Here is a 288,358-nt window from a genome sequence, read left to right as displayed (position 1 = left end):
ATCCCTGTAAGTGAGTATTTCTCCTTTGTCAGGATAATCCATCCTCTTAACATATGTGCCATATCAAGAAGTTGATTAAACAGCATAATCATTAAACAGGTGCACCTTGTGCTGGGGACAATAAAAGGCCACTCTAAAATGTACAGTTTTGTCACACAACACAATGCCTCAGATGTATCAAGTTTTTAGGGAGCGCGCAATTGGTATGCTGACTGCAGGAATGTCCACCAGAGCTATTGCCAGAGAATTTAATGTTAATTTCTCTACCATAAGCCTCCTCGAACGTCATTTTAGAGAATTTGGTAGTACGTCCAACCGGCCTCACAACCGCAGACTACGTGTAACCACGCCAGCCCAGGACCTCCACAACCGGCTTCTTCACCTGCAGGATCGTTTGAGACAAGCCACCTGGACAGCTGATGAAAGTGTGGGTTTGTACAAGCAAATAATTTCTGCACAAACTGTCCGGAACTGTCTCAGGGTAGCTCATCTGCGTGCTCGTCGTCATCACCAGGGTCTTGACCTGACTGCAGTTTGGCATTGTAACCGACTTCAGTGGGCAAATGCTCAACTTCGATGGCCACTGGCACGCTGGAGTAGTGTGCTCTTTACGGATGAATCCCGGTTTCAACTGTACCAGACAGATGGCAGACAGCGTGTATGGCATAGTGTGGTTTGCTGATGTCAACATTGTGAACAGAGTGCCCCATGGTGGCAGTGTGGTTATGGTATGGGCAGACATAAGCTACGGACAACGAACACAATTGCATTTTATCGATAGCAATTTGAATGCACAGAGATACCGTGACGAGATTCTGTGGCCCATTGTTGTGCCATTCATCTGCCGCCATTACCTCATGTTTCAGCATGATAATGCACGGCCCCATGTCTCAAGGATCTGTACACAGTTCTTGGAAGCTGAAAATGTCTCAGTTCTTCCTTGGCCTGCGTACTCACCAGATATGTCACCGCTTGAGCATGTTTGGGATGCTCTGGATCGACGTGTATGACAGCGTGTTCCAATTCACGCCAATATCTAACAACTTCGCAAAGCCATTGAAGAGGAGTGGGACAACATTCCACAGGCCAATCAACAGCCTGATCAACTTTATGGAAGTCTCGGGGTATTGCTGCCCTCAGGTAGAAAACCTCATGATAAGGTGTAGACCACATTATCTACCAAGAGAGTTCATATCTATATTATTCGTAGCTATCTATTTACCACCACAAACTGATGCTGGCACAAAGACCGTATTCAAGAAAATGCTCATCCAGAAGCACTGAGGACTTTAATGCTGGCTAACTTAAATACGTTTTACCTCAATTCTACCAGCATGTCACATGTGCAAAAAAAAATACTTTAGATCACCTTTACTCCACACACAGAGACACATACCTAGCTCTCCCTCGCACTCCATTTGGCAAATCTGACCACCCTACTGATTCCATCCTACTGATTCCTGCTTCCAAGCAAAAACTAAAGCAGGAAGTACCAGTGATTACCGCCCCCTAGCACTCACGTCGGTAGCCATGAAGTGCTTTGAAAGGCTGGTCATGGCTCACATCAACAACATCATGCCAGAAATCCTAGACCCACTCCAATTCGCATACCGCCCCAACAGAGCCACAGATGACACAATCTCAATCTCACTCCACACTGCCCTGTCCCACCTGGACAAAAGGAACACCTATGTGAGAATGCTGTTGATTGACTACAGCTCAGCGTTCAACCCTATAGTGCCCACAAAGCTCATCACTAAGCTAAGGACCTTGGGACTAAACACGTCCCTCTGCACCTGGATCCTGGACTTCCTGACGAGCCGCCCCCAGGTGGTAAGGGTAGGCAACAACAAATCTGCCACGCTTATCCTCAACACTGGGGCCCCTCAGGGGTGAGTGCTTAGTCTCCTCCTGTGCTCCCTGTTCACCCACGACTGCGTGGCCGAGCATGACTCCAACACCATCATTAAGTTTGCTGACGACACAACAGTGGTGGGCTTGATCACCGACAACAATGAGACAGCCTATAGGGAGGAGGTCAGAGGCCTGGCAGTGTGGCCGGAAGACGCTACAGCGGGTAATGCGTATGGCCCAGTACATCACTGGGGCAAAGCTTCCTGACATCCAGGACCTATATACTAGGCGGTGTCAGAGGAAGTCCCTAAAAATTGTCAAAGACTCAAGTCACCCAAGTCATGGACTGTTCTCTCTGCTACCGCATGGCAAGCGGTACCGAAACACCAAGGCTAGGACCAAAAGGCTCCTTAACAGCTTCTACCCCCAAGCCATAAGACTCAATTAATCAAATGGCCATCTGGACTATTTACATTGAACCCCCCCTCATTTTGTTTTTACCCTGCTGCTACTTGCTGTTTATTATCTATGCATACTGTAATGACTCTCCTGTGAGATCCAAAGGATCAGGTTACAGTGGGTCAGCTCTACAGCGCCCTCTGCCTAAGGCAGAGGGGGAGAGGGATGAATTTGGCCTTGTTTTATGACTTAACAACCGGATCGTAAATACCTTGCAGAAACTCTGCCTTTGGGCTTTGCAGTATTGAAAATGGAATGTCTGAGTGTTACAAAACAACAGAGAGACACTTGGCCAAAACTGTAACATCAAAAGGTTGGACATTGAAAAGGTTGGACATTTCTAACTTAAATAATGTGGGAAACGGTTGGTGGGGCTCTAAACAATAATCATGTCAAATAAGTTGTTGTTTTGTGATATCATTAAGGACAGTATAACCAAATAACGGTAACTCTACAAATGTATACATACGAGTTATCAGATTTACATCTAAATGTTGTGGAACGTATGTGACTAAATATGAAACTATTTTTGAGAAGATGAAATGTGATTTTAGCCTTATAAATGAGAATTGTCTTTCAGATCAAGTTTTACCCAGTCAGTAACCATGCCCACGTGAACACAGACATTATGACAAAAGGAAGGAATGCCCTTTTTCCCCAAGTTTTTATAGAAGGACTCCTAACGAAAACCATTTAGACCAGAGAATGTAAAGATCATCCACACGTTGAAATGGTTGGAATCTCTACAGACCATAACATGCCGGGTTGCTGCCGGTGTGGACAGTGATCTTAGCTGTACCCTGAATAATCAACCATTTAGACCAGACAGTGTGGTGGAGCGGTGGATACATGGCTGAGAAAAGGTTTAAAACTAAAGACCAGTATACGTGCAGAGCGAGCTGAATACATTACAAAATCGTTTAACGACTGCAATACCAGAAAATGGTAAGACCCTCTGAAACTCTCTCTCTCTCAAAGAAGAAGAAGAAGAAGACTACACAGGAACATTCAGTTATGCAGTGTTAGCCTAGGAAACTCGACCGAAGATGAGAGAGAAAGACCAATTTCCTCTCACCACTATAGGTATTTCGAGGGTATCTATTCTAAACCAACAGAGTGAAGGACAAGGCCCGCTGAACACCGCGTGGTACACCTCTGGAGATCCGTTCTAACAGACACTCCGAGACCAAGAAACTATGACTACAAAGGACATGGTGACCTCTGGTGGACAAGCAGAGACTTACACAACCAGAGACGTTCTGATGAATTACTCTCCACAGACTGATCGAGTGATTTCAACAGAGCAAGACAACAAAGACATACAAGCGTAAATATGTACATTGCATTTCTAAATCCAAATGAACGGTTGTTAGGGTGCTACATATCCATATTTATGATGAACGTATTATTCAACTGTATGTACAATAGTTGAAGTCCTTTCTCTCTCCCATCATATCGGGTTAGTCCACTAGGGACTTTTCATTGCGTTATGTACTAATAAATGTATAATCTATCTTTGTGTTTGTTTATGTAATTCTTTGTGATTATTTAGTTAGTTAGTAAATAAATAAATACTTAAGTCAATTTGTGTATCGCTGATTCATCATGGAGACTAGGTTTTGTGCAGATTTATAGGATATTACGACGTACAGAATGAGACTGAAACAGGAACAAATGATTGATGGATGACGGATAGTATATCGAGATTTTATTTTTTATTTTTTTTATTCGGAAAACGGTAGCTCATTAAATAAACTTTTCCCGTGGTGCCCCAGATTACTACTTAATTAATTGTTATATGATTAATTCAATCGTGTAATAATTGAACGTGGTATGTAATTATTCGATGAATAGCCGTCATCGCATTAATGGTAGCAACGTCACGACAATAGTCACTTTACAAATTACCTCGAATACCTGTTGTATTCGGCGCATGTGACAAATAAAATTTGATTTGATGTTGTGTTTATATTTTTGTTCAGTGTATGTATATATGAGAGACAGAGAGACAGAGAGAGAGACAGAGAGAGAGAGAGAGAGAGAGAGTGTGTGTGTGTGTCACATTTTGCCTTAAAACCTCTACAGAGTACCTAACCCGGATCCGGGAGCACCCCCCACACCCCCCACACTGATTAGCATCGCTAGCATAGCGTCACAATTAAATAGTAGCATCTAAATATCATTAAATCACAAGTCCAAGACACCCAATGAAAGACACAGATCTTGTGAATAAAACCACCATTTCAGATTTTTTAAATGTTTTACAGGGAAGACACAATATGTAAATCTATTAGCTAAACACGTTAGCAAAATGACACCATTTTCTTACTCCAACAGTTTCTTACTCCATCAGGTGCTATCACCAATTCGGCTAAACTAAGATATTGATAGCCACTAACCAACAAAAAAATTCTTAAGATGACAGTCTGATAACATATTTATGGTATAGCATAGTTTTTTTTTTTAAATGTGCATTTTTCAGGTATAAATCACAGTTCTACATTGCAGCTGCAATCTGATATAGTGCTGATGCAGCTAGAACAATTACAGAGACCAACGTTATATAACTAATTACTTGTCTTAAAACATTTCAGAAAAAATACACAGCGTACAGACATTGAAAGCCCAACATCTGGTGAATCCAAACAATATTTCAGATTTTTTAAATGTTTTATAGCGAAAACAAAATGTATCGCTAATTAGCATAACCAGGCCAGCCAGAACCGGCTGGACGCGCGCGACCAGTTCACATGCACGACAGATATATGAAATAACATCGTAAATTGGGTCTTACTATTGCTGATCTTTCATCAGAATGTTGATCAAGGTGTCCTTAGTCCTGATGAGTCGTTCAATCCATTCACAATGGCAACTTTCCCTCTTCATTTAGCCTGGGTATTGGTCGACTAGCACGGCTCTGTCCAAAGTTAAAAAACTCACAGAACGGAACACGGCAAAACTCCCGAAAAAATTCTAATAATCTGATTAAACTATATTGAAAAAACATACATTACGGTGATATGGTCACATGTATGAAACAAACTTCGACACGGAGATAGTTTTCATCCGTAACGTCAGCATAACAAAAGACAATGCCACCTCTGAAAACGCGCATCTCAGAAACCGGAAGTTGTCGGTCACGCTAAAGAAATAAGTCTTATTTCACGTCAGTACAAGATAAACAAAAAATTTCTCCTCTGACGTCTTCCAGACACCCAGAGGAAGAACAAGGAAGTGTCATTCGGGTCATAGGTGGCGTGACCATATATAGGCAGAGCTTTGAAGCGAGCATACACATCTTGCAATCTTTTTCAGGCTCAGGGAAAGTGCTGTGAAATGACCTGTGTTTGACTCAGAGACTCAATTGGAACGGTTTTAGAAACCATAGCTTGTTTTCTATCCAATGCTATATGGTTATATGCATATAGTAACAGCAATAATTGAATAAGAGGCAGTTTAGTCTGTAGAGGCAATTATGCTAATGCGAAATAGCACCCCCTGTATTCTCAAGAAGTTTTAATAAGGCTGAGAGAGAGTTTAGCCGTTTTAAAGCAAATTTCCTGCAATTCTACACATTTTGCTACCATATGCTTTCGAGGGGGCCTGTCATGCCAAATAGTGTCCCCCTACTAAAATGTGTCACAATGTGTCACAATAGGATTTCGATGAGTTCTAGCTTCTGTTGCTAGGGATGTTGCTAGAACTTGAACAATTCTGATCGGATTACGTAATGAACCAAAGCGTCTGTTGCTATGCTGGTTGCTTGGCTCTATTTGACCTCGTAGCGGTCGTGAAGGAAGGAGGACGCAGGCGGTTCTAGTTCTATTTCACCTCGTAAACGCTCGCTCAGTCCACGCAAAATGATTACATCAGAATTGCTCTTCAAGGACAATGTTTTTGACAGTGACAACCTGCCCGACACAACCTGCTACTTCAGAGGACCGAAAAGACTGGAAAGAGAACAGTATTTCTTTACCCTATATTTGTCTTTGTATAAGAAAATATTGTTAAATAGGAAGAAATCGTTTAAGCTGTTTTTAGGTTGATGTTGTTAGCTACTGTACTTATTTACCTCCGCCTGCCTAGTCAGCTAGCCAGCTACAGTAGCTTAGCCAGACAGTTTTATTTAGCTAATGTTGGCTAGCTAGCTACTGTAACTGTTATTGTAGCTTTCTGTTTCTATGAAGCTTGCACTTCAATGGCATCCCTCAAGGATATTTTATTTTATCCTTCCAACCAGGCAAAGTACTATGAAGGAACCACTGATCTCGACAAGAGGCACACCTGGTCCCCATTTCCTTGATTAGTAATTGTATAAGTGTGCCCTTGGTTCACCATTGTCTTGTCGATTATTGTTACAATATCCATTGGTCGTGTGGCTTTTGTGCCACGTGTATTGTGCAGATGATTACGTGTCCTCGTCCCATGTGATAATCATTGTGCGATTGTTTATTAATTCGAGGTACTCCTCGCTCTTTTGTTTGGGTCTCAACCCTCTGTTTTGTAACGTGTTTGTTTGGTCTTCGTCCCCGTGCCTGTGCACGGCACGTTGTAATTTGGGTAAAGAATTTTTTTAACTATTACGCATTCCTATGCCTGTCTCCCGACCATTTATGCCAGCGTGACAGGATGGCTCATAATAATGTCTGGAATGGATTAAATAGAATGGTATCAAACATGTGGTTTCCATGTGGTTGATACCATTCCATTGACTCCATTCCAGCAGGTTGTTATGAGCCATTCTCCCCGCAGCAGTCTCCACTGGTACCTCAACATGACAGACATATAACTGTATCTACGCTTCTTCTGACCGGGAATTGTCAAGGAGGTGGACAGCTGGGTAAGTGAAATAACCTTTTGTTTATCAATCACATTCTATTATATCGGGAATTATTATGATTTCAATGAATGTCATATTAGAGAGCACACAATGTTCAATTTGTCACTTTTCGCTTAAAGGTCAGTACCCTGTCTAGCCTGCCAGAAGTTTAAGAGGACGAAGACTATGGTGCTGGAGTAGTAGCCCATCAAAGTGGTTTCACCATCAAATCCCACCCCCCAAAAATTGGTCACATATTTGTGTATAGCCGATGTTATTGCGGTGTAGCGAAATGCTTGTGTTTCTAGCTCCGACAGTGCAGTAATATCTAACAACTAATATCTAACAATTTCACAACATATATCCAATAAACACAAATCTAAGTAAAATAATGTAATTAAGAATATATAAATATATGGACGAGCAATGTCAGAGCGGCATATACTAAGATACAGTAGAATAGTATAGAATACAGTATATACATATGAGATGAGTAATGCATAATATGTAAACATTATTAAAGTGACTAGTGTTCCATTTATTAAAGTGGCCAATGATTTCAAGTCTATGTATATAGACAGTAGCCTCTATGTGCTAGTGATGGCTGTTTAACAGTCTGATGGCCTTGAGATAGGAGCTGTTTTTCAGTCTCTCAGTCCCAGCTTTGATGCACCTGTACTGACCTCGCCTTCTGGATGATAACAGGGTGAACAGGCAGTGGCTTGGGTGGTTGTTGTCCTTGATTATCTTTTTGGCCTTCTTGTGCTTCCGGTGCTCTAGGTGTCCTGGAGGGCAGGTAGTTTGCCCCCGGTGATGCGTTGGGCAGACCACACCACCCTCTGGAGAGCCCTGCGGTTGTGGGTGGTGCAGTTGCTGTACCAAGCGGTGATACAGCCCGATAAGATTGCTCTCAATTGTGCATCTGTAAAAGTTTGTGAGGGTTTTAGGTGCCAAGACAAATTTCTTCAGACTCCTGAGGTTGAAGAGGCGCTATTGCGCCTTCTTCGCCACACTGTCTGTGTGGGTGGACCATTTCAGTTTGTCAGTGATGTGTACGTTGAGGAAGCTTTTCACCTTCTCCACTGCGGTACTGTCGATGTGGATGGGGGGTGCTCCCTATTCTGTTTCCTGAAGTCCAAGATCGTCTCCTTTGTTTTGTTGACGTTGAGTGAGAGGTTATTTTCCTGGCACCACACTCCCAGAGCCCTCACCTCCTCCTTGTAGGCTGTCTCGTCATTGTTGGTAATCAAGCCTACTACTGTTGTGTCATCTGCAAACTTGATGATTGAGTTGGAGGCGTGCTTGGCCATGCAGTCATGGGTGAACAGGGAGTACAGGAGGGGGCTGAGCACACACCCTTGTGGGGACCCAGTGGTGGAGGTGTTGTTTCCTACCTTCACCACATGGGGGGCGGCCCGTCAGGAAGTCCAGGACCCCATTGCACAAGGCGGGGTTCAGACCCAAGGCCTTGAGCTTAATGATGAGCTTGGAGAGTACTATGGTGTTGAATGCTGAGCTGTAGTCAATGAACAGCATTCTTACATAGGTTAACCTCTTGTCCAGATGAGATAGGGCAGTGTGCAGTGTGATGGCGATTGCATCGTCTGTGGATCTATTGGGGTGGTAAGCAAATTGAAGTGGATCTAGGGTGGCAGGTAAGGTAGAGGTGATATGGTCCTTGACTATTCTCTCAAAGCACTTAATGATGACAGAAGTGAGTGCTACGGGGTGATAGTCATTTAGTTCAGTTACCTTAGCTTTCTTGGGTACAGGAACAATGGTGGCCAACTTGATGCATGTGGGGACAACAGTCTGGGATAGGGAGAGATTGAATAAGTCCGTAAACACACCAGCTAGCTGGTCTGCACATGCTCTGAGGACACGACTAGGGATGCCGTCTGGGCCAGTAGCCTTGCGAGGAATAACATGCTTAAATGTCTAACTCACGTCAGCAACGGAGAAGGAGAGCCACCGTTCTTGGTAGCTGGGAAGCAAGATGTCAGTGTCCACTACGTGGCTGGTTTTCCTTTTGTAGTCTGTGTCTGTGGAACCTGCCACATACGTATAGTGTCTGAGCCGTTGAATTGCGACTCCACTTTGTCTCTATGCTGACATATTCCCAGTCACCTTGCCATGGTTAAATGCTGTGGTTCGCGCTTTCAGTTTTGCGCGAATGCTGCCATCTATCCACGGTTTCTGGTTATGGTAGGTTTTATGGTCACAGTGTAGTACAACATCTCCTGTACACTTCCTGATAAAGTCAGTCACCGAGTCAGTATATACACTACCGTTCAAAAGTTTGGGATCACTTAGAAATGTCCTTGTTTTTGAAAGAAAAGCACATTTTTAGTCCATTAAAATAACATCAAATTGATCAGAAATACAGTGTAGACATTGTTAATGTTGTAAATGACTATTGTAGCTAGAAACTGATGATTTTTAATGCACGGTAGTGCACTTTTGAATGGTAGTGTATCTCCCATTTATAACACTACACTAATCCATCACATTTTCTCCCAGTAAAGTGTAACCTGTGTGTTTGCTTGTTTACGTCTCTGCCTCCTACCCTGTTCCCTTATAACTCCTGCTCCTGTTCTCCTGGACCTAGTGGCTCTGCCCAATACCCAGACGTGGATCCACCTGTTGTCCTCCATTAACAACCATCTTTTCCTTACATCATCTACAGCTACTGTTGTTGTCATGTTGTCATTATCTGCTAAGAAAGTTTTCTTGCTCTATCATACTGGGCACGTAATATGTGAGATACACAGATGAACTAAAAACACTTGCACCGCAAACACTCAGAACAAAGAGAGCAGCAGTGCCTGGACTTTGCAGTCTCCTTCAAGTCCCCCTTCCCGAGACTGGCTGCCTGTTGAACAAATGACAGGTAGAATCTCTCATCCACACAGCAACCACCTCCACAATATTCCACACACCAGAATTCAGTATTTTAGTCTACGATTGGCATGTGAGTGTACCAAAAAAATCTGAAAATATAGGAATGACAAAACTGTACCAAAAAGATCAAAGTTTATGTGTTAAAATCTTAAATATTGCCAGGTTGGTTTTCACATCTGTTTCACAAGGTGTTCATTATTGTAAGTTGTAAGGTATCCTTTGATTGTATTTATTTGTTCCACATGATTCATTGTTGTATCCTAGGACTTACAAAAGATACACATATATTCCACCGCAAGGGCGTACTAATGAATCATAATAGAGGACAAGGGAAGGTCAGGTTAAAATATAAACATGACAGCCAGACGAGCCAGTGTATGAATCCAACGGATTTGCATATGAATGGAGTGGAAATTAGCTGACTTCGTGATCTGTAAGGTAAATCACTTTAATGAGTCAAGCAGATGACACGTTTTCTTTGCCATTTCTGAAACATAGCAACGTTTAAGACATGGATTTAATGTTGTAATGTTAACAAGGTACCCAAAAGTAGTTTGAAGTAATATCTTTTATTTTATTAGCTAAACAAAAATGGTCATGGAAATCAGCCTTGTTTGCATAGCAATGATGAAAATAACGTAATTTAGGCTGTAATTTGAATCATTAGGTCATCACACTGTTGATATAGCAACGGATGCTAATAGTTTATCAAAACCCATTGTGACACAGAGGGGGAAACTTTTTGGCTGGGGGACATCATTTGGCATGACAGGCCCCCGACCTCCAATAAATTGGTTGGGGGCCACCTGAAGGGGGCAGGTGCCCTGCATGCCTGTTCGGTAATCCGGCCCTGAGTACAAAACATTGCATGTCCGGTCCCATACCAACACACCAACACCCTCAGTAGGTACCAGAACTATACTCAACTAAATCACCTATTGGGAATTGAATTATCATGACTAAACTTTAAAAACAATATTGTTTTATCCCCAAAACCATCAAATCAAACCAAACAAGAAGCTCCAGTCCAGTTAAACTATGCAGATTGACACACACAACTACACCCCATGGCATTTCCACTACACTCATTGGGCCAGGGTGCGTGATGTGCTGGTTGTGTCCCGGCCCTCTAATGGCTGAGGCTGGTTGGCTGCTGTTGTCTCCTCCAGCTCATGAAGAGTAACACAAACCGACAGGCCTGTCTCCACTGTCCGCTGTGGTTAACACACACACACACACACTCCACTGTGCATCGGGCTTGTGTGTGTGATGTATAGTGGAGCAGTGAGTGAGTGTAGAACAAGCAGTGTGGTGGCAGGGTTATACTGAGATACTAGGAGCACAACTGTGAGATGTTAACCCCCCTGGAAGATTTAAATGTGATCATTATATTGTTAGCGCGGTCTTCTCAATATAGGATGCCATCTACCCTCTAAAACAGGTGGGCAACTTTGATGGGGGTGGGGGCCACAAAAAATCTGAACTCATCATGAGGGGACACAGTGGCTCACCGGTCTGCTTACCCACATCCATACCTACACATACAGTCAGAGCTGGTCCTAGCCTTTTGGGGGCCCTTGCCCCCCCCCACATTTAAGTTTTAGAGTTAATTTCCTGCAATTCAACACATTTTGCCATGGGGTATAAAGAAAATGTATAAGCTTTAAAGCAAGGTTTTCGCAATTCTGCTCATTTTGCCTTGGGACGGAGAGAAAAATGAGCCGTTTTACAGTTAATTTCCTGCAATTCTACACGTTGCCAAAGGGTGCAGAGAAATGTTTGCCGTTTTAAATATGATATTGGAGTGAGAGTGTCACGGCCGTCTGAAGAAGAAGGTGACCAAAGCGCAGCGTGGTAAGTGTTCATTATTTATTACTCAAAACTGAACACTGAAATACAAAAAAACAACAAAGAGAACGACCGAAACAGTTCTGTCTGGTGCAGACACAAAAACAGGAAACAACTACCCACGAAACACAGGTGGGAAAAGGCTACCTAAGTATGGTTCTCAATCAGAGACAACGATAGACAGCCGCCTCTGATTGAGAACCACACCCGGCCAAACACACAGAAATAGAAACATAGAACACAAAAACATAGAATGCCCACCCCAACTCACGCCCTGACCAAACCAAAATAGAGACAAAAAAGGATCTCTAAGGTCAGGGCGTGACAGTACCCCCCCCCCCCCCCCCCCCCGCAAAGGTTCGGACTCCGGCCGCAAAAACTAAACCTATAAGGGAGGGTCTGGGTGGGCCTCTATCCACGATGGCGGCTCTGGTACGGGACATGGACCCTGCTCCACCTTAAGCTTGGCCCACTTAGGTGGCACCTCTGGAGCGGCGACCCTCGCCGCCGACACCGGACTGGGAACCCTCGCAGCGGGCCCCGGACAGGAGGGCGACTCTGACAGCCCCGGACAGGAGGGCGACTCTGGCAGCCCCGGACAGGAGGGCGACTCTGGCAGCCCCGGACAGGAGGGCGACTCTGGCAGCCCCGGACAGGAGGGCGACTCTGGCAGCCCCGGACAGGAGGGCGACTCTGGCAGCCCCGGACAGGAGGGCGACTCTGGCAGCCCCGGACAGGAGGGCGACTCTGGCAGCCTCGGACAAGAGGGAGACTCTGGCAGCCTCGGACAAGAGGGAGACTCTGGCAGCCCCGGACAGGAGGGAGACTCTGGCAGCCCCGGACAGGAGGGAGACTCTGGCAGCCCCGGACAGGAGGGAGACTCTGGCAGCCCCGGACAGGAGGGAGACTCTGGCAGCCCCGGACAGGAGGGAGACTCTGGCAGCTCCGGACAGGAGGGAGACTCTGGCAGCTCCGGACAGGAGGGAGACTCTGGAGGCTCCGGGCTGGAGGCAGACTCTGGAGGCTCCGGGCTGGAGCCGTCTCTGGAGGCTTCGTGCCATGTCTCACCCCTGGAGGCTTCTTGTCATGGATCATCACTGGAGGCTTCTTGCCATGGATCATCACTGGAGGCTTCGTGCCATGGATCATCACTGGAGGCTTCGTGCCATGGATCACCACTGGAGGCTGCATGCCCTAGATCACCACTGGAGGCTTCTTGCCATGGATCATCACTGGAGGCTTCGTGCCATGGATAATCACTGGAGGCTTCGTGCCATGGATCATCACTGGAGGCTTCGTGCCATGGATCATCACTGGAGGCTTCTTACCATGGATCATCACTGGAGGCTTCGTGCCATGGATCACCACTGGAGGCTTCCTGACATGGATCATTACTGGAGTGGAAAGACACACAGGAGGCCTGGCTCTGGGAGAAGGCACAGGACTCACCAGGCTGGGGAGACATGCAGGAGGGTTAGGGCTGAGCACAGGCACAGGACTCACCAGGCTGGGGAGACATGCAGGAGGCCTCTTCCTTGGCCGAGGCACCGGATACACTGGGCCGTGGAGGCGCACTGGTGGTCTCGAGCGCAGAGCTAGCACAACTCGTCCTGGCTGGATATCCCCTGTAGCCCGGCAAGTGCGGAGAGCTGGAACAGGCCGCACTGGGCTGTGCTGACGAACCGGGGACACCGTGCGTAAGGCTGGCGCAGGATAACCCGGGCCGAGGAGACGCACTAGAGGCCAGATGTGCTGAGCCGGCACCATCCCTCCTGGCTTGATGCCCACTCTAGCCCGGCCGATGCGAGGAGCTGCGATGTAGCGCAACGGGCTATGAGTGCGCACTGGGGACACCTTGCACGTCACCGCATAACACAGTGCCTGCCCGGTCACTCTCTCCCCACAGCAAACACAAGGAGTTGGCTCAGGTCTATGACCTGACTCCGCCAATCTCCCCGTGTGACCCCCCACAAAAAAATGATTGGGCTGCCTCTCGTGTACGCCTCCTCGAGCCAACTCCTCGTAGCGTTGCCACTCCACCTTAGCTGCCTCCAGCTCCTCTTTGGAACGGCGATACTCTCCCATCTGTGCCCAGGGTCCCTTGCCGTCTAGGATTTCCTCCCATGTCCAACTCTCCAACAAATGCTGCTCCCTCCTACAACGCTGCTTGGTCCTTTGGTGGTGGGTAGTTCTGTCACGGCCGTCTGAAGAAGAAGGTGGCCAAAGCGCAGCGTGGTAAGTGTTCATGATTTATTAATCAAAACTGAACACTGAAATACAAAAAAACAACAAAGAGAACGACCGAAACAGTTCTGTCTGGTGCAGACACAAAAACAGGAAACAACTACCCACGAAACACAGGTGGGAAAATACTACCTAAGTATGGTTCTCAATCAGAGACAACGATAGACAGCTGCCTCTGATTGAGAACCACACCCAGCCAAACACACAGAAATAGAAACATAGAACACAAAAACATAGAATGCCCACCCCAACTCACGCCCTGACCAAACCAAAATAGAGACAAAAAAGGATCTCTAAGGTCAGGGCGTGACAGAGAGTGACTAACAAAAACCCTGGTCGGTAATTTGACCATGATTACTACAGCTTTAGACAGCTGGCTAGACTTACTTACCAATCTAAAAAATCTTAGCTGACTTGGGCTAATTGAGGACTGTCAGTGGCTGACATAACAAGAGAAAAACTGCTGATGCACAACCACATGTCTAAATTGCACCTTGTGTAGTCTACTATTCTAACTCTCAACAGTAAGTTGAGATCCCAACTGAGCCCTTTTTTGTTGTTAAAGAAATTGATCCGCTGGCCCAACCCTGCTCTGAAACATAAAAAACATCTATCGGCATCTTATTGAGAGAGAAAAAAATGATTACATTTTAGAGAGGTCTACCCCCTATGAAACATTATAAAAGTGTTAGCCATCCTATCATTGTCAATGCATTTCTTAGCAAGGCAAGCAGTGCTTTTGCTAGCCACACATGTTGCGCTCACTGTTCAGCTCATTCACTGTTAGTTTTATGTAAGCAATGTTCCGTGTTGTCAGCTTCATGGCTTCACAAGCGTTGAATGACCCCTTGGATGGGAGCTCCATCACAACAACATGGGTACACACACACACACACACACACACACACACACACACACACACACACACACACACACACACACACACACACACACACACACACACACACACACACACACACACCAGGGGGAAATTGTCTGAAGTGATTTGGCACTGAACTGAACAGCCCGGAGACGGGAGAGGAGAAGCTCTCTGTAGTAAGATGGATGTTTGCTTTTGGGGAACCTTACAGGAGACTGGTGCTGTGACTTACAGGTCATTTCCTGCTTGTCAGGGAAAACAAGATGTAAAGCATTGCTTTTCTGTTGTCCTTGCCTCCCCGTCTGTGTCTGGCTGGCACGGGCCAAATTGAAAAGAACCTGTGGACTGTAATGAAAAAGGAGAGCATCTCTTGCTGTAACCGTTTATGCGGGGGACATATATTGCCTACACACACAGGCACTGGCAGGCATACATACACACGTGCACAAACACACATCAAATGGATGCAAGTACACACCGACGCACGTACGCACCAACACACCTACCCACGCATGCATGCACACTTAAACTAATGAGCTAAAAGTGCACTTTAGAAAAGTTGAATAATGGTATGTGCACATACGGGGTATAAATGAAATCATAACCATTACAACCAACACATACTAATCAAGATGACATATGAACACATTTACCCTAACCTTGAGATGAGTACGATACATACTTCTACACTGACATGCACTTAGACAGGTATTTTGAGAGAGAGAGAGAGAGAGAGAGAGAGAGAGAGAGAGAGAGAGAGAGCGCAATATGGTTGAAACGGAGGGAGGGAGAGAGTAGGCCTATCTCACAGATGAGGGAGGACGGAAAGCCATAAGGCTTGCTTTTATTGAAACAGTAATTAAAAAGTCTTAATTACAAACATTGTATTAACATTCCGTACACTTGCTTCTCTGTCACCCACGGACTTGATAATACGGCTATATGCGGCTGACTGGGTTTGTTGGAGTTCTCCGTTGTGTGCTGTGACCCTCCCTGACATCAAATTGCTAATTGGCATTAATGTAAGCTTTCTGGGCACATCTACACAAAGTGGTAGAGACAGTAAAATAGCACCCCCAGCTGGTCAACACATTATAGAATTGGTCCACTTTTCAATGAGGAAGGATGACATATATCGCATTATGAAGAAAAGCAAACATTCTATTTTCAACATTTCCTGTTGACAAGTGAAAATAGGCTATGGTTAAAAAAAATATTGTAACCCAGGAAGGAAACTCAATGCTTGTGAAACAGAAGCGTTTTGAATTGTAATTACATGATCCATGAAGTGAACGCTAATGCACACTCTCTTCATTATGGGTTATGTTTTAGTATATAGTCTGTAGACAATAATGGAGGGTGAGACACACTAAGCCTCCCCTAAAGCCGTGGAACTTATTAGAGTGAAAAGGAAAATGGGAGAGTAGGGCTATAAATAATTGATGTGAATCACATTGCTATAAATCAAGCAGTCTATTGAATTATGTATTTCAAATGTAGGTCTTAAACAGTCAAAGTAAAAAGCTTGTTTCATTTTTTTCCAGCTGTGAATTTGAGGTCAGGGGGTCATGGACAAGAGTGTAAGAGCTTTTAAAAGAAGGTGGCCACTCTCTGCCTGGTAAAGTTATCATTCTAATTCATCCACATGCACAACTCTGATTTGCACTGATAAGCCTAACAGTACTTTTCTGTAATCTTCAGTATTATAAAGTTATGCTATTTGTGATGCACACTGGAGAGTTCATGACATTACACTAGACCTACATTGCATTTCCTCTTTTGGCTACAATTGCAAAATATAATGTTTGCTAATATTGATTTACGTGGCTAGTAATTCCTACAAAATGTCCCATATTATTATAAAAGATCACACGCCAGAAGAAATTGTAACATTGTTTTTAAGAGTTTAAAGTTACATTGTATCGCCAACGTGTAGGCGTGTTCACCACCGCTGACTTTTAGCGAACTGATGGCGATAACGCAGTTCGCAAAAGATTCGTTCTTTTTGAACAACTCTTTTTACTGACTCGAGAGTCATGATTCGTTTTTCTGAGTGACTCGTTCATAATAGTTCATTTGACCTGCTGGCCGCAATGAGTCCTACAGCACGATTGATACACGCTTCTCCGGCTCAGCGACGTAGAGTTTGGACACACCTACTCTTTTCAACGGTTTTTCTTTATTTGTACTATTTTTACTATTTTCTATGAAATAACACATATGGAATCAAAAAAGTGTTAAACAAATCAAAATATATTTTATATTTGAGATTCTTCAAAGTAGCCTTGATGATAGCTTTGCACACTCTTGGCATTCTCTCAACCAGCTTCATGAGGTAGTCACCTGGAATGCATTTCAATTAACAGGTGTGCCTCGTTAAACGTTAATTTGTGGAACTGAGCCAATCAGTTGTGTTGTGACAAGGTACAGTAGGTGTGGTATACAGAATATAGCCCTATTTGGTAAAATAACAAGTCCATATTATGTCAAGAACAGCTCAAATAAGCAAAGAGAAACAACAGTCCAGCATTACTTGAAGACATTAATGTCAAGAACTTTGAAAGTTTCTTCAAGTGCAGTCACAAAAACCATCAAGCGCTATGATGAAACTGGCTTTCATGAGGACCAACACAGAAAAGGAAGACCCAGAGTTACTTCTACTGCAGAGGATAAGTTCATTAGAATTAATAGCCTCAGATATTGCAACCCAAATAAATGCTTCACAGAGTTCAAGTAACAGACAAATCTCAACATCAACTGTTTAGAGTAGACTGCGTGAATCAGGCCTTCATCGTCGAATTGCTGCGAAGAAAGCACAAATAAACGACACCAATAATAATAAGAGACTTGCTTGGGCCAAGGAATACAAGCAATGGACATTAGACAGGTGAAAATCTGTCCTTTGGTCTGATGAGTCTTTGTGCGACGCAGAGTAGCTGAACTGATGATCTCCACATGTGTAGGTCCCACCATGACGCATGGAGGAGGTGTGATGTGTGGGGGTGCTTTGCTGGTGACACTGTCTGTGATTGATTAAGAATTCAAGGCACACTTAACCAGCAACGCTCCCGCAGCATTCTGCAGCGATATGCCATCCCATCTTTTTTGCGCTTAGTGGGACTATCATTTGTTTTTCAACAGGACAATGACCCAACACACCTCCAGGCTGTGTAGGGGCTATTTGACCTAGAAGGAGAGTGATGGAGTCCTGCATCTGATGGCCTTGCCTCCACAATCACCTGACCTCAACCCAATTGAGATGGGATATGTTGGAACTCAGTGCTCAGCATATGTGGGAACTCCTTCAAGACTGTTGGAAAAGCATTCCAGGTGAAGCTGGTTGAGAGAATGCCAAGAGTATGCAATGCTGTCATCAAGGCAAGGGTGGCTACTTTGAAGAATCTCAAGTATAAAATATATTTTGATTTCATAACACTTTTTTTGTTATTACATGATTCCATATGTGTCCATATAGTGTTTATGTCTTCACTATTATTCTACAATGTAGAAAATAGTAAAGAATAAAGAAAAACCCTTGAATAAGTAGGTGTGTCAACTTTTGACTGGTACTGTATATTCGCGCAGGAAAAACGATTATGGTGCAGGCAGCATAGAGAAGGAAAATACATGTTCAGAACTGATAATCGATCGCATGCTGCAATAATTAATTAAATTAATAGATTATTGAATGTTATGATGGACACAGCTTTATAGAACCAAAACATACACAGTCTCTTCTCAACAAACTCGAACTCTAGAACCAATCATTTTGGGGGGCTGCCGTTCGCAAACGATATTGTGCTGATCAACCACATGGCAGTCCAGCAATGCATTCCACCATGAGCCGTTCACAATCTAGTCCCGTTGCGGCCATCACTTGACCTTGTTTAAATATATCAAGAAATAATCTTATGTGTATTCCTAGCAATCAACGAAATACATTGTCTAAAGCACACATTTTACAAGTCTCGGTCCAAATCTCCAATAAGCCTCTTATGGTGAACGAAAGGGCTTAAAGAAACACGACTCTTTGTAGTTTTCAGTTCGCCGGTAGGGGGTCCTGCGTGCTCTGGGCATTACTGACTCAAATGAACGAAATGACTCGAAGGATTCGTTCTTTTGACTGAACAAGTTGAAAAGATCAGAGTCAGTAACTTCATATCAGTGTACAAATCAGTAATTTGAAATGATTTATACTTTACTTTAACTTTTGATACTAATGTATTTTAAAAAAAATTAAAAAACATTTTACTCACATAGTATTTCACCGGCTGATTTGTCTATTTAAGCAATAAGGCCCGAGGGGTGTGGTATATGGCCTATATAACACAAACCCTCGATGTGCCTTATTGCTATTAAAAACTGTTTACCAACGGAATTAGAGCAGTACAAATAAGTGTTTTGTCATACCAGTGGAATACGGTCTGAAAAACCGGCGGTCAGCCAATCAGCATTCAGGGCTCAAACCACCCAGTTTATGATAAGGTATATTTACTTTTACTCAAGTATGGGTACTTTTTCCACCACTGAAACCAAGTGTTACAATTTTAGAAATGTAATTTCTTCTCGCGTGCGACCTTTTATATAATAATGTGGGACATGTTGAGCAGTATGAATGCGCATGAAATCAGCAGAAAAAAAAATATCAACATTGGCAAACATTTGCAATCGATGTTTGGCACCAAATCAAGAAACGCAATGGGTGAGTTCGTTTTGCATGACCCAGTTTTGCATGACCCGGGATTTTGCACATTTTAGACCATTCCATTGGTCCTTAAGTGCATTTCCACCCACCCAGGCCATGCAAAAGGAACTCGCTCATTATGTCCGAAAAGTTTAGCACTTTTTACTGACTCTGATCTTTTCGACTCGTTCAGTCAAAATAACGAATCTTTCGACTAATTTCATTCATTTTAGTTGGTAATGCCCAGAGCATACAACACCCAATACCAGCGAACGATTAACTGAAAACTCAAGAGTAATTTTTCTACAAGCCTCTCATTCAAATGATCTCGTTCACCATAGGGCATTTATTGGAGCTGTCATTTCCGACGAAGACTTTTAGTGTGCTTTAAACAATGTAGCATAGATTTGTTTATTGCTAGGCATACAAATAAGATTATTTATTGATAATCTACATTTAGCGATGAAAGTAGATTGTTTTACCGCTACTAGACACCCAAACTCGCTCACACTTAATTTGTAAAAAAAAAAAAAAATGATAGCCTAGGCATAATCCAAGAAATACATAGGCTTTATTCATTTCAAATATGATATCTGTGGCCCTAGTAGCCTAGTTCGAGTAAAGATTTGTCATATCACTTTTAACGTACAATACATTTGAACATAGGCGGCGTGTGGGTTTCACGTTTGGGATATAATCTACGTGATTTTCACCGTAAAAATACACCTTTATAATAAAGCATTCCATGCATCCTTTGCAGATTTATGTCAAATAACCTACTATTCCTAATGTGATTATTAAATTAGATAGTCATAATTTTGCCTGATAATATAAGTAAATCACTGCTCAATGCAGCACGTAGTGGTGTAGAGTAGGCCTAGGCTATAGGCGATATCAAATACATTTCATCTCCTGCTGGCCTTTTATAAACACTTTTCATGCAATTCTACTACGCATTATATGACTGGAAAAGTTTTTTCTGCGATTGTATTTTTAAATATTGCGAATTGCCTGGCTGGGTCTCTGCTTTTCACTGACAGTCACAACTCAACAATCTTCCATTTGGTGTTTGCCTTGCTCGCTACCCCTTCCGACTAAAGTCTATGTTATTTAAACAATCCACAGCTTTTTTTAGTTTTTAAGAAGCTAATGATCCTGTGGCCAAATCACGCTTTCTAGTGTAGTATTTTGAATGGTTTTATTTATGTATGTATAGGCAGGAGTAAACTATTTTAATTTTGGCAATTTAATTATATTTACACATTAGGGAGCTTCGCTTCTCCTAGCCTCATGGGCACGCTGCCTATGCAGTTTAACGTGGTGTAAACACAACCAGTTATGATGATGTTTTCATCTGATTGTCAAACAATTACTTTAAAAAGGCCACCCGCCCACGGTTCCGGCACTCACCAAAAACACATGTTGGGTTATATGTTTTGATTTTTAATACATTGTAAGGCTGCATGATAAGACTAAAGATGATGAGACTCGAATGATTTGAAAAAAGTCGCTTGAAAAGCATGAGCTCTGCTTTTGTTTTTGCGCAGGCTCTACACACTCCAATAGTCTCTCATTCACAATTTGACAAGCACTTGATAATGCCTCGAATTTCCCGCGGCCTCCCGTTTGTGGCCGTAATGCACCCTAAAAAAAAACATGCCTTTTGAGGCCCGGAGTGCTGCGTTGTGCCCTTCTCCCTGATAGGCTGCGCAATCCGAGGCGTCTCCCACTCGCTCTGCTCTCTGTCACGTGATCCGGTCTTTCTCACAGGCCACAAGTTAAGACAGCCACATCGAGGATGCAACTGCACGTGCCTTATCCATTTCCGAGGTGCATATTACTTTTTGTCAGCTAACAAGATGAGTAGCTCTAACGAACAGCAAAGAACTAGCCTATGTCAATCTACTATCCCCAATAGTACAAAAGTTGACCTATTAGGTTCTGTGCGAAAAATAAATATTCCAAAGTCTAGGACAGTTGTTGGATGCAATAGATCTCAAATTAACACAACCACTAGCATCAAAACAACTTTTTTTTATGCAATGTGGCTGACACAACAGATCAGAACATTTAGCTTAAAATGTTGATAAACTATTCGGCTATTTCTTCACATAAGTGCAGCAATGCGCACACGGTAATAGGCTATAAACCCGAATGTTCCATTAACGAAAACACAATTATCAAAAGTGACTGCAAATGCATTATGCATGTAATGCTTTTATTATAAAGGTGCATTTCTATGGGGAAAATGATCTTCCCCAAACTTGAAACTCACTCACTTCTTACATATGCCAGTTAGGCTCTACACCCCTTCTAATGGATTAATGTGCTTCATTTTAAGAAGTTATTTGGCCACTTTAATTTTGATACAAACCTTATCAAAACATAAAACCTTATCAAAACATATAGGCCTATGGGCTAGGCTACATGAGGTGTGCAACTATGATTTGAACAAGTCGCAAAGAAAAAACATTATTTCTTAAGCTGGGCATCATTCACAAATGATAATATATAATTCACAAGTGATAGGCTAATATTGTCACCCATCAGACTATTCTTGATTTAATCTTGTCTTTACATATACTACATTTGTTTTGATTCATGCACCTGTATCGAAACACTCTGTTTCCTCGCAATTGTTGTTGCTCAACATGAGCTCGTGGGCTCTCATGAAGTGTTCGATTAGATTTTCGAACCCATTTGCATTGATGTCAGAGTGATTAGAGGGACAGTAGAGTGCTGAGTACCAGGCAGTTAGCAAGTTTGGTAGGCTAATAATGACCAGCAGCAGCATCAGAGCTTGGAGAAGCCTAATTACCTGACTAAAAGGTCATGTGGAATTTGACTGCCTTCACGACCCCCGTGACCGCTGGTGTGGCGATAACACGGTCACAGCAACAGCCCTAGTGAGGACTCCTAATTTCTTCCCGAGACCAGTGGAGTAAAAAAGGAATAATTATCAGCTTCCATTCAGTCAGTGCATGAAACCGATTTGCCAGGCAAATATATACACTCCTTTCTTGAAACATGAATATCTTAACAGACTTATCTATTATAGACATGTTTGCACAGTGGCAAAGCCCCACCTGTTTTGAGCCCCACCTGTTTAGCTAAAAAATAAATATATATATGTATATTTTGGCATTAATATATGTCACATATCAGTTTGCAAACAATGTAAACAAAAAAAAAATTGTTAATAAAGCCACACACAAACAGTCTCTTTTTTGCTTTCTTGAGTAAGGCAATTACAAAATGCAGGTGTTTCAGCCTAGCTCAGTGCTTTTTGTGGTGGTGGGGCAGCCAGTGGAAAATACAGAATGTAGGGCTTGCTAATGTTCTCTAGTCGCGCCGTGATTGGCTCAGTGTTCTGTCACTCACGGGGACACTACGTCACCGATAAATCGACAGGGAGAGCTCAAAAATTCAAGCCCCTTGGGTGCTGACATAGAGTTACATTAGAAGTGCCCATCCAAGAAGGCTCAAGGTCATTGGCCACAGATAAAATGACATTAAATCACTTTATATCTACTGTAGCTTTGATTGGACTGATCATGTCACCATAATACTTTCACAATCTTAGCTAGCATGCTAGCAGTCATCATCATGAATCACGTCGATAATCTACTGGCAAAAGCATTTCAATCCTTGTCATAAGAAGAAAAATTATGATGAAATTATGGATAAAACATATTGTTGTTCATCGGACATAAACATTACACAACAAGTTGGAAATTGCAAATTCAACAATGACTGGTTTGGAAGGAAGCAATGGCTAACTGCAAGCTTTGCAAAGCAATCACTATTCAGTGGAGTGGGTGTGTGGTCCAAGTCTGGGTTTAAGGGTCTTAATATATTTTTTTTACATTTAAATGTAACCTTTAATTAACTAGGCAAGTCAGTTAAGAACCAATTCATATTTACAATGACGGCCTACACCAGCCAAACCCGGATGACGCTGGGCCAATTGTGCGCCGCCCTATGGGACTCCCAAACATGGCGGTTGTGATACAGCCTGGATTCGAACCATGGTGTCTGTGGTGACACCGCTAGCACTGAGATTCAGTGCCTTAGACCGCTGTCAATCCAGCATGACTTCTGCCGCATTCAAAACAACTGGAAACTGTCGCTGTACATTTGCCTCTTGTCCGCTTGTCGTCCCCTTATGCCATAGTTTGTACATCTCAATTGTTAGTAGAAACCGCATTTTTTTACGGAGGTCAGCCATACCAGCTATGTTTTTTTCAAAAGGCAGTAAATGATGCTGAATGAACTGTTTCGCTGCCAGACAAGGCTCCGCTGATAGCCAGGTGGAGCAGTGGTAAGGATTCACTCCATGGTGCTGAAAAGAAGGCTTTACTGTTATGTAGGCCCTAACAGTTTGTGGGCACCATTTGTCACCATTACAGTGCAATTCATGAATTGTGTTGTGTTGTGTAGTGGCTTTGTTGCCATGCATCTAACATTTTTGGGAGGGGGGGGGGGGTTTGTCCCACCAACATTTACATGCTAAAATTGCCACTGATCCCTACTGATGCGTATCAAAGTAGTGTAGTGGAGGTATACGACTTATCAATTATGTAGTACAATAGAGAAATCCTGCACAAAGTAGCCTACACAATCCCAAAGCAGTAGGCTGTCATTGTAAATAAGGATTTGTTCTTAACCGACTTGCTTAGTTAAATAAAGGTTCAATTAAAAAATTTAAAAAATCTGCGAGCAGCAAGAGTGTGTAGCTCTCAACCAATATGGCATGGAGCAGCTAGGGCAGGAAAGACGTTTCAATTTATGATATCTACCAGGAAATGCTAACTAAGGCAACAATGGGTATTCAAACCAGGTATTGACAAAGTTTAGTCTAAAGTGTTGGTTAGTAGGCTAGTAGAGACAGGCCCACCGACTGTGAAGCCTGGCCCTGACGTTCCACCCAATCAGATTGAAAAAAAGTTGTGATTTTGAGAGTAAAAATCTTAAAAATCTATAGGAAAAATCATAAAAAAACATAGGAAAACATGAGATTTTTTACATGACTATTACTTCCCATTGCAAAAAACATTTCATGTTTAGCACACAAAGTAACCTAAAGTTTAAAGTGGAACTTACAGCGTTTTAACTACTTTACAGATATGAAACAAACAGACAATCATCATATCAGTCAGAAATATCAAATTCCATATTTATGCTACAAAACCTACTTTATATAAAAAAGTATAGGTTCTATTTGACTCAACGTTCAATCAGTGGAAAAAGTACTCAATTTTCATACTTGAGTAAACGTAATGATGCCTTAATAGAAAATGACTCACGTAAAAGTGAAAGTCACCCAGTAACATACTACTTGATTAAAAGTCTAAAAGTTTTTGGTATTAAATATACTTAAGTATCAAAGTAAATGGAATTGCTAAAATATACTTAGGTATTAAAAGTAAAAGTATAAATCATTTCAAATTCCTTATATTAGGCAAACCAGACAGCACAATTTATTTTATTTTATTATTATGGATGGATAGCAAGGAGCACACTCCAACACTCAGACATAATTTACAAACAAAGCATTTGTGTTTAGTCCGTCAGATCAGAGGCAGTAGGGATGATCAGTAATGTTCTCTTGATAAGTGGACCATTTTCCTGTCAAAATTGAACAATTACTTTTGGGTGTCAGTCAATATGTATGGAGTAAAAAGTTAATTATTTTCTTTAGGAATGTAGTGAAGTAAAAGTAAAAGTTGGCAAAAATATAAATAGTAAAATAAAGTACAGATACCCCAAAAAACTACTTAAGTAGTACTTTAAAGTATTTTTACTGAAGGGCTTTCCATGACATATACAAAGGCATGTTGGCAGAATGAATATAATAGAATTAACCAATACATTTCCTGATAGTACAAAAAACATTGCGATCAGGTTGTAAATCACAGCTGGCCTGGTACATTGTTTGCTGCCTCCATTCGGGATGCACTGTTTCAGTTTCATTGACTCAATATTCTGGACAAAAACGGACTAATGTAACTAAGGCTGGGAATGTCAATACAATCAAACTAGCAAGGGCAATGATCACAAGTCAGTCATAACGTGGCTAATAGGCTAGCATATGTATGTATATGTAGCAAGCTAAAAACACAGAGCCTAACGTTAGCTAGATAGCTAGCTAGCTGCTAGGAGGATGTCATGTCATGCCATTGGAGGAGTAGGTGAGTGACTGACTTTTTCCCCTCATATCGTTTTTCAGTGGCTATACACAGCAAGATATGCAGGTGTCATTTGGTTAGCTGGCTAGAACTTGAACAACTTTTCAAGTCAGCGTATCTCTTGCGTTTGAAAATTCAGAACAACTGATGAATTTATGAACGTGCAACACCCTTTAAATATGACCGGTGTCAGTAAAAGTAGACAAAAAAAAAAGTAATGGTTAGTCAAGAATGCTCTAGTTAACATGTAAATAGCCTAACCAGCTCTGCTACGGCGAGCAAAATGGTCAGAGTGAGGTTTTCTCTTATTTGTGTCTGGAAATAGCCAGCTTGCAAGCTAGTCAACTTTGGTCAGTTAGCTTGGGTGCTTGGTTGGGACAAGCATGCATTGGCAGGCAAGCTGCAGAAGGGCGAGGAGGCTACAATTCCTAATCTCTCCCCTTAGATTTTTTTGGTGACATAGTGTCCCCACAAGTGAGCCAATCACGGCGCAACTACAGAGATCATTAGCAAGCTCTATGCTACTCATTTTCCTCTGGCTGCTCCACCACCACAGAAAGCACTGAGTTAGGCTGAAAAACCTGCATTTTGGAACTGCCTTACTCATGAAAGCAAAAAATACAACTTTATTAACTCAATGATATTATTTTTTACATTGTTTGCAAACTGAAATGTATTAATGCACTTTCACTTTCACTTTGCACTTTCTTCCACTGCAAACCAACCATTCCAGTGTTTTTTACTTGCTATATTGTATTTACTTCGCCACCATGGCCTTTTTTTATATTTTTATTTATATATATATTTTGTTTGCCTTCACCTCCCTTATCTCACCTCACTTGCTCACATTGTATATATACTTATTTTTCACTGTATTATTGACTGTATGATTGTTTTACTCCATGTGTAACTATGTGTTGTTGTATGTGTCGAACTGCTTTGCTTTATCTTGGCCAGGTCGCAATTGTAAATGAGAACGTGTTCTCAATTTGACTACCTGGTTAAATAAAGGTGAAATAAAAAATAAAAATGCCAAAATAACATTCAAAACAGCCAACAAAAACATGGTGGGGATCAAAATGCCCTGAATGACGGGTTGCCACTGCACTATACAGATGAAAGGGAAAACCTTTAACATTTGGTTCCACTTCAGAGTTATGAAATCTATACCAGACACTGAAACTGTAACACAGCGGGCGCCATTTTGGCTCAGGAAACAACTCTGCAGGAGGATGTGCTCTCACAAACGAGTCCCTACCGCACGCAGTTTCCTTCATCTTTCACCGTCATTTGTCAGCTTGTGATACACAGCAATGGCCACGTCTTTGGTTGTGCAGAGGTTAGCAGGAGTGTCGGGGGCACTCGCTGTCGCAGCGGGGGCATACGGAGCGCATGGTAAGAATCCACATTTTATCATTGTGCGCTGCATGACAAACAGATTGCATGATTGTGTTGTTAACGTTAAAAGCAGTCTGCTGTTTTGTAAACGCTGCAGGATAGGCTATCGCTGCTTCATGTCACTCATTTGGCCATGGGGATGGGATAGTCCAGTCCAGTCCAGACAGCATGGTGTAGAAATGCATAATAACAATGTATCTGTGCTTTCCGGCTGTAGTTTACTACTGTAAATGAAACCTAGCCTAATAAAAAATCCGCGCTGAAGGATATATATGCTGTAGGCTAAACACTTTATGATCAAGTGACACACACACAGGATACAATACACTGTATTTTATGTGGCCCTACCCTTACTGTTCAGCTGCCATGACCCTTTACAATATCTCCTATTTGTTTTATTCAGGTTTCAAAAACAAAGATCCAGAAGATTACTCGAGAGTGGTAAGTGTTATTGTTTTCATATGGTATGACTAGAGTATTGGCCCAAAGTTGGAGAATGGGCTGGGATTTAATTTGTTAATAGGTGCATTATTTATATTATAAATTGCGACCACTACCAATATACTAATACACTGTTTTGATACCATTTAATTAACATATGGGAAGGTTATACCACCTCCTTCCTCCTTGTCAACTTCAAAATAAAATAACATTTTATTAGTCACATGTGCCGCATATAACAGGTGAAATGCTTACTTACGAGCCCCTAACCAACAATGCAGTTAAAAAAATATGAATAAGAAATAAAGAGTAACAAGTAATTAAAGAGCAGCAGTAAAATAACAATAGCGAGACTATATACAGGGGGGAACCGGTACAGAGTCAATGTGCGGGGGCACCGGTTAGTCGAGGTAATTGAGGTAATGTAACGACTGTCTTCGGGTGAAAGAGAGGAGTACTAAGATGCAGCGTGAATATCATCCATATTTAATGGGAAATACTTAAGCACCGAACAAAACAACAAACCGACAAAAAGGAACGAAGACGATACAGTCCCGTAACTTGAACACTAAACACTGGTACACTGGTACACTGGAACAGGAACAATCACCCACAAACAAACAGTGAAAACAGGCTACCTTAATATGGTTCCCAATCAGAGACAATGACAAACACCTGCCTCTGATTGAGAACCATATTAGGCCAAACAACAAACCCAACATAGAAACACAAAACATAGAATGCCCACCCAGCTCACATCCTGACTAACTAAACAAAGACTAAACAAAGGAAATAAGGTCAGGAACGTGACACTATGTTGTTATCTTAGCTATCTCTTTATGTAGTGTTGTGGTGTCTCTCTGGTCGTGATGTGTGTTTTGCCCTATATTTTTATTTCATTTTTTACTTTAATCCCAGCCCCCTGTCCCCGCAGGAGGCCTTTTGGTAGGCTGTCATTGTAAGTAAGAATTTGTTCTTAACTGACTTGCCTAGTTAAACTATCCTCCCCAGCTTTATGAGACGGCCAACAAGTACCACTTCTACCACAGCATAGCTCTGCTGGGTGCCTCTCGCTGTAGGAAACCTGCTGTGGTATGTACTGTATGCTACCCTCCCATCATTATAATAATATAATTCAATAGAACACTATATTTTTGTAATAGAAAACACCTCTCTATGGTTTATTCTAATCCTCCGTCTGCATGTATTCTCTGTTTTGTTTTGTATTTGCGATTTGTGGACCAAGGACATGTCTTTTCAGATACTGTATGACACATTTTGAATGCTGTTTGTGCCAAAAACTGTACATATGGGTCTTGATAATAAGCAGAGAAGCACACACTCACTTTCCCTGTCTTCTCTCTGCAGGCCGGCACCCTCCTGGTATTGGGCACAGGGGCGTTCTGTGGGTCCTTGTACCACCAGGCCCTGACGGAGGACCCTGTGCTGAGGAAACTGGCTCCTTATGGGGGCATGTTCCTGATCGCTGGCTGGCTGGCTATAGCTATCTGAACTGACCTTTAACCTATTGCTCTTGAACCTTTGACCCCTACTGGTGCAGGATGACCTTGGTATGGGATACAAACTGACTGTTAAGTTCAGAGGCCAGAGAAGTGGAAATGTCATGATAGGTGGATGGAGGGAAGGGGCGTTGGTAAAATGTCACTTATCTAAACCCTCCTCTTTTTCTGTGGGTGTTAAGGGAAGATAAGGTTGTGAGGGAACAGTTTTTATTCTTCCGTCATCACAGGCTGCGACGTACCCTGTGACATAAATTTGTGTGTTTGTGTGTTTGAGTTTGAATCGATCCAAAATACGAATGTATATTTATTCTTTATCACAAATAAACACGTTGAAAAGAGTTGATGACCACCTTTTCATCCCTCCCTTCTGAAGCTTTCTGAAACCTCTCTCCGTTTCAACCATATTGCGCTCTCCCTCTCTCTCTCTCTCTCTCTCTGATTAATTAATTAATGCTTTATTGGCATGAGTGGGGGGTTGCCACTGTTACCAAAACAATGTATATGAAGTATTACATAAATTAAGATGTTTGAGCAACAATAATAATATATATTAACAAAAACAATTAATTGAAATCTAACAAGGGCTCATGTGTTTGACATTTGCAGGAGCTATTTTCTCTCTTATAGTATTACAGGCTAGGACATAATCTTCAGCAAGATCTACGTTCTCTACATTTTCTCCTAACAAAATGCAGATTTTCTTCTCAACAGGCAGTTCAAAAATGATTTCTTGAAATATCAGGAGTTAAATACCTTTTGAGACATTTTGGGCAGTGGGGTAGGAAATGCTGCTCATTCTCTAGTTCACCGGACCCACAGTGCTTACATAGTCTTGGTCTGTAGTCACTGAGTCTGTACGTTGTTAATGTCTTCCTTTGTTTGATTTCTTTGATTTTGACAAGGTGTGGTGCTACTTTGTTATGTCTATTTATCATTTGGTAACATTGAAGTTACCAAATTGCAGTCCTCTCTTCTGGGGGACCTGAGTTCCTATCGCGTTGGGCCTAGTATCAAGGTGTGTGGCAATAATAAACGATGTGGTCTGTAAGCAGCCAGCATGTGATAAATATGCACATTCACCATGTCACGTGCAGGACAGAAGAACGTATCAAAGAGAAAGGGAATGTACACAACTCTGGTATGCTCCCATGGTGATTTAATCAGACTCACAATGAACCCAACGTTTCGATCTGAGTTTGATCTTCATCAGGTCATACATACTCCACTGTGAAACATACATATGTAACGGATGTGAAATGGCTAGCTAGTTAGCGGGTGCGCGCTAGTAGCATTTCAATCAGTTACGTCACTTGCTCTGAGACATTAAGTAGGGTTGCCCCTTGCCCTGCAAGGGCCGCGGCCTTTGTGGAGCGATGGGTAACGACGCTTCGTGGGCGACCGTTGTTGATGTGTGCAGAGGGTCCCTGGTTGGCACCCGTGTCGGGGCGAGGGGAAGACGTAAAGTTATACTGTTACATTGATGCTGTTGACCCGGATCACTGGTTGCTGCGGAAAAGGAGGAGGTTGAAAGGGGGGTGAGTGTAACGGATGTGAAATGGCTAGCTAGTTAGCGGGTGCGCGCTAGTAGCATTTCAATCAGTTACGTCACTTGCTCTGCAAGGGCCGCGGCTTTTGTGGAGTGATGGGTAACGCTGCTTCGTGGGTGTCAGTTGTTGATGTGTGCAGAGGGTCCCTGGTTCGCGCCCGTGTCGGGGTGAGGGGACGCCGTAAAGTTATACTGTTACACATACTTAAGTAGCCTCTAGAGGCATATACATCTGGTCAGTTGAATACATACAGTACATTCGGGAAAGTATTCAGACCCCTTTACTTTTCCCACATTTTGTTACGCTATATTCTAAAATTGATTAAATTGCTCAATCTACACAAAATACGCCATGATGACAGAGCAAAAACAGGTTTTTAGAATTTTTTGCAAATGTATAAAATAAAAAAAACTGAAATCACATTTTAATTAAGTAATACATTTTTGTTCAATGAAGTAAGTCAGTGCTAGTAGGGGGAGGGGGGAGTTGAGCGAGTGTTTGTTTTTTGGGGGTGGGGGGAGAAGGGGGTGCTTTGGGATTATTTAAAATACTCTTTGAAGAGGTAGGGTTTCAGGTGTTTTTGGAAGATGGGCAGGTACTCTGCTGTCCTAGCTTCAGGGGGAATCTGGTTCCACCATTAGGGTGCCAGGATAGAGAGGAGCTTTGACTGGGCTGAGCGGGAGCTGCCCTCCCGTAGGTGTCAGAGGGCCAATAGACCAGAGGTGGCAGAACAAAGTACTTGTGTTGGGGTGTTGGGTTTGAGCATAGCCTGAAGGTAGGGAAGGACAGTTCCTCTTGCTGCTCTGTAGGCAAGTACCATGGTCTTGTAGTGAATGCGATCTTCGACTGGAATCCAGTGGAGTGTGCGGAGGAGCCGGGTGACATGGGAGAACTTGGGGAGGTTGAACACCAGGCGTGCTGCATTCTGGATAAGTTGCAGGGGTTTGATGGAAAAGCGGGGTGCCCAGCCAACAGCGAGTTGTCCAGACGGGAGATGAGAAGTGCCTGGATTAGGAACTGTGCTGCTTCCTGTGTGAGGTAGGGTCACACTCAAAAGATGTAGAGCATCAACCTGCAGGAGCAAGTCACTGCTTTGATGTTTGCAGAGAATGACAGGGTGTTGTCCAAGGTCACGACAAGGTTCCCACTTTGGGAAGGGGCCACCATGGAGTTGTCAACCGTGATGGCGATGTCTTGGAGCGGGCAGGCCTACCCCGGAAGAAAGAGCAGCTCCGTTTTGTCGAGGTTGACCTTGAGGTGGGACGACATCTAAGCTGAGATGTCTGCCAGGCACGCAGAGAATTCAGTTCATTGTTCGCTGTTAGGGGGTCCTGCGTGCCCTGGGCATTACAGAATCAAATCTAGAATCAAATCTGAATCAAACTAGTCTAAATATTTGTTCATTTTACTGAACGAGTTGAAAAGATCAGTCAGTAAAAAAAGCAGAACTGCCCATCACTAATATAAAATTCCCAGAACCGGGTAGTCAGAACACATGCCCATTGATTTTGGTATAATGTTTGAGCAGAGGATCACAGAACTAGCCATGGCAAAATGCATAAAATTGCAGTAACTTTGCTTTAAAACTGCAAAAATTGTCTTTCAGCTCAATGAAAGAATTTGTAGAATTGCAGAAAATGTGCTTTACAACAGCAACATTTTCTTTACACTGCCAAGATGCCTTTAGCTACCTTCTAGCTAGCTAATAGATTATGTTAGAGTTTACACTTCCTCTTCCAATGAAGTAAGGGGAGGTCAAAACAATGTCTACCAAATCTATTCATTTTAAAATGTTGATTACCTCATTCTTCTTGCCATTATCATTCACCTGATAAGACAAGACATGACTTAGATGTTTTGCTAATATATGGTCGCCGGCTTGCCTGGACAGGGGTCCCTGGGCAATAAAGGTTTGAAAACCCCTGACCCAGAGCTCAAGCTCTCACAGCATCTCCAACGGTCGAGCCTCCTAGCGGGAGGAGAGGAAAAGGTCTGTGCTATCATTGGATCCTTCGGACATCCCTACCCCATTGAAGTTGAAATGTAAAATGGTTAAGGGCTAGGAACTTCCCAAGGATCCCAGATAGCACTGACGACAGAAAAGGCAGAGGTCTTATGCCAGTTGAATCCAGAAGCAAATCCAACACGTCCTAACGGTGGTCGGGGATGCAACAATGTAACTAAATTAGTCTGTGCAAGAATGAGCTAAAAGTAACCTGGGGGTTACATACACTTCCCACAAAATAGACTTGGTGTTCCGACAAGTCCAAACATCTTTGACCTCAAAAGCATGCATTACATTAATACATACACAGCATCGTCAATGTGTCATAGCTTGATTTTACATCATAAAAGTACATACAAGTCTTTCTCTCCTCTCTCTCTTGCTCTCTCTCGCTTTAGCTGGGGCTATGTTCGTTCCAACCAACAAAGGATTCGGGAAAATATTCAGACCCCTTCCCTTTTTCAACATTTTGTTACGTTACAGCCTTATTCTAAAATGGACTAAATAAAATCATCAATCTACACACAATACCCCATAATGACAAAGTGAAAACAGGTTTTTAGAAAATTTTGCAGAATTATTAAAAATAAAAAACAGAAATTCCTTATTTACATAAGCATTCAGACCCTTTGCTGTGAGACCCGAAATTGAGCACAGGTGCATCCTGTTTCCATTGATCATCCTTGAGATGGATGTACAACTTGATTGGAGTCCACCTGGGTTAAATTCAATTGATTGAACATGATTTGGAAAGGCTCACAACTGTCTATATAAGGTCCCGCAGTTGACAGTGCGTGTCAGAGCAAAAAACAAGCCATGAGGACGAAGGAATTGTCCATAGAGCTCCAAGTCAGGATTGTGTCGAGGCACAGATCTGGGGAAGGGAGTCAAAACATTTTCTGCAGCATTGAAGGTCCCCAAGAACACAGTGGCCAGACGGAAGCCACTCCTCAGTAAAAGGCACATAACAGCCGCTTAGAGTTTGCCAAAAGGTACCTAAAGGACTCTCAGACCATGAGAAACAAGATTATTTGGTGTGATGAAACCAAGATTGAACTCTTTGGCCTGAATGCCAAGCATCCTTACGGTGAATTATGGTGGTGGCAGCATCCTGCTGTGGGGATGTTTTTCAGCGGCAGAGACTAGCCAGGATTGAGGGAAAGATTAAAGGAGCAAAGCATAGAGAGATTCTTGATGAAAACCTGCTCCAGAGTGCTCAGGACCTCAGACTGGGGTGAAGGTTCACCTTCCAACAGGACAACAACCCTAAGCACACAGCCAAGACAACACAGGAGGGGCTTTGAGACAAGTCTCTGAATGTCCATGAATGGCCCAGTCAGAGCCCGATCAAACATCTCTGGAGAGACCTGAAAATAGCTGTGCAGCGACGCTCCCCATCCAACCTGACAGAGCTTGAGAGGATCTGCAGAGAAGAATGGAAGAAACTCCCCAAATACAGCTGTGCCAACCTTGTAGCGTCATACCCAAGAAGACTTAAGGCTGTAATCGCTGACAAAGATGATTCAACAAAGTTCTGAGTAAAGGGTCTGAATACTTATGTAAACGTGATATTAAAATTTGCCCAAAAAATCTCAACTTGTTTTTGCTTTGTCAGTATGGGGTATTTTGTGTAGATTGAGGAGTAAAAAATACAATTGAATCAATCTTAGAATAAGGATGTAACGTAACAAAATGTGGAAAAATTCAAGAGGTCTGAATATTTTTTCCAAATGCACTCTATATGTATTCAAATTGAAAGTGCTAATGCCTTCTGGTGTCCTGACTGTAGGCTAGGCTTTGTGTGTGTTTGTGTGTCTAGGCCGTCTGCGCAGGGACTTTTGAAATTGCTTACAATCTCCAAGTCAATTTGCAGGGGCGGCTCGAGCCTGTAAGCCAGCCGACTGACTCTGGCTGCATTGAAATCAGCAGAAATCTTATTGACTAAAGCATGTCCCAATTAACTCTGATCACAACTCATAAAACGCTCATTAGAAGGCCTATTACTGGGCAATGGGCAAGTCGGGGTCAGGCTATCAGACTGTGATTTGTAATCTCTGGAATGGAAACTTGGCGGCTACATGAGTTGCTGAATTTGGGCTCCTGAGACTATATAAGGAGAGGAGTTTTTTTTATTTTTTATTTTACCGTTATTTTACCAGGTAAGTTGACTGAGAACACGTTCTCATTTGCAGCAACGACCTGGGGAATAGTTACAGGGGAGAGGAGGGGGATGAATGAGCCAATTGCCAAGTGAGGAAATATACGTGGTGTTTTGGTGTGGGAGACAGGCTTGAGGCACATAAAAGCACCGTCCTGTTGCAAATTGAAGTGACATTGAAGTGAAATATGCTGACAGAAGAGAGAAATCTGCAGATTCATGATCTATTCAGTTGTTAGACACCCCACCCAACAGTGCTGGGACTCCCCTGCCTGACACACACACACAACCACACACGCTGGGACTCTCCTCCCAGACAGTCAGTCATTAGTGAAAGCAGAGCAGCATCCCCTCGTTTAGAATCCATAGACCTGATCACAACATTCTGCTCCACCAGGCTGTATTAAAAGTATCTCTCTCTCTCTGACTGTCCCTCTCTTTCTCTCTCAGGGGCTATTCTTCACTCTTGTTCTCTCATCTCTTTCTCTATCCCCCATCTTTGTTTTTGCAGGCCAAAAGAATAAATGGATAATGATGATCCAATCCACTATGTGAGCATACAACCCCTCAGCATTGAGGTTGTCTGCCATTCTTTCTGTGTGTCCTTGCTTCGGGTTGTATTATCCTAAGTTGTGTGAGTCCCAGGCGCAGACTGTAAAACAGGTTATCTCAAGAGAGTTTCGCCTCACAAGTCTCTACATCTCTTATTTTGTCATACTGTGTTTGTTTTTTTTACTGTAGAAATTGCTTTCCTTCCTCCTCTCTCACATCACCAGACTGGGTGGTTAGATAATTACCGCAGTACGAGGCTGTGTCCCAAATTGCACCATATTCCTTACATAGTGCACTACTTTCCACCAGGACCCAAATGGCTCTGGTCAAAAGTAGTGCACTATTTAGGGAATAGAGTGCCATTTGGGATGGAAGCCAAGCTTGTTTTGGGAGCGCTCTGCAGCCAATTGATTTCTTGGTTGTGGTCAGGATGAGCGTGAAGCTTGGCTGGTGAAAGACAATCCCTCACACAAATACAGTCTGTCTGGATTCTGGATGGTGGTAGGACTGGGAGGAGAGAGGACTAGCTGACTGACTGGGTGGGAGGATGTGCTTCTCACAATATTTTCCTCGGAATAAAAGCATGAAATAAATCTCCACGCCTATGAAACCTGACATGATTACCCAAAGCCTCTCTGTCTCTCTCTCCGTCTCTCTCTAATACATTGAACACACACTCACACACTAGCTCGCTCTCTTAAACTATTGAGAGAGCACAGTAGCAACAAATCCTCTCTCTGAAGCATCAATCAGCAGACCAGTAGCCCACACGTTGAAGCGGAATTAAATGTAATGTATTTTCAGAGCTCTCACACCGCCTGCTCCCTCCTAACATTCGACCCTTATATGATGGTCAGCACTATCACACTTCAGGTAGATCATCCTTCCGTCACTTCAATGGGCAGTGAGCCTCCGCTGTTAACACAGTGCACCAATGTTGTCCAGAGCCCTATGGTAATTCACTTTATAGGTAATAGCATGCCATTTGGGACGCAGCTTACTGCCCTTCCTCTATTTCCCTCCGTTTCACTGCAAATGGGGCTTTGATTCCATACAGAGAAGGCACGATGCATGCATTAGTAAGGCCAAGGTAAGGATATGAAAATTCATATGAAGAGTTACCCAGCAACCACCCACTAATTGCTACCTCTGAGGGAATCATTGAGGTTGGAGAGTAATGTTGACAAAAAAATAGGCCACATTTACACAGAAATGTGTCATAAATAAACTGTGCTTTAATACCTATACGTGGTGTCTTCTTGCTCTTCTCTCTCTCTTTCTCTCTGTCTCTGTATCTCTCGATCCTTCTCTCTCTGTCTTTCTCTCTCTCTGTATCTCTCTACCTCCTTCCACCACTTATCTCACTTTGTCTTTGATAAATTTGCTGATGGATAGAAGAATTGAAGAAGTGGTTCAACAGATTCCAACTCCTGGCTGGCTCTCTGTACTAGGTCCTCTCTCTCGGGTCTCCCTATCATTACCTCCACTAGGCCAATTATTTGCACTGTCAGCCCATCTCTGATATGGCTTCAAAGGGGGAGGTATTTCAAGGTGACACCAGTGAAGAGGGGCTGATATGGGGGGGGGGGGGTGCTGGCAATGTTTTGAAGATCTTTTGATCACTTCGCGAATCGCTCCCCTCCTGAAGAAAAGGGGCAAGGGAGGAAAGGATAGAGGTGTCAGAGGCAGAGCAGCTCGTTCTGCAGTGGAGCCTGTGTTGTCACTTTGTCTACTAAAAGCAGAGGGCTGGCTCAGGCTCCATCTCGCCCCCTTGTTCTGCAGAGGAGTTTAGAGGATGCAAGCAAAAGCTTCATAATCATGATTGACACAATGTTCTGTTGGGAAAAAATAATTAAATTGTAGGCTAATAGTAGGCCTAATTCAGGGATGGACAACTGTCAACTTCCTTTTGAAGGACCTAGGATCGGGGTCTCAACTTACTGTTGAGAGTTAGAATAGTGGAATACATGAGGTGCAATTTAGACATTTGGTTGTGCATCAGCAGTTTTTCTCTTGTTATGTCAGTCACTGATAGTCAATCAATTAGGCTATGTCAGCTAAAAACTTTTAGACTGCTAAATTCGTTTAGTGGTCAGCTATCTAAGTTTGTTATCATGGTCAAATTACTGTCCGGGGGGCCCGCATTGATTTTGTTAGTCAGTTTCACTCAGTTATCATATTAAACACTGAAAACATTTCTCTCCACCCTATGGCAAAATGTGTAAAATTGCAGTAAATTAGCTATTTAACAGCTCATTTTCCTCTCCGTGCCATAGATTTTTTTTAAAGAATGCCCTGAAATGTGTTCTAAAATTGCTAAATCTTCTCTCCACCCCATGGCAATATGTGTAGAATCGCAGCAAACTTGCTTTAAAACTGCAACATTTTCTCTACAGCCCATGGCAAAATGTGTAGAATTGCAGGAAATTAACTCTAAAACGTTGTTTATTGAATCTTTATTTTGACAGGGAAGTCATACTGAGACTAGGGTATCTTTTACAGATAAGCCCTGCATAAATACACCAAACACACACAATATACAACAATACAAAACATATGAAGAAAAACAGACACGTTTATCATCATGGAGGTCTCCGATCATTACTCTGAACTAACCAAGGGGGACCAGAACATCTAAGTCCAGAGAGCTCTGTAGGTTGTTCCTCATAAAAGGCACAAAAAAAGAATAGTTTGGTCATTTGTAAATCTAAATTGAATTAATGATGATAGATACATAGGACGTTTCTGCATGAGTGCTTTGTAGAGTTATATACAAAGAGGCCCAACCCACTTTTATATTATTGATACCATTCTTGATACCATTTGAAAGGAAACAGTTTGAAGTTTGTGTAAATGTGAAATAAATGTAGAAGAATATGACACATTACATCTGGTAAAAGATAATACAAAGAAAAAAACATGCGTTTTCCTTTTTTTAAATATATATTTTTCATCATCTTTGAAATGCAAGAGAAAGGCCATTATATCGCGTAGGAGTCTAAGTGCAATTTAGATTTTGGCCACTAGATGGCAGCAGTGTATGTGCAAAGTTTTAGACTGATCCAATGAACCATTGCATTACTGTTCAAAATGTTGTCTCAAGTCTGCCCAAATGTCCCGACTTGGTCAATTTATATATTTTCAATTACATAACCATAGAGAACATAAAAAAATGATATGGTAATAAAAAGTGTAAGTTTACACTCCCAGGAATGTCATAAAAGACAGAAAAGACACTAACCTTCACACATCTAGATGGGGGGCAAACACAGCAGGGGTTCAAACTGTAGAACCCAGTTCCTACATTGAATATAAAATTGATTTTATCAAACAAAATTGTGCTCAATTTTATCTCTGGGACCCTCAGGAAGACAAATCAGAGCAAGATTCCTGAATGTAAGTACATTATTTACCTTCAGAGGTGAATGTATCAAACCAGTTGCCGTGATAAAAGTTTTTGAGAAGTGGTCTGAGAAGTGGTCTGTGGTCACCACATGCACATTTGTGGCCTGCTGGAGGTCATTTTGCAGGGCTCTGGCAGTGCTCCTCCTTGCACAAAGGCGGAGGTAGCGGTCCTGCTGCTGGGTTGTTGCCCTCCTACGGCCTCCTCCACGTCTCCTGATGTACTGGCCTGTCTCCTGGTAGCGCCTCCATGCTCTGGACACTACACTGACAGACACAGCAAACCTTCTTGCCACAGCTCGCATTGATGTGCCATCCTGGATGAGCTGCACTACCTGAGCCACTTGTGTGGGTTGTAGACTCCGTCTCATGCTACCACTAGAATGAAAGCACCGCCAGCATTCAAAAGTGACCAAAACATCAGCTAGGAAGCATAGGAACTGAGAAGTGGTCTGTGGTCACCACCTGCAGAACCACTCCTTTATTGGGGGTGTCTTGCTAATTGCCTATAATTTCCACCTTTTGTCTATTCAATTTGCACAACAGCATGTGAAATGTATTGTCAATCAGTGTTGCTTCCTAAGTGGACAGTTTGATTTCACAGAAGTGTGATTGACTTGGAGTTACATTGTGTTGTTTAAGTGTTCCCTTTATTTTTTTGAGCAGTGTATATTACAGCATTACCAAAGTTATTTATATAGATTGTAACCTTGTGGCACCCCTTTTTGTACCTCAAGGAACTCAGATTTGACCTCATCTACCTCGATGGCCTGAATTCTGTCATTGAGATAATAATGAAACCATCGACAAGCATCAGTACCGAACCTTATTGACAACAGCATATTCAACTGAATGACATGGTTCTACAGTATCAAAAGCTTTTGACAAGTCTACAAACATGGCAGCACAATTCTTTCTATCATCTAACAAGCTGTAGTGGTGCTATGTTTAGGGATGAATCAATCCGGACTGATTAACATTAAGAATACCATTTACAGATACTAAATAAGATAGCTGTTTCTTGACCAATGACCAATGATTTTCGCAAGATAAGGAAGCCTCGAAATGGGTCAATAATTATCAAGATCTCTATACTATCCCCACCCATGTGGAGTGGTGGCACAAAAGCTGCTTTCTACACTTCTGTAATATTTCCTGATACTAAAGTTAAATAAAAAAAGTGTGTTACTGAGCCAGTAATGATGGGGGGGGGGGGGGGGGGGGGGGCTGCATACTTAAGCAAATACGGGTCCAAATTGTCAGCGCCTCATGACTTCTTGGTGTCGATAAGGCAGCAAGAACTTCAGTTTCTATGAGCTGCCGAAAAGAAAAACCCTGACTACTTAAAAAATGTCTTTCCGCATTGCTCGCAATGTGTGTGGGACTTGAATGAGGATATGAAGACCCGCGAGCAGCTGCGGACCCTCATGATGAGTTCCAATTTTTTGTGGCCCTCACCCCCATCAAAGCTGCCCATCCCTGGCCTAACTGCTGTGACCGATTAGATTAGATTTAAAAATCATAGCAACCTATCCAATCTCTGACCAGGGCTGGGCCCCACTGTCCTTATCTCAACTGATGTACTTACAGTAGGCTACAGTGGGTCACAAATTTAATCATGGAGTACAAATCTGCTTTGTAGTTTTTAGGAGAGCTATATTACCGGTACATACACTACTAATCCCAAGATCCTCAGTGGAGGGCGTGATTTCCGAGGTCTGTGTTGCTAGGGAAGGTGGTGCTGGGGACCTGTTGGAAATGACGGGAGAAGAAATCAGATTTCAATATCAAGACCGAAACAGTACGCCTGGAATATAGCAAAGAAACTTCACCAGATCTGCGTGTTAAGGGTGTGTGCTAGTTCAAATGTATATTCATGCATTCAAACAATGCATCGTTCCGGTGTGTGAAAGAATCGCTGTCCAGCTTGTTAGCTAACTCAGTTGTGTTGGTCCACTTATACCCACCTGTCCGGCTAGTAAGCACGCCAGCTAGCTAACTAACTAACTAGTTAGTTCATCGAAAATCGATTCTAGTGTCTTCTCCAAATAATCAGAGCTAGTTAGCAAGTCTAAATTGTTATGGATATAGCTATGGCTGCTTGTTCTGTTGTAGCAAGCAAATGTGCTAACATTTGGCTAACTGGCTAGACTCAAATTAGCCAGCTAACGTTAATTAGCATGCTAGATAGCTAGCTAATTGATCTAGTTTTGAGGACAGCACCCATGCTGTCACTGACTAAGTAGCTTGCGTTTCCAAAACACCAGGTGGCTTTCAGATTAATGTGAACTTTGATATTCATTTGAGTATATCTGTGTCTGCCTTTACTGTAGATTAACAATTCAAAACATTAACAGGGCTACCTGGGGGATATGCTATTAAATGCGTGTGATTTATAATCCTACAGATCCCTGGTATCACGCCCTATTTGATAGTCAATTCATAGTCCGTGCTAGGACAGAGTACAATAACAAAGTTTACATTTCACTTTGATTGACAATAACACACAAGGTATGCAAACTAGTATGCAATGAGTCTTCTCCCCTTTATAAAAATGATTGACAAGACCTGTATACCCAACCATAGGGTGTGAATAACCATGGAGACCTTGATAAGTGCGGTGGCCCCTCGGTCCCCAGCCCCGGTGAAGAAAGCCTCGGAGGTGGATTTCAGGTCGGGGGTCATACTGGAGCAGCTGTCATCTCAGGTGTCTGAGCTAGTCACCCTGGAGCAGGGGGACTTCGGGGACCAACTGGCCCTGGAGGTCCACACGGCCAAAGACTTTATCTTCAACATGCTGGGTAAAGCTCATAGTAATAGAGAATGTGTTGTGACACACTGAGGTTAACATTCTGAAATCATTAGATGGTAAAATATGTATGGTATACATTTATTTTATATATTGTGTGTTTGGTGAACACTTGTAAGTTATGTGATTGTAGTGTGTAGCAGTGGAGGCTTCTGAGGGGAGGAAGTCTCATAATAATGGCCGGAATGGTATCAAACGCATGATGTTTGATTCCAGCCATTACACTCCATTTCAGCCATTATTATTAACTGTCCTCCCCTCAGCAGCCTCCATTGGTGTATAGCCTATTCATGAGAAGGACAGATAGAAGAAAGGTGTTGGCTGTGTTTGTGTGGTGTGTCATACTCCTGATATACAGTACTTTTCAGCCAGGTGAAGTGAGGTTGTTTGTCCAATAGGTGGCACTCTTCCCTCTGCTCTGCCACTGCCCGCCCCTAAGCTCTCTCCTTTTCTCTCCTCTCTCCCTGCCTGTCCCAGTGCAACTGGAACCAAGCCTCTTTGGCCTGTATCCCTCCCTGCATGTCCCTCACTTTTCTCTTTCTTTCCTTCTTCTCGCTCTCTCGTGGGCTGTTTGTGGCTCATGTGCAGCTTGAGAGGGAAACACAATGCAAACAGTCTAACTGGCTATAAGTCCACTCTCCCCGTCCATCTCTAAATCCACTCTCCCCGTCCATCTCTAAATCCACTCTCCCTGTTCATCCCCATGTAACAATAGCTGTGAATAGGAGCCACTATTGGCATGGGTGTATTGTTTGCCCAAAAATATCATAGCTGACAGCCAACCCTCCTCCTGTATCTCTCTGTATCTTCTGCTAATCAAGTCAGATATTGGATAAGCTGTATCTCTCTGCTTCTCCTACTTTGGTTCTGTGCTTGCTAGTCTAGCATCCTCTTTTCTCCTCTTGCTCTCTTTCTCTCGCTCTTTCTGTCTCTCTCTCTTTGTCTCTTGCTCTCTTTCTCAATCTCTTTCTTGGTCTCCCCCCCCCCCCCCCCCCCCCCCCCCCGCTCACAAACACTTAACCCTCTACCCCCAATTTAGTGACTCTCACTGTGTACCCAACTCTTTTCATACCACATTCTTTCTTAACTCGTGTGTCCTCACACCACCACGTTTTTGCTTCGTTTCCTGGCTTCTTTTTCTTCTTCTCCCACTCGCTGTCTCCATTGACAGTCAGACTGACAGCTAAAAGCTTCTCTTAAACACGTCGCAGTGGGGGGTTTTCCTACAGTCTAGCTCCCTGTATAGCAGCCAAAGGATAGGATCTATTTCTCCCATCACCCCACCCCCCCTCTCTCTTTTGCGCTCTCTTTCTCTCCCTCTATCTGCTGTTTCATTTCCAACTCTGCTGGAGAACAGAGATAATGTGAGTGTAGGTTGTATGATTGTGTTAATGTACTGTGTTCATTAGCTACGGTAGTAGCACTGCCACTTTAATTTTTTTAAGGACCTTGAAGAGGATGGAGCCTAGGCAGTGGAAAGGGAATATCTGCCCAGCTACTAGGAATGTTAAAATGGGCCCTTTTATATGGAACACTTGGAGTGTGTGTGTGTCTATGCATCTGTGTGTCTGTGCATCTCTGTGTGTATATAAGTGTTTTCACGATACCAGAATTTTGACTTCGATACCAGGTTTAGGATACCGAAGCAATACTCAATACCGTAACGATACCGTGACAAAAACGGTGAACAATGTTGATGACTGGTAGAACAGAATATCTTCGATTCTATATGACATTTCTTCCCAAAATAAAACACCATGTTAAATAACAGAAGAATTACCTCCAATTTCCCTTATTCAAAACCATATGTTTTAAAAAGTAATTTGATACATATCAGGGTTGATTTGCTCATCTATGGCCATAATATTGGGTCAAATGACATTAATTAGACCTGCAATTAATGTTTCATTACAGATAAATAATTGCATGTATTAAATGAATAGTTTAGTTCCAAAACAACATAAAAAAAACACTGACGCTCATTTCTGAAACTTTTACGTTGCAATAGTCTAGACGCCATAGAAATACAATTGAATTTACACAGCATACTACGAGTCCCAGGGTGCAATGCTCCGCCCAGGGCTGCTGGCTGGCTAGTGGCTACTGCTAGTAATCCTAGTAGTCCAAATATATTGCTGTCAAGTTATGAGTGCATTTCACATTGCACAAAGGTAATCACATTATAATGCCCAAATGAATGTCATGCTGAATATATTTCCATGTCATTGTCACTCAAAAATAATTCAAATTTAGTAGAATAACAATAAAGTTGCAATGCAAATGTCGTATAAAATAGTTTGCTTTATTTAGTTTCACTTGGAACTGAACCTTCCATTGCACTGCTTTGTGTCATGTTTTGCTTAATTGTTTCAGTGGGCTGGCCCTCATCTGCTCTGTAATCAACGTATTCCCATAGTTTGCTTCTGCAGCCAGTTTTGTCAACAAGCTGCAGGCAAGGAGGTACGATGTTTTGGTTTCAAGAAGCCACGCTGTCGATATTTTCTCTCAAAAGTGTTTTGCGCCGTGTCAGCTGCATGGGGCATCCTGGCTAGCTACTGCCCCCTTGAAGATGCAGACAACTTACTAGGCAGATCCATATATGAGGTGAGACACATTTGACAGAAGTACCGAAAGTTAGAAAAATTCTAGTACTGAACCGTTTTTCATGTTCTAGTATTGAAAAAAAATACAGCGTTTCTGAAATACTGTGCAACACTGTGAAATACTGTGTGTGTCTGTGCATATAATGTGTTTGACATCCTTTCCAGTTGGGTCTTTTTATAAAGGTTTCTCTAGCCTAGTTTAAGCAGCAGGTGGCTCCCCACTGGCCATTAAGAGCTGACAGAGATGGAGAGGGAGACGAGAGAGATTGCACCACACAGGGAAGCAGCTGCACAGATCCAAGGAAGGAAGAAACACTTTATTTACCCAGTAGCTCCTTAGTTAACTGTTTTAGGCTAGCCTATAGCATGCCTTTGGAGAAAGAAAATGCCTCCAGTAGTCCCACAGGACTATATGGGTTGGTGGGAATGCAGAAATGTAGAATAATGACTAACAAACAGTGCATTCGGAATATATTCTGACCTCTGCCCTTTTTCCACATTTTGTTACGTTACAGCCTTATTCTAAAATAGATTATGTATTTTGTGTACACAATACCCCATAATGACAAAGCGATAACAGGTTTCTGTATTTTTTTGCAAATGTATATATATCTTTTTTTTTTTTTTACATACGCCATTTACATAAGTATTCAGACCCTTTGCAATGAGACTCGAAATTGAGCTCAGGTTCATCCTGTTTCCATTGATCATCCTTGAGATGGTTCTACAATTCAATTGATTGGACATGATTAGGAAAGGCACACACCTGTCTATATAAGGTCCCACAGTTGACAGTGCATGTCAGAACAAAAACCAAGCCATGAGTTTGAAGGAATTGTCCGTAGAGCTCCGAGACAGGAATGTGTCAAGGCACAGATCTGGGGAAGGGTACCAAAACAATTCTGCAGCATTGAAGGTCCCCAAGAACACAGTGGCCTCCATCATTCTTAAATGGAAGAAGTTTGGAACCACCAAGACTCTTCCTAGAGCTGGCCGCCTGGCCAAACTGAGCAATTGGGGGAGAAGGGCCTTGGTCAGAGAGGTGACCAAGAACCCGATGGTCACTCTGACAGAGCTCTAGAAGGACAACCATCTCTGCAGCACTCCACCAATCAGGCCTTTATGGTATAGTGGACAGACGGACGCCACTCAGTAAAAAGCCTATGACAGCCTGCTTGGAGTTTGTTAAAAGGCACCTAAAGACTCTCAGACCATGAGAAACAAGATTCTCTGGTCTGATGAAACCAAGATTGAACTCTTTGGCCTGAATGCCAAGTGTCACATCTGGAGGAAACCTGGCACCATCCCTAAGGTGAAGCATGGTGGTGGCAGCATCATGCTGTGGGGATGTTTTTCAGCGGCAGGGACTGGGAGGCTAGTCGGGATCAAGGGAAAGATGAACGGAGCAAAGTACAGAGAGATCTTTGGAAAGACCTGAAAATAGCTGTGCAGCGACGCTCCCCATCCAACCTGACAGAGCTTAAGAGGATCTGCAGAGAAGAATGGGAGAAGCTCCCCAAATACAGGTGTGCCAAGCTTGTAGCATCATACCCAAGAGGACTTGAGGCTGTAATCGCTGCCAAAGGTGCTTCAACAAAGTTCCGAGTGAAAGGTCTGAGTACTTATGTTAATGTGATATTTTAGTTTATTTTTGGTACATTTGCAAAAATCGAAACCTGTTTTTGCTTTGTCATTATGGGGTATTGTGTGTAGATTGATGACGGGGGGGAAAACGATTTCATCCATTTTAGAATAAGGCTGTAAGGAAGTGGAAAGAGTCAAGTGGTCTGAATACTTTCCGAATGCACTGCAACAAGTGATTGTTCTTATTTACAGTAAGAAGAGAGATATCTTCTTGTAAGGTTGTAGGTTCAAGTCTGTCAGATAAAATGCTACAAGTCTTTGCTGAACCAGTAAACTACTTGTGCTTTCTGCTCTGGATACGCTGTGAGTAATCCTCCATGTTTCGTTTTTCACTTCCCTTCAAAGACAGAAAAAATGACTCAGAAGAATAACACCCACTCCTATCAAACTAAAAACAGAATTCTGTTATCGCCATGGGTTCTCTCCCCATCTTCAGCCTCCACTTCTTAGGCTGGTTTTTACAAACCCGCCCTTTTTCATGTGCCTTTGAACACCAGACAACTGGTGACCCCTTTCCCCACAGATCTCATTAAAAAAGTATTTGCTTTATACCGCTTTATAGTCGTTTTAATTCAAACACAAAGAAGGCTAGAGAGGAGCGAGGGGAGAAAAAAGGGGGAGCTCCATTTCAGATTCGGCCGACTCACCGAGGCGCAATAACAAAGAATGAGGCACAAGTCAGGCAGTGTCTCGAACACGTCCAGGCGTGCGAAGTCAGGAGGTTGCCTAGAGTTGAGAGACGTAAAGACAAAGAAAACAACCCAAACAAACTGTTGTTTTGTCTCTTCCCGCCGTGCTTGTTTATTGTTGTCTGAGTGTCGGCTTGCCCCGCCAACAGTGGGATCACCCCCTGTATGCAACAACCAATCAGAGAAAAGTGTATTCGGAAGGGGACTCTTCTGGACAGATGGGCCCACATGTTGGGGTTCCGTAGGTGGGAAAATATCTCTGTGGAAACCTTCACCGACACTGTCCTATAGGATCAAAATCCTTCTACTTACTCGCCAATTATCTTATTCAAAAGTGACAGATATGGAAAACATTTTTGTTTTCAAGGTCATCGCCTATTTTAAGGACCTATTGAATACTATTTTGTATTTTCTGTACCTCACTTAGCCTTCGCTAAGATCAAGCTAGATTAATTAAAAGTCTATGTGTGTGTATTTTGGAAGTGATGTCAGCGCGACTGAATCTGAATGTAAATTGACCGTTGTTTGATTGTGTGGCTGGGCTGTAGCAGCTAAGTTGTTCCGCCTGTGTTCAGGTAATGATCGGTTGTGCAATGGTTGTTGACTGCTTTCAACTCTCCCATAGGATTTGTGTCCTCAGTGTGTCACACACACACTTTTTGACTAATGCCGCCTACGGTCCACTTTAGCTCTCTGGCAGCAGCTTCCTCTCTCTCTCTCTCTCTTCCTCTCTTTCTCATATATACAGTGTACAAAACATTAGGAACACCTGCTCTTTCCATGACAGACTGACCAGGTGAATCCAGGTGAAAGCTATGATTGTGTATGTGTGCCATTCAGAGGGTGAATGGGCAAGACAAAGATTTTAAGTGTCTTTTGAACAGGGTATGTTAGTAGGTGCCAGGCGCACCGGTTTGAGTGTGTCAAGAACTACAACGCTTGTGCGTTTTTCACGCTCAACTGTTTCCTATGTGTATCAAGAACGGTCCACCACCCAAAGGACATCCAGCCAACGACAGGCCAGTAGTCGAAAATGGTTAATTGATTAAAGAGGACAAAGGAGGCTAACACAAATTGTACATAGCAACAGATGGGCTATAGTTCGTCAACTGACAGTCCAGTACGAAAGGTTGCTGGATCGAATCCCCGAGCTGACATGGTCAAAATCGGTCGTTCTGCCCCTGAGCAAGGCAGTTAATCCGCTGTTCCCCGGGCCCCGATGATGTCGGTTAAGGCTGCTTAGGTCAGTCAATCCGGAAAATTTCAAGAACTATGAAAGTTTCTTCAAGTGCAGTCGCAAAAACCATCAAGCGCTATGATGAAACTGGCTCTCGTGAGGACCGCCATAGGAAAGGAAGACCCAGAGTTACCTCTCCTGCAGAAGATACGTTTGAGTTACCAGCCTCAGAAATCGGCAATTAACTGCACCTCAGATTGCAGCCCAAATAAATGCTTCACAGAGTTCAAGTAACAGACACATCTCAACATCAACTGTTCAGAGGAGGTCAAATTGCTGCAAAGAAACCACTACTAAAGGATACCAACAATAAGAAGAGGCTTGCTTGGGCCAAGAAACACGAGCAATGAACATTAGACCGGTGGAAATTTGTGCTTTGCTCTGATGAGTCCAAATGTGAGATTTTTGGTTCCAACCCGCCGTGTCTTTGTGAAACGCAGAGTAGGTGAACTGATGATCTCTGTACGTGTGGTTCCCACCGTGAAGCATGGAGGAGGTGGTGTGGGGGTGCTTTCCTGGTGACACTGTCTGTGATTTATATAGAAATCAAGGCACACTTAACCAGCATGACTACCACAGCATTCTGCAGCGATACGCCATTCCATCTGGTTTGCACTTAGTCCCACTATCATTTGTTCTTCAACCGGACAATGACCCAACACACCTCCAGGCTCCTAGGGCTATTTGACCAAAAAGGAGAGTGATGGAGTGAGGTGGTTTGGGATGATTTTGACTGCAGAGTGAAGGAAAAGCAGCCAACAAGTGCTCAGCATATGTCGGAACTCCCTCAGGACTGTTGGAAAAGCATTCCAGGTGAAGCTGGTTGAGAGAATGCCAAAAGTGTGCAAAGCTGTCATCAAGGCAAAGGGTGGCTACTTTGAAAAATCTAAAATATATGTTGATTCGTTTTTTTTTTGGTAACTACATGATTCCATATGTGTTATTTCATAGTTTGACTTCACTATTATTCTACAATGTAGAACAGAGTGAAAATAAAGAAAACCGTTGAATGAGTAGGTGTGTCAACTTTTGACCGGTACTGTGTATATATACACATACTGATTGTATAAAACATTATAAACAACTTCCTATATTTTTTTTATAGTAGTCTCCTCCGACATTTCGATAACACACACCAAGTCTCACGGCGACAAACAGCTCTGCGTGTGTTTGCTGTGCCCCCAGAGTCTGTACGCTCCCCCCCTAGTGTAGGAGGGGATGGTTTCTTAACAGGCAGCAGGAACATTACAACTCATTAACTACAGACTGATAATTAACCAGGCGAGTGCTGTTGTATGAACTACTGCAGACAAGAGATCTCTCCCCCCCCCCCATTTACTGAATCACTTTTAATGTACAGTACATAAAAAGCTATTTGACATTTACTTCATGTGAAAACCCAAACGGATGTATCATAGTCATAACACAATGTGGTTTTAGTTTCTTTAGCGTACATTGATCCCCGAACACAGTCCATCGCTCCATTAAACTCTGTACTACAGCATTTGAACACAAACACATTTTAATGTTTCAATCACCTTCGTTTTGCGGCCTGGTGTTCGATAGATAGCCCCTGACCCTCTTCAGCTTCAAAGGAAGGTTTCTCGCTTCGACACCCAATTGGATTAGATGGGAACAAAGTCTCCCTCTGTTTAATTTTAAGAATGAGCGAGGCCTATTTTAAGATCTGGAAATGAAAGCTAGGCTAATCTCCGGGCTTGATGTGAACGCATAAACACGGTCGGGGGGGGGGGGGGGACACTGACTCTTTTGTGTGTGTTAATCCGTCTCTCTTGAGTCTCAGAGTACATTTCTCTGTATTTTAAAAGGAGCAAGGGCTCGTTTTAGAGGCTAATCGTTTACGTTTTAAAAGACTCGGGGTTTGAAGCCGAGCGAGAGTGCTCAATGGCAATTGAATGAACGGTCTCCGTTGGAAGTATCTGTGTTACGATTTGTTGGATGGTCTGGCCCTACGTCTTTGTTATAGAGAAGGCCTCCTTTCTGACATCCCAACCTTTCCCATTGTGAGTCGACGTGTTTACACAGCTACTCTTACCCTTTCTCTCTCTTACGCTTTATCCCTTCTCTCCTCATCTTTTCACTTTTTTTTGGCGCCTGTATTTACATTTTAGTCATTTTATCCAGAGCGACTTAGTGTTAGTGCGCTTCATCTTAATATAGCTAGGTTGGACAACCATATCACAGGCACAGAAAGGGGGGGAAATAAATCATTATTATTTTTTATTTTTTATCTCTTTGTGTAGTACTGGCACCCACACCACGAGCATTCCTCTCTTTCGTTTGTGTGTGTGTGTGTCACGGTTCCCAGAGTGGCTCTATGGAAATGAGATCTGCTATGCTTGACCTCCCAGAGACCTGCTGGTGGATGCATAACACTGTGGCTGTTTTGAATGGGAAATTGAGGAATTAATTATAGTACTCAAACACAGCGAGTTAAGTCCTGGTTTCAAAATGTTCAAGTCCATGCACTTTAGTTTTTCTCAGCCCAGCTTCAAGGCTTTATTGGAGCCTCACCTAAGCTGAGCTGGTGTCCACGACCTTTGTGTCTAGACTTTGCGTCTAGTCACGACCTGGTGTGGGTTTTGTCCCCCCCCCCCCCCCCCCCGCTCTCTCCCACATTCCACCGTGCGCTCTCTCTCTCGTTCCTCTGCATGCTATAGTATTTTCTTCTGCTTCCCATTTGACCCAATTGATCAACTCTAGAGATAGACCCGAAACAAATCAGAGGAAGTTTCTGCTTGCTGTTTCTGCCCTTTGTCTGTCTGTCTGTCTGGAAGATGTTTTCTCTCTCTCAGCTCTTCTCGGCTTCTCTCAATGTTTGGGAAGAACTGACAGATTTTGATTTCTATATCTGATTATTTCTCTGCTTTCCTTTACTCTCAGTATAACACACAATGTGATAGACACTGTCTTTGAAACGCTCTCTCTCTCACACACACACACACACACATCGACACAGGGCCTGTAATTGGATGAGAGAAATCGCGTTAGGAGCTTTAGGCTCCAGGCTGCAGTCTCAGTGTCTGCAGTTGGCAGTCGCACCACCCTCAACCCCCCCCCCCCCCCCCCCCCCCACCACAGCCTTCATATCGACCTCAGAGCCTCCCTGAAGGGATGGGTATATGGGTGTACTTCAGGTCAAAGTTGACAGCCTGGAAGGCATCACTGGGTCTGGTATCATGTGTTGAGTGTGACCTTTTAAGCCTGTCCGGCTCTAATCTTGCTTGACTGGAACACCATAGTTGAGAACACAATAAAGGGATTTGATTGGGCTCAGTATTTTTCATAAACTCTTTGGCAAAGAGGAGAGTTTTGGTTTGGGCTGGGTGGGGAAATTGTTTGCCAGAAGCTAGATTGATAGGATGTTATATACTAATCGAAAGCTGTTAGTTTAGACTTTTCTTTATTTTTTTCTCTCACACACTCTCACAATCTCTTTTCTTTCCTCTCCCTCTCTTTCTCATTCCCTCTCAATCTATCCCTTCCTCCTCTCTCACTCTCTCCCTCCGTTTCCCCTCTGTCTGAGTTATTGCAGTTTGCCCAGTCATTTTGGCTGTATTCAGTAAAGACTCCCCCTAGGAGGATAAAGTCAGGGTTGGTTGAGGACGACCAGCTAGCGTGGAGAATAACATAAAACCATGCGCTGCGCTCGCTGAGGGAGCTGTGTAGACCTCATCTATTTTTATGTCAATATCGCCACTGCTGTATTTCATGAATGTATGCTTTGCCTTCAGAAGAAACAGAACGGCTCAAGTATTGTATTTGTTTTTAATGTGATATTACACTCATCCTCTGTGTGTGTGTGTGTGTGTGTGTTCTTCCTCTAGGTTTAGTACAGAAGGTGGACCAGCGTCTCCCGGTGGCCAATGAGTACCTGCTCCTGTCTGGGGGGGCCAGGGAGGGGGTTCTGGACCTCAACCCAGAGGAGCTGGGGGACTACGCCAAGGGGGCCGACTTCGACCTGGACTTCACCCTCCTGGTGCCCGCGCTCAAGCTCCACGACCGCAACCAGGTTGGTGCAGTAGGGACTGGGGACGTGAGACGTATTACTTCAATGTGTCTACGTTATTGATGAGAAGTTGTGATGTGTCTTATGGGATGTTTTTACTGTATACTTTCTGGTATGGTGTTTTGATGCCAAACAAATCACTAGTATTGCCTCAGGAAAACAAGTGTAGCTTAATAGAGCGTCATCCCATGTCAACCAGCCCGTCACCCTAGACATGCGGCAGTCGGCCCCCTGCCACTCCTGGCTGTCCCTGCGTCTGTGCGACCCCAACACTCTGGCCAGGTGGAGCATCTGCTGCCAGGAGGAGAACGGATTACCCCCCGATGATGAGGAGGAGGATGAAGAGGAAAGGGGAATGGGTCACCAAGTCTCTGGTGCTGTTCCCCCCTCCCTCCATGTAATGCATTTTCTAACTTCTCTTGTTATTATTATTCTTTTTATTGCTTTTAGTTTTATGAAAGTTAATAAAAATGTGTATTGCTTTTAGCTCAGTCTTTTATTGTGTTTTACTGTAAAGTGTGTGGAAATTATTTTAAAGGGATAGTTCAGTTATTGGCAGGGAAGGGGTTTTATGTACTTCCTTGGAGTCAGATGAACTTGTGGATACCATTTGTATGTCTCTGCGTCCAGTACGAGGTAGTTCTGCGAGCCAATGCTAACTATCTTAGCGCAAAGATTGGAAGTCTTTGCACTAAACTAATGCCAAAATTACCCTTTTAATTGCACTTGAACTAAAGTTGGGTCATGATTTGATTCCAGTCCCCCCACCAGTCTCTGGATGGGTGCTACTTCTCTCCCGCGCTGGTGGCTGACTGGTTCTGGGGGGTGGTTTGCGAGGCGGTGGACGAGCTGAGACGTTCACCACAGAGAGGCATCCCCATCCCGGAGAGGCTGGAGCGCAACGGACCCCTGACCACCCTCATTCTTCAGGTAGGGATGAGTTAGTGTACGTCCCAAATGTCACTCTATATAGTGCTAATAGTAGTGTCTATATAGGGAATGGGAGGCCATAGTTGGCGTCTGTATCAATTCCAGAATCCGATTAATTGGCACTAGCAGCCATCTCAACTAGTCGATTCTGGAAAAACTTGTGTTGAACAAATGTATTTACTTAGTCTTTGTTTAACCGGATAAGTAATTCAGAACATCTCTTTTTAAATAATTGTGTTTCACAATAACTCGTTCCTACCTCCAGGCGGGGTCCAGTCGAGTGCTCTATGACCTCCTGCCTGTGGTGTCCTTCCGGGGCTGGCCCGCCGTGGCCCAGAGCTGGCTGACGGCCAACCACTTCTGGGACGGGAAGATCACGGAGGAGGAGGCCATCTCTGGGTTCTACCTGCTGCCCTGCCCGGCCCCGCTGGGGGGGAGGCCCGACCGGGAGTGGAGGCTGGCCTTCTCACGCAGCGAGGTGGGTAGTTGGTTAAGTTAGCTCTTCTTTTTGAGTAATTGGCGAGTTCAATAGATTGGGCCTCCTTCCTTACTTGGCCATAAAGGTTAGCTAGCTAGACGTTTTCAATTGCGACTCAGGGATATGACATTGTCACAAGCAGCAGGATGAACCGGAGATGAGCGTTAAAGCAAGACGATGCACTCACACAGAGTATATGGCCATGTGCACGGGTACACTTCATGCTGCGGGACCAAAACAGCAGAGAAGGTTAGCCTTCTACTTCATACTCTTAGTTGTTTCGGAAGTCTGCCCGATACTGCTTGGCAATTCCGAGGTAACAAAATGACAGTTTGCTGTTTGTGCTGTCATTCTGTTACCAAACTTTACATCTGCACTGTTTTTCAAGTAAATGTTTTTTGTCAAAATGTTCAGTGGAAATTGAAAAGTTGTCCTTGTGCATAGAGTTGTATGGTTTGACTTTGCAATCATTCGTTTTTGTTTGACGTGCATGCATTTTAAAGTCTCAGCATCATTCTTTTACTGTGCAATTGCCCTGCTATTTATTTTGTGCATTACCAATTCTACCTTGTAAATGTTAGCTGAAGCCAAAGCGCATTACATGATCAAAAGTATGTGGACACCTGGCTGTCAAACATCTCATTCCAAAATCATGGGTATTAATATGGAGTTGGATCCCTCTTTTTGGCTATAACAGCCTCCACTCTGCTGGGAAGGCTTTCCACTAGATGTTGGAACATTTCTGCAGGGACTTTCTTCCATTCAGACACAAGCATTAGTGAGGTCGGGTCTGGCTCGCAGTCGGCGTTCCAATTCATCCTCAAAGGTGTTCGATGGGGTTGAGGTCAGGGCTCTGTGCAGGCCAGTCAAGTTCTTTCACACCGACAAACCATTTCTGTATGGACCTCGCTTTGTGCATGGGGGCATTGTCAAGCTGAAACACGAAAGGGCCTTCCCCAAACTGTAGCACAGAATCGTCTAGAATGTCATATGCTGTAGCGTTAAGGTTTCCCTTCACTGGAACTAAGGGTCCCGAACCATGAAAAACAGCGCCAGACCATTATTCCTCCTCCACTAAACTTTACAGTTGGCACATTGCATTCGGGCAGGTAGCGTTCTCCTGGCATCTGCCAAACCCAGATGGTGAAGCGTGATTCATCACTCCAGAGAACGCGTTTCCACTGCTCCAGAGTCCAATGGCGGGTGGCTTTACACCACTCCAGCCGACTCTTGACATTTCGCATGATCTTATGCTTGTGGGCGGCTGCTCGGCCATGGAAACCTATTTCATGACGCTCTCGACGAACAGTTCTTTTGCTGAACGTTGCTTCCAGAGGGATTTTGGAACTCGGTAGTGAGTGTTGCAACCGAGGACAGGCATTTTTATTTTATTTTACGCGCTTCACACACTGTCCTGTTCTGTGAGCTTGTGTGGCCTACCACTTTGCAGTTTAGCCGTTGTTGCTCTTAGATGTTTCCACTTCACAATAATAGCACTTACAGTTGACCGGGGCAGCTCTATCAGGGCAGAAATTTGACAAACTGACTTGTTGAAAAGGTGTTATCCTACGACGCTGCCATGTTGAAAGTCACTGAGCTCTTCAGTATGGGCATGTTTGTCTATGGAGATTGCATGGCTGTCTGTTCGATATTATACACCTGTCAGCAACGGGTTGGACTGAAATAACTGAATCCATTAATTTGAAGGGGTGTCCACATACTTTTGTGTATATATAGTGGAAGTACAAGTTCAACTTTAAATATGTACAGGTTGAACTTTGAATATGAAAGTAGAAAGGTTCCCGAACTGTCTTCTAAATACAGTTGAAAATGAATCAACTGTAACATTTAACTTCAGTATAACATCCATCAGGACTGTCTCTGGTGCTGGTGTTTTGCTAGTGACATCCAATTTCCGCTTGTTGGTTTAATAAAGTTTATTTTAATTCAATTCAATCTGAACCACTGGCTGCCATATCATTGTCTGTCTCCAGGTTCAGCTGAAGAAGTGCATCCCGTTCCCCATGGCCCAGGCCTTCCAGGCAGCCAAGGCTGTCCTCTCCCGCCTCCTGGCTCGTCCCCGCACTGGCCTCAGCCCCTACCACCTCCGCACCCTCCTCTTCTGGGCCTGTGACCGCCTGCCCCCCTCCTACCTGTCTTCGCCTGACTCTGACAATCCCGCCCGTCTCCTCCTGGGCCTCCTGGATGACCTGGCCCACTGCATCTTGGGTAAGAACTGTCCCAACTACTTCCTGCCCCAGTGCAACATGCTGGAGCACCTGTCGGACAGCCAAGCCCTGCTGGTGGCCCGGAAGCTGGCTCACGTCCGCTCAGACCCCACCGAGCACCTCCGGGCGGCCCTGGACCAGGCACAGCAGGCAGGCCAGCTCAAGAGGAAGGCGGCGGGCGCCACCAACGGGCATGGCGGGTCACCTGGCCACAGGTATCCGGCCAGCGGCATCATCTCACCCTCGGACGACAAGCTGGCGGCCAGGCTGCAGCAGCTGGTGACAGAAAACCCAGGGAAGTCGATTTCTGTGTTTCTCAACCCTGATGATGTCACTAGGCCACACTTCCGCATCGATGACAAATTCTACTGACCCGAGGGCCTAGTGTAGTGTTGTGGTAGCCACACACACACTCTCACACACAAGTAAAATAGCGGGCCAAAAGTTTACGAGTCAACCAGGATGGCTCGAGGCGCGAAACACTGCCGGTCGCTGCTCCCTATACTGCCCCCTCTTGGCGGATAATGATAACGGCGCTAACTAATGAGCGTTAACGACTCTGCTGTAACTATAAGACACTGTACCAAAAAATCCATACTGCACGCTCCCAAGAAGATGCTAGCCCTAGAGAAACCAACACACTTTTATCGATTTAGAGACCCCGTGACAGAAAAAGGCTTGTTAAGTTGTTACCACGGAGACCACTGCTCTTTATCAAGCTTGCCCTAATGAGATGTTTTTTTTTAGCTGGTGCTACAAAGAAAAGAAAGAATCGCTTTAGAACAAAGAAAGAAGCTGCTGCTTACAAAGGGTACGCCGTTTCATTCTCTTAAGGGTTTGTGCTCGTCTCGTCTCTGCACACCGCTGAGAATACTGTATTCCCCCTTTTTCTGCCCAATCAAAGTGGGTGATAGCTGAATAAGAAATGGAGTATCAAGGTACTATGATGTAACTGAATGTAATTTGGTGTGGGGAAATGTCTTTGAACAGAGTGTTTTCTTTCTTCCCTCTTTCTATGTTTCTTTTTATCCCTCGTTCTCTCGACCCTCTGCCCCACTCTCTTTATCTCGCTCGTTCGCTATCTCTCAGGTATTTTGAATGTTTGTTTTCTATGTGACTCCAGACTCCCTCTGGTAGGGTTATGGTCCCCCATATCTATCTGAATGGTATAACCCAGGGCGGTCCTTCCATTTCAACTCTCACTATGTGGCGGAAGGCACCAAAGAGCCACACTGGAGGGGTGTTTCGAGGAGCCTTTCGGCGAAGCAATGTACCACCCCATAAGAAAGGTATCTGTATTCACTGACCCAGAGTCAGTCCGTACTGTTAACGCTCATATTCCCCACCTTAACAATCCTGACCAACATGCAGATCAGAGATCACCTTATCAATTTGCCTTTTATCCCCTGAAAGCTTGAAGAGGTTTCATCAAATAAGGGTCATATCATAGGGGCTATCAACTTAATTCAGTTCCTTTTTTATTTCAGTCCCTTTTGAAAGCCTCTGAAAGTATCTTGACGGTGAGATGTGGTCATTTAAACGTTGTATGATATCGACCGACTACCTATAAGGAGACCGGTTGGGGAGGAGAGGTGTGAGGCAGGGTTAGCTGCTAACACGGTTGGCACACTGCTTGATTGTATTCTAATCTCTACGTTACGACATTAAAGCATTACAGTACAGCCATGGCATGGCTAGCTACATCATGTAATCCCCCTGAGGCTTGTGTAAGGGCTATTTGCTTTGTTCTACTTTTTTCTTCTTCCGTCTAGTGTGTGCGTGTGCGTGTGTGTTAAGATGGGGAGGTTAAGGTTTTTGTTTGAAACCCCCCAAAAAAGGCTTTTGTATTGTGTTCTCATATGTTTAATTGTGAGAGACTTGACTGTTTTTTGTGATGGTCCCTCCTGCTTAGTAGGCCTGTTTTAATAAGGTGTGTGTGTGTGTGTGTGTGTGTGTGTGTGTGTGTGTGTGTGTGTGTGTGATTATTGGACGACTGATCCAGGTCTTTGAATGTGCTGATGTAATGAGGGGGAGAGATCCAGAGAGATGGAACGGGAACAAACACGCAAATGTGCAAGCTACCCATCTACCCTCATCTCTTTCTGTGTGTGGGGGTCTTGGGGGCCCCATCTCGTCCACCCAGATGTGTGCTGTTAGCAGGGGGATGGATGGGGAGACAGGTCATCCGCTGGCCCTTTGTAGAGATGAGCCCTAAAGGAAGGGGCCCCTGGGAACTGGGACAGCTGCTTGTCTCTCTCTCTCTCTCTCTTCATCCCCCTCTCCGCTCTCCGTACAGCTCCCATCTCTCTATATAATGTATATGTTTCTCTCTCGCTCCTGCTGGTTGAACAGCATTAATGTATTATCACGGTGAACATAAATGTTCATTCACACCATACACTCAGAACACTAGAGGTCAAAGACAACTGTTATTTAGGATTCTTTAGAATTCTATGTTCTCTAGAACGTGATAGAATCACCGTACTACTGTATTGGCACTACTTGTATACATTGGTGTTGCTATTTGAACAGCTTCAGTTAGTGGAGCGATTTAGGAACTACTAGTGAATTGTGTTGTCACTTCTGTTCTGTATAGCCTTGGTACAGGTGAGTGTGAATATGGATACCGTGGCAAACCAAAGCATGTAGTGATGGTTACTATACAGGAGAATGTAGACCCAGACGATAGTTAAGTGTGGGTATGTAAACGTCCAAGTATCAGATGTGTGTGTGTGTGTGGTCCTAGCACTTTCAATGTGGGTGTCTTCGACACACCACAGCCCGGTGTTGTAAGAATGTTTGTGAACGCTGCGAGAAAATGTATCAACGTTGTCAGGACGTTTTTGAGGCGTCCTTTAGAGATTTTTCTCCTTCCTGAATGCTCCCCTGCGTTTTAAAACACACCACAGTCCAACGTTGTGGTAAAGTTGTTTGAGCGTGGGAAAGTTGTTTGACAGTTCCTCTAAAGATTTAAATCCAGCGCTGTTTGAAGTTTGAAATATGCACTGTCAAGAGTATCTCTCACGATATACCTTAATCTGCCTAGTTCGTGGGCATAGAAAGTAGTATGAAGCTTGAATCAATATTTAGCCTCTATCTGTGAAAAATGTAAACACACTTAGATTCTGGTGCAGAATATCAATATATAAAGTTAATGGCAGCAGTTTTATTCAATTCTGTACCCAATCTCACTTGGACTGTCTGCTGCAGATTGAGCTGTTGTGCCATTTCTATCTACAGGGATGATCATGTTAATTGTGAAGCTTAAAAGTCTATGTAGCAATCAATTAGTTCTGCCCAGGGTTTCTATATCTATAGAATACGAAATGTGTGTTCGATGATATGACACGATCAAACATTCAGACAGCCTTCTCCCATTGCTTCCCTGTTTGAAATCTGATCTCATGTAAACGTCGGCGGCAATGTGAGGTCACTGTACTGCTAAAACTACCGAACGTTATATTATTTGGTGCTTAAACTACTGATAATTGTTTTTGATTGACAACTAACAATGATTTGTAACACATGTTTCTGCTGCAATCACTCAAACAATCAATTCAAATATAGTTCATCAAAGATATCCCGACCTAATTACCGTATACAAGTGCTGCAGTTTCGTCAACGACCACCCCATATCTGGAAATATTTGCAGTTTTCAAACTTCCTCTTCCTCCATAAAGTGCAAATTGAAGTAGATTTTCTCTTATCATGTGACTGTTATGCGGTGTTGTTTTATTTGGGATGTTTTGAATGATGATCTTGAATGGTACTGCCGTAGCATGAAATAAATCTGGACATCTCAACTCTAACATTTTTGACTGTATAACTTCTTTGTGGAATAACGTTAGTCTGGTCCCAGATCTAGTTGTGCTGTAAAGCCAACTCCGAAGGTGAGTCATGGGTAACTACCTCAACATGGCTGCCGGGACAAGGGTGTGTCAACGTAGACAGGCTTATCAACACAAGTGGCTGTATGGAAAGCGAACTGGGCAGATTTGTCGCCGCTCAAGTCTGTTTTGCATGGCTGCATCTCTGAGCATTTAGCTAACCCTTTTCCTAACCGTAACCTCATTCTTCTAACCTGCTACGTTAATTATCCTAACCTTCTACTTTAATTATCCACGTTAATTATCCTAACCTGTTACGTTAATTATCCTAACCTGCTACTTTAATTATCCTAACCTGCTACTTTAATTATCCACGTTAATTATCCTAACCTGCTACTTTAATTATCCTAACCTGCTACTTTAATTATCCACGTTAATAATCCTAACCTGCTACTTTAATTATCCTAACCTGCTACTTTAATTACCCTAACCTGCTACTTTAATTACCCTAACTTGCTACTTTAATTACCCTAACCTCCTACTTTAATTACCCTAACCTGCTACTTTAATTATCCTAACCTTCTACTTTAATTATCCTAACCTGCTACTTTAATTATCCTAACCTGCTACGTAAACAAAGCATCAGTAATACCACACAGGAACTGACCAATGAAAATCTGTTAAACAGAAAACACAACTCAATCAAAACCATCCAACAAATCAAACAGCGCTGATGTTACTTACACCCATCGCTGATGATCCACCCACTTATTTCGCCACGTCCACTTTCAGACACATTTCGCGTCTGCAGTTACCTGTACTTGCTTAAGGTTGGCATGAACAGATCTGGGACCAGGCTATAAGGACGTTAACAAGGTCTGTTGGCACAGTTGGTTCAAGCAACATCAGGGTTTGTTGTTTTGATCCCTACATGGGCTACATATCGTTGGTGTGCTGGGGAAATACATCTGGCATCAATTGAAAGTACTCACCCCCCTCCATTTTGAGTGTTTTATGACTAGGAGTACTGTAAGTCATTCAAAACGCCTTGTGAATTTCCAGCTGCGGATCTGAAGATAAATTAAAGTCAACATATTTGTGAACCATGTTTTTTCCCCAGGACTCAACAATTTGCTGTATAATAATGCGTTAATTTGAAGTAACTTTGGATAAAATAATTTGCCCCATTTATCATATTAGGACACTATGTAAAAATCCTATCAGCTTGGAATCAAGTTTCCTTCCTTTCTGTCTGGGTAGCAATACAGTGCAGTTCCAACAGAGGGTGCTCGAAGACAGCACTTCTGCCTAAATATAGCACCATGTACTGTCTCTCCAGCTCTGCTCCTCTCAGATAGTCACACTGGGATAAGAACATCAGGAGAGGTTCCAGAGGAGGAAAAAATGGCATGTGTCTGTGGCCCCTGTACACACTCGCAAACCCACACTAATCTGTACAATTTGCCCTGGTCAAAAATGACTCAAGCATACACTCGCAGAGTTGCTTATACACACTGACACACACACACACATACACACACCCTGACTACCACAGTAGCAATCTGCTGGTCTATTAAGAAGATTACAAGGACAGGGTCTTTCAGGATTGTGTGACTGGCCTGGCACAGCATTGACCTCACTACCAGTTATATCACCCTAGATCAGCCCTCCAGGCCTGGCTGTTGCCAGATTGGCTGATCCATGGCTGGGGATGAGACAGCAGGGGTGTTCCTGCGTCACTGAAGCACAGAGGAGATGAAGGAAGGATGGAGAGGATGCAGGCAATCCTAGATCCCTTATGTGTGGTAGGGGTAGGGGGAGAGAGAGTGCTCTTTTCCGTTCTCCCTCTCATCTGTCAGTGTGCTGGGCTGCTGCTGTATAAGACACACTAGTGACTGAACGCTCAGGATATTCTCTCCAGTCTGGGTATAATTACCTATACATTATCCTCATTACAACACAGCTACCAGTATATGTGCAGAGACTGCACTGCAGGGGTTCCCAAACTTTTTTGGCCTGTGACCAATTTTGATTTCAAAACTTTTCCTAGCCCCCCCCCCCCCCCCCCCACCATGTTAAAAGAAAAGAAAAAAAGTGATGAAATCAGCGGCCAATGTTTTGAGTTGCACCCCCTTTTGCTCTCAACACCAATGCTTCCCACAGTTGTGTCAAGTTGGCTGGATGTCCTTTGGGTGGTGGACCATTCTTGATACACACGGGAAACTTTTGAGTGTGGAAAAACCCAGCAGCGTTGCATTTCTTGACACAAATCCGGCGCGCCTGGCACCTACTACCATACCCCGTTCAAAGGCACTTCACATCTTCCTTTTTGCCCATTTACCCTCTGAATGGCACACACACACAATCCATGTCTGTTGTCTCAAGGCTTAAAAATCCTTCTTTAACCTGTCTCCTCCCCTTCATCTACACTGATTAATGTTGACATCAATAAGGATCATAGTGTTCACCCGGATTCACCTGGTCAGTCTGTCACGGAAAAAGCACGTGTTCCTATTTTGTACACTCAGTGTACGTGTTCCTGAGAGTATTATCCTTCAGTGATGGGGTCATAATATTTTGTAGTTTAAATCATTCCTAAGAAGGAGTCACATTTGTAGGAAGAAAACTGAAACCACTCTATTTACTACAACCGCATCTAGAGGTTACTGACGTAACCCCGGTACTATGAACCAAGCGCGATTTACAGTATCTCTCGCGACCCCATTTTCAGACCCCTAGTTTGGGAAACGCTGCTGTAATGTGTTTTAACTTGTATCTGTTATATAATTTGATGTAGACTTATATTTTGAGTTGTTTGGTTAATGTGCACAAACTTGCTGTATCTATTTGCATGTTTGTCCTTGAATGGTGTCACCAGTCTAGTCTCCCCTGTCCTGTGTACAGGTAAAGTGGGCCATTGTAAGCTCACGGTTAGGATGCTAGTGAATGAGGCCAGGTGGGAACCCTATCTAACTTCAGACAGACATGTAAAGTAGACTTGGGCTGTAGGACACTATATCACTCAATAAACATTGGTCACAGTCCTAGTGTGAGATGTAACAGTCTCTAGAGGTCAAACCGGATCTGATGGTAAATGGTCTCGAGGTCAAACAGGAACTGATGGTAAATGGTCTCGAGGTCAAACCGGAACTGATGGTAAATGCTCTCGAGGTCAAACATGATCTGATGTTAAATGTTCTCGAGGTCAAACCGGATCTGATGCTAAATGGTCTCGAGGTCAAACCGGATGGTAAATGCTTTCGAGGTCAAACATGATCTGATGTTAAATGCTCTCGAGGTCAAACCGGTTCTGATGCTAAATGGTCTCTGTTCTGCCTAGTGAGAATGTGAAGCTCACCATTACTGTTTCAAACATATACACTATAGGGAATGAACACAGGCCTACTGTACAACACTACCTAAAGCCAGGAGAGAGGATATGGAATGAACACAGGCATAGATATCCCTAATCAGTCTTGATGTAGACTACTACCACCCACTGTTTGTGTGTACTGCACTTTAGTAGCTCTTATTTAGGAAGGAACAATTTTAAAGAAACAAATTCACTTCAGAATATTTGAAGGCATGACCATATTCCTGCTCGACTCTCCGATTCCCTTACTAAAGTCTGTAATTACTGGGAGATTTAATTCATACGGGGCGAGGAGAGCAGGGATGGAGAGATGGAATCTTTGATCTGCCACTGTATTCAGAGATGCTGTAACAGAAAGGGAGGAAGAGAGAGAAAGAAGAGAAGTTGTTTGTGATCAAACGGGCTTCTACTTACTACTGCATTATCAATCTCTCTGTATCTCTCTCTCTCTGTGGAAACCGGAGGGAGAAGGCAGAAGACAACTTCTCGACCTGCGTCAGCACGCCCGCCCCCCTCCAGAGAAAAACACAATTTAGGGATAATTCATCACTGAGGAACGGAGTAATGAGGGAAAGGGATGTTCATTGGTTAGGGAAGTGGACAGAGAAATTGCTTGCAGGTGGTTCCAATGTCAGGTGGGACAGTGCAACAGTGGCTGAGATACTCTATACTGAGCAGCAGCATAGTCAACATTTAAATGTCAAGCCATATAATAAGGTAGAGGTGATACTTAATAGTGAAAGAAGCTGTGAAAAAGCCATACCAAACAGTGGAAAAGGTGCTGGTGTCAAGCAGGCACAGAGTCGTATTCATTAGACACCAAACAGAAGAAAACAGACAAACAGGGAGGGGCTTCCTGAAACAGTCCACGAAGAAATGTTGGTTTTCACTTCCTGTTGCAAAACGTTTTGCTACGATGTGCACTAAGGAATAGGACCCCGAGGTCACCTCCAGTATTATGAGGTTAGACCAGAGGAAACCGTGGGAGGGAATAAATAAGTTTGGGAAGACACCGAAGCCTAGCCTGGTGCCAGATCTGTTTGTGCTGTATTTCCAACTCCTTCCCAGTCGTTGCCATGGCAAGACAGCCCAAACAGATCTGGGACCAGGCTAACCCAGCTCTGATGTGAGGTGTGCCTATGGAATGTCGCAGTAGTAGCAGCAATCTGCTCTCTCGCCCCAGAAACTCTTAATACATAGGATCCTATAATGGAGATTAATGTATACTGGCAAAGGAACAGGTTCTCACTGAACGATGGAGGGAGGGAGAGAGAAAGGAGGGAGGGAGAGCAAGCGAAAAGGAGGGAGGGGGTTATTTGAAGGAGAAAGGGGGACAAGGAGAAGCATTGATAAAATTAGGGAAAGGAGATGGGGAAATGGAGTGTTCACCCTCAGGTGAAGAAACAGATGTAAATAAACAACAATAACAACAATAAATAAAAACAGAGCGATTATGGAACTGCTGGTGTCCTTGTACGACTCCAGAACTACCCTGCAGTACTGAGTGGTGACAATCTCAACACACACAAAATACACACCACCAGTAATACATTTAATTCAATCAAATTGACTTAAAAACACAAAATGAAACAATCAGTTGTGCTTTTAAATGAGAAGTATGAAAAATGAAGATGAGTAATGAAATAAACCGATTTTCGATTTTCGCCTATAATGACATACCCAAATCTAACTGCCTGTAGCTCAGGCCCTGAAGCAAGGATATGCATATTCTTGGTACCATTTGAAAGGAAACACTTTGAAGTTTATGTAAATGTGAATGGAATGTAGTAGAATATAACACAATAGATCTGGTAAAAGATGATAATACAAAGTTTTTGTTTTGTTTTTTTGTATCATCTTTGAAATGCAATTGAAAGGCCCTTAAAGTATTATTCCAGCCTAGGTGCAATTTAGATTTTGCCCACTACATGGCATCCGTGTATGTCCAGAGTTTCACACTGATCCAATAAACCATTTAATTTCTGTTCAAAATTTTGTATCAAGACTGCCCAAATGTGCCTAATTTGTTAATTAATAACTTTTCATGTTCAAAATTGTGTACTCTCCTCAAACAATAGCATGCTATTATTTCACTGTAATAGCTACTGTAAATGGGACAGTGCAGTTAGATTAACAAGAATTTAAGTTTTCTGCCAATATCAGATATGTCTATGTCCTGGGAAATGTTCTTGTTACTTACAACCTCATGCAAATCGCATTAGCCTACGTTAGCTCAACTGACCCACGGAAGGGCCTTTTTTGCATGTTATTTTGGCATTAATACGTGTCACATATCAGTTTGCAAACAATGTAAAAATATATATATTGAGTTAAAAAAGCTGCATACAAACATGGTCTCTTTTTTTGTTTTCTTGAGTAAGGCAGCTCCAAAATGCAGGTGTTTCAGCCTAGCTCAGTGCTTTTTGTTGTGGTGGGGCAAGCCAGCAGAAAATACGGAGCGTTGCGCCGTGATTGGCTCAGTGTTCTGTCACTCATGGGGACACTACGTCACAGCCAAGTGTAAGGGTAGAGCTTGAAAATTCTAGCCCCTTGGGTGCTGCCATAGTTACATTAGAAGTGCCCATCCAAGAAGGCGCAAGGTCATTGGACACATATAAAATGACGTCAAATCACGTTATATGTACAGTAGCTTTAATTGGACTGATCATGTCAACATCATTTCAAAATCTTAGCTAGCAGTCATCATCATGAATCAAGTCGACAATCTACTGGCAAATCCATTTTAATCCTTGTTATATGAAGAGAAATTATAGATAAAATGTATCGGTGTTCATTGGACATAAACATTACACTACAAGTTGGAAATCGCACATTCAACAATGAGTGGTTTGGAAGGAATCGGCGACAGTGGCTAACTGCAAGCATTGCAAAGAAATCACTAGCCTGCTATTCATTGGAGTGTCTGTGTGGTCCCAAATCTAGGATTAAGGAGCTCTTTTTCAAGTTTAAAAGGATAAACATTCAACATTGACCATGCTGTCAATGAAGCATGATTTGTGCAGTGCTCAAAAGAACTGTTAACTCTGAACTACAAAAACTTGACTTCAGTGAGTTCAAGACAACTGGGAAGTCGGGAATAAACAAGCTCCGACTGGGAAAATAAGTTTTGAACGATCATCCAACTCGGAATTGTAAATCCAGACTCTTTCTAGAGCTACGACCTGAAGATCATTGATGTCATCATGATCCGACCTTGTTTTTTCCGTGTTCCCAGTTGTCTTGAAAGCACCATAAATCCAGAGAATGCCAGACTTTGATGACAAAATTTGCCTACGAAGGACCGCCACACAACCTTCCTTTTCAAGTGAGCACAGCACAACAAGGTAAGTCCAAAAATGTATTGTATGTTGCTGCATGATGTAATATGCCAGGGAGATATGTATACTATAGCTAAGAAAGTAATACTAAGTGTATGCTTTGCTGTAAGACGTTAGTAGCCGTTGTGCATCACCCTAATAATTTGGTCTATTTACCCCTCTTAATTTTGCCTACTGTTCTGACTTGGTGGTGCACATGTAGCCTATAAACTGTTTTAAAGAAATGTAATCATTGAATACTGTAAGAGCTTTTATTGTCTGCTTATATGCCCCCTGTATTTATCCTATGGTTCGGACTTGGTGTACAGGGAGAACACTAAGAATAGCCCATGTTCTGAATTCTGTCTCTGTACATTTTCAAAAGTGCTAAACAAATAGTTATATTGACTACGTCTGTCCTAGCTCGCTCATTAATGTCTTTATCGAAATTACTGATTACCTCTTATCCGCTTGTCGTCCCCTTATGCCATAGTTTGTACATCTCAATTGTCATTAGAAACCATCTCACCTGTTGAGGATGGGGGCGCTGTTGAGACTATTTATGCTAATTGGGTAATTTTTGAAACGGCTTCCCACAAAATCCTTGATCGTACAATATGCATATTATTATTATTATTGGATAGAAAACAGTCTATAGTTTCTATAGGAGTTGAAATTTTGTCTCTAAGTGGAACAGAGCCCATTCTACAGCAATTTCCCTGACATGGAGTCAGATTTCAGAAATGTTGGCCACTGTTCTGAAGTCAGTTAAAAGGGCACTGTTATTGCTATGACTATACGGACACTTCTTACGTCTTCCCCTGGATGCCTTTACGTGATGACGATTCCAATGGGGTCGATTGCGCGTTCACAGGCACTACAAATGAAAAAACCCTGTAGCTAGCAAGTCTTTTCTTGGTGCGTAACGCGCGTGGAAGACACCGACCCGCTCCTGTTCCAAGCGTTAGTTTAGCCTGTTATATTTCTCCGGTCATCTTTTCACTCGTTATAGGAGTTAAAAACATCATAAGGTAGTTAATTTAAAGCGTTTTATAGCAATTTATATCCGTTTAGTGCGATTTTGGGACATTTATTTTTGAAACGATGTGAATAGCTGGGCACGCTTTTCAGTTCATCCCGAACGCAGTTGGCATTTCCACATGGCAAGAGGACAGCTTTCCACCAAAAGACGATTACTCCCAAGAAAGGATCCTTTGCCCAAGATACTGATGGAAGAACAGCTCATAGTAGGACATTTTTATTATGATAAATCGTGTTTCTGTCGAAACATTTTAGTGGCTTAGGACGCCATGTTTTTTGACGTAGCTTCGCTTGGCGCAAACTGTATTGAAAAGTAAGGATAAATTAAAAAATGTAATAACGCAATTGTATTAAGAATTAAATTGTCTATCAATCCCTGTCCACCCTATATTTTTAAGTCACGTTTATGAGTATTTATGTATAAGAGTAGATCACTGTCTAAGTGGAGCAAGGACATTTTCTGACCAGCTGAGCTACATTTCACATTGTCTAACCATGATTTTGGTGGCTAAATATAAACGTTTTCGATCAAACTCTATATGGATTGTGTAATATGATGTTACAGGAGTGTCATCTGAAGAATTCTGAGAAGGTTAGTGAAAAAATTAATATATTTTTGGCGATGTTGACGTTATCGCTCACTTTGGCTAGAATCAATGCTGGGCTGCTATGTGCTATGTGCTACGCTAATATAACGATTTATTGTGTTTTCGCTGTAAGACACTTAGAAAATCTGAAATATTGTCTGTATTCACAGGATCTGTGTCTTTCGATTCGTGTATGCTGTGTATTTTTACGAAATGTTTGATGATTAGTAAGTAGGTAAACACGTTGCTCTAAGTAGTTTTTCTATTCCATTTGTGACGGTGGGTGCAATTGTAACCTATGCCATCTACCTGAAATATGCACTTTTTTCTAACAAAACCTATCCCATACCATAAATATGTTATCAGACTGTCATCTGATGAGTTTTTTTGTTGGTTAGGGGCTATAAATATCTTAGTTTAGCCGAATTGGTGATGGCTACTGGTGTTGGTGGACAAATAAAAGATGGTGGATTATGCTAATGTGTTTTTAGGTAATAGATGTACATCTTTACATATTGTGTCTTCCCTGTAAAACATTTTAAAAATCGGACATGTTGACTGGATTCACAAGATCTGTGTCTTTCATTAGCTGTATTGGACTTTAATGTGTGAAAGTTAAATATTTAAAAAAAAATTTTTTTTTGAATTTCGCGGCACTGGTTTTTCAGTGGGGGGGGGGGGGGGGGGGTGTGCCGCTAGCGGCACGCTGATCCTAGACAGGTTTAAGCAAGTCAGCCATATCAGCTATGTTTTTTTAAAGGCAGTAAATGAGCCTGAATGAACTATTTTGCTGCCAGACAAGGCTCTGCTGATAGCCAGGTGTAGCAGTGGTAAGTTGTTGGGACAGCTTTATGTAGTGTTTGTAGTGTTTGTAGTGTTTGTCACCATTATAATGCAATTAATTTAGTGTTGTGTAGTGTTGCCCCACCAAGACTTAAATGCTAAAATCACCACTGCTGGCGCTAAGGGGAGGGGTGGCAATATTTGAGGTGTCCTTAAAAAAGTCACAATTTCATGCAGCGCTAATGGGAAGTTTTAAGACTCACAAAAAGCAGGTCTTAAAGGTAACAGTTGATGATAATGGCATGATTTTGACAGCGGAAGCCAAGCCCAGCCCAGCCATGACGCACAGTGCCAATGGAAGGAGAGATGTGCCTTTTGTGCCGGTGAATCTCGTATTTAGAAACATTAAAAAAAACATTTATTTCCCCTCTATTTCGTTTAATTTGATTTTAAAAAACAAGAAATTATGAAAATAATGTCTTGAGACATTGGCCTTTATTTTCAGCTGGCGCTAAGTGGGTGCAAGTGTCAAACACACGTTAGTTTGCAATTTCATCATGTAAAAACACACGTACAGGCATTTTCCAGCCTTCCCCTTAATCAACGCTGGTTTAGCAGCGTTGCATAGGTGCATCTTTTTATCCTGGCCATTAGCCCAAAGTAGCTTATAAATTAAGGGTTTTTAAAGGGTCTACTGATCATTTTATTACGTTTTTTGCCCTCCTGCTTTGAAAAAATTCACAATTGACATACCTGCATTTCGCTTATGCAAGTATATCCATCCCCAGGGAAGGGGAAGGAGAGCGGTGGAGGGAAAGAGAGGGAAATAGAGAGAGCAAGGAGGAAGGGGGTTGGATTTGGAGGGGAAATGGGGACAAGGATGAAGGATGGATAGATTAGGGAAAGGAGATAGAGAAATTAAAGGAACGTTGACCCTAAGGTGAAGAAACACAGACGTAAATAAACAATGACAGCTGGTGTCCCCATATGACTCAAGCCCTACCCTGCAGCACTGAATGATGCCAATCAACACACACACCACCAGTAATACATTTAAGTCAATCAAATTGAAATGAAAAATACACAATGAAACAATCAGTTGTGTTTTAAATGATAAATGAAAACTAGTCTTTCTTGTTCACAGCCATTGTGTAGGTAGGTTTGAATCCTTTTCAGACAGGAAAATGACCTTTTTGCTGATATACTTGTAACAGGGATGGTGAGCGTCAGTTTCAGGAGCGTGCATACCTCGGGTAAGTTGGTGGGCAGGTCATTTTTCACGAGTGATTGCAGCAGCTCACCTGGTGGTTTGTGGAAGGAGGCATCAGCATAGATTAGATGCAGCTCCTTTTTCAACCTCTGGTTGTCAAAGAAAGGGCACTTCTGGAACAGCTGTGTGAGTACTCTCAGGAAACCCCTCTGCCTTAGAGTAATCAGGAAATGACCCAGGATCAAGTACAAGGAAGAAGTCGAGGCTCTTCATGTCAGAAAACCTCTGGGTCATGTGTAGGTTAGTTCCATTGAGAAGTTCGAAGTGCAGTCATCGGTATCTGTCCAGGGAGCTTGGGTCATTGTCAGAGTTGTCCCAGTGGTTTTATTTGTATTTATTTATTATTTTACCAGGTAAGTTGACTGAGAACACGTTCTCATTTACAGCAACGACCTGGGGAATAGTTACAGGGGGGAGGAGGGGGATGAATGAGCCAATTGTAACCTGGGGATTATTAGGTGACCGTGATGGTTTGAGGGCCAGATTGGGAATTTAGCCAGGACACCGGGGTTAACACCCCTACTCTTACGACAAGTGCCATGGGATCTTTAATGACCTCAGAGAGTCAGGACACCCGTTTATCGTCCCATCCGGAAGACGGCACCCTACACAGGGCAGTGTCCCCAATCACTGCCCTGGGGTATTGGGATATTTTTTAGACCAGAGGAAAGAGTGCCTCCTACTGGCCCCCCAACACCACTTAACTTGACTCCCTGCTCATTTTGATGCAAGCCACGACAGCATCTTTTGCGTCTTTCATCTTCCATTCCAACCATCTGGACAGTGTTGTCATATATCCCTTGAAACTTTGCATCACTTCTGATGGCTTTCAATGTATTCAGTGTATTTTCAACCCGTACACAAGAATGTCTTACGTCAAGATATTTGCTTTGCAGGCCCTGAAACAGTTAGTTCTGTGAGCAAAAATGGTCTTGAAAACACTAAGTAAAAAAATTAACATGAACTCCTTCAGTTTCTGTTTCAGAGCACTGCTCTGGGCAATTTAATCTTTATCTCAGCCGAGCTATAAAAAAAAAACTAACAGGAATCTCTTCCACATAACACCCTTATCTTTGACATAGCGTGCTCTGATTGTCAACTGACATTTGCAGGATATGTCTGTGGTGTCATCCATCTGGACTGCTATGAAAGGTGCTGAACTGATCTAACTATAAATTTCACTTTGTAACACGTCTGCAATGCTCTGAATGATGTTATTCTGTATGGTGTTTGATATACCTGTAAATACAGTGCTTGTCGCAAGGTGTTCAGCCATGGCAGTACCGAACTCTGCAAATGCATTGACAAGTTCCACAGAATGACCTTTAAATCTTGTTGATGACTCGTCACGCCTACTGAAGGCTTGCTCCTGCTCTCCCAGGTACATTACTGCGATGACCAGTTGCTTCAGAATGTCTCTGTTTTTATTCACCTGTTCGTTGTGCCTCTGGACACTGCGGCCTGGTTGAGAGCCTCGTTCATCCGGACTCGACCAAAGAGCTTTACTTTCAGGCTCGCCACAATGTGTTTTTGAGATTTTCCATGTCGGTCAAGTGACCTGTCCAGGTTTGTAAGATCAGAAAGACGAATGGTGGTCCAAGGGTTATTGAGCAAACATGTGCTTTTGTCAAATAGAGGGGATGTCCGGCAAAACAGCTTCTTTAGCCTAGCACACCCAGCTAGCCAGTCGGACCGATTGTAATTCTCAGTGCTGAAAGATCAGGTCCCACCCTGTGCTCTTCTCCCCTGCACATGCACAATATCCAATTTTGGGGTCTGTCTCCCATTTGTCACGAACCGGCTCAAAGCCCGTAACAAAAGGGAGACACGTGGAGATAAGAAGTAACAAAATATATATTTATTAAATAAAGAAACTATGTATAATATACAATGGTGTGTGTAATCAGTAATCAGTAGTGTAAATGAATGTTTTGCATGGATGAATGTGATAATGCAAGGTGTTGATAAATGCTAAAACAAACAACCAAAAAGCACAACCAAACGCAACAAAATCTATCCAAGTGTCTGTATGGAGAGAGTCTCCTTGATGAATGGGGAAGTGGTGATTTTATCCTGGGAGAGTGGGCCCAGGTGTTCCCCATGTAGCTGACGACCCTCCCAACTCCACCCACCGGCATCCTAATAGGGAAACAAGAGCAAGGAGAGAGAGAAAACGGTAGACAGAATGGGAGGGTCGTCACATTCCCCCCCATAAAACCGGGGACCAACAAGGACCCCGGAACAACATACCGCCCTCTGCGTCCCAAACTGACACAGCACTTGCGTCCCAAATTTATGAGGGGTACGTGTTCCCTCTTCCAAATTTGCCCCAGCCAATCTCCTCTCCAGACCTCAGCAACCTTTGTGCACGGGAAGCAACCTTTAAGAGGAAAGAAGGCTCCCCAGACCTCAGCAACCTTAATACATAGGAAGCAACATTTAAGAGAAAAGAAGACACCCCAGACCTCAGCAACATTAGTGCATAGGAAGCAACTTTTAAGAGGAAAGAAGGCTCCCCAGACCAGGACGGAATAGACAGGAAAGACAGAACCTGACCATACAAACATTCAGGAAGAGGGCGCACGAGACCACATCAGCTACAACCTCCAACGAAAAGAACAAAGTCCTTAATTTTTTTTAAACTCCCAAACGATTCATAGCCACTTCCCAACGTAACAGACTACTCATTTCACTCTACCTTTTTTTTTTTTTTTTGTACGAGGCCAAGGACCCACACAGTCAATGATCGAATACTCAAAAGGTTGGCTGAGTACAGGAGTAGGAAACCGTGGTACCGTCTTAATAGCTTGATTAGGTTTACCAGTTAATTGACAGGTGTGACAAGTTTTGATGAAATCAGAGACATCCCTCTTTAATCTAGGCCAAAAGAAATGTCGTAATATGCGATGGTATGTTTTCCTCACACCCATATGTCCAGCAACACCATTGTGAGAAGTTGTCAAAACCAACTCACGAAGCTTTACTGGTACCACAACCTGACTAATCGCCTCCCCCAGAAAACGACTACCATGAGACACCCACTTTCTCATCAGGACATCCTCTTTGAGAAAATAGCAATGGGTGACATCTCCCAACTGTTCCACAGGCACAATTTGGTCACGCAACTCTTCCAATGTGGGGTCAGTCCGCTGCGCACTGACTAGATCTGAGTGGGTAACAGACAACGGAATAACAGGGAAAGCCGTGGCATACTTCTTTGTGGTATTCTCATCAGTCGGCACAGTGACCAGTTCGCCACGACTCATAGAACTCATCACTGCACACGCACGGAACATCCCTGGGGAGCTCTGTACACTCTCATCTGGAATCTCAACAACTGACGGCTTTATGGGAACAACTCGAGATGGAAACACGACAGGCCATACACGATCACCAGCCAAGTTATTCCCAAGAACAACGTCAACACCCTCAATAGGCAACGAAGGACGCACCCCCACAACAACCTCACCTTTTACCAGCCCACAATCCAACATCATTTTATGTAATGGAACTGAAAGAGTGTTCAAACCTATCCCCCTAATTAGAACACTCTTCCCCGAATCAGTCTCAGCTGAAAAGGGTAACACAGACTCCAACACAAACGATTCGGAGGCACCTGTGTCTCTCAAGATCTTCACTGGCACCAATTCCTTACTCCCTAATATAGACACAAAACCTTCCGTAATGAAAGGTAAATAGCCTGAGTGAATATGGACTTTCACCTGCCCCTGAGACCATGTGTCATGAGTGAACTGATGTGAAACAGGCGCAGCTAACGCCGTAGGCTTAGATTTAACGTAATCACGCGTACTGAATTTGTCCTTTTCCCTGAGAACCGGACATTCGTTTTTCCAATGACCTGAATCATGACAGTAATGACACTCTTGCCCAAAGTCAGCTCTTCCACGGGATTCAGGCTCAACCCTAGTTGAATTGAACTCTGCCCGTGAACCAAAGTATCTCGGTGAGCGAAGCCCAAATCTATCCGAACGCCCCCACTCATTCCGAATACGGGGCTCTGCAAAGACTCTTTTGTGAGTTAACATATACTCATCCGCCAAAACCGCTGCTTCAACGACATTCTTTACTTTTCGTTCGTTAATATACGTGGCAATACGATCAGGGATTGTGTCCTTAAATTGCTCTAACATAATCAGATCACACAGCCCTTGGAAAGTCACAACTGCAGAGGCAGAACACCAGCGATTAAACTGTACAGATAATTGTCGCGCAAACTCCACATGAGTCTGTTGATCATCCCTTTTTAAAGTTCTAAATCGTTGGCGGTAAGCCTCAGGGACCAATTCATAAATCTGCAACACAGCCATTTTAACCTTATCATAACAGGTACTGTCGTGTACACTAAGAGCTGAATATGCTTCCTGCGCTTTACCAGTCAGCACACACTGCAACATTAAGGTGCGGTCAGAATCAGGCCAACTCCTAGCGTCAGCAACACGCTCAAACAACAAAAAGAATGTCTCAGGGTCCTTTTCATTAAACTGAGGCAATAACCGTAAGTTCCCAACAATATCAAATATGTCCGGGGCACGACCAAAAGAGGAACGACCCCTAGGTAAATCTGGATCACCTTCCCAGAACAAACTCTCCCCTGAGATCTTTCCTTCCCTAACCAACTCTATCCGTTCTTGTTGCAACTTGATTTTAGCATACTCCATATCTTGTTTAAATGCTAATTCCTTTTCATACTTTACACGATCATACTCTAGCTTCTCACGATCATGCTGCATATCTAATTCTTTTTCATACTTTACACGATCATGCTCTAGCTTCTCACGATCATGCTCCATATCTAATTCCTTTTCATACTTTACACGATCATGCTCTAGCTTCTCACGATCATGCTGCAGCTGTAACAGAAGCAGTTCTTTCTGCTGTTCAAAAAGAAGACTACTAGGCCTAACCGATGGAATGGCCATTGCAACGTTACGGGGAGATGACCCCTCAGCAGAGACTGGCCCAGTGATAACTTCAAGAATACCACTCTCCATCAGATTGGCCTTCAATATCAACCTAATAGAATTCTTTAGACGTTTATCACTAATTTCAACCTTGTAGTGTTCAGCGATTTTCAACAGCTGTTCTTTAGTACCTAATTCTAACAATTCCTCTGATGGAAAGCGAATGAACTCATCTACATAAGACGCCATAGTCAAAAAAAATATTATCACTCTTCCCCTCTGCTGAGCACACCAGACCACAACCAGAGAAATGACAATCACCCTGAGCACCACAGAAGAGAGATGAGATACGGAGCTTCCCCAAACCTACAATAACTCAACCCTAGTCTTCGTGCGGATTTGCGGTGGGTATTTACGCACTGTAGCCCGCTGGCAAGGTAATAAACCCCCCAGCACGCTGGCAGATTCCACCAAGCCACGGATGTGCCCCCGAGACAACTGCTCAGTCCACAGACACCACACAAAAATAACAAACATTAACCATGCCCAACATATTCCAAAAATGAAACACGTCACTAAGCCTATCAGGGGTAAAAGGCTATAGCTCCGGGTAGTAAATTCCACTACCCTACCAAATCTCCCACTGAGGTACACAGCCGATTACTCACCTCCTCAGACCGATGTCCCAACAGAAAGTAGAACAAGAGTTTCCAGGCTGGGCAGGGCCTGGAAACTAACCATTATACTCTCTCTCCAACGCAGCACACAAACCAAACAACAAAGGCAACCAATACTAGGCCTATCAAACTCAGACCAAATATGTAAACCAAACACGTACCTCCACGATCTCCCAAACCAGTACGTTCAATTATCCCGGATGAGCCCCCACTTGTCACGAACCGGCTCAAAGCCCGTAACAAAAGGGAGACACGTGGAGATAAGAAGTAACAAAATATATATTTATTAAATAAAGAAACTATGTATAATATACAATGGTGTGTGTAATCAGTAATCAGTAGTGTAAATGAATGTTTTGCATGGATGAATGTGATAATGCAAGGTGTTGATAAATGCTAAAACAAACAACCAAAAAGCACAACCAAACGCAACAAAATCTATCCAAGTGTCTGTATGGAGAGAGTCTCCTTGATGAATGGGGGAAGTGGTGATTTTATCCTGGGAGAGTGGGCCCAGGTGTTCCCCATGTAGCTGACGACCCTCCCAACTCCACCCACCGGCATCCTAATAGGGAAACAAGAGCAAGGAGAGAGAGAAAACGGTAGACAGAATGGGAGGGTCGTCACACATTGTCCTTGATTTTTAGCTGCTGCTCAAATGACAATTTTACAAAATCGTTTTGAACTAGAAACTCTAGATCCCCATCTCCATCCATAGCTAGCTACTTCAGGACACAGACCAGAAGATAACAGTGACGTTTTGCTTTGGTGTGATTTGATTGGACTGAAGCCGAATCCAAACTGGCCTCCCTTGACATTTTTTTACTTTTGAATCAAGACCATTCAGAGTTGAGCTCGCTCATCTCAGCTCAACGCTGATTGGCTATTTTTTTATTTTTTTTTATCAAGGGAAGCAAAACGTTAGCTGGCTTCCCTTGCTATTAAATTCAATGCTATGGGCGGCAACATGTTATACTCTTTTTGACCAGACAGCATCCGATACATGGGTTATACATAGGCTACTGAGAGAGAGGGGCGCTGTGTCCCTGGCTCTGATGATTTCTCCATTGAGATATAGATTCAGCCTGGTCACTTGCAAACTTAATAAAAATTTAAAAACACAGATATGAAAAATAAAGTGTATATATTTATTTTTTTATTTCACCTTTATTTAACCAGGTAGGCTAGTTGAGAACAAGTTCTCATTTACAACTGGGACCTGGCCAAGATAAAGCAAAGCAGTGCGACACAAACAACAACACAGAGTTACACATGGAATAAACAAGCGTACAGTGTGCAAATGGTGGAGGAGGTAAGGCAATAAATAGGCCATAGTACAGGTCATTTCAATTTAGCAAATTAACATGGGAGTGATAGATGTGCAGATGATGATGTGCAAGTAGAAATACTGGTGTGCAAAAGAGCAGAAAAGTAAATAAAAACAATATGGGGATGAGGTAGGTAGATTGGATGGGCTATTTACAGATGGGCTATGTACAGCTGCAGCGATCGGTTAGCTGCTCAGATAGCTGATGCTTAAAGTTAGTGAGGGAATATAATTTTTCAGCTTCAGCGATTTTTGCAATTCATTCAGGTCATTGGCAGCAGAGAACTGGAAGGAACGGTGGCCAAAGGAGGTATTGGCTTTGGGGATGACCAGTGAGCTATACCTGCTGGAGCGCGTGCTACGGGTGGGTGATGTTATCATGACCAGTGAGCTGAGATAAGGCAGAGCTTAACCTAGCAAAGACTTATACATTTTCTGGAGCCAGTGGGTCTGGCAACGAATATGTAGTGAGTGCCAGCCGATTAGAGTATACAGGTCACATTGGTGGGTGGTATATGGGGCTTTGGTGACAAAACGGATGGCACTGTGATAGACTGCATCCAATTTATTGAGTAGAGTGTTGGAGGCTATTTTGTAAATTACATCGCCAAAGTCTAGGATCGGTAGGATAGTCAGTTTTACAAGGGTATGTTTGGCAGCATGAGTGAAGGAGCCTTTGTTGCCGAAATCGGAAGCCGATTTCTAGATTTAATTTTGGATTGGAGATGTTTAATGTGGGTCTGGAAGGAGAGTTTACAGTCTAGCCAGACACCTAGGTATTTGCAGTTGTCCACATATTCTAAGTCAGAACCGTCCAGAGTAGTGATGCTAGTCGGGCAGGCGGGTGCGGGCAGCGAACGGTTGAAAAGCATGCATTTAGTTTTACTAGCGTTTAAGAGCAGTTGGAGGCCACGGAAGGAGTGTTCTGTGGCATTGAAGCTCGTTTGGGGCTTTGTTAAAACTTCTTGTGGGCAGGGGCCAGCATTTTCACTTTCGGAAAAATAGCATGCAAAAATTCAACTGCCTGCTACTCATCCCCAGAATATAAGATCATATATAAAATCATATCTGTGAGAATAACATAACCTATATAGCAGGCAAAACCCTGAGGACAAACCATTCAGAATTTGTATTTTTTTGATGTCACTGTCTTTTCAATGAGATCTTTTAGAGACACCAGATTTCTAATTGACTTGCTTGCAGTTCCTACCGCTTCCACTGGATGTCACCAGTCCTTGGAAATTGGTTGAGGTTATTCCTTTGTGTACTGAAGAAGTAGGGCTATCGTAAATGAGGGTCACATGAAGTACATTTTTTGAGAGAGCCACGTTACGAAAAAAGTTGCGTCAGTTTGTTTTCTTTTGTATTGGACACAGATCATCCCGTCTTCAAATTGATCGATTATTAACATTTAAAAATAACTAACGTTGTATTACAAAATTAGTTTGAAATGTTTTGGTAAAGTTTACATGTAACTTTTGATATATTTTGTAGAGAAGTGGCGATAGTTGGAAACTGTGTTTTTCTGGATGAAACGGTGCAAATAAATTGACATTTTGGATATATATCGACGGAATTAATCAAACCAAAGGACCATTTGTGATGTTTATGGGACATATTGGAGTGCCAACAAAAGAATTTCGTCAAAGGTAAGGCATGATTTATATTTTATTTCTGCGTTTTGTGTCGTGCTTGCAGTGTTGAAATATGCTACTCTGTTTGTTTACTGTTGTGCTGTCATCAGATAATGTTGGCTGGATTCACAACGAGTGTAGCTTTAATTTGGTATCTTACATGTGTGATTTAATGAAAGTTTGATTTTTGTATCATGTTATTTGAATATGGCGCGCTGTATTTTCCCTGGCTATTGGCCAGTGGGACGTTTGAGGGTGTACATGTTTACGGATTTTGGGTTATACCTGGTGGGTTCCTTGATAATTTGTGTGAGATTGAGGGCATCTACCTTAGATTCTAGGACTGCCTGGGGTGTTAAGCATATCCCAGTTTAGGTCACCTAACAGAATGAACTCTGAGGATAGATGAGGGGCAATCAATTCACATATGGTGTCCAAGGCACAGCAGGGAGGTGAGGGGGGTCTATAACAGGCGGCAACTTAATTCTGGAGAGATTCATTTTTAAAAGAAGTCTTTTAAAAATGTATTTTGAAGACCTGGAAAGTATGACAGAACTTTGCAAGCTATCTCTGCAGTAGATTGCAACCCCTCCCCCTTTGGCAGTTCTATCTTGATGGAAAATGTTGTAGTTGGGGATGGAAATCTCAGAATTTTTGGTGGCCTTCCTAAGCCACAATTCAGACACTGCAAGGACATCAGGGTTGGCGGAGTGTGCTAAAGCAGTGAGTAAAGCAAACTTAGGGAGGAGGCTTCTGATTTTAACATGCAAGAAACCAAGGCTTTTTCGGTTATAGAAGTCAACAAACGAGAGTGCCTGGGGACACGCAGGGCCTGGGTTAACCTCCACATCACTCGAGGAACAGAGGAGGAGTAGGATGAGGGTACAGCTAAAGGCTATCAAAACTGGTTGTCTAGTGCGTTGGGGACAGAGAATAAAAGGAGCAGATTCCTGGGCATGGTAGAATAGATTCATGGCATAATGTACAGACAGGGGTATGGTGGGGTGCAGGTACAGTGGAGGTAATCCAAGGCATTTTGTAACGATAAGAGAGGTTGCATCTCTGGACGTACTAGTTATGCTGGGTGAGGTCACACTGCAGATAGCCCGGTTAGCCAATGTGTGGGAGCACTGGTTGGTCGACCCAATTGAGGTAGTATGTACATAAATGTATAGTTAACGTGACTATGCATATATGATAAACAGAGAGTAGCAGCAGCGTAAAAAGAGGGGTTGGGGGGGGCACACAATGCAAATAGTCCGGGTAGCCATTTGATTACCTGTTCAGGAGTCTTATGCTTGGGGGTAAAAACTGTTGAGAAGCCTTTTTGTCCTAGATTTGGCACTCCTGTACCGCTTGCCATGCAGTAGTAGAGAGAACAGTCTATGACTGGGGACTGTGGCCGTGGCTGGGGTCTTTGACAATTTTTAGGGCCTTCCTCTGACACCGCCTGGTGTAGAGGTCCTGGATGGCAGGCAGCTTAGTGATGTACTGGGCTGTACACACTACCCACTGTAGTGCCTTGGGGTCAGAGGTAGAGCAGTTGCCATACCAGGCAGGGATGCAACCAGTCAGGATGCTCTCGATGGTGCAGCTGTAGAACCTTTTGAGGATCTCAGGACCCATGCCAAATCTTTTTCGTTTTCTGAGGGGGAATAGGCTTTGTTGTGTCCTCTTCATGACTGTCTTGGTGTGTTTGGACCATTCTAGTTTGTTGTTGATGTGGACACCAAGAAACGTGAAGCTCTCAACCTGCTCCACTACAGCCTCGTCGATGAGAATGGGGGTGTGCTCGGTCCTTCTTTTCCTGTAGTCCACAATCATATCCTTAGTCTTGGTTACGTTGAGGGATAGGTTGTTATTCTGGCACCACATGCCGAGGTCTCTGACCTCCTCCCTATAGGCTGTCTCGTTGTTTTCGGTGATCAGGCCTACCACTGTTTTGTTGTCTGCAAACTTGAGGAAGGGTATCAAAATATTTCTGCAGCATTGAAGGTCCCCAAGAACACAGTGGCTTCCATCATTCTTAAATGGAATAAGTTTGGAATCACCAAGACTCTTCCTAGAGCTGGCCGCCTGGCCAAACTGAGCAATCCGGGGAGAAAGGCCTTGGTCAGGGAGGTGATGAAAAACCCGATGGTCACACTGACAAAGCTCCAGAGTTCCTCTGTGGAGATGGGAGAACCTTCCAGAATGACAACCATCTGCGGCCTATATGGTAGAGTGGCTAGATGGAAGCCACTCCTCAGTAAAATGCACATGACAGCCCACTTGTAGTTTGCCAAAACTCTCAGACCATGAGAAACAAGATTATCTGGTCTGATGAAACCCAGATTGAACTCTTTGGCCTGAATGCCAAGCGTCACGTCTGAAAGAAACCTGGCACCATCCCTACGGTGAAGCATGGTGGTGGCAGCATCATGTTGTGGGGATGTTTTTCAGCGGCAGGGGCTGGGAGACTAGTCAGAATCGAGGGAGAGATGAACGGAGCAAAGTACAGAGAGATCCTTGATGAAAACCTGCTCCAGAGCGCCCAGGCCCTCAGACTGGGTCGAAAGTTCACCTTCCAACAGGACAACAACCGTAAGCACACAGGGAAGACCACGCAGGAGTGGCTTCGGGACAAATCTCTGAATGTCCTTGATTGGCCCAGCCAGAGCGCGGACTTGAACCCGATCGAACATCTCTGGAGAGACCTGAAAATAGCTGTGCAGCAATGCTCCCCATCCAACCTGACAGAACTTAAGAGGATCTACAGAGAAGAATCACCCCGATCTAGGATCTACAGAGAAGAATCACGTCACCCCGCTCCTCCGCTCTCTCCACTGGCTTCCAGTTGAAGCTCGCATCCGCTACAAGACCATGGTGCTTGCCTACGGAGCTGTGAGGGGAACGGCACCTCCGTACCTTCAGGCTCTGATCAGGCCCTACACCCAAACAAGGGCACTGCGTTCATCCACCTCTGGCCTGCTCGCCTCCCTACCTCTGAGGAAGTACAGTTCCTGCTCAGCCCAGTCAAAACTGTTCGCTGCTCTGGCACCCCAATGGTGGAACAAACTCCCTCACGACGCCAGGTCAGCGGAGTCAATCACCACCTTCCGGAGACACCTGAAACCCCACCTCTTTAAGGAATACCTAGGATAGGATAAAGTAATCCTTCTAACCCCCCCCCCCCCTTAAAAGAGTTAGATGCACTATTGTAAAGTGGTTGTTCCACTGGATATCATAAGGTGAATGCACCAATTTGTAAGTCGCTCTGGATAAGAGCGTCTGCTAAATGACTTAAATGTAAATGTAAATGTAAGAATGGGAGAAACTCCCCAAATACAGGTGTGCAAAGCTTGTAGCATCACACCCAAGAAGACTCGAGGCTGTAATCGCTGCCAAAAGTGCTTCAACAAAGCACTGAGTAAAGGGTCTGAATACTGAATATTACATTTTTTGGGGGGGAAAACAATTGCAACATTTTCAATATGGGATATTGTGTGTAGATTGATGAGGGAAAAAAATACTTAATCCATTTTAGAATAAGGCTGTAACGTAACAAAAATGTTGAATACCGAATACTTTCCGAATGTACTGTATGTACTTGAGCTTGCCTGCTTAATTGACCAATAGAACAGTCCCAAAATGGCAAACCCCATCCATCTTGCAATTCAGGCAGGCTAGAGCTTAAGCTATTTGAAATATTTCAATTCGTATTTGAACCCAGGTCTGGCAGGAATACACATCAATACAGTATGACTGTGCCATCTATGGGGAAATAAAATGCCGTATAATTTATGGGTTATTGTTACGCCTCAGATATTAGCCTCTTAGAGGGCAGTGATTACCCTACGACCTGTTATTGATCCCTCTGTTATGGTGTTTATTTACCAGTTATTACCATGGCCATTACAGCAGATGCTCACATCGATTCTACTGTTCGAGGAGCAGCAATTCTATAAGAGGGGACCCAATTGGCTTTGAACTTGAACTCTCCACACACATACATACATGCAGATACACATAGGAAAAAATGTATGCTGAACAGATTTTCCACCCCTCATCTTTTTATCTCTCTCTCTCTCTCTCTCTCTCTCTCTCTCTCTCTCTCTCTCTCTCTCTCTCTCTCTCTCTCTCTACTCCATCTCTCTCTCTCTCTCTTTCTACTCCATCTCTCTCTCTACTCAATCTCTCTCTCTCTCTCTCTCTTTCCCCCCTCCCCCTCTTCATCCCTCTCTTCCTCTTGATGAGTAGGTCCAGTCTGGGTAACGCTGAATAATTCGGAAGCAGACCGGTATTTATTATAGCACTTAGTTTAATAGGATCAGCTTTATAAAGGGAGTGAAGACTGTGTGCGTGTGTGTGCGTGCGTGCGTGTTTTTGCGTGTGGAGCTTCGGTCGCCAGACGGCCACAGTTGGGAGATGATGGGATATCACTTATCCCCACCTCCATCCCTCCTCCCATCCCTCGTTCACCCACCAAAAGCACTCTCCCAGTCTACTAGAATAATTGATTCTAAGAATGCCAACTCATTGAAAGCAATACAAATGCAAACCACGACCTGCCCACGTAAGCACACACACACGTGCGCACAAATGCATGGACACATACACACGCAGGAACATAGCGCTTACGCACCACACTGCTGAGGGAAATTAAAATGAGGTGCGTGTCGATGGAAAATGGAATTCCTAATGGGACGCCCAATCCGCCTGTACAGTTTGTGTGCGTGCCACCACCACAGACTATGTATTGACATTGAGGGACAGAGGGAGGGCGAGGGGGAGGGAGGGGGTGGCAGTATTGGCTCCTGTACTGATGAGGCTAAAATGACAGAAACATAATTTTACTAGCCACTCCTCCAACCCTCCCCACTCTCACACCTCCAATCCACAGACCCTCCCACACCCCTTCTCCGACTGATTAGTCCCTGTTCTGGGCCTCAGCTACCTGCCCTCATAAATCACAATGTAGGAACATTTATTCTGCTTGTCTGACTATTGTTTGCTTCTTTTTTTTCTTTCATTTTCCACCAAGATATCTGAACACTGGAGAGGAGAGATTTCCACTGGCCCCACATTCTACTGGGAGGGTGGTAAAACCGTGAGTAATGTACAGGGAATAAATGCAGGCATTAACACGCACCCATACACACACACATACACGCAAAAAAACACACACACGTCCCCTCGACTCACACGACACACACCTCCACAACTATAATCTATTATCCTGGGTGTTTTTCGACCCATAACAATAAGCGACTGAAAAGCTCATGTAAAGAAATCTTGGGGAAAAAGTGTAATCCAATTGTGCACACCTGTTTTGCTTCTGGGATTGCAGCAAAGGTAGAACAGTCCCGAGATAAATAAAAGTGGGAGACAGTGGATTGGAGCGGAGGAGAGGAACGGGACATTTAGAGGCCATGTGGGACATGTGCGGGACATGTGGGCACACTATGTTTCTGATATTGCTGTTGTGTCAAGGAACTGGTGTGGATATACTAGTACAACAGCAACCCAGAAATAGGTGTGTTTGTGTGTGTTGTTCGTCATGCCTCTTGCATGTGTTTGCCGGGAAGAGAAAAACAAGCTTATCGTGGGAATACATTCAATAAATACAGAGATAAGACTGGACATGCAAGGACTCAAGGGTGGCTTAAGTGCAGAATAATGTTCTCACAAGGGTTCTGTATGTTCGGAGTACACACACACACGCACAGAAGTACGCGTGCGTACTCCAAACACATAGAATCCTTGTGAGAACATGGTTCTGCACTTAAGCCACCCTTGAGTCCTTGCGCGCGCATACACACACACACACACACACACACACACACACACACACACACACACACGTTAGTATGAACTCTCCACAGGAGTATAACCCTGCACCACACTAACACAGTCAAACACACACATACCCGTGACCAGGAACCATGCATATTGTTCACATACCGCAAGGAATCATATTCATGGCTACATGCTGTGTAGGTGAAAGTGTCTGACACCAGATGTACATCCGTATGTCCGTCTCTATTGGAGAAGGAGATGTGTGGCTCAGAGCACCACGGATAGATGGAGGGATGGCTAGCGAGGGCTGGAGTGAAGACTGGAGAAGGACACAGGGAGGGAGAGAGGGAGGGAGGGAGGGAGAGAGAGAGAGAGAGAGTTGTGCCGCCGGGCAGAGCCCCTGGCTAGTGTGTCTTGGGAGGGATGGAGCGAGGGAGGGATGGCAGAATGGAGGGAGGGGTGCCGGCTGGTGTTTCTTGTCTTTCACACGGTAGGATGAGTCATCTCAACCCTCTCTCTCTCCCTGTGTCCTTCTCCAGTCTTCACTCCAGCCCTCGCTATCCATCCCTCCGTCTATCCGTGGTGCTCTGTTCCACACATCTCCTCCTCCAATAGAGACTGATGAACACTGACATGCAGTGTGGATGTACTGACACAACGAGGTGGAGACACCTGCAGGAAGGGGGGGGGGGGCAGGGAGAATCAAGAGGTAGAATGAAAGAAAGTAGGCCTATTCCACTGTACTGTAACAGACTATAGCTCTCAAACATAATACGAGGTCACCTATTACAACACAGACTGTGTTACAGAGACATGCTGTAATGTGGGCATGTATTTGTGTGACTGAGTGAGAGAGAGAACACATGACAAAGTCTATGAAACCAGTCCTGTATTACAGCATGTCTCTGCTGTAATGGTAGACCTCTGTTATGTCTCCTCCATCCTTCCATCTCTATACTCCATGTGACAGTGGAGGCGTAGCTGGAAGACTGTCCGAGCCAGCAGGGGGGCAGGAGGTGAATGGTGCCTGTCACTCTCCATTCCCTCAGACATACATCTCCCCCTCTCTCCCCTGTCCCCCCTCCGCGCACACACACACACACACACACACACACACACACACACACACACACACACACACACACACACACACACACACACACACACACACACACACACACACACACACACACACACACACACACACACACACACACACACACACACACACACACACACACACACACACACACACAGAGTCCTCAGATACACTGTTCCACTATACCCCCGGGAGCTGGCCTTTTGCTTTCAGATCACAGGCTGATGGGGACTACTGTAGCGTATTGAGAAGCTAGTCATTAAATATGACTTGATACACTAGTGCACTCGTTTCACTATATTGCTGTAGATCCAGCTACTGTAAATGAGAATGTGTTGTCAGTCAACTTACCTGGTAAAATAATCAAGGTTAAAAGAATAAGGGTAGGAGGGAATCACTCATGTTCAGACAGTTTGAATAGGGACAGATTGTTTGGCACAAATCTCCTATAGTCTGGCCAAATAAAAGGTAAAATCTCCTATAGTCTGGCCAAATAAAAGGTCAAATCTCCTATAGACTGGCCAAATAAAAGGTCAAATCTCCAATAACCTCCATTCACTAGAGCGTTGGAGTTCCATGTGCGAAGACGGGATTTGGCCTTGGTGTGTAACACACTTGTATGACAGAGGTCAATTAACTAGTCAATCAGTCCATCAATTTATCCCAAAGTCATTTGTCACAGTCTATAGTCCTTCAGCACCTGTGTCACAAGGGACTTCTGCATAAAACACATTTTGTGAAAAAGCAACAGCATTATTATTGATTAGTGACACAAATTGTTATAGGGTAAATCCATATGAGTTCAATCACTTTTTGACAGCATCCGTTTTTATTGAAACAACACTTTCCATGCATGTTTGCCCATGGAAGAAGTGGTCAGAAAGTGACTTTTTTGGACCTGAAGGCCAAAACATTCCAGAGATAAAAGTGCTCAAAGTTGACCAATTTTGCATACCCCACCATACAATGAGACATCCGTATCTTCATCACTGGTGAAGATTAACGGTTTAGTTTGATATGATTTAAAAGCTTACAAACAGGGCTGTTAAACTATGTCATAATTTCTTGAACAAAACAAAAACTCCAATTTTTTCATATTTCCATATGTTAGACCCAACTTTACACCATCTGAGGTTTTTGTGTTGTGACCGCCATCAGTTGAGACGCAACATTCCCTGGAATACAGGGTGGGTATCATTTCAATCATAGAAATATAATTCATAGATTGGACCTATCCCTTCAGACCACTGTAATTTGGCTGATACACCATTGAAATGTAAATTGAATTGAAATATCAATTTATAATTACTACCACAAAGATGGCCGCTGGTCCACCCACCGTCTTAAATGGTCATGTCCATTCTATTATCTATATTTCTATGATTTCAATAGGTTTCCTATGGAGGATTAACAGTATAATTTAAAACCACCGTCAGGTGTTCGTTGTGAAGAGGTGAGAACGGAGTCAGGCGCAGGACACAGAACTGAGTAAAATAACGAACTTTACTCTGGAAAAATAATCAGGAAAAATAAATCCACGCAGGGATCACAAATCCTAATACGAACAACGACTAACACAAACCAAAAACAATCACGCACAAAACATAATGGGAACCAGAGGGTTAAATAGGGAAATATTAATAACTTAATGGGAACCAGGTGTGTACACTCGAGACATAACAAATGGAAAACAGAAACATGGATCGGTGGAAGCTAGAAAGCCGGTGACGACGAGCGCCCAACGCCGCCCGAACAAGGAGAGGCACCAAACTTCGGCGGAAGTCGTGACAACTACAGATGTTCCCATTCAAGTCAACATTCTCTGATCTGTAGACCTCCAACCATCTTTATGGTACCATTTGAAAGTCGAAATTTCTATTTTATTTCCATAGTACATTTATCAGCCAAAAGATGACACCCACCCTGCATTCAAGAGCATGATGTGTCTCAACCTATGGCAGGCACAAGACAAAAACCTCATATACAAAATAGTGTCTAACCTGCAACTGTGAAAAAAATCGGAGTGTTTTCTGACAATTGACTTTAGAGCTAAAAAATGACTTAATTTGTATGAAAACAGTTTGACAACCCTGTTTGTACTAAGTTTAAAGATGACATACATCTCAACAGTTTATATTTTACAGTGGTGAAGACATGGATGCCTCGGGGTATGGTGGGGTATGCAAAATGGGTCAACGTTTAAACTCTTGAATGTTTTGGCATTCAGTTCCCAAAGATATCTGAGCACTTCTACAATGGGCAGATATATATGGACGGTTTCCTTCAAATCAAAAAGGTGTCTGTAAAAAGTTATTGAATTCAAATGGATTTAGCCTATAGCCGAACATCAATAACAGCATCTGTTCAGAGAGACAAAGATGAAAGATGAAACAGTGGAACAGAACGGGGACAAGTGTGTACTCTAGTATTGAGTAGCTTTGGTGTAATGACAACTGTTGTAGTAGTTTGGCCCCCTAGGGGCCAATGCATTATGTGACCCCTGGTCTCTCTAATCACTGTTGGCCTGGTAATCTAATCTTGGTGAATCATCCACGCCAACCCTCAGGAATTGGCACCACTATGCTACTCCTAGTGGCTCTGTAGCTGATTGTGGGCGGTGTTCTGTGTCCACACGCAAATACACAGACATAATTGAGTCATTTATCAGTTTGTTTTTTCTGTTCAGATCCTCAGGTGGGCTGGTAGTACTGATGGAGATTTAGGAGCTCTGTGTGTGTGTGCGTGTGTGTGTGTGTGTGCGTGTGTGTGTGTGTGTGTGTGTGTGTGTGTGTGTGTGTGTGTGTGACCTGCTCACTGGTGTAATGGATGCTCACACTGCGGTGGCAGATGTCACACTCACAACTTATGAAGTTATCTTCTATCATACAGCCAGGGTGACCTTGGGGACGGCTGTCGGATGTGTGGGTATATACGTATGTGTATGTGTGTCTGTGTGTTGACGGGTATTGGAAGCGTTATTTATGTGTATGTGTCCATCATAGAGCCACACACTCAAGGGAAGTGTCAGGACTAGATTAGTATGATTGGGTAAGAATTACATCACAGAGAGAAGGGGGGTTTTGGTAATCTGGAGATCTAACTCATGAGTACTCTTCACAAGAGAAAGAGGGGGGACTCCATGGATGAGTGTGTGTGTGTATTTGAAAGTGCGTGTGCATACATATGTGTTAATTGTACTTTTAGCCCTTATTCTCCGTAATTTTGTGACATACAATTGCTAGTTACAGTCTTGTCACATCGCTGCAACTCCCCGATGGACTCGGGGGAGGCAAAAGTCGAGAGTCATGCATCCTCCGAAACACGACCCTGCCAAGCCGCACTGCTTCTTGACACACTGCTCGCTTAACCTGGAAGCCAGCCGCACCAATGTGTTGGAGGAAACACTATCCAGCTGGTGACCGAAGTCAGCTTGCAGGCGCCTGGCCCACCCCAAGGAGTCACTAGAGCGTGATGGGACAACGAAATCCCGGCCAGTCAAACCCTCCCCTAACCTGGACGATGCTGGGCCCGTGTGAACATACTTTTTCTTGCCACTGTATGTGAACCCTTTGGAAATACCTGGATTTCTGCATAAATTGGTCATAAAATTTGATCTGATCTTCATCTAGAGCACAACAATAGACAAACACAGTCTGCTTAAACTAATAACACACAAACAATTATACGTTTTCATGTCTTTATTGAACACACCGTGTAAACATTCACAGTGCAGGGTGGGAAAAGAATGTGAACCCTTGGATTTAATAACTGGTTGACCCTCCTTTGGCAGCAATAACCTCAATCAAACGTTTTCTGTAGTTGCTGATCAGACCTGCACACCGGTCAGGAGGAATTTTGGACCAGTCCTCTTTACAAAACTGTTTCAGTTCAGCAATATTCTTGTGATGTCTGGTGTGATCTGCTCTCTTGAGGTCATGCCACAGCATCTCAATCGAGGTCAGGTTGAGGTCAGGACTCTGACTGAGCCACTCCAGAAGGCGTATTTTCTTCTGTTGAAGCCCTTCTGTTGTTGATTTACTTCTGTGTTTTGGGTAGTTGTCCTGTTGCATCACCCAACTTATCTTGAACTTCAATTAGCGGACAGATAGCCTAACATAAAATTGGGAATTCATTTTTTCGTTGATGATAGCAAGTTGTCCAGGCCCTGAGGCAGCAAAGCAGCCCCAAACCATGATGCTCCATCCACCATACTTTACAGTTGGGATGAGGTTTTGATGTTGGTGCGCTGTGCATTTGTTCTCCACACATAATGTTGTGTGTTCCTTCCAAACAACACAACTTTAGTTTCATCTGTCCACAGAATATTTTGCCAGTAGCGCTGTGGAACATCCGGGTGCACTTTTGCAAACTTCAGACGTGCAGCAATGTTTTTTTTCTCGTCAAGAGATGTTAGCATGTTCCAGAGATTTCTGTAAGTCTTTAGCTGCCACTCTAGGATTCTTCTTAACCTCATTGAGCATTCTCCGTTGTGCTCTTGCAGGCATCTTTGCAGGACAGCTACTCCTAGGGAGATTAGCAACAGTGCTGAAATTTCTCCATTTATAGACAATTTGTCTTACCGTGGACTGATGAACATCAAGGCTTTTAGAGATACTTTTGTAACCCTTTCCAGCTTTATGCAAGTCAACAATTCTTAATCTTAGGTCTTCTGAGATCTCTTTTGTTTGAGGCATGGTTCACATCAGGGAATGCTTCTTGTGAATAGCAAACTCAAATTTTGTGAGTTTTTTATAGGGCAGGGCAGCTCTAACTAACATCGTGTCTCATTGATTGGATTCCAGGTTAGCTGACTCCTGACTCCAAATAGCTTTTGGAGAAGTCATTAGTCTAGGGGTTCACATACTTTTTACAACCTACACTGTGAATGTTTAAATTATGTATTCAATATAGACAAGAAAAATACAACAAATTGTGTGTTATTAGTTTAAGGACACTATGTTTGGCTATTGTTTTGATTTAGATGAAGATCAGATCAAATTTGATGACCAATTTATGCAGAAATCCAGGTCATTCCAAAGAGTTCACATACTTTGTCTGTCTGAGATATGGCTTTTTCTTTGCAACTCTGCCTAGAAGGCCAGCATCCTGAAGTCGCCTCTTCACTGTTGACGTTGAGACTGGGTACTATTTAATGAAGCTGCCAAAGTGCAGTGTGATCATTTGGTATCCAGAGACTGATGTTCTCCATCTTTCAAAGACGTTCTCTTTTTTTACCCAAAAGGGGAAAAAGAGGTGATGATTCAGTTTAGGAATGTTTATTACGCAACAATCGCTGGGGAATTGTAGTCTAGCAAGAGCCATCGTGGAGATGAGGAAAACATGATCTAAGCGATTTTTCAGGGTTAGTGCTTTCTCCCTCTCTCTCTCTCTCTCTCTCTCTCTACAAACACACACATCCCCTAATGACCAGATGCTGTTAATTTCACGTCTGTTGACTTATTTACATTCCTGCAATCATGGGAATATATGAATATTTATAAAGCTGGTCTATCACTGAAGTGTGTGTGTGTGTGTGTGTGTGTGTGTGTGTGTGTGTGTGTGTGTGTGTGTGTGTGTGTGTGTGTGTGTGTGTGTGTGTGTGTGTGTGTGTGTGTGTGTGGGAGATCCAGGAGCTAGTTGAAAGGTGAGAACAACAGTGTTTTCTCAGTCGGGTTTCCTCTCCTTCCACAGCCCCTCTGAAGACATCTAGTATGGTGAAACACTAGCAAAAGTCCAATTAACATTTAATCTCGGCTAAAGCTCAAGACACTCAAGTTGTATCTCTGCCTTCTCTTTCTTACTCTAATATCTCTGTTATAAACTGATAGATATTGCTGCTTCTATCTGAATTGTTCTCTGTTCATAACAAGAGGAGACATATTCTCAGCATCTAAGAGTTGCTCAGTATTGTGTGATGGCGTTACGTGATGCGTCATCCATCAATGCCAGCTCAGTCACCTTTCATTTGGATCAGAAGGACTTTCACAGGTAGGGGAAGTTAAAGGAGAAAGGACTTGTGTCTTACTGCTTTTCCAGTCCGTCCACTGATAATCAGTAATATGACTAGAGAAGTTAAAAGGTTGACCTTCTTCTGAGGTGACATAGACCCTATTTTGGCCCGTCTGTAATTACACTAGTCTTTTTTTGGATGCAAGGGCCCAAAGGGGAAGTGTGTGTATGCCTTTTTAGGAGAGTGTGTACAGTTAGGAGTGTGTCAGGTCAATGACTTCACCAATCCTGGGGAGAGGGACAGAGTTCTGGTGGTACCAATGAGAGGTAACGGCCACATGGAAAACACCTCGCAAGGTCCTCTTTCTCTCTCTCTCTCGCTCTCCTCTCGACAGGACCACACGATCTATTCCCACCAGGTGAAAGAGCACACACACACACAGGCACACACAAACAGGAGCAATGGTGATGACAACCCAGAGCTGAATGATTTAAGACTTGGGCCAGACTCTCCTCTCTATCTGTTCTCTAAAAAGCCCATGCCTGCCCCGTTTAACCATGCCTGACTCCAGAGGACACACACACGCAGACACACACACACACACACACACACACACACACACACACACACACACACACACACACACACACACACACACACACACACACACACACACACACACACACCCCCGTTCAACACATCCGTCGCCGTTACGACAGCGTTAATGTGACAGCGTTCAGTTAGTGTTGACTAAGAACCTCCCGTGACCCTCTCGCTAATCATCCATATTTAACAGCCTGCTGGATTGACAAGGTCAGATTCATCCGCCATCTTAATCCCTTTATTCACTCCCTTGTTCCCTGCTCTTTTTTCATTTCATGCCTTTCATTTATTTACTTCCTCATTCCCCTCTCTTCTTTCACACCGAGAGCCATTCTTTTGGCAAGGGACTCTTCTGGGACAATGACTCTGTTGTGTCATCATGGGAACACTTCACCAATCACGTGTTAGTTATGAAGCTAATTAACCAATCAGCTGTCTGTCATCCGTGTGCTTTCCGTAGAAGTAGAAGCTAAGAGAAAAAAAGAGACAAGGAAGGAGAGGAGAAACGGAGGAAGAAAGGTTTCACATCAGGAGATGTCATAATTGACAGGAAAGAAAGAAGGGCAGTAGATAATTGGCTAGAGGAATGCACCAATGATTTGTAATGATGTATTTCTAAGCAGCTTTGGTGAAGTGGCTCCTCATGTTCAGGTAGTGTGGGGGTCAGTGGATGCAGGGAAAGCCTGAGGCGAGGAAAGAAGAAGAGGGAAAATGAAACGGAAGAAAAGGAAGGGTAAATTAAATAGGCGATGGGCATGGGAGACTGGGAGAGAAAGAGCCTCTTCTCTCTCCTCTCCTCCCTCAGGATTGACACCATCCATCCATTTCTTACTGATGCCTCTACTAGAGAGAACCCCCAAAGCATCAAAGCTTTCCCTCCAGCTACCTCTATTTCTCCCTCTTTCCTCCCTCTCTCCTTCTCTCTATTTTCCCCTCTGGATCGAGCCTCCAACTCTCTCTATTTCTCCCTCTCTCCTTCTCTCTATTTTCCAATCTGGATCGAGCCTCCAACTCTCTCTATTTCTCCTCCCTCCCTCTCCCGCTCTCTTTTTCCCACGTCTGGATCATACAGGGCTAATCACAATCTGTTTCAGTGTGATATCACAACGGCTCTATTGTCAGTGTAATTCCATCCAGTCTATTGGGCAGCCGATCACAGTGCAGTCCCAGCCCGTGCCAACCCAACACATACACACACACAAAGATTTGAGCACAACCCAGTGCCGCTGCAGCCCCGATGCCACCTAATTGCTTTAGGATGACCCCATCCATCCACCCACAGCTCTGTCCAGTACCCATACACCCTCAATCTCTTCTATTATTTCATGCTTTTTAGATTTCTTGTAAGTGCTGGTTAAATGTCAACTCAGTCAAACTACTGTATCGTTAGTTAATCACCATGAAGGGACAACAAAGCATTTGTTCTTGGTCTTTACGCCTCTTCAAAGATGAGTATTCTTTGAAGAACAATTATGACTATGTCTATATAACCTTTACACCAGGGTTTCCCAACTGGCGGCCCACGTGTGATTTTATTTGGCCCCCCAAGTTTTCTGAGCAAAAACAATTATATTTGCATATATTTTTTTTAAAGTGTTGGACAGAAAATACGGTAAAAACTCCAGCAAATCAGCTCCGAGTGATTTTTGTTTGGAAAGTATTCCCACGCATAATAGGGAGGTATAGTTGAATTCGGGAATAGATTAGATAGATTTAAACTCAGTTTTTCACAATTCGTGACTTTTAATCCTCGTGAAAATTCCCTGTTTTAGGTCAGTTTCCACTTTATTTTAAGAATGTGAAATGTCAGAATAATAGTAGAGAAAATGATTTATTTCAGCTTCTATTTCTTACATCATGTTCCCAGTGGGTCAGAAGTTTACATATACTCAATTAGTATTTGGTAGCATTGCCTTCAAATTGTTTAACTTGGGTGAAATGTTTCAGGGAGTCTTCCACAAGCTTCCCACAATAAGTTGGGTGAATTTTGGCCCATTCCTAAAGACAGAGCTGGTGTAACTGAGTCAGGTTTGTAGGCTTGCTTGCTCGCACACGCTTTTTCAGTTCTGCACACAAATGTTCTATAGAATTGATGTCAGGGCTTTGTGATGGCCACTCCAATACCTTGACTTTGTTGTCCTTAAGCTATTTTGCCACAACTTTGGAAGTATGCTTGGGGTCATTGTCCATTTGGAAGACCCATTTGCGATCAAGCTTTAACTTCCTGACTGATGTCTTGAGATGTTGCTTCAATATATCCACATAATTGTCATCCCTCATGACGCCATCTATTTTGTCAAGTGCACCAGTCCCTCCTGCAGCAAAGCACCCCCACAACATGATGCTGCCACCCCCATGCTTCACGGTTGGGATGGTAATCTTCGGCTTGCAAGCCTTTTCCTCCAAACATAACAATGGTTATTATGGCCAAACAGTTATATTTTTCTATATCATACCAGAGGACATTTCTCTAAAAATAACTATCTTTGTGCCCATGTTTATTTTTTTAAATTTTATTTCACCTTTATTTAACCAGGTAGGCTAGTTGAGAACAAGTTCTCATTTGCAACTGCGACCTGGCCAAGATAAAGCATAGCAGTGTGAACAGAGAACAACACAGAGTTACACATGGAGTAAACAATAAACAAGTCAATAACATGGTAGAAAAAAAAGAGAATCTATATACAATGTGTGCAAAAGGCATGAGGTAGGCAATAAATCGAATAATTACAATTTAGCAGATTAACACTGGAGTGATAAATCATCACATTATCATGTGCAAGAAGAGATACTGGTGTGCAAAAGAGCAGAAAAGTAAATAAATAAAAGCAGTATGGGGGGTGAGGTAGGTAAATTGGGTGGGTAGTTTACAGATGGACTATGTACAGCTGCAGCGATCGGTTAGCTGCTCGGATAGCAGATTTTTGAAGTTGTTGAGGGAGATAAAAGTCTCCAACTTCAGAGATTTTTGCAATTCGTTGCAGTTGCAAACCGTAGTCTGGATTTTTTATGGCAGTTTTGATGTAGGGGCATCTTCCTTGCTGAGCGGCTTTTCAGGTTATGTCGATATAGGACTCGTTTTACTGTGGATATAGATACTTTTGTACCTGTTTCCTCCAGCATCTTCACAAGGTCCTTTGCTGTTGTTCTCGGATTGATTTGCACTTTTCGCACCATAGTACGTTCATCTCTAGGAGACAGAACGCGTCTCCTTCTTGAGCGATATGACGGCTGCGTGGTCCCATGGTGTTTATACTTGTGTACTATTGTTTGTACAGATGAACGTGGTACCTTCAGGCATTTGGAAATTGCTCCCAAGGATGAACCAGACGTGTGGATGTCTACAATTTTTTTTCTGAAGTCTTGGCTGATTTCTTTTGATTTTCCCATGATGTTTAGCAAAGAGGCACTGAGTTTGAAGGTAGGCCTTGAAGTACATCCACAGGCACACCTCCAATTGAGTCAAATGATGCCAATTAGCCTATCAGAAGCTTTTAAAGCCATGACATTTTCCAAGCTGTTTAAAGGCACAGTCAACTTAGTGTATGTAAACTTCTGACCCACTGGAATTGTGATACAGTGAATTATAAGTGAAATAATCTGTCTGTAAACAATTGTTGGAAGAATTACTTGTGTCATGCACAAAGTAGATGTCCTATCCGACTTGCCAAAACTATAGTTTGTTAACAAGAAATGTGTGGAGTGGTTGAAAAACGAGTTTTAATGACTATGTAAACTTCCGACTTCACCTGCATATGTGTCCGTATACAAATGTAAGCAAGGTTTGAAATGATCATGTATTAGTCAATTTGCAGTCTACAAATGATTTGTAATTATGTTCCGGCCCCCTGACCATCCGCTCAAGAAAAAAAATGGTCCCACGGCTGCATCTAGTTATTTCCCCTGTTTTACTCTTTTACCTGAGAGTGTACCTGCAACACCACAATCTGAGTACTCGATCAGTGACCTAACTCACCCTTTGCCTGCAGTTTGCCTGCATGTAATTTAAAAATCAGTGTTTAATATCTATCCCAAGCTGTCTGCATGATTATACAAACATTCCTACTGTGATATCATCTGTGTACTTAGCATCACCCATTTAATCCTCCCAAAAAAGCCCTGTCGCACTAAACCCCATAGACATGTCATAATACCTTTACATAACGCCTGTTCAGAATGCTTTAATTAAAAATAAAGAAATAAAGCTCATTTCAAAAATGCTTTCCTACTTAGCAGATCAGCACTCGCATCGGCGGCTTTAAGAAAAAAAAAAATGACAAGATAGCACGGGATGACAGGCTTAGAAAGAGAGGGAGGGCGAGAGAGCGAGAGAGGAGAAGGGGGAGGAGAGGAGAGAGAAAGACAGAGAGATAAAGAGGAGAGGGAGTCTACACTATTCATAATGCTTTATCTCAGGGTAGTCGCGTTTCCTGTCACTCTAGCAGCAGAAGACAGACACTCCCATCCAAACTTCATCAAACTATACCTCCCATCTAACCACTCTGATGGAGAAACAACTCACAAACCAACACGCCAAACAAAGCGGTACATACACTCTTGAGAACTTTACGCCACGCACACACACACACACACACACAAACACACACACACACACACACACACACACACACACACACACACACACACACACACACACACACACACACACACACACACACACACACACACACTGATAGTTCCTCTGAGATGAGAGTGTGTGTGTGTTATGTTACTGAGAGTGGAAAGAGGAAATTAAAAGACAATGCCACAGTTTGTACTGCATCTCTCTCTCTCTTGTTTCTCTCTCTTTGTTTCTCTATTTCTCTCTCTCTCCTCCTCTCTCATTGTTTCTCTTTCTCTCCTTCTCTCCCTCTCTGACTCTCTCTGGCTCTCTCTCTGGCTCTCTCTCTAGCTCTTTAAGTATTTAAAGCTACCAGCCGGGCTTTTTCTCTCTACTGCCCTCAGTCTGTTTTGAGTGGGGCTAAGGCTGTCCCTTGTCGACCTGTCCGCTTCCTCGCTTCCTCTCACTTTCTCTCCTCTCATCAGCACATTTATAATTTCTACTTCATATTCACATTTAATTGTCTCCTTTCCGCTCTCTTGTTCTTTTTCTCTCTTCTCTTCGTCGACTTGTCATTTTAACCCTGTCAGCGATTGGGGCAGAGATGTAGCGGAGTCAGGCGCAGGACACAGGTTTGAGCAAAACAACAGAGTTTACTCACAAAAAGAGGCAAGCAATATTCCAATAAGGAAAATACATACAAAATAACACCTACACGAACCACTAAGACACCAACAATCACTGACAGAACAGAAAGGTATGCCAGAGGGTTAAATAAGGAACATGATATGGGAATTGAAACCAGGTGTGTGTAATACAGACAAAACAAAACGAAAATGAAACATGGATCGGTGGTGACTAGAAAGCCGGTGACGTCGACCGCCAAACACCACCCGAACAAGGAGAGGGGCAGACTTCGGCGGAAGTCGTGACAAACCCGCTCTTCCTTTCCTCTCCTCTCCTTTCCATTAGTTTCCTCTCCTCTCCCCCCCTCTCCTCTCCATTGCCTGCCTCCCATAGACACACAAAGAAAGGGCTGCTCCATGACCCGTGCATTGTTTCAGTGTTGCAAGAGAACCTCTCTTACACAAGTACTGTTCGCTAGTTATCTGAAGAGAGAAGAGAAGTGGAGATGGGTTACAGGGAGGCTAGGCTGCCTATTGTCTTTGGTTGGCTTGGCTGGCTGGCATTTGGAGAATTCTTGTAATGCATCACTAAATCCCAACAGCACTCAAGCCCTTCATGTCTGTACTGGGAACTTGTGGGAAGGGACGTAGTGGCAATGATATTTCTATCCATCAGCTCTGGTTGTTGACTGGTTTGTTTGACAGATTACATTATGTTCTATACATTGGCATTACATTTTCAATACATTGGCATTACATTTTCAATACATTGGCATTACATTTTCAGTACATTGGCATTACATTTTCAATACATTGGCATTACATTTTCAATACATTGGCATTACATTTTCAATACATTGGCATTACATTTTCAATACATTGGCAAAAATGTCTAAAACATGTTCTCACTTTTTCTTAATGGGGTATTGTGTGTAGATGGGTGAGAAAAATACTGTTTAATCCATTTCGAATTCAGGCTGTAATACAACAAAATGTGGAAAAAAGTCAAGAGGGTATGGAACCATGGCAGACAGAAACGTGCTACACACTTACTCACTTCTTTCCCTGTGTGACTTTGAGGCGGATACATTTGCCAGGTATCTTTGTCAGAGAGTAGTGCAGTGGACTTCAATTACCGCCATTAGCTTAGTGGGCTTTCTTTCTTCAGCGGATGGTCAGGGTGCCGGAACATAAATACAAATCATTTGTAGACTGCAAATTGACTGCAAGAAGCCCAAAAAAATATAATATTTGACCATAACATAATTATTTGAAACCTTGGTTAAATTTGTATATGATCACATACACAGTATCTCTCTATTATGCGTGGGAATGCTATTATGTGTGGGAATGCTATTATGCGTGGGAATGCTATTATGCGTGGGAATGCTATTATGTGAGGGAATACTAGTATGCGTGGGAATGCTATTATGCGTGGGAATGCTATTATGCGTGGGGATGCTATTATGCGTGGGAATGCTATTATGCGTGGGAATGCTATTATGCGTGGGAATGCTATTATGCGTGGGAATGCTATTATGCGAGGGAATACTATTATGCCTCGGAATACTATTATGCTTGGGAATACTATTATGCTTGGGAATGCTATTATGTGAGGGAATACTGTTATGCGTGGGAATACTTTGGAACAAGCCGCCAGATGGGGAACCCTGTTATAAGATGTGTCTGTATAGAGTAAGTTATAACGTGTGTGTGTTTCATCAGTATCTCGGTTGGCAGGATATGAGGTAACTGCAGGCTGATGGCCAAATGCATCACAGTCTAACAAAAGACGTTAGCAACCCTCGTCTCAGAGCAGGAACTCTGTCACCTGAGGTTTATGCGTCTGTGTCTGTGGAGAGAGTAGAGTTTATTAAACGTTCCCTGTAGGACGCGTTTCAATATCAATCCTTGTTTTGGGGGGTTATTCATCTCAGAGCGACACCAGGCTAACAACCACTGACTGACACAGGCACTCGTGGATTATTGCATGGCTTGGACGTTGGCGAAAGGTTGTAATTTACCCAGGCCTTATCGACGGGTGTATCTGTGGATTTATAGGAGTAGGATCCTTTCAATTGTAGCCTTCATGGTATCGCACAGCACGCACACAAACACCATAAGCCTGTATTGCTATCACATCTCTGCATTTGTGTTTTTATAGCCCCGTGGTTGTGTACATTTGAGTTTTATTGGGTATATTCATCTGTGACTCCCATGTCTCGGCACAGTGTTGCAGACCACACAAAATGAAAACAAGCAGCCTCCACGCAGTTTAGTGTATATATATATATATATATAAACACTGCTCAAAAAAATAAAGGGAACACTAAAATAACACATCCTAGATCTGAATGAATGAAATATTCTTATTAAATACTTTTTTCTTTACATAGTTGAATGTGCTGACAACAAAATCATACAAAAATTATCAATGGAAATAAAATTTATCAACCCATGGAGGTCTGGATTTGGAGTCACACTCAAAATGAAAGTGGAGAACCACACTACAGGCTGATCCAACTGTCACGATCGTCAATAGGAGAGAGAGATGACCAAGGTGCAGCGTGTGAGAAATACATCTCCCTTTTAATATAGATGAAGACGTAACACGAAAAGAAACACTCTTACAAAAACTAACAAAACAAAACAAACGACCGTGAAGCTATGAACGTAGTGCACACACAGGCTACAAACGTATAACATAGACAATTACCCACAACAAACTAAAGCCTATGGCTACCTTAAATATGGCTCCCAATCAGAGACAACAGAAACCAGCTGTCTCTAATTGGGAACCCATTCAGGCAACCATAGACTTTCCTAGACAACTAAACACAACATAGACACAGCTAGACACATTCACTCAACACAAACCCATACACTACATCCAACACCCCCTTTACCATATAACCACCCAAAACCGACAAAACACAAACATTCCCCATGTCACACCCTGACCTAACTAAAATAATAAAGAAAACAAAGAATACTAAGGCCAGGGCGTGACATAACCCCCCCCCCTTAAGGTGCGAACTCCGGGCGCACCAGCACACAGTCTAGGGGAGGGTCTGGGTGGGCTTCCTTCCACGGTGGCGGCTCCGGCACTGGTCGTGGTCCCCACCCCACCACAGTCACTAACCGCCTCCGTAGCTTCCTCCAAATGGCCACCCTCCACATTAACCCCACTGGATTAAGGGGCAGCTCCGGACTAAGGGGCAGCTCCGGACTAAGGGGCAGCTCCGGACTAAGGGGCAGCTCCGGACTAAGGGGCAGCTCCGGACTAAGGGGCAGCACCAGGATAAGGGGCAGCACCAGGATAAGGGAGAGCACCAGGATAAGGGGCAGCACCAGGATAACGGGCAGCTCCGGACTGAGGGACGGCAGCTCCGGACTGAGGGACGGCAGCTCCGGACTGAGGGACGGCAGCTCCGGACTGAGGGACGGCAGCTCCGGACTGAGGGACGGCAGCTCCGGACTGAGGGACGGCAGCTCCGGACTGAGGGACGGCAGCTCCGGACTGAGGGACGGCAGCTCCGGACTGAGGGACGGCAGCTCCGGACTGAGGGACGGCAGCTCCGGACTGAGGGACGGCAGCTCCGGACTGAGGGACGGCAGCTCCGGACTGAGGGACGGCAGCTCCGGACTGAGGGACGGCCCATGGCTGGCTGACGGATCTGGCTGCTCATGGCTGGCTGACGGATCTGGCTGCTCATGGCTGGCTGACGGATCTGGCTGCTCATGGCTGGCTGACGGATCTGGCTGCTCATGGCTGGCTGACGGATCTGGCTGCTCATGGCTGGCTGACGGATCTGGCTGCTCATGTCTGGTTGGCGGCTCTGGCAGATCCTGTCTGGTTGGCGGCTCTGGCAGATCCTGTCTGACGAATGGCTCTAGCGGCTCCTGACTGACGAACGGCTCTGACGGCTCGGGACAGACGGGCGGCTCTAATGGCTCGGGGCAGACGGATGGCTCAGATGGCGCTGGGTAGACGGATGGCTCAGATGGCGCTTGGCAGACGGGCAGTTCAGGCATCGCTGTGCAGACGGCAGACTCTGGCCGGCTGAGGCGCACTGTAGGCCTGGTGCGTGGTGCCGGAACTGGTGGTACCGGGCTGGGGACACACATCTCAGGGCTAGTGCGTGGAGGAGGCACTGGTGGTACTGGGTTGGGGCGGGGAGGTGGCGCCGGAAATACCGGACCGTGCAGGCGTACTGGCTCCCTTGAGCACTGAGCCTGCCCAACCTTACCTGGTTGTATGCTCCTTGTCGCCCGACCAGTGCGGGGAGGTGGAATAACCCGCACCGGGCTATGTAGGCGAACCGGGGACACCATGCGTAAGGATGGTGCCATGTAAGCCGGCCCGAGGAGACGCACTGGTGACCAGATGCGTTGGGCCGGCTTCATGACATCCGGCTCAACGCTCAATCTAGCCCGGCCGATACGTGGAGCTGGAATGTACCTAACCGGGCTATGCATGCGTACAGGAGACACCATGCGCTCTACTGCGTAACACGGTGTCTGCCCGTACTCTCGCTCTCCACGGTAAGTACAGGGAGTAGGCGCAGGTCTCCTACCTGACTTCGCCACACTCCCTTTAAGGCCCCCCCCAAGAAATTTTTGGGTTGTACTCACGGGCTTCCAGCCTTGCTTCCGTGATGCCTCCTCATATCGCCTCCTCTCGGCTTTAGCTGCCTCCAGCTCTTCACGAGGGAGGCGATATTCTCCCGGTTGTGCCCAAGGCCCCTTACCATCCAGTATTTCCTCCCATGTCCATGAATCCTGTGAAGGTGGATCCTGTGACCGCTTTACACGCCGCTTGGTCGTAGATTGGTGGGTAATTCTGTCACGATCGTCAATAGGAGAGAGAGATGACCAAGGCGCAGCGTGTGAGAAATACATCTTCCTTTTAATATAGATGAAGACGTAACACGAAAAGAAACACTCTTACAAAAACTAACAAAACAAAACAAACGACCGTGAAGCTATGAACGTAGTGCACACACAGGCTACAAACGTATAACATAGACAATTACCCACAACAAACTAAAGCCTATGGCTACCTTAAATATGGCTCCCAATCAGAGACAACAGAAACCAGCTGTCTCTAATTGGGAACCCATTCAGGCAACCATAGACTTTCCTAGACAACTAAACACAACATAGACACAGCTAGACACATTCACTCAACACAAACCCATACACTACACCCAACACCCCCTTTACCATATAACCACCCAAAACCGACAAAACACAAACATTCCCCATGTCACACCCTGACCTAACTAAAATAATAAAGAAAACAAAGAATACTAAGGCCAGGGCGTGACACCAACTTTGATGTAATGTCCTTAAAACAAGTCAAAATGAGGCTCAGTAGTGTGTGTGGCCTCCACGTGCCTGTATGACCTCCCTACAACGCCTGGGCATGCTCCTGATGAGGTGGCGGATGGTCTCCTGAGGGATCTCCTCCCAGACCTGAACTAAAGCATCCGCCAACTCCTGGACAGTCTGTGGTGCAACGTGGCGTTGGTGGATGGAGCGAGACATGATGTCCCAGATGTGCTCAATTGGATTCAGGTCTGGGGAACGGGCGGGCCAGTCCATAGCATCAATGCCTTCCTCTTGCAGGAACTGCTGACACACTCCAGCCACATGAGGTCTAGCATTGTCTTGCATTAGGAGGAACCCAGGGCCAACCGCACCAGCATATGGTCTCACAAGGGGTCTGAGGATCTCATCTCGGTACCTAGTGGCAGTCAGGCTTCCTCTAGTTAGCACATGGAGGGCTGTGCGGCCCCCCAAAGAAATGCCACCCCACTCCATGACTGACCCACCATCAAACCGGTCATGCTGGAGGATGTTGCAGGCAGTAGAACGTTCTCCACGGCGTCTCTAGACTCTGTCACGTCTGTCACGTGCTCAGTGTGAACCTGCTTTCATCTGTGAAGAGCACAGGGCGCCAGTGGCGAATTTGCCAATCTTGGTGTTCTCTGGCAAATGCCAAACGTCCTGCACGGTGTTGGGCTGTAAGCACAACCCCCACCTGTGGACGTCGGGCCTTCATACCACCCTCATGGAGTCTGTTTCTGACTGTTTGAGCAGACACATGCACATTTGTGGCCTGCTGGAGATCATTTTGCAGGGCTCTGGCAGTGCTCCTCCTTGCACAAAGGCAGGAGGTAGCGGTCCTGCTGCTGGGTTGTTGCCCTCCTACGGCCTCCTCCACGTCTCCTGATGTACTGGCCTGTCTCCTGGTAGTGCCTCCATGCTCTGGACACTACGCTGACAGACACAGCAAACCTTCTTGCCACAGCTCGCATTGATGTGCCATCCTGGATTAGCTGCACCACCTGAGCCACTTGTGTGGGTTGTAGACTCCGTCTCATGCTACCACTAGAGTGAAAGCACCGCCAGCATTCAAAAGTGACCAAAACATCAGCCAGGAAGCATAGGAACTGAGAAGTGGTCTGTGGTCACCACCTGCAGAACCACTCCTTTTTTGGGGGTGTCTTGCTAATTGCCTATAATTTCCACCTGTTGTCTATTGCATTTGCACAACAGCATGTGAAATTTATTGTCAATCAGTGTTGCTTCCTAAGTGGACAGTTTGATTTCACAGAAGTGTGATTGACTTGGAGTTACATTGTGTTGTTTAAGTGTTCCCTTTATTTTTTTGAGCAGTGTATATATTTATATAAGGGACTATGCATACTACGCATGTGTGCCAGTGTGTTTAGGTGATAAACTAAAGCTGGCTATTATTATTCTATCTGTATACGAATGTGTCTGTGTTTCTCTATATGCATGGTTGCGTCTCAAATGGCACCCCATTCCCTGCATAGTGCACTAGTTTTTGATTGGCCCTGGTCAAAAGTACTGCACTATTGTCACGTTCCTGACCTTATTTCCTTTGTTCAGTCTTGTTTAGTTGGTCAGGACGTGAGCATTCTATGTTATGTGTTTCTATGTTTGGTTTAGGGTTGTCAACTAGCCTGATATGGTTCTCAATCAGGGGCAGGTGTTTTACGTTTCCTCTGATTGGGAACCATATTTAGGTAGGCTGTTCTCACTGTTTGTTTGTGGGTGATTGTTCCTGTTCATTGCGTTCTTCGTTGTCTGTATGTTCACATGTTCAGGTCTGTAGCGTCGTTAGTTTCATTTTCTGTTTATTGTTTTGTTCGTGTTAAGTGTTTCCAATAAAAATGGAAACGTACCACGCTGCAATTTGGTCCTCCTCTCTTCCACCTAACGACGAGCGTTACAACTATATAGGGAATATGGTGCCGTGTTACCACAGTTTATGTTGGCGTGGTCGGCACTGTTTCCTAAGGATTACAGAGGAAGCTGGCATTATGCAGGCTATTTGCAAACTTTCATCTCCACTCTCTCTCTCTCTTCCTTTCCTTTCCCCTCTAGTCATTCTCTGTGATCCCTCCTCCCTTTCCCGTTTCCCTCCCTCTACACCCCTCTGTCCATCTACATTTGAAAGTTGTGGAGCTAGCCTTCGGCCTCTGTTTTGGCCTCGGTGTTTCTCTCTCGCACACACACAGCGCTGAGAGGAGGCGATGCACTCGTTCCTTCAGATCTGTGAAGATTACGGGCTCTATTCAAAATTCAGCTGCTTTACAGCGCAATTGACATTTAAAGGCAATGTTCCACTTTAGCGGGAACCACATTCACGGTAAACGCAGCATATGTCGGCTCAATGGGAAACTACCTTTACATTTCTATTGCGCAATCTGTAACAGTACAGCTTTACAGATTGAATAGAGCCCTTAGTGCTATGCTAATCTCTAACAGCCCCCCCTCCAATGGAAGGCTCGGAGATGAACTGTTCATGTCAAACATCAAAACGAGTCCACTGCTCTGCTCCCTCCTTTCACAGCACAAGTAAGGGACTAGATGAACCCATTTGCCTCAAGTGTTAATGAACCATACACAGTTACATGTAACTAATCAAAGGATGTTTCTGTGTGAGAGAAGATGATTTTTTTATGGGGAGAGTGTGTGTAAATGTGTGTAGAGCACTTTGTGTGTTTGCGGCGATGATGAACATCAGGGTGTGTTTCTCCACTGTGTGTCTAAATGGGATTTCCTCTGGAGAGATCTCTGGGGTCTCAGACTACTAATCTCTCACACGGACACTGCGTCTGGACTCCAAATCCCACAATCCCATCTGCTTGACCCCCCCCCCCCCCCCCCCCCTAGCCTACAGCGGTGTGATAGGAGAGAGTCTGATGAGATGTGATATTCAGGGACTAAAGAGAGTGTTTTAGTGCTAATCTGTGTGCGCATATTAAACATGTGTTTGGGATTTTCTACTTGACAGATTAAAAGAGGAAGTGGACTTCATAAACGGAGCCAGGGACAGCAGCACGACGATGTTACATCATCTGACCATGGTTGGGACGTTATCTCTCTATCCCAATGAACAACTGAGAACACAGTGTTCCAACTCTAGTACTACATGTGGTTGATGATTGAGGACTGGACTGACAGTGACATGTTTTCAGTCGAGATGTAATAACTAGAGACTTCCTGAATGCCTTAGTGTGACTTGATAGAATGATGGAGGGATGGAAGGATGAGGGATTGAGGGATGGAAATATGGAATTACGGTGTTCCTATTAGGTCAGCCAAAAATAACAACCAAGCCACACCATCCCTCTATCCCTCCATCCTTACATAATGATGTGGAGGATTAGAGAGAGAAAATGAGACCAGTCACCTCTGTTGTGTCAGAGGGAGGGGGGGAGTGAGAGAGGGAAAGGGGGATACCTAGTCATTTGTACAACTGAATGCATTCAACTGAAATGTGTCTCCCACATTTAACTCAACCCCTCTCCCATCCACGTCTTCGGCGCCCGGGTAACAGTTGGTTAAGAGCCTTGCTCAGGGGCAGAACGACAGATTTTTACCTTGTCAGCTCGGGGATTCGATCCAGCAACCTTTCGGTTACTAGCCCAACACTCTAACCACTAGAGAGGGGAGGGAAGAGATGGAGGAGAGGTAGAATGTAGGAACAGAGGGGAGAGAAGTGTGACATGATAAATTTGGGCACCATCCATGCATAAATCATCAGATACATTTTTAAGAGTTTTGGAAATTTACATGTACTTCGTTTTTTACCTGCATTATTAAGTACCCATTTCAGTTCAACAAAAGGCTTCTACCAATCAATAAAGGCAGATTGTAGCTCTGAAAGAGCCTTGTCAACAGAAGAGGCAACGGAATACACAACAGTATCATCTACACACAAGTGGAGTTTACAATTACTTACAGACAAACCAATATTGTTTATATAGATAGTAAAAAGTACAAGGCCCAAGATCGACCCTTGTGGGACACCTTTAGTAGTATTAAGGAACCCAGACTTAACACCATCAGAAGATACACATTGTGTCCTGTCTGTCAGATAATTTTCAAACCAATTGCATGCCGCCTGATCCAGGCCAAGTTCAGATAACCTATGAATGAATAATGAGTGGTCAACATTATCGAAAGGTCAATGAAAAGGGCAGCACAATGCTGCCTTCTGTCCATACAGTTTACTATATCATTTATAACCATTGAAGCAGCAGAAATATGCTATGATTTGGCCTGCAACCCGATTGATAAGCACTTAGAATACATCTGGTTGATTAAAGACTCTAAGATTTTCACGAGGAAAAACAGTTCAGAGATCAGGCGATTAATTATTCATGTCAGTGGGGTCACCTCATTTGTGGAGAAGGAGCACATGGACAGCCATCCAAACCCTAGGGTTAGCAACTGAGAGAGTAACAAATGTGTCAATGATTCCACAATCATAGGAGCAGAAATCTGCACCAAGAAAGGATCAAGAAAATCAGCCCAGTGGATTTTTTAAACATCAATCTTACGCAAGGTGTCTAGCACATCACAAGTAGAAAGTTGTTGAAATGAAAACAAAGATTCACTAGAAGTTGATGGATCTTCCATCATGTCAATTAGAGGCTGGGAGAGGGAAAAGCAGTCGACTGACCAGGGTCAATTAAACCACCATTTATTTTAAATAAAAAGCCTGCAGGTATAAAATGCTGACTAAAAGCGTAATTTATCTCATTTTTTCTCTGTAATGATGCTAGAGTCTGACATCTTGCTTAGGCAAGGAAAGAGATTCATTATCACACTTCAGTGCATTAACTGTTTCCCAAAATGTTGACGGATCATCAGCAAAGTCTCCTCATAATGAGATCTGAAATTTCTATAGAGAATTAAGGATTTGTCATATTTTTTACTCGAAGGTGTTTAAAGGGGGCAAGTTTGTCTGCAAGAGAGATACAAATAGATGACAAATGTTCTACAGCCAATTCATGGGCAGGTATACAGCTGATAACGGAAAGCTCAGTAATAAAAAATGAAGAATCCCAGGAGAAAAGTAAAAAGATAATTACATTAACATAACATAACATAGTTAAATGAGGATCAGTATTTTTCTGTTTGGTATCTCTAATACATGCAATATGACAGTGATCGCTGAGATAGTTTGCCAAGATACCACTAGACAAATACTTGTGGGGGCTATTAGTCAGAATTAAATCAATCAGTGAGGAGTTAGCAAGGTTTTCCACATTGAGCTGTATCAGGACTCAAGGTAAGACCCAGGTGCAGACACGTCAATTTGACAATGGTTTAATATTCCAACAGGGGCAGGCAATAGACAGGTCAAGACAGGCAGGGGTCAACAATCCAGAGATGGGGCCAAGGTACAGGTTGGCAGCCAGGCTCAGGGTCAGGCAGAGTGGTCAGGCAGGCAAGGGTCAAAACCAGGAGGGCGAGAAACGCGAGACTGGGAAAAGCAGGCGTTGAGAACAAACACGCAGTTTGACCTGACAAACAAGACGAACTAGCAACGGACAAACAGAGAACACGGGTATAAATACACAGAGGATAATGGGGAAGATGGGTGACACCTGGAGCGGGGTGGAGACAATCATAAGGACAGGTGAAACAGATCAGGGTGTGACAAGCTGTGTGAGCTTTGAAATCAGTTGAGGCAGGGGTATCTCAATCTACACTGAAGAAAAATATAAACAACACGTTAAGTGTTAGTCCCATGTTTCATGACCTGAAATATAAGATCCCAGAAATGTTCCATGCGCACACAAATCTTACTTCTCTCCAATTTTGTGCATACATTTATTTTCATCCCTGTTAGTGAGCATTTCTCCTTTGACAAGATAATCCATCCGCCTACGCAGGTGCATCTAGTGCTGGGGACAATAAAAGACCACTCTAAATGGTGCAGTTTTGTCACACAACACAATGGCACAAATGTCTCAAGTTTTGAGGGAACGTGCAAATAGCATGCTGACTGCAGGAATGTCCACCAGTGCTGTTGCCAGTAAATTGAATGTTAATTTCTCCAACGTCGTTTTAAAGAATTTGGCAGTACGTCCAACCGGCCTCACAACAGCAGACCACGTGTAACCACGCCAGCCCAGGACTTTCACATCCGGCTTCTTCACCTGCGAGATCGTTTGAGACCAGCCACCCGGACAGCTGATGAAACCGAGGAGTATTTCTATCTGTAATAAAGCCCCTTTGTGGTGAAAAACTCATTCTGATTGGCTGGGCCTGGCTCCCCAGTTGGTGGGCATGGATCCCAAGTGGCTGGATCTATGCCCTCCCAGGCACACCCACGGCTGCGCCCCTGCCCAGTCGTGAAATCCATAGATTTAGAAATCACATACATTTCACATACAGCGCATTCGGAAAGTATTGAGACCTCTTGGCTTTTTCCACATTTTGTTACGTTACAGCCTTATTCTAAAATGGATTCCCTCTAGCAGTGTGGGGGCTGTGCTTTGGCAAAGTGGGTGGGGTTATATCCTGCCTAGTTGGCCCTGTCCAGGGGTATCGTCGGACGGGGCCACAGTGTCTCCCGACCCCTCCTGTCTCAGCCTCCAGTAATTATGCTGCAATAGTTTGTGTCGTGGGGCTAGGGTTAGTTTGTTATCTGAAGTATTTCTACTGTCTTATCAGGTGTCCTGTGTGAATTTAAGTATGCTCCCTCTCTTTATCTTTCTCTCTCTTCTCTGAGGACTTGAGCCCTAGGAACATGCCTCAGGACTATCTGACCTGATGACTCCTTGCTGTTACCAGTCCACCTGGTCGTGCTGCTGCTCCATTTCAACTGTTCTGCCTGCGGCTATGGAACCCTGATCTGGTCACCGGACGTGCTACCTTGTCCCGGACCTGCTGTTTTCGACTCTCTCTCTCTACCGCACCTGCTGTCTGTAACTCTGAGTGATTGGCTATGAAAAGCCAACTGACATTTACTCCTGAGGTGCTGACCTGTTGCGCCCTCTACAACTACTGTGATTATTATTATTTGACCCTGCTGGTCATCTATGAACGTTTGAACATCTTGGCCATGTACTGTTATAATCTCCACCCGGCACAGCCAGAAAGAGACTGGTCTCCCCTCAGAACCTGGTTCCTCTCTAGGTTTCTTCCTAGGTTCCTGCCTTTCAGGGAGTTTTCCAAGCTACTATGCCTCTACATCTGCATTGCTTGCTGTTTGGTGATTTAGGCTGGGTTTCTGCATAGCACTTTGTGACTGAGTTTCTCCCATTCTTCTCTGCAGATCCTCTTTATCTCTGTCAGGTTGGATGGGGAGTGTTGCTGCACATCTATTTGCAGGTCTCTCAAGAGATTTTCATTCAGGTCCAAGTCCGGGCTCTGGCTGGGCCACTCAAGGACATTCAGAGACTTGTCCCGAAGCCACTCCTGCGGTCTCTTGGCTGTGTGCTTAGGGTCGTTGTCCTGTTGGAAGGTGATCCTTTGACCCAGACTGAGGTCCTGAGCATTTGCTCAGTTCATCTTTCCCTAAAGCCTGACTATTCTCCCAGTCCCTGCCGTTGAAAAACATCCCCTCAACATGATGCTGCCACCACCATGCTTCACCATAGTGATGTGGCAGGTTTCCTCCAGACGTGACGCTTGGCTTTCAGGCCAAAGAGTACAATCTTGTTTCATCAGACCAGATAATCTTGTTTCTCATGGTGTGAGAGTCCTTCAGGTGCCTTTTGGCAAACTCCAAGTGGGCTGTCATGTGCCTTTTACTGAGGAGTGGCTTCTGTCTGGCCACTCTACCATAAAGGCCTGATTGGTGGAGTGTTGCAGAGATAGTTGTCCTTCTGGATGATTCTCCCATCTCCACAGAGGAACTCTGGAGCTCTGTCAGAGTGACCATCGGTTTCTTGGTCACCTCCATGATCAAGACCCTTCTCCCCCGATTGCTTAGTTTGGCCGGGCAGCCAGCTCTAGGAAGAGACTTGGTGGTTCCAAACGTTTTCCTTTTAAGAATGATGGAGGCCACTGTGTTTTTGGGGACCTTCAATGCTGAAGAAATGTTTTGGTAACCTGCCCCAGATCTGTCCCTTGACACAATGCTGTCACGGAGCTCTCGGTCTCGGAGCTCAACGGACAATTCCTTCGACCTCCTGGCTTGGTTTTTGCTTTGACATACGGACAAGTGTGTGCCTTTCCAAATCATGTCAAATCAATAAAATTTACCACAGGTGAATCAAGTTGTAGAAACATCTTAAGGATGATCAATGGAAACAGGATGTACCTGAGCTCAATTTCGAGTGTCATAGCAAAGGGTCTGTATACTTATGTAAATAAGGTATTTCTGTTTTCGGAGGGCAGAAATCATTAAATATTAAAGCATTAGACCTCTCACTAAAGGTATCAGTCATACAACAGTTATACTTAAATCCAAACCAGTTCTCTAGCAAATTAGTAAGAATGTCTCACCCCATGTTCAAGAATGGCCTTTATCCCTTTATTCAGATTACAACCTCACTTTCAGTTACTTGAAAATTAAATAATCTCCAAAATATCGTTATTTTTAAAACAAGCCATGGGTTGGTTGTAATTTCAGTTTAATCCACAAAAGACAGAACAAATAATACAACAAATAGTGGTTAAACTCAAATATATGAATTTGATAACAAAAACCATTTTCAATCAAATAAAATAAAAAGGTATAATCTTTGTAAATTATACCATAAATAGAACTGGTGGAGGTATGTCACACATGCAGCTAACAAAAATAGATGAAAATGTCTGCTCTACTCAAAATTACAAACAACTCATTGCAACATTACCGCAAAAATGGAAGAGGCAAGTGGAAGGGAAGGGGGGAAAAGTAAGGAACATGTCTGTAGGCCCTGCATTAAAGAGCAAAATAAATAAAACAGTATATCCGTTTCATTTAAGGACCAAAAAACTGATAGCTGTGCCATATAGATTTCAAAATAGTTGGGAAGAGATTTCCGATGTACCGATTCCATGGCACATGGTTTATGAACTGATACGCAAAACAATGCTGGATTCAAAACTTCAAATTTTTCGATTTAAATTATTAAACAAAATTCTTGCAACCAATAGAATGTTATATATTTATATATATATAAATACAGTTGAAGTCGGAAGTTTACATACACTTAGGTTGGAGTCATTAAAACTCGTTTTTCAACCACTCCACACATTTCTTGTCAACAAACTATAGTTTTGGCAAGTCGGTTAGGATATCTACTTTGTGCATGACACAAGTAATTTTTCCAACAATTGTTTACAGACAGATTATTTCACTTATAATTCACTGTGTCACAATTCCAGTGGGTCAGAACTTCCGACTTCAACTGTAACTATTTGCTTAGCACTTTTGAAATGTACAGCGACAGATTTCAGATCATGGGCCATTCTTACAGTGTTCTCCCTGTACACCAAGTACGAACCGTAGGATAAATAAAGGGTAAGCAGACAATGAAAGCTTTTACAAAATTTGATGATTACATTTCTCTAGAACAGGTTATAGGCTACTTTGCACCACCAAGTCAGAACAGTAGGTGAAATTAAGAGGGCTAAATCGACCAAATTATCCGGGTGAGCCACATGGGCTACTAACATCTTACTAATCAAATCAAATCAAATACCATTTTATCGGTCACATACACGTTTAGCAGATGTTATTGCGAGTGAGCCACCTGTCCTGAATGACGGGTTGCCGCTGAATTTATGTATTGTTAGTAAAACGTTTACTGTTGACAGGAGAACAAGAGGAGACAATAGGACGAGGTGGATAATTTTATAATAAGGCCGTTTAATCACATGTAAAGATATCTTAGTAAAATCTTGCAGCAAGGCTCTTTCTGTCTGACTCCTAGTGAATCGTCCGGGAAAGAGGCCAGTTTCCAGAATTGTACAGTACTATATAGACAACAAGCAAAGTAGGTAGATCTGCGAGTCCGGCCTTCCGATTGGTCGATCTGGGTCTTGGGTAGTCCTGATCAGGCCTGGTGTCCACGTTCCATTGGTTCCTGAGAGTTCTTTGTCCTGAGGTCCAACCATGGGTTGGGTGTGTCTGTGTGATTGTCATGGGGGAGGGGAATTGTGGGTGCCGTGTATATGTCCAATGTGTCCAGCATATGTCCAAGAGAAAGAGGGGGTGTGTATGTTGTGTCAACTTATAGGTAATGTTGAGAAGTTGTTAAAACAAGTTACCAATATCTAATACAATTTCTTACAAATCCCCCTCTTCACGTCTCACAAGAGACGTGACATAAAAGTATATAAAAAGACAAAACTAAAGGATAAAATTTGTCAGAAGACAAATTTTTAATTCCCTCTCTTCACGTCTCACAAGAGACGTGACATAAAAGTATCTTAGTCCTCAAATATATAGACAGGTCCAGCTTCCCCATCCTCAAGCAATGGGAACATTTGGGCCCTTTCCTGATTAGGGTCTATGGCGGCAGTTATAACACGGCTAGCAAGCGTGCGCGCACATGGAATGCAACAGCATCCACAAAGTACAAGAATGGCCGCAAAAACAGAAATTGATACTAGGATGGAGGAAACCAGCGTCTTATATTTACCAAAAGCATCCATCCATGAGTCCCACATAGTAGTGTCCACTCCAGAATGCTGTTTCATCTTACCATTAAGGGTACGAAGTCCCTCCAATGCTACAGTTAGACTCCCATCCGTAGCTGTGTTATTGGGAATGAAAGTACAACACTGTTCACCAAACATTGCACAGACCCCCCCGCGTTCTGCCAATAACATATCAACCGCGATTCTATTTTGAAATGCCATCAGGGACGTAGCTGCCAATTGTCCATGTACCGCCTCGAAGCCTTGTTGAGTCCAATTGCCCAGTTTCTGGACATTAAAATGAATGTAGTTAATTCTGTCCACATTTTTATTAACTGTACACCACCAACAAAATGATGATTCAAAACCTGCGGCCACTTGGTCAACCAGTTTATACTTATCTGGTACCCCCCTGGGGACACCAATTGCATCAATGTAAGTTGGGTCCTAAATGAGCAAGGACCAAAAAGGAGACCACTCCAATAACTACCCCTGGAGTGGCCAACCACACATTAGTAAACCAAAAAACGAGAATATGTTAAACCCTCAGGTCCATCCCTCTATGCAACCTGTACCAGGTGGGCTCGTCGCCACCCGGGAACTTCAAACCTTCACAACAGGGAGGACAAACATCACTTTTTATTCATTCAACATCAACTACAGCAAACCAAGGGTCCTCCTCTGTCAGCCCACTCTCCTGCGGAAGCTCGTTTTCGTATCAGCCTCTCCAACTGGAGCATCAAGCAACGGCATCATACTAGAGGCCCCTTACACATCTGTAACAAACTTCTTCAAATAAGGTATGATACAGGCAACACAGAAATGAAAAACAACAACTAGTGTCAGAAATCCAGTAATCATCATTGCAGTGTACTTACCAAAACAACCACCCAGCCAGGGGAACAGTCCACTCTCCTCCACACCTGCAAGACCCTTCATCTCCACTGATAACCTTGCCAACCCACTCAGAGCTTTTGAAATGCTCCCATCCGGACTAGTATTGTTAGGAACAAACGTGCAACACTGTTCTACAATCTTTTTACATACACCTCCCTGGTTGGCCAGACTTATGTCCAGTGTTAGTCTATTGTGTCTACTGGTTTGTGAGGCAGCATCCAATTGTTCAGCCATCCCTGTAAGTCCTGTGTGGGTGTGTTTATAATTGATCCAGACCTTTTGTTTTAACATCAACAATAGCTGGGCCAATGATGGGCATCAGATGCCACAGGCCATCATTCCTGGTTAATGTCTGGAATTCGTGGGGGACCCCTATTGGGACCCCCAACAGGTTGGTGTGCATGTTATCTGTACCCTCGGACCAAGGAGCGTCACGTTTCTGCCGTCTCCTGGGTTGGTCCCAAGCCTCTGTGTCCTGTGTAGCTCCCAGAAGTTGATTAGCTATAATAATAGGCAACGGTGGTATCAGACTGGCCAAAACACATGAGCAACGACAATTTCCTTTCAAAAATGGGGTCAACCGCCTGGCAGGTCCACACATCCACCATACATCAGCAACACCTCTAGTTCCTAGTGGTATTAGTGATGCAGGTAGTAGCAGGGAGCCTTTCATAGTCTATACCGCTACCTGTGCCAGGGATACAGCTGTTATATCCCCCATATGCCTTAACTCCCCACGGTACCTTCTGGGGAGGGACCACTGGGAACACAAAACTCAGAGTTTTACACAGGGTTGAATTTGGCTCGAACTTTTCCAATATGCACATCCAACCTTCCCCATTACTTAGGACAAATGGGTGAGCAGCCAGAATAGGTCTGGCATGTCCACATACGACACAGTCCTTTCTATTAAGTGTTTTGTAGGTCAACCACATATTCTCCCTTTCCTCATAACCAGTTTCAGTCCCCAAATGTTCACTATCTGAGATGTCTTTTATATTTATTATCTGTACCAGATTGGAGAGCTTAGGTGATGGCGTGGGACTTGGTCTTGAAGTGGTGGAGGAGGCCGGCTGAACCCTGGTCCGTTGGAACTGGTGGTGGTTCTGGCAGCACTGCGATGGTATCATCCCCATCGTATCCTGATCAGACAGCTCAGGACTACAAGCAGTCCTGTAAAACCCCACCCTCTCCCAGAGAACACATCATCAGCCAGAGATCAAGCAACACTTTCACTTCTATGAACGAACACAGTGAGGAAAGGTCGGGGGCAGGGAATTCTTCATTAAGGAGTTGATCCCCGAGCTCTATTTAGCAACGGTTCTTCTCCTTAACTCTGTGATCATTCGGCAGTGTCAGTGTGTCTCACCCTCCAAGTGCGATATGCCCCCAGGTCGAGTGATTCACCTTCTCCCTTAATTCACCTGCAATGTATAAACTCTTGGACATACAGGTTTGGTTAGCAAACAGTTCCTCATTTGTTCTTTCTGATTATATATTTAACTTCTATGCCTAATTTTTTAGCTATAAATGTTTAATTTTAAATAAGTTTATTATCCAATAGGCCCCATCCTTTCCTAGTCCACAATGTACCCTCCTTCGTTTGATACCTGGCTCTGGCCAGGTATCAACCTTACCTACTCTCAATAATAACTTAGTACATCATATTCTAGGAACGTCCCTTTTATTCCCCGCATATCCAATTCTTCCTTTGGCGTACATTCATATCTATTCTTTTCTAATTCTCTGTCAAGTGACTTATCTACTTTGAAATGTATCTGTGCTGCTTATATATGTTAACCCCTTTCTCTCCTATCTTATTTCACAGCCTACCTTGCTCATTTCCTGGTCCACCCTCCCCACTCTGCTCTCAAACCTTCAAGGTCTCAACAGTGCGGGGTAGACCCATCTGTCTGCCTTTTTCTATGTGTTCCTTTACAATATTAACTAAGTGTCTCACTGTTTTGACTTTATCTGCATGGATTTAAAAATAACAACAGGTCTTATAGTGTCAATCTTTAAAGTCCTAACATAACCTTAATTAACCTATCTCTATCTTCTAATGGCCAATACAAATGCTTACCTTATGGTCAAGAGTTATAAACTCTATTATAATCAATTTACCTCAAAACTAGTATCCCAAATGACACAATCTCATTATTCTCACTACATTTCCCCGCGAGTGATCAAGTCGCCGGAAAATGCAATGGAAACAGAAAACAGGTCAAAATGTTACACCTACATTCGTGTTCCATATCTAGACATACCAAAAGAACCCTTTATCTTCTCAAAGTCCCTTGCCTAAATAAAACTCAGAAAGTAAAACTCCTATTCCCATATGAGTGTATTCTTTTAAGATATCTTATCTCTGGGTACACGGAAACCCTTAACCTTAATGTTTACTCCAAAAAACAAAATTATGTCACCAGCATTCAACCAGGCCCCCCCGTCGGCTGGGAGACCATTGGGTGCTGCAATACTGCCATCTTCTGTCCATTCTCTGCACAGCTCTCCACCCACTCTTATTCAACCTTCTCAATTTGAGCAATGTTAGTTCCTTATTTTAACTATTGTTTTCCAAATTTTTTTTTATTTTTAATTTTTTCAGTTTTTTAAAAATCTATTATTATCTAGTTAGACTAGAGTGTCCGTGACATACATCCATGGGGATCCGGTTATAGTTATTCTATTAACCATGTGAAAGTGCCCAGGGACACCCCAAATATCAGTAGGAATATCACAAATAAGGGGCCAGATATCCCTAGCCTTGCCCAGGGAGGGAGAAATATCCCTCTAACTGGGCGAGGTTCCTTTATCAGGGGAGGCGGAGTTTGATTCCGCATCACCTGAGTCAGAAATGTCTTCATTTGGAATCGAATTTAAGCTGTTTAAATCAGCTCTGACTTCTGTCAGTGTTCTAGAAGGGATTGGGGCTGGAGTGCAATGTGTGAGGTGGTGCCAAGGTGCGCCTGATTTACCTTTGACCTGGACTGAGTGTGAAGTAACCTCCCTCACTTCGTACTGTCCAGTCCACCTGGGTTCTAGCCACTTTCTCTTGTGGACATTAACCCCACCCAGTCACCAATTTTTACCTTCCGTGTGCCAGATCTCCCTTCTGCTTCCCCGTTGGACCTTATGAATCTGTGTGGAGAGAGCTGCAGAAAGTTCCGTCAATTATCAAACATTACAATTTGTTGTACATCAAGGGCGGGCATATGACCTCCCTTCCTTGGTGGACCAAGCATGACTCCTCCAGCCATTGTCTCCTGAGGAGAGAGATGGGTGCCTGCACCTGGAGAGGCTCTCATGGCCAGCAACGCCAGGGGCAGGACTTCAACCCAAATCAACTTCAAACCTGCACATACATTTGATTGGCGCGTTCCACGAGACTTATGAGATTGTGGCCTGTACACTAACCCCATCATTAAACAACAATCAGTTGACATTTACACATCCGACCCTATTGGTACATGGAGCGTTTGTCATTAAACAATACACATGAGTTCGGTTTGCAGCCACTTAATGACCTATTTTGCATCCTCCCCTGCTGTTGGCATTGCCTCAACCCATTTAGAGAACCTGTTTACCCTAACTAACAGGTACCTTTTTCCATTTGTCACATTGTCTTGCCCCATATCTGTGTAATCTATGTTGATGTCCTGAAAACAAGCATTTGGGACTGGGTATGAACCCATGGGCGTTTGATATGGTTTCTTTGGATTGTGTCTACCACAAATGCTACACTCGTCACAAAACAAATCTGTCATGTCTTTCATGTGGGGGTGCCACCAGATGTGGGACACCTTCTGTAAAGTCTTTAGTTTGCCTTCGTGTGTGGGCCCATGAGCTTCTCGTATTAGTTCTGGACATAGGTTTGCTGGGGCCTCTAGTCTGCCATCATGGCATCTCCACAGTTCATCAGGTCCCTTGGTGGCCTCTTTCTGTCCCCATACTGAGTATTCACAGGGTCCTGCTGTGAACTGGAGTTCTTTTATGTGTTGCTTTGTGAGCTCAGTCCGAGCTGGTTGGGTCCGTAGTACCATTCGTCTCGGGGTGTATCCACCAGCTTTCTTGGCTGCTTTATCAGCTGCATCATTTCCCTTGCTGACTCTGTTTTTCAGTTGTTGATGTCCTTTACACTTCATGATGGCCACCTTCTTAGGTAGTGAGACCGATTTAATCAGTTTTTCCATCTGTGTCTTGTGTTTGATTGGAAGGTTTCCTGTGGTGATGACGTTGCGTCTCAGCCATTGTGATCCATTCGTATGGACTGCTCCATGAGCATAAGCTGAGTCGGTGTAGTTGTTCACAGTCTTTCCTTCAGCTCTTTCCAGAGCTTGTGTCAACCCTATGATTTCAGCTAGCTGGGCTGATGCAGGTTGTGTGATGATGGCAGATTCCAAAGTCACATGTGATCTATCCGGGAGCTGCTGCACCACTGTGTATGCTGCTATGTTCCCTTCTTCTCCTCTATAGCGGCATCCATCTGTGTATAACCATAGGTCCTTAGATATGCTGCAACCCCATGTGGGTGTGGATTTCCAATGGATGGCACATTATCATGTGGGCTGTTTTTCCAATAGCTTTTGCCACTGCAGCCACATACCTGGAGCATGTGGTTTGTCCTTCTTCAATGTGGCCCAGTTTGGAGGAGTGATACCTCAACACTCTACTCTCCCCCTCTAGGTTCTGGAAAAGGATGGATGATGTAAATCCTTCCTTTTCAGAAACATCCAGATGGAACTTGTTTTTTTTTTAGTCAGGTGCTGTTAAGGCTACTGCCACTTAGAGATCTGTTTTCAAGAGTGCAAAAGCCTTTGATGCTTCAGTAGTCCAGGTCAATGATGAGTGTAGGTTAGTGGTGAGCAGCTTCAGGGCCATGGAGCATATTCGTCAGACATGCCCTGAAAAGGGGGAGGTGATTGCTGATTCGGGTCTGGATTGGGGTGATTGTATGCGGGTTGAAGGGCCGCACGTGGTTGATACATCATTGGCCTGACTCCCCCTTGGTCTAGGGGCGTATCCTCGTCCCCTTTTGGCCAGAAACTGGCTTTGGGCCGGGGTTATTGGGTGCGGACACTGTCGCACCATATGCCCAGCTTGTTTACAATTATGACAGCTTCCATAAGATCCAGAGTACCTCTGGGGCTGTCCCCATGTGGGTGAATAGTTTGATTGTGGTAGTGGGTAGTAGGGTTGTAGTGGTGGTTCCGACGAAGGGTATGGCTGAAACAGGTAGGCATACGGCAGTTGGAATGGCTGCTCCTGGGGTGGGTGTATAGGTGGTCCCTGCTGGGTGAAGATGGGTAGTTGTTGTTGCTGTATCATTCGGGAAACAGTTTTTTCAATGATTTGTGAGATTTCTTGTTGGTCTTCAGCCACCATCCGTTTCTTGGGTTTCTCTTCTTTCTGGGCCTCTTTCAATTGTAGTTTCAAAAGTTGTACCTGTAGGGACTGGATTTGTGTTTCAGCCCCTCCCTTATCCTTATTGTATTGGGTAATGTGGTGATGCACATGGGAGTTGAACTGAGCCTGGGGAATTGCCATTAACCCCACAGTGCCCCTGAGATGGGTTGGGGCCGATGGGGCTGCTGTGGTGGTAGGTGGGGCGTCATTATTGTTGGGCCTGCCCTCTTTGGTGTCAGTTGGTGCTCCAGTGACCACTCCCATCGTATCAGGTTTCCGGTAAGGGAGAGCTTTCCTAATTTCCTCAATTGCCCATAAACCTATTCTCATCTCAGCCTGTGCCTTTTCCCTTTGCTTTGTCCCTTCTTTCTTAAATAAGTGACTCTTATTCTTATCAACTTCACATTCTATCCCTTGCTTCACTGCTTCCTCCAATTCTTTCTCCATAATGAGGAGTTGCCCTTTTGATGGGGCGACTCCACTAAGGAAACCTGTTTGAGTCCATCTCAGCCTCACTTCCTCCCAAATCTTTTTAACGGGTTTGTAGTGTAATTTCCCGCCTGCTCTGTCTTTCATTCTCTGATCTAAATATTCGTTGAATTTGTGTTTGGGGACGATAGTCGTGGTCATTTTGTCGTTAAGCTATGTCTGGGTCTATTATTATCTTTCTATACTTTAGCCCGTCACTGATCGAAACCAGCGATGTATTTTTCTTCCCCTAACCTCCCCCAGTCTCGTGTCCGACTCGCGTGGACAAAGGATTTTATTGCCGTGTATTCGATGAATTATTTTCGTTTTCCAACAATATTTCAGCTATATCTCTTTGAAACAATATACGAATATATTCACGCGCTCCTGTTATATTTGGAATGACAGTTTTAGGTACTTATAATAAAAATATTATTGCTTTTCGCTAATTTAATTAATTAAATACTTTGGCAAAATATTTCAGAAGTTTCCTTTGGGGACAATATACTAGTAATTCAGGCGCTCCTGATATAATTGGAATGGCAATTATATGATATATAATTCGAAAGATATTATTTCTATTAACTTTTCCGATTTAATTTGAACTTTTTCCGATTAATTAAATACTTTGCCAAAACATTTCAGAAATTTCCTTTGGGGACAATATACTAGTAATTCACGCGCTTTTATAATAATTTTCAAATTGATTCTCACCCTTAGGGATTTATCAACAGCAGGAGAGGGAAAAATCCGGTCAACTCATCAGCAGAAAATAGTTGCTTCACAGCAATATATACACATCGACACGGCGGTCACTTTAGCACAGCCTCAACTAGCATATGGCTAGTTAGTAGCAATTGGTCTCGTGGAACGTTCAATCCCCCACATTGCGACAACACAACTTACACACACAATTACAACACAACTTACACATGCAATATCACATTAGATTTCTCACGTAACACCTAGCTAAGTATAGCTACTGCACGGCTATTTGAATTCACATTAGATTTCTCACGTAACACCTAGCTAAGTATAGCTACTGCACGACTATTTGAAAACGTATTATATTAATTATGGATTCTTCACGGTACCCCTATCTGATCGACTGTCAAATATGGCCCGACTGTGTGAATCGTTATATATTTTTATTTTTATTTTTTATGGGTCTTCACGGTAACACCTAGCTGATTTGCCAAATCCAACTACTGCCCGGCTATATGGATCCCATCTTTTAATTGTGGATACTTCACGGTAACCCCTATCTGATCGACTGTCAAATATGGCCCGACTATGTGAATCGTTATAAAGCTTATCCTTCACTGTACACCTACTCGATCAGCATACCGCGTAGTGCCAGACTATGTGAATAAGTCTTTGACCTATTAATACTTAGATATCTGTACACAATGCCTTAAATTCTAAACAATTCCACATAAATTTAGCAACAATTCACACTCACCACAGTACTCCTGATCATTGAATTTAGATATTGGCTATAATACAATATACAGATTTTGGTTAAACGGGCATCTGCTCACCTCTTTAGTTTCGAGCTCTCTGATCAGTTTCCTGTGTGGGTTGAATCGCGATTCTCCCTCAAAGGTCACCTCTCCTCTGGAATCTTTCTCCCTCTCGTCTCCTGTCCGATGAATTTTCTATTGGGCCGAATACAAATATGTTTTAACCATCCTCTGCTACCAAGTTTGTTAGTAAAACGTTTACTGTTGACAGGAGAACAAGAGGAGACAATAGGACGAGGTGGATAAATTTATAATAAGGCCGTTTAATCACATGTAAAGATATCTTAGTAAAATCTTGCAGCAAGGCTCTTTCTGTCTGACTCCTAGTGAATCGTCCGGGAAAGAGGCCAGTTTCCAGAATTGTACAGTACTATATAGACAACAAGCAAAGTAGGTAGATCTGCGAGTCCGGCCTTCCGATTGGTCAATCTGGGTCTTGGGTAGTCCTGATCAGGCCTGGTGTCCACGTTCCATTGGTTCCTGAGAGTTCTTTGTCCTGAGGTCCAACCATGGGTTGGGTGTGTCTGTGTGATTGTCATGGGGGAGGGGAATTGTGGGTGCCGTGTATATGTCCAATGTGTCCAGCATATGTCCAAGAGAAAGAGGGGGTGTGTATGTTGTGTCAACTTATAGGTAATGTTGAGAAGTTGTTAAAACAAGTTACCAATATCTAATACAATTTCTTACAGTATGTATATTTATATATGTGTGTATGTATGTATGTACAGTGTGTGTGTGTGTGTGTGTGTGTGTGTGTGTGTGTGCGTGTGTGTGTGTGTGTATATATATATTTACAAAATATATGGGGGATTGGAAATGATGCAGACAAGTGTGTGCCTTTCCAAATCATGTCCATTCAATTGATTTTACCACAGATGGACTCCAATCAAGTTGTAGAAACATCTCAAGGATGATCAATGGAAACACCTGAGCTCAATTTTGAGTAAATAAGGTATTTCAGTTTTTTATTTTTAATAAATTGCAAACACTTCTCAACCTGTTTTCGCTTTGTCATTATGGGGAATGGGAGATTCGATATCGGCCGATAGTTTTTTCGATTTTCTGGGTCAAGGTTTGGCTTTTTCAAGAGGCTTTATTACTGCCACTTTTAGTGAGTTTGGTACACATCCGGTGGCATAATAAATAACATTAATAGACAGGTACAGAATTATATCAATTTAAAATAAGAATACACTTTCATAATCATAATAACGGCTACACTGCAGTCATCCATTTTGTTTTAGGTGCTTACTGTTACAAATGCACGTCCTGATCCTAATCTCTCAGAACCAGTTGTTCGGTGAAAAACTTTGGAGCCGCCATGTCCTTGGTTCTCCCGTTTGACGTCAATACTATTCATAATAATAATGTGATTCATAGAGGTTGCTGAACGCAAGTGCAATGAAAACGAACGGAAATGGAAATGCAACAATTCCTCCAGCTAAGGCTTCAACCACAGTCTTCACTCTAGCACCTGTGCCATTCAGCTCATAAATGAGCTACAGATGGAGTTTCCTCCCTGCTAAGGCTTCAATTTAAACCTTAAATTGAAACTTCCCATTTGGGCTAACAGTAACAGAGCTAACACTGGATTGTGGGGGTTTGCAGTTGATAAAAAGAAAATTCAAATGTTGGATATCCCCACTCTAGCTGGATTCCAATAGGAATTGCACATCCCTTGCAAGCCAGCATAATGCGACTTGCAGGCCTGAGTTTCAGGCCACTACGTTAGGGTAAAACTAGGCCTTAAAAAATAAGGTCTTATGAAATATATATTGTTTTTTCTTAAATAATAACATTTTAATGATAATATATTTGCTTAGGATCTCACTTGGTGAAAGCCACATGACTGAAAATGAGTCCAACAACCATGTCACTAAAAAATACAGTCATGGGTAGTAACTCTCTACGATTCACTCGAAAAGGCAAGGCACACTGGGAAATATGCAAATAGAGCTTTACACTGAGCAAAGTGTTAATTTAAAACTGAAAAGTATGGACCCATATAGACACTGGAGAGGAGAGGAGATCATCTGATGTGTGATCTCTGGTCAGAGCTAACAGGTTGTGTCACGCTCAGGGATTTGACAGCAATGAAACCGACACACACCAAAACTGATGGACTCTAACTCCTTATATTCTCATCTCTCCCTCCTCTTTTTCTCTCTCCCTTCTTCTCTCGTTATGTCTACCTCTCTCTTCCACGTCTCTCTCTCTCTCTCTCCCTCTCTCACAAACACTTTTTCTCCTTTGTAGTGTTATCTTTCCTTGGCCTCCCTCCCTCCTCTTCTCTCTTCCTCCTGGCACTCTGTAGCAGGTCTTGGCTTGTTTGGACTGAGTGATGTCTTCATCACCAATCTCCTGTGTCTGTGGCTCTTCCCAGTTTTAAGTGTCTACCTCCCCTCAATGTGGAGCTGTGAGAAACGGTGTCCTTCGGATCCGCTGGAGTTCTGTGGTGTGAGGAGAGCTAAGCTAACTCCAGAGCCAAAAGGAGAGAGAAAGGGATAATATGAGAGTAGGAGGGAGAGAGAGGGAGAATAAGAGGGTGGGAGAGAGAGAATAAGAGGATAGGAGAGAGAGAGAGAGAGAGAGAGGTGCAGTAGGGATGTGCAGAGAACTGGAATACGTGTGTGTGCATGAGCATGTGTGTGTAAGTTCCCAGGAGAGGGAGAATCTTACAAAAGAGAGAAAACCCAGCAGGTGAGAATCCAATCCAGGGCTTATATCCATATAATATAAGCACTGTTCAACTGCTATTACTATACTGAAGAAAAAGATTAACTGCAACAAGCAACAATTTTGAAGATTTTACTGAGTTACAGTTTATAGAAGCCAATCAGTCAATTTAAATTAATTCATTAGACCCTAATCTATGGATTTCACATGACTGGGCAGGGGTACAGCCATGTGTGTAGACCAACCCACTTGGCAGCCAGGCATACCCACCTAGAAGTATGTGGACACCTGCTCGTCGAACATCTAATTCCAAAATGATGGGCATTAATATGGAGTTGGTCCCCCCTTTGCTGCTATAACAGCCTCCACTCGTCTCTTGAAGGCTTTCCACTCAGTTGGAACATTGCTGCGGGGAGCATCAGTGAGGTCGGGCACTGATGTTGGGCGATTAGGCCTGGCTCGCAGTCGGCGTTCCAATTCATCCCAAAGGTGTTTGATGGGGTTGAGGTCAGGGCTCTGTGCAGGCCAGTCAAGTTCTTACACACCGATCTCGTCAAACCATTACTGTATGGACCTCGCTTTGTGCACGGGGCATTGTCATGCTGAAACAGGAAAGAGCCTTCCCCACAAAGTTGGAAGCACAAAATCATCTAGAATGTCATTGTATGCTGTAGAGTTAAGATTTCCCTTCACTGGAACTAAGGGGCCCTAACCATGAAAAACATCCTCAGACCATTATTCCTTCTCCACCAATCTTTACAGTTGGCACTGTGCAGTCGGGCAGGTAGCGTTCTCCTGGCATCCGCCAAACACAGATGAATCAGTCAGACTGCCAGATGGTTTAGCGTTATTTATCACTCCAGAGAACGCGTTTCCACTGCTCCAGAGTTCAATGGCGGCGAGCTTTAAACCACTCCAGCCAACGCTTGGCATTCGGCACGGTGATCTTTGGCATTCGGCACGGTGATCTCAGCCACGGAAACCCATTTCATGAAGCTCCCGATGAACAGTTATTTTGCTGACGTTGCTTCCAGAGACAGTTTGGAACTCGGTAGTGAGTGTTGCAACCGAGGATAGACGAGTGTTACACGCTTCAGCACTCGGCGGGGCCGTTCTGTGAGCTTGTGTGGCCTACCACTTTGAAGCTGAGCTATTGTTGCTCCTAAACGTTTCCACTCACAATAATAGCACTTACAGTTGACCGGGGCAACTCTAGCAGGGCAGAAATCTGAAGAACTGATTTGTTGGAAAGGTGGCATCCTATGACGGTGCAGTACGGGCATTCTACTGCCAATGTTGGTCTATGGAGATTGCATTGCTGTGTGCTTGATTTTATACACCTGTCAGAAACTGGTGTGGCTGAAATATCAAAATCCAATCATTTGAAGGGGTGTCCACATACTTTTGGCCATGTGGTGTATATTGTTTAATAATGTACATTGGTAATACTTAAACAATATGCAATCGAGTATGTTGAGATTAGCTGACTAAGATCGAGAAATGGTAATGAGAAGCGAAGAACAAAGCAAGTATTTCGTTAACATAGTAGCGGGTACAAGTTCCATAATATAAGGCGAAATCATAAGTTACAAAGCATCACTGGCATTAAAACAGGCCTTATTCTAGGCGTTAAGATCTAAGCGTGAACAAAACATTCCTACTCAGGCCAAAGGCCAAGCAGTCTAGAGAAGAGTGTTTTCATGGAACCGTTTCCGTAGGTCAAGAGATCGAACACAATACCTTTCATTACATTTATGCCATTTGAAGGTTAACTTTTCAAACCATAACCATTCACCATTGACCAAATTTCGGTAGCTTGATCAATCTGGCCCAATCTCCACAGCATGTCACAGCATCCAAAGGCTTGTGTGGGGGATGAGGCCAATGCAGAATAAAACCTTTTACATACAGTACTTTCAAGTTCACCCTGTGCAGATACAAGTTACCACAGAGATCATACATCAATATAGATGGCATAAGAATTATCCTCAGAGGACAAGTTTCAGAAGAATACCAAACATGGCTGCAATAGCATTATTCTAACACACATTTCAATAAAGGCATTTTGTCCTCTTAACGGGGAAGGGCTAACTGGTCCTTGAGCATCGTCTTGGTCCATTTGCCATGCGGACCCAGGTGAAAAAGAGCAAATAAGTTGGCGCGGGGTCTTCATACGTCTGTCTATGACGTTTGATAAGTGACGTTGTACCGATGACACTGTCCTGTCTGACTCAGTGTGTCTGTCTGTCTGTCTGTCTGACTGTCCTTGTCCTTGTCATATTGAGCAGTGTCGAGAGGGACTACAGCCACTGACATCCACTCTCTGTTTGTCTCTTTACACCAACATCACAGAGAGAGGGGGGGGGGGCGATAGAGAGAGAGAGAATAGGAAAGGGGGAGGGAGGGGAGGAGAGGAAGGGAGAGAGACGAGGAGTGAGGAGGGAAGGAGGGATTTCGAATCAAAGAGAAGGGAGGGAGAAGGAGAGCAAAGGGGAGGGCTTAGGGAAATAGAGAGCGTTATTGAGTGAGAGAGAGTGTAAAGCATGTTGCTGCTGCTGGCTCTGTATTGCGCTGTGAGCAAAGGACGAGAAAGAAAGAGAGAGAGGGAAAGAGGGAGTCACACACACACCCTGTCTCTTGCACACACACACACAGAGAAACTGAGAAGTGTCTTGCTCGGGAGATTGAGAGACACATGCACGCACTCTCACTCTCTCACACATGCACACACACACAGGGGGAGTGGTGAAGGCAGGCTCCGGTGCGTTTTGAAGCAGCAGTGAGAGTAAGAGAGAGGACTAGCCAGTACAGAGGACAGACGACTCTTAAGCTTGAACGGACCGTCACCTACTTACCAGCCCCCAGCCGATGAGCCACAGCCACGGCCACAGCACCGTAAGAGACTACAGCTACCTGTCACCTCCATCCCTTCCTCCATCCCTCTCTCCCCCTCAACTCATCAGTGTCTGTGTGAAGGGCACTCGGCTGTAGTGGTTCTGTAGTTAGCGCGCCTTGCAGAGTTGGAGATCTGAGGGGAGGATAGGCAGCAGGCGTACTGCATGTGTTCCCCCTCTCTCTCTGCTCTCGTTCTTCATCTCTCTCGCTCCCTCGTTCATGAATGTCACCTCTGTCTGTGGGAACTGCTGGTATTTACAAATGTTTCTTTCTCTCTCCCTCTTCCTCTCTCTCCCTCTGTCACTCTTGGGGGGGGTAGGTGATAAAAGGGGTTATGCCAGGAGAGCTTGAAAGGAAGGGAAGATCCAGCTCTCCGTCCGTCCATCTGTCCGTCCGTCCGCCTCTCTTCATCCTCATCCCCCTTTTTTTCGGAGCCGATATCTCAGGTCGGACTGTCCCATTTTTGAATTCTTTCCTTTTCTCTCGTCATTCTCTTGTTTTGATGGCGGGATGTTAAAGATCAGGTGAAGAAAGGAGGAGCTACATTGTGGACGTCTGCCAGGTCATGTCATTTATACATTTTTTGTTTGTTGTTATTTCAACGCTCCCTCATTTCTCCTCCTCCTGACTGAATTGGAGAGTGTGTGTGAGACGCAGGACTGGAGCCTACGAGGACTTTGAGACTGATCTGTTTTGATATGATTCGGTCGTCAGGAAAATTCTTTCCTACCCTGACGGAGCTGTATCAAAGTTAGCTGGTGCTCCAGGGACAGGAGGGGGCCGTGGGGAGGGCCTGTGGCCCACGACGGAGCACCCACATTGGGACACATGCAGAGAGGGACACTGGCATAGTGGTTCATCTCACCCGCTGTTTTCTGTGTACAAGGAAAATGACAACATTCGTTTTCTATTGTCCTGTTGCCACGTTGACGGAGGGACAGTGACATAGCAGGGCAACACCTGAACAACAACAACGGTAACAGCAAGGACAGGCAACAGCCATATCTAAAAGACAACAACAGTTAAACCACCAGTGACAGCAACAACGCACTGCAACAACGCACTGCATCTAACCAAACCTCAATCAGCCAACACCTGATAACTTTGGGTGGGCCTTTGACAAGGACTCCACCCCTCCATCTCTCCATCCCCCTCTCTCCACCTCTCGCTCTGCTGCGGTGTTCTTCTCCCTTCATCCTCCAGCGAGAATCCCCTAGTGACCCCACTCTGCTACTATATTTATCCAGATATTGTTGACATTATATTGACATTTATATGTCAATCTAGGCAAGTTTGCTCAAAGGATTCTGGGTAATCACCCCGGGCGGTGCTCCATCGCCCTGGGTGAAAGGGCAGGGGGGCGGCCCACGGTTCCCCCCGACCACAACCGGGTGAAGAGCGGGCGCGGGCAGCAAGATGGCGGCTCTCGCCAGCTCGTTGATCCGCCAGCGGCGGGAAGTGAAGGACCCCCAGGCCAACCGGCAGGTGGCCAACAAGAGGAAGCCGTGCCCCAAGGCCAACAAGTCCCTGTGCCAGAAACAGATATTATTACTCATTTCAAAAGTCCGACTATGTGGCAATCGAGGCCGAAAATTAGAAAAAAGACCGGGTGAGTCAACACTTATATCTTTCTCTTTTCTGTTTTTTTTTCTTTCTTTCTTTCTTTCTTGTCTTTCTTTCATTCCCGCTGAGATTCAGGTTTGAATCTTTGGTCTGGTTCATTAAAAGAAAAGCTCCTTTACCTCCCTGTTACTGAACACACACGCAGAGTATGAGTTGAGTCTGTGCTCCCGGTAGGAAGGAGAGGTGTTGTTCAGGTATTGACCAAGCGGCGACACTAGCATAAGCCCCCGTCGTATGTGGGAGGTCAATGGAGCTGATCACAGGTTTATTGAACTCAGGTCAAGGTGAATCATCAGGGGAATGGCTGGAACATCTGTTGCATTATCAGCTAAATGGAAGCGAGAGGGAATAACTATTTGCATGTACTGGTTCTGTTCAGCCTGTCTGTAGAGAATCTAAAACCTTCAGACATATATCCAGTCACTTCTGACAATACAATAAAAGCACATTTTCTCTCTCAGACACAACTGAACCATCTAAACACCTCAATTCCCCTGTTACAATACACCTCAATGGTCAAACAAGAGTCCTAGTATACATGACAGAGAATTAACCAGAAAACTGTCCCCTTCTCTGTCTGTAATGGCTCTGATTATTGTGTTACGTGTCAACACGGCGGACCGACCAGCAGACAGGTGCCGGTCATTCGCGACAGTCGAATGAACTTGACATATGGCGTAGTGATTTAGCGCCGTATGAAAACGTCACTAGTCTCATTTACGATTCTGGGGGCCGTTCACTGAGGGGCCCCCACGGTAACTGGCTTGGGACTATTTCTACAGTAGGTGTTGTGTAAAATGAACCGTGTATGTGTATGAGTGTGTGTATGTGTATGTGTATGTGTATGTGTGTGTGTGTGTGTGTGTGTGTGCGTGCGTGTGTGTATGTGTAATAAACTCAGAGACACATTTAGCCTGTCAGAGTAAATCTATCACAAGACATTTCTGGTTAGCGGAATTAAACTAGACGTGAGGAGGCATATTCCCAGACTGCTTTGGGGTCTTCGTCACTTCATCTGGTGGCGTTTTATGACCTCCTATATAAATGTACCAAAATGATGTTTAATGGTGGCAATCGTATTTCTATGAGGTAGCGTGAGACATTGGGTTGAGTATGACATCTAAGAAAAAACAGTTCTTTAAAGGGATATTCTGGCATTTAGGATGAACTCGTGGACACCAGTTTTATGTCTGTGCGTGCTGTATGAAGGAAATAAGAGGTCTATTCGCAAACCAACGCTGACTGGAAAATGGCTTCATTTTTTTTTTACTTTAACACTGCTTAATTGACAAATCTCGCAGTATCCCTTTAATGTAAAAAAGAAAAAGCAATAGTATGAATATTTTTTACAACATTGTGATGTTTGGAAATAAAGAGCACATCCTGATTTTGTGTGATATTCACACTGTGACACACATCTGGATCCTCTTGCCATTTGGAAGCGGTCGTTTGGAGGGTGCTGGGGGTGTCAATGAATTGGATTGATTTAGGACTTGTGACGTCACCTTTAGAACCTATTAGCCTTTTCTCTCTCGGTATACCGTCTTCTATTTAATGTCATATGTCCAAGTACGATTTCAGGCATGTCGCTTTAAGAATTGAAGGCTCACTTACTGTTTGATGCTGTTTGAGGTTTCTCTCTATTGTGGTTGGATTGTTGTGTGAATTCTCTATGAATGTTGTGTGAACGTTCTATAAATCAGTGGTTCTCAACCCACATTAAACCAATCTGGGAAACCATTTTTAATGCTATATTGATAGTAATTGTAGCAATCATATGACAAAGGAAAATAATTCAATGTTGCCCATATTCTTGATGAAGAATGTTAATAAGCCCTGCTAATAGCACCTCATTAAAAATACTGTGACTCAAGAAAAATATGTCAAACGGTGAAATGATTTAATCACTCTCCCTGGTTTTAGTCATTTAGTCATTTCAGTTCAGACCAGTTGAGAATCGCTGCTATAAATGTTGTGTGAACGTTCGATAAATGTTGTGTGAGCATTCGATAAATGTTGTGTGACCGTTCGATAAATGTTGTGTGAACGTTCGATAAATGTTGTGTGAACGTTCGATAAATGTTGTGTGAACGTTCGATAAATGTTGTGTGAGCATTCGATAAATGTTGTGTGAACGTTCTATAAATGCGGTGTGAGCGTTCGATAAATGCGGTGTGAGCGTTCTATGAACGTCGACCAGCCATATTTCATCAGGATAATCACCATGGAAACCTTAACCCTGAACACAGCATCTGCCGTTGTGGCGACCACACTGTAATTACAGGTGTAAAATATGGTGGGACACACTCACGCTCACACAGTCACACCGATCCAGGCCACAGTGAAAACAGATATAAAGGCCAGGTCCTAATGGCCTGCCATTGTTTGAGACCCATTCCTTTTCTTTACAGTCTGATTGATTTATGATGGCAATACAAGCCCCTTTGCCCTTCTATGGGTTCTCCACAATGGTGACATTCACTTTAAGATGTAGCTGGGCCCCTGTCATTGTGGGAATATTGCTGAGAGAGAGAGAGAGATAGCGAGAGAGAGTGAGAGAGAGAGAGAGAGACTTAATAATTTGTTCAGGGTGCGTGAGGAGGTGTGTGTGTGTGTGGTACATGGTAACGAGGGATGGAGAGAGGAATGGAGAGAGAGATGGAGAGAGGGGATAGCTGTGTAATGTTTAATTCCTGTATCAACTATGGTGACAGTTCGAACGTGTAGTATGGCAGTGTGTGATCTTTCCATTGGTGTGTGTTGTTTTGTTTGTGTTGGTGAGTGTGGTGGTGCGGGTGATATGGGTCAATATGTTTTAGTGTGTTTGTGTGTCTCTGTGAGTGTGTGAGTGCTCCAAGTGTTCCTGCGTGAGTGTGTGAGTGGCAACGCAATCCCTTACAGAAAAACCACATGAGATGTCAGTTAGAGAATGAGGTGAGTGGCGAATGTTAGAGGACACGGAGATGTCAGTTAGAGAATGAGGTGAGTGGCGAATGTTAGAGGACACGGAGATGTCAGTTAGAGAATGAGGTGAGTGGCGAATGTTAGAGGACACGGAGATGTCAGTTAGAGAATGAGGTGAGTGGCGAATGTTAGAGGACACGGAGATGTCAGTTAGAGAATGAGGTGAGTGGCGAATGTTAGAGGACACGGAGATGTCAGTTAGAGAATGAGGTGAGTGGCGAATGTTAGAGGGGGAATAATTAGCCACATACACCTCCTAGCCATTCACATGTGACACTTCACACGATTTGTGATATCATGTGAAAACGTGTTTTTTGGACCACTTCACACGTGATATGAGGAAACCCCGGGGGGGTACTATCCCAAACTAATGACGGCCCACCCTCCACTTCAGCCCAGTCAGCTGTTAAGAAGGTCAGCCTGCTCCACTGCAACCAACACTACATGGAGCAGGAATCACCACATGGGAATTAGAGAAGGTGTGAATGCGCACATGCGAGAGTGAGAGAGAAGGAATGGGATGATGTCTAGGGCATAAATGCTGTTAACCAAACAGAATACAGTAACACCTAGACCACACATCATTTTAGGGGCACGGTCATCTATGGTGTGTGTGTTTAATCAATCAATCAAGTTTATTTTATATAGCCCTTCGTACATCAGCTAATATCTCGAAGTGCTGTACAGAGACCCAGCCTAAAACCCCAAACAGCTAGAATGCAGGTGTAGAAGCACGTGTGTGTGTGTGTGTGTGTGTGTCTCTGTGTTTGCCTAGAGACTAATGATGTGGTGTGTGTGTGTGTCTGCATGATAGTGGGCCTGCACAAGGATGTGTCTGTGTGTCTGTGTTTGCATAGGGACAAATGATGTGGTGACAACACACACACTCTGGCTGACTGGTGGTGTGTATAAAGGAAGTGTGTGTGTTTGTGTGTGTGTGTGTGTGTATAGAGGCAGCGTGTTAGCGGCTCATTCTTGCAGTGTGATTCATCAGGCCCCGTCAGCACCGCTCATTAACACACTGATTTATCAATAACAGACACACACACACACAGATTTGATCAACAACACCGTGCTCAGTTTAGAGAGCAGCCGCTCAGCCCTGCACACACACAGAGCGGTATCGGCCTGTCCCGAGGTTAACCCATCTCTCTCTCTCTCTCTCCCCCCTCTCTCTCCCTCCTTCCATTCTTCCCTCACCCTCTAAGTGTATCTTCTCTCCCTGGCTAAAGTAACCATGGCAGCGTTGTCAGTGAGCCAGGCAGTTAGTCAGGGACAAAGGGGAGCTGGGGCATTGTGTATTATATATGCTACAGTACATAGACCCAGGAACCAGTCTATTGTGAAGCTGATAATGTGCATCTATAACATACAGTAACTCTAATTATTATAGGGGAGTGGCTACTATTGGAGATGAAATGACAGGCATTCACTGTTGTGCGAGGATTGTGTATGCATGATGCTTGATGCAAGTAACTACATACAGTAGACAGTATTACACACACACACACACACACACACACACAAGCAAGTTTTTCAATAAGGATATGGGTCCGTCAATTAGGATATTGCTTTCCCATTAGTGTTGTAGTGTATGAAAAATACAACTACCGCAATAAACCACAGAAAATGTAAGTGTTACATACCACTGAACATTTTAAATGATTTCATTAAGTTATTGTTTCCAAACACGGTCGCAGATCTATAAAAGGCTATGAGCTGTGAGCGTATGACAGCAATTTGTATCCCGCCATTCAGACCACCGCCATCCATGAGAATTATGTCTGATTCTACCCGTCTAAGGCGGCCGTAAATTTCCACTCTTCAGTTCCATTGTTTTTCACTACTCACCTCCTGTTTAATGCCAATGGGACAGATGTTGTGTGTGAAAATGGTGCCCGGTAGCAATGGGTTTTAGATGATCACATTTGGTCCTACCTGTCTGATTTATGGTTTTATGTGGAAAGTATATTTGTTTTCTGTGGGTTTGGGTTGGACGTCAATCATCGTCCATGGGCATCTACGGGCGATGACTTTGGGGAGGTGGTGGGGAGGGCTGGGTATAGTGCCTGGTAAAGGCATTATTTGGATTGGTGCGAGTGCGAGTGCCATGGTACCAAAGTGGGACAGAGAGAGAAGGGCAGTCGATTTGGGATCGGAATTACCGTGCTTCAGATGACCTTCAAAGTAAGAGCACAGAGGGACAATGCACATTTACACACACACACACACACACACACACACACACACACACACACACACACACACACACACACACACACACACACACACACACACACACACACACACACACACACACACACACACACACACACACACACACACACACACACACACACAATCTGTGACAGGTGTGCCACTGGTATCAGTATGTCAAACAGCTCAGGGGTCATCAATGCACAATTAACCTGTAACACCATCTGTAACTTGTACCGGTGACACACACACAGGTAGAGTGCCCAATTAGTGCCCGGTGAGAGCATCGGCATGGATAGGTGACAGTGCCATGGTACCAAAGTGGGACAGAGAGATTGGAGCACTTGATTTTGGATCGAACAACTGCGCTTCAGTTGACCTTCAAAGTAGGAAAAAACATAGGGACAACACACACACACACACACACACACACACACACACACACACACACACACACACACACACACACACACACACACACACACACACACACACACACACACACACACACACACACACACACACACACACACACACACACACACACACACACACACACACACACACACACAAAGTCAAAAACTGCACTGCAACAGCAGGGCTCGCAATTTTAACAAATCACCACACTTTTACAGCATAGAATGGTGCAATCAAGCAACACGTCAACAAACCTTTTTTTGTGAGAAATTGGACAAAATCATCACAAATTGTCATGCAGAATGTCATGACTGCCGAAGCAAAAATCAAACATTTTGGACCGCAGCTACCACAAAAAAAAAATCACATTTTTTGGGCCAAAAATCTGTAGGGACTGATTGATCCGGTCTTGTCATGTACAGTTGTGGCCAAAAATATTAGCACCCTTGCACCTTTTTCAAGTAAGTCACAATTTCCCCTAATAATAAGTTGAAATTGAACAAAGTATTTGGTCTCCAAATTCTTTATTTTACTGTTAATATTACAGAACCTTTGTTTTTGATTCAGAACTTAATATATCCATTTAAATCAGAAAATAAACAGGAATGGCATTGACAAAATTATTGACACCCTAGACTTAGTATTTGGTAGCACTGCCTTTGGTCAAAATTCAAGCACTTCTGATAACCATCAATGAGCTTCCGGCACTTCTGTACTGGAAGTTTGGCCCACTCCTCTTGTGCAAACTGCTCCAGTTCTCCCAGATTAGAAGGGGGTCTTCTCCCAACTGCTGCTTTCAGATTTCTCCAAATTTTAAATGGGATTTAGATCTGGACTCATTGCTGGCCACTTCAGAACAGTCCAGTGTTTTGTCTTGAACTAATCCTGGGTGCTTTTTGAAGTACACTGCTCAAAAAAATAAAGGGAACACTAAAATAACACATCCTAGATCTGAATGAATGAAATATTCTTATTAAATACTTTTTTCTTTACGTAGTTGAATGTGCTGACAACAAAATCACACAACATTTTTCAATGGAAATCAAATTTATCAACCCATGGAGGTCTGGATTTGGAGTCACACTCAAAATTAAAGTGGAAAACCACACTACAGGCTGATCCAACTTTGATGTAATGTCCTTAAAACAAGTCAAAATGAGGCTCAGTAGAGTGTGTGGCCTCCACGTGCCTGTATGACCTCCCTACAACACCTGGCCATGCTCCTAAAGAGGTGGCGGATGGTCTCCTGAGGCATCTCCTCCCAGACCTGGACTAAAGCATCCGCCAACTCCTGGACAGTCTGTGGTGCAACGTGGCGTTGGTGGATGGAGCGAGATATGATGTCCCAGATGTGCTCAATTGGATTCAGGTCTGGGAAACGGGCGGGTCAGTCCATAGCATCAATGCCTTCCTCTTGCAGGAACTGCTGACACACTCCAGCCACATGAGGTCTAGCATTGTCTTGCATTAGGAGGAACCCAGGGCCAACCGCACCAGCATATGGTCTCACAAGGGGTCTGAGGATCTCATCTCGGTACCTAATGGCAGTCAGGCTACCTCTGGCGAGCACATGGAGGGCTGTGCGGCCCCCCAAAGAAATGCCACCCCACACCATGACTGACCCACCACCAAACCGGTCATGCTGGAGGATGTTACAGGCAGCAGAACGTTCTCCACGGCGTCTCCAGACTCTGTCACGTCTGTCACGTGCTCAGTGTGAACCTGCTTTCATCTGTGAAGAGCACAGGGCGCCAGTGGCGAATTTGCCAATCTTGGTGTTCTCTGGCAAATGCCAAACGTCCTGCACGGTGTTGGGCTGTAAGCACAACCCCCACCTGTGGACGCCGGGCCCTCATACCACCCTCATGGAGTCTGTTTCTGACTGTTTGAGCAGACACATGCACATTTGTGGCCTGCTGGAGGTCATTTTGCAGGGCTCTGGCAGTGCTCCTCCTGCTCAAAGGCGGAGGTAGCGGTCCTGCTGCTGGGTTGTTGCCCTCCTACGGCCTCCTCCACGTCTCCTGATGTACTGGCCTGTCTCCTGGTAGCGCCTCCATGCTCTGGACACTACGCTGACAGACACAGCAAACCTTCTTGCCACAGCTCGCATTGATGTGCCATCCTGGATGAGCTGCACTACCTGAGCCACTTGTGTGGGTTGTAGACTCCGTCTCATGCTACCACTAGAGTGAAAGCACCGCCAGCATTCAAAAGTGACGAAAACATCAGCCAGGAAGCATAAGTGGTCTGTGGTCACCACCGGCAGAACCACTCCTTTATTGGGGGTGTCTTGCTAATTTCCTATAATTTCCACCTGTTGTGTATTCCATTTGCACAACAACATGTGACATTTATTGTCAATCAGTGTTGCTTCCTAAGTGGACAGTTTGATTGCACAGAAGTGTGATTGACTTGGAGTTACATTGTGTTGTTTATGTATTCCCTTTATTTTTTTGAGCAGTGTATGTTTGGGGTTATTGTCCTGCTGGAAGACCCATGACCTTTGACGGACACCCAGCTTTCTGACACTGGGTCCGACATTGCACTCCAAAATGCCTTGGTATTCTCCTGATTTCATGATGCACACGTTCAAGGCACCCAGTTCCAGGGGCAGCAAAGCAACCCCAAAACATTACTGAACCTCCTCCATGTTTGACTGTAGGGAAGGTGTTATTTTACTTGAAAGCTTAATTTTGTTCTCTGTAAACAAAGCGATTGTGTGCTTTACCAAAAAGCTCTAATTTGGTCTCATCTGTTCACAGGACATTTTCCCAGAAGGGTTTTGGCATGTTCAGGTGTCAAATTGCAGCCCATCTGTCTTATGTCTTTCTCTCAGCAATGGGGTCCTTCTGGGTCTCCTACCATATAACCCCCTTTCATTGAGTTGGCGACGGATGGTGGAGTTGAAACTGTCGTACCTTGTGTCTGAAGGTCAGCTTGAATCTGTGTGGCAGTTGATCGAGGTGATTTCTCCACAATTCAAACAATCGTTCGCTGCACTCTTCCATCAAGTTCTCTCTTGCGGCCACATCCAGGGAGGTTGGCTACAGTGGCATGGGACTTAAACTTCTTGATAACATTACGTACGGTGGAAACAGGAACATCAAGGTCTCTGGAGACGGACTTGTAGCCTTGAGATTGTCCATGCTTGGCTACAATCTTGTGTCTGACCTCCTCAGATAATTCTCTGGTTTTCTTTCTTTTCTCAATGCTCATTGCGGTACACACAGTGACACAAAACAGGAGAATGAGTCTTTTTCTCTATTCAGACTGGTTGAGTACATGATTTTTATACTGCAGACGCCTTCAACTCAGCACAGGTGAGTTCAATTACAAAGTAAATGAGAATCACCTGTTAGAAATCTAGTTATTTCTAACTACTTCCAGAAGGTGCCAATAATATTGTCCGGGCCATTTTAGGATTTCTTTGTGGAATTAGCTAAGATTCAGTAAATTATTAAATTTTATTTTATTTCTCAACTGCACACCGAAGACATACATACGTGGATCCCAAAATATGTTTTAATTTCAACAGTTTTCTGGAAGAAATGCTGCATTATTTGAAAAAAGTGCAAGGGTGCCAATATTTTTGGCCACGACTGTATGTAGTTGGCAGCCTTCTCTCTCATTGTGAATATGTGACTTAAGCACATGCAGGTAAAAGAAGATGTTTCTGTCAAGGCAGCATCTTCCTCTCTCCCCACCTTCTTGACTCAATGTCAAAAATTAGCAAGTGGCGAGATGACATGAATGAAGCATTGTCCCTTTAATCAATGGCCACACTTCTAATGTCAGTATTAACATGCACTGAGACAGAAAATGCTAATGTAGGCTTTCCTATGCAATCAATTTGCCTGATTTTATGCACACACAGATGTGCATACGGTGCATTCGGAAAGTATTCAGACCCCTTGACTTTTCCCACATTTTGTTACAGCCTTATTCTAAAATGGATTAAATTGTTTTTCTTCCCTCATCAATCTACACATAATACCCCATAATGACAAAGCAAAAAATGGTTTTGGGAATTTGTAGCAAATGTGTAAAAAATATATATTATCATCAATCTACACACAATACCCCATAATGAAATACAAAAACAGGCATTTAGAAACTGAAATATTACATTTGCATAAGTATTCAGACTCTTCACTCAGTACTTTGTTGAAGCACATTTGGCAGTGATTATGGCCTCTAGTCTTCTTGGTATGACATTACAAGCTTGGCACACCTGTATTTGAGGAGTTTCATAAGCTCTGTCAGGTTGGATGGGGAGCGTCGCCGCACAGCTATTTTCAGGTCTCTCCAGAGATTTTCGATCGGGTTCAAGTCTGTGCTCTGGCCGGGCCACTCAAGGACATTCAGAGACTTGTCCTGAAGCTACTCCTGCGTTGTCTTGGCTGTGTGCTCAGGGTCGTTGTCCTGTTGGGAGGTGAACCTTCGCCCCAGTCTGATGTCCTGAGTGCTCTGGAGCAGGTTTTCATCAAGGATCACTCTGTACTTTGCTCTGTTCATCTTTGCCTCGATCCTGACTAGTCTCCCAGTCCCTGACCTGAAAAACATCCCCACAGCAACAGTTTTCAGCTGTGCTAACATAATTGCAAAAGGGTTTTCTAATGATCAATTAGCCTTTTAATACGATAAACTTGGATTAACTAACACAACTTGACATTGGAACACAGGAGTGATGGTTGCTGATAATGGGCCTCTGAACGCCTAAGTAGATATTCCATTAAACATCTGCCGTTTCCAGCCACAATAGTCATTTTCAACATTAACACTGTCTACACTGTATTTCTGATCAATTTGATGTTATTTTAACAAAGATTTTTTTTTAGCTTTTCCTTCAGAAACATTGAAATTTCGAAGTGACCCCAAACGTTTGAACGGTAGTGTATATGCAGAGAAAAACACAAATGCGCATGCACCACAACCACCACCCCTCTCCCCTTCACCCCTCGTGGCCATGCGTGCAGAGTGTGATATCTCTGTCGGCCCTGTCACACCGGCCTCACACACCCTCATGAAATAACTCTTCCCTCTATCCCCCTCTTTCCTATCCTCCGTCTCCTCCCCCTCTCTTCATGGAGGGATTAGGGGGTGACAACAGGTGGGAAAGACAAAATAGATAATGGCATACTATGCTCCTGGCATCTCTCTCTCTCTACCCCCCCACGCCTCTCTCCAGCTACCACTACCCCTTCCCACACACGCACACATATACACATGCTGCACTAAAACATGTATACTAACGGCCACTTAAAGCAATCTTTTGACATGAGTACATGAAACACAGTTAATGGTAACTGCCCAGTGAAATCTCACTTTTAAAAGTTCATATTCTGTTAACTCATAACCAAATAATGTTGTTGACTTGTCCTATACTCGTATTTGTGGCCAAAGCATAAATTGGAGAAAAAACACTTAACCCCACCCTCAAACTTGTATCTCAAACAGCGTTAAAAGAATGCTTGCTATTTCCTTATAGAACATGATGTCATCTCCCTGAGGAGGATAATCTGGCCAATCAGCAGTCTAATGACCATTATACGCCCGTACCCTTCTGTTGTTGGGGTACACACACACCGTTCCAACACAGAAAATCAGCTTTTTAACAAACTTAATTTTTTTTAGTTAGGAAGGAAAACTATAAATAGGTAATATTTCATAGAAATCTGGAAACTCTGGGCAGTTACTTTAAATATTCAACACCTTCCATACTAAGTACATGAACTACATTAAAACATTCATGCTCTTCTGCCATGCAGCCAGCAACCACACTACTCATTATCAACATGACATCCGGAGGAGCAGTGTGTGTGTGTGTGTGTGTGTGTGTGTGTGTGTGTGTGTGTGTGTGTGTGTGTGTGTGTGTGTGTGTGTGTGTGTGGTGTGTGTGTGTGTGTGTGTGTGTGGTGTGTGTGTGTGTGTGTGTGTGTGTGTGTGTGCACGCAATGGCACGTGTATGCATACGTGCCTGAGCTTTCACGTCTGTCTGTGTGACTGTTCTTGTCTGTGTGTGTGTGTGTGTGTGTGTGTGTCTGCTCATGCCTGCGTGGTTCCGTGTATGTGTGCCCGTGTGTGTGTGTGTCAACCATCCCATAAGAGGTAGCTAGAGTGGAGTGTAGAGTGCTAGTATTTAGACTAACAAGGAGTACATTACAGCAGTAAAGAGGCTCCCTGTTGATGTTCTGCTAAGGCAGAGTAGTGTTGTGACGGTAGGGCTGATGATGTAACAGGACCTTCTGCATTACAGGGACGGGGCTGATCTCTGTGCACTGTGGGGTCTCCGCTGGGAACCTGGTGTGCGTGCAGAGCAATGAGTGCAGATATATGCAATGTATGTGGACACTTGCTCGTCAAACATCTCATTCCAAAATCATGGGTATTAAAATAGAGTTTGTCCCCCCTTTGCTGCTATAACAGCCTCCACTCTTCTGGGAAGGCTTTCCAGTAGATGTTGGAACATTGCTGCGGGGACTTGCTTCCATTCAGCCACAAGAGCATTAGGAGGGTCTGGCACTGATGTTGGGCGATTAGACCTGGCAAGCAGTCGGCATTCCAATTCATCCCAAAGGTGTTTGATGGGGTTGTGGGCAGGGCTCTGTGCAGGCCAGTCAAGTTCTTCCACACCAATCTCGACAAACCATTACTGTATGGACCTCGCTTTGTGCACGGAGGGCATTGTCATGCTGAAACAAGGCCTTCCCCAAACTGTTGCCACAAAGTTGGAACCACAGAATCGTCTGGAATTTCATTAAATGCTGTAGCGTTAAGATTTCCCTTCACTGGAACTAAGGGGCCTGAACCATGAAAAACATCCCCAGACCATTATTCCTCCTCCACCAATCTTTACAGTTGGCACTATGCAGTCAGGCAGGTAGGGTTCTCCTACCATCCGCCAAACCCAGATTTGTCTGTCGGACTGCCAGATGGTGAAGCGTGATTCATTACTCCAGAGAACGCGTTTCCACTTCTCCAGAGTCCAATGGCGGCTAGCTTTACACCACTCCAGCCGACACTTGGCATTATGCATGGTGATCTTAGGCTTGTGTGCGGCTGCTGGGCCATGAAAACCCATTTCATGAAGCTCCTGACGAACAGTTCTTATTCTGACATTGTTTCCAGAGGCAGTTTGGAACTCGGTAGTGAGTGCTGCAACTAAAGAGAGGCGGTTTTTACGCACTACGCGCTTCAGCACTTTGCGGCCCCGTTCTTTGAGTTGTGTGGCCTACCACTCCGAGGCTGAGCCATTGTTGCTCACAGACTTTTCCACTTCACAATCTCAGCACTTACAGTTGACCGTGGAAGCTCTAGCAGAGATTGTATGGCTGTGTGCTTGATGTTATACACCTTTCAGCAACGGTTGTGGCTGAAATAGCCAAATCCACTCATTTGAAGGGGTGCCCCATTTTGTATACATGCCTTCGGAAAGTATTCAGACCTCTTGACTTTTCCCCCATTTTGTTACGTTACAGCATTATTCTAAAATGGATTAAATAAAAAAATACCCCATAATTACAAAGTGAAAACAGTTTTTTAGATGTTTGTGCAAATTTATAAAACATTTAAAACATAAATATCTTATTTATGTAAGTATTCAGACCCTTTGCTATGAGACTCGAAATTGCCCTCAGGTGCATCTTGTTTCCGTTGATCATCCTTGAGATGTTTCAACAACTTGATTGGATTCGACCTGTGGTAAATTCAATTGATTGAACATGATTTGGAAAGGCACACACCTGTCTATATAAGGTCCCACGGTTGACAGTGCATGTCAGAGCAAAAACCAAGCCCTGTGTTCGAAGGAATTGTCCATAGAGCTCCGTAGAGCACAGATCTGGGGAATACTTATGTAAATGTGATATATTTATTTTATATATATATATATATATATATATATATATATATATATATATATATATATTTGCTACAAATTACCAAAGCCAGTTTTTGCTTTGTCATTATGGGGTACTATGTGTAGATTGATGAGGGGGGGGAAATTATTTAATCCATTTTAGAATACGGCTGTAACGTAACAAAATGTGGAAAAAGTTAAGGGGTCTGAATACTTTCCGAATGCACTGTACAGTGCCTTTCAAAAGTAGTCATCCCCTTGGTGTTTTTCTTATTTTGTTACATTACAACCTGCAATTTAAATAGATTTTTATTTGGATTTCATGTAATGGACATACACAAAATAGTCCAAATTGGTGAAGTGAAATTAAAAAAATAACTTGTTTCAAAACATTCTAAAAAATAAAAAACGGAAAAGTGGTGCGGGTATATGTATTCACCCCCTTTGCTATGAAGCCCCTAAATAAGATTAAGTGCAACCAATTACCTTCAGAAGTCACATAATTAGTTTAAAAAAAAGTCCACCTGTGTGCAATCTAAGTGTCACATGATCTGTCACATGATCTTAGTAAATATACACCTGTTCTGAAAGGCCCCAGAGTCTGCAACACCACTAAGCAAGGGGCACCACTAAGCAAGCGGCATCATGAAGACCAAGGAGCTCTCCAAACAGGTCAGGGAGAAAGTTGTGGAGACGTACAGATCAGGGTTGGGTTACAAAAAAATATCTGAAATTTTGAACATCCCACAGAGCACCATTAAATCCATTATTAAAAAATGTAAAGAATATGGCACCACAACAAACCTGCCAAGAGAGGACCACCCCCAACAAAACTCACGGACCAGGCAAGGAGGGCATTAATCAGAGAGGCAACAAAGAAAAAATAACCCTGTAAGAGCTGCAAAGCTCCACAGCAGAGATTGGAGTATCTGTCCATAGGACCACTTTAAGCCGCACACTCCAAACAGCTGAGCTTTATCGGAAGATTGGCCAGAAATAATGCCGTTGCTTAAATTTTTTTATAAGCAAACACGTTTGGTGTTCACCAAAAGGCATGTGGGAGACTCCCCAAACATATAGAAGAAGGTACTCTGGTCGATGAGACTAAAATGTAGCTTTTTGGCCATCAAGGAAAACGCTATGTCTGGCGCAAACCCAACACCTCCCATCACCCCGAGAACACCATCCCCACAGTGAAGCATGGTGGTGACAGCATAATTCTGTGGGAATGTTTTTCATGGGCAGGGACTGGGAAATTGGTCAGAATTGAAGGAATGATGGATGGCGCTAAATACAAGGAAATTCTTGAGGGAAATCTGTTTCAGTCTTCCATGAATTTGAGACCTGGACAGAAGAGACCTGGACAGAAGTTCATCTTCCAGCAGGACAATGACCCTAAGCATACTGCTAAAGCGACACTCAAGTGGTTTAAGGGGAAACATTTAAATGTCTTTGAATGGCTTAGTCAAAGCCCAGACCTCAATCCAATTGAGAAACTGTGGTAGGACTTAAAGATTGCTGTACACCAGCAGGAACCCATCCAACTTGAAGGAGCTGGAGCAGTTTTGCCTTGAAGAATGAGCAACAATCCCAGTGGCTAGGTGCGCCAAGCTTATAGAGACACCCCAAGAGACTTCAAAGTATTGACTTTGGGGGGGGGGGGGGGGGGGTGAATAGTTATGCACGCTCAAGTTTTCATTTCTTGTTTGTTTCACAAGAAAAAATATTTTGCATCTTCAAACAGCTAGGCATGTTGTATACTGTACATCAAATGATACAAACCCCCCAAACAATCAATTTGAATTCCAGGTTGTAAGGCAACAAAATACGAAAAATGCCAAGGGGGGTGAATACTTTCGCAAGCCACTGTATATAGTGTATGTGTAGGTGACCTTTGTGGATGTCTGCGTGTGTGAATGTATGTACATTTTGTGTGGGTTAGCCACCTTTGAGAGATGTGAGAACAAGTGTGTGGACTTGTGTATGCGTCTTCAAGGGGAATGGAAACACTTTAGGAAGTAAAGCTATAAGCACAGATATGTATTTCATCCACTAATACTAAACATGAGCATTTGACATAGAAACATCTCTATTTTTAGGATGTTGATATTGTATGTTTATTAGAGGTATGGGTAGCGCCATTTTAAATTGCCACTGACGACTGGCAGGATTGAGCGAATAGTGAGCAATAGTAATGGGGTCTTTTTGTAGGAACTAACTCCGCCATGGCTCGTTTAACAAAGCCTATAGGAAAATGTATAGGGTTTTTAGATAAACTATGAAAATAAGGTCTGTGGTAACACAGGCTTAGGAGATCTTATACGTTTTGTTCTATGAGTCAATCTTCATCAGCTAACGTCACTTTTTGTCAATTTTGAAGCCTTTATGTAATAAAAACACAACACACAAAGGCTTCATAATTCATAAAGATCATGTTAACTGACTGACATGATCTCATAGAGCAAAACGTCTAAGATCTCATAAGTCTGGATTAACCACAGACCTTCGGCGTTTATTCCAAAACTCAATCTTTCCCCCATTTATTTTGCCCATATGAATGGCTGAACGAACCAGAGGTAAATCATTTCCGTTTTTTAGGACTACAAGCTGGCGAGATCTATTTTGAGTGGGGGACTGAAAGTGAATGAATGGTGCCACCGGTCTCACCTACACTGGACCTGAAAGGTTTCTCACAACTTTGACAGCTTTGTCATTGAGATCAGGACAACAATATTAAGGTAAGAAACTGTATAGCCGGTCGTGACCGGGAGTCCCATAGGGCGGTGCACAATTGGCCTAACGTAGTCCGGATTAGGGGAGGGTTTGGCCGGGGGGTTCTCCTTGGTTCATCGCGCTCTAGCTACTCGTGGTGGGCCGTGTGCTTGCAAGCTGACTTCGGTCGTCAGTTGAGCTGTGTTTCCTCCGACATATTGGTGCGGCTGGCTTCCAGATTAAGCGAGCAGGTGTTAAGAAGCAGCGGGGCTTGGTGGATCATGTTTCGGAGGACTCATGACTCGACCTTCGACTCTCCCGAGCCTGTTGGGGAGTTGCAGCGATGAGACAAGATCGTAACTACCAATTGGTAGAAAAAACAAATAGTTTTACGTTGGTAAATTATAATATTTACATTTTAAAGTATTTTTCTCGATTATAATATGCCTGTGAACGGAACTTTTGATAAGAATCCGAGTACACAGTCAGGCAAAATGAGCCAAGTTAGCTGGCTAGCCTACTTGATTTAGCTCTTGTCTTGTCGCGTTGATGCCGAATGAGATATCTAGCTATGTTTTCATTGATAGATGTACAAAATACAATGCTCATATTGACAATTCAAAAGGGAATTTGTCATTGGTATTAGCTAAGAGCTAAACTGAAATGGCTAGTGTCCGATTCGATTTGTAGTTAGCTAGCTAGTAGCTAGTCAGCCACAAGAGAGAGCTGCTGCAGGATTGCTATTTTACAAGTAAAATGTATGATACCCATATAATTATCAGCTAGCTAAATAATTATCTACATAGGTAGATATCTCATTAGGCGTCTTTATCTGTGATATGATTCCTAAAAATAGTAAACCTGCTGACTGTTGATTGCAATAATGAATGTAGCCTAAACCTGAAGCTTAACCCTTACAGCTAGCTAGCTAATAGCTCTGACTTTTGAAAGCTCAGGCTGGTAGTCAGCTCGGTAACTACATTATCCTTGTCTAGCTGGCACTCTAACTGTTAATTATGTATTACTGTTGTGTACTACTGGGCCTATATATACTGTACTATATACTATACTGGTCTATGTTAAAAAAAATTGCTTCCTCTCTCTCTCTCTCTCTCTCTCTCTCTCTCTCTCTCTCTCTCTCTCTCTGTCTGTAGGACACTGGTCAACTGTCAGCTCTCAGAACTTAGCGAAGAGCACAACACTGTAGACATGTCACCTGTGCACCAGGCAGTCAATAGAAGGTGTCTCCAAGGGGCCAAGGACAGACAGGGGCTGGAGAGACTGACAACATGCTGCTGAGTCTGCAGACAGGGCTGAGGGACAGTCATACCCTCACAGCCTAGATAGAAACATAGGAAGGAGGATATGACGTGGTTTGTTTGTGTTGCACCAGAATGCAAGGGCAAGCAGCAATGCATCGTAGAGGACCTAAATTGTTTTAGGTTGTGGTACTCCAGTGAGTGTGACTCATTGCAGACATAGGGACTAGTAAAGGGACACCTAGTCCTCACCCAGCAGCTTAGATTGTCACTAGTCATTTCGCCTCCCTTGCATGCTTTTAATTTGTTCCCATTCTGACTCTTCGTGTATTAGGCTATAAGCATAGTGGAATGCATTAGGCTATTGGCATTGTGTATTAGGCTATAGGCCTAGTGTGTACAGAAGAAATATACGTTTTAAAAGCCAAATATTATTATTATATGCCTTATTCTTATCATATTTTGTCATTCAAATTGTCATTGTAACTTGCACTTTGTTTTCAGGTTTGAGTGAGACGATGTATTCCCCTCAATAAAGTACTTTCAATAAACTTCTTGATTTATTCATATTATATTACTTGTGTATGACTTTCCTTATCATATGTAAGACTAAATGCCATTTGTAATGTTTTGGTGCAGATATGTGTTTAATATACAGTCCAGATAAGAAAATGTCTAATAATAGAACATTCCATGGAATTCTAGAAAAAAACACAGTTCACTAAAATGGATGTAACTGTAAGAGCTGTCGCTCTCCTCATCCTCAGATGAGGTGAGGAGAGAAGGATCTTCGGACCAAAATGCGGAGTCAGGGAAATATGCCATCTTTATTTATTAATAACGAAAACTGATGGCAACACGAAACAAAACAAACACTTTCAAAATTTACAAAATAACAAAACGATGTTGACGCAACCTGAACATAAACTTACATAGACAAACGTAAACTCACGAACAGGAACGTACATCGAAACAGACGAACAGCCAAACAGCTCCGAAAGTGAATATATCGAACACAACGACGAAAGACATCACAGGAGACAATCACCCACCAACAAACAGTGAGAATGCCCTACCTAAATATGACTCTTGATTAGAGGAAAATGCAAACCACCTGCCTCTAATCAAGAGCCATACCAGGCAAACCGAAACCAACATAGAAACAGATAACATAGACTGCCCACCCAAAACACATGCCCTGACCAAAAACACATAAAAACTAACATAAATAGGTCAGGACTGTTACAGTACCCCCCCCCCAAGGTGCGAACGCCGGGCGCACCAGCACAAAGTCCAGGGGAGGGTCCGGGTGGGCAGTTGACCACGGTGGTGGTTCCGGTTCAGGACGCTGTCCCCGCACCACCATAGTCACTCCCCTCTTCTTTCTACCCCTACTAATGCCCACCCTAACACTACCTTCCCCTAAATAAACAGCTAGCACCGGAACAAGGGGCAGCACCGGGACAAGGGGCAGCACAAAAACAAGGGGCAGCACCAGGATAAGGACCATCACCGGGACAAGGGGCAGCACCGGGACAAGGGCCAGCACCGGGACAAGGGGCAGCACCGGGACAAGGGGCAGCACCGGGACAAGGGGCAGCACCGGGACAAGGGGCAGCACCGGGACAAGGGGCAGCACCGGGACAAGGGGCAGCACCGGGACAAGGGGCAGCACCGGGACAAGGGGCAGCACCGGGACAAGGGGCAGCACCGGGACAAGGGGCAGCACCGGGACAAGGGGCAGCACCGGGACAAGGGGCAGCACCGGGACAAGGGGCAGCACCGGGACAAGGGGCAACACCGGGACAAGGGGCAGATCCCGGCTGAAGGACTCTGGCAGGTCCTGTTTGGACGGCTCTGGCAGGTCCATGCAGGCTGACGGCTCTCGACGCTCATGGCAGACTGACGGCTCTCTACGCTCATGGCAGGCTGACGGCTCTCGACGCTCATGGCAGACTGACGGCTCTCTACGCTCATGGCAGGCTGACGGCTCTCGACGCTCATGGCAGGCTGACGGCTCTCGACGCTCATGGCAGGCTGACGGCTCTCGACGCTCATGGCTCTCTGACGGCTCTGGCTGCTCATGGCTCTCTGACGGCTCTGGCTGCTCATGGCTCTCTGACGGCTCTGGCTGCTCATGGCTCGCTGGCGGCTCTGGCAGATCCTGTCTGGTTGGCGGCTCTGGCAGATCCTGTCTGGTTGGCGGCTCTGGCAGATCCTGTCTGGTTGGCGGCTCTGGCAGATCCTGTCTGGCGGGCGGCTCTGGCAGATCCTGTCTGGCGGGCGGCTCTAGCGGCTCCTGTCTGGCTGACGGCTCTAGCGGCTCCTGTCTGGTGGATGGCTCTGTAGGCTCATGGCAGACGGGCGGCTTTGCAGGCTCATGGCAGACGGGCGGCTTTGCAGGCTCCTGGCAGACGGATGGCTCAGATGGCGCTGGGGAGACGGATGGCTCAGATGGCGCTGGGGAGACGGATGGCTCAGATGGCGCTGGGGAGACGGATGGCTCAGATGGCGCTGGGGAGACGGATGGCTCAGATGGCGCTGGGGAGACGGATGGCTCAGATAGCGCTGGGGAGACGGATGGCTCTGGCCGGATACGGCGCACTGTAGACCTGGTGCGTGGTGCCGGAACTGGAGGCACCGGGCTAATGATAAGCACCTTCCTACTAGTGCGTGGAGCAGGGACAGGGCACACTGAACTCTCAAAGCGTACTCTATACCTGGTGCGTGGTACCGGCACTGGTGGCACCTGGCTGAGGGCACGCACCTCAGGACTAGTACGGGGAGAAGTGACAGTGTGTACAGGACTTAGGAGACGCACAGGTGGCTTAGTGCGTGGGGCCGGAACTGGAGGCACTGAACTGGATACACGCACTATAGGGAGAGTGCGTGGAGGAGGAACAGGGCTCTGGAAATGCACTGGTAGCCTAGTGCGTAGTGTAGGCACTGTAGGTACTAGGCTGGGGCGGGGAGGTGGCGCCGGAAATACCGGACCGTGCAGGCGTACTGGCACTCTTGAGCATTGAGCCTGCCCAACCTTACCTGGTTGAATGCTCCCGGTCGCCCGCCCAGTACGGGGAGGTGGAATAACCCGCACCGGGCTGTGTAGGCGAACCGGGGAAACCATGCGTAAGGCAGGTGCCATGTATGCCGGCCCGAGGAGACGCACTGGAGACCAGACGCGTTGAGCCGGCCTCATGACACCTGGCTCAATGCCCAATCTAGCCCTACCAGTGCGGGGAGGTGGAATAACCCGCACCGGCCTATGCACACGTACAGGAGACACCGTGCGCTCTACTGCGTAACACGGTGTCTGCCCGTACTCCCGCTCTCCACGGTTAGCCTGGGAAGTGGGCGCAGGTCTCCTACCTGCCCTTGGCCCACTACCCTTTAGCCCCCCCCCAAGAAATTTTAGGGAGTTACTCACGGGCTTTTTCGGCTTCCGTGCCAGACGCGTTCCCTCATAATTCCGGTTCCTCTCTCCGGTAGCCTCCGCTCTCCTCAGTGCCTCCAGCTGTTCCCATGGAAGGCGATCTCTACCTGCTAGGATCTCCTCCCATGTGTAGACACCTTTTCCATTCAATACATCGTCCCATGTCCATTGCTCCTTCTTCTGTCCCTTACTCCGTTTAGCATTCCCATACCGCTTGGTCTCTGTATTTTGGTGGGTGATTCTGTAAGAGCTGTCGCTCTCCTCATCCTCAGATGAGGTGAGGAGAGAAGGATCTTCGGACCAAAATGCGGAGTCAGGGAAATATGCCATCTTTATTTATTAATAACGAAAACTGATGGCAACACGAAACAAAACAAACACTTTCAAAATTTACAAAATAACAAAACGATGTTGACGCAACCTGAACATAAACTTACATAGACAAACGTAAACTCACGAACAGGAACGTACATCGAAACAGACGAACAGCCAAACAGCTCCGAAAGTGAATATATCGAACACAACGACGAAAGACATCACAGGAGACAATCACCCACCAACAAACAGTGAGAATGCCCTACCTAAATATGACTCTTGATTAGAGGAAAATGCAAACCACCTGCCTCTAATCAAGAGCCATACCAGGCAAACCGAAACCAACATAGAAACAGATAACATAGACTGCCCACCCAAAACACATGCCCTGACCAAAAACACATAAAAACTAACATAAATAGGTCAGGACTGTTACAGTAACTCATTCATAGTACAAGGTATTAATATTCTGATTTCAGATTTTCAACCCTGACAAAATAAGAAAGACTCAATATGATCTAAGTTTTTGTCTGTCCTCATAAGAAGTTGTGTAAATGGCAGTTGTTTGGGAAAAACGCGTTGATTTTCGTATAACATACACATTTTCACAGGTGTTTTTTCTTGACTGATTACCATTTCATTGATGCAGTGCTATTGTATGTCATTTCATTTGAACGGGCTGTTTCACAGCTTTGAAAATACAGTATGTATTGTGTATTCTTATATGGCTTGACACCAGCAAATTTGGCTACATTTACAGTTAGCTGCTGTTCTAAAGCCTAGTGTTTCCATTCCCCTTTAACACTTGAAGCCTGTGGGTGTGTGTGTGTGTGTGTGTGTGTGTGTGTGTGTGTGTGTGTGTGTGTGTGTGTGTGTGTGTGTGTGTGTGTGTGTGTGTGTGTGTGTGTGTGTGTGTGTGTGTGTGTGTGTGTGTGTGTGTGTGTGTGTGTCTGGGGCACCTTGATAATTGCAGCACCATGTCTACCTGTGCGTTGGTTCTGTGCTACAGGTGCACGATGTGTCCTTCACTTTAATATGCCATCAATCTCTCACACTGGAGACATGCCAGAGAACACACACACACACACACACACACACACACACACACTTCAAGGATGTACACTTGCAGGATACGCATCAAGGCATAGACATTCACACACTTACACTGTAAAGGGGTTGGTGTGAATTTAACAGTAGCTCAGTGGCAGCTCAGTGGCAAGTAAAATAATATATTATATATTGCAGTAAACCTATTGTAATATACAGTGCCTTTGGAAAGTATTCAGACCTTGACTTTTTCCACATTTTGTTACGTTACAGCCTTAATCTAAAATGGATTAAATATGTTTTTTTCCTCAGAAATCTACACACAATACCCCATAATGAGAAAGCAAAAACAGGTTTATAGAAATTTTTGCAAATGTAGTTAGACCCTTTTCCATGAAACTCGAAATTGAGCTCAGGTGCATCCTGTTTCTATTGATCATCCTTGATGGTTCTACATGATTTGGAAAAGCACACATCCGTCTATATAAGGTCCCACAGTTGACAGTGCATGTCAGAGCAAAAACCAAGCCATGAGGTCGAAGGAATTGTCCGTTGAGCTCCGAGACAGGATTGTGTCGAGGCACAGATCTGGAAAGTCCCAAGAACACAGTGGCCACCATCATTCTTAAATGGAAGAAGTTTGGATAGACCAAGACTCTTCCTAGAGCTGGCCGCCGGCCAAACTGAGCAATCGGTGGAGAAGGGCCTTAGTCAGGGAGGTGACCAAGAACCTGATGGTTACTCTGACAGAGCTCTAGAGTTCCTCTGCGGAGATGGGAGAACCTTCCAGAAGGACAACAATCTCTTCAGCACTCCACCAATCAGGCCTTTATGTTAGAGTGGCCATACGAAGGCCACTCCTCAGTAAAAGTCACATTACAACCCACTTGGAGTTTTCCAAAAGGCAACTAAAGCATGAGAAACAAGATTCTCTGGTCTGATGAAATCAAGATTGAACTCTTTGGCCTGAATGCCAACACGTCACTCCAGGAAACCTGGAGCCATCCCTACGGTGATTCATGGTGGTGGCAGCATCATGCTGTGGGGATGTTTTTCAGAGCAGGGACTGGGAGACCAGTCAGAATTGAGGCAAAGATGAACAGAGCAAAGTACACAGAGATCCTTGATGAAAACCTGTTCCAGAGCACTCAGGACATCAGAACGGTGTGAGTTTTCACCTCCCAACAGGACAACGACCCTAAGCACACAGCCAAGACAATGCAGGAGTGGCTTCGGGACAAGTCTCTAAATGTCCTTGAGTGGCCCAGCCAGAGCTCGGACTTGAACCTGATCGAACATCTCTGGAGATCCTTGAAAGTAGCTGTGCAGCTACTTAGCTCCCCATCCAACCTGACAGAGAAGAATGGGAGAAACTCCCCAAATACAGGTGTGTCAAGCTTATAGCGTCACACCAAGAATACTCAATGCTGTAATTGCTTCCAAAGGTGCATCAAACAAGTACTGAGTAAAGGGTCTGAACACTTATTTAAATATAATATTTCAGTTTTTTATTTTCAATAAATTAGCAAAAATGTCTCAACTTGCTTTTTCTTTGTCATTATGGGGTACTGTGTGTATGTAACAGGTGTAAAATATACTTTACGTATTTCAGCGAAAATCCCTAATTTATTTTAATTTATTATTTTCAGGTTTTGAGATGTATTACAGTACTTTCAAGAGTGAACAATTTTATTGTATTCATTTTCTAAATTGTGTTAATGTTGTGGTGTCATCAACGGGAGCCATGCTTTTACTCCTCAGTTTGCTCAAAGCAAGAAGAGAGGTACAGTGGGGAGAACAAGTAGTTGATACACTGCCGATTTTGCAGGTTTTCCTACTTACAAAGCATCCAGAAAAAAAATCCAGAAAATCACATTGTATGATTTTTAAGTAATTAATTAGCAATTTATTGCATGACATAAGTATTTGATCACCTACCAACCATTAAGAATTCCGGCTCTCACAGACCTGTTAGTTTTTCTTTAAGAAGCACTCCTGTTCTCCACTCATTACCTGTATTAACTGTACCTGTTTGAACTCGTTAACCTGTATAAAAGACACCGGTCCACACACTCAATCAAACAGACTCCAACCTCTCCACAATGGCCAAGACCAGAGAGCTGTGTAAGGACATCAGGGATACAAATGGTAGACCTGCACAAGGCTGGGATGGGCTACAGGACAATAGGCAAGCAGCTTGGTGAGAAGGCAACAACTGTTGGCGCAATTATTAGAAAATGGAAGAAGTTCAAGATGACGGTTAATCACCCTCGGTCTGGGGCTCCATGCAAGATCTCACCTCGTGGGGCATCAATGATCATGAGGAAGGTGAGGGATCAGCCCAGAACTACACGGCAGGACCTGGTCAATGACTTGAAGAGAGCTGGGACCACAGTCTCAAAGAAAACCATTAGTAACACACTACGCCGTCATGGATTAAAATCCTGCAGCGCACGCAAGGTGCCAATGACCATCTGGATGATCCAGAGGAGGAATGGGAGAAGGTCATGTGGTCTGATGAGACAAAAATAGAGCTTTTTGGTCTAAAATCCACTCGCAGTGTTTGGAGGAAGAAGAAGGATGAGTACAACCCCAAGAACACCATCCCAACCGTGAAGCATGGAGGTGGAAACATTCTTTGATTTCACAGAAGTGTGATTGACTTGGAGTTACATTGTGTTGTTTAAGTGTTCCCTTTATTTTTTTGAGCAGTGTAGATTAGCGTGAATGGGGATAATTTCAGAGGGCAACTTTGATTGCAACTTTGCAATGCTAGCTAGGGCAGCTACCGTTAGCTACCATTAGCTTTGGTTGCGGGAGAGGGTCTCTTTCAGGTACAGACAGCATGAGTTTTCTGACGATTTTCTCAAGGACATTATACACTGTCTTTTGTATTTTATCAGGCAAATATACTTGTGTATGAGAGTCCAGACAGCAGCATTAAAGTTTGCCTTGCATTTGTATCCATTCCATGCAGGTATGTTGTGAAATGTGACGTTTTTGTATTTCATGTTTAATGTGCCTAGTTGGCGGTCGTTCATTTTGTTACTTGTCTGGTCATTGCCTCATTAGTATGCCTCAGGTATAATGGTACAAAAATACACTCAAATAAATATCTAGCACGAATGAGCAAATTATTAGAGTTCAGTGTGTCAAATCGGAGGGCCTGTTGTCCGGACCTCTGGCAGTCTCTATGGGGGTGCCACAGGGTTCAATTCTCGGGCCGACTCTCTTCTCTGTATACATCAATGATGTCGCTCTTGCTGCTGGTGATTTTCTGATCCACCTCTACGCAGCCCTTCTTTGGACACTGTGTTAACTAACCTCCAGACAAGCTTCAATGCCATACAATTCTCCTTCAGTGGCCTCCAACTGCTCTTAAAATGCTAGTAAAACTAAATGCATGCTCTTCAACCGATCGCTGCCCACACCTGCCCGCCCGTCCAGCATCACTATTCTGGACGGTTCTGACTTAGAATATGTGGACAACTACAAATACCTAGGTGTCTGGTTAGACTGTAAACTCTCCATCCAGACTCACATTAAGCATCTTCAATCCAAAATTAAATCTAGAATTGGCTTCCTATTTCGCAACAAAGCATCCTTCACTCATGCTGGCTAACATACCCTCGTAAAACTGACCATCCTACCAATCCTCGACTTTGTCGATGTCATTTACAAAATAGCCTCCAACACTCTACACAACAAATTGGATGCAGTCTATCACAGTGCCATCCGTTTTGCAACCAAAGCCCCATATACTACCCACCACTGCGACCTGTACGCTCTCATTGGCTGGCCCTCGCTTCATACTCATCGCCAAACCCACTGGCTCCAGGTCATCTACAAGTCTCTGCTAGGTAAAGCCCCGCCGTATCTCAGCTCACTGGTCACCATAGCAGCACCCACCCGTAGCACGCGCTCCAGCAGGTATATCTCACTGGTCACCCCAAAAGTAAATTCTTCCTTTGACCGCCTTTCCTTCTAGTTCTCTGCTGCCAATGACTGGAACGAACTGCAAAAATCACTAAAGCTGGAGACTCATATCTCCCTCACTAGCTTTAAGCAGCAGCTGTCAGAGCAGCTCACAGATCACTGTACCTGTACATAGCCCATCTGTAAATAGCCCATCCAACTACCTCATCCCCAACATGTTTTTATTTATTTATCTTACTCCTTTGCAACCCAGTATCTCTACTTGCACATTCATCTTCTGCACATCTACCATTCAGTGTGTAATTGCTATATTGTAATTACTTCGCCACCATGGCCTATTTATTGCCTTACCTCCCTTATCCTACCTCATTTGCACACACTGTATATAGACTTTTCTACTGTATTATTGACTGTCTGTTTGTTTATTCCATGTGTAATTTTGTGTTGTTGTATGTGTCTAACTGCTTTGCTTTATCTTGGCCAGGTCGCAGTTGTAAATGAGAACTTGTTCTCAACGAGCCTACCTGGTTAAATAAAGGTGAAATAAAATTAAAATAAATACAACTAGTGTATTGGTGTACAACGTTTATAAAATGAAATGTGAGTCTTTTGAAAATATGAACATGTACATTTTGTACAATGCATTTTTTTTTTTTATGTAGAATTTGCTCAAAGCGTGATGAGAAGAGGCAAATATACTTGTACGTGAGAGTCCAGACAGCAGCATTAAAGTTTGCCTTGCATTTGTATCCATACCATGCAGCCATTAAAAGAGAGACACCCAGCAGAGTTGTGTCTAGAGCCTTCCCTTCCACCTACACCTCACCAGAACATAACGCAGAAAGGTACCGGTACAGAACCGGTTACATGTAGATTGATGAGAGACTTTTTTTTAAATTTTTTTAATCAATTTTATAATAAGGATGTAACGTAACAAAACGTGGAAAAAGTCAAGGGGTCTGAATACTTTCTGAAGGCACTGTAAATACAGTATCAAAGCAAGTACTGTGTAATGACACACAATACCAACAACATTATCTGGGTTAAACAATTATTGAATAATGATGGACAACTATATCATTATCCAGAATTCATGAGAACACACAATGTTACATTCACTCCTGAGGAGTATCAAATTGTTGTTAGAGCGGTCTCTAAAGGTGCTATTCTTCTTTTAGGAGAATATAACAATACTCCAAGTGCAACTGTTGAGGATTTTTTCAGCCTCAATACAACTAGAATGAATTTACATTTTAAACTATAAATGTAATAACATGTATATAAGAAAACTATGACGAGACGTTACTATTCCCTCTAATAAAATGTACCGGTACTTGAATGCAGCCCTAGGACAAGTGAAGTCTCGTTGTTGTCTGGCAAATATAGTATATCTAATAAGGTGAAAGAAGTATCATACAAACTCATTCATAAAATCTACCCTGTAAATACACAGATTTAAAATAGCTACTGATAATAAATTTTGTATTTTGTGGTTGTGACCCAGAAACTCTTGACCGTTTATTTTGGGACTGTGCTTATGTGGGATTTATGAGGGATTTTATTTGAAAAGCAATGACTATTAATGTTAATCTGAGAGACTGATATTATATTTTATTTTGATCCAAATGATATGGACCCTGATTTAAATTTCATTGTTAATTTGTTTATTTTTCATGGAAGATTCTTTGTCCATAAAATGAAGTGGGCAGAGAACAAACCCCTATTCACACTATTTAAGATAATTCAACTATCAGTAAATGTAAAAACAAACAAGCAATACGCACCATTAAACGTTTTGACAAATTGAAAACGTATCTCGATATGTATCTCGATATGTCTGTTAGGTTTATGAACTCTTGTTTGTATATTTCTGTTTTTGTATTTGTTGTGTTCATAATAAAATACAATTTAAAAATAAATAAAAAAAGACACAATACCATCAAATTGACTGGTACCGTAATCGGAACGAATGAATGGATACATGGATGAAGGGAGTGGTATGTATTTCACAGTATTTTACTGTAATTACAAGGGATTGATGCAAGCAGGTTGGCTGCTAGGTAAAGTGTTTGCACATTACAGCATATAAATGAATATTTGGTGTTTTATATCACTTGCACTTCTAAATGGTCAACTATTTATTGTTTTAGACTGCATAACCACATACTGTAGGAATTAAATTGCTACTCACATATAGCCTCTTACAAGACACGCCTCAAAATATGCTAATGAGCCAGAAACCATGCACCCACTGCTGGTCAAAAGGTTTTTGGCGATTCAAAGATACAATACGGCACTGTATTCTGTGGGGTGGAATTACAGTACCACAGCAATTATTTCCCTGCCCAAAACATTTCCGCACAATGCACCATAATTTACAGTATGCTGCAGTAAAACGTTTCAGAGTATTTTACTGTTGATAATACCCCAAATTACCATATAAATTACAGTTTTCCGATACAGTGTAGCTACATATTGGTGGGGGATAAGAGGAAACATTCTTGAAAGAGAAGAGCCGGGGTTTACCTTCGAGTTGATGTAAAATATTCATCATCAACTTGGCTTTCCCTCAGCATAAACAGGAGAGATGGAGAGAATGAGAGGAGAAGGAGGAAGACAAGAAAAAGGGAAAGATGACAGTGAATCATCAGTTAATGTATGAATAAATTTTGTAGCCACACAGGGAAAAAAAATATGTATATATATTTTTTTAGCTTTGGTTAAATGTAGGATTTATACATTATGATTTAAATTGAGAATTTTCTCTGGCACTCATTTTTAACCCATTCAATTATTTTGTTTATTTCATATAAAAAAAGGGTGTTTTGACATCAATCATACAGAAAGTCCTCTTTAAATCCTGTTCATAAGCATATCAAAAACAAACCTCAGGAAAAGTCTCAAAGCAAATGCCAACATGGAGTTCAATCTTCCACACCAGGCCAGTGAAAAACCCCACCAAATGAATCCTTTACAAGCATTAACAACAAGTAGTAATGAAAAGGAGACACTGCAGCGACCAGCTCTAATCCAATAGAAATTGAAGCGTTTCAGCTTAGTGGTCATTCACTCTCCAAATCAAATCACAAAATGGAGGCTTCTCTGCCAAGTGCTGTTCACAGCTTCTGTAAGGAACAAGGACTGCGTGGCAAAGCTCCATCTGGGGAGAGGAGAGAACAGAGAGAGAATGGCCCCGCTCAGTCCAAATCAATCCACAGCAGAGACTATGTACTCTGGTCCAAACCAGATTAAAGCCATACTACGGAAGGGTTCTATCCAAGCCAACCCAGGCTAAACATGCCCCTATTGAAGTAAAAAAAGGGTAGAAATAGCCTGGTTCAAACTGGATGGACTGGAGTGCAGTGAAGTGAGCCAAAACTGATATTGTATGAACATACAGCCGGTCCTATTACAAGTGGGCAATGCTTACTCACAAACATCATGGTGACACATAAAAGCTTGCACAATCACAGACATATTCAGTTGGACATAGACACTGACTAAGCCAGGGCCATGGCCTGTAAGATAGACCAGTAGATGAGAGAGAATGAGTGTGTGTCTCAGGAGGTAGAGTTGCGTTTTAAATGGGAGGGCTTTGTGTCCGTAATGAAGGGCCTATCAACACCTCTCTCTCTCTATCTCGTTAAAGCAGACAAGGACAAACTGAGCCTGACATGTACTGAGAGGTAACCACAGAGACAAACGGGAAGGGAGGGGATGAGGGGGAGGGAGGGAATGGGGGCGGGGAGAGAGAGAGGGGTGTGGGTTTGTTTTGGAGCAAGGGGCAGTGGATGGAGGGAGTGAGGGATGGGAGAGAGATACAGAGAGGGGGTAGAGAAGAGAAAAGCGGGAAGTGTGGGTTAGGGCGAGGAGTGGTAGAGGAAGAGGAAGATGTCAGGTGCTGTTTGCCTCAGGTATGCTAGGTAACTCGTCACCAATGGCTAAAACGTCATCCCTTCCCACCCTCCACCCCCCTTTACCTTCAGCTTTAACTTCCAACATTACTTTCACCTACACTGTTACTTTTAACGTCTCTATTTAAAGCTCTAATTGGAGGAAAGTACTTGGGGGGTGTAGTTGGGGAGTGTGTGCGCTCTCTCAGGATGGGAGAGAGCACACACACACACACACACACACACACACACACACACACACACACACACACACACACACACACACACACACACACACACACACACACACACACACACACACACACACACATCTGTGAGAGCTACTGTACGAGCCTGGGAGCCTTGGGTACAGCCCCCATCCATTTAGCAGGAAGCTGCTGTGCATTCGCTAATTTGTCTTCATCCCCATATCGGGCCCTGTTTTATATGAGGGGAGTTTGAGAGGGGGAGAGAGAGAAAAAGGGCTGCCTGGGGACCCAGCCTGCAGTTTGATTACAGGAGGAGGACAAGATGGAGGGATGGAAGAAGAAGGATGGAGGGAAATGTGGCCCACAGCACCGGAAACACCTACGTATCTGGGTTTTTGAGTTAGGCCCCTTGTGATGTGTGAAGGGTTTGTGTGTGTGTCTCCATTTATGTAGTTGAAGTGAGACTGTACTCTCCTCTGTTCTGCAGGCAGCTCCACTGCTTCAGACAGAGATAAGCAGGCATAATTAAGAGGCCATTAATAAATCTGTTAATGAGCACTCCATTAGAGAAAGGAAAAGGCCTGGCACATTAAACCCAGTCTATTGTATTGTGCTACACATGCTATATTATAGAGGAAACAACATGCTACACTATAGAGGAAACAACATGCCACACTATAGAGGAAACAACATGCTACACTATAGAGGAAACAGCATGCTACACTGTAGAGGAAACAACATGCTACACTATAGAGGAAACAACATGCTACACTATAGAGGAAACAACATGCCACACTATAGAGGAAACAACATGCTACACTAGTGTGTAGGTGAAAGTAATGTTAACTTGGCTTTCAAAGATTTTAGAAAGGCAGGGCAGGATGGATATAGGTCAATAACAGTTTGGGTCTAGAGTGTATCCCCCTTGTAGGGGTGTAGGTGTAGGTGAAAGTAATGTTGGAAGTTAAAGCTGAAGGTAAAGGGGGGTGGAGGGGGGGAAGGGATGACGTTTTAGCCATTGGTGACGAGTTACCTAGCATACCTGAGGCAAACAGCACCTGACATCTTCCTCTTCCACTCCTCGCCCTAACCCACACTTCCCGCTTTCTCTTCTCTACCCCCTCTCTGTATCTCTCTCCCATCCCTCACTACCTCCATCCACTGCCCCTTGCTCCAAAACAAACCCACACCCCTCTCTCTCTCCCCACCCCCATTCCTTCCCTCCCCCTCATCCCCTCCCTTCCCTTTTGTCTCTGTGGTTACCTCTCAGTACATGTCAGGCTCAGTTTGTCCTTGTCTGCTTTAACGAGATAGAGAGAGAGAGGTGTTGATAGGCCCTTCATTACGGACACAAAGCCCTCCCATTTAAAACGCAACTCTACCTCCTGAGACACACACTCATTCTCTCTCATCTACTGGTCTATCTTACAGGCCCATGGCCCTGGCTTAGTCAGTGTCTATGTCCAACTGAATATGTCTGTGATTGTGCAAGCTTTTATGTGTCACCATGATGTTTGTGAGTAAGCATTGCCCACTTGTAATAGGACCAGCTGTATGTTCATACAATATCAGTTTTGGCCACACTATAGAGGAAACAACATGCTACACTGTAGAGGAAACAACATGCTACACTATAGAGGAAACAACATGCCACACTATAGAGGAAACAACATGCCACACTATAGAGGAAACAACATGCCACACTATAGAGGAAACAACATGCTACACTATAGAGGAAACAACATGCCACACTATAGAGGAAACAACATGCTACACTATAGAGGAAACAACATGCTACACTATAGAGGAAACAACATGCTACACTGTAGAGGAAACAACATGCTACACTGTAGAGGAAACAACATGCTACACTATAGAGGAAACAACATGCCACATTATAGAGGAAACAACATGCTACACTATAGAGGAAACAACATGCTACACTATAGAGGAAACAACATGCCACATTATAGAGGAAACAACATGCTACACTATAGAGGAAACAACATGCTACACTATAGAGGAAACAACATGCTACACTATAGAGGAAACAACATGCTACACTGTAGAGGAAACAACATGCTACACTATAGAGGAAACAACATGCTACACTATAGAGGAAACAACATGCTACACTGTAGAGGAAACAACATGCCACACTGTAGAGGAAACAACATGCAACAATATAGAGGAAACAACATGCTACACTATAGAGGAAACAACATGCTACACTGTAGCGGAAACAACATGCTACACTATAGAGGAAACAACATGCTACACTATAGAGGAAACAACATGCTACACTATAGAGGAAACAACATGCTACACTATAGAGGAAACAACATGCCACACTATAGAGGAAACAACATGCTACACTATAGAGGAAACAACATGCCACATTATAGAGGAAACAACATGCTACACTATAGAGGAAACAACATGCTACACTATAGAGGAAACAACATGCTACACTATAGAGGAAACAACATGCCACACTATAGAGGAAACAACATGCTACACTATAGAGGAAACAACATGCTACACTATAGAGGAAACAACATGCCACACTATAGAGGAAACAACATGCTACACTATAGAGGAAACAACATGCTACACTATAGAGGAAACAACATGCTACACTATAGAGGAAACAACATGCCACATTATAGAGGAAACAACATGCTACACTATAGAGGAAACAACATGCCACACTATAGAGGAAACAACATGCTACACTATAGAGGAAACAACATGCTACACTATAGAGGAAACAACATGCCACACTATAGAGGAAACAACATGCTACACTATAGAGGAAACAACATGCTACACTATAGAGGAAACAACATGCTACACTATAGAGGAAACAACATGCCACATTATAGAGGAAACAACATGCTACACTATAGAGGAAACAACATGCCACATTATAGAGGAAACTACATGCTACACTATAGAGGAAACAACATGCCACATTATAGAGGAAACAACATGCTACACTATAGAGGAAACAACATGCTACACTATAGAGGAAACAACATGCTACACTATAGAGGAAACAACATGCTACACTATAGAGGAAACAACATGCTACACTATAGAGGAAACAACATGCCACATTATAGAGGAAACAACATGCTACACTGTAGAGGAAACAACATGCCACATTATAGAGGAAACAACATGCTACACTATAGAGGAAACAACATGCCACACTATAGAGGAAACAACATGCTACACTATAGAGGAAACAACATGCTACACTATAGAGGAAACAACATGCCACATTATAGAGGAAACAACATGCTACACTGTAGAGGAAACAACATGCCACATTATAGAGGAAACAACATGCTACACTGTAGAGGAAACAACATGCCACATTATAGAGGAAACAACATGCTACACTGTAGAGGAAACAACATGCCACATTATAGAGGAAACAACATGCTACACTATAGAGGAAACAACATGCTACACTATAGAGGAAACAACATGCTACACTGTAGAGGAAACAACATGCTACACTATAGAGGAAACAACATGCCACATTATAGAGGAAACAACATGCTACACTATAGAGGAAACAACATGCCACATTATAGAGGAAACAACATGCTACACTGTAGAGGAAACAACATGCCACATTATAGAGGAAACAACATGCTACACTGTAGAGGAAACAACATGCCACATTATAGAGGAAACAACATGCTACACTGTAGAGGAAACAACATGCCACATTATAGAGGAAACAACATGCTACACTGTAGAGGAAACAACATGCCACATTATAGAGGAAACAACATGCTACACTATAGAGGAAACAACATGCCACATTATAGAGGAAACAACATGCTACACTGTAGAGGAAACAACATGCCACACTATAGAGGAAACAACATGCTACACTATAGAGGAAACAACATGCCACACTATAGAGGAAACAACATGCTACACTATAGAGGAAACAACATGCTACACTATAGAGGAAACAACATGCCACATTATAGAGGAAACAACATGCTACACTGTAGAGGAAACAACATGCCACATTATAGAGGAAACAACATGCTACACTGTAGAGGAAACAACATGCCACATTATAGAGGAAACAACATGCTACACTGTAGAGGAAACAACATGCCACATTATAGAGGAAACAACATGGTACACTATAGAGGAAACAACATGCTACACTATAGAGGAAACAACATGCTACACTGTAGAGGAAACAACATGCTACACTATAGAGGAAACAACATGCTACACTATAGAGGAAACAACATGCCACACTATAGAGGAAACAACATGCTACACTATAGAGGAAACAACATGCTACACTATAGAGGAAACAACATGCCACACTATAGAGGAAACAACATGCTACACTATAGAGGAAACAACATGCTACACTATAGAGGAAACAACATGCTACACTATAGAGGAAACAACATGCCACATTATAGAGGAAACAACATGCTACACTATAGAGGAAACAACATGCCACACTATAGAGGAAACAACATGCTACACTATAGAGGAAACAACATGCTACACTATAGAGGAAACAACATGCCACACTATAGAGGAAACAACATGCTACACTATAGAGGAAACAACATGCTACACTATAGAGGAAACAACATGCTACACTAAAGAGGAAACAACATGCCACATTATAGAGGAAACAACATGCTACACTATAGAGGAAACAACATGCTACACTGTAGAGGAAACAACATGCTACACTATAGAGGAAACACCATGCCACATTATAGAGGAAACAACATGCTACACTATAGAGGAAACAACATGCCACATTATAGAGGAAACAACATGCTACACTGTAGAGGAAACAACATGCCACATTATAGAGGAAACAACATGCTACACTATAGAGGAAACAACATGCTACACTATAGAGGAAACAACATGCTACACTGTAGAGGAAACAACATGCTACACTATAGAGGAAACAACATGCCACATTATAGAGGAAACAACATGCTACACTATAGAGGAAACAACATGCCACATTATAGAGGAAACAACATGCTACACTGTAGAGGAAACAACATGCCACATTATAGAGGAAACAACATGCTACACTGTAGAGGAAACAACATGCCACATTATAGAGGAAACAACATGCTACACTGTAGAGGAAACAACATGCCACATTATAGAGGAAACAACATGCTACACTGTAGAGGAAACAACATGCCACATTATAGAGGAAACAACATGCTACACTATAGAGGAAACAACATGCCACATTATAGAGGAAACAACATGCTACACTGTAGAGGAAACAACATGCCACACTATAGAGGAAACAACATGCTACACTATAGAGGAAACAACATGCCACACTATAGAGGAAACAACATGCTACACTATAGAGGAAACAACATGCTACACTATAGAGGAAACAACATGCCACATTATAGAGGAAACAACATGCTACACTGTAGAGGAAACAACATGCCACATTATAGAGGAAACAACATGCTACACTGTAGAGGAAACAACATGCCACATTATAGAGGAAACAACATGCTACACTGTAGAGGAAACAACATGCCACATTATAGAGGAAACAACATGCTACACTATAGAGGAAACAACATGCTACACTATAGAGGAAACAACATGCTACACTGTAGAGGAAACAACATGCTACACTATAGAGGAAACAACATGCTACACTATAGAGGAAACAACATGCCACACTATAGAGGAAACAACATGCTACACTATAGAGGAAACAACATGCTACACTATAGAGGAAACAACATGCCACACTATAGAGGAAACAACATGCTACACTATAGAGGAAACAACATGCTACACTATAGAGGAAACAACATGCTACACTATAGAGGAAACAACATGCCACATTATAGAGGAAACAACATGCTACACTATAGAGGAAACAACATGCCACACTATAGAGGAAACAACATGCTACACTATAGAGGAAACAACATGCTACACTATAGAGGAAACAACATGCCACACTATAGAGGAAACAACATGCTACACTATAGAGGAAACAACATGCTACACTATAGAGGAAACAACATGCTACACTAAAGAGGAAACAACATGCCACATTATAGAGGAAACAACATGCTACACTATAGAGGAAACAACATGCCACATTATAGAGGAAACAACATGCTACACTATAGAGGAAACAACATGCCACATTATAGAGGAAACAACATGCTACACTATAGAGGAAACAACATGCTGCACTATAGAGGAAACAACATGCTACACTATAGAGGAAACAACATGCTACACTATAGAGGAAACAACATGCTACACTATAGAGGAAACAACATGCCACATTATAGAGGAAACAACATGCTACACTGTAGAGGAAACAACATGCCACATTATAGAGGAAACAACATGCTACACTATAGAGGAAACAACATGCCACACTATAGAGGAAACAACATGCTACACTATAGAGGAAACAACATGCTACACTATAGAGGAAACAACATGCCACATTATAGAGGAAACAACATGCTACACTGTAGAGGAAACAACATGCCACATTATAGAGGAAACAACATGCTACACTGTAGAGGAAACAACATGCCACATTATAGAGGAAACAACATGCTACACTGTAGAGGAAACAACATGCCACATTATAGAGGAAACAACATGCTACACTATAGAGGAAACAACATGCTACACTATAGAGGAAACAACATGCTACACTGTAGAGGAAACAACATGCTACACTATAGAGGAAACAACATGCCACATTATAGAGGAAACAACATGCTACACTATAGAGGAAACAACATGCCACATTATAGAGGAAACAACATGCTACACTGTAGAGGAAACAACATGCCACATTATAGAGGAAACAACATGCTACACTGTAGAGGAAACAACATGCCACATTATAGAGGAAACAACATGCTACACTATAGAGGAAACAACATGCCACATTATAGAGGAAACAACATGCTACACTGTAGAGGAAACAACATGCCACATTATAGAGGAAACAACATGCTACACTGTAGAGGAAACAACATGCCACATTATAGAGGAAACAACATGCTACACTATAGAGGAAACAACATGCCACATTATAGAGGAAACAACATGCTACACTGTAGAGGAAACAACATGCCACACTATAGAGGAAACAACATGCCACACTATAGAGGAAACAACATGCTACACTATAGAGGAAACAACATGCTACACTATAGAGTAAACAACATGCCACATTATAGAGGAAACAACATGCTACACTGTAGAGGAAACAACATGCCACATTATAGAGGAAACAACACGCTACACTGTAGAGGAAACAACATGCCACATTATAGAGGAAACAACATGCTACACTGTAGAGGAAACAACATGCCACATTATAGAGGAAACAACATGCTACACTATAGAGGAAACAACATGCTACACTATAGAGGAAACAACATGCTACACTGTAGAGGAAACAACATGCTACACTATAGAGGAAACAACATGCCACATTATAGAGGAAACAACATGCTACACTAGAGAGGAAACAACATGCCACATTATAGAGGAAACAACATGCTACACTGTAGAGGAAACAACATGCCACATTATAGAGGAAACAACATGCTACACTGTAGAGGAAACAACATGCCACATTATAGAGGAAACAACATGCTACACTGTAGAGGAAACAACATGCCACATTATAGAGGAAACAACATGCTACACTGTAGAGGAAACAACATGCCACATTATAGAGGAAACAACATGCTACACTATAGAGGAAACAACATGCCACATTATAGAGGAAACAACATGCCACACTATAGAGGAAACAACATGCCACACTATAGAGGAAACAACATGCCACACTGTAGAGGAAACAACATGCCACACTGTAGAGGAAACAACATGCCACACTATAGAGGAAACAACATGCCACACTGTAGAGGAAACAACATGCTACACTGTAGAGGAAACAACATGCCACACTATAGAGGAAACAACATGCCACACTGTAGAGGAAACAACATGCTACACTGTAGAGGAAACAACATGCCACACTATAGAGGAAACAACATGCTACACTATAGAGGAAACAACATGCCACACTGTAGAGGAAACAACATGCCACACTGTAGAGGAAACAACATGCTACACTGTAGAGGAAACAACATGCTACACTATAGAGGAAACAACATGCTACACTATAGAGGAAACAACATGCCACACTATAGAGGAAACAACATGCTACACTATAGAGGAAACAACATGCTACACTGTAGAGGAAACAACATGCCACACTGTAGAGGAAACAACATGCTACACTGTAGAGGAAACAACATGCTACACTATAGAGGAAACAACATGCCACACTATAGAGGAAACAACATGCTACACTATAGAGGAAACAGCATGCTACACTATAGAGGAAACAACATGCTACACTATAGAGGAAACAACATGCCACACTATAGAGGAAACAACATGCTACACTATAGAGGAAACAATATGCCACATTATAGAGGAAACAACATGCTACACTATAGAGGAAACAACATGCTACACTATAGAGGAAACAACATGCTACACTATAGAGGAAACAACATGCCACATTATAGAGGAAACAACATGCTACACTGTAGAGGAAACAACATGCCACATTATAGAGGAAACAACATGCTACACTATAGAGGAAACAACATGCCACACTATAGAGGAAACAACATGCTACACTATAGAGGAAACAACATGCTACACTATAGAGGAAACAACATGCCACATTATAGAGGAAACAACATGCTACACTGTAGAGGAAACAACATGCCACATTATAGAGGAAACAACATGCTACACTGTAGAGGAAACAACATGCCACATTATAGAGGAAACAACATGCTACACTGTAGAGGAAACAACATGCCACATTATAGAGGAAACAACATGCTACACTATAGAGGAAACAACATGCTACACTATAGAGGAAACAACATGCTACACTGTAGAGGAAACAACATGCTACACTATAGAGGAAACAACATGCCACATTATAGAGGAAACAACATGCTACACTATAGAGGAAACAACATGCCACATTATAGAGGAAACAACATGCTACACTGTAGAGGAAACAACATGCCACATTATAGAGGAAACAACATGCTACACTGTAGAGGAAACAACATGCCACATTATAGAGGAAACAACATGCTACACTGTAGAGGAAACAACATGCCACATTATAGAGGAAACAACATGCTACACTGTAGAGGAAACAACATGCCACATTATAGAGGAAACAACATGCTACACTATAGAGGAAACAACATGCCACATTATAGAGGAAACAACATGCTACACTGTAGAGGAAACAACATGCCACACTATAGAGGAAACAACATGCCACACTATAGAGGAAACAACATGCCACACTATAGAGGAAACAACATGCCACACTGTAGAGGAAACAACATGCCACACTGTAGAGGAAACAACATGCCACACTGTAGAGGAAACAACATGCCACACTATAGAGGAAACAACATGCCACACTGTAGAGGAAACAACATGCTACACTGTAGAGGAAACAACATGCCACACTATAGAGGAAACAACATGCCACACTGTAGAGGAAACAACATGCCACACTGTAGAGGAAACAACATGCCACACTATAGAGGAAACAACATGCTACACTATAGAGGAAACAACATGCTACACTGTAGAGGAAACAACATGCCACACTGTAGAGGAAACAACATGCTACACTGTAGAGGAAACAACATGCTACACTATAGAGGAAACAACATGCTACACTATAGAGGAAACAACATGCTACACTGTAGAGGAAACAACATGCTACACTATAGAGGAAACAACATGCCACATTATAGAGGAAACAACATGCTACACTGTAGAGGAAACAACATGCCACATTATAGAGGAAACAACATGCTACACTGTAGAGGAAACAACATGCCACATTATAGAGGAAACAACATGCTACACTGTAGAGGAAACAACATGCCACATTATAGAGGAAACAACATGCTACACTATAGAGGAAACAACATGCTACACTATAGAGGAAACAACATGCTACACTGTAGAGGAAACAACATGCTACACTATAGAGGAAACAACATGCCACATTATAGAGGAAACAACATGCTACACTATAGAGGAAACAACATGCCACATTATAGAGGAAACAACATGCTACACTGTAGAGGAAACAACATGCCACATTATAGAGGAAACAACATGCTACACTGTAGAGGAAACAACATGCCACATTATAGAGGAAACAACATGCTACACTGTAGAGGAAACAACATGCCACATTATAGAGGAAACAACATGCTACACTGTAGAGGAAACAACATGCCACATTATAGAGGAAACAACATGCTACACTATAGAGGAAACAACATGCCACATTATAGAGGAAACAACATGCCACACTATAGAGGAAACAACATGCCACACTATAGAGGAAACAACATGCCACACTATAGAGGAAACAACATGCCACACTGTAGAGGAAACAACATGCCACACTATAGAGGAAACAACATGCCACACTGTAGAGGAAACAACATGCTACACTGTAGAGGAAACAACATGCCACACTGTAGAGGAAACAACATGCCACACTGTAGAGGAAACAACATGCTACACTGTAGAGGAAACAACATGCCACACTATAGAGGAAACAACATGCTACACTATAGAGGAAACAACATGCTACACTGTAGAGGAAACAACATGCCACACTGTAGAGGAAACAACATGCTACACTGTAGAGGAAACAACATGCTACACTATAGAGGAAACAACATGCTACACTGTAGAGGAAACAACATGCTACACTGTAGAGGAAACAACATGCTACACTATAGAGGAAACAACATGCTACACTATAGAGGAAACAACATGCCACACTATAGAGGAAACAACATGCTACACTGTAGAGGAAACAACATGCTACACTGTAGAGGAAACAACATGCCACACTGTAGAGGAAACAACATGCTACACTGTAGAGGAAACAACATGCTACACTATAGAGGAAACAACATGCCACACTATAGAGGAAACAACATGCTACACTATAGAGGAAACAGCATGCTACACTATAGAGGAAACAACATGCTACACTATAGAGGAAACAACATGCCACACTATAGAGGAAACAACATGCTACACTATAGAGGAAACAACATGCCACATTATAGAGGAAACAACATGCCACATTATAGAGGAAACAACATGCTACACTATAGAGGAAACAACATGCTACACTATAGAGGAAACAACATGCTACACTATAGAGGAAACAACATGCCACATTATAGAGGAAACAACATGCCACATTATAGAGGAAACAACATGCCACACTATAGAGGAAACAACATGCTACACTATAGAGGAAACAACATGCCACATTATAGAGGAAACAACATGCCACATTATAGAGGAAACAACATGCCACATTATAGAGGAAACAACATGCCACACTATAGAGGAAACAACATGCCACACTATAGAGGAAACAACATGCTACACTATAGAGGAAACAACATGCCACATTATAGAGGAAACAACATGCCACATTATAGAGGAAACAACATGCTACACTATAGAGGAAACAAAATGCTACACTATAGAGGAAACAACATGCTACACTATAGAGGAAACAACATGCTACACTATAGAGGAAACAACATGCTACACTATAGAGGAAACAACATGCCACATTATAGAGGAAACAACATGCTACACTATAGAGGAAACAACATGCTACACTATAGAGGAAACAACATGCTACACTATAGAGGAAACAACATGCCACATTATAGAGGAAACAACATGCTACACTGTAGAGGAAACAACATGCCACATTATAGAGGAAACAACATGCTACACTATAGAGGAAACAACATGCCACACTATAGAGGAAACAACATGCTACACTATAGAGGAAACAACATGCTACACTATAGAGGAAACAACATGCCACATTATAGAGGAAACAACATGCTACACTGTAGAGGAAACAACATGCCACATTATAGAGGAAACAACATGCTACACTGTAGAGGAAACAACATGCCACATTATAGAGGAAACAACATGCTACACTGTAGAGGAAACAACATGCCACATTATAGAGGAAACAACATGCTACACTGTAGAGGAAACAACATGCCACATTATAGAGGAAACAACATGCTACACTGTAGAGGAAACAACATGCCACATTATAGAGGAAACAACATGCTACACTGTAGAGGAAACAACATGCCACATTATAGAGGAAACAACATGCTACACTGTAGAGGAAACAACATGCCACACTATAGAGGAAACAACATGCCACACTATAGAGGAAACAACATGCCACACTATAGAGGAAACAACATGCCACACTGTAGAGGAAACAACATGCCACACTGTAGAGGAAACAACATGCCACACTGTAGAGGAAACAACATGCCACACTATAGAGGAAACAACATGCCACACTGTAGAGGAAACAACATGCTACACTGTAGAGGAAACAACATGCCACACTATAGAGGAAACAACATGCCACACTGTAGAGGAAACAACATGCTACACTATAGAGGAAACAACATGCCACACTATAGAGGAAACAACATGCTACACTATAGAGGAAACAACATGCTACACTATAGAGGAAACAACATGCCACATTATAGAGGAAACAACATGCTACACTGTAGAGGAAACAACATGCCACATTATAGAGGAAACAACATGCTACACTGTAGAGGAAACAACATGCCACATTATAGAGGAAACAACATGCTACACTGTAGAGGAAACAACATGCCACATTATAGAGGAAACAACATGCTACACTGTAGAGGAAACAACATGCCACATTATAGAGGAAACAACATGCTACACTGTAGAGGAAACAACATGCCACATTATAGAGGAAACAACATGCTACACTGTAGAGGAAACAACATGCCACATTATAGAGGAAACAACATGCTACACTGTAGAGGAAACAACATGCCACACTATAGAGGAAACAACATGCCACACTATAGAGGAAACAACATGCCACACTATAGAGGAAACAACATGCCACACTGTAGAGGAAACAACATGCCACACTGTAGAGGAAACAACATGCCACACTGTAGAGGAAACAACATGCCACACTATAGAGGAAACAACATGCCACACTGTAGAGGAAACAACATGCTACACTGTAGAGGAAACAACATGCCACACTATAGAGGAAACAACATGCCACACTGTAGAGGAAACAACATGCTACACTGTAGAGGAAACAACATGCCACACTATAGAGGAAACAACATGCTACACTATAGAGGAAACAACATGCTACACTGTAGAGGAAACAACATGCCACACTGTAGAGGAAACAACATGCTACACTGTAGAGGAAACAACATGCTACTCTATAGAGGAAACAACATGCTACACTATAGAGGAAACAACATGCTACACTGTAGAGGAAACAACATGCTACACTATAGAGGAAACAACATGCTACACTATAGAGGAAACAACATGCCACACTATAGAGGAAACAACATGCTACACTATAGAGGAAACAACATGCTACACTGTAGAGGAAACAACATGCCACACTGTAGAGGAAACAACATGCTACACTGTAGAGGAAACAACATGCTACACTATAGAGGAAACAACATGCTACACTATAGAGGAAACAACATGCTACACTGTAGAGGAAACAACATGCTACACTATAGAGGAAACAACATGCTACACTATAGAGGAAACAACATGCCACACTATAGAGGAAACAACATGCTACACTATAGAGGAAACAACATGCTACACTATAGAGGAAACAACATGCTACACTATAGAGGAAACAACATGCTACACTATAGAGGAAACAACATGCTACACTATAGAGGAAACAACATGCTACACTATAGAGGAAACAACATGCTACACTATAGAGGAAACAATATGCCACACTATAGAGGAAACAACATGCTACACTATAGAGGAAACAACATGCCACACTATAGAGGAAACAACATGCTACACTATAGAGGAAACAACATGCCACACTATAGAGGAAACAACATGGTACACTATAGAGGAAACAACATGCCACACTATAGAGGAAACAACATGGTACACTGTAGAGGAAACAACATGCTACAGTTATGGAACAGGTATATATCATTATTATAATTAATGTAGAATTAGATGTTTACTTCTCATCTCTAAAATAGATATGTTACTCTATATAATATTGTGCTTATCTTCAGTGTTAGTGAAGGGGGACTGGTCAAAAGTAGTGCACTATATAGGGGATACGGTACCATTTTGGATGCCACCCTGCATCCCATTTGGGAGTCCAGATGCTGCTGAGAGTGGTGTTGGAGGGCCAGTAGGAGGCACTCTTTCCTCTGGAAAAAAAACTATCTCAATACTCCAGGACAGTGATTGGGGACATTGCTCTGTGTAGGGTGCTGTCTTTCGGATGGGATGTTAAATGATGTGTATCCCCCCTCTTCAAAGGGGGATACACTCTAGACCCAAACTGTTATTGACCTATATCCATCCTGCCCTGCCTTTCTAAAATCTTCGAAAGCCAAGTTAACAAACAGATCACCGACCATTTCGAATCCCACCATACCTTCTCCACTATGCAATCTGGTTTCCCGAGCTGGTCCTGGGTGCACCTCAGCCACGCTCAAGGTCCTAAACGATATCATAACCACCATCGATAAAAGACAGTACTGTGCAGCCGTCTTCATCGACCTGGCCAAGACTTTCGACTCTGTCAATCACCGCATTCTTATCGGCAGACTCAATAGCCTTGGCTTCTCAAATGACTGCCCCGCCTGGTTCACCAACTACTTCTCAGATAGAGTTCAGTGTGTCAAATCGGAGGACTTGTTGTCCGGACCTCTATGGGGGTGCCACAGGGTTCAATTCTCGGGCCAACTCTTTTCTCTGTATATATCAATGATGTCGCTCTTGCTGCGGGTGATTCTTTGATCCACCTCTACGCAGACGACACCATTCTGTATGCATCTGGCCCTTCGTTGGACACTGTGCTAACAAACCTCCAAACGAGCTTCAATGCCATACAACACTCCTTCCGTGGCCTCCAACTGATTCTAAAGGCTTGGAAAACTAAATGCATGCTCTTCAACCGATTGCTGCCCGCACCTGCCCGCCCGACCAGCATCTGTCTGGTTAGACTGTAAACTCTCCTTCCAGACTCACATTAAGCATCTCCAATCCAAAATTAAATCTAGAATCGGCTTCCTATTTCACAACAAAGCCTCCTTCAATCATGCTGCCAAACATACCATCGTAAAACGGACAATCCTACCGATCCTTGACTTTGGCGATGAAATTTACAAAATAGCCCCCAACACTCTACTCAGCAAAATGGATGTAGTCTATCACAGTGCCATCCGTTTTGTCACCAAAGCCCCATATACTACCCACCATTGCGACCTGTATGCTCTCGTTGGCTGGCCCTCACTAGATATTTGCCGCCAAACCCACTGGCTCCAGGTCATCTATAAGTCTTTGCTAGGTGGTCACCATAGCAACACCCACCCGTAGCATGCGCTCCAGCAGGTATATTTCACTGGTCATCCCTAAAACCCACACTTCCTTTGGCCGTCTTTCCTTCCAGTTCTCTGCTGCAAATGACTGGAACGAATTGCAAAAATCACTAAAGCTGGAGTCTTATCTCCCTCTCTAACTTAAGCATCAGCTGTCAGAGCAGCTTACCGATCACTGTACCTGTCCACAGCCAATCTGTAAATAGCACACCCAACTACCTCATCCCCATATTGTTATTTATCCTCTTGCTCTTTTGTACCCCAGTGTCTCTACTTGCACATCATCGTCTGCACATCTATCACTCCAGTGTTAATGCTAAATTGTATTTATTTCGCCTCTATGGCCTATTTATTGTCTTAACTCCCTACTCTTCGACATTTGCACACACTGTACATAGATTTTTCTATTGTGTTATTGACTGTGCTCTTGTTTATGTGTAACTCTGTGTTCTTGTTTTTGTCGCACTGCTTTGCTTTATCTTGGCCAGGTCGCAGTTGTAAATGAGAACTTGTTCTCAACTGGCCTACCTGGTTAAACAAAGGTGAAAAAATAAATAACTACAACTATTCCCCAGATCGTTGCTGTAAATGAGAATGTGTCCTGAGTCAACTTACCTGGTAAAAAAAATGAAAATACTATTTTCCTTCCTGTTTAGGGTAGCAGAACACCCTCCTCAAAGTAAGCTTTAGAGTTACATGTGTATCCTGAGTATCCCCCCACCCCCTCAAAGCTTTACAGTAATAAATGAGACAGTACTATAACAGAGTAAGAGCTCTTTGCATATCTGCAGTATGTACTGTATTTCCGGTACGAAGCGTGCAGTACACCCTTTGGGGGTGGTGTTGTGTTTGTGGTGACGCCGGGAAGCTTTCAGGCCCTGTTATGTCACATGGCGGGTGTTATAAATGTTGGATGGCAATCAGGAGGACCGGGAGGGACGATCTGAGAGAGGGGCAGAGTGGGACGTGAGTGGGGTGGAGTGGGGAGGCGGGGGGGCTGTGTGTGTTTGTGTGTGAAAGAGAGGGTGTGTGTCAGAGAGAGAGGGCGAGAGTATGTGTTACCGTGACCTCCTGAAAGTGTTGTTGTAGTGTTACAATGGATTTTATTGTAGTAGGAAGAGGCTGTGGCCTCGGCAACATATGGGCCGTTTGTGTTTGTTGTTGTTTTTGTTGACAGGATTTCATGATAATGGATGTGTTTCTCGCTCTCTCTCTCTCTCTCTCTCAATCCCTCTTTTTTACCTCCCCATCTCTCTCTCTCTCAATCTCTCTCTTTACCTCTCTCAAAGTAAATTAAGCTTTTACTTAGTTAAAACTGTCCAACTCCTCTCTCATTATCCCATAGCTAAAGGGCTTTGACAACAGTAATTGCTAAAAGACTGCATCCCACCCACACACAATTAAGAGAAAACATTGGAAGGATTCCGGGGTTTTCCCTGTATTCCAATTAAACACAGAAAGAGAGAGCGCAGGGATAGAGAAGAGAGACAGAGAGAGAATAATAAGAAGGGGAGAACAGAGAATCCCCCCTCCCTCCCTCCCTCCCTCCCTCCCTCCCTCCCTCCCTCCCTCCATCCATCCCCCTCTCTTCTCCTCTCCTCTAAAACCCATCTTTTAAACTAAACTCTAGGGACCGGAGGGTGGAAGCAATTACTAATGTTTCCCCTTGTATTGCATGATGGTAATGATTAGACTGATGATGAACCACGGGGGTTGCCAGATGCTTGGAAAAACTCTTTTTAACTGACCCCTTTTTTTACCCGGTTGCCTTTCTCCAGGAAAGAGCCAAATAGACTTGATGAGACTGCACAAGCCTGTGTGAATGGAGGGTTGTGTGTACAGTAGCCAACCTGGCAGCCCCTGAGAAATGAAAGACATAATGTGTGAGTCACTAGCTAGGTTTCCATCCAATTGGTGACTAAAAACAATACGTCCATTTTTCCACCAGAGATGTGCTTCTATCAAATTGACTAGCTGCGGATAAAAGACTGTGTGTGATGATGTAGTGCACATAAAATGTACTTTTGTGGTTAAGTTCCCATGTACCCGTTGTGGAAATTCTTACACAGGGACACTCGAAGTCAATCTTAAATTTATTGTCAGCGCACTGGAGAGGTTCCAACAAAGTGAACGTCTGTCAGAAGCTCTGCTGGGGCAGTCCCAGCAGTTGTCTTACATACAGCTATACACAGACAAGTTATATTTGCATGATTTAGCATAATTAATTCATCATTAGCATTTTGTTTCATTCATGTGACCGAACCAATACTGGCTCATAACATGTGACAGACCAATACCTCACGAGGCCTCTTCTCTCTAAGCTGAGACCTTGAAACAGATCTTTTGTTCTCAAAACAAGGTCTGGGCGTACTGCCAAATTGCAGACACTGATAATGAGGATTTGTTCAGTCAGTCACTTGCACGAACACAGAAATTGGTTTATAAAAAAGCATAAACATAGAACAGAAATTGGTAAATAGAAAAGCACTAGCATAACATTTCCATCACATACCAAATAAAAAATATAAGTTAAATGGTTTTCCATCCCATTTTCAACTCTGCTGATGGTATTGTCCCCCCAAAAATTTGATTGCGAACTTGTCCACTCTGAACTCTGGCCAACAGTGCTAAAGTGCGGGTAAGCTTGCCTACATGGTGAGCTTGTATTTGTCAAATGGCAGCAAAACATTGATCGATCATCATAATTGAATACATTTTACAGACAAAAAAAGATCCCACCTTCTCTAGCGTATTTTGTTTTGTCGACATCTGGAAAGTTTACCGACAAATCTGCTGCTTCCATCAGGCCTGTCTTGACATTTTTTATCTGATTTAAAAAGGTTGGATGCAGGTTTGGGTAGGTTACTTTATAAATGCACTCTGTTACAGTTACTAGTTACCTGTCCAAAATTGTGATCAGTCAGTAACGTAACTTTTGAATTACCCAAACTCAGTAACATAATCTGATTACTTTCAGTTACTTTTAAATTACTTTCCCCTTAAGAGGCATTAGAACAAGACTGAAATAATCCATCTTATACATGTGGTGTGTCATCATAGGTGTCTCTGACTTGTGGTCAGACTCTTTTAGGTGGACGAAACTTAAACTTGCGCCTTTTTTCAATGCTGAATTTACTGTCAATGAGAAAACATAAACGTGTCATACTGTATTATATTTCGCAAACATCCTTTCTGAATTTAAAAGTAATCATCTAGATTTTTCAAAAGTATCTGTATTCTGATTACAATATGTGACCGACCGCCTTGATTCGGTCTTATGTAGCGATATTTGAAACTGTGTTTTTTACATTGGATAAAAGCAGAGACACAGAGTTACAAAATGTTATATCATACACTGCATGTGAGGTACAATGGGAAAGTAATTCTGCTTTGAAAGTTGATAAACTTGTAACCTCACTTTTGAGAAAATGGCCTTTGAATAATTTGGTACCTTCTGGAGAGCTCTTCTTTGTCTACACCAATTCAGCATCATTCACGATAAGCTTTAGCCCCCACCCAAACTCTTACCATTTTACTCGCCTTAGCAGAGCTGGTTAGGCTGTTTTCATGTTATCCAGAGCGTTGGTGACTGTAACTGTGCTGCCGGTAACAATTTAATTACTTTTTTTTGCCAACGTTTACTGACACCGGCCATATTCAACGGGTGTTGAGCGTTCGTAAATTCACCTGTTATTCTGTACTCTGGCACACTCAGAAGAGAGTGCTCTGTAATCGAAGTAGATGGCTGTTACGTTCCCCAGTTTCTGTGTTGTGGTTTGTGTATTTGCATGGCTTCCTGAAATTCTCCCTAAGCAGCTAATTGATCAGCCCAATTCATGATTGGAGAGCTGACCCCACCCCCTCTTCAGGACGCGCTGTCTTCAATTACCAACTCCTTCTGAAGCTATATAAACCAGAGTTCTGTTGCTCAGTAGAGAGAGGAGGCTGATGGCTGTATCATGTTGGTTGTCGCGAAGAGATTTGCTATGTACTGTGTTAGTTGTTGCTCAGAGAGCTTCTTCAATGTCCTGAGTTAGTTTTTTTCTCTGTTTTTACTTTGTTCCCGAAGGGGAAGGCACCTAGGGAGTGCTTAGGCAAGAGGCCTGCGGGCATACATATACCCGTAGTATATTCACTGTCTATTCACACTTGGTAAGACCTGGGCAGACCACCCCCTGTATTTTGGTTAGCGCACCAGGTGGTGCTAAGTTAGATAAGTAGTGGGTAGGCAGGTTAAATAGGAGAGGGGGCTTTGATATTTACTTTCTTTGCTTTGGTTCCGTCCAGCCCCTTTCCCCAAAAATTACCGTGTGACAGAATAAATTCCTTGTAAATGGTACCACTCTCTGCCTTTGTCATCCTTACTCGCACCTACAGTCCCATACCTCTTTCACACCACGGGGAGTTTAGTTGTATTAGGGTGTTGCGTTCCCTCTTTCGAGAGGCGTGTGTAACAATGGCCAGACTGAATTTATGAACGCACCCGAAATGGTTAATTGTATAGTGGAGTCTTTTGTTATGACATGTAACTAGCTAGGTAAACAATGAACAATAATCCAACTCTTGACGTTACTACCCTGCAGGTAGCTCACCAACCAGGTTCAATGTTAGCTAGCTAACATTAGACTAACTAGCCAAGCAAATGGCTCTGCGATACGAATAATAAGATCATACGAGCCAGCCAGCTAACAGTACACTAACTTGAAAAGATTAGAAACTTGTAAGATCTGAAAATGTAGCTAGCTAGACTATCTAACCCGTGGTCTGAAATCGAAATAGATAGCCAGAGTGAATTTACCAGCTAGTACGTCTATCAACAGTTAATGCCGTGGCATTCTATTAAAATGGTTACTTGCAAAGTGGGGTCTTTTGTTAAGACATGTAGCTAGCTAGCTAGCTAAACAATGAACCATAATCCCAACTCATGACATTACTACCCTGCATGAATCTGCAGGTAGCTAACACACCAGGTTCAATGTTAGCTAGCTAACATTAGGCTATAACTAGCCAAGAAAATGGCTCTGAGATACGAATAATATGATCATACACGTAACCTTACCTAGCGAGCCGGCCAGCTAGTTGTTGGGGATGAATCAGAATGAGTTGGGTAACATAGATAAGATGTTTTATTTTCATCGTATGCTTGTGAGATACTTGTCATTAAAATCTTTCCCTTTGTCAATAGGGTTGGTAGTTGCAGTTATCACTTCTCAGCTAGGGATTAGTCACATTGGGGCGCAGAGAGGGGAGAGGTCAGGCTTGTCTTATGTCAATCTAACTATTCCTAAACCATGTGAAGGGATGGCGTTATTAATGGGGAACCATTGTCGCTATCTCATACAATGTCTGTACGCCAGTCACTCCCTACTTTTCTCAGTGGGGGAAAGAGTATGGCTGTGTCTGGAACCATTGTATTTCCCCTCTGAGGTTGCCCTTATCTTGACCTAGTATTTGACCTAAGAGGCTCACTGTCTGATTTTGAGTTTGTCCAGGTTTGGGAGTATCTAGGATTGACAATTGATATATGCCATTGGATGAGGTAATGTTTTGGTAGACAGTGAAGTATCAAGGATGAGATTAGAACCTGTTTAGGAGACCAAACTGAGCGATAATTATTAGCGAATGCTGTCTCTGTATGGGATACTCCTCTCTAAAGTAAAAGTCTTTCTTTGTGAAGCAGTTCCTATTATCTGTGGTTTGTCATGTCGACTAGGGGGTGGATCTTTGCTATAAAAGATCTCAGTTGCCATTATGTTAGGCACTCTCAACTTTTCATTAGAGATACTGAAATGTTGAAAGTCAAATGCTATTGCAAAAGCTTAATGATTATTAAAGGTGAAGTTTAAGTATAACTCTGACTGGTGTGTGGTTTACTCTCTCATCATTTGGTAATACAGGAAATTGCCACGGCACAGTACACTTTAACTTGAAATGAAACCACTTTCTGTCAAAATTAGAAACATGTAATATCTGAAAAAGGTAGATAGCAAGACTATCCATCATGGATGGATGCCTTTCCTGTCGGATGCCATGGTTGCCCGTAGTTTGAAGACGTAATCCGGACAGAGGTGTTTTCTCCATCTCCTTAGCTATCATACACAAATTCCACTGATTTCACTCGGTCCTCCAGAAAGTGGAGGGCAACACTTATGCAGTTTTACTACGCGATACATTTTTTTATTTAAAGTTGCGTTATTCAGGATTACCTAGACATACTGACCAGCTCAAATAGACAGAAGCGTGCTATATGGCCGACCAATCCAAACTCATCTCTCGGCATGTCCAGCCCACTCATCTCAGCCAATCATGGCTTTCGGGAAGGTTGCTGTGTTTTTCTGTGGCTAAACCAACTAGGCTCGTAATTTAACAATTGCATTTTGTATTTACAGATGGCATGCATGTTTATTAAAGCACATGAAAGTTCACATGTTCGAGAAGGCATTTCTGCCAAAAAACGGATTTTGATTTTCTTTTTAAAGTTTATGTTCAAACGGCTCCTGTGAAGCAGTGACCCGCGACATACGCTTAGTTTCCGGGTTACATATGTTTACTAGTAACGTAACTGATTACAGTTTTTTTTTGTAATGAGATTACTTGTAACTCTCTCTACATTTACATTTGTCTTTCTACATACATTCAGTTTCTCCGCAACCTTGAGAGAGCGAGAGAGATTGAGAAAGATAAAAGGGGATGAACAGATGGAGCAGGAAGCACCTGCTGCAACTGTAAACCATGTGGGTAGCCTTGCTGGCTGGTGGAGAGAGAGAAAAAGAAACCACACCACTGCTCTCCCTGTCTCCCTTTGTGGTAGACTTACTACAGACCACACTGGGATAGGATAGCAGTAGTTTGGTTCAGTGGCCAGGAGCCAAAACCACAGAACCACCGTTGCTAAAGCATCAACTAAACAATATGAAACCATCATAAAAAGAATAACACTTAATTTGGCCCTGACCAAACTCTGTATCAGGACATGGTAGTCTGTCTATCTGTAGTTGTTTTTGTCTGGGAGCCAGTGCCACAATTGATTTGAGCAGTTAGAGAGGATTACGCAGGAGGTGGAAACAGCAGTGGTACAAATGAATGGGGGAAATTATTAGGACTAACATTTCAGGTGATTGCAGGGAAATCATGGGGGAATGCTTGGTGTGTGTGTGGGTGCATGCACTGACTGTGTGTGCGTGTGTAGCGGGGGAGCGGATAAACTGAGGACAGAATCAGAGAGAGACATAAAGAGACTCCCAGCAAATCAGATTAATTAAAGAGTATTGATGCATGAGATTAGATTGGGAGCCTATGGTGTAAAGGATATGATTACACGAGAGAGAGAGAGACAGAGAGGAAAGATAAATACTGAGAGAGAAAGGGAGAAAGAGATGGAGAGAGAGGAAGAGAGTGAGTGAAAGACCAGAAAAACAGGAGAGAGCTCCCACCAACTCACTCAGTTGCCCACGGAGACTAAACAGCGTGCATTTGCTTGGTTGCCAAGGCACCCAAGGTATTTCCTGTTGTCGTGGCAACGTCGACTGACATGTGGGTGACGGTGACATTTACGGCTGTGTGCGCGGCGGCCTGTCACACACACACGCACTCTGTCCTCCAGTCCCTAATTAGGAATGTCACCCAGAAGAAGGTGACGAGACCGGGCCCGCCGGAGAGAGAGCGAGCTTAATCACACACACACACGATATGTCAGGACACCCATAGCATTTCTTTGTCAACACACGCAGTGTCACATGTCACCGAATATGACAGTGAGAATACTAAATATGTCAGGTCTTTAATTTGTTTGTATCTTTATGGAGGACAGCTGTGAAATAGGGTGTGTGTGTGTGTGTGTGTGTGTGTGTGTGTGCGTGTGAGACCATTAAGTTGCATGGCTGTTACTTGCCCCCGTGGGAATTGACAGGGACGTATATAGAGATAGATGTTGGAGTAACGGAGGGAATGCGTGAGGGAGGGAAGTAAAGAGAGAAATAGCTAGCTGAGGTTTGTTTGTTTTTATGACTCCTGACACAAGGTAGACCGGGTGCTTTTGAGTGAGAGAGAAAGAGAGAGAGAGAGATGTACACCACTGAAAGCTGATTAGCATTGTGGTCCATGTCCCACTGCCGTGGCTTCGACTCACTGCTAAAAAGAGAGAGAGAGAGAGAGAGAGAGAGAGAGATAGAAAGACAGAGGGATGGAGAGATAAAGTGGCAGAATCGCTGCCTCAGCACTCTGGGGCGGAGAAGAGAGGAGTCTGGTGAAACTGTGTATTTAGAGAAAGAGAGATGGAGGGAGAGCGAAGGGAGAGAGAGAAGGGAGAGAGAGAAGGGTGGAACTGCAGACAAGAGGACACTTCACCCTCATACAGGATAATTGACACTTTTCTCTCTTCCCCCTCTGTCCTCTATCTTCCCTCCGTTCTCAGTGTCTGTGCTGCCTCATTGAACTGTGGTAATAAAAAACTAAGGTACTGCTCTTCTTCTTTTTCTCCTTCTGCTCTTCTTCCTATCCTCCGCCGTCATTCTTTTCTCTCTTCTAGCTGTTGGGGGTGTGTCCTCTTCTCTCGTCCTGTGCATTGCTGCTGACGTGCTGAAATACTCTGCCCCATGCTGGTGTTTAAGGAGACAGCACATAGACTGTACACCGCTCAGACACAGTCACACACTGGTGCTCGCTGGGCGAACGGTACAGCGGTCATTAACTAATGGACTGTGGGGAGAGCGTGCCCACCGCTGCCCGCCACACAGGGGTCAGGGGGTCACTGACGCAAGAGAACACCAGTCCGTCGGAGGGTCACTCCACCCCATCTATCTCTGTCATACTGCCGTGCCAAGACAACACACCCGCACACTAGCTGATAAACACATACACACACTCACTATCACACACTCATTGATAAACACACACACAAACACACACACACACACGCACTGATAAACACACACACACTCGCTGATAAACACACAGATGAATGGAGCTGTCTTCAAAAACTGCTGAGAGAGATGTGTGTGTGTATGTGTAAGGCATTGGCAGCCACACACTGTCTCTCCTCAGCTCAGTGAGTCAGACACAGAACAGTAGCACTGCAGTGGGAGTACAAAGTCTCAGTTCACAATAGGAATTTGTAAGGTGATACGAATAGCTGCCTGGAAGCAGTGTTAACTGTTGACTGTGAAATATACAGTTGTATGGAATAGTGAGTCACACTGTAGAATGATGCCAATCCGTAACTGTCACCCTGAGAGCGACCGGAAAGAGATTTCAGAGGCAGATTATTGTGCTAGTATCTGCCTCTGATGTCACTTAAGGGAATATACAGAATGTATCTGTCCATAGGTCATACCACTTTAACATTACCACATTGGATCACTTTCCTGTTAAATGTATTGGGTATTAAACCATTTAAACAGCGGAAAGACAAGTAGGGTTCCTCGTTTGGTTCGTAGCCATCCTCCAACTTTGACGCCCTTTAACGATGCAAGTTGCAACACAAGAGTTAAAGCTAGATAGATTTTTTCCCACTCCTTCGCTGACTCCGCCCCGCCTTTGATTTTTCTTTATTCTCTCTCGTTCTTTCTCCCACTCTCCCTTTTCGCTCTCGCTCATTCTCTCCTCCTCCTTCCACCCCTCTCTCCTTCCCTTCCCTCTCCACTCCCTCCCTTCCTTTTCTTTCTCCCCCCTCCCTCCCTCTCCCCTCCCTCCCTTCCTTTTCTTTCTTTCTCCCCCCTCCCTCCCCCTCCCCTCCCTCCTCACCGCTCTCTTTTCTTTATCTTGTTCCCTCTCTCCGCTCCTCCCTGTTCTATCAGGTGTTGGGTGGAGGCCAAACACCAGAGCATTGTGGGTCTAATCGTTAACGTCATTAACATCACTAACGGCTCGGCATGGGAAACCTCCGCAATGGCTCTCTCCTTCACGCTTTCTCTCGCTCTCCCTTCCCTCTCTCTCTTTAACTCTATCCATCTGTCTGTCTGTCGGTTTGCCTGTCACTCTACCCGTCTGTCTGTCCATTTGTCTCTGTTTGCCTGCCTGTTTGTCTGCCTGTCTGCCTGCCTGCCTGTTTTCAAGTTAGTCTGCCTTTCTCACTCTTCCTTTTTTCTCCTCTGAACACGACAGCCCCCAAGGGAAACGTTTCTCTTCTATAGCATTGTCATGCCTCCCTCCCTCCTTTCCCCTCTCTTTTCTCCCTCCCTCCCTCCCTCCCTCCCTCCCTCCCTCCCTCCCTCCCTCCCTCCCTCCCTCCCTCCCTCCCTCTTTTCTTCCTCTCTCCCTTCCTTAGCAATATTCCCCTTCATCCTCCCTCTTATCTCTTCCTCTTTAGCCCATCGCTCACTCATTTCTCTGACAGCTGCTTTTCTTTCCCCCCTTCTCCTTTTTCTAGCTCCCTCTATCTCTATCTCGGTCTTAATCATTCTGCCGTCCGTTAAGCTACAAATCATTAAGCTTTACAGACAAACTGCTCATTAGTCGCTCTTTAATTAATCCTCAACTCCCCTCCTTTACTCTGACCTCTCAGCGGGGTGTGTGTGTCGTGTGTGTGCATGTGTCTGTGTGTGCGCATCTGTGCGTATGTGTATGAGTGAATATCTGTGTGTGCGTGTGCGTTCTGTGTATAAGTGTTCTGTGTGTGTGTGTGACTGCCTTTCAGGAAGTAGATGGAGATAAATGTGATGTATGGCTTTGTGTCTTAGCCTCTCTGCCTTCATTGTATGTATCTAGTCTCTCTGGATATAGAGACAGACATTATGGAATTAGACTGAGACAGCTGACAAATATCCACTTTATCTCCTACTCACACACTTTTCCTTCATTTTCTGTCCATTTTTGCCCATTTCTCAGACCGCCATAGGCCAAGTCTGCGTCCAAAAATGTACATATCTATGTCCTATGGCAGCCTATTTTCTAACTGCACTATATGTGATTATGGTGCCATTTAAGGCATATCCCAAGAGATGTGTACTGTTTTCATTGGCTAGCTGTCATCTCTCTTCGGCCAATGCAATGTCAGTAGAGAAATACTGTCCCAGTTGGTGAGCCATTGTAACTCACTTAGTGGTCTAAGTGACAGCAAGAGTTGGAGCTGTTGTACGTAGTGTCAGGGCTCCATTTCATTGGTCCTGGTTGCTTCTTCCTCTTCATATCACTAACCTTTCCTAACACGTTAATAGATGTCTAATAAGCTCCACGACCATTCATTTATCAACACCGAATAAATCCGTTTCATTAATTATCATTATCGATTTCCCTAAAAGCGGGCGTTGGGCGGGCTGCAGAGTCAGAGCAGCGGCGAGAAAATGGTTTGTTTTAAAGTGTCACCACGCCCATCTCGAGATGAATGATGAGGAAGTCTTTCACAGCCAGATATGATTGATGGTCCCACTAAATACGCCCATTAGGAAGTGGGCTCTCCCTGCCTCCCTCCCCATTACTCTTACTCACACAGGGCCACCAAGAGCAGCCATGGTCATTTGATGCAATTTAAATGCAGACCTATCGTGAATATGAATATGTGAAAATGTGATGGAAGATACACCTAGAGCTTTTTATGCCTCCCGTGTGTGTGTGTGTGTGTGTGTGTGTATGTGTGTGTGTGTGTGTGTGTGTGTGTGTGTGTGTGTGTGTGTGTGTGTGTGTGTGTGTGTGTGTGTGTGTGTGTGTGTGTGTGTGTGTGTGTGTGTATGTGTGCGTGTGTGTGTGCGCGTGTGTGTATGTATTTCTCTCGAACGCTCTAACTGCTCTCTAGAGTTTTGTTATTGGGCGTGAAAGGAACAGCGATGGGAGATGTTGCAGCTTCACCGACAGCAGCTTTTGGTACAGTAGAGATACCTGCTACATCCCAAAATGGCACCCTGCTCCCTATGTAGTGCACTACCTTTGACCAGGGCTCATAGGGCTTTGGTCAAAAGTAGTGAACCATATAGGGCATAAGGTTCCATTTGGGACACATGCACAGTTGTGTGTAGGTAAGAAGTGGTAGCTTGTTCTTTAGTGTTTTTACTAATACTATTATATTAGTCATCATCTTCTTCTTATTATTATTATTATTAATTGAGTACCTTCAGTGGATGCAATAAATGATTCAATGTGAAATATTCACAGTCGTGACCAAAAGTTTTGAGAATGACACAAATATTAATTTTCACAGTATGCTGCCTCAGTTTGTATGATGGGAATTTGCATATACTCCAGAATGTTATGAAGAGTGATCAGATGAATTGCAATTAATTGCAAAGTCCCTCTTTGCCATGCAAATAAACTGAATCCCCAAAAAGCATTTCCACTGCATTTCAGCCCTGCCACAAAAGGACCAGCTGACATGTCAGCGATTCTCTCGTTAACACAGGTGTGAGTGTTGACGAGGACAAGGCTGGAGATCACTCTGTCATGCTGATTGAGTTCGAATAACAGACTGGAAGCTTCAAAAGGAAGGTGCTTGGAATCATTGTTCTTCCTCTGTCAATCATGGTTACCTGCAAGGAAACATGTGCCGTCATCATTGCTTTGCACAAAAAGGGCTTCACAGGCAAGGATATTGCTGCCAGTAAGATTGCACCTAAATCAACCATTTATCGGATCATCAAGAACTTCAAGGAGAGCGGTTCAATTGTTGTGAAGAAGGCTTCAGGGCGCCCAAGAAAGTCCAGGAAGCGCCAGGACCGTCTCCTAAAGTTGATTCAGCTGCGGGATCGGGCACCACCAGTACAGAGCTTGCTCAGGAATGGCAGCAGGCAGGTGTGAGTGGATCTGCACGCACAGTGAGGTGAAAACTTTTGGAGGATGGCCTGGTGTCAAGAAGGGCAGCAAAGAAGCCACTTCTCTCCAGGAAAAACATCAGGGACAGATTGATACAGGGATCAGGTACAGGGATTGGACTGTTGAGGACTGGGGTAAAGTCATTTTCTCTGATGAATCCCCCTTCCGATTGTTTGAGGCATCCGGAAAAAGCTTGTCTGGAGAAGACAAGGTGAGCGCTACCATCAATCCTGTGTCATGCCAACAGTAAAGCAACCTGAGACCATTCATGTGTGGGGTTGCTTCTCAGCCAAGGGAGTGGGCTCACTCACAATTTTGCCTAAAACACAGCCATGAATAAAGAATGGTACCAACACATCCTACCAGCAACTTCTCCCAACCATCCAGGAACAGTTTGGTGATGAACAATGCCTTTTCCAGTATGATGGAGCACCTTGCCATAAGGCAAAAGTGATAACTAAGTGGCTCGGGGAACAAAACATCGATATTTTGGGTCCAAGGCCAGGAAACTCCCCAGACCTTAATCACATTGAGAAATTGTGGTCAATCCTCAAGAGGAGGGTGGACAAACAAAACCCCACAAATTCTGACAAACTCCAAGCATTGATTATGCAAGAATGGGCTGCCATCAGTCAGGATGTGGCCCAGAAGTTAATTGACAGCATGCCAGGGCGGATTGGTCTTAAAAAAAAAGGGTCAACACTGCAAATATTGACTCTTTGCATCAACTTCATGTAATTGTCAATAAAAGCCTTTGACATTTATGAAATGCTTGTAATTATACTTCAGTATTCCATAGTAACATCTGACAAAAATATCTAAAGACATCGAAGCAGCAAACTTTGTAGACATTAATATTTGTGTCATTCTCTAAACTTTTGGCCACGACTGTACACCCTTAGAAAACAAAATGCTATCTAGAACCTAAAAGGGTTTTTCTATTGTCTCCATAGGAGAACGCTTTAGGTTTCGGGTTAAACCCATTCCACCGGGTTGGTTCTACATGGAAGCCAAAAGGTTTCTACCGGGAACCAGAAAGGGAAAGCCATGTAGTAAAGAGTGTAGTAAAAACCAATGTGGGTGGGTGTCTTAAAAGCCGTAAGTTGTGATTGAGGGAGCAAAGACAATATTAGCTGCAGTAAGGGGTAACACGGTGACTGGCTTAACAAGAGAGGAGAAGGAATCGGGAATCTATGCCAAACTATTGCAATTTGAGTTATTTGAGCTATTCGACCAGTATAAGGAACAGCACCGTCTCACCCTCCAGTGTGTCTCAGCAGACAGACTGATTTGCTTAAGCACTGTCTCGCCTCAGTGCTTTATTGACGTTTGGCGTGACGAGCACTCCTCTTTTATTTCGAGTGTGAATCTCTCCTAATGAAATAACAGTGTCATTCCGCGCTACCCACCCACCGCCACAGCCACGCTATTCCCACACACCCCTCCCTCCTTATCTCTCCTTCTTACTCTCTTCTCTCGCTCTCTTCCTTTTGCCTCTCTCTCTCTCGCTCTCGCTCTCTCTTCCTTCTCTTCCTCTTACTTCTCTCTTTATCTTTTGTCTTAAAAGGCTAAACTAATCCTAGATTCATCACTCATACTCTGAGCAAACACTACATGACCAAAAGTATGTCGACACCTGCTCGTCGAACATCTCTTTCCAAAATCATGGGCATTAATATGGAGTTGGTTCCCCCCTTTGCTGCTAGAACAGCCTCCACTCTTTCCACTACATGTTGGAACATTGCTGCGGCGATTTGCTTCCTTTCAGCCATTAGTGAGGTCAGGCTCTGATGTTGGGCGATTAGGCCCGGCTTGCAGTCGGCGTTCCAATTCATCCCAAAGGTGTTCGAAGGGGTTGAGGTCAGGGCTCTGTGCAGGCCAGTCAAGTTCTTCCACATCGATCTCGACAAACCATTTCTGTATGTCTCTCGATTTGTACCTGGGGGTATTGTCATACTGAAACAGGAAAAGGCATTCCCCAAACTGTTGCCACAAAGTTGGAAGCACAGCATCGTCTAGAATGTCATTGTAGGCTGTAGCGTTAAGATTTACCTTCACGGAAACTAAGGGGCCTAGCCCGATACATGAAAAACAGCCCCAGACCATTATTCCTCTTCCACCAATCTTTACGGTTGGCACTGTGCATTCGGGCAGGTAGCGGCGTTCTCCTGGCATCCGCCAAACCCAGATTTGTCTGTCGGACTGTGACAGATGGTGAAGCGTATTCATCACTCCAGAGAACGCATTTCAACTGCTCCACCACTTCAGCTTTACACTTTGGTTGTGGTAAAGTGGGAGATTTGTACAGGGTAAAATGGATCTTGAAGAAGGAACGCCATGCCATACCCTGTGGATGGCGCTTAATTGGAGCCAATTTCCTCCTCCTGCAGCAAGAAGCAGTCAGCTGGTATTCTGTCTATAATGGAATGGCCAGCACAGTCACCGGATCTCAACTCTATTGAGCTGTTGTTCAGCCACTTCAACCGACGCTTGGCATGGCGCATGGTGATCTTAGGCTTGTGTGCGACTGCTCGGCCATGAAAACTCATTTCATGAAGGCCCCGACGAACGGTTCTTGTGCTGACGTTGCTTCCAGAGGCAGTTAGGAACTCGGTAGTGAATGTTGCAACTGAGGACACATGATTTTTACGCTCTTCAGCACTCGGTGGTCCCGTTCTGTGAGCTTGTGTGGCCTACCACTTCGCGGCTGAGCCGTTGTTGCTCCGAGACTTCCACTTCACAATAACAGCACTGACAGTTGACTGGGGCAGCTCTAGCAGAGCAGAAATTGACGAACTGACTTGTTGGAAAGGTGGCATCCTATGATGGTGCCATGTTGAAAGTCACTGAGCTTTTCACTAAGGCCATTCTACTGCCAATGTTTGTCTATGGAGATTGCATGGCTGTGGGCTTGATTTTATACACCTGTCAGCAACGGGTGTGGCTGAAATGGCCGAATCCACTATTTTGAAGAGGTCTCCACATACTTTTGTATATATTGTGTATCTCTTTCCACCCTCTCTCTTTTTCCTCTCACTCCCACTTTCTTGCTTCCTTTTTCTTTTTTCCCCCCTCTTCCACTCTATCCCTCATTATCTTTCTTCCCTCTCTCTTTCAGCAGAGAAATGTAATGACTTGATATCCCCTGCTGATTGGTTGATGTACACTACTGTTCAAAGGTTTGGGGTCACTTAGGATTTTTGAGTTTTTGAAAGAAAATCATATTTTATGTCTATTAAAATAACATCAAATTGATCAGAAATACAGTGTAGACATTGTTAATGTTGTGAATGACTATTGTAGCTGGAAACGGCAGATTTTTATTGGAATTTCTACATAGGCGTTCAGAGGCCCATTATCAGCAACCATCACTCCTGTGTTCCAATGGCACGTTGTGTTAGCTAATCCAAGTTTATCATTTTAAAAGGCTAATTGATCATTAGAAAACCCTTTTTTCAATTATGTTAGCACAGTTGAAAATTGTTGTTCAGATTGAAGAAGCAATAAAACTGGCCTTTTTTAGACTAGTTGAGTATCTGGAGCCAATCAGCATTTGTGGGTTCGATTACAGGCTCAAAATGGCCAGAAACAAAGACCTTTCTTCTGAAACTCGTCAGTCTATTCTTGTTCTGGGAAATGAAGGTTATTCCATGAGAGAAATTGCCAAGAAACTGAAGATCTCGTACAATGCTGCGACCCAATCCCTTCACAGAAAAGCGCAAACTGGCTCTAACCAGAATAGAAAGAGGACTGGGAGGCCCCGGTGCACAACTCAGGACAAGTACATTAGAGTGTCTAGTTTGAGAAAAAGATGCTTCACAAGTCCTCAACTGGCAGCTTCATTAAATAGTACCCACAAAACACCAGTCTCAACGTCAACAGTGAAGATGTGACCCCAGGATGCTGGTCTTCTAGGCAGAGTTGCAAAGAAAAAGCCATATATCTCAGACTGGCCAATGAAAAGAAAAGATTAAGATGAGCAAAAGAACACAGACACTGGACAGAGGAAGATTGGAAAAAAGTGTTATGAACAGACAAATCTAAGTTTGAGGTGTTCGGATCACAAAGAAGAACATTCGTGAGATGCAGAAAAAAATGAAAAGATGCTGGAGGAGTGCTTGACGCCATCTGTCAAGCATGGTGGAGGCAATGTGATGGTCTGGGGGTGCTTTGGTGGTGGTAAAGTGGGAGATTAGTACAGGGTAAAAGGGGTCTTGAAGAAGGAAGGCTATCACTCCATTTTGCAACGCCATGCCATACCCTGTGGACGGCTCTTAATTGGAGACAATTTCCTCCTTCCTCCTGCCTCTTCCCTTTTTAAGGAAGAAGCAGGAAGCAGTCAGCTTCCGGTATTCTGTCTATAATGGAGTGGCCAGCACAGTCACCGGATGTCAACCCTATTGAGCTGTTGTGAAGGACACAATTATTATTTCAATTATAAATCATTATTTATAACCTTCCTATTAATTTTGCAACTCATTTCATGTATGTTTTCATGGAAAACAGGGACATTTGTAAGTGACCCCAAACTTTTGAACGGTTGTGTACATGGCGTTACTGAGAATGATCCAAACCACAGAGAGAGAGAGAGCGCGAGAGAGGGAAAGAGAGGAGACTAGAAGGAAGTGATGGAGAGTAGAGAGAAAGAAAGAGGGAGAAACATTGCCAGTGAGGTCCCGTGTGGCTCAGTTGGTAGAGCATATGCTAGCTTGCAATGCTAGTGTTGTGGGTTAGATTCTCACGGGGGACCAGTACAAAAAAGTACGAAAGTGTATGCACTCACTACTGTAAGTCGCTCTGGGTAACAGTGTCTGCTAAATGACTAAAATGTAAACTGAAAAAATAGAGTGAGGTCCCACTGTGGGCATCTGTCTGTGTGTGACGGCTCCAGTCTTTGGCATGTCTGCCTCACCCCTCTGCCCCCTGCCAACCCCATTCCTTAAGATGTGTCCCTGACTGCCATTCTCTGGGATGAGGCCTGCCAGCACTCATATGTCCATCTCAGACCTTGCACACACACATCCATCTCAGACCTCTCAGTTCCTACACACAGCCCTCCGACATGACAAAGAATCCAATGGGAATGGGTCAAGTTAGATGGGAGTCACAGGGGAATATTGGGACTCACAAGTCTAGTGTCCACTTGGCTTGTCTTCTTACCCCTTGCTTCACAACCAGAATATACAAAAGTCCTGTACAGCCCTGAGAGCTCTAACCCTGGATCGATGGCTCTCTCTATGAGGCTCCGGTGATGACTGGGACTTGGGATGAGCTGGGTGGGGCTGTCTGTGTGTGCATGTGAGATGGTGTAGAGTGGTAGTGCCGCTGCAGTGTTTAGCATACAGAACAAGGGAGGGTCCGTCTAACAGCTTGTCCAGCCCAGGCAGGAGGCACTCAGGAGGGGTAAGCTCTACTCGGCTCGCACCTGCCCTCTCCAAAACCCCCAGACGTCCTGCAGAACACAGCCCAGTCTAATTGACATGATCCCCCGCCTCCACACCACTCGCGGCGGATACTGCTGCTTTTAACCTTGACTGGAGGGGGAGTGTGAGTGTGTTTCTGTGTCTGTGTGTGTGTGTGTTTTTGTGTCTGTGTATGCGTGTGTGATGTTACTACAACATTTATTTTGAAGAGTGACGAATACTCCAGTCCAGAATGGAGATACAGTTTACAACCAAGTTGTCGAACTCTGACCCTGTTTGTCTGATGTTTGACCACCCACGTGATCTTTTTGTTGTTACTTGGAAGCAAAAAGGGTTCTCCTATGGGGACAGCCGAAGAACCCTTTTGGAACCCTCATGGATATTTGAATGTCGTTCCTTAAATCTTGTTCGCTGCTGCTTAACTATTCTGACATTCCCTGTCTTACAGTATTTCCCTGCTCTTTGGAGGTCTAAAGTAAAGGATTATCTCTGTTGTGGATGATATTGAGTTGCGCACCTTTGGGGACCTTTTAACAGAATGTGACTGGCAGAACGGTGTTGTATGTGGAGGATGAGGGCTGCAGTAGATATCTCAGATAGGGGGGAGTGAGGCCTAAGAGGGTTTTATAAATAAACATCAACCAGTGGGTCTTGCGACGGGTATACAGATGACCAGTTTACAGAAGAGTATAGAGTGCAGTGATGTATCTTATAAGGAGCATTGGTGGCAAATCTGATGGCCGAATGGTAAAGAACATCTAGCCGCTCGAGTGCACCCTTACCTGCCAATCTATATATTACGTCTCCATAATCTAGCATGGGTAGGATGGTCATCTGAATCAGGGTTAGTTTGGCAGCTGGGGTGAAAAAGAAGCGATTATGACAGAGGAAATCAAGTCTAGATTTAACTTTAGCCTACAGCTTTGATATGTGCTAATAGAAGGACAGTGTACCGTCTAGCCATACTCCCAAGTACTTGTATGAAGGGACTACCTCAAGCTCTAAACCCTCAAAGGTAGTAATAACACTTGTGGGAAGAGGGGCATTCTTCTTACCAAACCACATGACCTTTGTTTTGGAGGTGTTCAGAACAAGGTTAAGGGCAGAGAACTTGTTGGACACTAAGAAAGCTTTGTTGTAAAGCGTTTAAACACAAAATCCGGGGAGGGGCCAGCTGAGTATAAGACTGTACCATCTGTATATAAATGGAGAGAGCTTCTTAATGCCTGAGCTATGTTGTTGATGTAAATTGAGAAGAGCACGGGGCCTATGATCGAGCCTTGGGGTACACCCTTGGTGACAGGCAGTGGATGAGACAGCAGATGTTCTGACTTTATACACTGCACTCTTTGAGGGAGGTAGTTAGCAAACCAGGCCAAAGACCCCTCAGAGACATCAATACTCCTTAGAATGGAATGGTCTACTGCATCAAAAGATTTGAGTCAATAAAAACAGCAGCACAACATTGCTTAGAATCAAGGGAAATGGTAACATAATTTAGGACCATTAAGGTTGCAGTAACACATCTATAACCTGAGTGGAAATCAGATTGCATACCAGAGAGAATACTATAGACATCAAGAAAGCCAGTCAGTTGATTTTTGAGAAGTTTTTCCAACACTTTTGATAAACAGGGCAAAATAGAAATAGGCCTATAACAGTTAGAAAATTCACCCTCTGAATGGCACACACACACACACAATCCATGTCTCAGTTGTCTCAAGGCTAAAAGTCCTTCTTTAACCTGTCTCTTCCCCTTCATCTACACTGACTCAAGTGGATTTAACAAGTGACATCAATAAGGGATCATAGCTTCCACCTGGATTCACATGGTCAGCTGTTCTTAATGTTTTGTACACTCAGTGTATAGCACAGTGTTAGCTAGCTAGGATGCTACATAATATGCAACACACTTCATGTCATACAGTAGTTCCCTGCTCTTTTGAGCTCTAAATTGTAGGATTCTGTTGTGTGGAGGCAGAAAACAACAACTGCTGTCCTGTAGCATTAGCTAGCACACTAGCTGTCAACAGGAAGCTACACACGATGTTACATATTATTTCCCTGCTCTTTTGAGGTCTTATGGGAAGGATTTTCTCTGTTGTAGGAAGGGCCGTAACCAGGGTTTGAGTTTTAGTGAGGTCCGGAATGACTTTTTGAAAGTTTACTGCATTTCGATACAATTAAAACACTTAAAAATGTTGTATGGAGAACAGAAATCAACAAGCAAAAATGACCCTAGCCATTATCACCTTGGCTCATTCAGTCGATCTACAAACACATAGTCTATTAGATATGCAATTGTAACATTATACCCCTGAAAGGGGGGAAATATGAGAAATGATTCACACTGACAAGTAGCATCAGCAACTGTTCAGTTAGCTGTAATGATGAATTGCATAAAATCCTCAACTCTACATAGGTACAGTGCATTCGGGAAGTATTCAGACCACTTGACTTTTTCCACATTTTGTTACATTACAGCCTTATTTTAAATGGGTTTTAAATTGTTTTTTCTCCTCAGCAATCTACACACAATACCCCATAATGACAAAGCAAAAACAGGTTTTTGGAATTTGTCGCAAATTTCAATTAAAAAAAACTGAAATATCACATTCACATAAGTATTCAGACCCTTTACTCAGTACTTTGTTGAAGCACTTTTGGCAGTGATTACAGCCTCAAGCCTTCTTGGGTATGGCGCTACAAGCTTGGCACACCTGTGTCATGATGTGGCCCTTTCTGGGTGTAGATCGTGGCTTCCCCCTCTCTCACTCTCTCCTACACCTAGGTTCTGTTATCGCAGGTCGTAAATTCCTGGCGGAGGCTCTCTCCCCCTTTTCATGCAGAGCGAGAGATCACAGAGTGAACAAAGGATTTCACGTGGCCAAACTCCTAAATCCCCAAAATGGGAAAATGAAACTATGTCTACTTGTGATAATGTGGGAAGGCTCCGTGAACACTTAAGGGACAGTTATGTTGAGTGTGTTTCACTTGGTGACCTCACGAAGGACAGGAAACACGCACAACTATATCTCTGAATGTGTACATTTCTCAATTATGGTGTTTGCATCTAATTCTTTTATAAAATGAATGAGTAAAGATGAAACTATTTGTGAAATGATGTAATGTGATATTAACCTTTAATTTTGAGAGAATTGTATTCCCTGTAAAATGTAACTAGTCAGCGGCCACGCCCCCGTGAGCACAGACATGATCTGGCATCATGGAACCGCCCTCTTCTACTGTTACGAATAAAAGCCCCTCCTGAGACAATCCTCTTAAGACTAAACAAACCGACAGCGTGAGCTGTGTTTGCGAATTGTTAAGACCACAAAAACCTCAGTGTAAGCTAAGGTTGCAATGGTTGTTGAATTCCTAACCATACCACGTGGAGCATTGGCTGGAAATAAACTCTGAGACTGCCGATCCCTACAGAATAAGAGTAGAATAATCTTAGATACTAATTACTAGCTAGAATTGATGCAAACCTGGGATGCGAATAACGACAACCGCTGAAACATCTATTCTAAGAACAATGGACGCCTGACGGTTCCATTACAACAGACACTATCAGGAGCCGCCACCATGAGAGACTCTCTGTTGAACTGACCAACGATTCCAACAGAGAAGACAACAACTAAATAATGGCGTAAATATATTGATTGCAATTATTCCCGAATGAGCGAGTGTTCATGTGTAAAGGATTAGCATTTCAATGAATATAATCATCCACTGTGTGTAGTGATCCATTTTGTATTTCCCGCTCTCTCATCCACACCCCCTTCCCTTTGTCCACCAAGCCGTTATAACGGTTTAGCCCACTAGGGGATCTTCCCTATCATTGTTAGTAACCAATATTTGTTTGTTAATGCATTTCTGTGAGTATTTAGTTACTTAGTAAATAAATGATTAAGCCAATTGGTGTATGGATGATTCATAGTTTAGGCTGGGTTCGTGCAAATAACCAACAATTTACGACGTTTGGAATGAGACTGGCGTGAGGTAAAGCATAATTAATTAATAGAAGACTAATTGATCAGATATTAAAATATCTGAAGAGTTATTTTCGGAAAAGTATAACTTTGTAGTCTGAAGATTTTCCGTGGTGCCCCAACTTCCTAGTTAATTAAGTTTACATGATTCGTTTAATCACGTAGTAATAATTACAGAGAAATTATTTGATAAAATAACAGTCTTCACCTTTAATGATGCCAAAGACACAACACCTGTTTTGGGGAGTTTCTCCCATTCTTCTCTGCAGATCCTCTCAAGCTCTGTCAGGTTGGATGGGGAGCTTTGCTGCATAGCTATTTTCAGGTCTCTCCAGAGATGTTTGATCGGGTTCCCGAAGCCACTCCTGCATGGTCTTGGCTGTGTGCTTAGGGTCGTTGTCCTGTTGGAAGGTGAACCTTCGCCCCAGTCTGAGGTCCTGAGCACTCTGGAGCAGGTTTTCATCAAGTGGGCTGTCATGTGCCTTTTACTGAGGATTGGCTTCAGTCTGGCAACTCTACCATAAAGGCCTGATTGGTGGAGTGCTGCAGAATTGGTAGTCCTTCTGGAAGGTTCTCCCATCTCCACAGAGGAACTCTGGAGGTCTGTCAGAGTGACCATAGGGTTCTTGGTTACCTCCCAGACCAAGGCTCTTCTCCCCTGATTTGAATCAGTTTGGCTGGGCGGCCAGATCTAGAAAAAGACTTGGTGGTTCCAGACTTCTTCCATTTAAGAATGATGGAGGCCACTGTGTTCTTGGGGACCTTCAATGCTGTAAAAATGTTTTGGTACTCTTCCCCAGATCTGTGCCTCGACACAATCCTGTCTCGGAGCTCTACAGACAATTCCTTCAACCTCATGGCTTGGTTTTTGCTCTGACATGCACTGTCAACTGTGTGACCTTTTATAGACTGGTGTGTGCCTTTCCAATCAATGGAATTTACCACAGGTGGACTCCAATCAGATTGTCAAAACATCTCAATGATGATCAATAGAAATAGGATGCAGCTGAGCTCAATTTCGAGTCTCATAGCAAAGGTTCTGAATACTTTTGCAAGTACGGTATGTTTTTTTTATTTTTAATACATTTTCAAAAAAAATCGAAAAACCTGTTTTCACTTTGTCATTATGGGGTATTGTGTATAGATTGATGAGGAACATGTTTTATGTAATTTATTTTAGAATATGGCTGTAAGGTAAGAAAATTAGGATAAAGTGAAGGGGTCTGAATACTTTCTGAATATACTGTATCTCTTTTCTCAGATTACATAGTATTCACGTCTGTATTCCAAGGCCTTACTAATCAAGCTCCACACAAACAGACATCAATGGAGCTCAAAGATGACCCTATTATCAAATTCAAATGAATTATTTCAGAATATGACTTATTAATAATTAATATCAGTGATGGAAAATGGTGGGTAATGGATAAGAAAAACAACCACCGATATAAACAAAACTTTTTAGAACTGTATTTTTTTGCATTTTGATAGCATTTTAATGCAGGCCTATAGGGAAGATAGGCCACCTTGAGATAGCATAGCATTTTTTTTCTCCTAATTTCTTTGATAAGGTTAGTACAGATTTTCTCAGGGGACCCACATGGGCCTCGACCCTAAGTTTGGGTACCACTGTACTAACCTTTCTCTCTCGCTCTCTCTTGGTTCCTCCTGCCTGCATTGCAGTCATACATTGCAGCCATATCTACACTGCTCAAAAAAATAAAGGGAACACTTAAACAACACAATGTAACTCCAAGTCAATCACACTTCTGTGAAATCGAACCGTCCACTTAGGAAGCAACACTGATTGACTATAAATTTCACATGCTGTTGTGCAAATGGAATAGACAAAAGGTGGAAATTATAGGCAATTAGCAAGACACCCCCCAAAACAGGAGTGATTCTGCAGGTGGTGACCACAGACCACTTCTCAGTTCCTATGCTTCCTGGCTGATGTTTTGGTCACTTTTGAATGCTGGCGGTGCTCTCACTCTAGTGGTAGCATGAGACGGAGTCTACAACCCACACAAGTGGCTCAGGTAGTGCAGTTCATCCAGGATGGCACATCAATGCGAACTGTGGCAAAAAGGTTTGCTGTGTCTGTCAGCGTAGTGTCCAGAGCATGCAGGCGCTACCAGGAGACAGGCCAGTACATCAGGAGACGTGGAGGAGGCCATAGGAGGGCAATAACCCAGCAGCAGGACCGGTACCTCCGCCTTTGTGCAAGGAGGTGCACTGCCAGCGCCCTGCAAAATGACCTCCGAAAGTTTTTGTTTGTTTGGGGGATGTCTGTAGACACGACAGGAGTCGCAGTAAGGTTTTAAAAATTGCCTTTTGTCTGGCGTCGCAAACAACCTGTCCGCATCTAGTTTTGCCTACTTCTCTAGTGAGCCGACTCTAAGCTGGGGAAGTTTGTTTCATGTCTCAGGCCCTAGGCCTGTACCGCTAGAAGGCAGGGTTAGAGAGAGTGGTGAATGTGCTGCTAAAAACGCAAATAAAGGAGGCAAATCCGGCGGACGCAGGCGAACATAACGAACAAACCACTCTTCATGATTCCAGAGGCAAGCGAGATTAGAACTCAGATCAATAATATAAATGTTCTGAGATTTGATCACGGCTGGCAGCAATATTTAGACTTTGACTAGAGTTGATTTTCTTTATTGAGTACAAAATATACAGTACTGGTCATACTAAATCATGTAGTAAACAATAAAGTGTTAAACAAATACAAATAGTTGTTATATTTCAGATTCTTCAAAGTAGAGACCCTTTGCCCTGATGACAGCGTTGCACACTATTGGCATTCTCTCAACCAGCTGTGCCTTGTTAAAAGTTCATTTGTGGAATTTCTTTCCATCTTAATGCGTTTGAGCCAATCAGTTGGGTTGTGACAAGGTAGGGGTGGTATACAGAAGATAGCCCTATTTGGTAAAAGACCAAGTCCATATTATGGCAAGAACAGCTCAAATAAGCAAAGAAAAATGACAGTCCATCATTACATTAAGACATGAAGGTCAGTTAATATGGACAATTTCAAGAACTTTAAAGTTTCTTCAAGCGCAGTCGCAAAAACCATCAAGTGCTATGATGAAATTGGCTCTCATGAGGACCGCCACAGAGTCACATCTGCTGCAGAGAATAAGTTCATTAGAGTTACCAGCCTCGGAAATTGCAGCCCAAATAAATGCTTCACGGAGTTCAAGTAACAGACACATCTCAACATCAACTGTTCAGAGGAGACTGCGTGAATCAGGCCTTTATTGTCGAATTGCTGCAAAGAAACCACTACTAAAGGACACCAATAATAAGTTGGTAAGTGCTCAGCATATGTGTGAACTCCTTCAAGATTGTTGCAAAAGCATTCCAGGTGAAGCTGGTTGAGAGAATGCCAAGAGTGTGCAAAGCTATCATCAAGGCAATGGGTGGCTACTTTGAAGAATCTTCGAATATAAAATATATTTTGATTTGTTTAACACTTTTTTGGTTACAACATGATTCCACAGGTGTTATGTTAAGTGTTGTCTTCACTATTATTCTACAATGTAGAATATAAAAAATAAAGAAAACCCCTTGTAGGTGTGTCCAAACTTTTGACTGGTACTTTTAATATTTCATTTTTTCTTCTCAGAAAAAAATGCAGAGGTCCAGACCTCAGTGTCCTCATGTTTAGTTACAGCCATGGTTATGGGGAAGGGTAAACGACTGCTGTTGTCCCGTAGCGTTAGCTAGCACGCTTGCTGTCAACCAGAAGCTACTACACAACAAGAGCCTGCAAATGTAGCAGGTAAACTCTGTTCATCTGGAGATATAAATCACAGTTAGCTCTACAAAAAAAAAATCTGCCTCAGAACATACTTTGTAAACAACAAAACGGAGCGTCACAGTTGATGGAAGACGGGGTCCCGTGTCATTAAACTTTTAGTAGCTCAGTCAAGTTTTCCTTGTTTGTGTTTTTGTCTTTAGCTCTCCTCCCATCTCTCTCTCTCACTCCTCTGGCTTATCGCAAACAGAGCAGCACAGCCTCACATGCTATTCATCTTTAATGAAGCATTCCCCGTACTAGGCAGTAGGCAGGCACACACACCCTACCTCCCTCATCGTAGACGCGGCCCCATTTTAAGCAGGCACCAAGGTCCCATCAATAGGCCATCATTGTAAATAAGAATTTGTTCTTAACTGACTTGCCTAATTAAATAAAGGTTAGATAAAAAATAAAACATAATTTAATAGAGAAGGCCACTGTGGACACATGCTGCCTTTCAGTGTAAATTACATGTTATAACATATTTGGGAGAAAATACATTAGAGTGTAGAATCTTCCTTTACTGCTGTTTGTTCCCAGATGCTGAGTTTGAGTGCAAACATCACTGACTATCATGCAATATGAGGACACAAATGAACCCTGTCCTGTCCCCCTGCAGAGCCCCAACTGAAAGGCATTGTCACGAGACTCTACAACCGGCATGGCTTCTACCTCCAGATGCTTCCGGATGGCACCATGGACGGCACAAAGGACGAAAGCAGCTCCTTCTGTAAGTCTGTCTATCTGTCTCACACCTGTCTGTCTGTCTCTCTAACCCTGCTGTCATGTAAGTCTCACACCTGTCTTTCTGTGCCTGACTGTCTCTCTAACCCTGCTGTCTGTCTGTAAGTCCCACCACTGTCTTTCTGTATCTGACTGTCTCTCTAACCCTGCTGTCCTTCTGTAAGTCTAACACCTGTCTGTCTCTCTAACCCTGCTGTCCTTCTGTAAGTCTCACACCTATCTGTCTGTCTCTCTAACCCTGCTGTCCTTCTGTAAGTCTCACACCTGTCTATGTCTCTCTAACCCTGCTGTCCTTCTGTAAGTCTCACACCTGTCTATGTCTCTATAACCCTGCTGTCCTTCTGTAAGTCTCACACCTGTCTGTCTGTCTGTCTGTCTGTCTGTCTGTCTGTCTGTCTGTCTGTCTGTCTGTCTGTCTGTCTGTCTGTCTGTCTGTCTGTCTAACCCTGCTGTCCTGCTGTAAGTCTCACACCTGTCTTTCTGTGTCTGACTGTCTGCCAGTACGTAATGCCATGTAACTCTCCACAGTTTCTATTGAAATATAAAACTCTGTATAGGCACAGTGAGAATCTTTAGACAGTACGTCTTTTTAGACAGTTATTGGTACACAAGTTATTGCATAACAGTCTGTGAATCTTAAATATATTGTAGATGTGTACAGGGCTCTCACACTTTAGGTAGGTACAGTATAGAAACTGTAAGCACAGTAAATCCCTGCATAACATAACAGGTCCCGGTTGGGGTATTAAAGTTTATTCAGAGATTAGAGGACAACTGTGAAGTGTTTGTGAGTGTGAGTTACGGTATATTCCATAACAACTAGAACTCTATCAATCCTTACATCAGGCTTACTGTATCTGTGAGCTTTCTGTAAGGGGAACAAGCTTAGGGGAGAGGAAGAGGCGGAGTACGGGACGGGAGAGGGAGGCAGGGAAGGGTGAAGAGCGAGAGGAAAGAGGGGTGGAGAGAGGGAGAGAAAGAGGTGAAGAGCGATAGAAAGAGAGAGGGAGATAGAAAGAGACGGATGGAGGGAGGTCTGGCATGTACAGCCCAGTACAGGACTCATAAATCGTCCACTTTTCATTCAAAGCAGATTATTTATTCATTCCCACAGCACGGTAGAATTGTTAAGTGATTGACATCACAACGGAATAATCATCTACCCCACTGCACAGAAAATTGAATGGGATAGATTAGTGTTTTGCGTGTGTGTGTGTGCGAAGTGTGTGCATGCGTCTCTGTTTGTGTATGTGTTTGAGCGTCTATGATCAAGGTCTGGAATATCTCATTTTGTATTTACTGTAGGCCAGAACAGAATGGCAGGCATCCCTGTGGAGGGAGCAGAGACTCCTCTCATACACCACAACTATGGTTCTGAGTGGCTGAGGGACTTGCCTAGCTTTCTCTGTCTCGCTAGAGCGTACCCTCCGCAGCCTCTCTCTTTCTCCCCCTCTTTTTCTCTCTCCATCTGCCTCTCTCTCTCCCATCAGCCCCAGGGTGGGACCCCCAACTTGTTCCCTGACCTCTCCTATGAAAAAAGTGTGTGTGTGTGTTTACGTGCATGCCCGGATGTGTGTGTGTGTCTGCCTGTGTACATGTCCATGTGTGTGTGTTTGCATGCGTGTGTGTCCGTGTGTGTGTGTTTATGTATGTGTGTATGTGTGTAATTACGCACCCCACTGCAGAGTGTGCTGAGGCCAGTCAGTAAAGGGCCAAATCAGCAGCAAATGGAGATAAATAATTAAGGAGGAAACAGTCAGATTCATATCTGAGTTCTACAGAGACAAGCGGCCTCCCAAATTGCACCATATTCCCCATGTAGTACACTACTTTTGACCAGGTTCCATAGGGCAAAATGTGGGCTGGACCTCTCTGTCTGGAAGAAGAAAGCTGCATTCTCTTTGATTTATTTACAAAGCAATCTGACAGAAACTCCCTCTATATGTAACATCATTCATTAAGATAAAATCATGAGTTACCAAACCCGTTCACAGGACTGGATAACACTAGAGATCCCTCCAGTCTCCACAGATTTGGGAAAATCTGTGTTTTGTATTTTTTGCCCCTACTTTGTGGAACAATCTGCAGAGTTCACCGCAGTTAGATGTGCTGGTGTCACTCAGGCAGTTTCCATTATTGATTGAGGACCTCTATGTAGTTGAATGTGATTGCTTTTATTACATTTTTTTGTTGTTGTTGTGCTGAATTGTATTGTTTTATACACATGTGTAGAGTCGTGGCCATTTTTTTTTTAGAATGACACAAATATTAAGTCTGCTGCCTCAGTTTGTATGATGGCAATTTGCATATACTCCAGAATGTTATGAAGAGTGATCAGATGAATTGCAATTAATTGCAAAGTCCCTCTTTGCCATGCAAATTAACTAAATCCCCAAAAAACATTTCCACTGCATTTCAGCCCTGCCACAATAGGATCAGCTGACATCATGTCAGGGATTCTCTCGTTAACACAGGTGTGAGTGTTGACGAGGACAAGGCTGGAGATCTCTCTGTCATGCTGATTGAGTTCAAATAACAGACTGGAAGCTTCAAAAGGAAGGTGGTGCTTGGAATCATTGTTCTTCCTCTGTCAATCATGGTTACCTGCAAGGAAACATGTGCCGTCATCATTGCTTTGCACAAAAAGGGCTTCACAGGCAAGGATATTGCTGCCAGTAAGATTGCACCTAAATCAACCATTTATCGCATCATCAAGAACTTCAAGGAGAGCGGTTCAATTGTTGTGAAGAAGGCTTCAGGGCACCCAAGAAAGTCCAGCAAATGCCAGGACCGTCTCCTAAAGTTGATTCAGCTGCGGGATCGGGCACCACCAGTACAGAGCTTGCTCAGGAATGGCAGCAGGCAGGTGTGAGTGCATCTGCACGCACAGTGAGATGAAGACTTTTGGAGGATGGCCTGGTGTCAAGAAGGGCAGCAAAGAAGCCACTTCTCTCCAGGAAAAACATCAGAGACAGACTGATATTCTGTAAAAGGTACAGGGATTGGACTGCTGAGGACTGGGGTAAAGTAATTTTCTCTGATGAATCCCCTTTCCGATTGTTTGGGGCATCCGGAAAAATAACTTGTCCGGAGAAGACAAGGCTACCATCAGTCATGTGTCATGCCAACAGTAAAGCATCCTGAGACCATTCATGTGTGGGGTTGCTTCTCAGCCAAGGGAGTGGGCTCACTCACAATTTTGCCTAAGAACACAGCCATGAATAAAGAATGGTACCAACACATCCTCTGAGAGCATCTTCTCCCAACCATCCAGGAACAGTCTGGTGATGAACAATGCCTTTTCCAGCATGATGGAGCACCTTGCCATAAGGCAAAAGTGATAACTAAGTGGCTCGGGGAACAAAACATTGATATTTTGGGTCCATGGCCAGGAAACTCCCCAGACCTTAATCACATTGAGAACTTGTGGTCAATCCTCAAGAAGCAGGTGGACAAACAAAAATCCACAAATTCTGACAAACTCCAAGCATTGATTATGCAAGAATGGGCTGCCATCAGTCAGGATGTGGCCCAGAAGTTAATTGACAGCATGCCAGGGCAGATTGCAGAGGTCTTGAAAAGAAAGGACAACACTGTGAATATTGACTCTTTGCATCAACTTCATGTAATTGTCAATAAAAGCCTTTGACACTTATGAACTGCTTGTAATTATACTTCAGTATTCCATAGTAATATCTGAGAAAATATCTAAAGACACGGAAGCGGCAAACTTTGTGGAAATTAATATTTGTGTCATTCTCAAAACATTTGGCCACGACTGTATTGTAACGGTCGTCCTCCTCCTCTTCGGATGAAGAGGTGGAGTAGGGATTGGACCAAAGCGCAGCGTGATAATTTGACATAATGAAGTTTATTAAAGTAAAGACGAAAACCGAAAACACTTCAACAAACTACAAAATAACAAACGAACGTAGACTGACCTAAAACATGTGAACTTACATATAACGAAGAACGCACAAACAGGTACAGACTACAAACAAACGATACAGTCCCGTGTGGTAACACATACGGACACAGGAGACAACCACCCAACAAACAAACAGTGTGAACAGCCTACCTATATATGGTTCTCAATCAGAGGAAACGTCAAACACCTGTCTCTGATTGAGAACCATATAAGGCTAATTCCCAATGACCCAAACATAGAAACACAAAACATAGAATGCCCACCCCAACTTACGTCCTGACCAACTAAACACATACAAAAATAACAGAAAACAGGTCAGGAACGTGACATGTATGTTGTCTATGTTTTTATTGTCATGTGTACAGGGCTCTCTGTGTAAAAAGATTCTTCATCTCAATGTGACTGTAACGGTATTCCTCCTCCTCTACAACCGAAGAGGAGGAGTAGTGATTGAACCAAGGCGCAGCGGGTTGTGATGACATAATTTTAATAAAACAAGACGGGAAAAACACGAAACGAAACCACTTGAAATAATTAACAAAATAACAAAACAAATGTAGACAAACCTGAACTATACGAACTTACATATAACACTAAGAACGCACGAACAGGGAAAAATAGACTACACAAAAGGAACGATGTACAAACAAACCGAACAGTCCCGTATGGTGCGACAAACACTGACACAGGAGACAACCACCCACAACGAACACTGTGAAACAACCTACCTAAATATGACTCTCAATTAGAGGAAACGCCAAACACCTGCCTCTAATTGAGAGCCATACCAGGCAACCCTTAAACCAACAAAGAAACAGAAAACATAGACTGCCCACCCAAACTCACGTCCTGACCAACTAACACATACAAAAACTAACAGAAAACAGGTCAGGAACGTGACAGTGACTCCGTTTAAATAAAGGTTCAATAAATTAAAAAAAATAAAATAAATAAAAACAAACAAATACACAGACAGATCTCGACGTAAAATTATGTTCAACGAACACACACACACAAACAAACAAAAACATAGACAGAGAAACTCCCTCAAAGTACATTTGACCGTTGGAAGTTGTCAAAGGACACTGGGATGGGATGCATCGCTCCCTCCCTCGCTCTGACAATTAAGTAGAGAGGCTGTTGTTGGCGGAGACCCCTGGGTGTTTGGTCCCTGGCCAGGGGTATTACACACTGCGGCTGCACCGCCCTGCCAGTTAATTGCTAATTTTACTTACGCCGTCCTGTCAGATCGACCCCTGCGGCCCCCTCAGCCTTCAGCCCCTGCCCTTGGAACTTCCACCCCCAGCCTCCTGACAGACCCCAGACACAATGCCCCAGTCCTGGGCACATAGACACATCCCCCACCCTGGGCACATAGACCTAGCCCCCAGCCCTGGGAACATAGACCCAGCCCCCAGCCCTGGGAACATAGACCCAGCCCTGGGCACATTGATCCAGCCCCCGGCTTCAGCCATGGGAACTTTCCCCCAAGGCCCCCTTACAGCCACGATGGGTCAGGCCACGGGAACGGAGTATACATCCACCCCCATCACCTATGTCTTGATTCAACCCCTCTGCTCCCATCTCGGGGAAAAACACTTATTTTCTTCCTCTATGACTTTAGAGGTCTGGACCTCTGAAGGGATGAAGGGAGGGAAAGAGAAAGGGTGAAGCAAGGGAGGGAGGGAGGGAAGCGAGCAGAGGAACAGAGGGGAAGACAGAGAATAGGGAGAGAGGGGAGCGATGAGAGATGAGGGAAAGAGGATAGAGAGAGAGGAGGGACTGCGCTGCCAAAGAAGCAGCTGGCGAGCCACTGATGGCCATTCAATCACTGTGTCTCCCCCCTCTGGTGGGAGGTACAAGAGACTGGCTTTTTCTCTACCCCCCCCCCCCCCCCTCCTCTCTCTCTCTTTCAGATGGTTATGTAATGGGAAAAGGGGAGGAGGGAGGGATGGAGGGGGGGAGAGAGGGAGGATCCAGAGTTTGGACACCTCTTCTCTGTTCAGCTGGACTGACCAGTGGATTGTCACGGTGACATGAATGTGTGTGTAAGAGAGCCAGACCTCCCACTTGACGGACATGGAGGGGAGACAGGGGGAGAGAGGAGTGAGGGAGGATGCATGAGTACTGTACCAAGAGAGGAGGGACTCTCCCGTCCTACAGAAAAGGGCAGGAAGAAGAAACAGACTGGGAAATGAAATGATGAGATAGAAAAAGACAGGGAGGGTGAGAGAGAGAGAGAGTGAGAAAGAGAGAGGAAGGGAGGGTGAGAGGCTGCGAGATAAGTTTACAAGAGGGTGGCTGAGACAGAGAAAAACAGAACCAGAGAGTTACAGAGGAAGACATGAAAGTGAGATATTGGGTTTGAAAGGGTGGTTGTCAATGAATTTGGCCTGCTTTGGAGGTCTCCGTCCATCCGGAGGGACAGGAGGAGTGGGAGGTATGGAAATCCCATCAGAAATCCATAAAGATTCTCTGAACATTTATCCCCTCCAATTCCTGCCGCGAAAAACATTTATTCATCTCTCTCAGCTTCGGGATTGGTCTAGGCTGACATCGTCTTTTCAGTTTCAGCATCTCAATAACACGCACACACACACACACACAGAGTGAGCGAGAGAGAGATAGTGACATTTGAAATGTCTGTATTCTTTTGGAACTTTGTGAGTGTAATGTTTACTGTTAAATTTTATTGTTTATTTCACCTTTGTTTATTATCTACTTCACTTGCTTTGGCAATGTTAACATATGTTTCCCATGCCAAATAAAGCCCTTAAATTGAAATTGAACTGAGAGAGGATGAGAGAGAGGAGGTCATGCTGGAGGTCATTTTGCAGGGCTCTGGCAGTGCTCCTCCTTGCACAAAGGCGAAGGTAGCGGTCCTGCTGCTGGGTTGTTGCCCTCCTACGGCCTCCTCCACGTCTCCTGATGTACTGGCCTGTCTCCTGGTAGCGCCTCCATGCTCTGGACACTACGCTGACAGACACAGCAAACCTTCTTGCCACAGCTCGCATTGATGTGCCATTCTGGATGAGCTGCACTACCTGAGCCACTTGTGTGGGTTGTAGACTCCGTCTCATGCAACCACTAGAGTGAAAGCACCGCCAGCATTCAAAAGTGACCAAAACATCAGCCAGGAAGCATAGGAACTGAGAAGTGGTCTGTGGTCACCACCTGCAGAACCACTCCTTTATTGGGGGTGTCTTGCTAATTGCCTATAATTTCCACCTTTTGTCTGTTCCATTTGCACAACAGCATGTGAAATTTATTGTCAATCAGTGTTGCTTCCTAAGTGGACAGTTTGATTTCACAGAAGTGTGATTGACTTGGAGTTACATTGTGGTGTTTAAGTGTTCCGTTTATTTTTTTGAGCAGTGTATATTCTAAAAAGAGAGGTATGGGTAGATGGCTTGTGGTCTTTATAGTATTTGACCTCTCGTGACCCCTATCCTCTTCCTGTTGATCTTTCTCTGATCTGATTGGTGAGTGATGGTGGAGGGAGCAGAACCTTGTCACCAGCCATCCAGGCAACTCTAATCCCTCACAGTAGCATTGCCATGGCGATGAGAGATGAGTGACAGCCAGATAGGGGTGCACTCAGGCTTTGAACATCAGAAGAGTATGACACTATACTTCAATAACATATCTAACACCCAAGCCCATAACAATGTAGTGACTGGCTGTGTCTGAACACCCATACTAGCGTACTACATACTTAAACTGTCTACTATTTAGCACATACCGTTTAGTAAAAACGTTAAATCCTGACTGGCTGGGTAGGTGGGGCGGGGCCTAGTTCAGTTGGATTTTTCCAAATTCAACAGACATGCACCTGATAATCGATCCTTTCCAATTTGATTAATTTCTCTAAACTCTGAATAGAATAGGAATGGAGTTATAATCCTACTCAGGCTGGTTATAGGCAGACTATTAGACCCTTAGCGTTGCCCATATCGCCCATCTATCCTATTTAAAAAGGACTGAAGACAGAAACATATCATTTGGTTCCATTTCAACATATTTATTAGTGCTTTAACATATATAAATTAAATCAAATTGCCTAGTATACAGCAAAACTAAGGCTATTGCACAAAAAACATGGACATCAAATTCAGAACCACTGGACAGCAACATAATAAACTAAAGCACTGATCATTGAAAACGAGATCAGAATGACTGCTAAAGGCTTGATCCATACATGTAATGATATATGTAGCCTGGCCTACAAAACCAAAACAATCCATGTGTTCAAATCAAAAGGCCTGATTAACACGTCATCAATAATGCAGCCACATCCCGAATCCCCGGTGCCGACACATTCAGAAATCAAAAGATGGTTTAGTATTTAGTTTAAAAGCTCTGACGAAGGAACACTTTTCAAAATAAGCACTTTTCAATGAAAAGCCTACATTTGAACACCACCGCAGAAGCTTCGCTATACAGCATCTTCCCAATTAAGTAACCTCGTTTTGTTGTTTGGCTACTTGAAGAGAACCCGGCACTATCATTCGCAGCCCACCTCTTCCAATGCACTGTGGGAAAGTGTGAATCGGATTCTACTAGATGAACAGCCTAAATGACTATACCATCCTGGCATTTAAACCATACTTGACTTAAGAAAATTCACATACTATAACTCATTTTATTTTCACATATTGAGAATGCTCTGTTTCCCGCTATTCATTGAGTTCGCTAGTACGTCCCCATATCTAACTGGTCAGCTGTTGTCAAAGCCGAAATGAGTATGATATCCAGGCTTTTAAAGTATACTCAATCTTCAAAATGTCACGTACTATTAAACTACATTTTTTCACATAATCAAACGGCCTACTATTTAGGATGCAAGTACGAGTATTAGGACTCTCTCACCCGTCACCCCAAACAGGAAGTTGAGAATGAGCAATACGTCCTGTATTTCTTCTACTTGTAGTCCTTCTACTTCCTGTCCATCAACTTCCTGTCCATGTGTTGAACTCTCTCCATGACACAGACAGCTAATCCTCCCGTTCTCGGCTCAATACAGCACAACATCTTCAGCAAGACCACTGATGACCTCTCCTCCATGCCTTACATCCATCTCCCCATCCTCCCTCTCCTTGATGCCTTCCATCCATCACCCATTCCTACCTCTCCTCCATGCCTTCCATCCATCACCCCTTCCTCCCTCTCCTCTGTGCCTTCCATCCATCACCCCTTCCTCCCTCTCCTCCGTGCCTTCCATCCATCACCCCTTCCTCCCTCTCCTCTGTGCCTTCCATCCATCACCCCTTCCTCCCTCTCCTCCGTGCCTTCCATCCATCACCCCTTCCTCCCTCTCCTCCATGCCTTCCATCCATCACCCCTTCCTCCCTCTCCTCCGTGCCTTCCATCCATCAGCCCTTCCTCCCTCTCCTCCGTGCCTTCCATCCATCACCCCTTCCTCCCTCTCCTCCGTGCCTTCCATCCATCACCCCTTCCTCCCTCTCCTCCGTGCCTTCCATCCATCACCCCTTCCTCCCTCTCCTCCGTGCCTTCCTGGTTGTTTTTCTCCTCGTTTATTTATTGTGTATCGACTCGCTGGGATTGATTCGGCAAAGCCGCCTATCTCCCCCCACCCATCTCCATCTCTCTCTTTCTCTCCCTCCCTCTGTCTCTTACTCGAACAACTTTAATTAATCTAGCAGTCTCCCCAGCGCCACGCCGGGTGTCTTGAGAAAGAAAGAGGAGAGGGGAAGAAAGAGAGGAGGAAGCGAAAGAGAGAAACGGCAGGCTGACCTATTATCTGCCGTAATCCATATGATTAGAAAGAGAGACACCTTTCATGGAGAGAGAAAGGAGGACTAACTCACTCTCGTAGAGAATGAGAGTTATGAGAGAGGTGGGAGGGAGAGATTAATAGGAAAGTGGAAGACATAGTAGATACAGTGTCTTCAGAAAGTATTCACACCCCTTGACTTTTTCCACATGTTGTTGTGTTACAGCCTGAATTTAAAATGGATTAAATTGCGATATTTTTTGGGGGTCACCGTCCTACACACAATAGCCCAGAATCTGAAAGTGGAATTATGTTTTCAGAAATTAGTTAAAAATGAAAAGCTGAAATGTCTTGAGTCGATAAGTATTCAACCAATTTGTTATGGCAAGTTGCATGGACTCACTCTGTATGCAATAATAGTGTTTAACATGATTTTTGAATGACTACCTCATCTCTGTACCGCACACATACAATTATCTATAAGGTCTCTCAGTTGAGCAGTGCATTTGAAATACAGACTCAACCACAAAGACCAGGGAGGTTTTCCAGTGCCTCACAAAGAAGTGCACCTATTGTAACGTCCGGGGTGTAGTGGAGGAAGAAGTCAGGTGCAGCAAGCAGCGAGTTCAGGGTAGCGATATATTTATTACACCACACCGGTGAAAATGACGCCAACTCAAACAAATGCCCCAAACAGGGGGAACTAAACAGTTCAGCAAAACACACCATACACGAACAACCGTGACTTACAGTCGAGTACTAACGTATACTGAAAATAATCCCGCACAACCAGTAGGCGGGCCGGCTGGTAAATAAAGCCCAACCAATAAACCTAACTGAACACAGGTGCAACTAATAAACAGACAAGGGGCAGCTAATAGGCTGGCAACGACGACCGCCGAGCGCCACCCGAACAGGAAGGGGAGCCACCTTCGGTGGGAGTCGTGACACCTATTGCAGACATTGAATATCCTTTTGAGCATGGTGAAGTTATTAATTACTCTTTGAATGATGTGTCAATACACCCAGTCACTACAGAAATACATTCGTCCTTCCTAACTCAGTTTTACATTAGTGCAATAAGGCACTAAAGTACAACTGCCAACATTTGGCAAATAAATGAACTTTATGAGAGCGTTATGTTTGGGGCAAATCCCAAAAAACACATCACTGAGTACCACTCTTCATATTTTCAAGCATTGTGGTGGCTGCATCATGTTACAGGTATGCTTGTCATCTGCAAGATTCAGGGAGTTGTTTAGGATAAAAAAATAAATAAATGGTATAGCTAAGCACAGGCAAAATCCTAGAGGAAAACCTGGTTCAGTCTGCTTACCAACAAACACTGAGACACAAATTCACATTTCAGCAGGACTATAATCTAAAAGAAAAGGCCAATATACACTGGAGTTGCTTACCAAGACGACATTGAATGTTTCTGAGCGGCCTAGTTACAGTTTCGACTTAAATCACCTTGAAAAACTATGGCAAAACTTGAATATGTTTGTTTAACAATGATCAACAACCAACTTGACAATCCAGGTGTGCAAAGCTCTTAGAGACTTACCCAGATCACTGCCAAAGATGATTCTAACATCTATTGATTAAGGGGGTTGAATACTCAAATCAAGATACACAATATATACAAAAGTATGTGAACACCCCTTCAAATGAGAGGATTTGGCTATTTCAGCCACACTCGTTGCTGACAGGTGTATAAAATCAAGTACACAGCCATGCAATCTCCATAGACAAACATCGTCAGTAGAATGGCTTTAGTGAAGGGCTCAGTGACTTTCAACGTGGCACCGTCATAGGATGCCACCTTTCCAACAAGTCAGTTTGTCAAATTTTTGCCCTGCTAGAGCTGCCACAGTCAACAGTAAGTGCTGTTATCGTGAAGTGGAAACATCTAGGAGCAACAACGACTCAGCCGCGAAGTGGTAGGCCACACAAGCTCACAGAACAGGCCCGCAAAGTGCTGAAGCGCATAAAAATTGTCCGTCCTCGATTGCAACATTCCCTACCATGTTCCAAACTGTTTGTTGGGAGCTTCATGAAATGGGTTTCCATGGCCGAGCAGCCGCACACAAGCCTAAGATCACCATGCGCAATGCCAAGCGTCGGCTGGAGTGGTGTAAAGCTTGCAGCTATTGGACTCTGGAGAAGTGGAAATGTGTTCTCTAGAGTGATGAATCATGCTTCACTATGACATTCCGACGGATTAATCTGGGTTTGGTGGATGCCAGGAGAACGCTACCTGCCCCAATGCACAGTGCCAACTGTAAAGTTTGGTGGAAGAGGAATAATGGTCTGAGGCTGTTTTTCATGTTTCGGGCTAGGCTCCTTAGTTCTAGTGAACGGAAATCTTAACGCTACAGCATACAATGAAATTCTAGACGATTTTGGGCTTCCAACTTTGTGGCAACAGCTTGGGGAAGGCCCTTTCCTGTTTCAGCATGACAATACCCCTAGGCACAAAGCGAGGTCCATGCAGAAATGGTTTGTCAAGATCGATGGGAAAAACTTGACTGGCCTGCACATAGCCCTGACCTCAATCCCAACGAACACCTTTGTGATGAATTGGAACACAGTCTGCGAGCCAGGCCTAATCGCCCAACATCAGTGCCGACCTCACTAATGCTTTTGAGGCTGTATGGAAGCAAGTCCCTGCAGCAATGTTCCAACATCTAGTGGAATGCCTTCCCAGAAGAGTGGAGGCTGTTATAGCAGCAAAGGGGGGGACCAACTCCATGTTAAGCCCATGATTTTGGAATTAGATTTTTGACAAGCAGGTGTCCACATACTTTTGGTCATGTAGTGTATCTTAGTGTTTTATTTTTGTTAACTTTTTTTTTTTTTTACAAATGTTAGAATTCTTTATCCAATTTGACATTAGATAATTTTAGTTGATAGTTGACAAAAATCTATTTTTATCGAACTTTGTAACAAAAAAATGTGGAGGGGTCTGAATAATTTCTGAAGGCCCTGTAGATATATATATACACAGACAGAGAGAGAGAGGGAGAGAGAGAGAGAGAGAGAGAGAGAGAGAGAGAGAGAGAGAGAGAGAGAGAGAGAGGGGAGGAAGTGAGCAAACAAATGGTGGGAGAAATGGTTAAAGAGAGGAGATTGGAGAGAGGGAAGGGGAGAGTGAAATTGAGATACAGGTGAGCGAATGGTCAAAATGAGAGAAAGGAAGAGAGAGCGAGAGAGAGAGTGTCTGTCTGTAGCAGTGTCCAGGGTTGCAGAGGGCCATAGACTCCATGTGGAGTAGGGGGTACTATATATTCTATATGTGTATGTGTGGTTGTCTGAGAGAGACAGAGAGAGGGACTGTGTGTGCTCTTCTAAGTGTCACCTTCTCCGTGGTCTTTAGTGACACCGTGTTCATTTGCGAAACGGCCTGGTTGAGATTCAGGGATCGATAGAGCAAATAAAAGCAGGGCCTAGAGAGAAGGGGGGGGGGGGGGAGATACAGAGGACCAGGGCAGCCTGCACTCTTTCATCACCCATCCCATCATCACTCTCTTTCTTTCAGCAAGAAAACCCTATTAGACGAAAGCAGTTGTTGGCTGATACTTGTGGTTGCTGTTGTTCTTCCATTTTTAAACTGACTATTAAATGGCCTATTCAAAGCTACTATTCCTGGCTGTTTTTTTGGGACCTTTTAGGACCTTCAAGGGCAGTCATTGAGGGCTTTGGGTGTCACGGCAGCGGTCGCCGCAATGCTTTCAGGCGTCCGTTTAAAATCTGCATGGCTCCCGCAGTGTTGTGTAGCCCGAGGGGCGTTTTGTCAATATCACTCAAGTTAACATGTTACTTAGCATATCCCCCCCAACACAGAGGGCTTACGGTCAAGGCTCTCTGACAACGCACAGACACACACACAGAATGCTTTTTACATCGACCCAGGTGTGGTGTCTTTATGGAAAACGATGCACATTAAAATAGTTCAAAATAGAGGAGATGCACTCAACTGCATTAAAAAAGACAGAAAACTAAATTAATGTGGTGTTTACAGTGTTGTTAAAGATTCATTCTGCACATTTTTAAGAGGTGTCACTCAGTAATGTACTCCAGAGGCGTAAAGCTTTCTGTTCTCTCTCCCTCTCATTCTCTTCCTCCCTTCTTTCTATCTCTCTCCCTCTCTCTCCTACCTCAAACAGAAAAAAATATGTTTTATTGTCAGATACACCGGATAAATGCAATGAAATGTGTTGTTTTACAGGGTCAACCATAGTAGTAGGGCGGGCCTGAAGCAAATTAGGGCACAATAGATTTTTCATTTTGTCAGCTCAGGTATTCAAACCAGCTACCTTTTGGTTACTGGTCCAATGCTCTACCACTGGGCTACCTGCCGCCCTTTAAATCAAGTAAATCGGGGGGGATTTAGTTATTCGTGGCAGAAGGGCACGCTGAAGGAAGCGTCTCTAAAAGCGTGATCGCCCCAGGCGGTCTCTTCCTCTCTTCCTTCTCTCTGACGGATGGCGGGAGGAATGAAATGAGAGGAGGCTCCAATTGTCTTTTTCGAACACTGAGAATGTTTTAGTAAGAAACAAGGGCAGATTTCTCTAACTCTCTCTCTCCCTCTCCCCAATCCCCCTATTTCTTGTCCTTGTGTCTGTTTTGCAGTGCAGTTCAACTTGATTCCTGTGGGCCTGAGGATAGTAGCCATCCAGAGCACTAAGACAGGGCTCTACATTGGGATGAACAGCGATGGATACCTCTACACTTCGGTAGGGCAACCAATTATTATTAACGTTATAATGCTATAGATACCACTTCAACTATAGTTATAACATCTCTACACCTCGGTACGGCAACCTCTTATGAAGTTATAGCAGCATAGGGACACACCTACTCATTCAAGGGTTTCCTCTTTATTTTTTACTATTTTCTACATTGTAGAATAATAGTGAAGAGACATCACAACTATGAAATAACACATATGGAATCATGTAGTAACCAAAACATTGTTAAACAAATCAAAATATATGTTATATTTGAGATTCTTCAAAGTAGCCACCCTTTGCATTGATGACAGCTTTGCGCACTCTTGGCATTCTCTCAACCAGCTTCATGAGGTAGTTACCTGAAATGCATTTCAATTAACAGGTGTGCCTTGTTAATTTAGGAATTTATTTCCTTCTCAATGCGTTTGAGCCAATCAGTTGTGTTGTGACAAGGTAGGGGTGGCATACAGAAGATAGCCCTATTTGGTAAAAGACTAAGTCCATATTATGGCAAGAACAGCTCAAAAAAGCAAAGAGAAACAACAGTCCATCATTACTTTAAGAAGTGAAGGTCAGTTATTACGGAAAATTTCAAGAACTTTGAAAGTTTCTTCAAGTGCAGTCGCAAAACCATCAAGTGCTATGATGAAACTGGCTCTCATGAGGACCGCCACAGGAAAGGAAAACACAGAGTCACATCTGCTGCAGAGAATAAGTTCATTGGAGTTACCAGCAAGTAACAGACACATCTGCTCATCAACTGTTCAGAAGAGACAGTGTGAATCAGGCCTTCATGGTCGAATTGCTGCAAAGAAACCCCTATTAAAGGACACCAATAACAAGAAGAGACTTGCTTGGGCCAAGAAATGAGGAATGGACATTAGATCAGTGAAAATCTGTCCGTTGGTCTGATGAGTCCAAATGTGATATTTTTGGTTGTAACCGCCGTGTCTTTGTGAGACGCAGAGTATCGGATCTCTGCATGTGTGGTTCCCACCGTGAAGCATGGAGGAGGTGGTGTGATGGTGCTGTGCTGGTGACAATGTCAGTAATTTAGAATTCAAGGCACACTTTTAACCAGCATGGCTACCACAGCAATCTGTAGCGATACGCCATCCCATCTGGTTTGTGCTTAGTGGGACTACCCTTCATTTTTCAATAGGACAATGACCCAAAACACACCACCAGGCTGTGTAAGGGCTATTTGACCAAGAAGGAGAGTGATGGAGTGCTGCATCAGATGACCTGGCCTCCACAATCACCCGACCTCGCCTAAATTGAGATGGTTTGGGATCAGTTGGACCGCAGAGTGAAGGAAAAGCAGCCAACAAGTGCTCAGCATATGTGGGAACTCCTTCAAGACTGTTGGAAACACATTCCTCATGAAGCTGGTTGAGAGAATGCCAAGAGTGTGCAAAGCTGTCATCAAGGCAACTGGTGTACCGCAATAACAGTCTACACATTATCACCTGTACTGTTGTTATAGCAGTGTGTACAACTGTCTCCCCTGTAACGATTCCCCAGGTTGTTGATGTAAATCAGAATGTGTTCTCAGTCAACTTACCTGGTAAAATAAGGGTTCAGTAAAAAGTACTGTCAGACCCACAGAGAGGATGCAGTACCTGATGATAGAATATTTATTATCTCTATGGAACTGTTTAACAGTCATTGATAGAGTTTTCAGTGTCCCTACAAATCTGACAGTCTAATGCACGGTGCTGTCTGCGTCCTAAATGGCACCCTATTCCCTATCGAATGCACTTTTTACCAGGGCCTATAAGGTACTATATAGAAAATAGGGTGACATTTGGGCCGATCAACAGTGTACTGGTCCACAGCTCCTTAAGAGGGGTATTTCACCTTGATCTGGGAGAGTGGAGAGGGAAGGTAAAAAGAGAGATGCTCCCATCTAGTCTGCTGTGAAGTAAATAAAGAGTGCACGTTTCTATTTGAAGTAGATCTGTGCGTTCCCTTCAAAGTCGGCATACTGCCTGTCTACTGCCTGTCTACTGCTTGTCTACTGCCTGTCTACTGCTACTGCAGGAGCTGGGGTATAGAGAGGATTGGTGTGAAGTTTTTAAACACCTTGCCTTTCCGGCGGATCAATCTACACACACACTTTGATACACACCTTCACCCCCCCTCACACACACACACACACACACACAGCTGTAGAGGATATACTGCCCAGGCATTCTCCAGACAGAAGAAAGGTGACCTATTTTCACAGGGGAAAGAACCACAAAAGAGAGAGAGAGAGAAAATCCCTTTGAAGAGAGGAAAAGAGAGGGAGCTGTTTCGGTCTTTTTCCACAGTGTGAAGGAAGGCTCACCTCAAATTACCTGAACACTAGCTGCTGCTGTGGCAGTTTCTCACACCACACACACACACACACACACACACACACACACACACACACACACACACACACACACACACACACACACACACACACACACACACACACACACACACACACACACACACACACACACACACACACACACACACCTCCAAGTGACTCAGAGGACTGAAAGCATCAGAACAAGGGAAGGTGGTAGGGACTATAGCGCTTTAACACACAAAAATAAATAATATCCCAATGCCCCAGGGCAGTGATAGGGGATATTGCCCTGTGTAGGGTACTGTCTTTCGGATGGGCTGTTAATTGTGTGTCCTGACTCTCTATGGTTACTAAAAATCCCATGGCACTTATCGTAAGAGTAGGGGTGTTAATCCGGGGGTCCTGGCTAAATTCCCAAACTGTCACTAGGTTGTCATGGTAACGATATGATATCATGCAGTGACACTTTAGAACTTTAACTATTCTTCATAAGGCCAATATACACCGTGTACAAAACATAAGGAACACCTGCTCTGTCCATGAATCCAGGTGAAAGCTATGATCCCTTATTGATGTCTCTTGTTAAATCCACTTCAATCAGTGTAGATGATGGGGAGGAGACCGGATACAGAAGGATTTTTAAGCCTTTAGACAATTGAGACATGGATTATGTACAGTATGTGTGTGCCATTCAGAGGGTGAATGGAAAAGACAAAAGATTGAAGTGCCTTTGAATGGGGTATGGTAGTAGGTGCCAGGCGCACCGGTTTGAGAGTGTCTAGAACTGCAATGCTGCTGGGTTTTTCATGGTCCACAGTTTCCCGTGTGTATCAAGAATGGTCCACCACCCAAAGGACATCCATCCAACTTCACATAACTGTGGGAAGCATTGCTGTCAACATGGGCCAGCATCCGACAACAACTTGTAGAGTCCATGACCTGACAAATTCATGTGGTTCTGAGGGCAAAAGGGAGTGCAACTCAATATTACGAAGGTGTTCCTAATGTTTGGTACACTCAGTGTAAATACCATTCCAAGCTTAAAGATGGAATCCTTAATGGTGAAACTGCCACATCCATCTGTGATATTACAACAACAAAGAAGTTACTGCAAAAAATGAACACAGTTTTTCCCCCTCGGACATCATTGCACGTGATGCATACAGCAATATTAGTCTCAAAAAGACAGTCTGCCATCAAAATTGAGAGTAGTAATGGAAAGCTCCACTAGCATGTTGGAAAGGATGAGTGTACACTGCCGCATCTTAATTTGATGAACATGTTGTTGCAGGAATTTGCAAACGATTAAGTTAAAAAAGGCTTCTAAAGTTTGTAATTTCCACTTCAACATTTCAGACTTGATTTGCCCTAATGAAAAATGTATCAACCCCTACAAAAAATATCCATTCATTTTAATCCACATAATAATTCAAATTTCCTGTTGCTGCAGGATTATTTTGCTGCTGTGTGAAACTGTGTCAAATTAAGATACGGCATCTGTAACATGTCTTACATCAGAAAGGTGTACAAGTTTAAAGTGAGTTAGGAAGGCGTTGATAGCCATAACTTTGGCAAGGAATATAGAAGGTAGTAGGCTGAGTACAGAGCATTGGATTGCGTGTGTGGTTTTAAACAATTGATGTACAGTCGTGGGGTTAATTTAAGAACAGTCAATAACACACACACGCGCGCACACACACACACACAGACAACTGGTCCAGTAGTCTCTCAGCATGAATCATTAATGTGTCCCTTTGGCAGACAGAGCCCCAACACACTCTCATTATGTTCTCCTCCGAGGCCACGCACACACCTTTCCTCTCTTCCACTCTTGTCTCCTTTAGCTAGAGAACACACTCTCTCTGCAGGAAGGCTAGTCAGGATCTGAGGATGTAAACAAGGATATAATTGAAAGAAGAGACCTTTCTGAGCAGAAAGTCTCTCTCAGCAGATCAAGGAGAAGTTAAATCATCCCACTTCAGACCTACTGCTGGTATTTCAGGATCACTCAACTAGAGAGAGCGAGAGAGAGAGAGAGAGAGCGAGAGAGAGGTCAATATCAAGAAACTAAAGTGGTGTCTTGAAAAAGTTCTAACAATACACAAATCAACAGAGACTTGACATGGAAACATTTGAAAGATTGAATCCTTGTCTTTTTAGCCTTAAAGTTTGTGTGTGTAACAGTATTGCTTCCATCCTTCTCCTCGCACCAACCTGGGCTTGACCCAGAGACCCTCCGCACACATCGACAACAGTCGCCCTCAAAGCAGTGTTTGCAGAGCAAAGGAAACAACTATTTAAAGGTATTTAAAGAGAGAGTGACGTCACCGATTGAAACACCACTAGTGCACACAGCTGACTAGCTCGCCGTGTCACACCGGTTAGACGTGCATGTGTCTGCCTGCCTGCCTCCCTGTGTGTGTGACTGGTGGCATGGTAAAGTACAGGACTGGTTCCCTGGTGGGATGGTATAGTACAGGACTGGTTCCCTGGTCGCATGGCAGAGGACTCGTTCTCTGGCGGCATGGTACAGGACTGGTTCCCTGGTGGCATGGTACAGGACTGGTTCCCTGGTGGGATTGTATAGTACAGGACTGGTTCCATGGTATAGTACAGGACTGGTTCTCTGGTGGGATGGTACAGTACAGGACTGGTTCTCTGGGGGCATGGTATAGTACAGGACTGGATCCCTGGTGGCATGAAATAGTACAGGACTGGTTCTCCGGTGGCATGGTATTGTACAGGACTGGTTCCCTGGTGGCATGGTATAGTACAGCACTGGTTCCCTGGTTGCATTAAAAAGTACAGGACTGGTTCTCTGGTGGAATGGTATAGTACAGGACTCGTTCCCTGGATGCATAAAAAAGTACAGAACTGGTTCCCTGGTGGCATGGTATAGTACAGGACTGGTTATCTGGTGGCATGGTATAGTACAGGACTGGTTCCCTGGTGACATGGTATAGTAAGGACTAGTTCCATGGTATAGAACAGGACTGGTTCCATGGTGGCATGGTATAGTACAGGACCGGTTACATGGTTGCATGGTATAGTACAGGACTGATTCCCTGGGGACATGGTACAGTACAGGACTGGTTCCCTGGTTGCATGGTATAGTACAGGACTGGTTCCCTGGTTACATGGTATAGTACAGGACTGGCTCACTGGTTGCATGGTATAGTACAGGACTTTTCCCATAGTGGCATGGTATCATACAGGATTGATTCTCTGGTGAAATGGTATAGTACGTGACTGGTTCCCTGGTTGCATGGTATAGTACAGGGCTGGTTCATTGTATAGTAAAGGACTGGTTCCATGGTATAGTACATGACTGGTTCCATGTTGGCATGGTACAGTACAGGACTGGTTCCATGGTGTCATGGTATAGTACAGGACTTGTTCCCTGGGGGCATGGTAAGTACAGGACTGGATCCCTGACGAAATGGTATAGTACTGGACTGGTTCCATAGAACGGGACTGGTTCCCTGGGGACATGGTATAGTACAGGACTCGTTCCCTGGTGGCATTTAAAAGCACAGGACTGGTTCCATGGGGACATTGTATAGTACAGGACTGGTGCCCTGGGGGCATGATATAGTATAGGACTGGTTTCCTGATTCCATGGTATAGTACAGGACTGGTTCCATGTTATAGTACAGGACAAGTTTCCTGGTTCCATGTTATAGTACACGACTGGTTCCATGGTATAGTACAGGAGTGGATCACTGGGGGCATGGTATACTACAGGACTGGTTCCATGGTTGCATGGTATAGTACAGGACTGGTTCCCTGGGGACATGGTATAGTACAGGAGAGGTTCCCTGGGGACATGGTATAGTACAGGACTGGTTCCCTGGTTGCATGGTATAGTACAGGACTAGTTCCATGTTATAGTACAGGACTGGTTCCATGGTGACATGGTATAGTACAGGTCTGCTTCCCTGGTTGCATGGTATAGTACAGGATTGGTTCCTTGGTGGCATGGTATAGTACAGGACTGGTTCCCTGGTTGCATGGTATAGTACAGGACTGGTTCCCTGGTTGCATGGTATAGTACAGGACTGGTTCCCTGGTGGCATGGTATAGTACAGGACTGATTCCATTGTATAGTACAGGACTGGTTCCATGGTATAGTACAGAACTGGTTCCCTAAGGAGAAGGTATAGAACAGGACTGGTTCCCTGGGGAAATGGTACAGTACAGGACTGGTTCATGGTATAGTACAGGACGTTTCACCTAGTGGCATGGTATCGTACAGGATTGATTCTCTGTTGAAATGGTATAGTAAGTGACTGGTTCCCTGGTTGCATGGTATAGTACAGGACTGGTTCATTGTATAGTACAGGACTGGTTCCATGGTATAGTACAGGACTGGTTCCATGGTATAGTACAGGACTGGTTCCATGGTATAGCATAGGACTGGTTCCCTGGGGACATGGTATAGTACAGGACTGGTTCCATGGTATAGTAAAGGACTGGTTCCATGGTGGCATGGTATAGTACAGGACTGGTTCCATGGTTGCATGGTATAGTACAGGACTGGTTCCCTGGGGACATGGTATAGTACAGGACTGGATACCTGGGAAAATGGGATAGTACAGAAGAGGTTCCTTGGTTGCATGGTATAGTACAGGACCGGTTACATGGTTGCATGGTATAGTACAGGACAGGTTCACTGGTTAAATGGTATAGTACACGACTGGCTCCCTGGTTGCATGGTATAGTACAGGACTTTTCCCCTAGTGGCATAGTATCGTACAGGATTGATTCTCTGGTGAAATGGTATAGTACGTGACTGGTTCCATGGTATAGTAGAGGACCGGTTCCCTGGTTGCATGGTATAGTACAGGACTGGTTCCCTGGTTACATGGTATAGTACAGGACTGGTTCCCTGGTTAAATGGTATAGTACACGACTGGCTCCCTGGTTGCATGGTATAGTACAGGACTTTTCCCCTAGTGGCATAGTATCGTACAGGATTGATTCTCTGGTGAAATGGTATAGTACGTGACTGGTTCCCTGGTTGCATGGTATAGTACAGGACTGGTTCATTGTATAGTAAAGGACTGGTTCCATGGTATAGTACATGACTGGTTCCATGTTGGCATGGTACAGTACAAGACTGGTTCCATGGTGGCATGGTATAGTACAGGACTTGTTCCCTGGGGGCATGGTATAGTACAGGACTGGTTCCACGGTATAGTACAGGACTGGTTCCCTGGGGGCATGGTATAGTACAGGACTGGTTCCCTGGTTGCATGGTATAGTACAGGACTGGTTCATGGTATAGTACAGGACTGGTTCCATGGTATAGTACAGGACTTGTTCCATGGTGGCATGGTACAGTACTGGTTCACTGGTTGCATGGTATAGTACAGGACTGGTTTCCTGGTTGCATGGTATAGTACAGGACTAGTTCCATGGTATAGTACAGGACTGGTTCCCTGGGGACATGGTATAGTACACGACTGGTTCAATGATATAGTACAGGACTGGTTTCATGGTGGCATGGTATAGTACAGGACTGGTTCCCTGGGGACATGGTATAGTACAGGAGAGGTTCCCTGGAGACATGGTATAGTACAGGACTGGTTCCCTGGTTGCATGGTATAGTACAGGACTAGTTCCATGTTATAGTACAGGACTGGTTCCATGGTGACATGGTATAGTACAGGACTGGTTCCATGGTGACATGGTATAGTACAGGAATGGTTACATGGTTGCATGGTATAGTACAGAACTGGTTCCCTTGGGACATGGTACAGTACAGGACTGGTTCCCTGGTTGCATGGTATAGTACAGGACATGTTCCCTAGGGGCATGGAATAGTACAGGACTGGTTCCATGGTATAGTAGAGGACTGATTCCCTGGTTGCATGGTATAGTACAAGTCTGCTTCCCTGGTTGCATGGTATTGTACATGATTGGTTCCTTGGTGGCATGGTATAGTACAGGACTGGTTCCCTGGTTGCATGGTATAGTACAGGACTGGTTCCCTGGTTGCATGGTATAGTACAGGACTGGTTCCCTGGTGGCATGGTATAGTACAGGACTGATTCCATTGTATAGTACAGGACTGGTTCCATGGTATAGTACAGAACTGGTTCCCTAAGGAGAAGGTATAGAACAGGACTGGTTCCCTGGGGAAATGGTACAGTACAGGACTGGTTCATGGTATAGTACAGGACTTTTCACCTAGTGGCATGGTATCGTACAGGATTGATTCTCTGTTGAAATGGTATAGTACGTGACTGGTTCCCTGGTTGCATGGTATTGTACAGGACTGGTTCATTGTATAGTACAGGACTGGTTCCATGTTATAGTACAGGACTGGTTCCATGGTATAGTACAGGACTGGTTCCATGGTATAGCACAGGACTGGTTTCCTGGGGACATGGTATAGTACAGGACTGGTTCCATGGTATAGTAAAGGACTGGTTCCATGGTGGCATGGTATAGTACAGGACTGGTTCCATGGTTGCATGGTATAGTACAGGACTGGTTCCCTGGGGACATGGTATTGTACAGGACCGGATACATGGTTGCATGGTATAGTACAGGACTGGTTCCCTGGGGACATGGTACAGTACAGGACTGGTTCCCTGGTTGCATGGTATAGTACAGGACAGGTTCCCTGGGGGCATGGAATAGTACAGGACTGGTTCCATGGTATAGTAGAGGACTGGTTCACTGGTTGCATGGTATAGTACAGGACTGGTTCCCTGGTTGCATGGTATAGTACAGGACTGGCTCCCTGGTTGCATGGTATAGTACAGGACTTTTCCCCTAGTGGCATGGTATCATACAGGATTGATTCTCTGGTGAAATGGTATAGTACGTGACTGGTTCCCTGGTTGCATGGTATAGTACAGGACTGGTTCATTGTATAGTAAAGGACTGGTTCCATGGTATAGTACATGACTGGTTCCATGTTGGCATGGTACAGTACAGGACTGGTTCCACGGTATAGTACAGGACTGGTTCCCTGGGGACATGGTAAGTACAGGACTGGATCCCTGACGAAATGGTATAGTACTGGACTGGTTCCATAGAACAGGACTGGTTCCCTGGGGACATGGTATAGTACAGGACTCGTTCCCTGGTGGCATTTAAAAGTACAGGACTGGTTCCATGGGGACATGGTATAGTACAGGACTGGTGCCCTGGGGGCATGATATAGTATAGGACTGGTTCCCTGGGGACATGGTATTGTACAGGACTGGTTCCATGGTATAGTACAGGACTAGTTTCCTGGTTCCATGTTATAGTACACGACTGGTTCCATGGTATAGTACAGGAGTGGATCACTGGGGGCATGGAATAGTACAGGACTGGATCCATGGTATTATACAGGACTTGTTCCATGGTATAGTACAGGAATGGTTCATTGGAAGCATGGTACAGTACAGGACTGGTTCCCTGGGGACATGGTATAGAACAGGACTGGTTCCCTGGGGACATGGTATAGTACAAGACTGGTTCCCTGGGGACACTTTTAGAGTACAGGACTGGTTCCAAGGGGGCATGGAATGGTCCAGGACTGGTTCCCTGGTGGCAAGGTATAGTACAGGACTGCTGCCCTGGGGGCATGATATAGTATAGGACTGGTTCCCTGGGGACAACGTATAGTACAGGACTGGTTCCCTCGGCATGATATAGTATAGGACTGGTTCCCTGGGGACAACGTATAGCAAAGGACTGGTTCCATGGTACAGTACAATACTGGTTCCCTGGTGGAATGGTATAGCACAGGACTTGTTCCCTGGTTCCATGGTATAGTACAGGCCTGGTTCCATGGTAGAGGACTGGTTTCCTGGTTCCATGGTATAGTACAGGAGAGGTTCCCCGGGGGCATGGTATAGTACAGGACTGGTTCCATGGTTGCATGGTATAGTACAGGACTGGTTCCCTGGTTGCATAGTATAGTACAGGACAAGTTCCATGGTATAGTACCGGACTGGTTCCATCGTATAGTACAGGACTGGTTCCATGGTATAGTACAGGACTGGTTCCCTGGGGACATGGTACAGTACAAGACTGGTTCCCTGGTTGCATGGTATAGTACAGGACAGGGTCCCTGGGGGCATGGAATAGTAGAGGACTGGTTCCCTGGTTGCATGGTATAGTACAGGACTGGTTCCTTGGTTGCATGGTATAGTGCAGGACTGGTTCCCTGGTTGCATGGTATAGTACAGGACTGGTTCCCTGGTTGCATGGTAGATTGCAGGACTGGTTCCCTGGTTGCATGGTATAGTACAGGACTGGTTCCCTGGATGCATGGTATAGTACAGGACTGGTTCCCTGGTTGCATAGAAAAGTACAGGACTGGTTCCCTGGTGGCATGGTATAGTACAGGACTGGTTCCCTGGTGGCCTGGTATAGTACAGGACTGGTTCCCTGGTGGCATGGCATAGTACAGGACTGGTTCCCTGGTTGCATGGTATAGAACAGGACTTGTTCCCTGGTTGCATGGTAGAGTACAGGACTGGTTCCCTGGTGGCATGGCATAGTACAGGACTGGTTCCCTGGTGGCATGGCATAGTACAGGACTCGTTCCCTGGTGGCATGGTATAGAACAGGACTTGTTCCCTGGTTGCATGGTAGAGTACAGGACTGGTTCCCTGGTGGCATGGTATAGTACAGGACTGGTTCCCTGGTGGCATGGCATAGTACAGGACTGGTTCCCTGGTGGCATGGTATAGAACAGGACTTGTTCCCTGGTTGCATGGTAGAGTACAGGACTGGTTCCCTGGTGGCATGGCATAGTACACGACTGATTCCATTGTATAGTACAGGACTGGTTCCATGATATAGTACAGAACTGGTTCTCTAGGTAGAAGGTATAGAACAGGACTGGTTCCTTGGGGACATGGTATAGTACAGGACTGGTACTCTGGGGACATGATATATTACAGGACTGGTCCTCTGGGGGCATGGTATAGTAAATGACTGGTTCCCTGGTTGCATGGTACAGTACATGACTGTTTCCCTGGTGGCATGGTATAGTATAGGACTGGTTCCCTGGGGACATGGTATAGTACAGGACTGGTACTCTGGGGACATGATATATTACAGGACTGGTCCTCTGGGGGCATGCTATAGTAAAGGATTGGTTCCCTGGTGGCATGGTATAGCACAGGACTGGTTCCCTGGTTGCATGGTTTAGTACAGGACTGGTTCCATGGTATAGTAAAGGACTGGTTCCATGGTGGCATGGTATAGTAAAGGACTGGTTCCATGGTTGCATGGTATAGTACAGGACTGGTTCCCTGGGGACATGGTATAGTACAGGACTGGTTCCCTGGTTGCATGGTATAGTACAGGACTGGATCCCTGGGAACATGGTATAGTACAGGACTAGTTCCATGGTATAGTACAGGACTGGTTCCATGGTGGCATGGTATAGCACAGGACTGGTTCCCTGGGGACATGGTATAGTACAGGGCTGGATCCATGGTATATTACATGACTGGTTCATGGTATAGTACAGGACTCTTTCCCTGGTGGCATGGTATCGTACAGGACTGGTTCCCTAGTGGCATGGTATAGTACAGGACTGGTTCCATGTTATAGTCTAGGACTTTTCCCCTAGTGGCATGGTATTGTACAGGATTTGTTCTCTGGTGGCATGGTATAGTACATGACTGGTTCCCTGGTTGCATGGTATAGTACAGGACTGGTTCCATGTTATAGTACAGGACTGGTTCCATGGTGGCATGATATAGTACAGGACTGGTTCCCTGTGGACATGGTATAGTACAGGACTGGTTCCATGGTGGCATGGTATAGTACAGGACTGGTTCCATGGTATAGTACAGGAATGGTTCCCTGGGGACATGGTATAGTACAGGACTGGTTCCCTGGGGACATGGTATAGTACAGGACTGGTTCCCTGGGGACTTGGTATAGTACAGGACAGGTTCCCTGGGGACATGGTATAGTACAGGACTGGTTCCATGGTGGCATGGTCCAGTACAGGACTGGTTCCCTGGTTGCATGGTATGGTACAGGACTGGTTTCCTCGTTGCATGTTATAGTACAGGACTGGTTCCCTGGAGACATGGTATAGCACAAGACTGGTTCCATGGTATAGTAACGGACTGGTTCCATGGTGGCATGGTATAGTACAGGAATAGTTCCATGGTTGCATGGTATAGTACAGAACTGGTTCCCTGTGGACATGATATAGTACAGGACTGGTTCCTTGGTTACATGGTATAGTACAGGACTGGTTCCCTGGGGACATGGTATAGTACAGGACAGGTTCCCTGGGGGCATGGTATAGTACAGGACTGGTTGCATGGTATAGTACAGGACTGGTTCCCTGGTTGCATGGTATAGTACAGGACTGGTTCTCTGGGGACATGATATATTTCAGGACTGGTCCTCTGGTGGCATGCTATAGCTCAGGACTGTTTCCCTGGTTCCACGGGACAGTACAGGACTGGTTCCCTGGTGGCATGGTAGAGTACAGAACTGGTTCCCTGGTGACAATTTATAGTACAGGACCGGTCCTCTGCGGACATGGTATAGTACAGGGCTGGTTCCCTGGGGACGTGGTATAGTACAGGACTAGTTCCCTTGGGGAATGGCATAGCACAGGACTGGTTCACTGGTTCCATGATATAGCACAGGACTGGTGCACTGGGGACATTGTATAGTACAGGACTGGTTCCATGGTATAGTACAAGACTGGTTCCATGGTATAGTACCGGACTGGTTCCCTGGTGGCATGGTACCGTACAGGACTGGTTCCCTGGTATAGTACAGGACTGGTTCCATGGTAAAGTACAGTACTGGTTCACTGGTACCGTACATGACTGGTTCCTTGGTTCAATGGTATAGTACATGACTGGTTCATGGTGTAGTACGGGACTGGTAAAGTACAGGACTGGTTCCATGATATAGTACATGACTGGTTCACTGGTGTTGTACAGGACTGGTTCCCTGGTTGCATGGAATAGTACAGGACTGGTTCCATGGAATAGTACAGGACTGGTTCCCTGGTTGCATGGTATAGTACAGGACTGGTTCCATGGTTGCATGGTATAGTACAGGACTGGTTCCCTGGTTGCATAGTATAGTACAGGACAAGTTCCATGGTATAGTACCGGACTGGTTCCATGGTATAGTACAGGACTGGTTCCATGGTATAGTACAGGACTGGTTCCCTGGGGACATGGTACAGTACAAGACTGGTTCCCTGGTTGCATGGTATAGTACAGGACAGGGTCCCTGGGGGCATGGAATAGTAGAGGACTGGTTCCCTGGTTGCATGGTATAGTACAGGACTGGTTCCTTGGTTGCATGGTATAGTGCAGGACTGGTTCCCTGGTTGCATGGTATAGTACAGGACTGGTTCCCTGGTTGCATGGTAGAGTGCAGGACTGGTTCCCTGGTTGCATGGTATAGTACAGGACTGGTTCCCTGGATGCATGGTATAGTACAGGACTGGTTCCCTGGTTGCATAGAAAAGTACAGGACTGGTTCCCTGGTTGCATGGTATAGTACAGGACTGGTTCCCTGGTGGCATGGTATAGTACAGGACTGGTTCCCTGGTGGCATGGTATAGCACAGGACTGGTTCCCTGGTTGCATGGTATAGTACAGGACTGGTTCGCTGGTGGCATGGTATAGTACAGGACTAGTTCCCTGGGGGCATGGTATAGTACAGGACTGGTTGCATGGTATAGTACAGGACTGGTTCCCTGGGGACATGGTATAGTACAGGACAGGTTCCCTGGGGGCATGGTATAGTACAGGACTGGTTGCATGGTATAGTACAGGACTGGTTCCCTGGTTGCATGGTATAGTACAGGACTGGTTCTCTGGGGACATGATATATTTCAGGACTGGTCCTCTGGGGGGCATGCTATAGCTCAGGACTGTTTCCCTGGTTCCACGGGACAGTACAGGACTGGTTCCCTGGTGGCATGGGAGAGTACAGAACTGGTTCCCTGGTGACAATTTATAGTACAGGACCGGTCCTCTGCGGACATGGTATAGTACAGGGCTGGTTCCCTGGGGACGTGGTATAGTACAGGACTAGTTCCCTTGGGGCATGGCATAGCACAGGACTGGTTCACTGGGGACATTGTATAGTACAGGACTGGTTCCATGGTATAGTACAAGACTGGTTCCATGGTATAGTACCGGACTGGTTCCCTGGTGGCATGGTACCGTACAGGACTGGTTCCCTGGTATAGTACAGGACTGGTTCCATGGTAAAGTACAGTACTGGTTCACTGGTACCGTACATGACTGGTTCCTTGGTTCAATGGTATAGTACATGACTGGTTCATGGTGTAGTACGGGACTGGTAAAGTACAGGACTGGTTCCATGATATAGTACATGACTGGTTCACTGGTGTTGTACAGGACTGGTTCCCTGGTTGCATGGAATAGTACAGGACTGGTTCCATGGAATAGTACAAGACCGGTTCCCTGGTTGCATGGTATAGTACAGAACTGGTTCCCTGGTTGCATGGTATAGTACAGGACTGGTTCCCTGGTGGCATGGTATAGCACAGGATTGGTTCCCTGGTTGCATGGTATAGTACAGGACTGGTTCGCTGGTGGCATGGTATAGTACAGGACTAGTTCCCTGGGGGCATGGTATAGTACAGGACTGGTTGCATGGTATAGTACAGGACTGGTTCCCTGGGGACATGGTATAGTACAGGACAGGTTCCCTGGGGGCATGGTATAGTACAGGACTGGTTGCATGGTATAGTACAGGACTGGTTCCCTGGTTGCATGGTATAGTACAGGACTGGTTCTCTGGGGACATGATATATTTCAGGACTGGTCCTCTGGGGGCATGCTATAGCTCAGGACTGTTTCCCTGGTTCCACGGGACAGTACAGGACTGGTTCCCTGGTGGCATGGTAGAGTACAGAACTGGTTCCCTGGTGACAATTTATAGTACAGGACCGGTCCTCTGCGGACATGGTATAGTACAGGGCTGGTTCCCTGGGGACGTGGTATAGTACAGGACTAGTTCCCTTGGGGCATGGCATAGCACAGGACTGGTTCACTGGTTCCATGATATAGCACAGGACTGGTTCACTGGGGACATTGTATAGTACAGGACTGGTTCCATGGTATAGTACAAGACTGGTTCCATGGTATAGTACCGGACTGGTTCCCTGGTGGCATGGTATAGTACAGGACTGGTTCCCTGGTGGCATGGTATAGTACAGGACTGGTTCCCTGGTTGCATGGTACCGTACAGGACTGGTTCCCTGGTATAGTACAGGACTGGTTCCATGGTAAAGTACAGTACTGGTTCACTGGTACCGTACATGACTGGTTCCTTGGTTCAATGGTATAGTACATGACTGGTTCATGGTGTAGTACGGGACTGGTAAAGTACAGGACTGGTTCCATGATATAGTACATGACTGGTTCACTGGTGTTGTACAGGACTGGTTCCCTGGTTGCATGGAATAGTACAGGACTGGTTCCATGGAATAGTACAGGACTGGTTCCCTGGTTGCATGGTATAGTACAGAACTGGTTCCCTGGTTGCATGGTATAGTACAGGACTGGTTCCCTGGTTGCATGGTATAGTACAGGACTGGTTCCCTGGTGGCATGGTATAGTACAGGACTGGTTCCCTGGTGGCATGGTATAGTACAGGACTGGTTCCCTGGTTGCATGGTATAGTACAGGACTGGTTCGCTGGTGGCATGATATAGTACAGGACTGGTTCCCTGGTGGCATGGTATAGTACAGGACTGGTTCCCTGGTGGCATGGTATAGTACAGGACTGATTCCCTGGTTGTATGGTATAGTACAGGACTGGTTCCCTGGTGGCATGGTATAGTACAGGACTAGTTCCTTGGTGGCATGGTATAGTACAGGGCTGGTTCCCTGGTTGCATGGTATAGTACAGGACTGGTTCCCTGGTTGCATGGTATAGTACAGGACTGGTTCCCTGGTGGCATGGTATAGTACAGGACTGGTTCCCTGGTGGCATGGTATAGCACAGGATTGGTTCCCTGGTGGCATGGTATAGTACAGGACTGGTTCCCTGGTGGCATGGCATAGTACAGGACTGGTTCCCTGGTGGCATGGTATAGAACAGGACTGGTTCCCTGGTGGCATGGTATAGTACAGGACTGGTTCGCTGGTGGCATGGTATAGCACAGGATTGGTTCCCTGGGGGCAGGTTGTGAGTGGCAGTGGCAGACAGATCTTACAGCAGTAGCAAACAGCAGTAACAAAGAGAAGTAGCAAACAGCAGTAGCAAACAGCAGTAGCAAACAGTAGTAGCAAGCACCAGTAGCAAACAGAAGTAGCAAACAGAAGTAGCAAACAGGAACAGAGCAGAGTAGAAGGGATGGTCTGACCCGGGACCAGAACACCCCCCCCCCCCCACAAATCTGTGTCTGTGCATGCGTGCACGTGCAAATGCATGTGTAGAAGAATGGCCTGACAGTGCCAGATACACTCAGTACTGCCTGTAGGGAGAAGAAAGCACTCTCCAGTTCCCTCCTCTTTCTCTCACTCCGTCCATCTCGTCTCTCTCCTTTTTCTTGCTTGTCATTCCTTTTCACTCCCTGTCCAGCCATCTATACTGAACAAAAATATAAACGCAACATGCAACAATTTGATTGATTTTACTGAGTTACAGTTCATATGAGGAGATTAGTCAATTGAAATAAATTCATTAGGCCCTAATCTATGGACTTCACATGACTGGGAATGCAGATATGCAGATATGCATCAGTTGGTCACAGATACCTCAGGGAAAAATGGGCCTCACAATGGGCCTCAGCATCTCATTACGGTATTTTTGTGCATCCAATTTGCCATCGATAAAATACAATTGTGTTCATTGTCCCCTGCTAATGCATTACCATAACCCCACCACCACCATGGGGTACTCCGTCCACAACATTGACATCAGCAAACCGCTCGCCCACACGACACCATATACACGTGGTCTGCGGTTGTGAGGCTGGTTGGAAGTACTGCCACATTTTCTAAAATGACATTGGAGGCGGCTTATAGTAGAGAAATGAACATTAAATTCCCTGGCAACAGCTCTGGTGGACCTTCCTGCAGTCAACATTCCAATTGCACGCTCCCTCAAAACTTGAGATATCTGTGGCCTTGTGTTGTTTGACAAAACTGCACATTTTCGAGTGGCTTTTTTTTTGTCCCCAGCACAAGATACACCTGTGTAATGGTCATGCTGTTTAACCAGCTTCTTGATATGCAACACCTGTCAGGAGGATGGCTTATCTTGGCAAAGGAGAAATACTCACTAACAGAGATGTAAACACATTTTGTGCACAACATTTGAGAGAAATATGCTTTTTGTGTGTATGGAACATTTCGGGGATCTTTTATTTCAGCTCATGAAATGTGGGACCAACACTTTACATGTTGCATTTATATTTGTGTATATCCATCGTGCTATTCACCTTTCTCTCAGACTCGTGGTTTCTCTCTCTCTCGTTCTCTTTTTTATTTCTTCCTCCCATCTCTAGTTTTGTCCTGATATGTACCTGGCTTTGTATATCCTCATTTATTGTCCTTGACCTCCCTTCTTACCCTTCCCCTTTCTCTGTCCTCTTTAACTAGCACTCCCTCTCTCTCTTCCTCTCTTTCACCCTGCACCCTCCACAACTCTCTCTCCTCCCCCACCCTCTCTCTATATCCCTCCCTCCCTACCCTCTCCCCCTATACCTCTCGCCCTCACTGCTCTCTCGCTCTCTCCCCTTCCCTCCATCCATCCTCTCGCTTCCTTTCCGCTAGAAGAGGGGCCATGGGGTGCGCCCCATGCCTAGCCTCAGCTCCTGGGGGAGCAGTAGGGACTAGAGAGAGGTTCATGTTTGAGGGAAACTCCTTGTCATTGGTCTATTGTCTGAGACGCGGCTTGCATGGGCTCAGCTACACCTGTGGGGCGACGGGTGGAAATAGCTTCTGATAAAAATAGGTCTGGCCCACTTTATTAGCTGTGTGTTCTGGAAAACCCTCCTGGGTAGAGTGAGAGAGGGATGGAGGGATGGATGGATGGGAGGAGGGAGGATGGGAGATGAAGTTGCACACACACACACACGGACTAACACACACACACACACACACACACACACACACACACACACACACACACACACACACACACACACACTGGATGCAGGTCTAAACAAACTGACAGAGGGAGGTAGACATAATTAGGACAGTAGGCTCTGACCAGGCAGCAGAACTGACCGGCTTTTTTTCTCTAAGAGGCTGGGGGAAAGAAAGTTGGCTGGAAAATGTTTAAACAGAGGGATGACATTGTGGGTTAATACAATAGAGATAAACGAACACTTAAATACTGTTGTAAAACTGAGCGAGAGAAAGACATAGAGAGACTACACATTTATAATACACACCGCAGGCATATTTGTGTGCTTAAAGGGGCAATCAGAAGGTGAAACAATAAAGTGTTTCAGGGGAAAAGAGGGATGGTCCTGGAGAAATGTAACCACTCTCAAATTCATTGACAGAGCAATGGATGCAAGGACTGACCATCCATGATATCAAAATTATAGTTTTAACCATGTTTTGAGGCTATGTAGTTTTTGCTTACATTTACTTTGTTTATAAACAATGGAGTAAAACAAGGTTATATTTTAGGTTCTGACGGGGTACAGCAGCTACATTCTTCATGAATCAATGTGTACATATCATTATTTATAATTCCAAAAATGGATGTAGCAACTGCTGTCTTTCTCCCACTCGTCCTTCCTCTCTTCTCCTACACTCTTTCCTCTCTATCTGTTTATTTCTCCCTCTCTGTCCCTCTCTCGGTTTCCTTCTCCCCTGCCATCCTCCTTGAGTAGCTCGTTTCATCTCTTTAAAAGGCCTTATTGAGATGCAGCAAGGCAATGCCCGCAAGATAGGGATCACCTCCCTGTCACGTGACTCACACAGCCACGGAGGGAGGGAGAGAATGAGAGGAGGAGGAGGGGTGGAGAAGAAGAAGGAGTGGAGGAGAGGGAACAAGAGAAGGAAGGAAGAAGGGAAGGAAACATAGGGACACAAGTGGCAGGAGGAGAGAGGAGGATTCCACCTTCACCTAAATATATTGCAGCTATAGTTAACACAATAAAATGCATGCAATCTGATAGAGTTATGTGCCCAATGAGTGGGTGAAGCACTGAATGGGCCCTGTTCTGTAGTCTGATCACCACTAACAATCTATAAACACACACTACACAGAATAATGTACAGTAGCACACAAACACACACACACAGAAATGTACAGTGCACACACTCACGTGTTCATTCCCACACACACACACACACACACACACACTATTTTCCAATATTTATTATCGCAGACATGCTTTATGAACTACATCCTGTGTCATTTAATGGCTGTCATACAAAACACGCTAATTGGGATAGATTATATTTTGGGGTTTCTCAGCTCCCAAATCTATCAATTTGTAATAGATGTTCCCATCCCTTCCCCGTATGCATGGGGTGTGTGTGTGCATGTGTGTATGTGTGTGTGTACATGGTTTCTCTTAAACACAGTACAGTAGTGTGCCCATCTGTGTTTTGCTGCAATGCCATTGCGGACAGTAGAGGAGGTCACAAGGAAGTCCAGCTACTGTTGAGTGACATTTATCCCTGCAACCACCCCAGTGGAGTGTGTGTGTGTGTGTGTTGTAGAAATGATGCCAAAGTGAGAGTGCTCTCATATATAGATATTTTATTAGGATGTTCTATTCATATGAATAGTCTGTTGTCGGGGATGTGGACACAGTGACACACACAGTGTATACAGGACAGTACAGTATATAGGCCTATAGACAACCTGTTGTGAGTGGACACACACATAGTATATATAAAGTACATTGTTGTGTGTGTTTGTCCACCTTCCCCAGGAGTCAGGGTGATTCTTCATACTGGTCATGTCTGGTTTGGGAGGCGGTTGAAGGGGGTGAGTTGTAGGGGTCGTATCCCTCTGGCCCCCCTCACCCCTGGACCTCCTTGGCCCTCACCCCTGGCCCTCCTTGGCCCTCAGCCTCTGACGGATGAGCTAATTAGTCAATATGACTAGAACCTGCAAGGATCCACACTGACCTCAGAGGACCAACCTGCATTGTGCAACACACACGTGCGCCGGTTAAGCACGCACACGCACACACACATACACACACACACACACACACACAAGCGCGCACACTAGCAAACACACTCACACACACACACTGACCACCCTCTCCATCCCTCTCTTCTGACCTTCCACACCTTTCATGGAATCAGAAAACGCTTGTCTTTTTTTTGATTGAGTCAGCACTCTCTCCTCTCACTCCCTCTCCCTCCGTCCCTTTATCCAACCTCTTCTCTGTGTTTTTCTCATTCTGTTTATCCTCTCCTACTTCCCTCTTCTCCCCCTCCCTTCCCTGAAACTGACCGAGCAGTAAAGGCATGCAGACACGTGGCCCTCAGGTATGGGGGGAGGTAAAGAGGTAGGAGAGATAGGGGTTGAGAGAGAGAGAGATGGGGGTAGAGAGAAATAGAAAGGGTGAGAGAGCGAGGGTTATAGAGTGAGAGAAAGAGAGAAAGGGAGCGAGCGAGAAAAAGAGAGGTAGAGAGAGAAAAAGAATGAGAGGTAGATAGAGCGAGGGAAAGAGACTGTGAGAGAGCGAGAACGAGGGAAAGAGAGTGTGAGAGAGAGAACGAGACAGAGTTTAGGTTAGTTCTAGTTCCCTCTGGAAAATCCCCAAACGCGGGGTCTGGCAGACAAGGTGAGATGCAGAGGACACCCCCTCCTCCTCCTCTCCAGCTGTTCTGAACATGGTGTGCGTGTGCCTGTGCAAGTGCGTGTGTTTCTGTATGTGTGTGTGTATGCATATGTTTGTTTGGCAGTGGGGTCAGTGACTGTGAAGGCTCCTGCAGCTCAGAGGTCCTGGTAATGATCCAAGGCGTCCATCTAGCTGCCAGATTATTGGCTTAGGACCTCTCCATGCACCTGGTCTACGGTACTATAACCTCCACCTGTGTGTGTGTGTGTGTGTGTGTGTAAGACACCCTACTACAACCCTGCCATTACGACAGTTATGCCGTGTTTTTGGCTATGCCGGATTAAGTGATATGACATGCTATTCTATAAAATCCTTTCTCTGTAATTAATATTACCTGATTGAGCTAATCATGAAAATGTAATTAACTAGAAAGTCGGGGAACCACGAAATAATATTTATAGAGCAGTTATCTTCCGAATAAACTCTTAAAGACCTAGTAATATTTTACATCAATAGCAGTCAATATTAATCCTCACCTTATTTCAGTCTCATCTGAAAGTTGTAAATTCTTGGTTATCTTCACGAACCCTGGCTAACAAGTTGAACCAGCAATACAAAATTGGGTTTAATTATTTATCTACTAAATACCTAATTAATCACACAGAATTACATATACACAGAATGAATCATACCTTGATGACAAATTATGTCATAAAGGAAAACGTCCCTAGCGGACGGAACAGATATGACACAAAGAAAAGGAGGTTGGGTTTGAGTGAAAGAGCGGGAAGACTGAAGAACAAAGGGAGAAGCGATGTCTCTATCGGGCCGTAGGCAGCTACTCTATCGTAAATACAGAATCTTATGCATTCTAAATTACCGCTCATTCAATAGGTTGGTGGTAGATTGAAGGCCGTGTTGCCCAACAGAGTCCTTTGTCCTTTGAAGAGTGTCTCTGGTGGTGAACGGGAAACGTTGTAGTGTCGTCGTCGTGTGGTAGACGGGATACTCTGTCTGTCCTCTCCTAGCCCACGTTTACAGCGGCCGCTGCTAACTCAACGGCTAGGGGGTATCACTTCTGTAGCGAATAAGAGTTCAAAATTCATACCATTCGCAACCAAAGCTCACGTTAAGGTTGGCTTCGTTCTGTAGTTATTATCTGAATCCTTCTGACATCGGACCGTCGTCCTAACGTACCTGGAACAGGAGGTTACATTTTCGTCAAGGGCTTATATAGTAGAGGGAGAGAAGGGTGTGTTTCATAGTTTATAACCCATGTCTCTCCACAGGGGCGGGCCACTGATTGAGCAGAGCTCTAATCTTATGAAAACCCAATTCTCTCATTTGGAAGCTAAAATTTACATTTAATCTTTTCACAAATAGTTTCATTTAAATTGCATTTAAATTGCACAACAATTCCATGTGAATCTGATAACTATAATGTGTAGACTTTCCCAGATACAGTTTATGTCGTCCTGTTATCAGTCATAATGTCTCAGATGACAACCGAACTGACATCATATTCATTAGGTACCAACGCATATTTTCAACTGGTTATATTACCGAAATATGGTTCCTTTCCCTCCACTTGTTTGATGTTCCCAGACTCTCTATGTTTAACAAAGGCTATTCAAGAGTCCCTCAGTCGAGTCAAGAGGGGGGGGGGGGGGGGGGGGGGGGGGGGTCATAAACCTTACCCAGAGGCCAACATCATGACAGTTATGTCCTAATTTTCGTCCATTATAAAGACATGGACTGATGATTGATATGACTGATAAAGGACTGATGAAGAATGTTATGACTACTAGGATATCTTGTTATGACTACTAGGATATCTTGTTATGACTACTAGGATATCTTGTTATGACTACTAGGATATCTTGTTATGACTACTAGGATATCTTGTTATGACTACTAGGATATCTTGTTATGACTACTAGAATATCTTGTTATGACTACTAGAATATATTGTTATGACTTCTAGAATATCTTGTTATGACTTCTAGAATATCTTGTTATGACTTCTAAGTTGTTTGATTTTTTTCAGATCATGTTTGAGACTTTGACATTGCAACACATTCACGCATGCACATACACATACGTACACGCTTGCATGCACGCACGCACACACACACACACGTCTGGTCCTATCGACGGTGTGAAATACATTTGTCCTCGGGGAGACATTCGATAAGTGTCAGGATGGTTAAACCAAGGTTTAACTTCTAGTTGGCCGATACGGAGCTTGTAATGTAAGTGCTTCTATCTTCTCCATGCTCGGGTGTATGCATGTGTGGCGTGGCCAACCAAATGCCTATTGACTTTTCACATACAGTGGGGAGAACAAGTATTTGATACACTGATGATTTTGCAGGTTTTCCTATTTACAAAGCATGTAGAGGTCTGTAATTTTTTATCATAGATACACTTCAACTGTGAGAGACGGAATCTAAAACAAAATAAACAGAAAATCACATTGTATGATTTTTAAGTGATTAATTTGCATTTTATTGCATGACAAGTATTTGATACATCAGAAAAGCAGAACTTATTATTATTATTTGGTACATCATACGTTTCCTGTAGTTCTTGACCAGGTTTGCACACACTGCAGCAGGCATTTTGGCCCACTCCTCCATACAGACATTCTTCAGATCCTTCAGGTTTCGGGGCTGTCGCTGGGCAATTCGGACTTTCAGCTCCATCCAAAGATTTTCTATTGGGTTCAGGTTTGGAGCCTGGCTAGGCTACTCCAGGGCCTTGAGATGCTTCTTACGGAGCCACTCCTTAGTTGCCCTGGCTGTGTGTTTCGGGTCGTTGTCATGCTGGAAGACCCAGCCACGACCCATCTTCAATGCTCTTACTGAGGGAAGGAGGTTGTTGGCCAAGATCTCGCGATACATGGCCCCATCCATCCTCCCCTCAATACGGTGCAGTCGTTCTGTCCCCTTTGCAGAAAAGCATCCCCAAAGAATGATGTTTCCACCTTGGGGTTGTACTCATCCTTCTTCTTCCTCCAAACACGGCGAGTGGAGTTTAGACCAAAAAGCTCTATTTTTGTCTCATCAGACCACATGACCTTCTCCCATTCCTCCATTGGATCATCCAGATGGTCATTGGCAAACTTCAGACGGGCCTGGACATGGGCTGACTTGAGCAGGGGGACCTTGCGTGCGCTGCAGGATTTTAATCCATGATGGCGTAGTGTGTTACTAATGGTTTTCTTTGAGACCGTGGTCCCAGCTTTCTTCCGGTCATTGACCAGGTCCTGCAGTGTAGTTCTGGGCTGATCCCTCAGCTTCCTCATGATCATTGATGCCCCACGAGGTAAGATCTTGCATGGAGCCCCAGACCGAGGGTGATTGACCGTCATCTTGAACTTCTTCCATTTTCTAATAATTGCGCCAACAGTTGTTGCCTTCTCACCAAGCTGCTTGCCTTTTGTCCTGTAGCCCATCCCAGCCTTGTGCAGGTCTATAATTTTATCCCTGATGTCCTTACACAGCTCTCTGGTCTTGGCCATTGTGGAGAGGTTGGAGTCTATTTGATTGAGTGTGTGGACAGGTGTCTTTTATACAGGTAACGAGTTCAAACAGGTGCAGTTAATACAGGTAATGAGTGGAGAACAGGAGTGCTTCTTAAAGAAAAACTAACAGGTCTGTGAGAGCCGGAATTCTTACTGGTTGGTAGATGATCAAATACTTATGTCATGCAATAAAATGCAAATGAATTACTTAAAAATCATACAATGTGATTTTCTGGATTTTTGTTTTAGATTCCGTCTCTCACAGTTGAAGTGTACCTATGATAAAAAAAACTACAGACCTCAACATGCTTTGTAAGTAGGAAAACCTGCAAAATCGGCAGTGTATCAAATACTTGTTCTCCCCACTGTATATCCAACATGAAATCAATTCTCCAGTTGACTGCAATGAGAGCTCAATGGTTAATGTCAACCCGGCAAGTACTGGCAAGGGGGAAAGGGGGAGTAGAGGGGGGAGGTTTCTGGTAGTGTATGGAAATCAACCTGCTTCCTCGGACCTGTTCAGAGGAAGTTCAGATTTGAGAAGTAGGATGTAAATTGGCTCCATCCCTTTATGCGTACAATAGTATTTATATTGGCCTTATGAAGAAGAGTTCTAAAGTGCCACGGCATGATATCATATCGTTGCCATGACACCCTGGTTAAGGTGCTTTGGTAAACCTTTTCAACTCTGCTGTACCCCTCTCTCTCTAGTGTTGTTGAATATTATGTAAGATGTGATAAACTACCTACCACCTCTTCTACCACCTCTCTCCCACTCACTCTCTATCCTCTTCATTTCTTTTTCTCTCCCCTGCCTTTCTTCCCAATTTCCCCCTCTATCCATATCTTTGTACATCTCCCTCTCCCCATCTCTCTCTCCCTATCTCTCTCTCCCTATCTCTCTCTCCCTATCTCTCGGAGTGAGAGTAAGTGATGAGTGAGGGGACTGGTCCATCTGTTACTAATGTCAGCGAGGATTGGATGGCTCACCTCCCTCCTTCCCTAACTCCATCCTTCTATCCTGCTGCCTGGTGAAGGAGAGGAAGGATCTTTCATGTCTGGCTGTCACAACAAGACTGGGCCCACACGCAGACATGGAGACACACACCTACAGTATACCTGCCCTATCCCATCTGGACAAGAGGAATACCTATGTACTGTAACAATGCTATAGCCCAGCATTCAACACCATACTACCCTCCAAGCTCATCATTAAGCTTGAGGCCTTGGGTCTGAACCCCGCCCTGTGCAACTGGGTCCTGAACATCCTGACGGGCCGCCCCCAGGTGGTGAAGGTAGGAAACTACACCCCCACTTCGCTGATCCTCAACACTGGGGACCCACAAGGGGGCGTGCTCAGCCCCCTCCTGTACTCATTTACATTTACATTTAAGTCATTTAGCAGACGCTCTTATCCAGAGCGACTTACAAATTGGTGCATTCACCTTATACTCCCTGTTCACCCATGACTGTGTGGCCAAGCATGCCTCCAACTCAATCATCAAGTTTGCAGACGACACAACAGTAGTAGGCTTGATTACCAACAATGACGAGACAGCCTACAGGGAGGAGGTGAGGGCACTTGGAGTGTGGTGTCAGGTAAACAACCCTTCACTCAACGTCAATAAAACAAAGGAGATGATTGTGGACTTCAGGAAACAGCAGAGGGAGCACCCCCCTAGCCACGGGATGATGAGACCACAGTGGAGAAGGTGGAAAGCTTCAAGTTCCTTGGCGTACATATCAATGACAAACTGAAATGGTCCACCCACACAGACAGTGTGATGAAGAAGTCACAACAGCACCTCTTCAACCTCAGGAGGCTAAATAATTTTGTAATGGTACCTAAAACCCTCACAAACTTTTACAGATGCACAATTGAGAGCATCCTGTCGGGATGTGTCACCGCTTGGTACGGCAAAGCACCACCCGCAACCGCATGGCTATCCAGAGGGTGGTGTGGTCTGCCCAACGCATCCCCGGGGACAAACTACCAGTCCTCCAGGACACCTACAGCACCCGATGTCACAGGAATGCCAAGGACAACACTCAAGCCACTGCCTGTGTGTGTTAAGATGGAGGGGTGGCTGACATTTTATGGGCTCTTGATCAACCGTGCTATTTTGTTTGTTTTTTCGTATTGTACATAATGTTGCTGTTACCGTCTCTTAAGACCGGAAATAGCTTCTGGACATCAGGACAGCAATTACACACCTTGAACTGGATAAAGAATTCTTCTTTAATGAGTCGGACGAGAGGGATTTACTCCAGACACCCAAACAGGCCCTCATCCCCGTCATTCGCAGGAGAAAGAGAAGGAGGTATCACGGAAGGAGATTGGGGTGCCTTGTGAGGATCCGGCGAAGAGTGGCTAATCTGACTAATCTACTATTGGCCAACGTACAATCACTGGAAAATAAAGTGGACGAACTACAAGCACGTGTATCCTACCAACGGGACATTAAAAACAGTAATATCTTAGGTTTCACCGAGTAGTGGCTGAACAACGACATGAATAACATACTGCTGGCGGGTTATACACTTCATCGGCAGGATAGAACAGCAGCCTCTGGTAAGACAAGGGGTGGCTGTCTATGTACATTTGTAAACAACAGCTGGTACACGATATCTAAGGAAGTCTCAAGGTGTTGCTCGCCTGAGGTAGAGTATCTCATGACAATCTACCGAGAGAGTTTTCATCTATATTCTTCGAAGCTGTTTATTTTCCACCACAAACCGATGCTGGCACTAAGACCGCACTCAATGAGCTGTATACGGCCATAAGCAAACAGGAAAATGCTCATCCAGAGGCGGCACTCCTAGTGGCCGGGGACTTTAATGCAGGGAAACTTAAATGCATTTGAACTCCTTTCTACCAGCATGTTAAATGTGAAAACATAGGGGGAAAAACTCTAAACCACCATTATTCCGTACCCCCTGTATATATAGCCTCGCTATTGCTATTTTACTGTTGCTCTTTAATTATTTGTTACTTTTATTTCTCTTTTTAGGCATTTTTCTTAAAACTGCATTGTTGGTTAAGGGCTTTACTGTAAGTAAGCATTTCACTGTAAGGTCTACACTTGTTGTATTCGGGGCATGTGACAAATACAATTTGAATTGATTTGATTCACCCCGCTATCATCCAGAAGGCGAGGTCAGTACAGGTGCATCAAAGCTGGGGCCGAGAGACTGAAAAACAGCTTCTATCTCAAGGCCATCAGACTGTTAAACAGCCATCACTAGCACATAGAGGCTGCTGCCTTTATACATAGACTTACAAATCAATGGCCACTTTAATAAATGGAACACTAGTCACTTTAATAATGTTAACATGTCTTGCATTATTCATCTCATATGTATATACTGTGTTCTATACTATTCTATCTTAGTATATGCCGCTCTGACAATGCTCGTCCATATATTTATATATTCTTACTTCCATTGCTTTACTTAGATTTGTGTGTATTGGGTATATGTCGTGAAATTGTTAGATATTACTTGTTAGATATTATTGCACTGTCAGAGCTAGAAACTCCATAATGTTGCTACACCCGCACATGTACATGACCAATAAAACATGTGATTTAATTTACCTCTGTCCCTCTGTCTGTCTCTGTGTCTATGCCCTGTCCATGAGTCTGTGTACATCTCCCTCTCCTCCTCTCTCTATGGCACCTTTCCATCACACCCCTTCTTTCCCTTTGTTTCTTTCCCTCTCTCCCCCTATCCCTCTATTCCCCCCATCCCCATCTCCTCTGTTCCTGATTAACTTATGTAATGTGGAGTGAGAGGATGTGCTCATAACAAATCTGCCTCAAATCCCCCAACATGCAACAGGAGAGACTGAGTCAGCTAAAAAACCCACACATGGATTTGTTACGTGGGTCTGTAAATTAAATGGGCTTTAGCGCGCTTTAAAAGGGCCCAGGCGGTGGTAGGTCTGAGGTTTGGGTAAGTGGTAAGAGAGGAGAGGTCTTTATATTAATATTGTGTGTGTTTGAGCAGCCCCTGCTGGAGAGAAGTGGATTTGCATTAGTGCTTATAGTAGTCGTGGCCAAAAGTTTTGAGAATTACACAAATATTAATTTTCACAAAGTCTGCTGCCTCAGTTTGTATGATGGCAATTTGCATATACTCCAGAATGTTATGAAGAGTGATCAGATGAATTGCAATTAATTGCAAAGTCCCTCTTTGCCCTGCAAAAGTCCCAAAACGACATTTCCACTGCATTTCAGCCCTGCCACAAAAGGACCAGCTGACATCATGTCAGTGATTCTCTCGTTAACACAGGTGTGAGTGTTGACGAGGACAAGGCTGGAGATCACTCTGTCATGCTGACTGAGTTCGAATAACAGACTGGAATCTTCAAAAGGAAGATGGTGCTTGGAATCATTGTTCTTCCTCTGTCAACCATGGTTACCTGCAAGGAAACACGTGCCGTCATCATTGCTTTGTACAAAAAGGGCATCACAGGCAAGGATATTCCTGACAGTAAGATTGCACCTAAAATAACCGTTTATCTGATCATCAAGAACTTCAAGGAGAGCGGTTCAATTGTTGTGAAGAAGGCTTCAGGGCACCCAAGAAAGTCCAGCAAGCACCAGGACCGTCTCCTAAAGTTGATTCAGCTGCGGGATCGGGTCACCACCAGTACAGAGCTTGCTCAGGAATGGCAGCAGGCAGGTGTGAGTGCATCTGCAAGCACAGTGAGGTGAAGACTTTTGGAGGATGGCCTGGTGTCAATAAGGGCAGCACAGAAGCCACTTCTCTCCAGAAAAAACATCAGGGACAGACTAATATACAGGGATTTGACTGCTGAGGACTGGGGTAAAGTCATTTTCTCTGATGAATCCCCTTTCCGATTGTTTGGGGCATCCGGGAAAAAGCTTGAATTAACAGCCATGAATAAAGAATGGTACCAAAACATCCTCCGAGAGCAAGTTCTCCCAACCATACAGGAACAGTTTGGTGACGAACAATGCCTTTTGCAGCATGATGGAGCACTAAGTGACTCGGGGAACAAAACATCAATATTTTGGCTCCATGGCCAGGAAACTCCCCAGACCTTAATCTCATTGAGAACTTGTGGTCAATCCTCAGGAGGTGGGTGGACAAACAAAAAAAACACAAATTCTGACAAACTCCAAGCATTGATTATGCAAGAATGGGCTGCCATCAGTCAGGATGTGGCCCAGAAGTTAATTGACAGCATGCCAGGGCGGATTGCAGAGGTCTTGAAAAAGAAGGGTCAACAGTGCAAATATTGACTCTTTGCATCAACTTCATGTAATTGTCAATAAAAGCCTTTGACACTTATGAAATTCTTGTGATTATACTTCAGTATTCCATAGTAACATCTGACAAAAATATCTAAAGACACCGAGGCAGCAGACTTTGTGAAAATTAATTTGTGTGTCATTCTCAAAACTTTTGGCCATGACTGTACAAGGCCACATTCATAAAAGGTCCAATGCCAACAAGCTCTCACAGTCTCACGTCAGTATCAAACGCAAAATTTCAAAGTCGTTCCAAACACTTTCAAAGTGTTTGGTTACTTCTCTGTATCGTTTCAAGGTTAAGTTTAGCCATTAACTCCAAGTTCTTAAGGTTAGGCATTAACTCCGAATGGTTAAGGTAAGGGTTAAGGATTTAAAACATACATTCTAAAAACAACTTTCTATTGCTAGATCCAAACATGCAACCTTTGGAACCAGAGGCAGATGCTTACAAGCAATCCACCATCCCCATCCACAAGGCCCTTAACTTAACCATTCCCTAGCTAAACCAGAGGCCTACTTAAAGGTAACAGCGCTCACTGTTGCCCCTAGTGGCCGGTTTATTTTTTTATCTCAACATTAAATAATTTCTGGGTAACAATTAACCCCTTAGAGTTGATGTCCACATCTGGCATACATCGAATTTGCATAATAAAAAAATCCCCATCAAAATCTGTTTTAGCAAAAAAAATGGTATGGGCTCAGCCTTCTGCATCTGTGGTGGAAGGTGGATGAGCTACAGCGGTGTTTGTCAGACCACGAGAGATCTCAAGAATCGGTCTTCTCACGAAAACGATCTGCCAACTTCTGTCTGTAGCGTCCGAACAGTTTGGGCTACACACTAATATGACCCCTCTATGGAAAGGTGAGAGTCTTTTGCTGTTTTGCTGTAGGACGCCCCACAATCCTCACAAGACTCGTCTGAAGGTAGCCCGGTATCAGTTTAAAAAAATGTATGGAAGTAGTTTAGTGCCTAAGAAAATGTGTTAAATATGGGTCAAAACTAAATCTAAAACATTTCCTGATCTTTCGTGTATGTCTCAGATATACAGTAAGACAGACACTTTAAAACAAACGTCCATTGATTTCTTTTTTGACTATATGCTTTTCAATGTATGACTCTGCTATCCTTAGATTGAATCATTAAGTACCTTACTGTGATTGTTTTAATTTAAAACAAAAATTCTAAATTGCTTCTTAGCAAAAAGCTATTTCTTAAGCAAGAATTTTGCTTGGACTATCTGGGAATGGTTTGAGTGAGGTGCCTAATTGGAGGGGGACATGTAACCTGAAACCTAATGTTATTGGCAGAGATGTGGGCAAACTCTCTTTGTTATTGGTCTATTAACTAATACTGCCTGGTGATGTCGCCAAGTGATCTGGGATCAGTTTTGCCTTTTGCATCATAATGAATAATATTAAATGAACAGGGCCGCCTGATACTAGATCAGTCCTACTCGGAGAGGGTAAACTCTTCTCAGGTTATAGCATGTGTTTTCAACTCACTAGATTCAGCATATTAATACAAGAAAGAAGGACTACTAAACTAACATTCTGACCACTGTCATTATAAAAGGAGTTCACTGGTTTGTTAGAGAGTGACTAACAATTGACTTTTAACTCGGGACACTCCCTTCCAGCATCGGGGAACATCCCCCGCCTCCCCTGAATGCACGCACCCACCACATCTATTTCTATGGGCACAAGCACTGTTCATGACACAAACTGTTCACACCTCTCTTGTTGGTGGAGAGAATTTTGCAGGTTTAAAGCATATTTCCTGCAATTCTACACATTTTGTCATGGGGTGCAAAGAACATTTTGTAGTTTTAAAGCAATTTTTCTTGCAATTCTATACATTTTGCCATGTCTAATGTGTTTTTATGATATTTGAGTGATAAATAAACTGACATGGGCTCGTTGATCTGGACATTTCTGACAAGTTATAAATAGCTATCTAAGGTATTCAATGACTAACATGACAAGAGGAACTGATGATGCACTACCCAATTTCGCACCTTCTGCATTCTACTGTTACAACTTTCAAGAGAAAGTTTGAAGCGGACTAAAGCGGACTAAGCCCCCCCTTGGAGGCGCGCACCACAGTTTGGGGACCACTGATCTAAAGATAGAGACAGCACCCATTTATAAGTTAGTATGAAATCAATCTTAACCTGTAATAAAAAAATTCAACAATAGAAACGGGGTAGACAGAGTGGAGGACCAGAACAAAGAGAAGGATTCGAGGGGGCTACCAATGAGAATAGCCTAGAGGAAGGAAAGAAAGAAAGAAAGAAAGAAAGAAAGAAAGTGTGTGTGTGTGTGTGTGTGTGTGTGTGTGTGTGTGTGTGTGTGTGTGTGTGTGTGTGTGTGTGTGTGTGTGTGTGTGTATCCATGCGCACTTGTGTGCATGTGTGTGTAAGCATGCCTGCCTGTGTTAAACTTCTTAGGGCTGCAAAACGGGATCGATATGACAACAGCCAGTGAAAGTGCAGGGCGCCAAATTCAAACAACAGAAATTTCATAATTAAAATTCCTCAAGCATACAAGTAATTCACACCATTTTAAAGATACAGTTCTTGTTAATCCCACCACAGTGTCCGATTTCAAAAAGGCTTTACAGCGAAAGCACCACAAACGATTATGTTAGGTCACCGCAAAATCACAGAAAAACACAGCTATTTTTCCAGCCAAAGACAGGAGTCACAAAAAGCAGAAATAGAGATAAAATGTATCACTAACCTTTGATGATCCTCATAGGACTTCATGTTACACAATACATATATGTTTTGTTCGATAAAGTTCATATTTATATCCAAAAACCTTAGTTTACATTGGCGCCATGTTCAGAAATGCCTCCAAAATATCCGGAGAAATTGCAGAGAGCCACATCAAATAACAGAAATACTCATCATAAACTCTGATGAAAGATACATGTTTTACATATAATTAAAGATAAACTTGTTCTTAATGCAACCTCTGTGTCAGATTTCAAAAAAGCTTCACGGCAAAAGCACCATATTCAATCATCTGAGAACAGCGTTCAGCCACAAAAGCGAGCCATACAGTTACCCGCAAAATAGTCAACAACAAGAAGAGTCAACAACAAGAGTCAACAAATCCAAAGTCAGGAAGCGTGTTCACTAAAAGCAGACGAAATGTCAAAAAGTTCCGTAACAGTCAGTAGAAACATGACAAACGATGTATTGAATCAATCTTAAGGATGTTTTTTACATAAATCTTCAATAATGTTCCAACCGGAGAATTCCATTGTCTTCAGAAGTGCGATGGAACAGAGCTCGCTCTCACATGAACGCGCATGGTCAGCGCATGTTCAGGTCATGGCAGACCTTACTCAATCCCCTCTCCTTCGGCCCCACTTCACAGTAGAAGCATCAGACAAGGTTCTAAAGACTGTTGACATCTAGTGGAAGCCGTAGAAAGTGCAACTGACCCATATTCCACTGTATATTCGATAGGCGATGAGTTGGAAACCTACAAACCTCAGATTTCCCACTTCCTGGTTGGATTTTTTTCTCAGGTTTTTGCCTGCCATATGAGTTCTGTTATACTCACAGACATCATTCAAACAGTTTTAGAAACTTCAGAGTCTTTTCTATCCAATACCAATAATAATATGCATATATTAACAACTGGGACTGAGGAGCAGGCAGTTTACTCTGGGCACCTTTTCATCCAAGCTACTCAATACTGCCAATACTACTCAATACTCAATACTGCCTGCAGCCATAAGAAGTTTTAATATGTCTGTGTGTGATGGAGAGTTTGGGCCGGGCACGCGACATGATACAAGTCTCCTTCCCTCCTAGTCCTAGGCTAAGAGATGCAGCTTTGGGTTCATTCATTTCAACACAATCATTCCTTTTTGAAGTGAAGGGTAATTTTTATGATTCTTCCTTTCCTTCATTCCCTTCATTTTAGGCCTTCGGATACCGAAGGGTGCCGGACACTTTTTAACATTCTCTGTTTTAGTCTTCCCATCCCTCCCTCCATGAATTAATTCCCCAATGGCAGCTCAGAGGGCAGTGTGGTTCTTATTGTCCCCCACAATTAAATCGGGGAGGGGACTGTGGATCTCCGTCTGTTAGTACATACGTTAGCCACAAACGATCTCAGACAGCACTGGCCCGATCTTCACGAAACTTGGTTGAATTATTTGTTTTGCTATAGAGATCCGGCATTTACAAAATTACACTCATTGGCCAGATGGTGGCGCTATAACAGGAGATTTAAAATGCAAACATTGAAAGGTCACGCCCCGCACCCAATTTGACCTAGTCAGGAAATTCGGTTCATAGGTCACTCTCCTCACAAGGAAAGAAATTGCCCTGGGACGCATAAGGTCTGCCATGATGGATTTTCCACCATTTTGAAATTGGTGAAAAACACGCTACTCTTCTGGCACCGAATGACCGATCTACACAAAACTTGATATGTGGCACCTATGGACAAAGGTCTCGCAACGCAATAAACCATTACATGGGTGTGGACCAATAAACATTCACATGGGCTTGGTCTGGTACATATATGCTAATAAATCAGTCAAGGATATTCGTATTGTAACAAAATTTACTACACATGTTGCAAACACTGTCAAGACTCAACATATATGAGAACATTCATATCGACCACACGGTGGTGCTATAACAGGCACATGTTTATATCTCTTGATCTGTTTGACAGAGTGATGAAATTTGGCACACATGCTCAGGGATATGAGTCTAACTGACCCACGCAATATCTGACATCACTGGCGCAATTTTGATGAAACTTGGGTGAATCATGCGTCTTGCCAAAGAGTTTTCAAAATTACACTGATTGGCCCAAGGGGGGCGCAGCACCATTCGTGGGGGACAACATGTTTACTGTTGCCTTGTTTATTGATGAACCTGGTGGGGAGAGGGACTGACTGGCTGTGTTTAGGCGCCCCAATGGACTCCTGCTTATTTAATGAGGTGGCATGGGCCTTGCCATGTCTGGGGCCCTCAGGGGCCTCACAGTGTTTTGGTTGGGTCCTCCCAGGGGCCACACATCAGCTCTTTCTCAATGAATCTGTCCTCGATTCGTTGCATCCTCTCTCCTCGCCTCCGCCTCAACTGTATTGGAGGAGAGGGTCTAAGGTCCTTCCCTTATGGCCTTCTCCTCCAATGAGATTTGAGAAGGAGGAGAGGAGCTAGGATGTGATGAATCAAGGAAAGGTGCCACTACATTGTGTAAAGAAGGATTTTTAAGCCTTGAGACAACTGACAAATGGATTGTGTATGTGTGCCATTCAGAGGTTGAATGTAAAATATTTAAGTGCCTTTGAACGGGGTATGGTAGTAAGTGCCAGGCACACTGGTTTGAGTGTGTCAAGAACTGCAACACTGCTTGGTTTTGCACGCTCAACAGTTCCCCGTGTGTATCAAGAATGGTCCACCACCCAAAGGACATCCAGCAAACTTGACACAACTGTGGGAAGCATTGGAATCAACATGGGCCAGCATCCTTGTTTAACGCTTTCGACACCTTGTAGAGTCCATGTCCCGACAAATTCAAGCTGTTCTGAGAGGGTGCAACTCAATAATAGGAAGGTATTCCTAATGTTTTTTACACTCAGTATATATTATATTATGCAAAAAAAAGTATATAGTGTATTTCTGAGAGTGTATGAGAACCTGCTATAGAAGGGTACTGTCCCTCGTGGCTTCACACTGTTAGCTCAGGGAGATATCTCTATGAAGGTTTGTTTGTGTGTGTGTGTGTGCGGGCAACTATGCATGCGGTATTAACTCCCTCAAAAGAACCACCACATATCATTTTTTTTACCCCTTTTTCTCCATAAGAAGCCGCACTGCTTCTTGACACAATTCCCCTTAACCCGGAAGCCAGCCGCACCAAAGTGTCGGAGGAAACACCATACACCTGTCGACCGTGTCAGCGTCCACCGCGCCCGGCCCGCCACAGGAGTCGCTATTGCGCGATGGGACAAGGACATCCCTGCCGGCCAAACCCTCCCCTAACCCGGACGACGCTGGTCAATTGTGCACCGCCCCATGGGTCTCCCGGTCTCGGCCGGCTGCGACAGAACCTGGACTCGAACCAGGATCTCTAGTGGCACAGCTAGCACTGCGATGCAATGCCTTAAACCACTGCGCCACTCGGGAGGCAATCCACCACGTTTTAAGGATGATTGCATGGGCTGGATCTTATAGTGCAAACAATTTCATGAACGAATGATAGATTTGCTATTAACAGTAAGTTAATGAGTGAATCAGTTAATTGGATGGGATTTATCATTTTAGGTCATTCAGAGTTTATGTGACTGTTTGTCATATCATTTTTCAGAATGGCAAAATTAGATTATACCCACTTCTCCAGCCACTAAGAGAGAGAGAGCAAGAGACCAAGAGAGCAAGAGAGCAAGCAAGAAGGGGGAGAAAGAGAAAGAGAAGGGGGATATAGAGAGAGAGGGAGAAAAGGGGGAAAGAGAGAGGGAAAAGGAGGAGACAGTGGGAGAGTGAGAGTGAAGATAATGAAGGGAAAAAACTGAAAAAGAGGGAAGTAGGAGAGGTAAAGAGCGGGAAAAGAAGAAATAAAGAGAGGGATGAGAAAGAGAGGGAGAGTAAAGTCCTTATTCAGGGCGTTTCTGTTCACCAGTCACATCAAGGCTCCAAATCAATCCTGCAAATGGGTTTGCTCCTCAACAAGGTTACCAAATGACGGTGGGATGGAGAGAGAGAGAGAGACAGATAGAGAGAGAGAGAGAGAGAGAGAGAGAGAGAGAGAGAGAGAGAGAGAGAGAGACAGATATATATAGAGAGAGAGAGAGAGAGAGAGAGATAGAGAGAGAGAGACAGAGAGAGAGAGAGAGAGAGAGAGAGAGAGAGGGAGAGAGAGAGAGAGATAGACAGAGAGAGGAGAGAGACAGAGATTGTGGTGGTGATATGGGTGACTATAGATGGGACAGTTGAACTGGGTTGAACTGGGGAAGGGGGGAAGGACTTCTGTTGATTGCTGGTTGTTACTGGAAACAGAATGTCATCCGTGTGTTAAAATATGTTTTTTTTCTTCCTTCTGTCAATTTTTTGCTTGTGTGTGTGTGTTTGAGAGCGAGCGTGTGTTTGTTATGACACAAGAGAGAGAAGACAGATAGCCTCCATGTGTGGGCGTGTGTGTGTGTGTGTGGTTATGTGTTCATTTTCCTCACAGCAGACACAGATGCTCTCCTAACCCTGTCACAATGAAATGTGGTCTCCATTTCCCGCCATTCCCCAGCTGAGCCTTTGGAATTGGAAAATAAATATATAAATAATGTAATGAATAAAAAATGGTCAGCACTTCCAATCTGTTATTCTTCTCCACTGACCCGGAGTGTGTGTGTTTGTGTATATGTACACGCTTAGAAAAAAGGTGCTATCTAGAACCCTTTTGAGTTCAATGTAGAACCCTTTACACAGAAGGTTCTACATGGAACCCAAAACAGCACTTCCTGGAACCAAAAAGGATTCTCTCTAAACCCAAAAATGGTTCTCCTACGGGGACAGCCGAAAAACCCTTTTGAGTTTTTTTCAAAGAGTGTGTGTGTGTGTATGCACACATGCGCTTGTATTCACTATGTATTCACCTATGCTTTATCTGTGTGTGTCTGTCTTCTAATCCACAGGAACACTTCACCCCAGAGTGCAAGTTCAAAGAAAGTGTGTTTGAGAACTACTACGTGACGTACTCGTCCATCCTGTACCGGCAGACCCAGTCGGGCAGGGCCTGGTACATCGGCATCAACCGGGACGGACAGGTCATGAAGGGCAACAGGGTCAAGAAGACCAAGGGGGCCGCCCACTTCCTGCCCAAACTCATCGAAGGTGCAGTACAGTACAGTAGGAAGTTAATTATGGTCATTAGTTGTCTCTGTCATTTTGTCACGTTTGCTTTTCATGATGCACTCCGGTCTCATTTGAAAAAAGAGATTTGTTCTGTTCAATATTATTCTGTCTCCACCTTTCCTTTTCTCACATCTCTTCCCTCCCCCCTACAGTGGCTATGTACAGGGAGCCGTCGCTACATGAAGTGGTGGTGGTCGCCGAGCTGAGTTCGCCCAGAAAAATGGCCAAGGCCTCCGATTCACCTGTGCTGCAGAACGGCAAAAAAGACCCGCCCTCAAAAACCAAAACCTCCTAGCGCACAGATAACACAGGGGCGGTCATACGGGCATTGGCATGGGCACCTAAAGGAACTACAGGGATGATATATAGAAGCAATGGAGCTACTTGATGGTAGCATTAGAAGAACTCTATCTCCCATAATGCAATAGTGAAGGGGTGGGGAAATAAATGCCAATGGAACCCTTCTTTAAAGATATGGTGTGTCCCTCACCCACCGCAGCCCCCTCCCCTTCTCTTACCCAACACCGCCCCTGTATGAGTCTGAGTTTTCAGAGCAATAAAACTTGAGGAATGAGGCTGGGTGCGTCGTAGCATGCACTGGTCACGTCACAACTATATACACATCCACTACGGGAAATTCCCGGGAAAGAAGACCGACACCTATCATCAGCATCGTCTGTTTTTAATCTACTTCACAACGAACAATATCTTCCTGTTTTTATTACACAGGGTTGTCACGGTCAAATGTTTCCCCCCTGTCCCACTGAGCAGCAGGGGGGGGCCTATTGTTCTACATTCCCAAAGCTTCCATCCATACTAATGTAAGGTTGATCCAGGATGCGTCTGCACCCTATTTTCAATATAGTGCACTACTTTGTGTGAGCTTTGGTCAAAAGTTGTGCACTACAAAGGGAATAGGATGCCATTTTGGATGCAGCCCAAAACATCCCAAAACGTCCGTCAGCACCTTTGTGACCATAGCTACTGTATCTCCTCCATACTGATGTGGAGCTTTTTTTCATTTTTTTTTTCTTTCCCTCGTTAACCTCAGTTTTCCACTCGGCAGCACAAGAAAAAACCTCCTTGTTCCTCTCTAGGGCTGTTTAACAGCAGCTTCCACTGATCAAAATCTCCCCAACTCTTGAAAGAGAGAGAGAAACCTCCCTGCTGCACTGAACTACACACACGATTGTGTTCATACACACCACACACACACACACACACACACACACAGAGGCTGGGCAGCAGAGGGAGAGGGTGATTGTGTGCGGGTCAGGGGTTGAAGAATGATGACGATATAATCAGTGAGATGGTGTAGATGTTCTGGGAGTCTGTTTGTCCATGTAGGTTATTATTAAACTGACTGCTTTACCCTCTCTGTGCCCAGCCATGCGTTACACCATCCTATAACTACACTAGATCATTTCTCTAGCTCATGGCCCTAACATGCTGACCACACCGCCCGCGTTGCGTGTGCGAGCGTTGCAAAAATAAATGTACACATACATGTTATTCAATCATTGCACTCACACTGCTCGCGAGCGTCTGCGTAGCCAGGCGCTAAAATAGAACTTGGTTCTATTTGTGACGCTTGATGCGCTACAAGTCTCGCCTCTCCTATCTCCTATTGGTTTTTAGGTGCATATTCCCACGTGGGCGATTGAAAAATGAACTGAGATCCACACTCTAGTCCTGTTGGTAGTGGTAATGCACCTTAAAGTTAGTTGCCAACCGCCATATAAAGTCCAAAGAAAAAGAAAGAGGAGAGACTACTAGAAACTAACTCGGTTTACCCTTTTATCTGTGGATTCATTGTCGGAGTAGAGAACCTTGTGCATTTCAGGTAAAATAACAACCCAATGTTTATATCCCAGGAAAATTAACTAGCAACAGCAAGCTAGCTATCTAAATTGCATAAATGTTTCATGCTTTCGACCTGTCCCCAAATTAATATTTTTGGTTCAGAGTTCGTTTTGATATTTCAACCTGGGTGTCCTGATCGCGTCTGGTGTGGGTGGACAAGATCAACATGCACGCGAACGGTCTGGTCGGCATGTAAGCCAGGGAGATACAGCATACATGCCCACTGTGGGGTTTATTTCCTGGTTGGGTATGTGATATTGCAGGACAGTTGTGGTTCTTCTCTGAGGGTTACAACCTCCTAGCCTGGGTGCCAGTCAGTTTCCACTGTCAAAATCCTTATGGGATTGTCATAGCAAACAGACTGGCACCCGGGCTAACGACCTCCTAGTTCCACGTTGATTTCTTCTTGTTAATCTATACTTTATATGTAATAAGCAACTAGTATGCACTGAACCTCTCCAACACTGGGTCAAGTGTGTTAGTTATTATGCAAAGGAAACAAGCCTTCTTTAAACGCACATCTCGCCATCATGTCTCATAGGGTGCATCCAAAATGGCACCCTATCCCTATATAGTGCACTACTTTTGACCAGGGCCCTGGTCAAAAGTAGCGCACTACAGGGGAAAGGGTTCCATGTCCGATGCAACCATAGACTATTATCAACCTGTAACTTGTGCTGTCAATGTCACATCCCATGCTGCACGACAACGGTGTTGCTAAGGGTAAAGACCGGATTCTAAAGGCACAGACATAATAAAAAGAGGACGATGGTTTAGTACTAAGGATGAGAATGTATAGCTAGAAGAAGCTACATGTGCTTCCTCCTCCATTTAAAAAAAGAAGATTAGCCACGAACAATCTTTCTGCCAGTCACTGACGTAAGTCTATAATTCTATGATGAGTGTTTTTTTGTTCATGTTGACGTATTAACTGGAGGGATTTGAGCTCTGTATGCATCCCATCCCAAATGGCACCCTAGAGCCCTATGGGGACTGGTCAAAAGTAGTGCACTATGTAAGGAACAGGGTGCCATTTGGGAAGTATCCAGAGCTAGGGCAGAGTGGTAGATAGGGGGGTCCTTATTTTAGACTGAGCATGCTTGTTTTGTCGAGCCAAAGGAGAGAAAGGAAGGAACGAAGGTTCAGAGAGAATTATGGGAATTATGATGGCTTCTCCCCGTGGCAGACCAGGTAATCCCAAATAAGGTGTTGACAACACACACACACACACACACACACACACACGCACGCACGCACACACGCAAACAACCTGCTGTGAAGATTTGTAAGCTGTATACACTGCAGTGTTGCAACCCTATTGGCCCAATGTTGTACCGTCCACCTTCATAAGCAGCAGAAGATAGAGGCCTACAGGGTGTCTGTCTACGACTGTGGCTAACACTTTGGTTCAGATGAATCACTTTAATTAAGCATTTAAATAGCTTCAGTTTGATGTATTTTGCCAGCCCCCACCGGGTGCTGAGACAACAGGCTCACGTTTACACAGACACATACAAAACACACCTGACCCACTGATTCCACAAGCTAATTCCAAGCACGTCCTACTGAAGAAAGGTTTTGAGAACATGAGTCTCCGGGAAGATTCCCAACTAAATGGTGTGAGACTGTCGGGTGAGGGGGAGGCGGAGATGGGGGGAGGGAAAGGAGAGAAAAGGAGGAGATGGGTGTAGAGGAAAGGAGAGGGGGAGGGGATGAGAGAAGAGGTGAGCAGAGAGAATAAGAGGATACATTAAGCGAGGGCTTCTACTGGTTTATCAAACCAGTCAATGTTGAATGTCAGTGAATCCATAAATGGGATATTTGGGAAATAGCTATGAATCCTGTGATTTTACATGTTTTCTTTAAGGGCTTGGAAAACCTGTTGCGACATATTATTATACGCCTCCCCAATGTCTTTCCTTGACATAACTTCTCCATCACAACTCTCCAAACGCACCTTGATAAGCGTTAGTTACTATTAGCTACGAGATTAGAGTGTACTGTAAGTAAGTTAAGGGCTAACGCTGAGTAAGTTACCTGAGTAGCAGCAGATGATGTACGAAGACAACGTAGTCGTGATAGTACAACACTGATACCCACTAGTCCCTTAGCAATGCAATAGAGTACTGTCCTCACGGTACATTAGAGGTGATCAATGTGAGTGCGTTTACGTGTGTGTATGTCATTGTTATTACACATCACATCTGATTGGGGTGTGTTCATAAGGGTATGTTTGTGTCACTGTAGGGATAGGTGCAACTTTACACCACATTCAATTTGTTCTAACATCTAAAAAAAAACGTTTTGTGTGTGTGTGTGTGTGTATACATGCACGTACAGTATATCTATGAACGCACAAGGTGTGAGCACCTGTATGTACATGTACGTAGCCACAGGGTGCTGCTATGCTAGCGTATGTAAGGTAGGTTATGGAGTGTATGGTTGCAGTTTATAACATATTGATGCAGGGGTAATCTGACGTAGTTGACGAGTCAGCAGGGTAGATGGAGGGTAGACATGCCCACGCAGGGTAGCATGCCCACGCACGCAGACACAGAACAAAACAAATCAAGTCCGACTGTATTCAAAGTTTATTTATTTACATCTGCATCTAAGTTGCAATAATGAAGATAGGATAGCATCCAATAGCATATTGTAAATGGTACTGTACAGTAGAGGATTATGTTGTTATTCAGATGGACTGCTGTTTTATATAGTCCCGTAGATGTTGGGTTTGCAGTGTTTGACCTTCTTTCATTAGATGCAGAGAGGGGAGACTATAAATATGTGTACAGAGTGGCATGTGTGTGTGTGTGTGTGTGTGTGTGTGTGAGTTCATGGATTTCTGTGTGCGCATTCATAAGTGTGTGGTGTGCCGTGTTTTTGCCGTGTTCAACGTGTTCCTTGAACCGTTAAAGTGTTGAATACATCGAAGAACAGACGCCCTCCTCGTCATCTCTTCATATCCTACGCCTTCCTTCGGCCAATCAGATAACACTTCAAGTCATTCAGCTTGAATTACTGTGTCTAAAGACGGCCATTCATCTCGTTTTTGTATTTTCTATTGTCCCATCCACACCCCCCCTCCCCCTTCAGAGGACAACGCAACTTTGTTACAAATACATTTTTACATACATGGTACTTTTTTTAACATAATATAACATATACTGAGTGTACAAAACATTAAGAACACCTGCCTAATATTGAGTTGTAACTCCCCCCCCCCCCCCCCACCCTCAGAACAGCCTGTATTCATCGGGGAATGTACTCTGCAAGGTGTCGAAAGCGTTCCACAGGGATGGCGGCACATGTTGACTCCAATGCTCCCCACAGTTGGGCCAAGTTGGCTGGATGTCCTTTGGGTGGTGGACCATTCTTGATACACATTTGGATTCATTGGATTTTTTTTTTAAACATTTTGGATTCATAGTGCTCAGACATGTCCAGTACACATGATATATATTATTTTCAGCCACAACTACTACAGATTATATTCACCCCCTCAGCTTCTCTCAGCCCATCCCACCCATCTCCATAGACAATCCTCTCTTGATTTCATCGTGTCGTATATTTTTCTGTGATGTCTTACATAGATTCTGAGCCTTTGTAATCCCATATTAATCAACAGATTGTGATTTTAAAATGAACATTTTAGCTAAGAGTATTATTAATGGTGTTGATCGATTGACTATGGCTTTCCAGAACGCCCAACAGTGCTATTTGTATGGGTCATTCTGGAACACAATTATGACTTTTTACCCACTCCTGAACCGGTGACCAGAATCAAGCTACATAGGGGAAATACCAGAATAAGTGATCTAATGATTATGTGTCTTCGCAGCAAAATCTGCATAGCTGAAATGGGTGTTTGCCCTGTATACTGTACACAACATTCTGTTTGTGGCAGGAATTTACTAGCATTTTAATTGAAAAACATATTTTTGAATCAAGCGTCGTTTTGTGTATCAGTTCATAAACGTGCCATGGAATCGGCACATCGGAAATCTCTTCCAAACTATTTTCCAACCTGTATGGTGCCGCCATTCATCTTTTGCCCATATACCTTATCTGTCCATCCCATGTTTTACCTGACCACATACAGTACCAGTCAAAAGTTTAGAGTGTCCAAAGCTGTCCTCAAGGCAAAGGGTGGCTACTTTGAAGAATCTCAAATATAAAATACATGTTGATTTGTTTAACACTTTTTGGGTTACTACATGATTCCATATGTGTTATTTCATAGTTTTGATGTCGTCACTCGTATTCTACAACGTAGAAAATAGTACAAATAAAGAAAAACCCTTGAATGAGTAGGCTGTCCAACCTTTCGACTGGTACTGTACATTGATCAGAAAGATAGAGCTAGATTTACAGCTGCTAAACTCCCCATAAATTGCTCCAGGATTTCACATGCAAAACAGCCTCCCTTTAGAACGCGTATGACATTATATTAACACATTCATTCTGACCGTGTAAGTGGGAGAGAGCTAGTGGATGCTTGTGCATGCTTAAGTATGTGTGTGTAAGGCCGTTCGAATAGGTGTGTGTGTTGTGACAGATATGGTTATTAAACAAGGTTAAGCGTTAGAGGTTCTGTGCAGGAGTACACTTCACGCGCTCCGTTTGCCCTTGGTTCCCAGGGGGCCTTCTCTCCCTCCCCTCCGTCTCTCCCGCCTTCTCACCCTCCATTTCTCCCCAGTCAGAGAAAGAGAGAACTGCAGTTTAGGCCTTCTGGAGGACTCGGGGGAGAGGGATGGAAAGAGAAAGACAGAGAGAGAGGGAGAGAGGCTTCCTCTATTGATCCGTCTCCCGAACACAACTTCCCTTCAACCTGAAGGCAGAGGCTGTGCGCGCGCATCTTCTCTGCATCCCATCTGTCTGTCTGTGTCCATCTCTGTGTACGGCCTGTCTACAGTACATGTATTTTAAGTGTGGAAATGTGTCTGTTCACTCCGTGTGCGCTCCTGACAGCATAAGAGTGAGTGAACGAGGAGAGGAATACGCCGAGAAGCCAAATCAATGAGCGCTAGTCCTCGGGCGGAAAGCAGTGAACTTCATTAAAAACATGCAACGCAGAGGAAATATCTAGGACAGTGTTTAACGACTTAGCAAATATCAAGCTAAAATGTGTTGTTTGTCAGGTCTTTTTATTTTTTTTGAATGTTTTGTTTGTGAGTGGGGTTGCCGTCACACGTCTGTGTGTGTTCCGTTGGGGTGTAGTCCTTCTCCCCACATCTGCAATGCAGTAGAAAATAGACAAAAAAAACAGAGAGAGACGAACCAACGGCCCCGTTCTCAGAGATATAACCCCCGACTCAACCCAGCCCTGAGTTTAGTGCTAAAATACCACTGGCCCGTAGCTATCTCCAATCCCCCATCCTGTTAGACCTGGGAGTAACGCTGCATTTTAAAAGGTATAGTGCTCTCCTGAAGCACATCTGCAATGCACACACAGCACTTCTGCATGGAGTCGGGCTGGGCTGGCGCAGATGTAAATTGCAGAGGTCACCTTTAAAATAAGAGCTAAGCTGGGGAGCTGCCCAGAGGTACTGTATACCATACCTGGGTTCAAATACTATTTGAAATCATTTCAAATACTTTATCATGACTTGATTGAGCTTGCCCGGCATAATGGAACCAATAGAATACTGGCATGAGTGCAAACCCCTCCCATTGGGCCCTTCATGAAGACTAGGGCAAACAAACATTCAAACTGTTTGAAAGATTTAGAATACTATTTGAGCCCAGGCCTACTATGGTACGACGGTACACAGTGGCATCGCATAGTGATTGTACGTTGACTGTGCTAAAGGGAAGATGTACTACTGTTTTAAAAAGTGGGATCTTGTTTGTGAAGACAGCGATTGATTGATTGTCATCGGTGGGGGTGTTGCTGTTGGGGATATTGTGACTGTTGTAAAAAATGTTCTTTTGGGGGATTCTGTCGATGGGATTTGAGTTTTGTAATGGATATGTCACAGTTGGTCTGTCCATGTACTGTATGTCTTTATTCAACCTGTTTATTTTCTAAATCAGACTCTGACGTGCGCCACCCACACAACATCGAACATCAACCAGACAATGCAAACTAAAAGACAAACAGAAAAGTAAAATATTAGTGAGTGACAGAGTGCAAAGGAGGAAGGATATTCACCTTTTGGCTACAATCAAACTGGATGACCTCTGACCTATGAACCTTGAGAGGAATCTAACTAGCTCTCCAGCAGCATGTACACTGCTCGCTCACCGTCTCTCTCACTCACACACACACACACACACTGTATAACCCACTTGTGTGATTTTGCGATCAATCAAAGTGGTCTGCTTTGTACATTGGAGCCCCTAGAGTTTTGTATTGCATGGATGATCCAAGTTATTGTGATGATGATAATAATGAAGTCTTCCAAAAAAGGATTTTAAGAAAATCTCCATATAACTTTTTTTCTCGTCTTCCAATGCAAAAACAGTGCATCAGTCTTCCAGCTAACTAAAAAGCCACAATGACACTATTTTTGTAACAAAACAATGAGACTATAATAAACATGGACGACAGGAAAAAAGAAGGGAATGGGAGGTGGGACAATGAAGTTCTATCTCTCCAAGGTTGATTTGAGCACTATAGCCTATGGCAGCAGAGAGAGTCACAGACAGAGCGTACTACAAGCATGCATGCGCCCAACATTTACTGGACACATCAAAAAAGAAAGTCAAGGAGTCCTCTATTTACTCTCCCCTTCCCTTTCCCCATAAACACTCTTCCTCCTTGAACCCTTGTCTTCTCTGCATTTGCAATATGATCTGTATTCATTTCTATAATAACTTACACAACGTCAAGGGAGGCATATTATTGGATATAATTGAATAAAAACGAATATATTTGTATGATTGTAAAAAAAAAAAAAAAAAAATGGTCTCCTGGATTTGCTTCTTTAAAATGTGTACTGTGCTTTCTTTCATACTTATTACAACTACTTAATTAAGATATCATTGATGACTACTTAATTAAGATATCATTGATGACTACTTAATTAAGATATCATTGCTGAGCATATCTGATAGGATCAATAATCTGATTCCCATATCTCCTCGCAATCAGATGCAACCGATTCACATGCCACTTGATATTCTTCAAGAGATAAGAAAGATGGGTGTGAAAAGATGGTACAAATAAATCCCTTTCTTTGAGTTAGTACCAAAAAGGAAGCTTTATAAACTGACTTTTGACTAGCGTGGGTGTTGAGTTGACACCAGTTGCCAGTTGTTAATAGTTAGCTTCTATGGTAATTAAATTGGCGGGGCTCCAGATGCTACTGACAGTGCATCATAAAATACCGGGACTTCACCACGGGTGCTCGTGAAGTGCGGATCGGTGGCGGCATATGCTGTGGGCGCCTTCGGGGCTTTGTCTCTGCATTATGCCGGGCCCGGTGCGACCGCAGCCGGCCAAAATTGACCCAGCACAGCGGGCTTTATTTCAAAGAGAAGCAGGACCCGTCAATATTTTCAGATGTGCCAATGACTCTCTGTGATGACAGCTCATCCATCTACTTATGCAATTGCATCTTTATCCTGACAGTGACAGGCAGCTAATGTGCGTCGCCTAACTGCAGGCTATTTGAGTCACCCATTCTCTGCCTTTCACCTCAGAAGTCCTCTGTTGATTTCGACTGTAAACACCAGTGTTACACTAGTGTATACACCCTTATGTTATATTAGTGAAATTGTGTTTCCATAGCTAGGGCTGACAGTAAACACTTGTGAAGAGCAGAATCAACAACCTCTGCATGATCAAAACGGCTGCTTGTGAGGTGTACATTTTACAGTTAGTGATTGTAAATGCCAGCTGAAAAGTACCAGTGGTCTGGCTTTGGCCCAAGTGAGAGCAGGTCCACCGGAGCCATGGCCCAGAGAGACACAGGTGTGTGCCTGAGTAGATGGAAAAAGACAAGTCTGAGCCTTTTGGGGAAAACACTGGCGTAAATCCTGTATGGAAATGCGCCATTAAGTATGCAAGGGCTTCAACAGCATAATTAATCTCACTAGTTTAATAGCAGAGATAAGCGTGAGTAATTCGTATGAATAACTTTCACTAATGACCTAAAAGGTAGATTGCATTAATAACTAGGGCTATGAGGACTCTACTCTTCTGGCCAAAACACTTCAGAAACCACATAGGCTAATTATGCTGGCAGTGGTTCAAATACATCTTCAAATGATATTCCCCCATAAAATAAAAACCCAAACTCTCCTCCCTTGTTATTTCTTTAATATTTTAATTGTAGGATTTGATGCATTCCCAACCTTGTAGCCTCGAACATAACCCTCCTCTTTATTTCAAACAGGTAAGGGATCAAATTGATGAGTTCGTTTGAATGTATCCCTTAATTAATTGAAAAGGTTTTGATATACCCTAATCTAGCACAGTCATGCCCTGAATATGGATGTGTAGGCTAAAGAAGTTTATCATTGTACAGTACCAGTCAAAAGTTTGGACACACCTACGCATTCAAGGGTATTTCTTTATTTTTACTATTTTCTACATTGTAGAATAATAGTGAAGACATCAAAACTATGAAATAACACATGGAATCATGTAGTAAGCAAAAAAGTGTTAAACAAATCAAAATATATTTTCTATTTGAGATTCTTCAAAGTAGCCACCCTTTGCTTTGATGACAGCTTTGCACACTGTTGGAATTCTCTCAACCAGCTTTATAAGGTTGTTACCTGGAATGCATTTCAATTAAGAGATTGTTATGGGATTTTTATGAATAATGACTAAATTATGTATACATTTAACGTAGACATATAACTAACAGAATTATATACTGTCTGATGAAGAATGTCTGTCCATAAGAAAGAGGGACTGTTAGTAGGCAAGGAACTGTGGCAGACAACATGTGACCACTGTGAAACTGATAACAGGGATGGAAGTCTCCCCACCCAGGGAGGGGAGAGACCTTGGGCTTGTAGTAGATTGTATAACAGGTGGGAGACAATGTATGAGAAGAAGACTTGTGAACTATGTTGCCATTGTATCTGAGAGGAGGGACGTTTATGACGAAATGTGAGGTATATAGACCAATGCACCGGAAATGATAAGCAGAGCTCTCTAAATAAAGATTCCTGACAATTGTAGCTGGGCCTCCGCCTGATTCATTCCAACCAGTTTCCTACAAATTCTGGGTATCAGGCTGAGTAATCAATTCAATTGGGTTTATGAGCACTGAGAACATAATTCTCGTGACAATTGGTCCTTCGAAGCCGGATCTCAATATCTGCCTCTGTCGTCCCAGGGAACTGCTGAAAACCGTGCACGGGTGGATCTAAGATCCGTAAGACAAAGACCTGACCTCTGAGTTGAGGCTTAATTTCAGGCCAGTGGCGAACTGGTACACGACAGAGTTGGTGATGAGATCCAACCTACATTGCTTTTCCCAGTCTTCAAGAGAAGGTCAGTAATCTTTATTTATGGATTCTGGGGAACTAACATTGACTGCATTTAGATAAATATTTATTATGATTCTTGTATGGTTTGGATATTGATCTTTGGAATTCTGTAGGCATACTTACCTGGTGACCCATCTTTAGAATTTTGTGTAGAGAAAAGTTTTAAAGGGAATGAAGTATCTATACAATTGGAAGATAGGAATCGGGTGTAGAGCCACCTAGGAGAGAAGAATGTCCTCAGCGACTTAGGTCCGAAACGACGAGTAAACTAGCTAATATTCAAAACCTGATTCGGGGTATATTGGCGGTTCTGTGATAGAAACCTAATATAGCGGTGTGAGATACGAGATATTAACGTCAAAAGTCCCAAGGAACAAATAGGCCGTTAACTAGAGCTTACAAACCCTGGAAAATAGCTTATAATTGTAAATGGGTGAGATCTAATGTCCAATCGAAAGACACCTCTATAGATAAAGTTTCCAGAAAGAAGAAACACATATAGGACAGTACATACACATAGTGTGTGAAAAGAGACCAGAGTTTTAAGAGATATACATAGATTGTGAGCATAAAAAGACACACACATAGTCAGGAGAGCAACTATAGGAATAGGATAACGGGAAAAAGAGCACATACACAGAATTAAAGAGCCACACTCATAGATTGTGATAGCAACTGTAAGTCATTAGGTAACGGTAAACAGCACATACATAGATCTTAGATATCCATACACCTAGATTGGGAGAATAAACATAGTAACTACAAGGTTTAATAATAATGGGCAGTAAATCCTCAAAGGAGGTTCCGGATTTAACGGGAGATGAGCGGTATATGCAGCGAAAGGATAAAATAAATGTCTATTTCGGTTTAAAGTGGAGAAAGAAGTATGAATTTGACGGACATTTAAATAAAGAAAAACTGGAATCAATGATTAAACAAATAAATAGGGTTTGTGGGGACAAGATAGAGAAACAACGAGCAGAGGGGCTAGACACAGCGAGGGTATGAGTAGCCGAGGCGAGGAAGAGAGCAGAGGGAGAAAAGAAAAAGAAGGAAAAAAGAAAGAATATGTAGGTTGCCAGGAACAGAAAACGAGAATTCCCACGGCTCCTCAGGAGGCTCCCCATAAGCCTAAATTGTATCCCTCTCTGGCGTGGAGAGATAATCCTGATGATGAAATAGTGGTGGTGAGGAGACGGCAGCAGGTGCTGCCCGCACAACCACCACCCCCATATGTGGAGCCTGCTGGAGCCGAGGGAGGGATAAGAGGTAGAGAAAGGGAAAAAGTTGAGAAAAGTGGATAGAGACAGTCAAAAGAAAGGGGGAGATAGATGCTTTAACTGTAACGATCCGGGACATTTTGCTAGAGATTGTGAGGCACCATGTAAACACTGCACTAAAGTAGGCCATAACCACCGAGACTGTAAAAAGAGCAAACAGGTGGAGTCAGAGCATCTGACCGTAACTATCGGGGTAATTCTAGACAAACATAAAGGAGGCCTTAAGGGGAAGGGACCTAAGAGAGAAGGGAAAAAAATGGACAGGATCAGACGATACAAAATGTTTCAATTGCAATGAGACAGGACATTTCGCCCGGGAGTGTAAGGCTCCCTGCCAACATTGTGACCTAGTAGGACCCAACCACCGACATTGTAATTCAACTAAGGGGAAGATCAGGCGCGACAATCGGGAGAGAAGGAGAGAGGCAGGGACAACGAGAGCGAGATTAATGAGAATCCTCGCTAGGACCTTTAGAATAGGGCTATTTTCTGGGAATTGTCTCGGTTCCGGAGTTTACGACTACAGAGAATTATAATAACAGGGTTATTTGCGCCTCCATCTTTTAAATAGTGCTGTTGGTCCAGGGGTAAAATTATTGCCTACAACGTTCGTAGCTCAGTCTATGCACCGATAGACTCAAATTCATTATGATTGTATTTCAACTATTTATAGGTTTTGCCCGGAAAGATATGGTTGTTAGTGTTTGTTTAAGATATAAACTGAACGTTTTAATAGCTTGTTTAGGTTAAATTGAAAGACTAGGTCATTCAAAATAACAGCGAGGCGATTTCGATGTAATACGTTGTGTTGCCTAAATGATCTGATGAAATAATGTATTGAGACTGGAGTCGTATTTAAATTACTGAATCATAGAAGAGACAGTTACCTAAACCTGATGAATTCTAAATAATAACGGAGAGATACGATAAAGTTGTGCCCATCGGAATGTTTTTATTCTTATGGATTGACTGACATACGTTATAAATTTAGCGAAGTACATTATAAATTTAGCGAAGTACATGGTACTTTTACATTTTGGAGTAGAGAAAGTTGGATTTTGCTCTTGCGATAGACTTAAAGCGCAGCTCGGTTTGAGTAGGGGGTATGTTTTAGCCAGGGGGCAGGAATAGGAGAGTTGCTCTGGCAGTACAATTTTGATTGAGAGATGTTGATTGATGTTGTAAGTTCTGTTCAAGATCAAACATTCGTGACCAACGATAATCCTTGGGTTTGGCTTGTCGAACCCGTACTACTGCTGTTGCAGTCAGCCAACAATAATTAGCAATTCGCTGAAATTGCTGCTGCCTGGGCACGGGCTGAGCGCCTGCTGCTGAGGTCACTCACAATGCACTTTTGCAGCCAGGCAATGATGTTGTGACTGAGGGTGAGACAGAGAAAATTGTTCGTGTCATTTAGAGGGAAAATGCGTGCATTATAGCTTTGAGTCACTTTTCAAAAGTTGCTAAAAGTTCCAAATACATTTTTAAAAAGTAGCTGAAATTGTCAGGATAGTTTGAAAATATGCTAAATCTAGCAACAAAATTGCTAGGTGGGCATCACTGGTTGGTTGTGCGCACTGGGTTATATTTGGCTGTAAGCGATTCTGGTCTGAATAGTTGAATCGTAAAAGTTTTGTGATAGTTTCTGGTTATTGATTTCTGGTTTGATTGTTTAGGTAACACCAGTGAATTTGAAGAGGAAGTTAACGTATTCTAAACGTTATAATCTGTTTCCATTACGTGGAACCATGTCCGGTCGGTAAAGGGGATTGCAGGTTAGTTAATATTATTTTAAAGGGACAGTGCACGTTAATCACAGTTGTGGGTATCTAATGGCAGGATATTCCTATTAAGAATTTTGGGAGACTGTCTGCAAACAGACTGAATGGGTTTCACATATGACCATTGAGGAAATTTAAAACTAATGATTGGAAAGAGTACAATGGCAGGATTATTAGGTTTTGTTTGTAGTCAACGGTTGGTTTTCTGAGTCCGGGTAGTCTGACAAAGTGGTTTTTCTGGGAAAAGGAATGCTTCATTGTTTTTCTTTGGAAACGTTTTCCGGGGCTGTTATCTTGAAGGGAACGAGTGTGACAGAGGCATGTTTCTACCAAAATTGCAAAGGCCTGGATATGTTTGTTGTTAGCCTTTGGGTTTGAGGAGATTTACATTTTCCTAAAGACACGATATCTAAAAGGGATACACATGTGGAATATGAGAAGTTTTATTTTCTGAGTTTTAATTAAACACGTGAATTCTTTTGATAAGTGAATGTACTGGGAACCTGGGATACAACATGTAAGAAATAGTTTGATGGTTTTTCTTCAATTTGTCTAATATAGTATGGAAAATGACTGTAAAAGGGTGGTATGACTCTTGACCTCTATCATGGCTTTCCCTTGTGGTCTGATCAGCCTCATGGGAGGGCCATTTGGATAATGAATTTGAGGTCATTTGTGATACTGATTTTAAGGTAAATTGAGTAATTGATCATTATGAATGAGTTTATAGTTCTTTGACATAGTTGTAATTTGAACCAATGAGAAGAAAGAAAAGGCATAGACTTGGATTAATGGTAGACTTATGTATTTAGATTCTAATCCAGACCAACAGGACAGGGATATATGACATCTGTGGTGATTCAGAATTATAGAGAAGATCGAATAACCTTAATCAACCTATGTAAGTACTTTGGAGACGGCCACCATAGACAGGTCATTTTTCCAAAATCTATAAGTTCAGACAGTGAGACACTTAGTCAAGATTTGGCAACAACCCATATTTGATACAGCCTGTTATGAGAAAGTGCAACAGACAGATAGGAGAAAGGGCAGACGGAGGAGCCCTCCCCGCACTGCTGAGGCCTTGAAGGTTTGGGAGCAGAGAGGAGAAGGTGGGGAAGGGGGGCCAGGAAATCAGCAAGATAGGAGTGACACAGACTGGGTCACGGTTACTGAGGGGAGACAAAAGGGGGAATGAAAACTTAGTTGGTTTCAGGAACTAAGGTGTTAAACTCGGAAACATTGCCCAGAAATTATTCGACAGAGCAGGCCGAAATAGTAGCATTGACCAGTGCCTGTGAAATAAGAAAGGAGAGAAAGGTTACTGTTTACATGGACAAGCACATATATATCTAAGCCCATACAAAGCAGCACAGACAACTCTTAAAGTAGATAAGACACTTGACAGAGAATTGATACAGGATAGACATGAACGAACGCCCCAGGGAGAATTGGACATAAAGAGAATGAAAGGGGTGCTCCTACATGATAAGGTCAGACATAAGGACAATTTACTAATCTTACCTAAGTCATTGTTTAGATAATGCGGCAATGTTGTTACCTGGGCGGAGCCAGGTATCAAAGGGGGGGTGGGTAGTTGTGACCTAGGATAGGACGGGGCCTAGGGGGACTCGCAGAACAAATGAGAAGACTGTTTGTTAACCAAACCTGTATGTCCAAGATGTTATGCTCTACAGGTGAATTACAGAAGGTGATTCACTCAATTCAGTCCCTGAGGAGAATAGACGGGAAGCAGCCCCGTTGGGAGGGGCCATACCAAGTACTCCTGGTGACAGCCTTCGCAGTGAGAATAGCTGAAAGAGCTACCTGGGTTCATATCACACATTGCAAGAGGGTAAGACACACTGACACTGCCGAACAATCACAGTGTTAGGAGAAGAACCGAAACCAATAAGGTTCGGGGGTCCCCTCTCTAACAAAGATTCCCTGACACAGCCCTCCCTGTGTGCGTTCATAGAAGTGAAAGTGTGGGCTGGCCTCTAGATGATGATATGTTGTTCTCCAGGAAAGGGTGGGGCTTTACAGGAGTGCTGATTGGTCTGAGCTGTCTTATTATGGGAGCAGTATTCCTAAATACACCATGACCAGAATGCAGAATGCAGAAGGTGGTAACTTGACCCATAGTTTAGATGATGAGGATTTTGTATTAACCAAGCATAAGAGATCACTTGTTCTGGATAAACAGGAAGTTAGAGTGGAGATTGGGAAGGATGTCTCAATCGAGTTTTATGTAGACCAAATGGGGATTCTGACTCCTTGGCAGTCTAGGACTATGAGCCATTATGGAATATATCTGTGCAGGTCCCCGTGTAGTTCATGGACACAGGTCATAGCTCACACAGAGAGAGAGAGGGCTATATGAATCCACATACCCAGTATGGAAGGAGGTGGAGTATAGTGAAGGTGAGGGTTTTTAACTGCAATCCGGAGCGAGAGAAGTATTGCATAAAGGTAATGAAAGAGGATCTAGGGTTATGGTATGTTGGATTTGACCAGGTTTCGGTTGATACCGTAGTGCCATTCCGGGTAGAGGAGGTTAGGGCAGGTGATATTTCTATAGTCAGCCAGAATACAAGCAGAGCCCCTGCCAAAACAGATACTGACAGCAGAGTCGTCCAGAGCCAAGGGCCGGTGCGGATAGTGCAGATGAAAGATCTTAAGGAAGTGATTGAGGTGGAAACGGGTTATGGGGATTCTAACCTATGGTTAGAATGGTTTCAGTATACAGCCAGATCAGTAGCGAAATAAGAATGTTATGCCTGCGCCACAGCAAAACCTCATTTGACAACCATTCCCTTTCCATTTGATGGAATTGATGCACCCAGGAGAGGGCAGGGAAGCCGGACAATGACAGTTGCATTGATCTGCATTATCTGTATCCCCATGTGCCCATTACATCCAGATTTCCCCCTTTCACAGTTACAGGAGGACATTATTATTGCATGGCTCGGCACATCACACACGGATGGGACGTAGGGGAAGTAAGAACATAGGATAGAGAATGTTACAACCGACAAGACAATGAGGGACCTGACTGGCAGATGAAAAGGCCTAGAGTTGGGAGGTATGAAGCTGTGGCCTAACCTGCCCACCAATTGGACCGGTAGTTGTGCACTAGTGCAGTTAGGCATGCCCTTCACCCTTACCTAGAGCCAGGTAGAAGAAGGAGTGCTCCGTCAGGATCTTTGGACAATAGAGTTTACATTGATAGCATTGGAGTTCCAAGGGGGTTACCTGATGAGTTCTGGATTGGAATCAACCATCTTCTGGTGATAACAGCTGCAACTAGGTTGATGGGATGTCAGAATAGAATAGCCTTGGATATGTTACTGGCTGAAAATGGTGGGGGGTGTATGAGGTTTTCATCCCCGATAACACAGCTCCAGACGAATCAGTGACCAAGGCCCTGGCAGAGAACTCTGGGGTAGATAATGCTCTAACAAATTGGTTTGACAGTATGTTTGGGAAATGGAAAAATGTCATGATCACTGTGTTGTGGGCAACCTTCACCTGTGTGACTGTTAGTTTTGTGCGGATGTTGCGTGAGAGGTCTCATTTCCAGGACTCTGGAGAAATCGATGACGCAACAGATGGTGATATACGGACCGATTCCGAGCTCTGACCAGTGGATGGATGAATACATGTCCCCAGATCTAGTAGATGGACCCGGCTCCTTCACTTATGAGGAGCCTATGCTACATGAGACCATTTTTAATGTTTAGGTTTCTTCTTGTGTTGATGTTTAGACTGTTTTTTAATGATGATTATAACGAAAATCCTGACAAGAAGAGTTATGATTCTGATGTAGGCCTGGAACAGTCATTGTAAATACATATATTGGTTATTGTGTGGTTGATGTTGTGGTTGATTTTGGATAACAATAGGCATTTCTAATAAAAATAGATGTGGGATTAATATTTAGTCAAAGTGTGGATTGTTATCTAATAAAAATACATGTGTGCTCGTGTGTATAATATTTAGTCAAAGTGTGGATTGTTATGGGATTTTTATGAATAATGACAAAATTATGTATACATTTAACGTAAAATATAACTAACAGAATTTTATCCTGTCTGATGAAGAATGTTTGTCAATAAGAAAGAGGGACTGATAGTAGGCAAGGAACTGTGGCAGACAACATGTGACCACTGTGAAACTGATAACAGGGATGGAAGTCTCCCCACCCAGGGAGGGGAGAGACCTTGGGCTTGTAGTAGATTGTATAACAGGTGGCAGACAATGTATGAGAAGAAGACTTGTGAACTATGTTGCCATTGTATCTGAGAGGAGGAGGGACGTTTATGATGAAATGTGAGGTATATAGGCCAAAGTACCGGAAATGATAAGCAGAGCTCTCTAAATAAACATTCCTGACAATTGTAGCCGGGCCTCCGCCTGATTCATTCCAACCAGTTTCCTACAAATTCTGGGTATCAGGCTGAGTAATTAATTCAATTGGGTTTATGAACACTGAGAACATAATTCTCGTGACACAGATGTGCCTTGTTAGACGTTCATTTGTGGAATTACTTTCCTTCTTAATTTATTTGAGCCAATCAGTTGTGTTGTGACAAGGTAGGGGTGGTATACAGATGATAAGAGGTATTTGGTAAAAGACCAAGTCCATATTATGGCAAGAACAGCTCAAATAAGCAAAGAGAAACAACAGTCCATCATTACATTAACTTCTCTGCGCTACGGATCCCTTTTACGGGATCACTTTCCTAAACAACCGCTAGAATTGCAGGGCGCCAAATGCAAAAATATTACTAAAAATATTTATAATCATGCAATCACAAGTGAAATATACCACAACACAGCTTAGCTTGTTGTTAATCCACCTATCGTGTCAGATTTCGAAAATATATTTTACAGCGAAAGATTTTTTTTTATTTTTTTTATTTCACCTTTATTTAACCAGGTAGGCTAGTTGCAACTGCGACCTGGCCAAGATAAAGCATAGCAGTGTGAACAGACAACAACACAGAGTTAGACATGGAGTAAACAACAAATCCAAGCTTTTGTGAGTGTAGCTTTCAATGCTACAACAGCTAGCCACAAATTAGCATGGTCACAAAAGTCAGAAAAGCAATAAAATGAATCGCTTACCTTAGATAATCTTCAGATGTTTGCACTCACGAGACTCCCAGTTACACAATAAATGTTATTTTTGTTCGATAAATATTACTTTTATAACAAACAAAAAACTCGATTTGGGTTGCGCATTATGTTGAGAAAACCAAAGCCGTGTTCCGTTCGACAAATTCCAAAAAGTATCCGTAATGGTCGTAGAAACATGTCAAATGTTTTTTATAATCAATCCTCAGGTTGTTTTTAACAAACATAATCGACAATATTTCAACCGGACCATAACCTATTCTTTAAGAGACAAACGGAAAATGGAGAGCTCCTCTCTCGCGCGCAGGAACTATTCGGAGGACACCTGACTAGTTTTGAAAAATCTTGTTCATTTTTCAAAATAAAAGCCTGAAACTATGTCTAAAGACTGGTCACTCACAGCCTGAGGAAGCCATTGGAAAAGGAATTTGGTTGATACCCCTTTAAATGGAAGAAAGACGGTCCAGGAAACACAGTTTTTATTTTTAAATATCACCTCCGGGTTATATTTTCTCAGGTTTTTGTCTGCAGAATACGTTTTGTTATACTCACAGAAAATATTTTGACAGTTTTGGAAACTTTGGAGTGTTTTCTATCCTAATCTGTAAATTATATGCATATTCTACAATCTGGGCCAGAGAAAATGTCAGTTTACCTTGGGAACGATATTTTAAGAAAATAAAAACATTCTGACCCCTAGCGTCAAGAGGTTTTAATTAAGACATGAAGGTCAGTCAATTCAGAAAATGTCAAGAACTTTGAAAGTTCCTTCAAGTGCAATCGCAAAAACCATTAAGCGCTATGATGAAACTGGCTCTCATGAGGACCAACACAGAAAAGGAAGACCCAGAGTTACCTCTGCTGCAGAGGATAAGTTCATTAGAGTTACCAGACTCAGAGATTGTAGCCCAAATAAATGCTTCACAGAGGTCAAGTAACAGACACATCTCAACATCAACTGTTCAGAGGAGAATGTGTGAATCAGGCCTCCATTGTTGAATTGCTGCAAAAAAAACAATAACAAAGGACACCAATGAGAAGAAGAGACTTGCTTGGGCCAAGAAACACGAGCAATAGACATTTGACCGGTGGAAATCTGTCCTTTGGTCAGATGAGTCCAAATGTGAGATTTCTGGTTCCAACCGCTGTGTCTTTGTGAGACGCAGAGTAGATGAACGGATGATCTCTACATGGGTGGTTCCAACTGTGAAGTATGGAGGAGGAGGTGTGATGGTGCTTTGCTGGTGACACCGTCAGTGATTTATTTACAATTCAAGCCACACTTAACCAGCATGGCTAGCACAGCATTCTGCAGCGATACGCCATCCCATCTGGTTTAGTTGGACTCTCATTTGTTTTTCAACAGGACAATGACCCAACACACCTCCAGGCTGTGTAAGGGCTATTTCACCAAGAAGGAGAGTGATGGATTTCTGCATCAGATGACCTCACCTCCACAATCACCCGACCTCAACCCAATTGAGATGGTTTGGGATGAGTTGGACCGCAGAGTGAAGGAAAAACAGCCAACAAATGCTCAGCATATGTGGGAACTCCTTCAAGACTGTTGGAAAAGCATTCCAGGTGAACCTGGTTGACAGAATGCCAAGAGTATGCAAAGCTGTCATCAAAGCAAAGGGTGGCTACTTTGGAGAATCTAATTTAACACTTTTTTGGTTACTACATGATTCCATATGTGTTATTTCATAGTTTTGATGTCTTCACTATTATTCTACAATGTAGAACATAGTAAAAATAAAGAAAAACCCTTGAATGAGTAGGTGTGTCCAAACGTTTGACTGGTACTTTATGAGAATCTGAATCAAATCCGCCCCGTCTCCAATGCAAGCCGTCTGCGGTCTCTCCCGGTGGACACAGTGCCCCCGCTCACGTGGAGGTAATTTGAGCAGACAGCAGTTAACTCGATCTGCCTGCCTGACTGACAGACAGCAACACTCTGGATTTACACGGAGACCGAGGAACTACACCGCACAAACTGCATAATAACTGATATTTGTCGTGTAAAAGAGTATAAATACTCACTGTTTTGAAGGCCTATCGGTTTGTGGGTCGCCATGAGGGCCCTGGACTTGCTCCTGCTGTTATGTTGCTTGTGTGGCCTGTACGCGGTGGGAGGTAAGTGGGACTTCAGAAACAGAGTTGTGGGGACATGGTAACTCACGGTCGATGTAGTTTGAAAATACCTACTTATTTCAATTGTTGTCAAGTGTTGATGAGCCGGCTATTTTATGCGCGTTCCCCTAAAACATGCAGTTTTGCGCAACTCAAGCAGTGAGTGAAGCATAAAATCAGTCCGACGTGATGACATCATACAGATCTGATTTAAATTACAAGATTATTACAGGATATATCAATAGGAGAATTACTTGGAGTAAAAAAGACCAACTGCATTATTTAGGCCTCGGCTACTTACTGCATATGAGTCACAGCCTATTTCCAATGTGAATTTAGGGGAGTCCTGTCTTCAGAAACTCCCCAGGAGAAACCACCCCAGACCATATCAGTATGATTGAGTTTTATAATTAGGAGAGGTCCATAATGGTGTTTTTAATTAATTTTTAATAAATTAATTTCTACAATAGTAAAAAAAAAAATTAACACCCAGCTGTCTGTAGTTCGTTTGAGGGGAGGTGTGTGTGTGTGGCATCTGGCATCTATACAGAAGGACTCATTACTGCCTCTACTCTCAGTTATCTATCATTTCTGTACAGTTAAAAGGCCACTGAATAACAAGTGACAGTGGAATTTGTCGTGAGCTCACACAAAATCTGGTGTATACTTTTATTCCAAATAAGTTCTACTCACACATCCTACCTGATTTCGAGGCCTACATGGTGTAGCCTAAACGGGAGGTGCTAAACGTTTAACAACTGTCTGAGTCCCTCCCGGCTCCCCATCTGTCTGTCCCTTCCTGTGCTTGGCTAATGGAGGTGCCTGGTTGTGTGATGGCTGTAATTTGTCCCTGTCAGAGGCGGTCCTGCTGGGCAACTGGTTCGTAGGTCCACATGATGAATGCTGCTGCCTCCAAAGCTGGCCATTATAAATGCTGTGAAACCTTCAGAGGAAGAGGGGAAAACAGTAGTTATGCATGGAAGTGCTACCCTGCGTCAATATTGGACAGTTTGGCAGGGCTAAGGGTTGGACGCTTACAGGGCCACCGGGCTGGTTATACAGGGGTTTGCACTCTCACCAGACCTGGGTTCAATTCAGATACAAAATCTTTTCAAATACTTCAGCTGCGCTTGATTGAGCTTGGCTGTTGCAATGGCAAGGATTTCAAATATTATTTATGTCTATCTTTTTTGGTAGACAAAAAATGTGTAAGAATATTTCAGGGTAGTGAGGTGCAGAAGGTTAAGGATGCACCGTTCCACAACATGCTTTATGCCAGGAGTGGCTGGTCCTGACGAGCCACCAAAGTATAGGCTTATATTGCAGCACAATCAATTAACCAATCCAGATACAATATAAGTCGGAAGTTTACATACACCTTAGCCCAATACATTTAAACTCAGTTTCACAATTCCTGACATTTAATCCAAGTAAAAATTCCCTGTCTTAGGTCAGTTAGGATCACCACTTCATTTTAAGAATGTGAAATGTCAGAATAATACTAGAGCGAATGATAAATTTCAGCTTTTATTTCTTTCATCACATTCCCAGTAGGTCAGAAGTTTACATACACGCAATAGTATTTGGAAGCATTGCCTTTAACTTGGGTCAAACGTTTCGGGTAGCCTTCCACAAGCTTCCCACAATTAGTTGGGTGAATTTTGGCCCATTCTTCCTGACAGAGCTGGTGTAACGGAGTCAGGTTTGTAGGCCTTTTCTATACGATTGAGGTCAGGACTTTGTGATGGCCGCTCCAATACCTTGACTTTGTTGTCCTTAAGCCATTTTGCCACAACTTTGGAAGTATGTTTGGGGTCATTGTCCATTTGGAAGACCAATTTGTTGATTATGGCCAAACAGTTCTATTTTTGTTTCAGACCAGAGGACATTTCTCCAAAAAGTACAATCTTTGTCCCCATGTGCAGTTGTAGTCTGGCTTTATGGCGGTTTTGGAGCAGTGGCTTCTTCCTTGCTGAGAGGCCTTTCAGGTTATGTCAATATTGGACTCGTTTTACTGTGGATATAGATACTTTTGTACCTGTTTCCTCCAGCATCTTCACAAGGTCCTTTGCTGTTGTTCTGGGATTGATTTGTACTTTTTGCACCAAAGTACTTTCATCTCTAGGAGACAGAATGCGTCTTCTTCCTGAGCGGTATGACGGCTGCGTGGTCCCATGGTGTTTATACTTGCGTACTATTGTTGTACAGATAAAAGTGGTACCTTCAGGCGTTTGGAAATTGCTCCCAAAGATGAACCAGACCTGTGGATGTCTACAATTTTTTTTCTGAGGTCTTGGCTGATTTCTTTTGATTTTCCCATGATGTCAAGCAAAGAGGCACTGAGTTTGAAGGTAGGCCTTGAAATACACCTCCAATTGACTCAAATGATGTCAATTAGCCTATCAGAAGTTTCTAAAGCCATGACATCATTTTCTGGAATTTTACAAGCTGTTTAAAGGCACAGTCAACTTAGTGTATGTAATCTTCTGACCCACTGGAATTGTGATACAGTGAATGAATCTGTCTGTAAACAATTGTTGGAAAAAATGTCCTAACCGACTTGCCAAAACTATAGTTTAACAAGAAATTTGTGGAGTGGTTGAAACACGAGTTTTAATGACTCCAACCTAAATGTATGTAAGCTTCCGTCTTCAACTGTATATTACATTATAGCATTTTATGTTATCCTATGGTCCCATCCTCCCTCCCTCCCCCTTCAGGTGCGTCGGAGGGGGAGAAGCAGCTGATTAAAGACCTGTTCAACAACTACAACCTGAAGGTTCGCCCTGCGGCCTCACCTGGCGCCAAGGTGGTGGTCCGGATTGGCATGATCCTCTCCTCCTTCGTCAGCCTGGTAAGGGGTGCCGCAACACACACACACACTCACACTCACACACAAACACCTAACCACTACGTTACTGGCAACATTCCATCAACATACCAGTGAACATGACACATCCAAAGTGTTACAGGAAGTGAATGAGTAAATGATAGGGCTATGTAGAGATCAGGTGATGGATAGAGGGAGAGTTACATGGTTCACCCCCCCCCTTCTTCTTTCCTCTCTCTGCTAGGTCAGGGCAGCTGTCTAGCTAGACCCCTCCCTCTCCCCCTCTCATCTCCTTTCCTCTCTCTGCTAGGTCAGGACAGCTGTCTAGCTAGCTGACATTCTTCTGCAGGTTTTAAATAGCAGCGCCTGGCCGGTCAGTTCTCTGTGCTCAGTGCAACTATATGCCCCTGGTCAGAGACAATCACTCCAACCCCATTTACTGCTGCTTTTCAGATCTCAGATCAGATTACCCAACCGGCATTCTAATCATAATCATTAGGGGGATAAAAAAATATCTGACCTTGAATCAGTAGTTAGAGGTGACTTCTACGTACTGTACCACCAAACCCCAACAACTCACCCCTTTTATCCCCACTGTACCCCTGTATCCAAACATTACCCCTCTCTGGTTTCAGGTATAGAGAGAGAAGGAGGGCAGACATCCACACTGTTCCCAGCTGTCTTGTAGTGGAGGGCCTTCCCATAATGCACCACGACCTTACTGTGTGCTCTTTCTCCCTAGAACATGAAAGCAGAAGAGATGAGCACAATCGTTATCATGAACCTGGTAAGTGTGTGTACAAACTGTACTCTTTCTCTCTCTCTCTCTCTTTAATGTTACTATTCAGTCTACCTTGACCCAGGCTCCAATTCAATAACTTTATTTGCGTGTAAAACATTTCTCCGTGCATCAGCAGAGCTTTATAAAGCTGAAATGTCAACACACACAACACCGCAATACAAATCACGCACCCAGTAAGAACACTTGAAATAATAATACACAGTTTATGCAAAATGAAAAACTTATGCAAATGTTATTGATATTATTCATGGCCAAATGCACTGCAATATTGTGCTCCCTATAGTTAATGACACGAGCTGGAAAATGTGAAATAAATTGATCAAATGATGAAGTGGTTAGATTTCAAATCAGAAAGTTATCCCCTCCGTCTCTCTCCGTTTCTCCCGCTCACATGCACCTTTTTCCAACCTCTTTTTCTATCTCTTGTCTTTCTCGTGGTGTTTCCGTCTGTTTTTAAATCATTGAAACTTAAACCCAACACCCAACGCACACACGAACAATTTGTCTGTCTGTCTGTCTGTCTGTCTGTCTGTCTGTCTGTTGGTCTGTCTGTCTGTCTGTCTGTCTGTCTGTCTGTCTGTCTGTCTGTCTGTCTGTCTGTCTGTCTGTCTGTCTGTCTGTCTGACACACACACACACACACACATCGCTGTGATATCAGGAGTGGACAGACCACCGTCTCTCCTGGAAACCTAAAGACAATGACGGGATCGAGGTGATGAGACTTCCTGCTGGGAAGGTCTGGCTGCCTGACATCGTCCTCATCAACAAGTAAGAACCTGTTATTCCTCCTGTGTAGCTCAGTTGGTAGAGCATTGCACTAGCAACAACAGGGACATGGGTTTGATTCCTGCTGGGGCCACCCATACAAAAGTCACTTTGGATAAAAGTCTATTTTAAATGGTATATATTGTTACCCGGGTGTCCACTTCAATTCAGGAAGTATAATGACGTTCCAATTCCATAATGAATAACAAAATGTTAGTGGTCTCAGTCATTTAGATACTAAAAAGCTAAGGGTTGTGTCCAAAAAGCTTTTTTGAGAATATTGGCTATTTTGATGGCTTCTGCTCCTGGCCATTATCATTCAACACCATGTCTTTTAAGTTCACTGCAATAGTTTTGGCAGAACCTGGATGGGTCAGCCAGGACAGCGTACACACACACACACTCGCTCAGTCAGTGTGGAGGCTCCCATTAACTGTGCTGTAAATATCCCCTCTGCTCCGTTCATTCATCACTGCTTTATAGGCAATTAGGCAGCGCGGCTCCCCAATAACAGAGCCAGTGGCACCGCACCGCTCAGACAACGCTCCAGCTGGGAACCCACTCACACAGAACCACACAGCACAGAGGAGTGGGGAGTGGAGCTGGGAACCCACTCACACAGAACCACACAGCACAGAGGAGTGGGGAGTGGAGCTGGGAACCCACTCACACAGAACCACACAGCACAGAGGAGTGGGGAGTGGAGCTGGGAACCCACTCACACAGAACCACACAGCACAGAGGAGTGGGGAGTGGAGCTGGGAACCCACTCACACAGAACCACACAGCACAGAGGAGTGGGGAGTGGAGCTGGACGCACATACAAGCAAGCACACACACACTCTCCAACACTTAGAAAAAAAGGGTGCTATCTACGTAGAACCTAAAAACGGTCTTCGGCTGTCCCCATAGCAGAACCCTTTGAAGAGCCCTTTTTGGTTCCAGGTAGAACATTTTCGGTACCAGGTAGACGTCCTTTGGGTTCCAAGTAGAACCGTTTCCACAGAGGGTTCTACCTGGAACCAAAAAAGGGTTGTAACTGAAACCAAAAAGGGTTCTGCTATGGGGACAGCTAAAGAACCCTTTTGGAACTGTTTTTTTTACAAGAGTTTAGCTCCACCTGTTTGTGTGTGTGCTTGTGAGCGGGCAAGTGTGTGTACTCGTCTCTGTGTGTGAGAGAGAGAGGGTGATCAATGTTTCTCATATTACCTCTGAAAACAGGGAGAGGGTTTTAGAGGGGCCCTAGCCATAAGGACGAGCTTTCAATAGCCTATTGCCAAGCCTATAAAACCATGCCGTGTAGACTGCAGTACTGCGTGCTCAATCTGCCCGTCTAATTGTGGTGACGTCTCTGTTGTATCTTGCATTATGAGTTTAATAGGAACTGTAAGCTTATTTCTTACAGCCCTTTAGACAGGATACTTAATCTACAGTGAGAATGGTATTTTTCTGTCTCTTTGTCTCATTCTCTGTCGCTCTCTCTGCACCCCCCCACCCCACCCCCACTCTCTCTCTGCAGTAATGATGGTGTGTTTGATGTGGCCCTCCATGTCGCTGTCCAGGCCTATAGTAGTGGGAGGGTGACTTGGTCTCCCCCTGCCCTCTTCTGCAGTTCCTGTGGGGTCAAGGTGACACACACATGCACACACATGGATGTACACACACACCGATTGCAGGTGCGCATACATTCATACATGGATGCGAAGACACACACACACCAATGTTTCCTTAAAGATGTGTAGCAGGCCTCCCGAGTGGCGCAGTGGTCTAAGGCGCTGCAGTGCTAGCTGTGCCACTAGAGATCCTGGTTCGAGTCCAGGCCCATGAATCCAGGCCCATGGGTCCAGACCCATGGGGCGGCGCATAATTGGCCCAGCGTCGTCCGGGTTAGGGGAGGGTTTGGCCGGCGTGGATGCCCTTGTCCCATCGCGCACTAGCGACTCTTGTGGCGGGCTGTCAGTCGCCAGGTGTACAGTGTTTCCTCCTTTCTTCCTGGTGCGTCTGGCTTCCGGGTTAAGCGGGCATTGTGTCAAGAAGCAGTGCGGCTTGGCTGGGTTGTGTTTCGGAGGACGCACGGCTCTCGACCTTCGCCCCCCCAGATGCAGCAATGGGACAAGACTGTAACTACCAAATTGGATATCATGAAGTTGGGGAGAAAAGGGGATACAAATTGTGTAGCAGTGGTGTCTCCCCCCATTATTATGTAGAAGGACTGAGAAACATTTTTTTTTTAAAGGACATTTTAAAATATGATTTTCACCTCCAGAAATGATTAATTGTTAAAATAATTTGAACATATTGGACCATGCATTTATCCTATGCAGGGTCCATATTATCAGGTATAAGCATTATTACCTGTAGCCCAATTGATGCAGCATAGTGGCTATAAATGAATAGGCTGAAGCATGGGGTTGCCCATCTGCATTTACCCTATTGGGCTAATCATTAGCTCGATCCCAAATTTGATCCTTTAACTAGTTAGCATCTTATTGATTAATTTTATGTCCCCAAAAAATTTGCATAAGCACAGTGGATATAATATAGTCCTACCTGTTAGGGTAACTTGGGGTAACCACCACCTGGGTAAAACATGCCTGTACTTCTCACAGAAACCACTTCTCACCCCACCCCCCCAACACTTTCCCTGCTTGCCACTAGTCTTGCCCAAAAACAAGTGTATCCTGAAAAATTATCTTGAGGTGGGGTGGCGTTTTACCCCAAGTTACCCTACAATTGACCCGTGTTATACAATATTATACTCTTCCATATGCAATTGCATAGCAGTAGGGGGCTTAACTATGCCGCTGTTTAAAATGGTGCAATTCGTGCATATTTAGGAGTTGAGAAATAAATCAAGTAGGAATGGAAAGCTGGGATCCTCTTTTTTTTTAACAAAGGCATTAAAACTGGAAGAATGTTTTGTGCATTGGCTGCTTGTCAGAATGCATGTTTCCCTCCCGATGGCACTTGAATGCACCTGGAGAGGAATATTTCTGCTGCGTAGAGCAACCAACAACATGCCGACTAGGTAAATAGATCTATTCTGAGGTTGTCTGAATTTTCTATTCATTACTCGTTTTGTTTGCAGAGGGAAAGTAAATATGGACTGTTCTAGCATCTTCAAAGTGCGCCTCGGCAGAAACATTTTCTTCTTTCATGTTCCATATTTTGGGGTCGTGTCGGCAATGATTTTTGACGTGGCGCAGCGCCACAGCTAAGTGACTGCAGCGGAAACACTGACACACTGAATGCAGGTGCGCACACATTCACACGTGTGCGCGGAGACACGCATGCATATAAACACACACGCTTGTTGTGGTTACTTTTACCCTCTCTGTGTGTCCTCTCTTTTTGTCATAACACGGTCATGGCTAGAAGGGATCCTTTTGTCAAATTAACCTCACGTTTAAATTTTTCTAACCTTTAACCTAATTCTCCTAACCTGCCACGTAAATGATCCTGACCTGCTGCCTAAGTTATCCGAACCTGCTACGAAAAGTCACATCTGACGTTAATTTGACAGAGCTGGATCCCTTCGAGCCGTGACCCTATAATCCTCTATTCCTGTTGCATGTGTCCAGGTGACATACTTCCCATTTGACTGGCAGAACTGCACCATGGTGTTCAAGTCTTACACCTACGACTCATCAGAGGTGGACCTGCAGTACGCTCTGGACGACCAGGGCAAAGAGATCAAAGAGATCCAATATGACGGAGGCTTCAGTGGTGAGGACACGAGAGGACGCACGCTCGCACAAACGTGCAACTACTCCAGCTGCACTTAGATGGAGTTGTCCTGCTGGCACAATGGAAACAATCAAATGTGTGTGTTGAAAGGACACAAATACTGTTTGAACCCAGGGCTAGAGAAGAGATTAGAACAATGATGATTAGAATAATCTACTTTGCTGTGTATGTTCACTGAAAAAGACTTTGGTTTGGTTACGTTTTCATTATGTTACCAAACACCCACTGTCCCCAGAGAGTGGGGAATGGTACATCCGCCACCAGCCCAGCAGGAAGAATGAGATCCGTGAGGACCTGTATGAAGACATCACCTTCTACCTGATCATCGAGAGGAAGCCTCTCTACTATGTCTTCAACATCATCATCCCCTGTATCCTCCTCACCTGCATAGCCATCTTCAACTTCTACCTGCCGCCCGACGCTGGTGAGATAGCACAGATCTAGGATCAGTGTAATAATAATGGATTTATGTACCAGAGCGCTCACCACACATAGGCACAGATCTAAGATCAGTTTAGCCTCATCGACCCTAATCGTAACCCTAACCTTGACGCTGGTGAGGCACAGATTCAGGATCAGTTTAGCCTCCTTTAATACTAACCTTAACTATTAGGAGTGTAATGCAAGACAGACGTTAGGTGCAACTACTTCTAATATAGCAGAGAGAACAGTGTGTTATAGAATGAGTGAAATTAATACATTTAAGGAGTATGTGGATGTCTATGTTGATATTGCCCTCTTCATCATGATATGCATCCTAAAACAGGATTGCCGGTACTTAATAGTAGGTTGAACAGATTCATGTATTTATATACTGTTCATTTATAGAACCATATAGATCGGTAATACATGTTTTAAAAATAGCCTGCTGTTGTAGTATGGTCCAACTGAAGCTCAGTTGGTAGAGCATGGTGCTTGTAGCGCCAGGGTAGTGGGACCACCCATAAGTAAAATGTATGCATGTGTAACAGTATAACTTTAGACAGTCCCCTCGCCCCGACCCGGGCGCGAACCAGGGACCCTCTGCACACATCAACAACAGTCACCCACGAAGCGTCGTTACCCATCGCTCCACAAAAGCCGCGGCCCTTGCAGAGCAAGGGGAACCACCACTTCAAGGTCTCAGAGCAAGTGACGTCACCGATTTGAAAGGCTATCAGCGCTCACCACCGCTAACTAGCTAGCCATTTCACATCCGTTACACTCACCCCCCTTTCCGTAGCAACCAGTGATCCGGTTCAACAGCATCAATTTTACAGTATAACTTTATGGCGTCCCCTTGCCCCGACCCGGGCGCGAACCAGGGACCCTCTGCACACATCAACAACAGTCACCCACGAAGCATCGTTTCCCATCGCTCCACAAAGGCCGCGGCCCTTGCAGAGCAAGGGGAACCACTACTTCAAGGTCTCAGAGCAAGTGACGTCACCGACTGAAACGCTATTAGCGCGCACCACCGCTAACTAGATAGCCATTTCACATCCGTTACATATGCATGACTGTAGGTTGCTTTGGATAAAAGTGTCTGCTAAATCAAATCAAGTTCAAGTTTATTTGTCACATACGTCGAATACAACAGGTGTTACAGTGAAATGCTTACTTACAAGTCCTAACCAACAGTGCAATTTTTAAGTAAAAAATGGGTATTAGGTAAACAATAGATAAGTAAAGAAAAAGAAAAAAACGGTGACAAGGCTATATACAGGTGGTACCGGTACAGAGTCATTGTGCAGGGGCACCGGTTAGTCGGGCTAATTGAGATATGGACATGTAGGTATAGTTAAAGTGACTATGCATAGATGATAAACAGAGAGTAGCAGCAGTGTAAAACAGGGGTTGGGGGGGGGGGGGGGCACAATGCAAATAGCCCGGGTAGCCATTTGATTACCTGTTCAGGAGTCTTATGGCTTAGGGGTAAAAGCTGTTGCGAAGCCTTTTGGTCCTAGACTTGGCGCTCCGGTACCACTTGCCAAGTGGTAGCAGAGAGAACAGTCTATGACTGGGGTAGCTGGGGACTTTGACCATTTTTAGGGCCTTCCTCTGACACCGCCTGGTATAGAGGTCCTGGATGGCAGGGAGCTTGGCACAAGTGATATACTGGGCCATACGCACTACCCTCTGTAGTGCCTTGCGGTCGGAGGCTGAGCAATTGCCGTAAAAGGCAGTGATGCAACCAGTCAGAATGCGCTGGATTTTGCAGCTGTGAAACCTTTTTGAGGATCTGAGGACCCATGCCAAATCTTTTCAGTTTCCTGAGGGGGAATAGGTTTTGTCGTGCCCTCTTCACTGTCTTGGTGTGTTTGGCCCATTCTAGTTTGTTGGCGATGTGAACACCAAGGAACTTGAAGCTCTCAACCTTCTCCACTACAGCCCCGTCGATGAGAATGGGGGAGTGCTCAGCCTTCCTTTTTCTGGGGTCCACAGTCATCTCCTTTGTCTTGATCACGTTGAGGGAGAGGTTGTTATTCTGGCACTGCCCGGCCAGGCCTCTGACCTCCTCCCTAATAGGCTGTCTCGTCGTTGTCAGTGTTCAGGCCTACCACTGTTGTCGTCTGCAAACTTAGAGACTCCAGTGTTGAGGATACGCGTGGCAGATGTGTTGCTACCTACCCTCACCACCTGGGGCATCATCTGTGGATCTGTTTGAGCGGTATGCAAATTGGAATGGGTCTAGGGTTTCTGGGATAATGGTGTTGATGTGAGCCATTACCAGCATTTCAAAGCACTTCATGGCTACGGACATGAGTGCTACGGGTCTGGCATACTTAAGCAATAAGCTACGAGGAGATGTGGTATATGGCCAATATACCACGGCTAAGGGCTTCTCTTGCGCACAACGCGGAGTGCCTGGACACAGACCTTAGCCGTGGTACATTGGCCACATATCACAAACCTCGAGTTGCCTTATTGCTATTATAAACTGGTTACCAACATAATTAGAGCAGTAAAAATAAATGTTTTGTCATACCCATGGTATACAGTCTGATATATCACATCTGTAAACCAATCAGCATTCAGTGCTTGATCCACCCAGTTTATAATGTATATTATTGCACAGTGGAAGACAAGGCTAACTATCACAGAGTCTCTCATTGTGCAGAAATTGTGTGTTTTTCCTATGACCTTCGTCTTCCTACATATACACAGCCTCTCATGGGTGACCACGAGCACAGAATGTTCCTTCAGGCTCCAAGACACACGCAAGCACACACACACACACACACTTCAACACTAAAAAAGCTTGTTAAAACCCACCTACCTGTGAACATGTTTCTCTTTATGGACCCAAGGCTTCTGTAGGAGGGGAGTTAGAGAGAGAGGGGGGGGGGGGTGTTATTTGGCTACACTGTGACAGCACTGTAGCGTAGCAGCACAACACACAGACAGTACAAGGACACATTTAAACCCGGGTCCCTGGGGCTCTGTATGTAAAGACAGTCTCCTTCTCTCGGTCTCTGTTCAGCTCTGTGCTTCTCTATGCCCCCCCAGCCCCCCCCCTCGTCATGGTCTCATATACACATGCATGTGTACTCCCTGTTTGCAGAGATGACAAAGGCCACAAACCCACTCCTTAAAACCTGTTTGGGATAGGGGGTGGTATTTTCACATCAGGATGAAAAGCGTGCCCAAAGTAAACTACCCGCTACTCAGGCCCAGAAGCTAGGATATGCATATAATTGGTAAATTTGGATAGAAAACACTATAAAGTTTCTAAAACTGTTCAAATTATGTCTGAGTATAACAGAACTTATTTGGCAGGCGAAACCCTGAGGACAGACCATCCAGGAATTATAATTTTTTTGAGGTCACTCTTTTCAATGGGTTTTCTATGTGGATCTAGATTTAAGGCACTTGCTTGCAGTTCCTATCGCTTCCACTGGATGTCAATAGTCTTTAGAAATTGGTTGATGTTTTTTCTTTGAGAAATGAAGAAGTAGGGCTGTTCAGAACGAGGGTCGAGTGTAGTGTACTGTTTGTCAGGGGCGCGCGACCTGAAAGCTCGCTCCACTTTGTTTTTATCCGCTATTGAACAGTTTATCCCGTCTTAAATTGTATTGATTATTTACGTTAAAAAAATACCTAAAGTTGTATTAGGAAACTTGTTTGGATCAAGATTACAGGTAACTTATTAGATATTTTGTAGTCATGTTGCGCGAGTTGGAACCAGTGTTTTTCTGGATCAAACGCGCCAAATAAATGGACATTTTGGATATATAACGACGGAATTAATCGAACAAAAGGACCATTTTGTGATGTTTATGGGACATATTGGAGTGGCAACAACAGAAGATCTTCAAAGGTAAGGCATGAATTATATCGTTATTTCTGAGCCTGGTGGTTTGAAATATGAATGTCATGTGTTTGTTTGGTGGGGTGCTATCCTCAGATAATCGCATGGTTTGCTTTCGCCAAAAAGCCTTTTTGAAATCTGACACGTTGGCTGGATTAACAACAAGTGTAGCTTTAATTTGGTGTATTGCATGTGTGATTTCATGAAAGTTTAATATTTATAGTAATTTAATTTTGAATTTCGCGCTCTGCCATTTCACTGGATGTTGTCAAATCGATCCCGTTAACGGGATTTGATGCCTAAGTAGTTTTAAATGGCAGCCAACCGTTGACGCTGTTGATATCCTATGGCGGGTCGTGATTCCTTGAAGTTAACAGAAAAAGTGTTATGGTCCCTGCTCCGTGATGGCAGCCTCCCGAAATCAACACTCGTCATTCCAAAATATGCAGTTGAAGTCGGAAGTTTACATACACCTTAGCCAAATACATTTAAACTCAGTTTTTCACAATTCCTGACATTGAATCAGAGTAAAAATTCCCTGTCTTAGGTCAGTTAGGATCACCACTTTATTTTAAGAATGTGATATGTCAGAATAATAGTAGAGCGAATGATTAATTTGAGCTTTATTTCTTTCATCACATTCTCAGTGGGTCAGAAGTTTACATACACGCAATTAGTATTTTGTAGCATTGCCTAGAAATTGTTTAACTTGGGTCAAACGAGTCGGGTAGCCTTCTACAAGCTTCCCACAATAAGTTGGGTGAATTTTGGCCCAATCCTCCTGACAGAGCTTGTGTAACTGAGTCAGGTTTGTAGGCCTCGTTGCTCGCACACACTTTTTCAGTTCTGCCCACACATTTTCTATAGGATTGAGGTCAGGGCTTTGTGATGGCCACTCCAATACCTTGACTTTGTTGTCCTTAAGCCATTTTGCCACAACTTTGGAAGTATGCTTGGGATCATTGTCCATTTGGAAGACCCATTTGCGACCAAGCTTTAACTTCCTGACTGATGTCTTGAGATGTTGCTTCAATATATCCACATACTTTTCCTCCCTCATGATGCAATCTATTTTGTGAAGAGCACCAGTCCCTCCTGCAGCAAAGCACCCCCACAACATGATGCTGTCACCCCCGTTCTTCAC

The 288,358-nt window shown here is 43.9% G+C and overlaps 5 protein-coding genes across 6 annotated transcripts in view; 4 read left to right on the top strand and 1 right to left on the bottom strand.

Annotated features, from left to right (window-relative positions):
• Positions 1-27,067: 27,067 nt before the first annotated feature.
• On the top strand, positions 27,068-29,577 carry LOC129865455 (transmembrane protein 256-like). 2 transcript variants are annotated; one of them, XM_055938266.1, is made up of 4 exons: positions 27,068-27,272; positions 27,679-27,716; positions 28,710-28,808; positions 29,085-29,577. In XM_055938266.1, exons 1-4 carry the CDS (start codon positions 27,191-27,193, stop codon positions 29,226-29,228), a joined length of 363 nt encoding a protein of 120 aa, XP_055794241.1. In that variant the 5' UTR covers positions 27,068-27,190; the 3' UTR covers positions 29,229-29,577. The 2 variants fall into 2 exon arrangements, with proteins under 2 accessions (XP_055794241.1, XP_055794242.1); XM_055938267.1 differs by having other exon boundaries at positions 27,073-27,272; positions 28,728-28,808.
• An 11,033-nt stretch (positions 29,578-40,610) lies between these two features.
• LOC129865454 (nucleotidyltransferase MB21D2-like) lies at positions 40,611-59,360 on the top strand. The gene is made up of 7 exons (XM_055938265.1): positions 40,611-40,753; positions 41,490-41,704; positions 51,734-51,918; positions 52,115-52,312; positions 52,675-52,845; positions 53,111-53,323; positions 55,318-59,360. Exons 2-7 carry the CDS (start codon positions 41,503-41,505, stop codon positions 55,921-55,923), a joined length of 1,575 nt encoding a protein of 524 aa, XP_055794240.1. The 5' UTR covers positions 40,611-40,753; positions 41,490-41,502; the 3' UTR covers positions 55,924-59,360.
• Positions 59,361-71,679: 12,319 nt separating this feature from the next.
• LOC129865453 (uncharacterized) lies at positions 71,680-75,689 on the bottom strand. The gene is made up of 2 exons (XM_055938264.1): positions 72,448-75,689; positions 71,680-72,353 (listed from the first exon to the last, which is right to left on the bottom strand). Exons 1-2 carry the CDS (start codon positions 74,918-74,920, stop codon positions 72,343-72,345), a joined length of 2,484 nt encoding a protein of 827 aa, XP_055794239.1. The 5' UTR covers positions 74,921-75,689; the 3' UTR covers positions 71,680-72,342.
• Positions 75,690-126,336: 50,647 nt separating this feature from the next.
• On the top strand, positions 126,337-255,773 carry LOC129865452 (fibroblast growth factor 11-like). The gene is made up of 6 exons (XM_055938263.1): positions 126,337-126,703; positions 127,023-128,312; positions 200,820-200,930; positions 215,242-215,345; positions 252,912-253,110; positions 253,284-255,773. Exons 2-6 carry the CDS (start codon positions 128,120-128,122, stop codon positions 253,424-253,426), a joined length of 750 nt encoding a protein of 249 aa, XP_055794238.1. The 5' UTR covers positions 126,337-126,703; positions 127,023-128,119; the 3' UTR covers positions 253,427-255,773.
• Positions 255,774-274,510: 18,737 nt separating this feature from the next.
• chrnb1 (cholinergic receptor, nicotinic, beta 1 (muscle)) overlaps positions 274,511-288,358 on the top strand; it is a 26,693-nt gene continuing 12,845 nt past the window's right edge. Inside the window, exons 1-7 of the mRNA XM_055938262.1 lie at positions 274,511-274,780; positions 277,498-277,631; positions 278,350-278,394; positions 279,070-279,179; positions 280,696-280,804; positions 282,758-282,902; positions 283,159-283,347. Coding sequence (XP_055794237.1) covers positions 274,720-274,780; positions 277,498-277,631; positions 278,350-278,394; positions 279,070-279,179; positions 280,696-280,804; positions 282,758-282,902; positions 283,159-283,347 — 793 coding nt within the window. The 5' untranslated portion in view covers positions 274,511-274,719. The remainder of the gene's footprint in view (positions 274,781-277,497; positions 277,632-278,349; positions 278,395-279,069; positions 279,180-280,695; positions 280,805-282,757; positions 282,903-283,158; positions 283,348-288,358) is intronic.

Source organism: Salvelinus fontinalis, chromosome 11 (genome assembly GCF_029448725.1).
Source record: "Salvelinus fontinalis isolate EN_2023a chromosome 11, ASM2944872v1, whole genome shotgun sequence".
NCBI classification, from domain to species: domain Eukaryota; kingdom Metazoa; phylum Chordata; class Actinopteri; order Salmoniformes; family Salmonidae; genus Salvelinus; species Salvelinus fontinalis.
Note: the sequence above shows the minus strand (reverse complement) of the source record. Positions and strands in the feature narration are given on the sequence as shown.

Excerpts from the sequence above, each read along its gene's own strand:
- LOC129865454 (XM_055938265.1), top strand. The coding sequence starts at position 41,503 with ATGGAGACCTTGATAAGTGCGGTGGCCCCTCGGTCCCCAGCCCCGGTG. Across the intron at positions 52,313-52,674 it reads CTGTTCCCCCCTCCCTCCAT|TCCCCCCACCAGTCTCTGGA; the intron begins GTAATGCATTTT and ends ATTTGATTCCAG. Across the intron at positions 53,324-55,317 it reads TGGCCTTCTCACGCAGCGAG|GTTCAGCTGAAGAAGTGCAT; the intron begins GTGGGTAGTTGG and ends GTCTGTCTCCAG.
- LOC129865455 (XM_055938266.1), top strand. The coding sequence starts at position 27,191 with ATGGCCACGTCTTTGGTTGTGCAGAGGTTAGCAGGAGTGTCGGGGGCA. Across the intron at positions 27,273-27,678 it reads GGGGGCATACGGAGCGCATG|GTTTCAAAAACAAAGATCCA; the intron begins GTAAGAATCCAC and ends TGTTTTATTCAG. Across the intron at positions 27,717-28,709 it reads CAGAAGATTACTCGAGAGTG|TTAAACTATCCTCCCCAGCT; the intron begins GTAAGTGTTATT and ends TGACTTGCCTAG.
- LOC129865453 (XM_055938264.1), bottom strand. The coding sequence starts at position 74,920 with ATGGCGTCTTATGTAGATGAGTTCATTCGCTTTCCATCAGAGGAATTG.
- LOC129865452 (XM_055938263.1), top strand. The coding sequence starts at position 128,120 with ATGGCGGCTCTCGCCAGCTCGTTGATCCGCCAGCGGCGGGAAGTGAAG. Across the intron at positions 128,313-200,819 it reads AAAATTAGAAAAAAGACCGG|AGCCCCAACTGAAAGGCATT; the intron begins GTGAGTCAACAC and ends GTCCCCCTGCAG. Across the intron at positions 215,346-252,911 it reads ATGGATACCTCTACACTTCG|GAACACTTCACCCCAGAGTG; the intron begins GTAGGGCAACCA and ends TCTAATCCACAG.